This window comes from Marmota monax, unplaced genomic scaffold, assembly GCF_021218885.2.
Source record: "Marmota monax isolate L192 unplaced genomic scaffold, Marmota_monax_Labrador192_F-V1.1 WCK01_AAM20220418_F8-fsc00030, whole genome shotgun sequence".
Taxonomy (NCBI): Eukaryota; Metazoa; Chordata; class Mammalia; order Rodentia; family Sciuridae; genus Marmota; species Marmota monax.
In genome coordinates this window covers 12,321,364-12,609,721 of record NW_026691988.1, presented here as the reverse complement: position 1 = coordinate 12,609,721, position 288,358 = coordinate 12,321,364, and positions in this window count along the sequence as shown.

The following is a 288,358-nucleotide window of genomic DNA, read 5'->3' as shown; positions in this document are numbered from 1 at the left end:
TAATGTAATTAAACATAACTTATAATTCATTTTATGCATAGAAATAATTTGAAACTAAGACTTTACACCAAATTTATCTGAATTGGTGATCCAAATCATTTCCTCCTTCCTCTCTCCCTTCCTTCCTTCCTTCCTTCCTTCCTTCCTTCTCTCTCTCCCTTCCTCCCTTCTGGTGCTGGGGATGGAAGCCTCACACATGCTAGGTAAGTGCTCTCCTACTGAGTTCTCCCACTGAGCTGCATCCCAAGCCCTCATATTTCTTACTCTAACTTGTTACTTTCAAATGGCTAGTGATGAACCAGTTTTTAATCAGTCATGCCTATCTCTCAACTGATCTTGAAAGGTAGATGTAAAATCTCACTGTTCTGCGGGAATATCAAATTTGTGATATAAAACATCTCCTTTATGAAGGACTAAAACCAAGCTTTCAAACCAGTAGCCCATTCTTAAATTCACACTTCCATTTTATTTTATTTCCATCAAATTCATAATTATCTATGTAAAGCATAAAGATGAGTGTCCTTAGTAATCAGCCTAGCTGTAATATCTTCAACATTGTGAAACCTTTTGTGTTCCTGCTCTTCTTACACTGCTATCTCTGTGTCTATATCCTTCCTGTACTAGAAGACTTCTCCTATATTCAAAACCCGGTTCAAATGTCACCTCCTCTGAGATACTATATTATTGATGCTCTTTACATTTCGAGAGAAGATATATTTTATACTATTCTCAGCAACATTAGTTTGTGGCCAGCCTATATGTAGGATTCAGAATGTCATTTATTTAGCTGTTTAGTCATCCTAAATCTTTGTGCTTTCACATAGAAAATGTAAGATTGATGAGTAGATATATTACCCTTTATATAATCATATAACAATTTTTATGTATTTTCTTATGTATCAATTTCTATGAGTCCCACTCTTAGTAAATTCTGGGGAGTTCATATGTCCAATAAAATAAAATAATGGTACTGATTCTTAAGTGATATGTATTTGAGGGACGAGATATTCACATTTCATTCTTTCTTCCATTATAGTTACGTACGATAACTGAGCCCTGGTTTTATATAGAATAAGTCATTTAAAACTTGGTTTTACTGGTTTATTTGTTAGCATTTGACTAGAAGGTAACACAAGTATGAGTAATACCAAAGAGGGAATTTATTCTAGGGATGGAATTGCAAAAATGTAGAAGTATTTAAAGAATTCTAGGGAAGTCTTGTACCACTGTGTCTGCTGGTGAACCTAAAATTATCATTGGTCAGTATGGCTGACAGGCAGGAAAAAGTTTGACCTGAAGACTGAACATGGAGGAAAGCAAAGCAAAGTGGAAGCAGGAGAAACAGAGTCCCTGAACTTATATAGAATAAGAGGCTCAGTTATGTGTATTGGAGGCAGTTAAAGACATGCATGTATGGAAGTGGAAAAGTCGGGGCTTCTGGCAGAAGTTGTCAGCACCTGTCCTCATGATCTGAGTAAGTGCCTGATGCATGACTTGGGGAAGTGAAGGTGGGAGGGTTGATGGGAGGTTGAGTAGCTGCAGACCTAGAAGGGTGAGCCAATGTTTTGGTCACTTGTTTGGGTTCTGATAGAGCTCAGAGCATTCTGTACCTGCAAAATAGAATGCCTCATGTTTTGTTTGTACCTTAAAACTTGAAATGAATTTCTATTGTGTTGAACCCTAAGCCAGAAACAGAGGAAAAGGCATCCTGGAAATATTGTTTGGGCATAGCTAAGTTGACAGGAGACAGTCACTTCAATTGGGTCCTTTTCTTTCGAACTTCCTTAAAACTTGTGCAGCTTAAAATATGTGACTGACATATCTTGGGTTGCTATTTGCATTGTTAAGTAAATTTTTCAAAATAAATAGAGCTGTGAAAGCAATGCTTTTAAAAGCATATTTAATTTGACTTGAGTTATAATTCTTCGGTTAACCACCTTATCTTAACAAGCTAAAAAGAAAAAAAAGATTTTTCTTATATCAAGGCTCTAATATTTTCTCATTTATCAATTTTTCTGTCAGGAGTCTTATGCAATGTGAACACATTGATCAGATTAACTTCATAAAAATAATTGCCTGTTCAAAATTACGTGATGGGGTTGAATATACGAGTTTAGGGTTTAGTGCCATTTTAAATGTGGCATAAATTCCATCCCTATGTTTTCTAATACCAGACATGCAAAAGCACAATTTATATTTATGTGGCCAAATACAAATTACATGTGGTTTTAATAAAGATACTATATTATTAATAATAAAGCAAACAGTATAATCTGATAATGACTTTCTCTTACAAATTGCTGGTATAAAATGTAATTTTGCATAGAAAATCCAGCTGTGCGATCTTTTGTTCCTATTCTAAAATCTTTTGTTTTGTTATCATTTTAAGTGAATTACTAAGCTTAATCATTTAAGAATGACTTTGTTTTAAAATCAAGTCATGAAATGAAATTAAATATCTACCAATATTATACATTAGAAACAGCTTTTTATAATTAGAGAGATCAGTTAATTGGCATATTTATTTCCACTTGGGTATGATAATTAAGATAATTTTCATTTATTAATACAAGACATTTCATGGGAGTGTGAAATCTACTGATTATCTCAAAAAAGAAAATCAAAATTTTAATTCCTTCTGTAGCCTGTAGAAACAACAACAAAAACAAACTCAAAGTCCTCTAAGTCTGCATGCATAAAAATATCTTTTCCTAAGTTTACTTGTATGATATTTTAAGCTAAACTGGCCATAGACTCCCCAATAGTAAAAACATGCCAGGTTCAGATAATTGAGGTAAAAACCTAATTTCATGTCAATTATTGTTTTAAATATGTGTATGCATGTATGCACATATGTATGTTTGCTTCAGTAATAAGTAATATACTTTATTTCTTCCACAGTGCTGCAATGGTAGAGTGAGAGATGACATTTTTCAAAGATGGCTAACGCCATATTTCCCATCACACAATCTTCTTTCAATGCAACTTATATATCATAAAGTGGACTCTGTTTCTTCCTTATAGATCTGGGTCAGTTTACAACAGTGGCAAAAGTAATGTTATGTAGGTTTCAAACTTTGTTGACAAAATGATTTCCATTTGAGGTATCAGTTACTTTTGAGGTATCAGTTCTTGGAAGTAAGTCATTATGCTGTGTGTAAATCCAGATAAAGTGTGGTTTGCCAGGGTGAATATGGAATGAAAATGAGATCCCTACCTCAAAACACACACACACACACACACACACACACACACACACACCCTACACACAGAGCTCTGGCTGACTTCCTAGGCTGTAGCCAGTACCAATTCACCAGCTATTTTAGCAAGCCATCATTCACAGTGGATAAAATCGTCCCTTTTTAAGCAGCCTCAAAAGAAGTCATGTAGAAAGAGATGAACCAACTTTACCAAGTCTAAATTTAGATTGCTCAAGAAAATAAGGGATTGTTTTGTCTTATATCAGAAAATTTAGGTAATAAAATTCAACAAACAGAGTTTCTACCTCGACAATTGGAACACTGACCTTTGGAACGCTGAGTGCTGCCAAGCTATCAAGATGCTCAGGCCACATAGACAGCCCTTGTGTAGGAGGTAGAGAGATTATCAGCTTGCTGACAGTCACAGCTTAGTGAGATACCCAGTGATGACCAACATCTAGCAGGCCTCATCTAGACTACCTTGTTCCATCTGGTTAACCCTTATACATCTGTGACCAATTTTCACTGAATTCTTAGCATTACAAGAAGACAAAACAAAACAAAAGGAAAACCACTCTCTATGTTCCTATTCTGAATGGGTGTTTCCCAAAGTCTGTGAGCATGAAAAAAAATGCTTGTTTTAAGTCACCAACTTTTGGGTTATTTGTTACACATAAACAGATTGACAGCCAAAATTGAGTGTGGCACCACGAATGGGTTGCAGCCTTTACAAAATCTAAAATATGTTGTAATGGTGTGGTATTGTTCAGTGGTATAGGTTATTAGGGCATTGAGGAAACCATTAGTAATAGGTAAAAAGCATCAAAAAGTATATTCACAAAACCTAAGGCAGTTGTAAATACTAGAGATGCTGGTTTAAAGAAAAGTTGGAAAAATGTTATTGGTAGTTAGAGGAAAAGTCACTCTTTCTGTGCCTTTGTAAAACTGACAACTATGTCAGTAGAAATAAGGAATATATTATAGAACTTAATGATATAACTGAGGAGATTCCCAAGCAAAGTTTTGTGTGTGCAGTATGTTATTTTCTAGTTGCCAAATATAAAATGAAGGGAGAGAAGTTTAGTATAAATATAAATGTCCCAGATTTGCCGAGTTTGCAAATAAAATTTTCTCTCATTTTTTAGGTCCCCCAGAAGACTAATAAAGTAAGAAATAGGCAGAGATTATAGATTGATTCCAGATTATTCTAAGGAAATGTTTTATGATGAAGATGAAAATAAGGGTACAAATTTGAAACCACTTGTTAAAGCCTTTAAAAGACCTCATAAACCCTCTAACACACCCAAAAGACTTTGAGAGGATCTTCAAGGCATGGTCCCTGGCCATCTCTGGTAAGAAAAAAAAAAAGGATTTCTAAAATCTTCGTAGGTTTGTCCAAGTAGAAGGAAAGGAAGGGCGCCCTGGTGAAAAAATTTTGTGGATTGTGGTGAGCCGCTTCTGCCGTTTGTGCAGACTATGGTCGCCGTTACAAGATGGCGCTGGCTCTGCTGTGGTCTGTGACAAACAACTCCTTATTTGGGAGAGTTGGCGCATGGTTTTTCAGCACCCTATGAGAAAGCTCCACGTGGCAGCTTCGCATTGGGGCTTGAGATGCTTTATTAAGGCTGGGAGGGGCATCCGAGGAGAGAAGAAGAAACATCAAGGGCCTGAATAAACTGCTGAAAGAAGATTCCTGAGTTGCGTCTTCCTTGCGGGCAAGGGGTCGCGACAAGTGGTGCCGAAACCCGGGAACCAGAACTTTCAGCAGTCAGGGGTGGTGCACCGGTTAGTCCCAGGTAAGTGGGATCCGTGACCAAAGCGGGGTTAGTCCCAATAAGTGGGATCCGCGATCAAAGCGGGGCAGCTCCTCTGTAAAGAAAGAGAGAGCATTACATTTTATTGCAGCTGCACTGTGTACTTTTGCTTCTACTTTCGCTTTTGTTTTCTGTGTTTCTTTTGTTGTGTCATTTCGCTTTTGTTTTTTGTGCTTCTTTTGTTGTTGTGTCATGGGTGCCGCATCTTCAAGTCCGCTTCTCCTGGCCCTAGATGGCCTGTTACGTTCCAAGGGCCTGGAAGTGGGACATGGAGAGCATTTTTAATCAATCTCAAGTTAATCTCACAGGAGTTTTTTGTTTCAGCCTTGGAAACGCTAATTGCATCAGCCTTAAGACCAAAAATTTGACTAACTGGGAGGACCCATTGCGGTCCAGTCAGGTCTCAGGGAGCATTATCAGTGCCGTACTGAGCCAAGTAGTTTCGGGGAAGCAATCAGGCTCAGGGACCCCCGCAAATAGCTCTGCTTTAAACATAACTACCTTGGCTATTATCTCCAAGGTACTAATCCAAGTGCCTCCTTCTTCTAATAGCACTTACAATGCCACTCATTTCAAGGCCTCCCCTTACTGTACCCCTAATCTTGGTTTCCCCCCAACATTTACGCCTTGTCAGGATCATTCTTGGGAGAAACATCAAGTTGCTAAAGGTTTCTCCCTTTCCCTCTCTCTTAAGAGGCATGTTTATAACTTTAACAACAGTGCCAACTCCTCTACAGGAGTAGGTTGGTCCTGGTTTCAATGGCTGATTTCCAATGAGAAGGGGGATTCAGCCGATATTTCTGCATTGGCTCAATTGCTGGGAGCCAAAAGCTGGCTGGCTAATGTTTCTGGCACTGTTAGGGAGAGTGAACGAGGTAATAGACTTACATCTGTTTCGTTCAACTCTCTGCTATATAATGCCACATTGCCCCCTGCAATGGTCTGTGTCCAATCCCCGTTCTTGCTCCTTTTGGCTAATGACACCTCGTCGGGGATGCTGGATTGTTCTAATGTTACCTGTCTCTTATCTGAGTGTTAGAATGGTTCTTGGACTGTAGCAGTGGTTGTGAAAATTCCAACTTTTGTCCCAATCCCAGTCACTGCGGACCCAGATAAATTCCCCATTGTTGAGCTACTTAGAGTCCGCAGGGATTTTGGAATTACGGCAGCTATAGTGACAGCTGTGGCAGTGTCTGCTGCTGCAGCGGTTACGGCCGGAGTGGCCATGGCCAGTCAAGTACAAACTGCTGCCACCATTAATCAAGTTGTTCAACAAACTTCCACCATACTTGAATCCCAAAATACAATTAATCAACATATTTTGTCAGGGATTTTAGCTGCCAACCAAAGAATAGATTTACTCCAAGCTCAGGTAGAAGAATTGGCTGACTTGGTGCTTTTGGGTTGTGTTGACCAACGTGCACATTTATGCATAACCTCTGTCAGATTTAATGATTCCAGGAATGCCTCCTGCATCATTGGCGAATATTTGGCCGGAAATTGGTCCATGGCAGCGGAAGACATGATCCAGTCTCAACTAACCCAGATAGCTGTCTTGAACAGTACCCGTGTCGATCCCGTGACTTTGGGTCAATTCACCGATTGGATATCTTCTGCTTTTTCCTTCTTCAAAGAGTGGGTGGGGGTAGGCATTTTTGGTGCAATGTGTTGCTTCGGTATGTTCCTCTGTTTGTGGTTTCTCTGTCGCCTTAAGGCCCGCAGTGCTCACGATAAGGCTATGATCATACAAGCTCTTGCAGCTTTGGAAAATGGCAACTCACCTCAAGTCTGGCTTGCGCATCTTAAACAGTAAACCTTTGACATGGTCGTTACACCCCAAGTTATTATAACATTGCACTGGGATCGACATGACTTTCCTTGTTATTCTCTTAGTGTTGGAAAGCCCTTGCACTCTGCCGGTCTTACTGCCATTGCACGCAGATGGGTTTCCACACCAGTGCTTTTCTATCGCCTTAAAGTCCGTGCCTTTCTTTCAGGGTGCTGTCAACTTGTTTGTCGTTATAAACAGCCACAGTTCAGCCTCAGCTATCCCCCTTTCGTCCACCATCGTCACGATACAGGATGCGAGGCAAGGCACTGCACTTGAGTGATCCTTGACGTGGACCTCAAGGAGAGCATGTCCTATTGCATGCGGGTTAGAGGCGTCCACGCCCCGCCCCACGAAAAAAGGCGTCGGCTGATATGGCCTCAGATCTGGGGAAGGGCCCTCCTCAGGACTGAGCCATACTATGCAGCCAATTCTGCACAGTGGGATAGGACCTCTACTCTCGCCTGTATTGTTTTAAGAAAACAGAAAGGGGGAACTGTGGTGAGCCGCTTCTGCCGTTTCTGCAGACTATGGTCGCCATTACAAGATGGCGCTGGCTCCGCTGTGGTCTGTGACAAACAACTCTTTATTTGGGAGAGTTGGCGCATGGTTTTTCACCACCCTATGAGAAAGCTCCACGTGGCAGCTTCGCATTGGGGCTTGAGATGCTTTATTAAGGCTGGGAGGGGCATCCGAGGAGAGACAAAGAAACATCAAGGGCCTGAATAAACTGCTGAAAGAAGATTCCTGAGTTGCGTCTTCCTTGCGGGCAAGGGGTCGCGACAGTGGATGTGGCTTTTCTTTACTGTATTAAATTATAAATTGATACACAGGAAGTTTATAAGCATTTAAAAAGAAATCATATCGGTTTGAATTGAAAGCAAGAGAGGATATAAAACAAAGGGAATGTTTCGCGTTACTTTAAGGTAAACAGGAAGAAACAAGTGGAGAAGTCTATTTTGATACAAATAGTCCCTCAGAGAGCCAAACCAAGAGCTCAGAGTTTGCAGCCTGGACCCCCTCCTTGAACTCCTAGGCAGAAGGACTTTTCCCTAAACAATGCTTTGATAATATGCCCATGAGTGTATCTGAAATTCTATGGACCAATAACTATATAGAGTACCTATTTTTGAGTGAGAGTAAGTATTTTATTCCCATACCATCATTGCATGCTGCCTGTGGGAAGGAGCCAGACAAATTGTCTCTTTAGGTCACAAGTTTTCAGACAGAAATTGAATTCAAGAGACTTTACATAAGGTATGAGACCTGAAGAGCCTCATCTGTAACTGAACCTGATTTGGTTCTTGGGCTTTTATGAACTAATGTCATAATAGGATAAAGCCTAGGAGCTGTGGGAGCAGGCACTGCTTTATTTTGTACATGTGAGGAAACTAAGATGTTTTAGCTAGAAGGCAAAATTGCATATTATATTTTTGAAAGACAGACACAAAACTATCTCGGGTACTCATGTTCTTATGATGTGATTTCATGCCTCTCTCATTGAAAGTTGAGGTCTATGTTCCCCTTCTTTGAATCCAGGGAGACACATTAGCATGGCAATAGCAAGAAAATGATACATGTGCAAGGAGTAGGTTATAGAAGGCAATATGGCATCCATCTGATTACTTTAGAATCCTTTCCTTTATAGACTTGAGCAACTTATGAAACATGTCCCAGACCACCATGTTGTGAAGAAACCAATGCCATATGGAGAGTTTCTTTGTACATGTTTGGAAAACAGCTGGAGTTGAGATGAACACCTTTTGCATCACTAAATTTAACTGACTTGCATTTATAATAATAACTAATATGTTATGTTAATATTTTCATGTCATATTCATTACACTTATTTTTCTCATTATAAGAGATAAATTATTCTTTTGTTAATTTGAAAATATTATTTGTATTTTTAGTTTAATCATGACTAATAATTTATTAAAAATTTATTTGGATCCAACTGCAGTATTTTATTCATTGATTCTATATTTTTCTCTTGAACCAGACTGCACAGAACTTTACGATTCTCTTGTCCCTCTATCGTACCATATTGATGTCTATATTTAGACTATAATGCCATAGATATAATTTCAATTTTTCATATTTTTTATCCATGCTATTTTCAGATGACAATAACCTTTATTAAATTGACATTCATCTTTATTTTATATATTTCCTTTAGCATTTTTCACAGTTCATCCTACACATTCTTTAGGAATATATGTCAATAAAAAATTTTTATGTGATAAGTTGTTTGGGTACCTTTCATTACATCTTCATTTTAAATCTAAGTGCCAAAAATAGTAGTATCGTATGATACTTTATTTCTTATATTATGAAATTATCATGCCATTCTCTTCTAGCAATTATTGTTTTTTATTATTTTTATTTATATATGACAGCAGAATGCATTACAATTCTCAGTATACATACAGAGTGTAATTTTTCACATCTCTGATTGTATACAATGTATATTCACACCAATTTGTATCTTCATACATGCACTTTGGACAATAATGATCATCACATTCCACCATCATTTATAACCCCATGCCCCCTCCCTTCCTCTCCAACCCCTCTCCTCTATCTAGAGCTCATCCACTCCTCCCATGCTTCCTCATATCCCACTATGAATCAGCCTCCTTATATCAAAGAAAACATTCGGCATTTGGTTTTTTGGGATTGGCTAACTTCACTTAGTATTATCTTCTCTAACTCCATCCATTTTCCTGCAAATGCCATGATTTTATTCTCTTTTATTGCTGAGTAATATTTCATTGTGTATATATGCCACATTTTTTTTATCCATTCAACTATTGAAGGGCATCTAGGTTGGTTCCACAGTTTAGCTATTGTGAATTGTGCTGCTGTAAACATTGATGTGGCTGTGTTCCTGTAGTATGCTGTTTTTAAGTCCTTTGGGTATAGACCCAGGAAAGGGATAACTGGGTCAAATGGTGGTTTCATTCCCAATTTTCCTAGAAATTGCCATACTGTAGTATAGTTTAAGTTTCCATATTGGCTGCACCAATTTGCAGTCCCACCAGTAGTGTATGAGTGTACCTTTTTCCCTACATCCTCACCAACACTTACTGTTTTTTGTCTTCATAATAGCTGCCATTCTGACTAGAGTAAGATGAAATCTTAGAGTGGTTTTGATTAGCATTTCTCTAATTGCTAGTGACGATGAACACTTTTTCATATGTTTGTGGATTGATTGTATATCTTCTGAGAAGTGTCTGTTCAGGTCCTTGGCCCATTTATTGATTTGGTTATTTTTTATTTATTTATTTTTTTTATGCTTAGGTTTTTGAGTTCTTTATATACCCTGGAGATTTCTTTATATACCCTAGGTTTCTTTGCTGAGAATAAACTTTTTAGTTTGAGTCCATCCCATATATTGATTCTTGATTTTAATTCTTGCACCACAGGAGTCGAATTAAGGAAGTTGGAACCTAAACCCACATGATGGAGAATAGGGCCTACTTTTTCTACTATTAGACACAGGGTCTCTGGTTGTATTCCTAGGTCCTTGATCCATTTTGAGTTAAGTTTTGTGCATGGTGAGAGATAGGGTTTTAATCTCATTTTGTTGCATATGGAATTCCAGTTTTCCCAGCACCATTTGTTGAAGAGGCTATCTTTTCTCCAGTGCATGTTTTTGGCACCTTTGTCTAATATAAGATAATTTTAATTTTGTGGGTTAGTGTCTGTGTCCTCTATTCTATACCATTGGTCTACCAATCAGTTTTGGTGCTAGTACCATGCTGTTTTTGTTACTATTTCTCTATAGTATAGTTTAAGTTATGGTATAGTGATTCCACCTGCTTCACTCTTCCTGCTAAGGATTGCTTTAGCTATTCTGGGTCTCTTATTTTTCCAGATGAATTTCATAATTGCTTTTTCTATTTTTATTAGAAATGACATTGGGATTTTGATTGGAAATGCATTAAATCTGTATAGTGCTTTTGGAAGTATGGTCATTTTAATAATAGTATTTCTGCCTATCCAAGAGCATGGTAGATCTTTTCATCTTCTAATGTCTTCTTTGACTTATTTCTTTAGAGTTTTGTAGTTTTCATTATATAGATCTTTCAACTCTTTTGTTAAGTTGATTCCCAAGTATTTTATTTTATTTTATTTTTGAGGCTATTATATATAGGGTAGTTTTTCTCATTTCCTTTTCAGAGGGTTTGTCACTGATATACAGAAATGCCTTTGACTTATGGGAGTTGATTTTATATTCTGTTACTTTGTTGAACTCATTTACTAGTTCTAGAAGTTTTCTGGTGAAACTTTTAGGGTCTTCTAGGTATAGAATCATATCATCAGCAAATAGTGCCAATTCAAGTTCTTCTTTTCCTATGTGTATCCCTTTAATTTCATTCCTCTGTCTAATTGCTGTGGCCAGTGTTTCAAGAACAATGCTAAATAGAAGTAGTGAAAGAGGGCATCCCTGTCTTGTTGAAACAAGTTTTTAGAGAGAATGCCTTCAAATTTTCTCCATTTAGAATGATGTTGGCCTGGGGCTTAGCATAGATAGCCTTTATGAGGTTGAGATATGTTCCTGTTATCTCTGGATTTTCTAGTGTTTTGAACATGAAGGGGTGCTCTATTGTGTCAAATGCTTTTCCTGCACCTATTGAGATGATCATATGATTCTTAGATTTAAGTCTATTGATGTGATGAATTACATTTGTTGATTTCCGTATGTTGAACCAACCTTGCATCCCTGGGATGAATCCCACTTGATCATGGTGCATCATCTTTCTGATATGCTTTTGTGTTCAATTTGCCAGAATTTTATTGAGAATTTTTACATCTATGTTCATTAGAGATATTGGTCTGAAGTTTTCTTTTTTTTAATATGTCTTTGCCTGGTTTTGGAATAAGTGATATTGGCCTCATAAAATGAGTTTGGAAGTGCTGCCTCTTTTTCTATTTCCTGAAATAAATTGAAGAGTATTGGTATTAGTTCTTCTCTAAAGGTCTTGTAGAACTCGACATTGTATCTGTCTGGTCCTGGTTAGTAGACTTTTGAGGGTGTCTGCTATTTTGTCACTTGAAATTTTTCTGTATAAATTAAGTATATTATCCTGATTCAATTTAGGCAAATTTTATGACTCTAGAAATTTGTCGATGCTTTGATATTTTCTATTTTATTGGAGTACAGGTTTTCAAAATAATTTCTAATTATCTTCTGTATTTCTATAGTGTTTGTTGTGATATTTCCTTTTTCTTTTTTTTCTTTCTTTTTTAAAAATTTTTTATTGTTGGTTGTTCAAAACATTACATAGTTCTTGATATATCATATTTCACACTTGGATTCAAGTGGGTTATGAACTCCCATTTTTACCCCATATACAGATTGCAGAATCACATCAGTTACACATCTATTGATTTACATATTGCCATACTAGTGTCTGTTGTGTTCTGCTGCCTTTCCTATCCTCTACTATCCCCCCTCCCCTCCCCTCCCCTCCCCTCTTCTCTCTCTACCCCCTCTACTGTAATTCATTTCTCCCCCTTGTATTATTTTTCCCTTTCCCCTCACATCCTCTTGTATGTACTTTTGTATAACCCTGAGGGACTCCTTCCATTTCCATGCAATTTCCCTTCTCTCTCCCTTTCCCTCCCACCTCTCATCCCTGTTTAATGTTAATCTTCTTCTCATGCTCTTCGTCCCTACTCTGTTCTTAGTTACTCTCCTTATATCAAAGAAGACATTTGGCATTTGTTTTTTAGGGATTGGCTAGCTTCACTTAGCATGATCTGCTCTAATGCCATCCATTTCCCTGCAAATTCTATGATTTTGTCATTATTTAATGCAGAGTAATACTCCATTGTGTATAAATGCCACATTTTTTTATCCATTCGTCTATTGAAGGGCATCTAGGTTGGTTCCACAGTCTTGCTATTGGGAATTGTGCTGCTATGAACATCGATGTAGCAGTGTCCCTGTAGCATGCTCTTTTTAGGTCTTTAGGGAATAGACCAAGAAGGGGAATAGCTGGGTCAAATGGTGGCTCCATTCCCAGCTTTCCAAGAAATCTCCATACTGCTTTCCAAATTGGCTGCACCAATTTGCAGTCCCACCAGCAATGTACAAGTGTACCCTTTTCCCCACATCCTTGCCAACACTTGTTGTTGTTTGACTTCATAATGGCTGCCAATCTTACTGGAGTGAGATGGTATCTTAGGGTGGTTTTGATTTGCATTTCTCTGACAGCTAGAGATGGTGAGCATTTTTTCATGTACTTGTTGATTGACTGTATGTCCTCCTCTGTGAAGTGTCTGTTCAGGTCCTTGGCCCATTTGTTGATTGGGTTGTTTGTTCTCTTATTGTCTAATTTTTTGAGTTCTTTGTATACTCTGGATATTAGGGCTCTATCTGAAGTGTGAGGAGAAAAGATTTGTTCCCAGGATGTAGGCTCCCTATTTACCTCTCTTATTATTTCTCGTGCTGAGAAAAAACTTTTTAGTTTGAGTAAGTCCCATTTGTTGATTCTAGTTATTAACTTTTGTGCTATGTGTGTCCTATTAAGGACAGTATGTAGATCGTAGCCAACTTTTTCTTCTATCAGAAGGCGTGTCTCTGATTTGATATCAAGCTCCTTGATCCATTTTGAATTAACTTTTGTGCATGGCGAGAGAAAGGGATTCAGTTTCATTTTGTTGCATATGGATTTCATGTTTTCCCAGCAGCATTTGTTGAAGATGGTATCCTTCCTCCATTGCATGCTTTTAGCCCCTTTATCAAATATAAGATAGTTGTAGTTTTGTGGATTGGTTTCTGTGTCCTCTGTTCTGTACCATTGGTCCACCCGCCTGTTTTGGTACCAGTACCATGCTGTTTTTGTTACTATTGCTCTGTAGTATAGTTTGAAGTCTGGTATCGCTATACCGCCTGACTCACACTTCCTGCTTAGCATTTTTTTTAGCTATTCTGGGTCTTTTATTTTTCCATATGAATTTCATGATTGCTTTCTCTATTTCTACAAGAAATGCCGTTGGGATTTTGATTGGCATTGCATTAAACCTATAGAGAACTTTTGGTAATATCGCCATTTTGATGATGTTAGTTCTGCCTATCCATGAACAGGGTATATTTTTCCATCTTCTAAGATCTTCTTCTATTTCTCTCTTTAGGGTTCTGTAGTTTTCATTGTATAATTCTTTCACCTCTTTTGTTAGGTTGATTCCCAAGTATTTTATTTTTTTTTGAAGATATTGTGAATGGAGTGGTTGTCCTCATTTCCATTTCAGAGGATTTGTCGCTGATATATAGGAATGCCTTTGATTTATGCGTGTTGATTTTATATCCTGCCACTTTGCTGAATTCATTTATTAGCTCTAATAGTTTCTTTGTAGACCCTTTTGGGTCTGCTAGGTATAGAATCATGTCATCTGCAAATAGTGATAATTTAAGTTCTTCTTTTCCTATTTTGATGCCTTTAATTTCTTTCGTCTGTCTAATTGCTCTGGCCAGTGTTTCGAGAACTATATTGAACAGAAGTGGTGAGAGAGGGCATCCCTGTCTTGTTCCAGATTTTAGAGGGAATGCCTTCAATTTTTCTCCATTCAGAATGATGCTAGCCTGAGGCTTAGCATAGATTGCTTTTACAATATTGAGGTATGTTCCTGTTATCCCTAGTTTTTCTAATGTTTTGAACATAAAGCGATGCTGTACTTTGTCGAATGCTTTTTCCGCATCAATCAAGATGATCATATGGTTCTTATTTTTAAGTCTATTGATGTGGTGAATAACATTTATTGATTTCCGTATATTGAACCAGCCTTGCATCCCAGGGATGAATCCTACTTGATCATGGTGCACAATTTTTTTGATATGTTTTTGTATCCGATTCACCAGAATTTTATTGAGGATTTTTGCATCTAGGTTCAATAGAGATATTGGTCTGTAGTTTTCTTTCTTTGAAGTATCTTTATCTGGTTTAGGTATCAGGGTGACGTTGGCCTCGTAGAATGAATTTGGAAGTTATCTCTCTTTTTTCTATTTCCTGAAGTAGCTTGAAAATTATTGGTATTAGTTCCTCTTTAAAGGTTTTGTAAAACTCTGCTGTATACCCATCCGGTCCTGGGCTTTTCTTAGTTGGTATTCTTTTGATGGTTTCTTCTATTTCCTCAATTGATATTGGTCTGTTTAGGTTGTCTGTATCCTCCTGACTCAATCTGGGCAGATCATATGACTTAAGAAATTTATCTATGCCTTCACTATCTTCTAATTTATTGGAGTATAAGGATTCAAAATAATTTTTGATTATCTTCTGTATTTCTGAAGTGTCTGTTGTGATATTGCCTTTTTCATCCCGTATGCTAGTAATTTGAGTTCTCTCTCTTCTTCTCTTTGCTAGCATGGCTAAGGGTCTGTCGATTTTGTTTATTTTTTCAAAGAACCAACTTTTAGTTTTGTCAATTTTTTCAATCATTTCTTTTGTTTCAATTTCATTAATTTCAGCTCTGATTTTAATTATTTCTTGCCTTCTACTTCTTTTGCTGTTGTTTTGCTCTTCTTTTTCTAGGATTTTGAGATGAAGTATGAGATCATTTATTTGTTGGTTTTTTCTTTTTTTAAGGAATGAACTCCAAGCAATGAATTTTCCTCTTAGAACTGCTTTCAATGTGTCCCATAGATTCCAATATGTTGTGTCTGTGTTTTCATTTATCTCTAAGAATTTTTTAATTTCCTCCTTGATGTCTTCTATAACCCATTGATCATTCAGTAACCTATTGTTCATTCTCCAATTGATGTATGCTTTTTCCTTCCTTCTTTTATCATTGATTTTCAGTTTCATTCCATTATGATTAGATAAGATGCATGGTATTATCTCTACTCTTTATATTGTCTAAGAGTTGCCCTTTGACATAATATATGATCTATTTTTGAGAAGGATCCATGTGCTGCTGAGAAAAAAGTGTAACTGCTTGATGTTGGGTGGTATATTCTATATATGTCAGTTAAGTCTAGGTTATTAATTGTGTTATTGAGTTCTATAGTTTCCTTATTCAACTTTTGTTTGGAAGATCTGTCCAGTGGTGAGAGAGGTGTGTTGAAGTCTCCCATGATTATTGTATGGTGGTCTATTAGACTCTTGAACTTGAGAAGAGTTTGTTTGATGAACATAGCTGCACCATTGTTTGGGGCATATATATTTATGATTGTTATGTCTTGTTGTTGTATGATTCCCTTAAGCAGTATGTAGTGTCCCTCTTTATCCCTTTTGATTAACTTGGGCTTGAAATCTATTTTATTTGATATGAGTATGGACACTCCTGCTTGTTTCCGAAGTCCATATGAGTGATATGATTTTTCCCAACCTTTCACCTTCAGTCTATGTATGTCTTTTCCTATCAAATGCATCTCCTGTAGGCAGAATATTGTTGGGTCTTGTTTTGTGATCCATTCTACTAGCCTGTGTCTCTTAATTGGTGAGTTTAAGCCATTAACATTTAGGGTTATTATTGAGATATGGGTTGTTGTTCCAGCCATATTTGTTTATTTATGTTACTAAACATGCTTTGTTTTCCTCTTTGATTATCCCCCCCCCTTACTGTCCTACCTCCCACTATTGGTTTTCATTGTTATTTTCCATTTCCTCTTCCTGTAATGTTTTGCCGAGGATGTTTTGAAGAGATGGTTTTCTAGCTGCAAATTCTTTTAACTTTTGTTTATCGTGGAAGGTTTTAATTTCATCTTCCATCCTGAAGCTTAATTTTGCTGGATACACAATTCTTGATTGGAACCCATTTTCTTTCAGTGTTTGAAATAGGTTATTCCAGGATCTTCTAGCTTTCAGAGTCTGTGTTGAAAGATCAGCTGTTATCTTGATTGGCTTACCCTTAAATGTAATCTGCTTCCTTTCTCTTGTAGCTTTTAAAATTCTCTTCTTATTCTGTATGTTGGGCATCTTCATTATAATGTGTCTAGGTGTGGATCTCTTATGATTTTGCACATTCTGCGTCCTGTAGGTTTCTAGGATTTGGAATTCTGTCTCATTCTTCAAGTCTTGGAAGTTTTCTTGTATTATTTCATTGAATAGATTGCTCATTCCTTTGGTTTGGAGCTCTATACCTTCCTGTATCCCAATGACTCTTTAAGTTTGGTCTCTTTATGTTATCCCATATTTCTTGGATGTTCTGCTCATGGTTTCTTAACAGTCTTGCTGAGCTGTCTATGTTCTTTTCAATTTGAAATACTTTGTCTTCATTGTCTGATGTTCTATCTTCTAAGTGTTCTACTCTGCTGGTAGTATTCTCAATTGAGTTTTTAAGTTGGTTTATTTCTTCCTGCATTTCTAGGATTTCTGTTTGTTTGTTTTTTATAACCTCTATCTCCCTGTATAGTTGATCTTTTGCTTCCTGGATTTGTTTGTGTAATTCCTTGTCGAAGTGATATTTCATTGTCTGATTTTGCTGTCTAATGTCTTCCTTGATACTCCAGATCATCTGAAGCATGTATGTCCTGAATTCTTTATCTGACATTCCATCTGCTGCAGCTGTTACCTCTTCTAAAGTTGAGTTGACCTGCATTGCTTGTGGTCCTTTCTTTCCTTGTCTTTTCATACTGCTTGCGTTTCTTTCTGCTTGGTGAAACTGTTGTGGTTTTGAAATTTTTTTCCCCCTATATATTTATATTGCTCTTGTATAGTTGAAAAGTCTCCCTTGCAGGGTCGGGCGGCGGTCTGCCTACCTTGCAGGCATGGGCGGCGGCTCTGCTCTGCCCCTCCTCCAATTGGGGTGACGTGTGTACCACGCCGGCAGGCCACTGATATTTCCTTTTTCATCATGTATGTTAATGATTTGAGTTTTTTCTCTCCTTCTCTTAATTAGCATGGCTAAAGGTCTGTCAATTTTATTTATTTTTTCAAAGAACCAACTATTTTTTCTGTCAATTTTTTCAATTGTTTCTTTTGTTTCGATTTCATTGATTTCAGTTCTGATTTTAATTATTTCCTGTCTTCTGCTGCTTTTGGTGTTGATTTTTTTCTTCTTTTTCTAGGGCTTTGAGATGTAGTGTTAAGTCATTTATTTGTTGACTTTTTCTTCTTTTAAGGAATGAACTCCATGCAATGAACTTTCCTCTTAAAACTGTTTTCATAGTGTCCCAGAGATTTCAATATATTGAATATGTGTTCCCATTCACTTCTAAAAACTTTTTAACCTCCTCCTTGATGTCTTCTGTAACCCATTGTTCATTCAGTAGCATATTATTTAGTCTCCAGATGTTGGAGTGAATTTTATTTCTCATTTTACTATTGATTTCTAATTTCATTCCATTATGCAGGGTAGTATCTGTACTTTTTTATATTTACTAAGAGTTGCTTTGTGGCATAGTATAAGGTCTGTTTTAGAGAAGGATCCATGTGCTGCTGAGAAGAAAGTGTATTCTCTTATGAAGGGGGAAATATTCTACATATGTCAGCTAAGTCTAAATTATTGATGGTATTATTGAGTTCTATAATTTCTTTATTCAGCTTTTGTTTGGAAGATCAATCTAGTGATGAAAGAGGTGTGTTAAAGTCACCCAAAATTATTGTGCTGTGGTCTATTTGACTCTTGAACTGGAGAATTTTTTTTTTAAATGAACATAGCTGCTCTGTTGTTTGGGGCAAATATATTTATAATTGTTAAACCTTGTTGGTGTATGGTTTCCTTGGGCTGTATGTAGTGTCCTCCTTTATCCTTTTTGATTGACTTTAGTTTGAAGTCTATTTTATTTGATATGAGGATGGAAACCCCTGCTTGCTTCTGCAGTCCATGTGAGTGGTATGATTTTTCCCAACCTTTCACCTTCAGTCTGTGGATGTCTTTTCCTATGAGATGAGTCTCTTGGAGGCAGCATATTGTTGTTTTTTTTTTTTTGTTTGTTTGTTTGTTTTGTCCAATGTGTTAGTCTATGTCTTTTGATCGGTGAGTTTAGGCCATTAAGTTTCAGGTTATTATTGAGACATGATTTGTATTCCCAGCCATTTTTGTTTATTTTTGGCATTTAATGTGACTTGGTTTCTCCTCTGATTTGATTTTCCTTTAGTGTAATCCCTCCCTCTGCTGATTTTCATCATTGTTTTTCATTTCCTCTTCTTGGAATATTTTGCTGAGAATGTTCTGTAGTGCAGGCTTTCTAGTTGTAAATTCTTTTAACTTTTGTTTATTATGGCAGGTTTTTATTTCATAATGAAATCTAAAGCTTAGTTTTACTGGATATGATTCTGGGTTGGCATCCATTTTCTTTCAGAGCTTGATATACATTGTTCCACATCTCCTGGCTTTGGGGATCTGGCTTGAAAAATCTGCTGAAATATGAATTAGTCTCCCCCTCTATGTGATCTGATTCCTCTCTTTTGCAAATTTTAAGATTCTATCCTTATTTTATATGCTAGGCATTTTCATTATAATGTGCCTTTGTGTAGATCTGTTGTAATTTTGTACATTTGGTGTCCTGTAAGCCTCTTATATTTGGTTTTCCAATTTGTTCTTCATGCTTGGGATATTTTCTGATATTGTCTCATTGAAGAGATGGTGCATTCCTTTGGTTTGAAAGTCTGTGCCTTCCTCTATCCCAATAACTCTTAGATTTGGTCTTTTGGTGCTGTCCCATAATCTTGGATATGTTCATGTTTTCTAACTTTTTTCACTGTGTGATCAACTTTATTTTCCAGATTGTATACTTTGTCTTCATTATCTGATGTTCTTTCTTCCAAGTGACCTAGTTTGTTGGTTATGCTTTGTATTGAGTTTTTTATTTGATTTATTGTATCCTTCATTTCAAGGATTTCTGGGTTTCTTTTTTCATAGTTTGTATCTCTCTCTTGAAGTAATCTTTTGCTACTTGTATTGTTCTCTGATTTAATTGTTGGAGTGATCAATTTTTGCCTATATTTGCTCATTTAGGTCATTCTTTAATTCACAGATCATTTTAATTATGAACCTTCTGAACTCCTTCTCTGACATTTCATCAACTTCATTGTCCATGTGTTCTGTTATTAAAGTGTCCTGGTTTGTTTGGGGCACTTTCCTCCCTTGTCTTTTTTATGTTGTCTATGTGTCTTTCCTTTCTTGTAGTGTGGATCTGAGATATTACAGTTTCTTCCCTGAATTCTTGTAGTACCTGTACAAATTGTCTGTACCTCATTTTGATGTTAGGCTTCCAGACTCTGCTGGTGTTCCTCAATGAATGCTACTGCATCCTGGATCTGGGTCCTGTGAAGGCTGGTGTGGGTGGTCTGGGCTGAATCTCAGCTCCCTCAGTAGTCTGGTAGTCTGCTGGTTCAGAAGGGGTGGTCCTGCACCAGAGGTTAGGCCCTGGTGGGTGTCTGCCCCACCAGGGGAGTGGTGGACTAGCTCTTTGGTGTGCCTGGGACATGTACAGGCTGGTGTGAATGGACCTGAACCACTGGGCTTGACCTCCCACAGTATTCTGCTCCTAGAAATTATTATTATTTTTTTTGTTAAAGAAAATCAACAGGAGTGATCTATTTTGTAACACACACTTTATCTTGTGCTGTGCTGACCACTTGATGAACTTGTTGATATTCCAATTAAAAAAAAAAGTTATTTGTTGAGAATGAACATACTGAGAATTGCATAAACTGTACTCTTTCCTAAAACAATGGTATGGTCAAAGCTGGTCTGTGCTGGGCTCATATTCTCCAATCATAATTTTTGATAAACAACCTATGTAAGTCACTTAAACTGCCCTTTAAAAAAAAGTTTCCTCAAATGCCTTTCTAACAGAATGTATTCTTGTTCCTGCTGGCATCTGTGCTCCCCACATTGCGATTTTAAGACCACAAATGTATTCAGTTTGCTTAACAAATGGCCTTGTGGATGGCATGTTATTTATAATTCTGATATTAATTTGATTAGAATTGTTTTTACTGTTTGACAAAAATCTTAATTTTACTATTGTGTGTTGGGTTGTGGCTTTCTAAAAGATTCTGTCTTTATGAAATTTTTCAATATGAGTTATTTCATTGCTTTAATATTTGGATCTTTTATCCTTATAGCTTCAAATATTTCTTCTACTATTTTAGCTCCTTCTAGGACTTTTATTGAGGCAGTTACATGTCTATTGCTATCCTGCAAACACCACAAGTTCTTATCTTTTTCATTTTTTTTTAATTCTCTCCCAGTGATTTCTGGAAGAGTTTTTAAACCTAATATTCCAGTTCAATAAAATACCATGTTTGGCTGTATTATTCTGTTATAAAAATCTTTGTACTGAGGTCTTTATATCCAATATAAATATTATATTTTTATAAAAGAGATTTCCCCTTGGTTCTTCTTTATAATTTTATTATCTTATTTTATGTTACCAATATTTTTTATAGTATTTTTGTTTCCTTTTCTCAAATATTTGATTTGTCTCTATATTCTAACCATCTATAATCCCTAGGGGATTATCAAGCACTAAAGTGGAAAATAGGATCCAGACACTGAGGTTGAAGCCACAAACTTTGACTTTGTCTGGTAAATTCAATTCTAGGTTTGAAAGAGTCAAGAACAGACTGTCACACTGATAATTTTCTACCTCCACATTTTTTGCTACTCTTGAAAAAACAAATTGCTGATCAAGGGGATTGCATGCATGTACTTCTATGAGCTGAATTTCTCCCTCATTCCTTATTCCATAGCCCTGGGGAAACATGGAAGAGAGAAACCACAGGTAATTGGTGGTCAGGAAAACTATCTTGATTTTGTTTTAGCCTCCTTGGCTGAGCTAGGCTCTAGCAGAAGGTTGGTGTTGCTCTACATTAGGTTTAATTTACACTAAGCAAAATTAAGCTTCTGTAAAATGTATTTTTCTCTTTGCTCATCCAGTCTATTATTTAAGTTAAAAAAATATACATCTTAATATGATAGCAATAGTTTTGTTCTGTGAGATTATTTTTTTCTTTCCACTTTAAGAGCAATATGCAGAAAAAGAATAAAATCAGAAGCTGGACATAGTGGTATGCACCTGTAATTTCAGTTACTTGGGAGTCTGAGGCAGACAGATTACAAGTTGCAGACCACCCTAGACAACTTAGTGAGACTCTATCTCAAAACAAACAAATGAAAAATGCAAAAAAATGAAAAAAATAAGGAGCTAGGTATGTAGCTCAGTGGTATAGTGCTTGCCTAACTTGTGTAAGAGACCAGGGGTTAAATCCCAAGCACTGGAAACAAAACAAACAAACAAACCAAAATATAAAATCAGACAAAACTACACCCCAACATGTCATGCTTGTATCATTTTGTTTTGCTGTACATAAATTCACTTCTTAAGAATCTCTGGAAATCACTCTTCCTTTTAGAATATTTTTTGTTTTGTAAATCTGTTCATAACTATTAAAATCTATCTCCCTTCAAACGATTGAATCTACTCTCTCAGCCTCTTTATGCAATCTTTCTTCTCACAAATAGAATTAGTTGCAAGCAAAAATGTACATCTTTGGAGATTAGCTCATGAAAAGCACAGGGGCTGTTTCCTTGCTCTGCCCATTTTGTGTTTTTATTCAGAGGAAGCATGTGTCTTGCTTTGAGGGTCCTGGGGCCAGAGTGGATATGAAGATATTCATATTGTAGAGAGCCCAGGACTTTTGCTAACAGTCAGGAAAGAATTCAGAATATTTGTTAACAGCCATATGAGTAAGTCATCCCAGAAAAGAGCCTTCAAAAAACTGTTGAGCCTTCAAAAGATTGTTCCCTGGTTAAAAACAAAAAAAGCCTTCAAAAGACTGTTTTCTGGTTGGAGTATTAATTACAACCTGTTGAGAAATTCCTGAGCCAGAACCACTCACTGAAGATACTGCTAATTTTCTGGGCAACACCCACTCTGTGAGAACAAATGATTGTTGTCTTAGGTCATTAGAAAACTAATATAACATTACAAAACTTAGGCCAATACAATTGTGTCTAATCTATATGAACAGTATGTTATTTTTCATTGATTTTTAATTAAGAATGATAAAATGATGGTTAGTTTGTAAGATGCAATTAAATAGTCTTTCAAGATGACTGTACCATATGCACCTATCCTCCTCAGTCTTTGGTGTCATTATTTTGCATTTTGGCCATTGTAATAAGTGCTGTGCAATGCTATATCATTGTCCCTATTATTTGCAATTCTCTAAGGACAGAGTATATTGAATATATTTTCATATGATTATTTGTTATTCATGTCTTTTTTTTTTGCTGTTGTGTGTGTTAAGGTTATTTGCCCATTTTTAAAATTTGGTTGTTCATTTACTGTTGAATTTAAGAATTCTTTGTATATTTTAGATTATATCCTTTCCATGTCTGTCTTTTGCAAACATTCTCTGCCAGTCTGTGGCCTGTCTTCTTATTTATTCTCAACAGTAACTTTCATAGAGAAGTTTTGAATCTTTTAAAGATATTTAATTTATCAGTTATATTTTATAAAACATATGTATTTTACTGTAACAAAAAAGGCATCACCATACCCAAAGTAATCCAGATTTTCTCTTATGTTATCTGCAAGAAGTTTTCTGATTTTTCATTTTTCATTTAAGTTTATGATCTATTGTGAGTTAGCTTTTATGAAGGGAACAAAATCGGTGACTAGATTCATTTTTTTCTTTTGCATGTAAAAAACACTATCTTTACTTCATTATATTGCATTTGAGTTGTTCACTTTTTAAACTTAGTTCTATTTTCTTACCATTTGTATATAATGAATTTCATCAGTGTGTCATATGTGATGAGTTTCAACAAATGATTTCAATGTGTGTGCACCACTGTCATAATAATAGAGAGAACCTGCATTACCAGAAATAGTTCCTGGAGACTCATTGAGGTCAATTTCATCTACCAATCCCAGTCTATTGCAAGCAGTAATTTGATTTTTGTCACTATAGATTTGTCTTTTTTCAAATTTCATATAAAAGTATTATGCACTGTATTATTATTATTATTATTATTATTATTGTGTGTGTGTGTGTGTTTGTGTCTTTTCACTTGGAATCATTCTTTTCAAACTCATTTCAATTGAGTAAGTTGATTATAGTTGGGGACTTTTATGTGTATATGTGTTATCAACATTTGAGGCTGAGTATTTCTGTGAACAAACATCGTTTTTATATTTTTCTGTCAACAGCTGATGTAACCATAGGATAAATGTTAAAAGAAACTGTATCTTCACCAGCAGCTATGAGAATTCTAGTGACTTATTTTGCTTACTGATACTTGGCATATTTAGACTTTAATTTTAGTGATCCGACGGGTGCATAGATATCTTACTGGGGCTTTAATTTGTATGTCCCTAGTGACTAATGTTTTTGACATCATTTTTGTTTGCTTATTTCCCATTTGAATACTTTCTTTGGTTAAGCATCCACTAAAATATTGTACTATTTTTATTATTTATTATTCATTTGACATATGTTGTTTTAAAGTTCTTTCTACAATTTAAATAGGAATTCTTTTTGAGTCATACTTAAAAAAAAGAGGTCTGCAAACTCTTATCAAGAGTAGAAAAAGAAACTGGACATTATTGTAATAAAGGAAGATAATGTTTAACTGGAATTGCTTAGAGAATTTTTGGAGACTTTTTACCTCAAGATGTAGATGAAGAATGAATAATTAATCAATGGTCTTTAATCGCTAGCAGTATAATCACAAAAGGACAAATGTTTTTCTTTTTTGTATACAAATTTATATTCCTTAATTCTGCAAAGACTCACTGAAACTGGTTTATAATACAAATAAAGGCAGTGTTCTGATTTTAAAAGCTCTTAAATTTATTTTATCTTAATGATAGTTAATCTAAATTGTCCCCTTTTTATAATCACACATATAATATAAAGAGGAATAGGTTGGTCCTTTTCCTCTAAAGAACCCTTAATACTGTCATTATTTTCAAAAATAACCTATAACAAATCATTAAAATGTTTGAATGATATGTATTCTTTCACACCAAGGAAATAAAAAGGTGCAAAATCTATCTTGTTCAAAATCTATCTTTGCAATAAAAGCCTAAAAGATGAGCTTACCTTAATTGAGGTAGCTCAGGAAATTGTTAGGTAAATATATACACATACAGAAACACATAGATATATTTGTTCATATCTATATATGAACAAATATTATAATAATAAATCTAAAAAATAAATAAATACATATTTTAATACAATAAATATAACTGGCAATTTCAGCTGTCAAAAATGCATAAAGTACACAAAAAACAATAAAATGCACAATCTAAAGAGACAAAGCAATTATCAAAACTCTAGTTAGATATGTTACAAATTTTGAAATAATCAGAAATGCTTTTTAAAATATTTATGATTAATTATGTTTAAGATTTCAATTGAAAACAAAAGTCAGCATTAATGATAAAATGGGTACTTTTACCAAGTACATGGAAATTTTAGGAAATAAAATAGTTAAATTTAAATTTTAGGAAATAGTTAAATAAACAAACAAACAGCACAAAAACACATTAAGAAAGAATGAATGTGTTCTATTTGTTCATCAGTAGACATGATACTGCTAGGAAAAAAATCAGCCAGTTTGAAGACAGGCTGGTAGAATTTCTCAAAGCCTGGAAACAAACTAAAAGCAAAGGAGGGAAAAATGAGACAAACCACAGTGTACCTAAGACCTGTGGAACAATATCAATTTCATATGTTCTAACATATATCTAGCTGGAACTCTAAAAACAAGGACAAAATAGGTATAAAAAACATATTAGAAAAAATAATGGTCAAGAATATTCCAAATTAGTGACAGTTATGCAAAAAAAGTTCCAATATTCTCAGAGAACAAGAAGGTAAATATCAAAACCAAATACACTAAATAAACAAAATAAAAAGATGCATGTATCACATTCAAACTGAAAATATAAGACACATACATACAGCCTTCAAAGTAAAAAGAAAGCTTGTTTTCTTAGAATGAAACTGTAAGAATATAACAGGGTTTCACCTGAAGCCAAGTAAACAAAAATACAATGGGGTCATGTTTTCAATGTGTTGAAAGAAAAACATGTTCATTTTTTGTAGGGATGTAAAACATCACAACTTCTTTTGAAGTCAACCTAAAAGTTTCTTTTTTCCTTTTTTTTTGTTTTGCTTTCCTTTTTGAAAACATATTATTTTGAAATAATTATATGTTAACAAGAAGTTGCAAAGATAAAGAATAATAGAGAAAGGTTGTATCTATGATGTATTCTTAAGTTAAATGTAGGCTGTAAATACCACCAGTAATCATGCTCTTATATACTTCCTAGTGAATTGGAAAGACATGATCCCTCTTTCTCTCTCAGGCATCACTCTCTCTCTCTCTCTCTCTCTCTCTCTCACAGACACACACACACGTGTGAAAATGTTTATAGCAACTGTATTCATCATCAACATAATAGCAATCAAACAAGATGTACTTTAACAAGTGTTATGATTTTGAAATGGTTTGAGTGTGTCTTTTAAGAGAATCTTGGTCCCCTGTGGCAGTATTATGAGATGTTGGAACCTTTAAGAAGTGGGGCCTAGTGGGAGATGGATAAGTCAGTGGGGGCATCATCCTTGGAAGGTATCAATGTTGGTCTTGAAGAATAAGTTTGTTCTGATGAGAGTGGGTTATAAATACTGAGTACTAAATAATAAATGAATAAATAAATAACATCCTGAGAGTCCTGTATGATCAAAGTTCTATAACAACAATGTAAACTTATTGTGTAGGTTCAGCATGTCAAATAATTAAGGTAAAAATATTTGGATCACACATTTATGATAATGACTTGCAAAAAAATAATAACTTCTCTAATTTGAGGAACTATATTACCTAAATTTTGTTTTAAGTTTTCTAAAAGCCCTAAGATGTTTAATAGTTGACCAAACTTTGATGGACATGTGTACTTATCAAAAGTCTAATAAGATTTAGTGTTTTCTCATTTATGTTTACATTTTCATTTCCTTTGAAAACATCCAATTAGTCTTTCTGACATCCAATTAATCAGTGTGCATGGAAAGCATAAATAAAAACTGGAAAAGATACTGGAAATTGAAAATATGTAAATGATGAATTGATGAGAAAATGAAAAGTATACCCTCTAAAATACAGGAAACAAAAAAATACAAATTGTAATTAATCATACACAAACATTGCTTAGCTCATTAATAATCAGGGGATAGTAATTCATAGTAATAAATGGGCAAGAAATCTGAAGTTCTGATGACAACACATATGAGTAGAAAGGTGAAGCCACTGGAACTTTTCAAATCTCTGGCAGAACTATTTTGGGGGTTACCACCTTGGGAGATATTTGTCAGTATCTCATGAAGTTGAATGTGCATCCATGAAACAACTGAATAAAGTCATTAGTAGGCATGTACCTTAGAGAAACTGCTGCATTTGTGTGTAAGCATTTGGTAGATATAGTTGATGCCCAGCCTCATACCTTTTTTTGCCTACTTGGGTTCACTTACTTTTCCTTCAAATATTACTGACCTGGTGCCAGACTCGAACTTTAGGTTCCGGGGTCCTCCTTCCCAGATTGGGTCTGTATTCTAGAAACAATTGAGGGAGAATTGGTAGACCCACAGGAGCAATCAAGAAGTTCACACTGCTAAGAGTAATTCTCAACACAGGGCACTGGGAGTCAGTGGTTCGACATTCCAGCCTCCTTGTTCTCTGGTAGAAGTAACCTGCAATATGTTCCACACAATCCCCAGGGGGTTTGATTCCCAGTTGCTCACTGTTCTACTCCAGCTTGTTACAGCACAAGTCTTTTTTTTTTTTTTTTTTTTTTGACTATTCTCTTTTGCCTCATTCTCTTTCCCTCTTTCCTCATTTTTGGCTCCTGGGATCATCTCCAAAATAAATTTTCTCTGTCCAAATCCTTGACTCAGTTCGGTTTGGCAGGGGAAGCACTCCAACTAAACAGAGTTTTAGAATGCTCATTGCAGCATGATTGGGAAGAGTAAAGAATTAGCAAAACTGAGGATGTTTTGTTTTATTGTTTCATATTATTTTAGTAGAACAAATCAAGGATTTATCTTTACAGCTAGAAGAACTGATAGTTTGCATCAATTTGATACTCCCCAAATTTGAAAAAAATAGCAAAATTGAGGCTGCTTCATTTTACTGTGTTTCATAATTTTTAGCAAAACAGATCAAAGATTTATTTTTACATCTAGAAAAACTGAGAGTTTGTTTCAGTTTTATACTCTCTGAATTGGGGAAATTAAATGTCAAATGAAATTTATAGTTTTTGTGGAGTCAATACTGGGAGGATCATTATTTGGCATAAGTATAAAACATATAGTAAAAAGACTACCAAGTCATGGGATTAATTGTATGCTTGGAATTAAATACAAATATTAAGTTCTGAATGAGTTTTCATGGTTAATATCAATTCCCAGAGAATTCCAATAAAGAAGTAGAAATGAAATGTTGCATTTTCTTTAGTAAATTAACAATTCAATTTTATCATATTCTGCATTAGTCTGCTCAGGCTTTCATAATAAACACCACATACTTGGTGATTTAAACACAGAAATTTATTTACCTAGAGCTTTAGGGACTGCTAGTCCAAGATTAAATTGCCAGCAGGGTTGATATCTCCTGAAGGTTCACCTCTTTGACTGGGAGCCTCCTCCCTGCATGCTGTCATGATCTTCTTTCTGTGCATTCCTGGAGAGAGAGAAAAAGCAAGGAAGAGAACACACAAATACACTCTATTTTATAAGGACATTAATTCTACAGGATCAAGCTCCAATTTCATGACCTCATTAAAGCTTAACTATTCCCTTAGAGGTCTCCTTTCCTCCAAGCCCCACTGGAGCTAAGGTCTTCAACACATCTAGAGGAGGGACACAAACATTTCGAGCATAATAAATATATTCACATTCTATACTCAAGATTGTTGTTAGAGTATGTTATGAAGAAATTGCCACCACTGATTATTAAGAGGCTTTGGAAACTATATGCAAATATGTTATTTTTCATCTTAATACTTCTAAGACTTTAACACAAACTGTAATCATGTGTAGAATAAAATGTAACCACCCAGTAAAAGAGATATTGCTATGTGTTTCTTGGCAAAGTGCCAAATCACACTCTACTTCCAGTCACAGGAAACAGTGCATTATATTTATTTAAATATTTGGAGAGTCTTCCTAATGTGGACCCATGCTGTTTATTCTTGTAATGTCCACACATTAGACATAAATCTGCCATCTGGAAAATGCAGATCATGTGTGCTCTCTGATTCTAAGTGTCACATAATTCATCTTCACGGCAATGTGGACCCAGAACAATCAAGTATTCAAACTGAACACTGCAATATGGATATTTAATGTCAATTAATAGATACTTCCTCTTTGATTTCCTCATTAAAAAGTTACCACAACATAGAAATCCTTTCTCTTTTTATGCCATATCAAACATATATTGCCATTTCAAAATTAGTTTGCTCTGTTGTTTTGGTAAAGGAAGAGGGAGAGAGAAAAATCAATCACATGATATTGTTTTCCACCTCTTATGCTTTATTACTGCTGCTATTGTTACATAGCTGATAGGGGATACAGTTTGGGGAAAAATGTGATAAAGACAATTCAGTAATTCAAGCAGATTCAATAATTCAACAAAACAAGCTGCTCATGAGATATCATCATTATTGATACTAGTTCATTACCTTCAGGATTTAATTGCTGCTGTAGTCAGTGTAGTTATTCTAGGTGTTGTTGTTATACCATTACCTCTAACTCTCTGACTTATTTCCTGCTCCACCAAGACATGAAGAATGAAAATTACATGTCTGAGCTTCCTTGTCAACAGGGCTCAGTTAAATTCAACCAACGAGAGGCAATTTCATGAGGTTATATAAAGGCAGGAACCATCGTCTTTGTGATAGCTGGGCATAGGCTCTGGCTGATGCACATATGGGTTTGTCCCTTGGCTTAGGGAATCCTTCTGAGAATCCTCCTCTTAGGTATAGTATGCAATTGAAACCATTGTTAATGGTTTCCTGATGTGGCTTCACTTGAGAATTTTTTCGAAAGCAGCCTTTTGACCTTTACTCTCCCACCTCCCAACAGTCATATTGTCATCTAGTTCTGGGTACTAAACCTTTTAGGTATGAAATATTTCATTGCCATCAGTTTTAATAGATGAATTTCAACCTATTCAATTGTGGACACTGGGTATTCCTTGACACTTTTTCTAATTGTTTTTGTTTTATTAATGGCATATAGGACTTCATGAGAAAAACCTCAGAACTTTTTAACATAGGTTCTATTAAATTAGCTATATTACATCTATCATACTCAAAAAATGTTTACAGTTTCAAAACTCTATGTTAATGATATTCATTTTTGTAATGGTAAAATTATGAAAATATATAAGTTGAAGTAACATAATTTTAATACATTTACTTTTGTATTATATATTACAAGGAAAATGAAGGAAATTTGTTAAAAATTTAAAAATAATTAAAATGAGATAAAGAAATATTAAAAAAAACCTGTAGCAATGAAATTTAATAGAGTTAATAGAATAAAACCTATTTGGGAATACAGAAGCTCCCAAAACCATCAGAAGTTCAGAGACCTAGGTAGGTAGTCACTGTAACTAACACAAGGAAGCAGTACTTATGAAGAGAAAGTAGAAATGAAATACAGAAAGAGTTTGCTTGATTAAGTCCTCCAAGTTGCTTTATTTGGCCTGATCAATTGACAATCTGAGACGGGCTAAAGGTTGTCTCTAATGATTGGCTAAGCCCTTGGTATTTATTACAAAATACACTCCTGAATTAGGCTTTTTGATTTGTTTAGTTAGAGTACAGTTAATTATGTAGACATTCCAGGTACTGAGGCAGGCTCAGGCCAAGTTTAATTTAATGCAACAATATTGTCTTAATGTTAATCTTAGCAACAGAAATATTAAGTTGGTTGGGTCATGGAGGAATCTTTGAGTCTTCTAAATAAAATGGCAAATCTGAAGTCATACTGGAGGAACAACAGAGGTTACTGTTCTCATAAAAAATATTTGCCATGCAGTGAACAGGTGTGTGGTTAAAGTTATCTCTAAGACGAGCAAACATTTAATAAATGACAATAGAGAGCCCAGCTTTCTTTCTCAAACAGCCCAGGCTATCAGTATTATATGGTTCTTTTAAATATGTCATTGAGAAAAAATATATATTTATTTTAAGATTTCTCTTAAATGAAACTTAAGTGGAATTTTTCACATTGCTGATTCCAGCATAATCATGGCAAAGAATAATCAGAGACTCTAAAGTCTGAAGGACATAGCCTAACTATTTTTCCAGGACTTACTCTCTAGCTGCAAGTCCTAGAAAACTCCCAAGGGCAAGTTTCACATTTCTGGCCTCATTTAAAAACTGAAATCATTTTGGAGGAAATTCTGAAGAGTTTCGGAGAAGCATCCAAAATTTCAATTGCTTCTCTGAAACCTTGGCATCCTGCCTGTTAATAATCTCCATGCTCTTTGCTTAGAATTTACGCTCAGAATCAACTGACAGGAAACTGCCCATCACCCTCCACCCTCCCAGCAAGACTGTGCTAAAACACTCATCAGAAACCACAATGACAAAAATAGATCCAATTGACGACTGTGCAGTGACTAAGAAACGGATATACTAATTTAAACTAGCTTTATTATTTTTTTTTAACTTGTTTGTATGGTAGTGATAAAAAGAAAGAGAAAGGTTTGTAATAGCATCTGGTCAAACAGCTTGCACACACAGTCAGCCCTATGCAATTTAAAATATTTGAGATCTTATAACATCCCTGGAAAGCATGCCTTTTAATCCAAACACCACAGACATACAGTGGAGCCTCTAACTATAGTCATACTGCTGGGCAGAGCTTGAAGCAATAGCAACAATAATAAAAGAAAATTCTCTTTGTACAGCTGAATGGCTGCACTAGAATTTTCAGTGTTCAGATGTAATTAGAAAACAGCTGTGAAGGAAAATCAATTGTTCCTGGTAGTCAATGGCTAATTTTCCACAATCAAAATAAAGAATGCAATATGACATGTTTGTAATGAGCAAGTAATTGTTTCTCTTTTGTTTATTGTTTTAACATTTTTTTCCCTTTATTTGTGGGAGCTGTCATTTGCTTGCTGCAGAACAACTTCTTCCAGTCTTTGCTTCTACCATCCATATTTAAATACTAGCAACTGCCAAGGAGGCTCTGTAGTCCAGCTTAGTTTATTCAAGATTGTCTTATGATGGTGATTTGTGGACTAGCAAGGAAATGTTGTCCTTGCTTCTATGAATTCACAATAAAGCTTCCATAAATGGAATGATTATTAAACAATAGCATTTATTCATGGGATTTAACTTTGATTCATTCTGCAAAGGTCTCATGTGTCAAAAAGATGCAGTTCCAGGAATTCATTGACCTGCTGCTCCAAGTGCATCTGCATCGCAAAACAAAACAAAACTGAAACCACCACATGGCTCTTTTTTTTTTAATATCCTCCTTCTATCATTAGCATAGACAGGAAGGTATTGGTGCAGCAGATGGATAGCAAAGTAAACCTCTATGGTGCACATTTGGAATTCAGATGGATGGAAAATGAACTTAAATGCTAGAATAGGCCAATGAGAGTAAAATTGTTTTATCATGCAAAAGAGTCTGGTTGAGAAACACCAGGAGGAATAACACGCTTATGCTGCTTTCAGTTGATAAAAAGAAAAAAAAAAAAAAGAAAACAAAATGCTTATATTACTTAGTGAAATTAAACTCTATATTATTTGCTTTATACACTTATATTTCTCTGGATCATTCTTGGAAAGTTAGTATAATGGTAGTTGAAGAGGGAAAAGAATGGTAAAAAGATAGATTCTCAGTTGCTGTGTGATACTAGGACCATTTCTTAGCTTTCCTGCATTTTGTTAAGAGTAAATGATAACAATTGAATATTTGAATTATTCACAATAAGTGAATAATTATTACCTGAAGTACACTATTGCACAAATTAATAATTACAAGAGTTTTAAGTTCTGGCAGAAAAGCATTCTTCAATCTTTCAAAAATGCATGATTAGACACCAGTAGAAAGTAAACCTACAAAGTTTCAACATGTTCATTTATACCTGTGATCAGATCAACAACTGTCTGACAATATAGCTGAGTGTTTTTCAACATTGTGTCTTCAGATTGCCTGTTCCAGAATATATATATATATATATATATATATATATATATATATATATATATTTTTTTTATCTATTTCTGTGCCCTAACAATGATACTATAGGATGAAATAAAAAGATATAAGAAGAGAATTCCATATTTTTATGAAGCTGATAAAATTATTGACTGAACCAAAATTTAAACTAAACTTTGAATGCTACCGGTGTAGTTATTTTTTTTTAATAATGAATATTATAAAATTTAAAGTTTAATACACTTTGTAAGTGGCTAAGGTGCCATACAGATTTTATTAAGAAATTTTAGAAAGTATCAGCCTCTGTGATTATATGTTTTCAACCTTTTGTTCTTCATCATTTTAGCTGAAATATCAATAACTTAGTATTCACATTTTCCCCTCAAGAAACTCATACTTGCACAGGTTTTTACCTCCACCTACTCTCAGCATGGAGTATACCCTTTCCACTTTCCATGTCTTTTTAAGCACTGTAGACAAGGTCAAGAGATGTTTGAGTTTTAATTTGTTTTGTGTATTTTTTGAAGCTCGAATATCATATCTATAATTTTAAACCCTTGGCAGCAATGAAGCCTAAGGGAACTGGATTGGAAGATCAACTAAGAGGGAATAACACCATGACGGTGGCAAGAGGTAAAGCAGCTAAAGTTAATTTAATGGTATAATTAAAACATACATTTTAGGACCCAACAACTGATAGAAGAGAAGGATGAAGACAGAAAATGACGGAGTTTTGTAAATTGTCCAATTTTGTAGGTAATTTATTATCTCTCCAACATGCCTCCAATGTCAGCACAAGCCCTTCACCCACAACTTTGGTCATATATCTGGTAAAATTCCTTTTGCCTTGGTTACGCACATAAATAAGTAAGTGTCCTGTGTCAGATCTATAGCTTTCAGGAATTTGAAAATTGTGGGACTATCATCAAGAATGAAGGCTGTTAGAGTTGGGGTACTTGTTGGCAATTGGAAAGGGAGGTACAGAAGGAGCTCCTACTGCTGAGATTCTAAGATCTTCACTTTTCCTTGGTCTTCTCGAAGGTGGACTTTTTAGCTATTTCTTTGCTTTTTTGATCAGTCAACCAAAAGAATTTTTCCAAAAGCTCATGATTACCCAAACTTCCTTTTTTTTTTTTTTTTTGAGGGTTGGTTTCAGGTGTGTCATGTTCAAATAGGTTAAAATAATAAATAAAGTAATACAGAAGGTAGTATCTGATAGTGGCTTGAAGCAATTGATTCTGAGTTAACAGTGGTTTTGGAATTATTCAGTAGGTCGAGATGGAACCAGCAGGAGAAATACAATACCATCTACATTGTTATGTAATAGCCATGTTTGACGAGGGTGAAATATACAATCAAATTTTTATTTTGGATCCAATAAAACTATATTCTCATTAATCAAATCTCTGTGGGTAAGGTAGGTGCTTCCATAGATTAATTTATAGGATGTAAGAAATTGGGAGAAGCATGTTGTTCTGTTCTCATGAAGAGAAACAATTGCTTTGGGTATACTGGAATATTTCACATAAAGAATAGCATACCCTGAATTTGAAATTCTTGCATCAAATTATCAAATAAAGCTGAAGTTGGACCTAAAGCAGGGTAAAAAATAATACTACTGACTCCTTCTTATAATAGGAGCAATGGGAATAAACTCCAAATTCAGAGACTAACCATATTTTGCTGAAATATTTTAGAGATTGGCCTAGAATGTGTCTGAACCAGGTTTGTTATATGAAATTCAGCACATTGATTAAAACACACTGTGAGCCAAATACACTGGGTGAGTCCTGGAATATGCAGTTTGGAGATATTCCCCTTCTCCAATAATGTGTGAATGTGTGTGTGTGTGTGCGCGCGCGCTTGCGCTTGCGCTTGCGCTTGCTTATGTATGTGTATATGATTGTGCTGTGTTCTAGGGTTTAAACCCAGAGTTGCTACACCTCCAGCTTCTCTCCTCCAATAACCAGTAAGCTCTGTTCTGCTGAAGAAATTTCTATTTTGTCTTCTTTGCTAATGAAGATATGAATCTATGATGGAGGAGATAAAAATTCTCTGAAATCCCTTTGCCAGGGCCATATGTCTTTTGGTGCTTTCTTTGTTATGTTAGCAAAACACAATTTCAACCATTTAATAATAAATAAGATACATAACTGACTTGGGGAAAGAGTTTCATACATAAGTAATGGTAAGAATTTGGTAATAAATGTCAACAAAAATTCTCAGGAATTTTGCCTGGTGAGGATGAATATAACTTTCTTTTTCTTTTCTTTTTTTTTTTTTTAGAGAGAGAGATAGAGAGTTTTAATATTTATTTTTCTCTTTAGTTTTCGGTGGACACAACATCTTTGTTTGTATGTGGTGCTGAGGATCGAGCCCGGGTCGCACGCCTGCCAGGCCAGCACTCTACCGCTTGAGCCACGTCCCCAGCCCCAGAATATAACTTTCAAACAAATTTAAGTTTTTTTGTTTTTCTTTGTGTGTGTGTGTGTGTGTTGTTGTTGTTGTTGTTTGTTTGTTTCACTTTGTTTTGTTCATTTTCCCATAAATTCACTCAGTAGAAAAGTATCTATTTGTTTGGGAAACTATGTGGCTAAAACAAATTTGAATAAAAATTGATCTATACTATGTTACATATTTCAACATCGAAAACTTTCCCTATAATAAAAAGAAAGGTTATGGATGACCAGGGGAAAGAAGGATATTGAATCAATTCTGTCATTTACATACCCTACTTGGTTTACATCCAATTTCTGCATTTTTGCCCATATGTTTTGCCTTCTCCTCTGTTACATGAGTTGAAATCTTTCCAACATTACCTAAGGCCAGTTCTCTGAATTGGATGTAGTCCCTGAAATTATCTTTCCTCATTCCTTCATCACTGTGTTCTTCTGTTTACTGCATCATTCTGTTATCTATAAATATTTCCTATTAAAAAATAAAAATAAACCTAAACATGTATCCCCTTCCCTCCAGGTTCAACCAGATTCTTAGTTTGCAATAAAATGATCTATAGAATTATTTTATTTTATTTTTATTTTTTTATTGGTTGTTCAAAACATTACAAAGCTCTTGACATATCATATTTCATACATTAGATTCAAGTGGGTTATAAACTCCCATTTTTACCCCAAATACAGATTGCAGAATCACATCGGAGACACATCCACATTTTTACATAATGCCATATTAGTAACTGTTGTATTCTACTCACTTGATCTACTTCCTCTCCTTCAATTCTGTCTCTGCATCGCCTCCAATTCAGATTTTATTCCCACCGCTCAACAGGAAAAGCTCTTCCTAAAATTGCCAGTGATTACCTAATTTGAAACTCCATTTTCAGTGTTCATGCTAATATCACAAAAGATAAACTCAAACACGTGGTTGCTCCTCCCTTCTAGAAACAAGTCCTTCACAGGGCTTCATGATATCTATCACTCTATCTTGGTTCACCATTTCTTCTGAATCTTCTTTGCCCCATCTCCTTTTGCTTTTTTACTTTATGTAGTCCTAAGCTACATTTAGAAATGTGCCAACCTGGATCTTTGGCCATTTTTTCTATATGTACTTATTCTCTAACTGATTTTATTCAGTCTTATGACTTTAAGACCATGCAAAAAGTAATGACTTTCAATCTGATGTATTATTAAACCACATCTCTCCTGAAACTCATCCTCTTATAGCCGAATAAATACTTAATATTTACTTGTATGTATAATATATTTATTAATGTTATATTCAAAATCAAACTTCATATTCCTTTTAAAAATTATTTTCCAAATTTTCTTATTGCAATATAGTATTTCAATCTATTGATGTGCCACATTTGTGTATCAGTTTCATTAATATATACATTTGGCTTTTGCCAGGTTGAGATTCTTACAAATTGGGCTAGCATGGACATTTTTACAGAATTTTGGTAAATATAGATATTTTTTCCCTAGGTATATATGTTGAAGTCTAATTTTGGGGTATGCACAAGATCAACTGTAGTGGATAAAGCCCCAAAAGATTTTTGAAGTGGTACACAGATTTATATATCTATTAGCAGTGGATGAGTTTCTTGTCTGAGGCCTGTGCAGACTGACGCTCTGTAGTTTGTCTTTAAATTTTTCTACTTTGGATAATTTTTAGTTCACAGTTGTCATTTAATGTACATTTTCCTCATCATTGTAGAAGTAAGGTATTAATGCATGTCATTGCCCATATGCTAACTTCCTTTAAATGCTCATTCAAGACTTTTTCCCCACTATCTTGAGTATTGCTAATTATTTCAAAGTTCCTTCATTCCTTCCTTCCTTCTTACTCTTCTTCTTTCCTATACTGGATGAGAAATCTTTATCAAATTTATATAAATGCAAGCATTTCTCTCAGTTTTGGCTTGTCTTTTAACTCTCTTAAAGGGGGTAAATGTAATTAAACTGTACTTTTTCTTTATTGCTTCTAAACGTGTATCGTGTTTTACAAATTCTGCCTACTCCAATGTCAGAACAAGATTCATCTGTATTTTTGTCTAAGAGCTTTGCTACTTTAATATTTACATCTATCATCAATTTGAAATTTATGGGTTATGTATGTTGAGACTAAGGCTTAAAACCAATTTTTCTAGGTAATTAAAATTTTGATTGGGATTATACTGGCTATATATATATATCAATTTAAAGAAAATGGAAATATTAAAAGTTTTCATATCCATGAACATTTTACCCTTTCTTTTCTAGATTATATAATTTTGCTCAAAAAATTTTTATAATTTCATTCAAGACCTTAGTTCATCATTCATTAAATTCATTGCTAAGTAATTAATGATGACAAAGGCATTATGTATTGATTCATTCAAAAATTTCCTTTTTGTCTATTCCTGATAGGTTGATAAGTTATACAAATTGAATTTCTTTCTATCAATATGATAAATTCACTTTTTACTCTAATATTATTAAATTTAAATTTAATCTAATAATATTAAATTCCAAGGAATTTCTATGTTTAAAACCATATCTGTTTGAAAATTATTTTTATTTCTTCCTTTATAACTTTTATACATTTGATTCATTAATTGAATTGCCTTTTTGTCACTAATAAGAGCTTTCAGTACAATGTTGCATAGAAAGTGATGGGAAGTATCTTGTTGTATTTCTAACTGTAAGGATCATTTTCACTTTCTATTAAAAATTTTAATAATAACTGTTATATTTAAAATGTTTTCTGTAGTTATGTTTGAACATAAGCCCTTAAAAAATTCTTGCTGTTTTCTGATTATTAAGTCTTTAAATTATTTCATTATTCAATTTTATAAAAACCTTTTCTTGTGTAGCTTTTGAGATGAAAACATGAATTTTAAAGTTCAATTTTTGAATGGGAAAATCTAAATAGATTGAATTTCAAACTTTAGGTGTATCTTCAATTCTTGAAACACATTTATTATTTTTCTTTCTTATAGTTATTTAATTTGCTTATAATTGTTTTAAGACCTTAACATTTATAGAAAGATTAGTCTGTGATTTCTTTTCTTCCATAATATTTTAGGACATCTCAGCAACAATTGTACTTAATTTCAATCAATAACTTACAAAATACTTTCTTCTTTTCTCATCTTAGGAGTTTAAAATTGCTGTTGCTTTGTTCTTTAAAAAAAAAAAAATGACACATTCTCCAGTAAGACTTTTGTGTTACCATTTTGCCATTCTACATTCTAAGAGGCTTGAAATCTGTTATTTTTTTAAGAGATAATATCACTTTTTTTTGTAAATTGATGTTATTTTTCTAAGAATTTTGTTATCTCATCAAATTTTTAATTTTATCTTTGTTCAGAACTTTTTTATCTGCTGAATCTACAATGATACATTCTTTTTATTTTATTTATGATTTCTTTCTTTTATTCATTTTTTGATCAGTCTATTAATTCTATAATTTAAAAAACTCTTTAAAAATCCAATTTTATGGCTTTTAATTTTGTCTGTGTACTACATCAACCACTGAGAAGCATGAACTAGTTTTCAATATTTCTATAAATGTGTCTTCTTAACCATGTTGAAGCCATATTGTAGGTACATATAATTTATATTTGTGGATATTTTTTCTGGTGAATTAATGATTACTGTTATAGATCATTTTCCTGTGTTGCTTCTTCACCTAAGGTTACTGCACTTGATGTTAATATAGCTTTTGCCACATTAATCCTTGTCCTTTAATTTACCTTCACAGCCTTTCTGAGATAAAATGAAAACCTGCAGAGTTCAGGGCTCAGTCTGTTGTTTCTGTGTCTTTTCCTTCCCAGAGCTTAGTTGATCTCCATGTCCTGGCTTCGTTGACAGCTCTTACCTCCAATTTTGTTTATTTAGTCATGTAAGATGTCCAGTAACTTTCCTGGCTCTGTGGACTTGGCATAGACCCTCAGAAACAGATTTGCCCCAAATCAGCAACTCTTGTCAGAGAAGCAGATGTACAATGTCAGCTCATTTCTCTGTAATTCCCTTGTCTCTGCAATCTTGAATCCTCAGTTTCTGTAAGCTCATCAGTTCTTTCATACATTTAATTCTTTTTTTTTTTTCATTTTATGCAGCTTTTCTTGTTGTTCTTGAGGGAAACATCGGTCCAGTGCAAGCAATTTCATCATTATGAAGAAAGACCATTTCTCTGCTCAAAACACATCACATTCAAATCAAAGCCAAAGTCATTACCAGCATGTAGATCCAATATGATCTTGACTTCTCAGACACAATAGACTAGCCCTGCTTTCCTCTTCATAGTACTTTTGACTTTTTTAAAAATTTTCTTTATATTCTATGATTATCCCTTACTATTTGTGTGTATTTCCTGGATTTTTTTCCCCTCAGAGTATTTCCATGACTCATTCTTTGTGTTCTGTCTCTGCTTTATGGTGTTTTAATAGAAGGCCTATCACCTCAGTTCACATTCTTCCTGTGCTGTTTTATTTTACTTAATAGTCCTTATCTCCACCTGTCCTAATGTTCATTATTTATTTGTATTTTCAGTGTTTATCTCCCTCTCTCCAGGAGGTTATATACTCCTTGGAAACAGGAATCTTGTCTACTTTGGACACTAATCTATACCAGCACTTGTGACATTTTCTATTGGTATATACAAGGTATTTAATAAATATTTATGTATTATAATAACCCACACTTTCATCTTATATTTCTTTGCTTTGCTAAGAAAAATTTCTTTTGTTTTTCAAAGTCAAGCCATAGATGAAGATATTTCTAAGAAAATTTTGGATTTTTTTTTAATAAGAAGTAAAATAAAAAAATACAAGAAACATCAGAACAAAAAATGACAAACCTTAGTATAGAAAGTTAATAAACATGCTGAATGTAGGTTTAATAGAAGGTTTGGTATGAACATTTTGATGAAATTGTAGTTTTTGAATAAAATAAGGTCAGGATGTATGATGCATTCCATTGATTGCTGCAGGTAAGCATTTGAGTTCTGGGGAAAAACACTTTTAAAAGCAAGACTTTAAAAAACTTGATGCATAAAGCAGAACTCTGTAGAAACACTGTTTTCTAGATTTTTTTAAACTTTCTGTTTTAGTTACCTTTTTTTAGTCTGGGACTAAAAGACTTGACAAGAACAACTTCAGAAGAGAAAAAGTTTATGTTGGGGCTCATGGTTTCAGAGGTCTCAGTTCATAGGAGGCTGGCTCCGTTCCCTGGATCTTGAGGTGAGGCAGAACATCATGGCAGAAGAGTGTGGTGGAAGGAAGCAGTTCACATGATAATCAGAAAGCAGACAGAGAGACTTCACTCACAGATACAAAATATATACCCCAAAGGCACACTCCCAGTGCCCACCTCCTCCAGCCACACCCTACCCACCTTCATTTACCACTCAGTTAATTTCATTAGGGAATTAATTCATTGATTGGGTTAAGGCTCTCATAGCCCAGTCATTTCTCCTCTGAACCTTCTTGCACTGTCTCATACATGAGCCTTTGTGGGACACCTCATATCCATATCATAACACTTTCTATATCCATAAGGAAAACAGACAACAGAAGGATGTGAACTCTAGAGAAAAATTTATTACAATTTAATAATATATTTATAAAGAAAAATATTATCAGAGCATATTTGACAAATTTTTTCAGCATAGATAGTAAAAGCCAATAAGTTGAGAGTTAAAGAGGAGCTAGAGGAGTAGAAGAGCACATTTAGAATTCTCTTTTTATCTAGTTTCTTCAGAAAATCACCTTACTGAGGGAGAGCAGAAGGAAGTTCCATAGGGAGCATTTATTTAGGATTTTTATCCAGGTATGTGTGAAGTGTTGAATTGTCTCCCTCTATAATTTATGTATTGAAGTTCTAACTCCCAGTGCCAGAGAATGTGACTGTGTTGTTCACAGGGTCCCCGCCCACCCCCCCCCCTTGTTTTTAGTTATATATAACTTTAGGATTCATTTTGACACAAAATTATGGAATATATTTTTTCTAATATAGTTCCCAGCACTTCCCCTTTCTCTCCCCTTCTCCCTCCCCCTGTTCCCTTTCTGCTATTAACTTATAGTTTTTCTTTATTTTGGTTTTTAATTAGTGGATATGAATGATGGTGAGATATACTTTGGTATATTCACATACATGCACAGGAAAGTCAGGGTAGATTTGCTGCACTGTTCTCTTATCCCAGCTCTTTCCCCTTCTCCTCAGTCCCCTTCACCTAGTTCACTAATCTTTTATTTTATGGAATCCCTTCCTCCCTTTTCCTTTCTCTCTCTCTCTCTCTCTCTCTCTCTCTCTCTCTCTCTCTCTTTCTATTTATTTATTTATTTATTTGGGACTAGGCATTTAACCCAAGGCACATTATCAACTAACAACGTCTCCAGCTATTTTACATCTGTCTGTCTGTCTGTCTATATATATATATATATATATATATATATATATATATATATATATAATTTTGCTGATATTACAGGTTTGTGAAAACACAACCAATTTTTTCCCTTATTTATATAAGTAGGGGTCTTTAAAAAGTTAATAAAGGCTAAAAAAGATCATTAGGATGGGTCCTAATGAAATGCAATTTTACCCTTTCAAGAAGAAAAGATTAGGAAACAGATTGCAGATGAAAGAGCATATGAAAACAAAGATAGCCACCTCCAAGACAGAAGCCTCAGAAGTAACTCTGATCATATACTGAACTTGAACTTCTACTCCTCAGAACTAGGAGGAAATACATTTCTACTGTTTAAGCCATCTAGCCAATGATACTGTTTCAGAGTCTTAATTAGTACTGCATGTTTTTACATTAAGGGGAAAATATGTAAAAAGCTAGATGAATGAAGCAATGTAGAAAGGGGATGATGATTTTTGAACCAGACAAAAATGTGGTAGAGGGATATATCAAGAGGTATACTCATGAGGAAGAAATTGAAGAAATGTGTTTGTTCAATTTTATCAAAACAGCTTTTTAGCAAGGGAAATTTATAGGCATATCAATATATACACCACATTTCAGTTTCTACATATTGATCTTGAATGTCTAAGGCTAATTTCTAACACTATATTATTGACATAGTCATCAGGATGTTTGGACTATGGATTCTCCATCACTTTCATGGATGGACCCACAGGGGCTGCTCTTTTGTCTGTGAGGACATGTCAATTACCTTCACATATATTTAACTAAAACCCATTATCATTACATATATCACTTTGAGTACACAATAAGATCAATAATAGTAAATTAAATTTTTCAGTTAAATATACTTTAAAATTTGCAAGACAAAATATTTTGAAAAATAGATAATATTAGAAGTGAGTAGTACCAAAAGAATCAGAAGGACAAATATACAGAAGAAGCCAGATGAATGAAGCAATGTAAAAAGGTGATGCTTTTTAAATGAGAACACAAATGTGATAGAGGGATGTATCAGGAGGTAAAATCATGAATTAGAAATTGGAGGGTATGTTTATGAAATCTTATGACAACTTTGTTGCAAGAGGAGTTTATAGACACATGAATGTATATATAAATATACAATGTAAATAAATTCCGTGATACTTAGTAACTTATATACAATGACAACAAAGAGATATCTAAGGATTTATCAGAAATCAGAATAGAATCAGAATGTAATAACCAAATGGAAGTACAGTGAATAATAAGAAAATGTGATACTGATATATGTGTGTGTGTGTGTGTATACACACACATATATGTGTGTCTATATAGCACATTTGTATGGCATAATTTATATGTATATATTTACATGTGAATACTATACTTATATATGCATATTACATATTTATATATGTAATATTGCATACACACATATGTAATATTTGTATATGCATGTAAAATATACATATATGTAATATTTATGTATACATCTATATTAAATATATGTGTAATATCACTATATAATATATATATATATGCAGTAATATCAGAGTGTAAATGTACATGGTATATTCACATACATGCATAGGAAACTGAATATAAATGTACACTATAGCTTGTGTATTGTTATCAAAGGGTCAAAGGAAAATCCAAGCATCTAACTAATTGGATCAGTATGGACCACTGCATTGAGCTAATATGGTATGGGCCAGAAACTTCATTCTCACCAAAGGGATTAATTCCAGTTGGATTACTTGATGAAATTATACATAGTTACTAACAATATATAGGTTATTTATATCTGTAATCTTAAATACTAGCATGATTTTTCTTGTCATATGTATTATGCACTAATATTTAATTATGCTTTGAGAGCTTCAAAATCACTCATTAAAAATACTAAATGCTGGGTACAGTGGCACACGCCTATAATCCCAGCAGCTCAGGGGGCTGAGGCAGGAGCAATTTAGCAAGCCCATAAGCAGCTCAGTGAGGCACTGTCTCTAAATAAAATATAAAAAAGGGACTGGGGATGTGGATCAGTGGTTAAGCGCCCCTCAGTTCAATCCATCATTCCCAAAACAAAACAAAACAAACCCAAAACAAACAAACATGCTACATGCAAAATAGAGACATTTTCTCCCTTTTAAAATTTATTTTCCACATTGCTAATTTATGCTTAGTAATCTATTACCTAGACAGATGTGTCATTACTATCTGACTTAATACTTTTGGAGAAAAACAACCTCACTATTTATCAAAATGTATGAAAAACATTTTCTGTATTTTTAATTAATAGCACTTGGCATCAGTGAGAGATTCTAAATTTCCAAGTTCTCTAACTTCTCTTCTGTTTTCTTCTTTTTCTTACAGAAGTTTGACCTCTCTGTCTTGCAGGTGAAGATATTTTGACTTCAGAATGAACAAGAGGGTATTATAATTCTCTGCAGGCACTAAATCTCCAGCCATTGATCTGTGTGTCATTTCAACAGACTTTCAGGCAGAGCAATGTTACAGTCTGGCAGCAGATCATGAAGGCCTGAAGAAACCTCCTCTTCTGATTAATAAAAGAAAGTAAATACTTCAAATTTGTTTATTTTACATGAAAGGTAGCCCGTGGTTGAACATATACATGTATTACCTTTTGAAAATCAACAAAAATATTTAGTTTGATTCCAATAACATTTGAAATCATGGATTCATATATCAGATATTGAATTAAAGAGGAAAAAGAGCATTGGAGTATAAACATTGAAAAATGATGTAAAACGAAGAAAGCAGTGGCTGGGGTGCATAAAACAGACACTTGAGAAATTTTTCAGGCATGATTCTTTGTCTTCTTGAACTCTGATTTAAAGGTTGCTTAGCAACAGTGGCAGTAACAGCTGGGACACCCTTGATCTTGTTGTGTAAACTATTAAAAATAGGTGATGGAAAGTGGCACCATGGAAACAATGACTCTACTGAAGCAGGTGTCTGTAATGCTGCTTTGCAATCTAATGTTAGAGGCGTAAATTACAAAAGGCAGAAAAATGAAGTAACCGTGGCTTTCATTCTCCTAATCTTTGAGTATGGTGAAAGGTATTTCTTTTCCCCTTTTATATTTTCCTTCAGTTTTCCAAGCCTCTTGGTGTAATCAGTTGTTGATAATTTTAACTGATTACTTGATATTAAATTTTTATTTCCAAATTTCTAAAATCATTCCATTTTTTTGAGCAACCAAAGACTCATCAAATCTAGATTCCACATATTCACTTAAACACAAATCAGTATCCAGTGCTATGTCAATGTTATTGTACATGCATCTTCAGTTTTTTCATTTATGAACATTACTTTTCAAATACCATTCATCTTGCATTTATTTATTTTAGATTAAAGTGAGTTTGAATGTAATTTCAAATTAATTAGAATCATCCGCAGCTTTCCTTGTATTTGGTTTTACAATTAAATATTTTTAATAAAAATCATATAAAAATGCACTATTTCCTATTTTTCACAGACTTTCTTGGTTTTGTGGGATACCCACACCTGGTAACCTATAGGCCATTGTAAACCACAGTATTGACTGAGGTGAAGGGGACTCTTTTTCCAACAATGTCAATTAAATTAAACATTTCTTGCCCTTCAAGTGAATTTTTCTGTTGTATGCATTCTGTTGAAGCACACTTAAAGAAGTATAGATATTAAGAGATTTCATAGTTAGGGAATTTAATCAAAATTAAAAATAACAGGAATGGTCTCTAAGACCAATTCTACCCTTATTTCATACACAAGGAACAGAAGATCAAACAGATACAAACCTCAGTTATGGGCAGAGACTATAATTATTAAGATAACGTATGAGTTAGTGATAAAGCTAAGATTTGGGATTTCTATTCCAGAGTTCTTTACATTGCATTAAAAAGCTCAAAATTCCAACAAAAATTTTGAAAACTTGGGAAGATTTTATTACTGAATTATATTTGAGTAATAATAAGTTACAAGGGCATTTCTGCACATTTAAGTTTTACAAACTCATACATTAATCTTTGTCTTCATAAAACTCTTAGAAACAAATATCAGCCATTATAAATAAAATACTATTAACATCATATGCAAATATTAGATAATATATTGACTCTAAATTGAAGAAAATCATAAAGCATTAAAGGGTCTTTAACTCTTTCATCTGCTCACCTACAAGTTTGGAGGCATGTAGATATGGTTGATCTTGGATTCTACAGAGTGATATAAAAATAATTCTCTATTAGAAGATGTTTGGAGTCAGGTTCAGTGGTTCAGTGGCAGGAATCAAAGCACATGGTGAGTTTCTTCTCACAGGAAAGGGGACAGATAATGAAAAATGGAATTATGGCATTTACAGGAAAAGACCTAGAGCTAGAGACTGCTCATGTTAAACAAAACAAGTCAAACTCAAAAGATTAAGGTTTCTCTCACATGTGGAAGCAGGAGAGAAAAAAGGAAACTAATGATGGGAGTTGATTTCCTAAAAATCAAAGTAAGATCAATGTAAGAAAGGACTCAAGTGATGGGAGGTTGGGAGGAAGGGGTGAAATGCAGGGAAATGATATTGGTCAGATTATATTGTTGTATAGTATGCATGCATAATTATGTAACAACAGATCCCATCAATATGTACAACTATAATGCACTATCAAAAAATGTAGAAAAAAAAGAAAGGAGAAATAAATTATTGCTTAGGATTATGGCTTTTGTTTTCCATATAAAAATGCATTAAAAACAAGCTAATAGAAATAAAATTTATTAAAGTTGCCACATAAAATATTAATATGTAAAGTGAAATAATTTCCATAAACATGATTAAAAGTGAAATTGAAATAAAAATAATATACTTTTCAAAATAATGTATAAAATATGGACTACAGCAAACTTAGTCCTTAGAAAACTACTGAACATTACTAAATATCATTAAATAAGTCATAAAAATGAAAATAAAATGCAATTTTTATATAAAATATGTCTCAATATTATAAAGAGAGCAATAAATAATAGTATATGAAATTAATGATAGTAATAATATTCAAATAGAAAGTAAAGGAAAGCAGTTTTGTCTCTCAATATTACCATGCACTTGAAAAAATATCAGTGGCTCATCTAACTGTTCATATATTGAAGGGAAACTTTTTCTTAGGTTTTGAAATATTGTCAAATTATATAATTCAACGCTTGAGGAAAAATTAAAAATTTTCTAGGAATATTTTAGTTGTACTAACTAAACTTTTGTACTAAACTACTATATCATATGGAAGAGTAGATGATAAGCAAAATAGTAATCTATTAATAACCCAGTGTTATTAAGTATTACAGCACACAATTTGTTTTTAAATGAAGTGACTTTATTCACTGATTTACTTCCATTGGTTAATAACTGAATAGGGAACCAGTTAGGCTTAATCAGCCCTGGATTCATATTCTTCAATGTCATCCTAAGGAACAGTGTTGTAATTACAGTACTACCTCATCTGTTTCTTAGGGTGACTAAATCAGTAATAAATACGAACCTCATAGGAGAGTGACAGAAGCCATCCTTGGGTGGGCCGACTATGATGATCCTGGTTGATATTCTGCTGCTGGTCTTGACCAAGTTCCAGGTGCCTCCTTCAGTAGCCCTTGAAATTTTTTGGTCAACAAATGAGGCCTACTGTAGTAAAATCAAAATGTCCCTGTGGTTTAAACTCCAAATAATCATTTTGTTGAAACAGGGGCAATTCTACATATAAAATATATGTCTTGAGTCTAATCCTGCCCCCCAAATGATTTAAAATTAAGTTTTTACCCTTTTAATTTGCCTAAAAGTCAATGAATTAATATTAATTAGCTTTTGTTCGAAAACAAGATTGGTGAATTACTAATAATTAAAGGGTTTCATACCAATTTTACCAGTTTTTCCCAATAATGCTTTTCCTCTGGTCCAATATCTAATCCTGGGCACTATATTGCTTTTAGTCCTCATTTCTCCTTAATGTCCTATGGTAAATTCTTAGTTATTTCTTTTTTTAAAAATAACTTTGGAGTTTTGAAGAGTACTTATATTGTTTTCTGTAGAATATTCTAGTTATAAATAAATTTTATCTGACTGATGATATCATCATCTGTGCTCTATTCTTTCCTTTTTTTCATGAATCTTAATAATAAACTACAATTAAATTATTACTTTTGAGATTGTAATGTTGGCTTAATATATTGTACCACACATTACAATTCCTTAGTGCATCTTTGAACTCTGTCTATCTTGTGTCATCAAGCCACACACAGAACTAGTCTTCCTCCTCCTTCCTCTTGCTTTCTTTCTTGGGGATCTGTGCTTCTGTTCATTGCATGCCCATCAGGTCTGCTCAGCTCTGCTGGTACATGTGCATATCTCACCTATCCTCTCCCACCGTGGGACAGGAGTTCATGGAAATAAAAGTACCACCTTCCATGTTTCAGAGAGAAAATTTCTAGTTATATTGTATGTTCTGTTCCACTGCTTTCAATTCCATTTCATTCTATTTTCAAGCATACTTCATGGTTTTTTGTTTGTTTGTTTGTTTGTTTCTTTTTGTTATTGTTGTTCTTTTGTTTTTGTTTTTTTTGTGTGTGTTTTCCTCAGAGGATCAGGCCCCAATGTTTCAAAGTGCTAATCAGTTCCAAAAACATTCTTTGGGTTTTCTTCTCTTTGTGGTTAAAAATTTTCCATTCCCTAACTCTAGTTCCCTTGGTACTGAATATTTTGGTGGGGGGTTGGTTTCATTAATCCAATCTTAGAGTAAAACTAAATGATTTACAATTAATATCTTCCCAAATGTTATAAGGAACCTAGTTGGCTAGTGCCCAGGTTATTCCAATCATTCAGTCTAGCATTTTGATCTCTCCTTTGCAAACATTGGAGGAAGAGTGATAAGAGGCAGGGGACGGGGAGATCCAATGCTTTATACTGCTGTTAATTTCCTTAACAGACAAACAGAGTGAACATGAAAATATTAAGAGACTTGACCACTGAACTTAATTAAACACAATGAAATCTCTCAAGCCCATAAAGTAAAATAAAATAAAACAATAAGAAAGAAAATCTCAGTACACATTTTTATCTAATCTTGGGCTATAAAATTAAAACAAAAGAACTGTAGATCAGGAAGATAAACTTTGGATCTTCATTCTCAATAGTATTTTGTATTTTCACCATATGAATGTTGCAGAAAGCAGAATCCTACCCAAGAATTCTGACAAACACAGGCCTCCTTGTCTTTTGCAATTCAAAGAGCTTACTATGGCATAAATAGGAATATAAACTGGAATTTAGGAAAATGTAAAATAATTGCTAAGTATTTTCTATAGACGAGAAAGTAGAAAACAAAGGTAGACTTTTCTCCACTATTATGTACTATTATACCCAATGCTCATTTAGTAATAGAAAGCCTCTTTCACACTCTGTATGAGGCACTATGGTGGACCTTGGGTATAGGATGGTATAGACCTTGGGTATAGAACACACATCATCCCTGAGATCAGGATGTACAATTCAAAGAGAAAGTGCACACTAAGGAGTTGAGAGCTCAAATCTTTCATACTTATGAAAGACAATATGTAGATGAAGGAATAAATTAGAGTAATATGAAAGAAAATTATCTGAATTTGTTTATATCTAAGTTAGGCAGTACAGAAGAGCTCTATTAAAGATTTAAGCTCATATGTGAAGGATGTTTGACTTTTTGAATAAAGAGAAAATCAGGAACTGAAAATGAGTGAAGGGAATATGAGAAGGAGAAGTTTTAAGACATTTGATAAACAGTGGTCACTAAAAATACTTTACAATTCCTAGAGAGTATTAAGCTTTTTAGGGATTACTGAGAGCTGGGTGTTTGACTGATAATGAATTTTAATCTATTTAATAGAATGAGATAATAAATTTGTTAGGAAGAAAGAAAATAACAAACACCAGAGTTATAACTGTATGTCAAACCATCCTTTGATTATAGAAAAATTTGCTTATATAAAAGATTTAGGATTTGTTTTGCTTAAGGAAAGAATAACATTAAAGTAGAATTTATAATCACAATTAGATTGTAGAAGTTTCACTACCTCAGAATAGCTTATTGGATGGATATTCATAATATCATAAATATGTTCAATATTTGGCAAAATTATGAAATATTATATTTAAGAAACACATGATTATTCTTCAGTGTATTATATTAAGAAAATACAGCATTTAAACTAAGAGCATTTATGCTATGATTCATATTTCTATTACAAATATTTATATTCCTTCATTAATGTATATTCCCTTTGATACACTGGAGAAAGATGAAGATTCTTTTTCCCACACTATAGTTATGTCCTTGAAAATAGCTTTTATATGTTTCATATTCAATTATTAACTTAAGTTACATTTAAACACATTGGCTTACTTGTAAATTTTCTTTTTCCTTTGTAGCTCTAAAATATTCTTTATTTTGTTCACTATATCTAATATTTTAAATTATACTTTAAATATTTTTTGATATGTAAATAAAATCATGACTTTGAGAGATTTAGCATGGATTACATAATCAAGTTTCACAAAACAAAAACATAATATAAGTGCACATGTTAACTTCAAAGCCAATGTAGTTTGAGAAATATGTGGGACAAAGATTGTGCACCTTTGATTTCAGAAAGGGTAGTTCAGCTACCATTATACAGTTCAGAATCTGGAATTTGAAAACTTTCTTAAGGTTTAGCTTTGCACAGCAAGTTTAAAAGAAGCTGTCAAGTAATCTCTCGTAGATGAAGATTATTTCTAATATGATTGATCTCCTCTGTGAATTGAGTTTATGTGTATTTCTATGCCAAGTGTCAGATGAAAACTACATATTGTTTTCATCTATATTTAAAGGTAGTCATACATTTTTTCTATTTCTTTCTTTCTCTGCCTTTCCTGATTCATGATGTCATTGCATATTTGAGTTATAATTATTATACATTCTTGTCAACTGAACTACTTTTGATGCTTGCTTGATGAATGTTGCTCAATCAGCAGGATGAGGTTAGCCTAATAGGCTCTTACTCTTTATATAATCAATAGAATCTTAGTATGGGGCAGTGATCTTTCTCAGTGTTTATTATAAAGTTAATACAAGCTCTTGCATCAGAATGCATGGATCCCACTTCTGGATCTATGGCTTAACAATTACATATATTGCAGAAAATTCTTCTATCTTTGTGAATTTCAGTTCTTCATAGGTACAAAAAGAATGATGGAGGTATGTAGCTCATGCAGCTGTTCTCAGGATTACACAAAATAATTCACGATAACAACTAGAAGAATTACTGTCATATAACAAGTAGTACAAATAAAGTTGGGAATTAACAATTCAATGCTTTGGGAACACTTCTCTGGTATTACTTCAAAATTAAATGATATGTATTGGAATATCTTAAAGCATAAAATACCTCTGCTTTGTAGCACTCAAAATTTGTAATTTAAAATGTATTTGGAGAATATTTGTTAAATTTTTGGTGTTTCTAATGCTAAAATCTCCATGGGAACGCTACTTCTTTAATTTTTCTATCATTACATGCCAGATAGATGGCACAATACCCAATACACAGTAGGTGATTGGTATGTTAGTATTAAATGAACCAATGGATGGATTTACAGATTGGGTACTACAATTGTATTATTTTCCTATTCCATCTTAATAAGGACCACATTAGGTATGGTACGTATAGTGTCAACTACTCTCTTTCCCCTTCCTTGTCTTAAGTTGTTTTCATTGTTCTGATGTCATTGCATTTGATTTCAATTAATAGCAAAAGGATATATGTTTTTAATATTTTGGTATGACTCCTAATTAAAAATATGTATAAATAATTCACATTCTCTAGAATTCAGGTAATAAGTGCCATTGAAGATAATAAAAATTCTTCTTTCTTCTTTTATTACAACAATGAACTTTGGTGCAACTGAATTTTTTCCTCAGAAGTAACTTTTAAGAAGTTAACACATGATATCTTCAGGTAAGCATTAACTTAATTGTAGACAAAAGTTTAATTTTCTGACTTGAAGACAATCAAATATACATTTTTCCCGTTTGTTTGTTTATGGCTAAATTAAATTCTTTAGGTCAAGTAATCAATTTTTAGCAGGCCTTTCAAAATAATTCTGTTTCTTCAGTAGGTAGAAATCCTTATGGGCATGCTCTATTTTGAAAATCTAAAAATAAAATAAATAGTGTACCTAATAATTAGGCAAGTGTTAATTGCATTTTCTAATTGTACAACAGTAAATATGCATTTCCTTTTAATTGAAGAAATACATACTCTATATTTAAACTTAACTGCCAATATAATCTTAAATAGAATTGAAATTTAAGAAAATTTTTATGACTTACTTAAGATATTTTTAAAATAAGCATTTAAAACCTCGATGGAACACACACACGCGAATTTGCTGTTGAATATATTTAGATGTTGTAGAGATAGAAATATAGACAGATTCCTAAAATTCTGAATAGAAAAGGAGAAAGTATTTTTGACTCCAACATTGTCTACACATATTTCTGGTTTTTAATACAGAGAAAAATATGTTTTGTATGTATTTAGTGTAAAAAATATATAAAAATAGTTATAAAATTCTTTCAACAAGATAAATCATCTATAAACCAGTAAGCAATTGCCAACTTTTTTTGGGATCTACACTGCTATAAAAATAGAGACAGAATACTTCTATCCTTACTAGTTAGTTGACTGCAAGGAGATTTTAGCATTAGAGAAACTTGGTAAAACTTAAAATTACTAACAATGTTTTTCTTCAAATAAAAATTTCAAGGCATTATGGATTTGCTCAAAATTCTTTCAGTCTCAAGGGATGTGTAATAATAATTTTATTTATTTTTTATTTATTTATTTTTTATTGGTTGTTCAAAACATTACAAAGCTCTTGACATATCATATTTCATACATTAGATTCAAGTGGGTTATGAACTCCCATTTTTACCCCAAATACAGATTGCAGAATCACATCGGTTACACATCCACATTTTTACATAATGCCATATAAGTAACTGTTGTATTCTGCTACCTTTCCTATCCTCTACTACCCCCCCTCCCCTCCTCTCCCATCTACTCTGTCTACCCCATCTACTGTAATTCATTTCTCTCCTTGTTTTTTTCCCCATTCCCCTCACAACCTATTATATGTAATTTTGTGTAACAATGAGCTCTCCTTCCATTTCCATGCAATTTCCCTTTTCTGTCCCTTTCCCTCCCACCTCATGTCTCTGTTTAATGTTAATCTTTTCCTCCTGCTCTTCCTCCCTGCTCTGTTCTTAGTTGCTCTCATTATATCAAAGAAGACATTTGGTATTTGTTTTTTAGGGATTGGCTAGCTTCACTAAGCATAATCTGCTCTAGTGCCATCCATTTCCCTGCAAATTCCATGATTTTGTCATTTTTTAGTGCTGTATAATACTCCATTGTGTATAAATGCCACATTTTTTTTTATCCATTCATCTATTGAAGGGCATCTGGGTTGGTTCCACAGTCTAGCAATTGTGAATTGTGCTGCTATGAACATTGATGTAGCATTATCCCTGTAGTACGCTCTTTTAAGGTCTTCAGGGAATAGTCCAAGAAGGGCAATAGCTGGGTCAAATGGTGGTTCCATTCACAGCATTCCCAGGAATCTCCATACTGCTTTCCAAATTGGCTGCACCAATTTGCAGTCCCACCAGCAATGTACAAGAGTACCCTTTTCCCCACATCCTCACCAGCACTCATTGTTGTTTGACTTCATAATGGCTGCCAATCTAACTGGAGTGAGATGGTATCTTAGGGTGGTTTTGATTTGCATTTCTCTGACTGCTAGTGATGGTGAGCATTTTTTCATGTACTTGTTGATTGATTGTATGTCCTCCTCTGAGAAGTGTCTGTTCAGGTCTTGGGCCCATTTATTGATTGGGTTATTTGTTATCTTATTGTTTAATTTCTTGAGTTCTTTGTATACTCTGGATATTAGGGCTCTATCTGAAGTGTGAGGAGTAAAAATTTGTTCCCATTATGTAGGCTCCCTATTTACCTCTCTTATTGTTTCTCTTGCTGAGAAAAAACTTTTTACTTTAAGTAAGTCCCATTTGTTGATTCTTGTTATTAAATTTTGTGCTATGGGTATCCTATTAAGGAATTTGGAGCCTGACCCCACAATATGTAGATCGGAGCCAACTTTTTCTTCTATCAGACGCAGAGTCTCTGATTTGATATCTAGCTCCTTGATCCATTTTGAGTTAACTTTTGTGCATGGCAAGAGGAGGGGATTCAGTCTCATTTTGTTGCATATGGATTTCCAGTTTTCCCAACACCATTTGTTGAAGATGCTATCCTTCCTCCATTGCATGCTTTTAGCTCCTTTATCAAATATAAGATAGTTGTAGCTTTGTGGATTAGTCTCTGTGTCCTCTATTCTGTACCATTGGTCCACCCTCCTGTTTTGGTACCAGTACCATGCTGTTTTTGTTACTATTGCTCTGTAATATAGTTTTAAATCTGGTATCGCTATACCACCTGATTGACGCTTCCTGCTTAGAATTGCTTTTGCTATTCTGGGTCTTTTATTTTTCCATATGAATTTCATGATTGCTTTATCTATTTCTACAAGAAATGCCATTGGGATTTTGATTGGCATTGCATTAAACCTATAGAGAACATTTGGTAATATCGCCATTTTGATGATGTTAGTTCTGCCTATCCATGAACAGGGTATATTTTTCCATCCTCTAAGATCTTCTTCTACTTCTCTTTTTAGGGTTTTGTAGTTTTCATTGTATAAATCCTTCACCTCTTTTGTTAGGTTGATTCCCAAGTATTTTTTTTTTTTGAGGATATTGTGAATGGAGTGTTTTTCCTCATTTCCGTTTCAGAAGTTTTGTCGCTGATATACAGAAATTCCTTTGATTTATGCGTGTTGATTTTATATCGTGCCACTTTGCTGAATTCATTTATTAGTTCTAGTAGTTTCTTTGTAGACCTTTTTGGGTCTTCTTGGTATGGAATTATGTCTTTCGCAAATAGTGATAATTTAAGTTCTTCCTTTCCTATTTTTATGCCTTTAATTTCTTTCGTCTGTCTAATTGCTCGGGCCAGTGTTTCGAGAACTATATTGAATAGAAATGGTGATAGAGGGCATCCCTGTCTTGTTCCAGGTTTTAGGGGGAATGCCTTCAATTTTTCTCCATTGAGAATGATGCTAGCCTGAGGCTTAGCATAGATAGCTTTTACAATGTTGAGGTAAGTTCCTGTTATCCCTAGTTTTTCTAATGTTTTGAACATAAAGCGATGCTGTACTTTGTCGAATGCTTTTTCTGCATCTATTGAGATGATCATATGGTTCTTATCTTTAAGTCTATTGATGTGGTGAATAACATTTATTGATTTCCGTATATTGAACCATCCTTGCATCCCAGGGATGAATCCTACTTGATCATGGTGCACAATTTTTTTGATGTGCCTTTGTATCCGATTCGCCAGAATTTTATTGAGGATTTTTGCAACTAGGTTCATCAGAGATATTGGTCTGTAGTTTTCTTTCTTTGAGGTGTCTTTGTCTGGTTTCGGAATCAGGGTGATGTTGGCCTCATAGAATGAATTTGGCAGAGCTCCCTCTTTTTCTATTTCCTGAAATAGCTTGAAAAGTATTGGTATTAATTCTTCCTTAAAGGTTTTGTAAAACTCCGCTGTATACCCGTCCAGTCCTGGGCTTTTCTTGGTTGGAAGTCTTTTGATTGCTTCTTCTATTTCATCCGTTGATATTGGTCTGTTCAAATGTGTGCATCCTCCTGACTCAGTCTGGGCAAATCATATGACTTAAGGAATTTATCGATGTCTTCACTATCTTTTATTTTATTGGAATATAGGTTTTCAAAATAATTTCTAATTGTCTTGTGTATTTCTGTAGCGTCTGTTGTGATATTGCCTTTTTCATCCCGTATGTTAGTAATTTGAGTTCTCTCTCTTCTTCTCTTCGTTAGCATGGCTAAGGGTCTGTCGATCTTATTTATTTTTTCAAAGAACCAACTTTTAGTTTTGTCAATTTTTTCAATAGTTTCTTTTGTTTCAATTTCGTTGATTTCCGCTCTGATTTTAATTATTTCTTGCCTTCTGCTACATTTGCTGTTGTTTTGCTCTTCCTTTTCTAGGGCTTTGAGATGAAGTGTGAGCTCATTTATTTGTTGGTTTTTCCTTTTTTTGAGGAATGACCTCCAGGCGATGAATTTCCCTCTTAAAACTGCTTTCATTGTGTCCCATAGATTCCGATATGTTGTGTCTGTATTTTCATTTATCTCTAAGAATTTTTTGATTTCCTCCTTTATGTCTTCTGTAACCCATTGATCATTCAGTAACATATTGTTCATTTTCCAAGTGATGTAGGATTTTTCCTTCTGTCTTTTATCATTGATTTCCAGTTTCATTCCATTATGATCAGATAAGATGCATGGTATTATCTCTACTCTTTATATTGTCTAAGAGTTGCCCTTTGACATAATATATGATCTATTTTTGAGAAGGATCCATGTGCTGCTGAGAAAAAAGTATATTCACTTGATGATGGTTGATATATTCTATATATGTCAGTTAAGTCTAGGTTGTTGATTGTGATATTGAGTTCTATAGTTTCTTTATTCAACTTTTGTTTGGAGGATCTGTCAAATGGTGAGAGAGGTGTGTTGAAGTCACCCATAATTATTGTGTTGTGGTCTATTTGATTCTTGAACTTGAGGAGAATTTGTTTTATGAACGTCGCAGCACCATTATTTGGTGCATAAATATTGATAATTGTTATGTCTTGTTGGTGAATGGTTCCTTTTAACAGTATATAATGTCCTTCCTTATCCCTTTTGATTAACTTAGTCTTGAAGTCGATTTTATTCGATATGAGGATGGTCACCCCTGCTTGCTTACGAGGACCGTGTGTGTGGTATATTTTTTCCCAACCTTTCACCTTCAGCCTGTGTATGTCTTTTGCAATCAGATGTGTCTCCTGGAGGCAGCATATTGTTGGATTTGTTTTTTTAATCCATGTTACCAGCCTATGTCGCTTTATTGGAGAGTTTAAGCCATTAACGTTTAGAGTTACTATTGATATATGGTTTATACTTATAGCCATGTTTGATTATTTATCTTTTTTTAATTTAGTTTGTTTCTCCATGATTAGCTTTCCCCCCGCCCTCTGTCTTTACTGAGGCACTTCCCACTGATGGTTTTGGTTATTGTTTTTCATTTCTTCCTTGTGTAGTGTTTTGCTCAAGATGCTTTGCAGTGCTGGTTTTCTGGCTGCAAATTCTTTTAACTTTTGTTTATCATGAAAGATTTTTATTTCATTGTCATACCTGAAGCTTAATTTTGCTGGATATAAAATTCTTGGTTGGCATCCATTGTCTTTCAGTGTTTGAAATACGTTGTTCCAGGATCGTCTCACTTTCAGCGTCTGTGATGAAAAATCCGTTGTTAACCTTATTGGTTTACCCCTGAATGTAATCTGCGTCCTTTCTCGTGTAGCTTTTAGTATTTTCTCTTTGTTCTGTATATTGGATATTTTCATAACAATGTGTCTTGGCAGTGGTCTACTGTGATTTTGTATGCTCGGTGTCCTGTATGCATCGACAATTTGTGTATCCGTTTCCTTTCTTATTTCTGGAAAGTTTTCTATAATTATTTCATTCAGCAGGTTGCTCATTCCCTTGGTTTGAACCTCTATACCTTCCTCTATCCTGATGACTCTTAAGTTTGTTTTTTTTATGTTATCCCATATCTCTTGGATGTTTTCATTGTGATTTTTTTTACCAGCCTTTCTGAGTTGGCTAGACTGTTTTCAAGATGATATATTTTGCCTTCATTATCTGACGTTCTGGCTTCTACTTGCTCCACTCTGTGAGTGATACTCTCATTCGAGTTTTTAATTTGGTTTATAGTTTCCTGCATTTCTAGAATTATTGTTTGATTTTTTATACTCTCTATCTCCTGATAAAGATGCTTATTTGCTTCTTTTATCTGTTTATGTAATTCATTTTCAATGTGTTCTTTCACTGTTTGAATTTGGTGTCTCATATCCTCTTTAAGATTCCATTCCATCTGTCTAAGGTATTCCTTGAGTTCTTTATTTGCCATTTTTCTGATGCCTCTAGGTTCTCCTGAATGTTTAGGCTGTCCTGCATTGTTTGTACTCCTTTTCTTCCTTGCTTTTTCATGGTGCTCATGTTACTTCTTGTTCTGTTTGACTGCTGAGTTACTGTTTACTGCTATAAATTTATTTGATGCTTGGAAGGAAATGTATTAGAAGCGAAGGGAAGAAGTCACTAAAGAGAATGAGAGTAAGCAGGTAGAATTCAAGGAAGGGGGAATAAGGAAATTGAAAAGAAATGAAACGACAAAAGAAAACAAAAATAGAAAAGAAAAAAAGAAAAAAAATCAAAAACATAAAAAATAAACAAAAATTAAAATTAAAAAAAATTTTAAAAATAAAAAAAATGAAAATGAAAAAAAGAAACAAAAATTTAATAAATGCAGTCTTAGAGTTTGATTAACTTCTCTTCCAGTAGTTGGAGCTGTGCTCACATGGCCATGCTTGTCCTCTCAATACGCGGGAACCAATCACTGTGCAGTAGCTCCTCCTCCCAGACTGGGTGGGTCTCCAGTCCTGAGTGCCTAGGGCCTTCTCTTGTGTCTAGTCACTTCTCCACTTTTCTTCAAGCCAGGCCCCGCTAACTGGTGATGCTCACCACAATACTGGCTACACGCCAGGTCTGCTGCTCCCAGGAGCCCTATTTTCTTGAATGACTGGGCACACTCTCCCCGTTTGCCATTCCCTCAGACCCTAAGTTTGTGGAGCTTGGGGATGAGAACCCTCAGCGAAATTTTGCTTGCCCTCCAGTAGCCACGCCACCGGTAGCTGGTGCAAGAGACCTCAGTTGTCAGCACTGGTGGGAGCGGTAGCCTGGGGTTCTGCTCCGTGGGTCCCGCGGTGCCACTCCTGATTCCTTCAGTCTGAGGATCGCGCTCACAGGAGAGCTGGGAGGAGCCCTTACGGGAGAGCTGGGAGGGGCCCTTAATGTTTCCCTGCTGTGTGGAGAGGAAGGGCTAGGGGGTTATACACCTGTCACGACCTGTTTCAATGAAGTTATCTCCTCCACTGCATTCTGATGACGTCAGTTCTCTGCCATGGTGGTATCCCATGCAAATGGCGACAGTTTGTTCCCTTTGCTGGGTGACCAATGCAACGGGTGGGTCCTGACTTGCTCTCCCAAGCCCCGTCTCAATCCTGTGGCCACTGCCTATGAAGGCTCAGATGGTATTAATCTCCGCAGGTTCAGAAGGGCCGACCAGTTGTTTCAGCTGGATCGTTTAGTGCTGAGTCACAGCGGTTTGTCTGCGAGACACAGGCGAGCGGGATCTTGAATTCTGCCGATCCGGTCTCGGTGTGTGTTCTCGCCCCAGATCCACATCAGCTCAGCATTGCCTAGTGATCCTGAGCAAACAGCATTTAGATGGTTTACGACTCCCTATGCCCGCGCGGCTGAAGAGGTCAGAGACTTGATCTCTCCATGCCCGCTGCCATGTTGGATCTAATTACAATTTTAAATAACTTATTACCCTTTGGGAGTTAATGTAATGTGACTATGCATTTTATGTAGCCATATAAGATTTGTGCCAACACAAAAGAAGAAGTTTAAACAATAAAAATCTAAAAATACGTATAGACTAATCTTACTTAATGCATATGAGAAAAAGCACAAATAAAAAATGATGATCTTACTCATAAGTGCAATATAAAAGGTTGATGGGACAGTAGAATGTTGGCAACCAGATCCTGGGGAAAATGGACAGGAGAAGTGTGTAAAGAGTGAGCTGCTGATACTAAGTTAGTAGGAGCAGAAATATTTTATTATTAGTTATTGTGGTTAATCTCTTACTATGCCTCAGTTATGCACTGAATTTTATCACAGATATATATGTGTGGAAAAAAATCACAGTACATAGAGCATTTCATACCATGCATGATTTTAGGTGTCTATTGGAATGTATCCAACAAGGATAAGGGTGAACTACTGTATTATCCCTAAAGCAAAAGGGAGAGTAAGGCACTACATCTGTTAATGTCACTTTTCTGTTCCCCAGATGTTAATCAAGTTAGGGGAAAAATGAAAGCAATTCTTGGCTAGAAAGTACAGATTCATATTATCTTGGAGGACATTGGTTTTCTCTTATGCACTCTGGGAACCAGGGCAAGTTAATGTCACCTGCAGAAAGCTATTTTCTCTCATGTACACACAATTGCTCCTTAGGATGCTGGTCATACAACCTAACTAAGAAAGCTACTTCTGATGATTTCACTGCTTCTGAAGCCTCAGATATAAAACTGTTCTCTGAGTGGGGACTGGTGTGGAATGAGGGTACTATGCAAAGGATATGTGTCACTTGTTCAGCTCACTGCTACTAGACAAAACACTGAGGGAGAGGAGAAACTGCTCTGCAAAGCACCTCGAGGGATGGAAATGCTTTCTGTTAGCCTGTTGCCTCTGAGTTCTTCTTGGAACAGACTCTGATCTTTCATAATCTTTCCCTAGTAAACCTATGCTGCCTATGGGTCCTTTCTTTGGCCTGTCTGAGCATATCTCACTGTCCTAGCACAACTGGCTATGGATGAAACAACTACTGTACCATATGATTACATTTCTATGAAACATGACACTAAATTATATAAAAATATAGAAAAAAACGAATTTAATCTTTAGTGTCAGAAAGCAGGCAAAAGTTTGCTAAGGGTCAGTAAAAGAGTTTATTATGGATTTGAGGTATAGATATATTATATAGAATACAATATATCTATTTATTCTATGAAATAGTTAATCTTATTAATTATCTTACATTTTTAAATTTTAAATTTATTTGTGTTACTTGTGTTAGTAGTCATTGTTACAAATATCACTGGAACTGTGGAACACGTGAATGAGAACTTACATGAGGTTCATTTGAGAAGGGCATTGGTTTTGAGAATATCAAGGAAAAGAGAAATTTGTACATTTGTGGTATCATACTGCTAAACAAGGACAGGATGCCTGGGTTAGAGACATCAACCATAAATTGATGTAATTCAAATAGAAGTGGGAACTCAGAGACAGGTCATTAGGAAAATATCCTCCCTACCTGAAAGCTATGGGAGTTTGTGTATCCTACAGGGAGCTCTGTAAACATAGGATAGAATATAAATCAACTTTATTTAGGTTCAGTTGCATTTGAAGAAAATAAATCAGTGGCAGTAGTAATCTCTCTATGGAAATTAAACAGGAAGAATACAGAATTTTCCATTTTCACTACCTAAGTAGTCAACTTTCTGTGTAGTTTTGAAAAACATTTTGTTTTGGTTAGAAACAGTGGGTGAGCAAAACATTGTATCACTGGAATTATATGTGACTTGCATTGTTAAATTTGTACATATCTATATTTTTGCATACTCAGCAATATTTATGTTTTTATAAGAGAACTAAATTTTGTTATTTATTATTGAAAAATATTTCAAGAAAAAATATTCATCACCATTTTTTACTTGAAATACAAAGTATACAACTGTGAAATATATCAAATTATTGAATAAACATGCATAAATGAAATCCTTGTTATGATAAATAAGTGACTACACATAGGGTGCTATAAATGGGAAAGATTCTGAACTAAGTTAATATTTGACCAATTCTGGATTCTACCACTGCAAATGAGAACTCGTTGATTCAATAAACATTTGCTGAGAGCCTAACATGATCTCAGTTCTGTAAATATGAAAAATCTCTCTGAATCTACTACCTTTTAAAAAAATAGTTTTAGGTAAATGTAGGGTTTGTCCAAGGAATAAAATGATAGTTTGTATTCCTGATCTGGCATAATGCCTGTATTTGATATAATAATTTATGTAAAAAAGGATACAAACTAATTAAACAGTTGGGCCTCATTTATTTTATTTGCCCTCATTCATTCAAATTGTTAAAATGATAGACAGTTTTGTTTAAAAACACACATATGCATTCAATAAATGTCAAAATTTTCATTTATTTTTTATATATGGAAAAGAATCCCGTTTATGCTACTTACAACAAATAATTTCAAATCTTTCAGACTAAAGTTTAAAAAATAAAACTAATACAGTATTGTCAAAGTTTCAGTTTGTTTTGAAGTAACCTTTATTTTAAAATAATTGGTAACATTTGAAAATATAACCTCTACTGTTTTCAATTCTTTGTCCTTATTTAACTAACATAAATATTCATAAGTATGTAAATTATTTTATATAGATTATTGATTTACATATTGCCCCTTTTTAACTCCTAGAACTTAATTTATTGACAAGCAAACAAAAGAAAGTAGTTGCCATTATTTTAGTGAGCTCTTTCATTGCTGCAACAAAAAGATGTTAAGAAGAGTAATTTTAAGCATATGGTTTCAGAGGTCTCAGTCTATACCCAGCCAGCTTCATTTCTTGGGGCTCAAGATGAGGCTGAACATCATGGCGGTTGAGTATGGTAGAGGAAAAGGGCTTAAAACATTATACCAGGAAGCAGAGAGAGAGAGAGAGAGAGACAGAGAGAGAGAGAGAGAGAGAGACTAAGCTCAGATCACCAAATATATACCTCAGAGAAGTGTCCCCAGGGAACTACCTCCTTCAGCCAGACCCTATCTGCCTACAGTTACCACTCAGTAACCCTTATCAGAGGATTAATTCATTAATTAGGTTAAGGCTCTTAGAACCCAATCATTTCACCTCTACTCCTTCTTCATTGTCTCCCACAGGAACTTTTGGGGGACACCTCACATCCAAACCATAACACCCATCACTTTTTACAATTCTAGCATAGCACACTTTATTTGTTTTCTCTATTACACAAAATTACTATAAACTAAGTGGTTTAAAATAACAAAATTTTATTATATATTTCTGTTCTGGAGTCAGAAGGCCAAAATAGAGCTTTCTAAATTGAAGTTAAGTGTCGGCTGGGCTGTCATATAAAGAAACATATTTACTAGTTTCAGAAATTAGAGAATGAGCATTTTTGGAAGTCCATTATTCATTCAGTCCCCATATACATATTTATAGACATTTTATAAGACAAGCCATATTCAGTCATTCAATAAAGGATTGATAAAGAAATTTTTATATTCAATAATAAGAAAACAAACCAATTTCAAAAGGGGAAAATTTTTTTAACAGTACCTCACCCAAGAATATATATGTCAATACAAGTGTACAGAAAAGCACCTCAACATGGTATATCATTATGGAATTGCAAATTAAAGCAACAGTAAAATAATACTCTGTACATATAAGAATTGGCCCAAATAAAAATTATATAACACCGGATTCTGGTGAAGATGTGTAGCAACAGGAAATCTGATTCATTATTTGTTGGCATGCCAAATTTTATAGCTATCTTTAGATGATAGGCAATTTTTTAACATATACTTATCACATAATTCACCAATCACAGTTAAAGAGATGAAAACTCATGTTTGTGCAGAGATAGGTTTTCAACAAAGGTGATGGTCTTGGCTTACTCATCAAGTAATAAAAGGTGAAGCATCCATGATGAAAGTGTGAGAAGACAGTGATCAGCATTCTGCAATGGCCAAATATTTGGCAAAACTGCAGTCTATCATCACTTGGAAAGTTGTTGACTTATATAATAAATTTGAATTTCTCAATACAAAGATTGAGAAATAAAATTAGCAAATATTAATTGGTGTTCACTGTTCTATGGAAGGCATTAAAAATGAGGAATAAATTCAGGAAAGAACTGGCCAATTTTTTAGTAGTCATAAAGAATAATGGAGAGGTAGGTACACAGTGTCAGGAAATTTTCAGATTTAGTAAGACTACTACTTCTGAAACCCACACAGTAAAAGATAAAATTTTAAAATGTTTTGAACAGCAAAGATACCTTAAGACTTCTGAATGAATTAAATTGGCTTTGTTAATTTTTTATGGATTAATAGATCTGGGGAGAAAGCCTAAAGTATTCTTCCATCAAAGATTGATAATTCCATGTAATGAAAATTAGTTTCAGAAAGTTATACATAAGGACAGAAAAAGGTATTTAATAATTATGAGAACTGTATCTGGAAAGGGTTATAGAAATAGCTTTAATACCATGGTTCTGACTGGAATCCTTTAGATAAGAGTCTTGGGAAAATACTAAGAGGTTGTTATGCCAAAAATATATGTGTATATGTGTATGTATATATATATATATATATATATATATATATATATATATATATATACATATACATATATGATTCGTATATTATATATATGATTCATTATTTGTTGGCATGTAAAATTGTATAGCTATCTTTAGATGATAGGCAATTCTGTATATATATATAAATATTCTGTATATATATATATATATATATATACACATACACATATATTTATATATACCTACATGGAAGCAAAAAAGCTGTTAGTTGTTTGATTCTTAAAAAAAAAAATATCTGGCATCCTAGCTTTATACACAAAAACAGTTTTAATAAGTTTTTCAGTATACCCTCCCCCAAAATTATTTTTTTCCTACATTATGCACTCTTGATATGTTCAGAGAATAATATAATGTCCTCAGGGAAAATTCAAGTAAAGAATTCCTTACAAGAATAATCAAGAAATATTCCCCAATTTCAGGGTAGAATATTTCTCAAGTATTTTCCAGCAGGTGTAAAAATTCTTACATACCAGTGATTACTAAGTGTTTATCCCCTTAAAGATGGAAGGGTTTGTGGGACTCAGTGGAAATTAACTTATTCATTCATTTGCTTACTTGATTAATTTCCAGTAAGTCATCAGACTACTTCAGGTTGTTTATTATAGCTCATCAAAAGAATGTTATTTATTTTGTTTGTTTTAGTTAATAAAGATAAACCATTACCACAGATCAATGCAGGATAATGCACTTTGACTTGGTTGTGACCGGACACAACTTGAGGTTCCTTTAGGTTGGAAAGATATTTATAATGTTTCTGAGGAACGAAGAGAATAGTGAATGCTTGGTAATAATAAATGCACCCCTCTTAGTTGTTGTGCCTGTTTCTGACTTTCAGACATATGGTAAAATTAGACTTTCTAATTTCTTGATCAATGTAATGGGAACAAAGATGACTAGTCCTATTCTGGTTGGAAACTTCAAAAATGACTGAGCTTCATCTTATTTCTTTCATTTAAACCAAAACACTGTGGACGTATATGTTGAGGTGGAAGCTCCATCAGCCTCTGCCTCTGAGTGACCTCAGTAAGCACACCTTAAATAAACTGGTTAGATATCTACCTTTTAAAACCCCAGCAGACTTGTGCAACCAACAAGAAATTTTGTTGTGTTGGGCCACTGAGATTTAGGGGGTTTTCTTACTCAGCTTAACTTAGCACATTCTGATCAAAGATCACTACATTAATTATTTAAAACAAAGACTTGCTAATGGGTCTTTGCAATATTTATCCCCTTAGTTTATTTCATTTTTTATATGCAGAGTGCTTTTGATCATTAAAAAATCAGGGAGAATTCAAGGTAGATAATATGTGACAAATTAATAATTCAAGAAAACATACACCTGACCATTAAATATCAGTCAGAAGATAATGTTCAACCTTGATTTTAACATAATAAAAATTTAATGTAATTGTTTAAAAAGAAAACTACGTTCAGGCAGTTGATTTTTTATATATTTACTTTTTAACAAATTGCATATTTATTCCTATTATTTGAGTGTGGCAGGTATATATTATTCCTGTATCTTAAATGATCCAACTTATACATGAAACATTCTTTTAATTATTATTTTAATTTGGTACTATTTTTCAAAGTTCACTAAAGAATCTAACTTAAAAAATTGAATATATAGTATATTTTTATGATCTGAGCATTTTATTTCTTGCCTAACTTATGATGGAAAAGTATTTTGTGTAGATGCCTACAAAGATTTGACAGAAACCTAAGTTTTTTTTTTTTTTTAATTAAGGAGCTATACTTAATATAGTACAAAATAAAAATACCTGTTCATTTTTCTATTTTTAACTTTACAAAATAATGGAATACCCTGAATTACCTGGTAAAAATGATCAATACAGAGTGCCATATATTATGTAATATTTTCATGTCATCAGAATTTTCACCGATTTATCCTTGAGTTATGCAGCTATAGAACCTATAATATATACACAAAAAACAAAAAGCAAGAGGTTAAAATATATCTCTATAAACATTACCCAGAAAAGAAGACAGTAAGAGAGGAAGAAATGAAAAAAAAGGTTATAGAAACCAACTAGAAAACAATACAATGATAGTAGTAAGTCTTCCTCCAGTGATTAACTGGAATATAAATGTACTAATACTTTCAATCAAAGCACACACAGTAAATGAATGAATGAAATATTCCCAAGTATATGATGCCTACAAGATAACTCACTTCAACTCTAAGGACATTCAAACTGAAATTGAGAGTATGGAAAAAGATGTTTTATGCAAATGAAAACCATGAAAGAGAGTTGGAGCTATAAGTTACATCAGAAAAAAATAGACTTTAATCAAAAGCTGTAACATGGGAAAAAGAAGGTCATTACATATGATAAAAGGGTCACTTCATTAAAAAGATATAATAATTATAAATATGTAAAGTTATCCAACATTGTCATACCTCAATTTATAAATCAAATATTAATAGATCTAAAAAAGTACTTCAATATTACTTTCATGTTTGAGCAGATTATCCAGACAGAAAATCAATAAGGAAATATCAGACATAAACCATAGTCTAGACCAAATAGATCTAACAGACATACAAAGTATATTCTAGGCCACAGCTGCAGAACACACGTTCTTCCCAAGCGCATATGGAGCATTCTCTAGGATAGATTATATCATAAGCCACAATATATGTCTTAACAAATATAAGAAAATCTAAGTCATATGAAATCATCAGGATTTGTCTAAGTCATCTGAACCCAATCAATGGTATAAAACTGGAAATCAAGAATAGCAGGAACTTTGAAAATTCAAAAATGAATGGACTTAAGCAACATGCTTTTCACTAACCAGTGAGTCAATTAAAAAATTAAAATGGGAGTTAAAAAGTTTCTTGAGACAAATGAAAATGAAAACATAATACACCCAAATTTATGGGGTATAGTAAAAACATTCTAAGTGGGAAAGTTATTGCAATAAATACTTATGTTTAATAAATAACATAAAATTACAGCTAAGAAGCTATAAAAATAAGTACAAATAAGCTCAAAATTAGCAGAAGGAAGGAAATCAGTAAAATAACCAAGCAGAATGAAACAAAATAGGGACTAGAAAAACATCAGAAAAGATCAAATTAATGAAGAGCAATTTTTGTAAGTATCAATAAAATTAATCATTGCTTTATTTAAGAATGTGCTAACATAAGTAAAATTAAAAGTGAAAAAGAAAGCATAACTGGTATCACAAAAATACGAAGGATTATAGGAGACTCCTAAGTGCAATTATACACCAACAAGTTAGATAATCTAGAAAAATGAATAAATTCCTTAACGCATACAACTTTTCACAATTTATTTGTAAAGAAATAGAAAATCTAATTAGGCCAATAACAAGTAAGGAGACTAGATTGATAGTATAAAAGCTTCCATTTAAGAAAACCCCAAAACCTGATGTCTACATGACTGAATACAACCAAACATTTAAATAAGAACTAATAATAATTTTTAAACTCCTCCAGAAAAATTGAAGAGCAGGAACTAATTTCTTTTTCATTTTATGAAGCCAACATTATTATCCTGCTACCAATATTTGACAAGGACACAACAGTAACAATAAAAACTATAGGCCAATATCACTAATGAATATAGATGGAAAAATCCTCATCAAAATACTTGTGAACTGAATTCAAATGCACAGTAAAAAGATCATTCACCGTGATCAAGTGGAATTCATCCTGTGGATGCAGGATGTTTCAACATATGTAAATCAATAAATGGGATAAATCACACTAACGGAATGAAGGCAAATAAAATATGAACATTTCAACAGATGGAGGAGTATATGATAGAATTCAGCATCCTTTAGTGATTTAAAAAAAAACAGTCGCTGAATTAGATAGAGATGGATAGACCACAACACAATACAGGACAGATATAACAAACTCAAACTCACAGCTAGGAGCACATGTAATCAGGGACAATGAATTATCAAAGATCTGATTTTCTTCCGTTCTGAAAGTTGTCTCCAATATGAAGATTGGAGATATGAAGAAGAATTATTAAAAAAAAAATAGGAGAGCATAGACAAAATGAACAGCAAAAAGGAACAGAGGTCAGGAGCAAGTGCCAATATATACAATTCCACGTTGTATAATCACAGTGACAGCGGAATATACTGTTCTCCCTCCTGTTGAATAAAATGCATATCAAATTTAAAAAATTTTTAAAAATTGCACTTTGAATAAAAATCAGAAGATTTCCATGGTAAATTTGAGGTAAGCAAATGTTTCTTAAATTGGAGATACACAGACAAATGGATTACATTATACTTGCAGAACTTCTCTTCTTCAAAATGAATTATCAAGAATGTGAAAGTCAACCTGTGGATTCGTAGATGATATTTGAAATACAAATTAACAAGGAAAAAGTTGTACAACTCATCATTAGTCATGGAAAAATGCAAATCAAAAATACCTTGCATACATCCATTGGAATGGTTAAAATGAAATAGATAATGCCGAGTTCAATAGGAAATTAAAACTATCAGACTTAAATAGAATATTAAAGTATTTGTATAATTCATAAAACTCTCAAGCAGTATTTATTAATGCTGAATATATGTATAAATTGTGACGACTCTTGTGTAGAGCCTGAAAGAAATGCGACCATATGCGCCCAGAGCATATGTACTGTAGTAAAAACATTTGCTATATAAGACTACTCATCAAAACACAAAATGTCTAGTAAAGGTAGAGTGAATAATAAAATATTTGTAGTCATTAGACTATCATAAAAAATAATGAATTCATATTTTACAAGCAACATGAATAAAAAAAATTCACAAAATATTGAGCAAAGGCATCAGACACAAATGATTGTATTCCATGTTATACTCTTTGCACAAATTATCCAAAATAAAAGATAAAAGTCTGTCTTACAAGTCAGGACAGTGTTTAGCTTTACTGGTGAGAAGACATTAGTGGTGAGTGGAAGAGTATAAACAGGACCTCTGTGAATTTTGTCTCCTCATCTGTTGCATACTTACTGGATGAGCTAAGTCATAAATTTGTGATCTATGAAATTTAAATTTAATGCTTTCATCCATTCCTCACAGTCTGCACAACCAAGTATTCTTTAAGTCTGACTCTAGTAGGGTGGTATAAGCAGTCCAACACAAAGACATATCTGAGCATATTAAATTTAAGAAGATAAATACTCCAACATAATACATATAAACAAAATTTTACTGATAGTTACAATACTACATATAGTCAATTAATCCCCTTAACTCAGTTCTCTACTTTGCTCTGTCAGTACTTGATAAACACAGAAAAGTAAAAAAAAAAAATTCTACATTCATCCATTTAATCTATATACATATTGCCATACAGTGATTTCATGAAATTATAAAATGCTACATATTTAATATTTAGTTTTATATACATACATTTCTTGACCAGGTAATTTATTTCTGATTGGCCATAACTAGTTATATGTCTTAAATAAAAATATGACCAGGATGGATTATTATTACTTTTGCAATGTTAATATTTCTGAAGGTAATTTAGAGATACTGAATTTGACAGACTTGGGCAGATTTGCCCATGGTCAAAAAGATTCAGCCAGAGTATCTGTTGCCATGGTATTTCACTGTAGGGTCTCCTGATATACTGTCTATTTTATTATTCTTGTAGAAGCTTAGTTACTTTTCAAGAAATACAAAAAAAGAATTTGAAGCACCTTGCCTTTGATGGAAATAAAAAATAGGTAGTTGTAGTTGAAATGATTTTTTTAAATGCTGTATTGAAAAGACCTCCTTGATAATGTGTTACACACAGACGCATCTAGGAAATAAAAATTACATGCATTAATATAATTTTATTTTGCTTTAAATAGCACTTAACATCCTTTGTAGAACTTGAAATTGGTTTGTGAAATTCCAAATTATATATATAGACTTGTAGATAATTCCTCATTAATTTATATATATATATGAAATCATGATAATATTAAACATCACATTACACATTGAACTTTAGTGATTCAATGAAGAAATATAAACAATCTTTATATTGAAATATCATAAGATTATATATCATAATCATCCCGGTCAAGCAGTTTCATAAAGCAAATTCAACTATTGGATCAATACTCCCATCAAGAAAGAGAATAGTTGGGGCTGGGATTGTGGCTCATCGGTAGAGCGCTGGTATCCTCCCAGGGCGGGAAATGAGAGCTGTTGTATTTAACCAGGTGGCTTGGTAACTACAGTTTGTCTTTCTGGCAACTCTCAAATATCACAATCAGGGTTTTAGCTGCTTTCTCACATTCACGCTTCATAATGTCAAAAGGCAAAAGCCTCCTTGGGTTCACTTAGGGAAGCTTCCCTCATCTCTGGGATCTTAGCCCCTCAAGTCTGTGCTGCCCTGACACCCCAACACTGCCTCGGTTCTCTCTCACTCTTCTGCATTTTAGCTACTTTCTGCTCTACTTGGCTTTCTGCCCTGCACAACTTCAATGTTACCTAGTTGTTCAAGGGTAAAAGTGTAGCACAGCTGTGGAGCTCTCTTTAATGAGCTTCCCTTTTTATGGTTTCCTGCCCCCTCAAGTCCTGGCCATCTCCACTTTCCAATGCTGTTAAACACATTTTACAAAAAAATTAATCCAAATTCTAGCTGTTCTTAGGGGATGCTGCTCATCTACAAGTAACTCCATCACAGTCTGAAGTGGAATTCTGTCAGTGAGTGCTTTTACAACAAAGACAGACTGGATTTGAGACACTAATTATGGACATTTATAAAAATCCTGTCACATCATTTCTATTCTGGCAACCAATTTAGTGTTAAGATAAATCAGTGATAGTAAGCTTCAGATCTCAAGCAGACATTTTGAATTTTGATTTTTTGCTATGGTTTCTTTTTGGCATTACTAACTTTATTATTATTGTTTTGAAGGAACTGGGCTTATTTAACATTTCCAATCTTGGGATTTCTTACAAGCTGTCTTATCTAATGTAAATATGTAACACCATAGAAAAGTGACACATTTTACTGTGATAGCTGCAAAGAAAACATTTATCTTTTATTGTGGCTTTTTTTTATAATTCAGTAAAGAACTATTTGTTTCTTTCAGATATCTGATGCTTTCTTGCTAGGCCATATTGACTCTGTATCTAAGAATTATTCTCTAAGAGTGAAGCCACCATATGACCCAGCTATCCAACTTCCTGTTATTTACCCAAAATAACTAAACTCAGCATATTATAGTAATACATGCATACCAATATTTATAGCAGCACAATCCACAATAGTCAAGTTATGGAACCAGCCTAAGTGCCCATCAACAGATAAATGGATAAAGAAATATGCTATAAATACACAACAGAGTTTTACTCAGCCATAAAAATGAATGAAATTATGGCATTTGCTAGTAAATGGATGGAACAGGAGAAGATCACGCTAAGTGAAATAAACCAGATTCAGAAAGTTAGGGTCAAATTTTTCTCTGATATGTGAAAACTAGAGAGATACAAGGAATTACAAAATTAAAAATTTTGTGGACATATAAGGGAGAACAATGGAATAGGGAAGGGAATTGAGGAATAGCCAAGGGAAACGTCTGCAGAATTAAATTGACCAAAATTCATACATGCTGTTATATTATATTATACATACTAGTATACATGTTATTATACATGCTATTATATTATATTATATTATATTATATTATATTATATTAGGAATGATGAAGCAAAGGTGGAGCACTGGGAACTGAAATAGAATAAATTATATCCATTTATAAATATCTCAAAATAAACCCCACCATTATATATAGCTATAATGCACTAATAAATATATTTTAAAAAATAGCAAGAGAAGAGATGATGCATGAATCTCCAAACTCCCAAAATAGTGGAAAAGCATGTCAATTTATGTAAAAATATATTATTGTATGACTAATTATATTCACAATATGAAAATAGACTATCTAACGTAACTTTGAAATTGTATACATTTTCCTTTCTCTTAATTTTTACTTTTGACATGATTCTTCTTTGTCATGGAAACAAACTTTACCAAGCCTAAGGGTTTATAGCCAATTGTAATTTCAGGGTCCTTATAAGTATTGTTATGATAAAATTAAAATGAAATGTTCATCATGTTACAGTCCTAACCAATGTACAATTTTATCTACTATCTAATGCAATTATCACAGTAATGTATATTGCAGGAATATTATTTACTCTTATTTTATGGATAAGTATGTCACAGAGTTTTAAGTTACATCCAACACTAAATACATGCAAAAATAGTACCTGAAGCAAAAACATCTGATTTTTTTTTAAATTCAAAAAAATACATGAGAAAGATTATTATATGATCAGCATGTGGTCAAAATATGTATTTATGCAAATGTGAAATTAACCATGGATATTTTAAGGTATTATTCTAAATTGTGTCAGCACATCTAATGCTGTTTTGTTAGGACAATGATACACATGTTAGGACAATGATATACAAGGCAAACACATACTTACTGTCTTCTCTGCTTGCCGAGAGAAAAGGGGTTTCAACGGAATACACTTAAAAAGCTAAGTTTATGAAAAAATATTTTAACTGTATATTGTTGTTGAAAATATGATCGATCAAAAATTAAAAGTGCAAACAATGATAATTTCTGTTACAAATACTAAGGTTTTTGGACAAAACTATTAATTTCTTACCATATCCAAATTCCTTTATTTATTTTATCTGCTCCAACCTGAACAAAAGCATTATATCATTTCTGATGCTTCCTACTGTCCATGATTAATTGGATTCAAGACTGGCCCAAATTATGCCAGTTAGACTCAATTTCTAAAGAAAATTTTAACTAAGCTGCAAGAATATTTTAAAAGGAGGATTGTGACCACTTAATGTGTATTAATCTGCTCAAATCAGTGCAGTTTGTGCACCAAGCAAGTAGTAACTCAAACTGAAACAGTTTAGACTACTAAAATCCATTAGAGGTCCACATATACTTAAATCTCGGTGATTTTCATATACTGCTATTGTCCTATATTGTAATAATCACAGATATTTCCTTATAGTTCAGGGTTACTTATTCAACTTATCAACAATTTGCAGGCTGACATAATAATTCGGGGGACAGGAGAGTTACTGATGATAACTGTTTCGGTTGACATAAGATCCCTATCAGTCATTCTGTTTTATGTAAACACAATATAGAGAAAGTAGGTGCAAATTTCTTTGAGATTTAAGAATAAGGCATTGTACCAATTTTGACTTCTTCCATAAATATCTTTGTAGGCATATGAAAGTTTAGATTACCTCTGTATTTTAAAATAATAAATAATACAAATGTCTGACACAAAATGCAAGATTCATAAAGAATTAAAGAATGAAACGATTCATAAAGAGTGAAAATTAAATTTGTTTCCAGAAAACTAATATGGTCTTAATAGTAACTAATATCTTGTAACACTCAGAAGCAAAGAAATACTGAATTTGATAATGGCATACCAAATTTATTTCTTATCTATAAACTCTTTCTGTGGGATATAAAGCACTAATATTTATTGGAACACTTTGCTTTTTAGTATTAAGGGGACTTAATGGCATTTTAAGTTATGAATTATAGTATTCTAACTTTCTCTGTTTTATTATCCTTACTGTAGGTCCTCAAATCTACATTTTATGAAAATAATAAATAACCATTAAATTGTCAAATTTACTTATAATGGAATGGAACAATAATCTTGACCAATTTCCTTATCCTCTTTTGCAAAATGATGATGTACAATTTAATATAGTTTAGGCTTTAATAAGCTAAGAGAAAACAGAAATCATATCAAGGCAATGAATGAAATACTTGACACTTCAATGATATACATATAACAGTAGATATCTGAGAATGAGCTTTCGTATAGTACATTGATTGCAGGTAATTAAAGTGAAACACAGTTTTACCCTTATAAAGAATTCATTTCACAAATAATAAATGCCATTTGATTTAAACTATCTCACTTGATTAAATTACTTAATCAAATAATGACAAATAATTGGTAGTAAATAGAAAATTATGTGTATGCTGGAATAACAAAAACTGTTGGTTCTTTGATACCCTTGCTTCTACTTATTATGCTACCTTGAGAAAAATGTTATTTTCTTAGTCTATAAAGCATATTGGCTCATTAGATATAAGGTCATTCATCTTTTGTCTTTTGTTAAGAATCTGGCTAATGTCTTTATTTCAAATACAAATGTATGTGCGCATATATATATATATATATATATATATATATATATAGAGAGAGAGAGAGAGAGAGAGAGAGAGAGATGATAGAAGGGTGTGTGCCTGGCATAGATAGATGGATGAAGAAAAGTTGGGTAGATAAACCAACTGTTGGGTAGATAAACCATTCTGTTTTATCTGAATCAAGAAAGAAGAATTATAGTAAAATATCAATATATCTTTATTGAGACTCAGGATAAATTTATAAACTATAAATTTCACTTTAAATTTTATTCTTATCTTAACCACGAGTAGATAAAAAAAAAACAAAAAACTGATGCAATTCTGGGTGAAATATTTCAGGTAATCTTAATAGCAAGACTCAGCTAAGAAAAACATTGAGTGTTATTCATTTATAAATAGCAAATAAATCTAACTTTTTTCTAAGGAGAAGAAATATCCACCAAAATTCATGATTCTATAAAGTATACAACTTTTATATCCATTATGTTACTGATATTTAATAACCTTTTCTTTTTAATACTAGAAATCTCTTTTGAAAGCAGCAAGTACATTACCCTCCAAAAGTTTTAAATGATAATTTGATAGACAATCATGCAACTTTTAAACACATTCATTATGTATGTAAAATATAAAGAATGTTAATGAAATTATGCTAAGTGAAATAAAAATAGATAAATTGTATTTGCACACACCATGCTAATTCTAGCTTCCATTTATTTGCCTTTGATTTTATTGTATTTGGAATCCTGCAACCAACATTAGTTTTAGCGTGGTTAAACTCTACTTAAACTCTGAGACTTATTTCAGGAGTCAATCCTATCTTTTGAACTACTTATCCATTTCATGCAACTTTAATACTTGGTGAAGAATCTATTATTATACTTCCACATTGCATCGTCATTGTCTATGTCTCCCTTGTTGCTAGAATGTTACTTTCCTGAAGGTTGTAATTGCTTTTTCATATTTGTAACTCCACTCCATAAAACAGTGTCTTAAGTAGTCCTGAGCTTCTCAGAGATTAATCCATTAAATAAACCACAGTTTTGCCAGTGCTGCCCTCTGCAAGCAAACACTGGGCTTCTGGTAAGTGAGACGACTACTGATACAGCATTTCTTGAGTAATGTTGGAACACACAGAGAAGAGATGTGGATCACTCCCCTATCCCAGCCTCCTCATCAGGTTATTCCTGAAAAAATATTTTGAAAACCTTACAGTTAGGGAAACCCACAGTATAACATGCCACTGTGATTTTGTTATAGTCGAAAAGATAAGATGAAAATATAAGTGAATAAATAGAAAACATTATCTGAAGAGACTCATGAATTGTTAGGTATGTATCCACACAAATTATTTTTAAAGTGTCAGAAGCAGCCTTATTTATAATAGCCCCAAATTAAGAATAGCCTAAATATACATTAATAAAGCATGGATGAGCATATTTTGTTATGTTTGTAAAATGGCATCTTAGCTAATAGTAAAAATAAATGGGTCACAAACATATAAAACAACAAATATAAATCTCTAAAACATGATGCTGAAGAAAATAAACTGAAAAAGGGAATATTCTGTATGAACACATGTATATAAATTATAGACAAAAAAGAAAACCATCTATGCTGAAATAAGTCAGAACATGGACAGACTCTTGGGTTTGATATAGGGATTGACTGGGAAAGGGCACAGTGAGCTTTCTGAGGTTATGAAAGATGTTCTGTGCTTTGAGAGGGTTGCAGATTATATAAGTATATGCATTTGTCATAGCTTCTCTGTCACATTAATAGCTGTGTCATGCAGTATATGTAATTTACACCTAGATAAAAAAAAAGCAAAATAAAATATAAGTGGAGAACTTGAGAAGCTTATAATAAAGTGTATATGGAAATACAAATTTTACACAATAGCCAAAAAATTAATTTGGCTGGGCACAGTGGTGCACAACTGCAATCCCAGGGGCTTGGGAGGCAGGAGGATTGCAAATTTGAGGTCAGCCTCAGCAACTTAGAAAGATCGTCGTAAGCAACTTAGCAAGACAATGTCTCAAATTTAAAAAAAATTGGTTGGGGTGGGGGCTGGGAATGTGACTCAGTGGTTAAGCACCCCTGTGTTCAATCCTCGGTACCAAAAGGAAAAGGAGAAGGAGAAGGAGAAGGAGAAGGAGAAGGAGAGAGAGAAGGAGAAGGAGAAGGAGAAGGAGAGAGAGAAGGAGAAGGAGAGAGAGAAGGAGAAGGAGAAGGAGAAGGAGAGAGAAAAGGAGAAGGAGAAGGAGAAGGAGAGAGAGAAGGAGAAGGAGAAGGAGAGAGAGAAGGAGAAGGAGAATTAATTTGTAAGATCTACATGTTGATTTTTAGAAGTGCTATAAAGATACAGTGAATAAGAGCATCTGGGATTGGAATAAAGATGAATAAAAAGATTAGGGATTAGAATACATAGTTGAGAAAAAATATATAAAGATAAAAAAATATATATTCAAGTAAAGGTATCCTGGACGTTTAAAAAGGGGAAAACATGCTTTAGCTTCAATAAATGCCACGGAATCATCCACATATTTGAATGAAATAACTGTGAAACTCAAAGCCCTGCTATACCAGATACACAAAATAGAATTCAAACCTGAACCTAAAAACAAGACATAGAAACAATTTAGAAGACTCTTCCAAATAGATTTGAAAACTTGGATAGACACATATTTATTTTTCAATATAAAACAACATAAAGGACCTAAAAGAAAAAAATATACTAAATTGAAGTTCATAAATTTTAAAAGATTTCTATGTATCATAGGACATCATTAGGAAAATGAAAAGGATTTCAGAGACCAGAAGAAAATATTCATCTCATGTGTATCTGATTGTGTTTTGTACACAGGACATATGGAGTCTTTTTGAAATTGAAAAATTAAAATAAAACAACAAATTGAAAATGACAAAAAGACCTGAGAAAGTGTTTAACACCATTCATCATTGGAAAACTTTTAATGACAGAGCATCACATCTAGAATGGCTAAAACTATAAATATCAACACGTGTTATAAAGGATATAAGGCAGTTGAAATTTTACAAATGGCTTTAAAATTTATGACTATGGGAAACAATTTGGAAGTGTTTATGTTTATAAAAGTAAATATATACTTCCCATATGACCTAGCACACCACAGCTACTTATTTAACCAAGATAAATAAAAGATGACATCTACACAAAGAGATTTACAAAGAGATAGAGATAAGAATGTTTATAGATGTATTATTCATAATATCCAAAAGTAAAAACAGATGAAATGTCCATCAACATGAGAATAGATAAATTTTGATAAATAATGAATACTTCTCTGGTATTAAATGGGACAGTGTATTAATATTAGCATTGACATGAATGGATCACAAAAATATCATGAGGAGAAAATGTGTAGACACAAGAAAGTTTGTCTATATATCATGATTAAAAACAGACAAATATAACTCAGGCTGATAGATATCTAAACTGCAGTATCTCCTGATAATGGTGAAAATATCCAGGAAAGGGGCACAAGGAAATTTCCTGTGGTTAAGGAAAAGTTCAACGTCTTGATTTATACTGTGTTTATACAGATGTACACGCTTGTGGACACTTAATATGCAATATGTTCAAAAATCACACTTTTATTAAGTATAAACTATACTAAATACAAATCTGCATGTTGATTATACATTTGTGGTTTTTTGGCTCTGCAGGATATGTTTAAAGTCCTTGACTATATTTTGAAATTTTACTTTAAAAAATAGAATAGTTACAATCATGTTGAGCATTTTTTAAATTAAAAATATAACTAGATTTTCCTAGCTTTCCATCATAATCCACCTTGATCCTGGTAGATGGTCTTTTTTAATTTTTCAAGCTAGTTTTGTACTTGATCTTACTATTTCAAAAATCTAGCTGGGACTATAGGAGTCAATACATAATTAGTTTTTTCTCTTTCATATTTTTGGGGAAGTTGCTTCCTTTTTTTTAACCTAAATCTTTCACTAACTGTGATTTTCATTTTTGAAATCTTCAGTCTCGAAACAAAGTAAACTTTTGCTCAGTTTTCTGCTTGTACATGAATTTGCTTTTGGAGCACCTGTTATTTCACAAAATTAATCAGAATGAAGATGGCATGGACTTCTTGGGAGGTTGGTTGTATGAGGGCTCTACAAAAGGTTTAAAAGCTGTCTAAAGGAGAGAGAAAACGAAGCAAACAATCAACAAACTGAAGGCCAACGAAGACATAAAACAAACTTTGGAAAGTGGGAGTTTTTGTTAAAGAGGTTGAATGATTGATAAGTGGCATAAAGTTAGGGAGTGAATACACATAATCTGTGGAGTGCAAAAGACTTAGATTTAACCTGAGTTTTGTAATTCATTGATTGCGTGACCTCTCTATGTTTCAGATATGCTGGCTATAACGCTAATAATAGCCCATTTTATAATTGCAACTATTAAATACAATGTTAAATATTAATGAGTTGGCACATAGAAGAATCTATATAAATATTAATTCTCCTTTTCTTTACTAGGGTGAAACATTCAAAAGTTAGTGGGAAGATGACATGTGGAGGCATAAATTGTGGATTAGTATTTAGGCAGGCAATGAAGAATATAAATAGGTGTGCTTAATTTAGCCAGGAGTTCAAGTTGACAGAATATAATCAGACATACAGAGATTAGTGCACCAAATCTCTGGGCAAAGATTTTCTATCCAACTCTAGTTTCTGACTTTTAAAATAACAATGAAACTTCTATTTTAGTATAAATTTAGACTAGGTAAAATACAAACTATACAAACTATAAAACATTCAATAGGTTATTGAAGTTCTGGAAATAAGTGCCAGACTTCTTGGGGGAAAAATTGCTTTCAAAATAAGATTGAGCTTCAAAATAAAGATATTTTACACCAGAACATCCAAGCAAGTTTCTGTGATCCACAAAATCTTTCACTGCAGAATTACTTTCGGACATTTTGGCCAACACCACACTCTCTTCTTTCTATTCATGCCAATCTCTTCCTTTTGATTCTCAGATAGCTTTCCACATTAAAGAAATATTCCAATTACCTTCATAAAAGTGAATTCCCAGAAAAATGGAATTCAGAAGACATAGAAATAAGTGTGCTTACTAAAATTCACTGTAGTAATTTGAGTTGGCTCAGACATCAGTCATTCTTGGTCCTTAAATAGTAAGAAGGGAAAGAAAGCAAGGGATTGGATGAGCTCCAGTTTCCATGGTAGGGCAAAAGTAGTTGAAAGTGATCTGGTTACAGAGATGCCAAGGAATGGGGGACTACTTAAGTACAGCGTCTGTAGCAGTGCATTCAGAGGCACATTTTTTTCACTATCCATCGTGGCTTAAAGCATCTGTAAAACTCAAGAGAAATTAGTAAATCTAAAATGACCAGGTATACAAATGTAATGGCAATGTTTTATGTGTTTCTACTTAATTAGTGTTCTTAATTCAAGGTAGAATAGTACCAAATAATTCAGTGGCTATGTTAGGATTAGTCTATGGACCAGAGTTTGAGTAGTACAGGACTATATAACATTAATCTTAATCAATGGTGACCTGATAATGCAACCCTTTCAGAAAGCAAAACAAAAGCCTGTAGTGCTCTCCAATTTTTATAATGATAACCTTCTGTATGGTTTCAAGCTAATAGTGTTGCAAGAAATTTATACAATCTACTCTTGAGCCTCTGGAGGACATCACTGGCTTAATCCTAATTTAAATAATGGTCAACAGAAATTTCAGAACCTACCTGTCTTATCAGTAAGAAATTTGGTCAACAGTCAAGTTTTGGCGATTAATACCCAAAGGCCTACAAAATGTTTTCCAGGGAATGTGTTTGTTCTTAGTATATTTCAAGAGGCTGTGTGCTATACTGGAAGAGAGATAAAGTAAGACCAACAACTTCATTTAGAGAATGATAAGATTAGGGAGTTTATAAACTATTTTAAAATTAGGGTGTTATGGTTTATATATAAAGTGTGCCCCAAATGATCATGTGTAAGATAATGCAAGAACATTCAGAGGTGAAATGATTGAATTATAGAGCCTTAATCAATCCAGTCAGTGGATTAATCCCATTACAGGGATTAACTGAGTGGTAACTGTAGGTTGGTATGGTATGAATGGAGGAGGTGAGTCCCTGGGGTGGGGAGTATGTTTTGGGGTATATATTTGGTGAGCTGAGCTTAGTACCTCTCTGTCTCTCTCTCTCTCTTTCTCTCTCTCTTTCTCTGCTTTTCTGATGATCATGAGAGCTGCTCCCCTCTGCCACACCCTTCTGTCAAGATGTTCAGTCTCACCTTGAGCCCAGAGGAATGGAGCCCACTATTTATGGACTGAGACTTCTAAAACTGTCTGCTCCCAAATACACTTTTCTTCTTCTACAATTGTTCTTGTCACTCCCAAATACACTTTTCCTTCTCTACAATTGTTCTCCTCAGATCTTTTAGACACAGCAGTGAATAAGATGACTAAAACATAGGGTTATTGAATGGAGAAGTTGATAAGAAACACAGAGCATTTTACAGAATCAGAAGTTTATATAACATACAGAATCTTAGTTATCCCTGCCCCCTTCCTTAGAGATAGCTACCCTAATTTTAAATGTTATTATTATCATTATTATTAGACCAAAAACTAAGAGAATTTGAGCTGGGCATGGTGGCACAGGCCTTTAGTCCCAGTGGCTCAGGAGGCTGAGGTAGGAAGGTCAAAGCCAGCCTCATCAACTGAGCGAGGCCCTAAGCAATTTAGTAAGATCTTGTCTCAAAAAAAAAAAAAAAAAAAAATTAAAAGGGCTTAGGGATGTAGCTCAATGGTTAAGTACCCCTGGGTTCAATCCCTGGTACTAGAAAACAAAATAAAACAAGATTTGAATAAATTGCTGAAGATCTGAGAGACAGAATATAACAAAGCTGAGATCTGAGAAGTGGTCTGACTCCAAACCCATATGGCATCTTCACATGAACACAGCACTTTGGCACTTAGTTCTGGGAATGTAGCCTACAAAAGGAATGGATTTAAAAATAGTTTTTTTTTTAATTTGTAAGTGTCTTTAGTTCTCAAGATTTATGGGAGATTCTTCAGGAATCATATAGGAACCTAGGAAGAATGACCTATTGCAAATCAGCAAAACCTAGGTTAAGTCACCTAAGTGAAGTCACTTCTTTGACTGATTTGGTTATTAAGTAACTTCTCTAGGCTTCACTAACCCATCAGTTGAATGGAAAAAAAATAATAAGTATAAGTATATTACAGGTTTAAGCCACAAAAGAAATAATAATCATGCACATCACATATATTTTCTTTGTAATTATTTAGTAATTAACATGATTAGCAGCTCAGAATTTAAGGTGTTTTATGCTTGCCAATGAGATCCAGCAGATTTAAGTACAAGGTGTGGAAACACCAGAAGTGGGGAAATGAGTACTGACAGAACTGCCTCAGATGTCATGGAGCATTCAGTGTTAGGTATGTTTTTTCAATGTTCTTTGTTCACTTGTACTCAGTCCATCTAAATATGTTCAGGTGAATATAAACAATAGTGGTAGAAAGAAAGTAGCTGTAATTTTTTTCAGTAACTCGTTCTTGCTCTTTGCTGTGCATTGTTGATCATAAACAATATTTGTTTAATGACTGAAAATTACAGTACATGTAATTATATGAGCTTTTATAAACAGAATTTTGTCAATATGCAGTGTGTGATAGGGTCAATGTATGTATATGCAATATGAGTGAACCAACTCAGAAGAGTTACAATGATATATGTAATGACAAAATTTTAGAGCCACAAACATATCTCTTCTCAAAAATACAACTAGATTTATGTTGTTTGAAGATGCTGAGTGTGAGGTAATATTAAGGAGCCATAGCAAGCTAATAATACTAGAAATTCCACAGAATGTCTACTAGTCTCTTTACTAAGATGCTCATTAAAATGCTTTATATTAAAGCAGGGGAACATTGCTTAATTTCAAGCTGCCACTTTTATCTCATTTTTTTTCTAACTCTTCTCTTTCAGGTGCAGGGTGTTCTCCTGACAAATGTATGCCATTGAGGGAAGATTTTTTTAATGATTTTCTGAGAGCATTAAGTTCCTTGTAATTAGCAAATATTGGGTTATATCTCTCTTGGTATAATTAGATACATTAATTTTTTGGATCACCCTGTCAGTTCATAAGAGAGTCAAAATCTATAAAGTTCTCCATAATTTTCATTTGCTTTTTTATGGCTTGCTTCAAAAACATCCTCATCATAATACAACAAATCAAAGACTCCTCTTTAGATATGTATATTAGGATAAGAAAAACATTAGGATAACTACAGGCACCATATCTTCTCCTGGAAAGAATTTCTTTGGTTTTAGTAAGAAAATCTTGTAAACCATGTTTAGTAAGGAAATTGGAGCTCAAAAGGCAAGGTTGGGACTATAGATATGGCCACCTGCAGAAGCAGGTTTCTATTGGGGTGAGAGTCAGTGGAATGAAACCCCAATTTCTCTCTTCTAACCTTTGATTTTCCTTTTGCTTTCTCTCCCAGGTTAAAGCCAGCTGGACACAAGAAAAGAAAGGAGTGGTTGCTGGCAGTCCACACCCATCATGTGCCCAGGATTTAGAGTAAAGTGAAGCGGATAAAGAGTGGATCAAGCAACAAGCTCCACCTATGATTTGTGCAATGGGGTGACCACAGTATAGAAATGAGTAAAAGGAAGGTGGTTCTAAGCAGCAGACACAAATGCCTTTGGGGACTGCTGACAATAACATGGCCCAAAACCTTTTAATAAGAGGCATGTGGGGGTTTCCTTTGGTCTTATCAACTTAGCTATTATCTGCCTTCATTGCTGTCACCATATCACCATAAATACCTTCAGTTAAAGTCAGCTGCATACACTTTTAAAGAAAATACTCCAGTATGGAGTAAAGGAGAAAGGAGCCACTGGATGACAAGAAAAATTCAAAATTAAATACAGTGAACCTTTGATCCTAGAGCCTCTCCTGTTCCTTGAACCAGCAAATTTCCTCAAGAATCATCAGAGACATTGAGAGTGGAATAGTGAGGGGCTAAAATTTCACTTGACTATTAAAGAACAGATTGGAACAAGTTGACATCTAAGGTATGTAAGGACTACGAAAATATACTCAGGACATTTTCAGCTCTGCTACATATCTTAGTGATTAAAAGATGACCACATTTTAAATACAGATGATAGTGTAGGAGTTTGTAAAAGAAAGTAAAATCATATTGTTATTTTTCGAGTTTTTCATGAAAATACTGTTGATCTCTAAAATTTAAACATAATAAGTACTTAGCATGAAAAAAGAAAATTCACCCAAGATATTTCTTTCTTTCTTTTTTTCTTTTACTTTCTTTCTTTTTTTTTTTTTTAGAAGTTCAGGGGAATGTTTAATGCCAAGAAAATTTTTACCACACATGCTTTGAATTTTGTTATGCAGTTGATGACAAATGACATAATCAGAAGACTATTACAGTTTTACTAGCTCTTTGATAGATAAAAGGAAAGTTTCTAACATAAGATACATAAAACATCTACCTACTACTTCCTTATGCTTGGCTATAATAATAGAGATATGTGTCCTGAGCTCCTCATAATGAGGCTTATGTTCTAAGTAGATTTGCTAAGTAAATATAAAGCCAGAATACTGCCATTCACTAAGAATATCACTGCTTTAATGATTGTTTCACACAGGTGCAGAATAATCATATATACAGATACATTCCATAGACTGGTAAAATGTGGCTGTGTCTAAAGATGAAAAATTTATTTGATAACCTGGTATCTTTTCTCTGGAGAATTTATGAGCATAAAACTATATTCAGAAAATTTCATATCTCTATCATCACATCAATGATACATAAGCAAAAGAAATTTTCAGTAGGAAACATTTTCAAAACTAGTGATTGCCAGAGCAGTTTAAGAAGTTCAGGCAGGTGGGAGCATGTCAAGGTATTATTTTATTTTACTGAGTCCTAAGAGCTTTTCACATGCTAAAATTGTCCTTTCATCTTTTTGGTTATTCTATGAATACAGATTCATTGTTCATCTGATTAAAAAGCACAAAGCCACCTTGACATCCTTTCTGAATGTAATGTTTTTACAAATGAATCATGATAGCTTTCTTTGGAAAGCATGATTTACATTCAAGGGCACTAGATATGAAGTATAAAGATGGTGATAATCATAATTTTTCTTTGGCTATCAGATAATTCCTTAATTACATAAATCTTTGGAGGAACAGTGGGAAGAAAGTCACTGGTAAGAAGGAAAATAAGCACCTTCATAAATTTCTTCAAGAAATGCATGACAAAGTTTCTCTTGAAAGGATGAGCAGTGGTGGCATATGATCAGAGGAATTTCTATAACAATTGTACGTTTTCTAGAAGTTCATAGAAAAGAACAATTCCCATTCTGAATGATATCCAAAATTTTATTATAAAAATGCTTCTGTAGTTCTCATGTCAGTCTATGAAAAGCAAGTATACATTATTTATCTTTAATGGTCAAAATTGTCTTTAAGAAAACGTTAGTACTTGATGTTAAATATTACTAACTATATAACAAACGTTATGACGTATTTATTACTAAATGAATATATTAAATGTTAATGTTAAAGTCTAAAATGACATCTATTTTCTTCTTTTCTCTAAAGAAATGTTCTCTTATCACTTGCAAATGTTTGAATCTTTTGTATATGGTTTTCAAGTCTAATAATCTGTTAAGTGGAGTCTCTGTCTGTCTCTCTCTCTCTCTCTCTCTCTCTCTATTTCCTGGTATGATGCCTTGAGATGCTTCCCTCCACCACAACCTCTGCCATGATATTTTGCCTCACCTCCAGCCCCAAGGAATGGATCCAGCCTTCTATGGACTGAAGCTTCTGACAGTATAAGCCCCCAAATAAACTTTTCTACCTTAAAATTATTCTCATCAGGAACTTTTATCACAGTAGTAAAAAATGTTGACTAAAACATGCAATTAACATTTAATCTTACTGAAGCTCTCTTTTATGCAATATGTAATTTTCTTGTGGCTTTCAAAATTTTGTCTTTGTTTAGACTTTCAACAGTTTCACTATGATGTATTAAGGTGGGAATCTTCTTTATTTATGCTAATTTCAGTCCCCAATCTTCTTGGGTGTTTAAAAATTTCATCAAATGGCTAGGTTTTTGCTTACAGTTGCATCAAATGTTTTTTCCTATCACTTTCTCTTAATCTTCTGGAGCTACCATTATGTGTGTATTGATACTATCAGGGGTAGTCCCTAAGTCTAAGTGACTTTAATTTTTATTTACTGTAATGTGGCAGAATTTTCTTTTTTGTGATAAAGCTGAAAATTTTTACTAAAAATCTGAGTGTGTTAGATACATATTGTGTCAATTCTAGATTCTATTCACCCCCCCTTCCAAGGTTTTGATGTTTTTATTCCTTTTTGTTGTTGTTCTTTTGCTTTGCTTTTTGATTTGTTTTCTATGCTATTAGGATTAATTTTGTGAAATCTGTCTTCCCCATTTTGCATGGTGTCTGACTGCTCAATTTTTTGTTTTTTCTTCTTGAATTCCCACACTCTCTCTTGTTGTCCCTAGATCATTTTACATCAATGGTCAGGCAGTGATTGGTCAGGGTTTGTTTTGAAGTGCTTTAACACAGTAAGTCTTCCATACTTGCTGATGATATGGGTAAGACAGCCAGGTATTCAGCTTATTTACCCTGAATAATTGGTAACATAGTCAAGAAAATGATGGAAAAAAATCAATATCTTCATTAGTTTAATTTCAATTTGCTTTGGCTGAAGTATATACTTGATAATTTTTACTCCCCCCATCCCATTTGTAAAAAGTGATTTATCTCTATTTTTTCGAGTTTCTTTTCTCTTAAATTTATTCAGATAAAGCAAATAGTGAAAATTAATGGCAAGAAAGAATATTAACTTACACTTCACTTTTTAACTAGGTAACACAATGGCTGATGCTGAAACTGATTTTTCTTAACATTTAGTATGCATCTATATCACATAATCAGAATTAAATTCAGCAAATAATCATAGCTATAAATCTTACCCTCATACTTACATAAGTGCACATGGATCTGGATATCCAAACAGAGAAATGAGGGGAAAAAATCAGTTACTAAATGAATAGAAAGAGTAACACTTACATGTGATTTGTTCAAGAAAAATGTAAGGTAAGTGAAAGTAAACATAAATGAAATACAGATGAAAGTAAATATTGACCAAAAATGCATATGCAATAAACAGATGAAATTTTAGAGGAAAAAAGTGCCCAGTACACTCAAAAGAACCCAAAAGTATGTGACAGAAACACATTCAGAGAACAAAAGAAAGGGTAAGAAGGATTTAAGAGAAAAGAAACTCGAAAAAATAGAGATAAATCACTTTTTACAAATGGGATGGGGGGAGTAAAAAAAAAAAAGGATAACAAATACATGAAAAACAATTTTTAAATTTTAAAATTTTAACAATGGCTTTCTATAACCTGTTGAAGGAAGGGCAATTTGGTTCTCACTTTCAGAACTTGCTTCTTAGACTACTTAGTCAACATATGTTTGTAGAATTGAATCACAATTCATTTTCAATTTTTGGCATCTTTCTCGCCCTTTGTTTCCTCACTAACATGTCATTCTCAAGCTCTACATCTACTTTTTGAATAGCTGCAGAATAATATGTGAAGCATCTTTTGTCTAAAGGTCTGTTTTGATTGTCCTGGAGTTTAAATATCTGCATACTTATTAGCTGAGCTATCCAAAGAAATTTTTTGATAAATTATATTCACTTATTTGTGAAATGTAAATAATATAGAAATCTTTCATTGATGAGTGCTTAGCACAACATGTGACATAGAGTAGATATTTGATAAATGCCCAAACTCAATGAAAATGTTTAAAAAACATGTTTTGTGATGTCAGTTGTACTCATGATTTGAGAATAATGCCTTCATATTCTGAATTTACTGATTTTTAGGTTTCTTCTATAGCTTATCACAATTATCTACAATTTTTCAGGAGTTATTTATAATATAAATTGTTTGTCTTTACCGCCTTTCATACTAACTCACAAACCTCTTATGGTGGTGAAGTGCTATCATTATTAACAACCTCCCTATACACGTTTGTTATCTCCAGTAGTGTACCTTTCTCATTGCTGAGGGTGAAAAAAATTTGTTGAATAAAATATTCATTGTGAACTAAGTTTATCATTTCCTTAATTCCTCCTTTCTTTCCCTCTTCCTTCTTCCATTCATTCTTTCCTCCTGCATAATTTATTGTCAAATTCTATATATTGAATAACTTTTAGATGTAAAAATATTTTTAGGGTAAGAAAAATAACTACTAAAATCATTGATTTTTAGTTGAGGTACTCACACCAAACAGTTTATCTATGTATGCTGGCGGGGACAGGGGGGACACAGCAAATTATTCTTTACAAGAGAGAAAAAGGAAGATAGAAGGAAGAAAGGGAAGGAGAGAGCAATTGGGAGACAAGGGGAATTGAGCATCTAAAAGGACAGAGGAAGAGAAGAAAAGGTAGGAACAGAGATACTAGAACACATTTTAATGAAACAACAGGAGATCTAGGGAAATAGAATATCCATGGCAAGATGCACTTTATTTTTCCCATAAAGGATATCTTTAAGTTAAAAACATTATATTTAATATGACACAACCTATGTTACAATACATTAATTGTGTATGAATATCATATAAACGTGATGTTTGGAGATGTTTAAAGGCCATAATAAATGAGGATGTAGAGTCTAATCCAACTAAAATGAGTTACTCCATGTCAGCACATACTTCATGTAATTTGAGAATAGTCTCATCTAATTATTATAAGATAAAGATCTGACCTCATTCAGTCAAAAACAAATAACAACTTAATAGTATTCCAAAGAATATTATATGGAATGATTACTATTCTTAAGAAAAGATAACAGTCGGTCCATGCTTATTATTCATTCTACAGTAGGAGAGATTTCTCTTTACTGTCTTTAATAAACATAAAAAAATAAAGACCATAAATTACTCCTTTATAAGAAAATAATTTCTTCTCAAATTACAATGACTTAAATAAAAGTATAGTTTAAAAAGTAGCTTATAAAACCCAAAGAAAAAGAATTTTATATGACTTTTCTTAAAATATGTGTATGCTTATATTTTTAAATTTGTTCTAATTAATTATACATGACAATAGAACACAAATTGGCACATCACACATACATAGAATATAGTTTCTCATTCTACTGGTTGTACATGATGTAGAATCATACTGATTCTACATCACTTATGTCATATATGAATATAGGGCAATAATGTCCAATTCATTCTACTATCCTTCCAACCGCTATGACCCCTGCAATCACTTCAATCCCCTCTGCCTAATCTAAAGTGACTCTTCTTCCCTAGCACCCTCCCTCAATTGTGAATTAATAACTGCATATCAGAGAAAACATTTAGCCTTTGGTTTTGGGGGATTGGTTTATTTCTCTCAGCATGATATTCTTCAGCTCCATCCATTTGCCAGTAAATTCCATAATTTCATTCTTATTTAAGGCAGAGTAGTATTCCATTATGTATATATACTACATTTTTAATCCATTCATCTGTTGAAGCATGCTTCATTTGGCTTCATAGTCTAGCTATGTAAATTGAGCTGCTATAAATATTGATGTGGCTGTGTCACTCTAATATGCCAATTTTAAGTCCTTTGCATATAAGCCAAGGAGTGGGATAGCTGGGTCAAATGGTGGTTCCATTCCAAGTTTTTTGAGAAATCTCCATAAACATTCCATAATGGTTGCACCAATTTGCAGTCCCACCAGCAATGTATGAGTGGTATGAGTGTACCTTTTCCTCCACATCTTTGCCAACATTTATTGTTGCTTGTATTCTTGATAATTTCCATTCTGACTGGAGTGAGATAAAATATTTGAGTATTTTTTCATATATTTGTTGATTGATTGTATTTCTTCTTCTGTGAAGTGTCTGTTTAGTTCCTTAGCCCATTTATTGACTGGGTTATTTGATTTTTTTGGATTTAAGTATACTCTCATTTTACTAATCTTTCAATTGATGACATTAAAACTAAACATTACCTAACCATAAAAAAATTGGAAGGAAATAAACTACATTCTCAATATAATCTGACCCTCACCATGACACCTATGCCTTTGCCACTCATTGTCTTTTTTCTATTTTTTTTCTAAGCTCATCTAGCAAACTGGATGGGGAACCATTGTACCGAAATAGCAGCAGCCAGTTCAATAAGTTAGAGCAAAATAACTATTCAAACTTTATTTATATCTGCTCCACTGATGTGCCTCATACTATAAAATCTCCCCGGTAGTGAGAAAATATTTTGATCTTGGTGGCCTCTGTCAACAATAGGACCAATTAAAGACAGTTATGAAGGCTTTCCTTTGTTTAATAGACTTGATTACTTTTCTGGTAGAATATAAAACAGTATGGTTATTGTGGTAAATGTTTCCATTCAGTCAACTTTTAAATGGAAATATTTCATGCATGTAGAAATATTTCACCAATGAATTTGGTGAATAGGTTGGTTAAAGAATCATGCTGAGTTAGAGCAAAAGTGTATAGTTGCTAAGTGGCTTTGAATCAAATCCACATCTCTGTCTATATAAAATAATTTATAAAATAAGAATTATGTTAAAATTATAATTTGTACCAATGGATTTAAAAAAATTAGTTGTAGTTGGACACAATATCTTTATTTATTTTTATGTGGTGCTGAGGATTGAACTCAGTGCCTCACACATGCTAGGTGGGCGCTTCACCACTGAGCTACAGCCCCAGCCCTGTACCAATGGATATTTAAGCCTTCTCTTTCCTTCCCAATGATGGAATTGTTTTACCCAAATTTATGATCTCTAAGCAACATTAGACCTATACATCAATGTTGTTTTAACATCTAAGTAATCCTCCTAAGGTTTTTTTTATCCAACTTGTTCTGTCAAAGAAACACAGCCTTATACTTGCCAGACACAGAGCCCTCACCAATAACAGTGAAAGAATAAGTTTATTACTGTTTATGTTGGCAACAATCCTCACATATATTCATTAGCAATTTATGGTTCTCTAATGGTTTCATTCAGAAAAATGTAATACCCATTATGAAATAGTTTCTAAGTTGGAGGCTAATAATTGAATGCATATTCCTTGGAACATTTTCAATGTCTGTTGGAAATTGTCAGTTATTTTAATATAAACATAGCATAGAAAGGAAACCATCATTAAATTCTGCATCCCCATGTTTTCTATTTGAGGAATGTGGCTGATGATCACTTATTGCTCTACTCCATAGGAAATTGACTTAAAAAGTGCATTTTAAGTGCTTAAAGGAGGTAAGTATTGAATAATTACAAGTTTAATTAGTTAAAATATGTAAAGACAAATCTTTTGCATTTCAAAACTGTCATCTCTCAATGTTAAATTTCTTGATTGGGCTTAGAATATAATTAGGTTGTAGTATTCCTTAGTAAGCTATATTTGCATATTAAATTGCATTATGATCTGTCTTATGTTAAAAATATTTGTGAGGGAAACAATAATTCCACAAGGATAATATAAAATTATGGATGTGTTAATTTAACTAATAAGCATTATGGTGAAACAGGAACTTTATGCTTTAAATACTGTTTTCTGGAATAGCCCAAGTTTTAAGTGTAGAACCTTGTGTTGAAGTTTAAAATTCAAACAAAAGGCTACTATTTCTTCATTTGGGAGTAATATTGCTCTCTTCTTTTGAATTCCCTTTAAAATTTATTTTTCCTTTGATGAAGTAGTCATAACTGAATGACAAATGACAAAGTGGCATTTTTTTGCTTTGCAATAATTTTGACATGTGATGTTCTGCTTATTTTAAAATTGAATACTTACCTCTTGGCCTGTCACATTGATAAACAGAAAGAAAAGGACAAATATATAAATATACATGTATACATGTATATATGTATCTACATAATTATATAGATATAGTTCTGTATTCATATGCATTTGGTATTTTTAAATCAAGTTACTCACCTGTAAAATATCATGTTTGATTTTGCATTTCTTAATAAAATCTGCCCTAAAGGCTGATGGTTGAAGTTGATATTTAGATTTCTCATACACTTCTGTATTCCATGTCATATAATCCAGTGTGTGCCGTTAACTTTCAATGCTTGTCCTATCTCTTTCTTACTTCAGACTCCATGATACAACATGTGTCCTGCTGTCTGTATTCCTGAAAACACAGCCCATGTTAAAAAGCTCAACTCTTCTCCTTGTATTTCTCCCACTTTTTAACAAATAGATGACTCTTGATAATTCTTTGAACCTGGGGTGACCATAGGGATTTCTGTCTGTCCTATGAGCAATATACAGGTTTAAGCCATGGATATTACATAATATGAAGACTGAAAGAGGAAGAGGATATAGATCCCCTAGGAACATCATGAAACTATCTGATAACTAGTTCTCTGCATCTTCTGTTTTTCATACATCTCAAACTTGAAGTTCAAGAAGCAGGCAACCTAGATTGTCAAACAACAACCACCACCACCACAACAACAAATCCCAACACAAGCCTATTCTCTTTAGCCAAAAAAACAAGTAAATGGGCATCATAGAAAAACAGCAAATTTTATATAAAAAAAATTCCACCAATTTTCAGTCCCATCAGCAGTGTATGAGTGTACCATTTTCCCCACATCCTACCCAAAGAACTGAAAAACTGCATACTACAGAGACACGGCCACATCAATTTTATAGCAGCACTATTCACAATAGCTAAACTGTGGAACCAACCTAGATGCCCTTCAATAGATGAATGGACAAAAAAAAATGTGGCATATATACACAGTGGAATATTACTCAGCAATAAAAGAGAATAAAATCATGGCATTTGCAGGTAAATGAATGGAGTTAGAGAAGATAATGCTAAGTGAAGTTAGCCAATCCCCCAAAAATAAATGCCAAATGTTTTCTTTGATATAAGGAAGTTGATTCATACTGGGATAGGGAGAGGGAGCATGGGAGGAATAGATGAAACCTAGATAGGGAAGAGAGGTGGGAGAGGAAGGGATGGGGCATGGGGTAATTAATGATGGTTGAAATGTGATGATCATTATTATCCAAAGTACATGTATGAAGACATGAATTGGTCTGAGTATACTATGTATACAACCAGAGATATGAAAAATTGTGATCTATATATGTAATAAGATTTGTAATGCATTACATTGTCATATATAAGTTTTTTTAAAAAAAAAAGTAAAGAAAAGGAAAAAAAAGCAATTTCACTCTGGTAACAGCCCACTGAACAAAAATAAAACACACACACACACACACACACACAAAATGAGTTTCAAGGCAGAGGAAAAAGGTGTCTGGAGAGTGGATATAGTGAGATTGTCCTACATTATGTGATTTAGTCACATAATTTAAAGGAAAATGAATAAGGTGGTTTTGCTATTTTGCAGATTAACCATGTCATGATTGACACAAGTGTGCATTTTTGTCTTTCCACTCATGCCTGCAAGATGGCTACAGCAGCTCGAGTCATTATATTCCTGTAGCAGAACACTTTGCAGCGTATGAAGAAGAACTTCTCCATGTGTGCTTTGCTGTTACTAGGTAGGAAGGCTTGTTCAGAAGCACCCCAAAAGGCATTCCCTGACATCTTTTTGGCCAGAAACGAAGAGCTCTAATTCAGGTGCTGGAATTATGTTTCCTAAAGTTAAGAAGTTTCTGATGAACAGAGAGGCTCTTCTTTAACTAGACAGAAGAACAAGTGAGGGCTGGGAAAGCTTGCAATGTGGCTTTTGATTTAGCTAAACAATAATGTCTACCATAAGCTGTATTAATAGGGTTTTGTGTTATAACCATTATTTATGTCTTCAGTCCACTGCAGTCCACTGTTAATTCTGTGAATTGATCAGCATATTCTGAAATAGCAAATTCCATCTCCAGCTAAGAATGCAGGAATCTCTCTGGAAACAGATCAATAATCCAACAATGTTTTTCTGTGGTTCTGCTAGCCTCTTGGATACTCTAATAACACAGGGGGATTTAATCAGTACTTGCCAGAATCTAGAGGACACATGCTTTTATCATCAATCTTCCAAAAATCAAAGTGCCACTGGAGTGCAATATATATTCTAACATACTTACTGTGTCACAGTACTCTCTTATTCAGCCAAGAAATTCCACTTCCTTCATTCTCAACTTACCCTACTCTGCCTACAGAGTCCTAAAACTAATGTAAATAAGTTATTTGGTGTCTTCAATGTGTTCATAAAATAATAACTTTACATTCTTGCCTGACATTAAACCTAACCTGTCTTACACCACTGTAGCTATTCGTAACTCTTCTGTAGCCACAGACGTAGCTGGCATGGATGCAATTACAGTATTTTCCCAGTTTGCATTGTGCAAACCAGATAATTCCATTTTCCTCTTCTAAAACATTTCTTCTTCTTTAGTTAAGGTTCACTGACTATGCTACCTAGCCTACTTCATTATTCCTAACTGATACTTTTTCTAGATATGCTTTACTGTTTATGGAGGCTCTGAAATCTGGATAATATTCATCTGGATTTCTATAGTTGACAGATAACATTACTATTCCTTTTCAATGTCATTAAAAATAAAAATCTCTGTTATTTTATATTATGAAAGAGTGAATTAATAAACATATAAATAAAATCCAAAGAAGTACAGAAGAATTTTTAATCTGCTCAGGACAATTCCTTACAAAGAAAAATATATTAACTTTTTAATATTTCCTACACAAATTACCTTGCTACAAAATAAGACAAATATTTTTTTTGGAACTATCAATTTTAAATTGAATTGCCATATTGTAATCTAATAATTGCTTCTTTCACTGATTCATACACAGCTTATAGACTCATTACATTTTATACCATTTGTATTTCTCAAATATATTTAAATTATATGTTTATTTTAAAACTGTCAATAGAGTATAATTACTATGTGTAGACATATTCTCATATTTGTTTTTTCCATTTTTCTTCATTATTTTTCCTGTATACAGAATTTCTAGTTTGGAGTACTATTCTTCCCATAAAATATTCTTTATATATTTGTCTAAAAAGCCTATATTTCATTTTTAGTTCAAAAGATATCTACATTGATATGGCAATTTTTTTGGCAGCACTATTAAGATATGTCATTGTCTTTATGCCTCTATCGTTGCTTTTGAGTGTCACCTGAAACTCTGTCATTTGTTAAAGGTAAATGGTCATTTTCAAGGATGGGGATATTAGAATACAGTTTATTTTTAGTGATATCATATGACAAGGATAGTTGAGGTTAGTATTCATACACCTTCCTTGAGCTTAGTAGAGTTTCTTGAATTTGTGGCTTTAATTCTGTCATCATTTGAAAAAATAAATCCCATCCATTTTGTCTTCAAATATTACTTAAGCCGTGTTCTATTATTTTTCCACTTCTATAATTAATCTCACCTCTCTGTGTCACTGTCCAAGAGAATTTCTGCTGAAACAGAGAGTTCTCCATCTACATTTTATTAAATGGCAGCAACTAAACTTATGTAATTTTTGAACACTTAAATGAGACCGGTGCACCTAAGAAACTGAATATCTGCTTCCGTTTAATTTTAACTAGTTTTAAAAGATACAACAGGAGGCTAATGAGTAGTGCTAGGGGAAAACCAGTCAGAACTACTAAGGTAATTATCCTGGGTTTCCTTCCTAGAAGTTTCTCCTTCATAATTACTGACTGCCTGATTAGCTGCCTGTTGCCTTCAAGTAGATTCGAGCCCCCCTTTTTTCTCTACTTTTGGAGTTTTGTTGTAATTGGTCACAGGGTGTTTATTTGTGTTTTAGAGCAGGACGCTTAGTATGTGTAATCTACTCTACCATTTTCAGAAGTAAACCTTACTTTACCAGGGCTGGAGCTGTGGCTCAGAGGTAGTGCACTTGCCAGGCATGTGTGAGGCACTGAGTTTGATTCTCAGCACCACATATAGATAAATAAAAAATAAATTAATTAACATCTATCAACAACTTAAAAAAGCATTTTTTAGAAAATTACTTTAGTAATTAACTTCATACAAGTAATAATAAAATTAAACTTCTCTTTGGTTCTTGAGTCTATACTATCTTTCTTTTCTCTCTTAAATGTATATTACTTAGAGTGATGGTTCCCAGTTTGATGCTGTGGACATTTCCACTGCTTTTACAAAGCAGATATTTCTAGTTCTATAATTTTGTTTTTCCATTATAGTTATACCTTTTGTTTTCTCCTGAAAAGCATAAAAGTATCACAAAGATTTTTCATATATTAGAACTCCATCAGGACAATGTGATTTGATTGATAGTATAAGGACAGATATAATCTCATCTCATTCATAAGAGAATGTTCCTAATTCCCCTCCCCACATTTTAAACAGTTGTTTAAATCAGCCCATTTCAATATTTCCCTGGCACTTTGGATTTTTTCCTCTTTACGTTTACTACTGCTTTTAAATATTTTTCTGGCATTTCTAATGATTTTATATTTATGATTTCTTTTAAAATAATGCTTGTGATTTTACTATTTTTGTATAGTTATATGAATTATTATTTTTAGTGTTCATTCCCATGTTTTTTCATTCATGATTTTGTCATTCTTTTTGACTAATTTAAATTATTAAACAATAGACATAATTTTTAAAAATTGTTTGTGGCTTTATATGTAATATACACATTTTCTGGCTACAATGTTATGGTTGCACCTATTGTTTTATCTGTAGCTATGGCTTTGTTATTTACTAACTCTAAAAAAGAAGTCTTAGAAGACAGCAGGTGAATTTTCCTGCAGTTTTAGACAGGTAGCCACTTTGTTGTATGGGGTGTTTCTTCTCAAAACATGTTTTAACATGCTTAATCTGTCTTTAAACACAGAAACCACAACAATGTGGAACCCACCATATTAATTTTACTTGAAATCACCTCCACATTTCAATGGCAATGTTAAAATTTATTTTTGCATTTTGGACACGTTGACACTTATTTTCAAGTCCATAGGCTCTTATATACAAGTATTGTCCACAGTTTTTATCTTAATTTTTAAATTCATAGAATCTGAATGAATATATTCTTAATTTACTTCTTGTAGAATGTTTACTTAAACTGTCAAATATATACTGTATATTTTCTTACATCTATGCATCATATTTAATACAATAGTGAATAGATATCAAACATGTCTGTTATAGAAAAGATTGGCTTGCTCACATATGTTGTAAATTTCCTTCAATTTAATAAATGTAGTAAATATACTGTATTAGTATCAAAAGAGCAAGCCATGATTTTTTACATTCTCATTACAACATTTTAACATGTAGATATTTGGTATACATGGCCAATAACTTTGATGAGGAGCATGCATGCTTACAGTATTTTAAATGTTATTTTTACACTACACTTAATAATTATACTAGAACATAATGTCTAGACAAAAATATACATGTAGGAATGTTTAATAATACACATTTTGTAATTTTTTTAGAAAATATTGGTTAGACAAAATAATGCTTGTTTGTATTGCAAATATGTTATTCCAAATATATATCAGAAAATTTCTTTATGGTAATCTAAGAAATAAAGCCACAATTTATAATTACTTGTTTATGATTTTGGAAAGAACCTCTGACATTTAACTATTTTTAAATTCTTCATATCTCAAATGATGTACACATGGTATTTTAGTAAATCCAGTTAATAGAAGCAATATTATTAATGTAAAATCATTCTTATTTGTATGACCTGGAGAAGTTACTTTATCTCTCTGGACTTGTGTTTTATTTGAAAAATAATAGATTTCAGCTGTTTGCATTTCTACCATTAGCTAGAATGCGAAACACATTATTTTTATCAACTTTTGCTCTACCTCATCAAACTATCTATTTCATCTATCCGTACATACTGAGTACATACATACCCACACATGGATGTATACATGGATATATATAGGGATATCCATATGTGTATTCATATCCATCTCTCTATATATTTATGTCTTATTAAGATTGAGTTTTCATATATACATGAGTACATAGGTATGTAAGTGTATGTAAATTTATTCTTAATATCTTGACTCTAATTTTAAATTGTCAAAACTTCCCTTTAATGTAACATTCTATATTAATTTTTATATGAGTATTCACATAAAAATATTATTAATACAAATATTAATAATACAAATTTAATACATATTATTAATACAAATTTAAGTTTATATAAATGATTATTGAGGATTAAAATATACTACTACAAACAATATTTATATGATTCTTGGGTTTTTCTATGTAAACAAAAAATATTAAATTTATATAATATATTAGGCTATTTTGACATAAGACTACAGAGAATGCAAATGCAAAGTAACCAACGGCTAAAAAAAATCATTTCTGAAAATCTCTTTTTTTCATATTGAATAATTCATTTCCTTATAAAATTATTTCTTTATGCTTAAATAAAAAAAGTGCATTAAGCCACTGTAGATGTACAACCAAAGATTTTTCATAATTTTCTTTTGCTTATTATTTATTCTGATATTTGAGTTGTTAGCTTTTTTTGTTGTTACAACTAAAAGAATTGACAAGAACAATTTTAAGAGAAAAAGTTTATTTGGGACTCCTGGTTTCAGAGATCTCAGTCTACAGACAGTTGGCTCCATTCCTCTAGGCTTGAGTGTGAGACAGAACATCATGGCAGAAGTGTGTAGCAGAGGAAAGCAAATCAGAACATGACCACCAAGAAGCAGAGAGAGAGAGAGTGCTGCTCAACAAAAACAAGATATAAATCCCAAAAGAATGCCTTCACCTCCTCCAGTCACACCCTACCTACCTGCCTATAGTTACTACCAAGTTAATCCCTATCAGGGAATAACACACTGATTAAGTTAAACCTTTTGTAAGACAATTATTTCATCTTTTAAATTTCTTGCATTTTCTTATGCATGAGCGTTGGGGGATACCTAATATTTAAACTGTAATATTATTGTGTAACTTTTTTTTTAATTTAAAATTTAGTTGTAATCAGTCTTTAAATAATGTTAAACAGATTGATCTATTATGATTCAAATGAATAATAAACCTAATTTTGAAGTGTCATTTTTACCATAGGCCAAAGTATTATTTTTCCCTTGTAATATGGATATAAGATTATACTGTTGAGATTAAATTTAGCAACATGTATTGTAAAATCTCACCACATATGAAAAATCATTATTCAATGGAAAAGAAGAAGCACAAAAATTTATACATGGACCATGTTTACATATATTCATTATATTTTATGATGGTGTCTATGACAAACAGGTGAAGTGTATTTACTCTAGTCCTTTCTTTTGAGCTCATATTTTGCAGTGTATGGCTATGTTTTCTTGTATTAAGTAAAAGCCAAGAAGACCTTCTGCCTTATTCCAAAGACACTGTGCTTGTTTCTTCAAAATCTCTCTCATTTCGGTTTTCTACTCTTAATCTGACTAAATGAAATGATATAACAATATTAACAAGGATTTGTCTAAATATATTTATCACAACTTCTTTTTTCAATTTTGTCTAAATTTGAAACTTTGTACTGAATTGTTAAGACATGAATAATTTTTTATGAAAGCGAATAGGCCTAAACTGTGTCTAAAGCAATGTATTTTTCAAGTATCAAATCTTAACTGTCTTTAATGAAAATGTTACTCTGACCCTCAACCTCTTCTTCTGTAGAAGAAAGTAATAATAAAAAATAAACAAAACTAACATTTATTTTGTTGTCACCATACATCAGGAATTGTAATTATTTTTGCATATTAATCAATTCAATGTCACAATAATTTTGTTAGATAAATATTATACCCATTTTAAAATTGAGAATAGAAAGGAAAGGAAAAAAAAGAACACATGTTATTTTGTTCAGCATTTCACAAGGAGTGATAAAATAAATAAAATAATAAAGCATGCCTTATTACAAACAGGACTGTGCTTTCCTTTTGTTCTTCTGTTTTTGTTTTTTTTTTGCCTTTGTACCCTGAATCTGTTCTGATGTTGGCATTTATAATTTCATTTTATTCTTTATATCTTTCCTTGTTGAACTAAAAAAATTCATGATTAAAATGTTAAATGAAGTGTTCTGCTTATGTAATTTGAGTTGAATCATTTGTTCCTTTTTTTAAAAAGGAAGAATAATTTTCAACTTTTATTAGCATTACATGAAATGATTCATATTTATGTTATTTATTTTATACAAAGATTACATTTAATTTGTTCTGTTGACCACATAGATTTCTCAAGTAATTCTTAATATGATTATTAAACCAGAAAAACATTACTTTAAATGAGGAAAAAAATGTTGATATTTCAAATATCAAATTACAATAACAAATGACAAATTTGTTGATTTAAATACACTTTCATTTTCCCAAATAAGAAAATTATTGTACAAATTATATTTTTATTACTAAACATTTCTTTAGTTATAGTACACAGAGGAGAACTCAGAAAATTTAAAAAAGACTTTCATATATAGGTAAGAATGAATTATTTAGACATTTTAAGGGCAACAAGAAATAAGAGTATAGCAAATTGTTTCTAGTTTATTCAAATGGAAAATACAAAACAATTTATGTTTTATTAACAGGCAGGTATTTAAGAAGAATAACTGAATAATGTTGCTTAGAAAAATACATACATACACATATAATACTTAAGTATGTAAAACACAGAAAGAAGCATGTATGTGACTGTACATACATCTACAGATGCACACACATACTCTAAGCATGCAGAGGGTAACAGCAGTTGCTAAGCAGTTGTTAAGACCATGCAATCAGAAGCCAGGCCCTCTGAGATGAATTCCTGAGTCTCTCATTTCTTCACCTGTAAAATTGGGTCACAGTAAGATTTACCTCACTGGATTTGTGTAAATAGTAAATTAATTACTCCTTGTAACACTTGAGAACAATGTGTGGCCAAGGAGTGTTAGCTTAATCTCTGTGATTGTAACTCAGTAAATGCTAGCCAATATATATATTTAGTTTTCAAAAAACAATCATGTAGAAGATAGTGCCAAAATGTGAATTTTAGAGGTGAATCTGTACAGGTAAGTAGAAACATACCAAATGATACTGAAATATAGACTTTTATATGTTCATAATTTTATCACACTATATAACTCCTTTAATTGGAAATTAGTGCAATTTTTTTTCATTATGTTACTATCTAACATCTTGTGTTATTCAGGAGATAAACTTGACAAACTTTAATTAGGACAAGTGGTAACAATACAGGAACACATTTAAATACTAGGATGGATAAATACAAAAAGGTCATTATAGTAAGCGATATGTCACATGAGTTTATATAGCTTACTGACGTGATGAATGATAAAACATAAAGTTTGTTACTTTCTTCACTTAAGTACTAACTTAAGCCAATCAGTGGGTTTACTTTATTAATGTAGTTGACTGAATATTTAATTTATTAGAATATCTCATTTGGTAGGAATCAGGATTCAGTCACCACTCAAAATTTCAAAAGGCCAACCAAAATTTATTATTATGTTTCCTTGGGAAATGTTACTTTTAAGTGATATTAAATTTATATCAGTCATATTTTATACATTTAGTATAAATTACCTTATGGACATTATTGTCAATTGATTTCATCTAATCATCCAGTTTTATATAGTCACCAGATTTCTACAAAGATCAGAAGCTTAGAAATCCAATATTTTCCACTGAGAGACAGATCATTATATTGTTATATTGTGTGTGTGAGCGTGTGTGTGTGTGTGTGTGTGTGTGTGTGTGTTTAGGCTGCTGAAATGAAAGAGCATAAACTATAACACCATAAACTGAGTGGTTTATAGACAATAGTACTAGCAGATATGTCTATGAGCAGAAAATGAGGACCCAGCTTCTGGTTCATAGACAGGGTCTCCTTGCTGTGTTCTCACATGATAGAAGGGGCAAGAGAACTCTCTATGGTCTTTTTTGTAAGGGCACAAATCCAATTCATGGTGGCTCTGCTCTTATGAGAATCACCTGCCAAAGACCCCACCTCCATTTCTTAATACAATCATAATGGGGATTAGTTTCCAACAAGAATTTTAGGTGTATGAATATAGTTTATAATGTCTTCAATACTACCATATGCATATTTACATAAACCACAGCATAAATATTTAAAATTCAGAACAGGAAAGGAATGATTAAAACATTTACTCTTCAAACCATGGTGTTCTTTTTTTCTTTTTTCTTTTTTTTTTTATGAAAAGTAAACACATACTCACATAAATATAATGGGAGAGGAAATTATTTAACTGACCTCTTCTTCATATATTAAACACTGGGCATTTATTCAAGCATGACCTATTTCTGTCATTACAATGTAAATGAGTGGTAAGTCTAACCTCTTAAATTTGTACATTAATAAACTGAACTCAAATAGTTAAACAAGTGTACAAAATTGAACTTTCTTTACTTTGTGTTAAATTGAAATTAAAGTATATAAGTTGGCAGCAAATAAATGGAGGTTGTGAGTATAGAAATAGAAAATTGTGAGTTGCCATTGGCCCAATGGTGGTGAAGATTTAAATATATGTATTTTATGTAATTTATATACTTATATAAATTTATAGATTTGAATATATAAAATACATTTTATGTGTTTTATGTATTTTCTTATATTACATGTATTACATAAAAGACAGACAAAATGAAAGTAATGCAAATGTTAGACAATGCATGGTTTGTAAGCTATAATCAAACACTTAAGCTTTATTGTAAATGAAATAAGAAGCAATTAATTGATTTTCAGCAAATAAGTACTAAGATTACTTATGTTTTTTAGCATTCATTCTGCCACTGTGTGAAAAAAAAAAACATTAGTTGTTTGCAAAGTTTAAATCTAGTAGAGCCCTTTGGATGCTTTAAAATAAGACAGAATAGAAATGAAACTGGCTTGAGTGTTGTGGAGAGGACGTCCTAAAGTAAAGAGAATATATTTTGGAGGTTGAGCCAAAATAAGCTGCTGGTATACTGGTAATGGGATCTAAGAGAAAAAAAGAGTGCTTAAATTAAGAATAATAGATTTTGGGGGGGGTTAGCTAAATAATTAAATATTAGTTTTACTTACCAATATAAGGAAGACAGAAGAAATATTAAGTAGGAGAGTGAGAACTACAAGGAAAATAAAGAATGGATTCTCCTAAGTACAGCGACTGCCCTTGTAATCAGTAGGAACACAGGAAGATTTTATTTTGTTAAAAATTTAGTAAATTAACGAATCATAAGTTATTGCTTATACAACTACATCATAAATAGACCATTTAAATCACATGGGGGACCTCAGCAAAAGTTCTAAAGTGGAAGCGAGTATTCAGCATCCTTACATTCCAATGACAGTACAAAAAGTGTTGCTCAACACCCCATCCAGAGCTTAGCAAAGGGACCATGATCAGCTCTTCTGTTTACCTCTTTACCTCATCAGAATAAGCATTAGTTGCATGAAATAATTTATGCTATAAATTTTCTACTCATTCAGTGAATGTTGGTATTTTCTGTCCCTAGTAGTATCTCACCAGTTAATGGAAGAGGACATTCAATAAGTGTATCTGTGGACCATGGGTTGTGTGCACTAGCATATGGTAGACCTGGGTTTCAGTCTCCAGATGGTTGCTTACTGAACTGTGGAATCACAAGCACCGCCCTCTACAGAGCGTAGTAGGAGACCTCTCCATATAGCTTGGCATGTGTCATCTAGCATTGAGTAGAACCAATCATAATCTCCAAAGGCACAAGCCTGAACATCATAATCCCAAATGTTAAAATCCCACCACATCAAAATCCCTGCCGTCTAAAATCTCTAAATATCAAAAATTCTGATTCTGGATAAGGAAAACCCCAAGTATAGAAATTCTGAAAGCTAAACTCCCAAAACCCACAACTTCCATTTAAAACAAAAACAAAAAGAAAGTCTAAAGGGAGGGTAATAAACCAGATTGTGGGGATGAGATTAGTGTGTTTTCAGTTGTATACTGGGAAGTTGCCAAATTACTCAGTCGTGTAGTACTTGTACCTCTTCACATGTAATACCATGCCTGACTTCAAACAAAGGCCTTTGTCAGAAAATAAAACAATTTGACAAGCTCAGTGGCCTTCTGAACCAAAAAATCTTGCTGATATAGAGGTTCTTCCAATGTCACAAAACACATTACATGGTGAACTCTTCTTGGTTAGGACTCTTCTTTGGCTATTGAAAAGATAGATTTCTTTCATGTACCACTAATTCTAACACATAAAACCTGGCATATACTATATTTTGGATACTAGATGGCACTTTCAAAACTGCCTTATTAAATATATAAATGTTTACTAAATAAATAGAAGTTATGCCCTGTTAGATACCAAACTTCCATAATTTATATACTCTTTGTAGATTCAATTGAATTTTTTTTCTGCAAATTTCACCCAATCTTCAAATAAGCATTTATAAAGTGCTTTTCTTTTTCCTGTCATTAATACCCCAAACCATAATGATGGATTTCAAATTAGATATGAGTACTGCTTCTAAAAGTAAGTTTCAAGATGTTACCAATATAGTTAGATTTTTTTTCCATTAACCCGAATGCATTAGGTTAAAAAAAATCAAATGATTTATTTGTGGCATGATAGGAAAATGATAAGAACTTTAGTTTAAACATTCATTTGTCTGCATTGCCATTCTTCCTAGCTGATGGAATTCAAGATATTAATGAATTAAAGCCAAATTTGCCTGAAGAAGTCTGCAAAATTATACACATGTATCAATATCTATTAAAAATTCCAATGCAATTTGTGCAAGACCTATTTAGAGAAAACTGTAATATATTGTTCACAGAAATTTAAAAAGTTCTAAATAATTGGATGTTACACCATGTTTATAGATTGAGGAAGCAAAGATGAGAAACTTCCTCAGTCTGATTGACTGTTTCAGTGCTTCTGTCCACAATCACTATTTTTATTGATGCTTTTGTAATTCCTGATATTATTTATGTAAGATCCATATAAAAGCAGTCAAAATCAGGATATTGTGTTTAGACACACATGCTTCAATGGTAACATATAAATGACAGATGAAAATGACTTTTCTTAAGTCAGATTAACAATTATCTTGTGAAATAAAGGAGTAAATAACAGTGGAAGATGGAATAAAATATACTTTCTGGATGCTGGTAATTTTATATCTTTTAACTTGGTTGTTGTAAAAAAATATTTGCTTACTAGTAAATTATTGAACTGCATTTTTGCACATTTTCTATATTTTTGTCTCTATCTTTAAACACAGTCTGTACATAATGACTTTCTTTCACAAAAATACATGATAGAAATGTGGTTTAAGAAGAAAAAAAAAAAGAATGCTAACTGTTCAGAGAAGAAACTGACAAATGCTCCCACTTTAGCCAGGTGACTAAGCCAAACATCGTGAGTGATATCAGGTTGATAGTGTGTACTCTTGTGATGCTGATGGCACTTGAGCTGTGATTTTTCCCTATCCAAACCCATAATTTCTGTGCAATCATAAGGAAGACATCTAACAATGAAAACTGAAGGGCATTTTATAGAATTCCTGACCCATAGTGTTGTGCTAAACCTAACTTGTCCATCTATCATCCATTTGTCTATCTACCTACCTACCTATCTACAAAGAAAGTACCATCCGAATCCCAATGGAGTAAGAGAATTCCAGCAAGAAGTTACAATGGATATACCACAAGAAATTATTTCTCCAGGCACTGCATCATAAATGGCGGAGAAGTGTGCAGGGAATAGTCCTTGCAGAGAGTTTCCATTCTGATTTTTGAGAACTAAAAGTGAGAGCTTGCCACAAAAAGAACATTGGAAAAGATTACAAAAATATTGTGAATGGAAACTCCTTTAACTGCTCTCTCTTCCTCTGCAGAATTTATCTGAGGAAAGGGCGTTGATTTAATGTGGATATGAAATTGATGTTTTAAAATCAGATACACTAGATTTGTTACCCAATATTGGCAAGATTTTAGGAAAAGAAATCACCAAAGCACATTAATAACAAAAACGTGAATATTTTGTTTGCATTATTAAACTTACCACATTAAAAATTTCATTGCAATATGTACCTTAAACATATATTTGGACTTAAATAGTAGAATTATGTACCTTATGGATTTTAGAAGTTTAAGCTATTAATAAGATGTCTGTTCTTTCTTGTAGAAACCACACTCAACCAATTTTCCATCATATTTTTTTTTCCATATCTGGTTCCTTTGAAAACTGAACCAAAGTTTAAGAATTCTAACAATTTTGTTTTAGTTGTAATTTCCTGTAGATATTTGCAATTTCTTTTCCTCTCAGCTGTTTTAAGTTTTGTAATTCGAATGTCATGAGATAAATTGTTTTTAGCAATTCATAAGTGTCAAATCTCTCTAACTCTTCAAAGTTAGTTTTATTAAATGAAAACTTCCTATATTCATATTTCTTCTGTTTTTTTTATAATGTGTGGTTAAATCTCAAACCTATTTGGGAATACATTTCTATGCCATTTGAAAGGCTATCCATTCACTAGTGTGGGAAAAAAGTTTCATGTATCTTTTAGAATGTTATATGGAATTAATGAATTCTAAGCCAATTTAGCATGTCACTTATATGGAAATCATTTAAAAGGCTTCTACCGCCTGAAGTTGGAATTACCCAGAGGCTTCCTAGTGGTGATATCATGGATGAAATTTGATTTATATCTCTGGAGCTCAGGAGGAAGATATTGGACTGTGTGTCTAAACTTGAGTGATGCTAGCACAGACATTTTTTCAGCTATGAGAATGGATGATATTACCCAGGAACAGGAGACAGAGAAAGAGAAGAAAGCTGAAAGGAAAAACTCATAAGAATGACAAACATTAGCATTAGCAAAATAGGTGCAGAGTTAGTAAATCAGACCAAGACCAGTGACTGAAGTAGGAATGAATCCAGAATATCAGCTGAACTCAGATCATTTGGAGAAGGAGGAAGACATATGTCAACTGTGAAGCATGCTGCCAAGAATTCAAACATGATGAAAACTGAAAAGTGACCACTGGATTTATCAACTTGGTGTCCTTCAACACTTGGGCCTAGAGAAGGTCCAATGCCCTTGTAACGATGAGAGGCAGATGATAAATGTTTGGACACACAATGAGAGGGAAGGAAATGGAGATAGCAATATAATCTACATATTCAAGCCATTTTGATGTGGAGGGAATTAGAAAGTGGCTAAAAGGGAAGAAGAAAATGAGAAATGCATGTTTGTGTTCTTACATAATTTTAGGGTAATGATGTACTAGAAAGAGCTAAGTTGAAAATGCCTAATAATGTGGGTAATCAAAGAGAAAACACCATGTCTAAAATATAAGTGTGATACTAGTCAGAGAAAATTTATAGGAGGTCTTAATTAAAGGTTTCTCTATTCACCATGAAATATGATACTATGCCATCTGCTAACAGTAATTGTGCTAGTCTTCATAGTGGAGTCAAAATATGAGAAGTCTGATGACAGATGAGAGAAGGAACAAATAATATTGTTTGTTTGGAAGTTGAACCTAAGCTTCTGGGGAGATATTTTGGGATTGTAAAGTTTACATTAACACCTGTTTGAGGTTTCACATTATCTTTCCTAAGCTTCTTTTTGAAAGTTCAGTGGTTTAAGTCCAAATGCAGAAATAATAGCTACAAATAAAACAAAATATGGGTTTCACCAAAATGGAAATCTGTGAAAATTTTAAGGGAGAGATTATGGTGATGGACCATAAAAAATAATCTGAACAAGAAAAGCACTGGAATATATTGATAGATTGAAAGAACATGGCAGAAATTTGCTGAATTTGGGTTTAATATTAAATGTTTAAAAGAAAAATATTTTCAAACAGTGTTTTTCCTATTACATATATGAGCATGTGGGCTTACTAAATGATTTTTCAGGATATCAGGGACATAGCTAATCACTATTCAAGTGTCTCTCTTCTCTTCTGTTTAGATGGGTGCCAAAATACAACTTAAACCATTATTTGAACAGATGCATCCATATAACCCCATTGTTGAAGAAAGAATGCAGATTCATGAAACATATCCAATACTGCCTTGTGTTTAACAAATAGGGCATGGATGGGGGTAGGGGTGCTTAAAACTGAAACTGGAAATTATTTGGGACATTTTTTTTGTAGAAAAGAAGTCAAGAGAAAGATGGCACTAAGTAATTGGAAATATTAAATGCTGTTATCATAGTTCTAGCTTTGACAATTAAGTTTATGGTAATAGATCGGCACTAAAAAGTCATAATATTGCTAAAATAATGTTTGATTTGGAGCAGCCCTTCTTAATTTGCTCATATTCTCTCAGCTTGGAGCATCGATCATTGTCTAATTGCAGCCCCTTTGGCTTCCAATTGTGTGTTCCTATTCATTTTTTTTTCTACAGACAGCTTTCAGCCACATGCATAATTGTATCTAATTTCCTGAGTCTTAAATTCAGATTGTGATGACTAAATGAGATCTTTTGTTTTTTTTTTTTTGCTTGCTTAGTCTCCCCCACAAATCCAAATTTCTACAAACAATTGGTTGTTCTATTTTTTAAAAATATGTTATTTCATATACTCAAGCTCAGTAAGTTTTCAGATCCAACTAAAATATCATTTTAGAGCATGAAAAAAGCATTTACTTCAGATTTTGCTTTCAGGCAGGAAGGAAGTTCATCTTAATATTTGCAATACCATTAATTAAAGTGATATCAGTTATGTACCATTTGGAGGAGACAAATTTGAAGGATGTCATTGAATGGCCCCCTAGATGATGCCTATAGTTGGCTCAGCCTTCATAAAAGCAATCACACAGCATATATTTAGAGGAAGGATATTTAGGCATATGGATTTGGTACATGTGTCATCCTATAAAATCACTGTCAAAAGGCAAGATGAGAATTACAAGAAAAAAATGCACCAAAATAATTTTAAAAAAGAAGAAGAAGAAGAAGAAGAAGAAGAAGAAGAAGAAGAAGAAGAAGAAGAAGAAGAAGAAGAAGAAGAAGAAGAAGAAGAAACAAAAACAGTTCTCTCTCCCAAGATCCTAGACAGTCACTATAGAGCTTCCTGGCAACATCGAGCCGAGGGCCAGCTAATGAGGCAAGTCATCCGTTATCATTGCTGTGCTTAGCCTGATTTAGTTATCTGAATCAAAATGACAGATTCAGGAGGAAGGCTCCTGGGAACTTGACTGAAAATGTTATGTTGATGTAACTATGCATTGATCAGTCTAGTGCAGTGCTTCTTAGTCTCCATGCCAACAATAAAAAGAAACAAAAAATACTGGGTTAAAGGGCATGTTTTAGGAAAACGGATATTGGGCAAGGTATTTTCTTTATAAACAGGCTGAGTTAAACATTGAAATAAGCTCCATGCCCTGACCAACTCAGGGCTTCTCAACACATAAGAGGTTTTATAAAGTAATTTCAGCTTGTCAGGAACAATTTTCCTCTTTCCCTTTAGGATTACTTATAACTTTAGCTTTTGCAACTATAACCCAGGTTATTGGCAGCCTATTAACTTTATTCCAGTGTGAAAACTGAAAGAATTAACTCTTTCTGTTCTCTCCTAATCTTCTATTCTTCCCCCAAAGTCAGTAGTAGACAGCTGTTTTTTAAAGTGCATTTGACATGCTAGGCATGAATTTAAGAGGCTTGATAAAAGAGGTACTAAAAATAAGAAAAAAGAAAAAAAAATCTAAATTACCTGAGGGGAATACAAGCTGTTGACAAATAGCTCTGTCTGTTAGCCCTCAGTTGGACACAGATTTTTGATATTTTTGATCAGTGGGCTAGACAGATTTTTCTTGTTATGGGAAAACTATCAACATTCAGAAAATAACATTGAGGGTGCATTAAAAGCCCATATGATGAATAAAAGACTGTTTGTGTAAGCTAGAATAGTTCATCACACAAACCTTATGCCATCAAAGATGACAAATCTGAAGAAGGTTTATATAAGGCAGGGTTTATTGTTGTTTTTGGACATATCCATACGTTTTCATTATAGGACATGAACAGAACCAAGAGAAGAGAAACCCACACATATTCTTCCATTTGATGTTTGTGGTTTGTTTTATGCTAAAGAGTGGAAATGTATGAAGCATCTTTAAGTGCTCCCCTGGAGTCATTTAAGTTGATTTGGGCATCACATTAGGATTTAACAATTTTCTAAACTGATCCAATTTAATGCTTTTTTAAAACCTCACTTTCTTGCAGCCTCTCTACATCTCCAAAACAAAGTGCCCAGCTGTATAAATGAATGAAATAAGGGCCTGCAGGAAGCCAAGATCCTAATTTTAACCACATGCTGGAAACTAAGAGAATTTATCTGTTTCATTCTAGCTTTTCCTTCTTTCTTAAAAGGTAATTTGCTGTGTTGGTGATTTTTCTTGGGACCATTGATTCAGTATTCAATCTAAGCTGAAGATGTTTACAATGGTCATCAGGCAAAATATCACTTATTATTGACACATCTTTCCAGGATTCTGTCCCCATTGGACACACAGACCCTGAGTTTCCCACTTCTATTATAATGCAAAGATCTTCAGCAATCTTTCTGAAATCCCTAAAATTATTTAGACTTGTGGGAAAATACCAGGGCAATACATGTTCTCCTCAAAGTCAGAAAACAGGTCCAGAATTTGGGTAAATCATGCTGCTCTAAATTTTGCTGCTACGTGTTTTTGAGTCAGTCTGTATTGATTTCTGAAGTCCAGGAACTGGCTAGCCAGTGACATCTACATGTGATAAGCAAGATCCAGGAATCCCTTGTTAGGTGGATCTGAAGCAGGAACTGAGAAGTCCTTGCAGGCTGTTCTCTGTCAGTTAGTCTTTTAAAAGACTCAATCCCATGATGCTGATTACGTGCATATATATCTTTTCTGACATTTTCCTCAGGGATCCAACTGAGAAATGGTGATGGTGGTCCACCTGCCATGAAGAACAAGGCAGAATAAGTTATATATATATATATATATATATATATATATATATATATATATATATATATATATAGAGAGAGAGAGAGAGAGAGAGAGAGAGAGAGGGGGGGGGGCAGTGTTCTCCTAGGAGCATGTCACACAATTCAATGAATTTGAGCTCCTGCACTCCTGCATGAAAGCATTGGGTTTCAGGTTGAGCACACTCAGCCCCAGTGGAAGTTAGCCACCTAGCAAAGAGAGAAGGAGGTAAAATGTGGCTTGATATGAAGCTTCATGGTGACTCTGTAGTCATCCTTAATTGAACAGATCATTAAATAGTGACATTTTAAATGTACAGATTTTTTTTTCTCTTTAAGTTTTGTAGAAGAGGACTTCGAGCTTTAATTCCTTTATTAATCCCCCATCAGCTCATCTCTAGGAAAGCATCTTATTTTCTACTCCCTAACTTTACCTTCACTTCTCCCATTCAGCTCTTTTTCCTAAATCCTTTATCTGCAAGAACAATAATAGCAAGAACTATATTTCTCTTCTGTTTCTCCTTCTATGAAATATTGATAAATTGTTTTGTGTTCATATTTAAATGATGAATGAGTCATCAGGATGGAAAATTGTTGGAAGATACATATTTTGACAGAATTCTAGCACAGATACCAGTAATTTCAAAACAACTCAAACCTCTAATAGCTACAATTTCATGTAGAGAGATTTTTATAGTCACCAGCTCGATACTGAACCAAGAAAACTATGTAAGCTTCAGTGTTTTCATTTCCCCGTAGCATCATGTTCCTTGTGACAGAAAATTTAAAAATATTACATGTTTTCATTCCTGCATTTAGTGCTGTATATTTAAAGGCATTCTAACCATAACCCTGACAATCCAAACACCTTACTTATCACCTAAAATACAAAATAAACTGTCATGTGTGGGTGAAGGGAAATTGAAATTGTGTTTACTTCCTAAGATTTATCCTGTAGGGAAATATAACTATCAAAAGACTAGTTAAATGCCTTGGGATGTTCAAACATGAATATGTTGGTTAAAGGGTTTTTTATTTATAAGTCAACACAAAAACCAAAATGAACTCACTGAAAACAAATAAAATAAAAAGAAGCCACCTTTTTTTATTGAAGAAGAGAAGTACATTCTTGCCAGTTAAGAACTCCCCATTCAGAAATACACAAATTTTTAGAGATAACGTTACATATCAGGAAAATGCTGTGCAAACTTATTTTTTCTCTTCTTCCTTCCCTTCTCACCTTTCTTCCATTTTCCTTTTTTTCTCCCTCAGTCTTTCTTTTTCTCTTTCTTATTGTTTGTTTTTCTGTCTCCATCTCTATCAGTTTCTCTCTCTCTCTCTCTCCCTCTCTCTCCCTCCCTCCCTCCCTCCCTCCCTCTCATGTGCTTTTGCTTTTATTCTTTCTCCTGTTCTTAGAAAATGTCAACTAAATTACATATGTTATGGTGATAGAATATTATTAAACCTTGTCTTGAGGAATTAAAAGTATTCCAATAAAGAATTAGTATATTCTACACCTATTGTAGTGATTCTGGATTTTCAAATGTGATTATAACCTAAGAAAGAAATATATGTTCTATTGAAACTTTTTAAGTAGAGTTTTTAAGAGAAATCAGTGCCAAAAATTGCAACAACTGCCTACTAGTCAGACTCAAGTTCAGATGGATTTATCTGTATCTTTGTCAGATGAAGCATTGGCCAACAGGAAAGAGACAGTGATATCTAGCCATGGGGTACAATAATTCAGAGAAGAGCAACATAGATATCTGTGTTGTTTAAATGGAAAGCAGCATCTCTGTTAACTTTTTGATGGAGACTGACCACATATTTTTTTCTGCAGTAAATGCTAAATGAGTCATTTAGCCTTTTCCAGAAACTCAGAGAGGCCATTGCTTCTCAAGTTTTGATAGCAATTCTGAGAAGCAAAGAGCTGGTTTCTTCTTTTTAAAGATCTTTCTGTCCTGTTAGAAAACATCATTGTCTTAGCATATGATATTTTTAATCAAGTCTTATGGGTACAAATGTGCAAGTTGGACTAGTTAACCATTTTCTATTGTCACACATTCAAACAATGTCAAATTACACCTATTTTACATTGGGATTTTTGCATTCAGGAATCTTTGTTTTTTCTTCTTTCTTTCAAATAATTTGAGAATGCAGAACCCTACCTACCTCAGAACAATATAAAAACTGACTGTAAGAAAAGGAATACTTACTGGATTAAACAGTTGGAAAATTTCCTACTCAGTTTCTCTTTCTATGATCTGCATAGGGATAGTTGAAAGTAAGCCTCAATCTATTTCTTGTCACCTTTCCGCTATGCTAAAATTTATTGATATTGTAAAAGAATGTGTTCAATTACAAGGTGGATCAGCATTTAATACTGTCTGCAATTGCTGAAATACACTGCTGACTTGGAATTCCCAACTATTCTAGCTAGTGGTAAAAAAGAAGCATTTGTTTTCCTTACATTGCTCCCATGCTTGTTAACTCCTCAGATTCAATCTAAGAATTTATGTTTTATATTCAATATTCGAAGAAGGGATGGGAAAACATCCTGACAGATTATTTTTCCTTGGAGGATTCTGGTTTAAGCCTTTATGCAAAAAGAATACTAGATTAATGATAACTGAGAAGCAAGAAATATTCTTTCTGGTCTCCGAGCAGTGAAATTGACACATGATAGTATGTGGTATTATGTAGAATCCTCAAATCCCAACAGAATTTCAAAGACTTGAAGTCAACAGTGTATTACTTTCTCTACTGCATGAATGTCATTGTAAATATTCAAACTTGATAGTCTTCTACAGAGAAATACCACTTTAAAGTTTCCTTTTATCTTCATGGTGAAAGAACAAAAACACAGCAAAGACTAAGAAAAACAATCATGAGGGGCTATAAAGAGCCCAAATTGTTCTATGGTATGTCTGTGTGTGATATATCTGTCTGTCTATATCTATCTGTATATATATCTATATATCTCATATATAGATATATATATATATATATATATATGTGTGTGTGTGTGTGTGTGTGTGTGTGTGTTTATAATACATACATTTTATATATGTGTGTATATATAAATATATATGTGTGTATATATACATACATAAATATGTGTATATATACATACATATATATGTGTGCATACATATATTGTATATATATGTATATATGTGTGTATGTGTGTATATATATACACACATATATATATATTTCTTATCCACATATGAAAGCCCTTCATTGTCTAGTCTTGTAATATGATCTAGCATTTCTGGATAAGCCTACCTCACACAGAAAGTTTTGGTGATAATTTTCATATGGTACATTGAAGATGTTCAATTGATGGTGGCTAGTGGAGCATGAATTGAGAATGTTTTTAGGTCATATTTATGTTCAAACAAATGAGGTTAACACCAATTGGCTTTTATTTTCTACCTGCCTGGATATAAAATATTTAAACAACTGTCTTTAACAGATTTATGTTAACTTATAACTACTGTTCCAAACTGTAGATTTTGTAGTACCTTGGAAGAAAGAAAGCAAGTCTTGAGGCCACAATTCTTGATTTTGATTCCTGACTCCAAAAGTTACTACCTCTACCACTTTGTGCAACCCATCAAATGTCTGGGTGCGCTTTATTTACATTTACATGGCAATAGTAACAACATGGTATTAGATTATTTTTATGAGAATTAGCTAGGTTAATAGATGATAGAGATTATCTAAATGCTTGTAAAAGTTCTAGACACATAGACCTAGTACTCGTACTACCAATACATATTATGTACCCAGAGATTATTAGTTATTTATACTAATAAATATTATAAAATAAGAATTAATAAAAAGTATATTAGCACAAATGATATTCCTTTACTTTTTCTCACATTAGAATTTCATGAACTCATGCTTACCTACTTTTAGAAATAAGTTTGTTTGAACCAATAAAATCACAGACAAACTCAATGTTAGAAGACAGAACATGACATTATTTCCTGATTCCAAACAGTGTGATCTAATTTTTACTTCATATGAAATCAAATATTCTTTATCAACACAACAACCTCAATAGTTCCTGCGTTAAAGTTTCAAACAGACGTTATTTTGTGCCTTAGTTTTGATCTTAAATGTCCCCTAAAGGCCCATGTGGGCTTGGTCACCAACTTGTAGCATCATTGGTTGGAGGAACTTAAAGAACAGGGCCTATTGAAAAGTTGTGAGTTTACCAGGGGATGCTTTTGAAGTCTCTCTTAGCTTCCTGGCATGCAGGAGGTAACCAGGCCACGTCCGCCATGCACTCCCACCTCCACCTTCATGTATTGTGCTGTCACAGATCTAATGTGACAGGGTGAAACAATGATGGATCAAAACATCTGAACCCATGAGCTCCAATAATTGTTTCCTGCTTTTGGAGGTTGATTATCTCAGGTATTTTGTCATAGTGATACACAGATGACTAACACATCTAGTTAGAGAAACATAAAGCCTTAAAATACATATAATGAGAAGTATTTTTAGAATAACATTAAGTACTGACTTCAGTACCATGTAAATAATAAGGCTAATTCTTTTTTTGTAACAGATATTTGGGTGATATGCCATTAAACGAGAGGTAAAAGGAGATAAATGCTGGGCTAAATGGAAAAATTATGGTTCCTGTATATTGTCCTGGAAATGAAATTTCTAATAACAAAATTTCTTCTCTTTATAAATTGCAACTCTCTTTCTACTATACCATACTTTTTCATATTTCTTGGATTTCTTCTAGTTCAACTCCAAAAAGGCATGTTTGTTATTTCTATTAATTAGGCAACTCAGATAAACTACAAGAATTTTTTACATTCTTTCTTAGAAATTTCATCCATTCTAAAGTTTCCAGAGACCACAACAGCCATTAATTATTGAATATAATTTAATTGAGCTTAGTAAGTAATTAGAAAAACCTTGAAATATGACAGTCTAGGATTTATCTGATTGTTCTGTCAATAACATGCTGCTATTATTTATAAAACAAATATACAATCTAAATGCATAAATCTGGTTTCAAATATTTAGACAAATCTTCAATATCTACAGTGCCCATATCAAAGGAGTAGACATTTACCAGCCTATTAAACAGGATTTCAAAGGTCAGAATAACTTTTATTTTGAAGTTCATTAATGAGGGGCAAATCACTCTTTGAAGAAAAGTACAAATTAAGCAGATTTCTTATAGGCTAAATAAATAATTTGTGGTAATCACCATATTCATTTAAATTTTAATATAAAATTATTACCTAAAGAGTAACCATTTTGCTTCTGATTATTATTTAAATCAGTGTAGGACTGGGAGTTTGTGAGAAAACCACCAGGAAGGCCAGATCCTTAAACTTGATGAATTCTCTCATCTCATTACTCTATCTTCATAAGAACCTGAATTATCTTTTGGCCTCAGATAATTTTCACAGAGTAAAGCAAACATTCAGTATAGGAAATCTATAGTGTAAAACCTATCCATACCATTTGCCACACACATTTTTTAATTGGTTCTTTTTAGTTATATATGACAGCAGAATCTGTTTTGATATAATTACACAAGCAAGGAATATATCTTATTCTAGTTAGAGTCCCAGTCTTATGCATGTACATGGTGGTGGGATTCATTGGGTTGTTATTATATAAGTACATGGGAAAGCTATGTCAGGTTCATTACACTGTCTTCCTTTTACTAATCCCCCACCCTTTCCCTCCATTTCCCTTTGTCTAATCTATTGTGTTTCTATTCTTCCCCCACCCACTCTGCCCTTATTTTGGGTTAGTTTCCACCTATGGAATTTTTTTTTTCTTTTGGTGGGGGAGAGTTTGTCTTACTTCACTTAGCTTAATAGTCTTTAGAGCATCCATTTGCTGGTCCCACCCACATTTGCTTCAATGATTTCTCTCAGTCTTCATGGATTTGTTCTTCCTTTTCTTAGGTGTTCCTATTTATATTACTCTATGTTCTAATTACTCCTTCCTGGAGTGAACTATTTTTTTTTAAACATTATAAAATATCACCAAAAGAAACTGTGTCTATGATTGTCAGAATTTGTTCAGTGAGTTGTTATTAAAGCCGTTTGTATGGCAGATATCAGCATTAAACTTTGGGACTACTTGAGGAAGGAGGCATTTTTGAGGCCTTCTTAGATTTAATAGTTCATATCTTTGATCTCTTTTATTGAGCTATGAGTGCCACTTAGAGAACTCACTAATAGATAAGTGTGCAAAACATAATGCTAACTTAAACTTGGATCTGCCTCTGGTTCTTCACTGGTTATGTTCTGTGGGACATTAGATTTCACAGTTGATTCTTACAAGAGGGGATCCATGGTTGGATAAGTTAGGAAATAGACTATAACTTTTCTTGATAAAAGTCTTCAAGAAATCTTGCAAAATAAAAATCCTATTGAGACATTTTCAGTTCTGGTTTGAGCATGTAAAGAGCTTGAGATTCATCATTGCCATCCCTACGATAAGAAAAATAAAGAAATAAGGTGAAACTTAATGAATTTTCTTGGACACATCAGAAAATTGCAGTCTCAAAGTAAACCAGAATTCTAAGATCTTAAAAAGAAGGTAAGACATTGAATCACTGGTGAGACCAGCTGACTAGAATGAAAGTTGCTGGAGCTGTATTCATAGGAACACTTAGGGGTATTCTCATGAAATTATGGAAGTTAATGAGAAATTCTTTAATGCCACAGTCTTCAAAACACTCCCCTACTTTTATCCACAAGATAACCCACCAGATTCTCAGGATAAAGCATTCCTCATATCTCTAGCAAAGGCAGTAAAAAAGCAATCATTTTGAACTACACCCAGAGTATACCCCGTTACAAATCATTATTATTCAGGAGCAAATATTTACCAGAACCTTATCTCTGAAAGAAAGGCATTTACCAACTCCAGCCCTTCCAGTCTTCCTGTCTCACATAATAGAGGGAAAAGGCTCAGAAAAGCTTTTGAAAATCACAGTCCAGTTCCACTTAAATATGGAGATGTAATCATAAGATTACAAACCCCTTCACCTCCCACATGCTTCCCTACCAAGTGGGCAGTGCAATAACAGTGAACAAAGTTGAAAGGACTGGAAGATGCAGGCTGGGTTTAGGAAGGAGGACTTAAAGACTCCTTGGACAAGAGGGGAGACAAAGCCCAAGTCACAGGGGAAACTGATGCTACAGGAGTTAGGGGCTCCTGTGATTATGGATGAGCACACAGAACCACAAACCTCAAATGCATCCCAATTCTTAACCAGATTAATATGAAAACTTACATTCTGATCTTTTATCTCAGTTTGTTTTGCCTGATACATCATGTCATGTCCAGCTTTCTAGAAAAAAAAGTTGCAAGTAGCATGCTAAAAGGCAAGAAATATACTATCTGAAGAGACAAAGCAATTCATTAAAATAAATGAGTGAATATATAAAGTAAGGTGGCATTGGTGGTATAGTGGTGAACATAACTTCCTTCTAAAAATAAAGATGATTAATATGTTCAAAACCACAGTAGAAAAAACAGTAACATGCAAGAACTACAGACAAATTGCAATAGATGGGCATTAGGATGATTAATTTTGTGTGTCAGTGTGACAGGGCCACAGAGTACTCAGATTCTTGGTCAAACATTATTTTTGGTGTTTCTGGGAGGGTGCTTTTGAATGAGATTTACACGTACATTGATAGACTGTGTAAATTAGAGTGTTCTCTACAATAGTTGGGGCTCATCCAGTCAGCTGAGGACCTGAATAAAACAGGCTGATCCCTCCTAAGTAAAAATGTCTGTAAGTGTGTGTGTGTGTGTGTGTGTGTGTGTGTGTGTGTGTGTGTTGGTTCTATTTATCTGGAGAACCCTAGTAAAAACTTTCCCTTGTCTGTCAAAATATCAGCCAAACTTGAACCATTCAGTAAAACCCCTTTTAAACTAAAATAAGTTTCTTAAAATTTATATTAAAAACTTAATTTCATCTGAAGGCTACCCACGTCTTGATATTTATCTTCTGATGATCTCAGACTTCATCTTATTCTCTAACATTACTGTTCTATATTTGATTCCCTAAATAAATTGGTTCCTCTATCAATTATTCCAACAAGTAATTGATTGATACTTGGTGGTTTGGCAACAGGAACACCAGGAAAATCAGAGACAATGTGATTCCTAGAGAATTTAAGATTAAATGTTATAAACTAAAAAGCCCTGGTTTCAGAAATCTAAAGTTCTCCATAAAATACACATTTTTTTCATAGCCACGATCAGAAGGGAGTAACAAAAATTTACAAGGCCAGAAAGGGAAAAAAAACTAATAATATCTGTTAATAAATCCTAAGATTTTGTCTGCCTTAGGGATATTAACAATCCCTGTAACTCAGCAACTTGGAATGGAGTGGTATATATAAAAGGAAGGAGAAAGGCTGTGGACAAAAGTGAAATGAGGTTGTAATGAGACATTCAAATGAATCCATGATGTGTCAATAGTGCCATACATGTTCAGAAAGTTTGGACTGATTGAAAAAAAAAATCTATCATTAGGAACGGAAGATGAGAAAGAAGCTTCTCTTTCTTGGCTTTGGTGTGATATGGTGAGGAAAAGGTTACTCAACTATTTGTCAATACTCTTATCAGGTTTTGTTTCCAGTGGTATTGGAACCCATAAAATGAAGACAACTAAGAAAGTCATTTCTCTTACACAAATTCTAGGACAACTAATGAAAGTTAAACAAATCCCTGGAGAACTGGAATCGTTGGCCTGCCATTTTTGAAAAGATTGAATTGAGGAAAATAGATATAAGTATAAGCATTAACTGGGAAAGTAAGAGCCTGTAGTAGATTTATATATTTATATATGATCACCACAGATGAAGTTGTATTGAATATTTAATGTAATAAAGCAAATAAGATGGAGTTTAATTTTTGAAAGAAAAAAATGATATTATTAGCCAGGATGATGTAAAACTAATCTTAAAATCATTTATAAAATTATAAAAGCAATAGTTTTTGAAATTAAAATTTCAAAAATTGACAGCAGAAGAGGGAACTGAGAAATTACTAACAATCTAAACATGGAGGGAAATAATAGTTGTAATACAAAAGAAGGTGTAAAAGATATAGGGCAACTAATACAAAAATAGTTAGTCTGTTACAGGAGTTCCAAACTGAAATAATGTAAGTCAGTAAAAGTGAAGCAATATTTATAGAGATAATAGTTGGGGGTGTTCCTAGAACTAATGGAAGATATGTATCCTCAGGTGTAAGAATCTTACAAAATAACCGGAAATGATGTAATACAACAAAATATGATTCTTTCTGTCTTTATAGAAATAGAGAAAAAATAGATTCTCTACGAACAGACTGACAGCAAATTTTCCCATGGTAAGAAGATATAAGAATAATACATTCAAAAAGCTGAAATCTAAATTACCTTTTGATGATATAGGCAAAATAAATACATTTATAGGCAAATAAAAATTTGTAAAATGAAAACCCAATGAATGAAAAATCTTGGTGTTTTCTTTTCTTTCTTTCTTTCTTTCTTTTAAAAATTGCTTTAAACAGCCATAGTATTTTTTATTTTTCATTTGTGATTTTTAGATATACATGACAGTACAGTGTATTTTGACATATTATACATACATGGGTTATAACTTATTCTAATTAGGATCTTATTCTTGTGGCTGTAGATGAAATGTAGTTTCACTGGTTGTGTATTCATATATGAACATAGAAAAGTTATGTCCAATTCATTCTACTGTTTTTTTCTATTTCTATTTCTTGCCACTTCCTTTCATTTCCCTTTCTCTAATCCACTGAACTTTTATTATTCTCCTCTCCCCTTGTCTATTATCATCTGCATATCATAGAGAACATTCAACCTTTGTGTTTTTGTGTTTGGCTTATATCACTTAGCAAGATAGTCTACAGATCAATCCATTTACCAGCAAAAGTCATAAAGTCATATTCCATTGTGTCTATATATCACATTTTCTTTACCCATTCATCTGTTGAAGGGCACCTAGTTTGGTTCCATAGCTTAGCTTTTGTGAATTGAGCTACTATAAGCATTGATATGGCTATTGCACTGTAGTATCCTGATTTTAAGTCCTCTGGATATATACTGAGGTGTGGAATAACTAGGTCAATTGGTGGTTCCATTTCAAGTTTTCTGAGACATCTCCATACTGCATAAAATTTATGGTAATACTCAACATTAATTACAAATTGCTTCAAATTGATATAGAATATTATATTGTAGTATTTTATAGTATTTTCCATAATTTGCAACATGAATTTATAACAAATAGATGAATTAATGAATGAATTTAGACACAAAGAAATACCTAATATATAAATTAGGATGCATGTAAAATCACTACTGTCTGTCTTTGAGAAGGAAAGATATTACTGGAGGAAGAGAAAACACAATGTCTTAGGACATTGGCAATAGTGGATTTCCTGATTTGAATGGTGATTTTACAATTCACATTTGTAGAGTTATCAGTTTGCCCACTTAATATCTGCATAAATTTCTGTAAAGTATAATTAACATCAAAACTTTTACAAAAAATAAAAGGGTGGGAAGCATTTAAAAAGCAACCTAGCATTGACAAGGTACTGATCTTCATAAATGCAGAAATGCATTTTATTTAATGGCAAATGATGTTATGTGTTACTAATGATTAATGGGAAAGAGAAGACTGGTGGAAATTCATGCATTCAACAAGCAGTTATTAAACACACCAGCAACAAGTACCCTCCTGTGAGCAGGGGATTCAATGGTGAATGCTCAACATCAGTCGTCCCACCTCTCCAAGACTATCATTCAAGATTATTGACCAAACCCAGATGCCATATGCCATTCATAAACTTTTGGTTGAAAAGTTATTGAAATGTGCTCCTTGTTAACTCAGTTATCCATACACAGTCATAAGGAATGTGCCTCATTATGTTTTGTGCTCTGTAACAAAATACTACCTGACTGGGTAACAGAAGTGTATTTGGCTGGCAGATATGGAGGGTGGGAAGTCCAAGATGGAGGAATCTCACATGTTGAGTATCCTCTTGTTGCATTATGACATAGTGAAAGACATTACATGGACAAGGAGAAAAGGGGTCTGAATCCATTCTTTATAAGTATCCAACTCTTGGATAACACACCCACTCTTGCACTAACAGCATTAATTCATTCTCAAGGGCTCAGCTCTTACGAAATAACCACCTCTGAAAGATTTTACCTATCAACACTGGTACATTTGGAATTAAATCTCTAATACAGATGTTAGGGGACACATCAAACCATATTAGTAAGTGATATCATAATCATTTCACAGTTGGGAACCCTGAAGTTTAAAGTTATATCCTCAAGGTATATTATAATAGGGGCTAGATTTGAATCTAAATCTTACTGGTTGATGTTGTTACCTTACAGATTAGAAAGTATGGAACACTGCTTCTAAATAAACTACACACTAAATGTTCTGAAGGCAGTAGCTTGTACTTTTATAACCACACTTTTATCTGTATAACAATGTTATAGCTATATATACATATATGAACAAAAGTTATATACATATATATATATGTGTGTATATATATATATATATATATATATATATATATATATATATATATATATATATAAAATACATAAGTGAACAACAGAATTACAAATAGAATACCTAGAAAAATTATTACTCTTGGCTATAGAATAATATTTGTAGAATGAGCACATAAAAGACTTCAAAGTATTGATGCTGTGCTGTGTCTAAAGTTGCATAACTAATAATCATCTTAAACTCTATGTAAAATGTGTGTGTATGCATTCACGTGTATGTGCGCGTGCGTGCACGCATGTGCCCACACACACACACACACATTCACACTTTCATAATCATCATAGTTCAGCCAAAGACACTATATTCCCAGAATAAGACATGTATAAAATTGAAAGTGAAAGATTATTTCAAATGACATTCAGTTATAGACTCAAATATTTTCAGTGACTTATTAACTATGCAGAATGACAAGAAATAACATGTTCAGCATTATGTGAAAAAATACTAATTTAAGAAAATGGCCAAATATTAATATTTTTTGTTGGAGCAGTGGCTCTCAAATCTGAGTGGGCATCAGAATTATCTAACAGGCTTGATAAAGTTCAGATTGATGACACTTAACCCACACTTTCAGAACCTAGACTTTCCAATTCATCCTTTATTAGAGTGGAATCCCAAATGTTACATTCCTAGCAAGTTTCCACATGCTGTTAGTACATAGACCACAGTTCAAGGAATATAACTGTGTAGAATGGTGAACATATTTGAGGATTAGTTACATAATATACAGTTTTTCCCTTTATCTAGAAAACTCAAACATTTCTTTTTATTATCTACATGAATATTATCTACTCAGATCAAAGGAACCTCCCCTGAGAAGCAGGTCAAGAAGAACCTCTGAGTCTTATTTATATGGCTTCTATCTTCCCTTTAAATATTTCCTGTCTTCTTGAAGAGTTGCTCTTCCTTTTTCTTTGATGATATATTGCTCTCTTAGGTTATTTCTGCCAGATCCTTTAAATCTCCTTTGGTTCTACAGTTCCATGAATGCTTGCTTCTTTCTTAGAGTCTCTCTCATTTTACTCTGACAAAGTTTTTAGGAGACCTGCTTCATTCCCATGGCTGCAGTTAGATTTATATACAAATGAATTCAAAATCAGCATTTTCATCCCTGTCTCTCTTTGGCACTCAGACTAACAAAGTGAACACATCACTATATAGATGCCCACAATACATGACTAAGGTGTTTGAAATGGATTTCCCATCTCCAACAAGCACCTGCTCTCTGCCCCCATACTTCAGCCATTACTTCATGCTCTTACTGTAATGCCACCCTCTTTAAACGTCCCATCATTGGGATTCATGCCAGGACATTGGGCATCTTCTGTGATTTCTATTTTCCCTCAGCTAACAATGAATCTTCTTCATTTTGACTAGTTTACTATTTCAAGTGTTCTTAAATCCATCTATTTAAGGAAGAAGTCAAGCTATATATGTTGCCGTACACATTTTTAATATGAGTATATATAAAATTTCTAGGGTAATCACTAAGTTAATTGAAAATTATCTTGTAAAGAATAGAGAGATAAACAATCATGAGGAAACCTTAAAGAAAAAACAAAACTAAACTAAACTAAAAAACACTAAATGAGTCAAACAAAGAAACCAAAACACAAGGAGGGACAAGTTGGAGAGAGATGGAGGAGATAAAACATAAACATAGGATGAAATATATCAAAATATACTCACCAAAATAGCAAGATTTCAATAATGTGAAAAGTTTGCAATCATAATAGGTTCTTATGTAATTTTTCTTGGTTAATCAAATAACAATCAGACCCTTAGCAACACCTCTAAGAGACATGCACACACTTTCTCTTCTTTCAAACTCTCACAAACACATACTGGATCATGCGCATTCCTTTAGGTACCATAGAACATTCAAAAGTAGTAATCATACTCTAAGCCATGAAGCAAGTGACAGATAAAAGAACTTAGCAAACATAAATTTACCACAACCCTGTTCAATATCATAAACAGAAACAGATAAAAACATTTTCTGCATTTTTAATTGTAATAATATAAACATATAAATAATATTTAGGTCAAGTCATAATGGGTCCAAATATAAAAATATACTTTAAACTGAGTTTCAAAAGTACCACACACAAATACATGTTATGCAGTGCAGCTATAGAAATATTTAGGTAAATGTACAGCCACAAATATCTTTATTCTACAGGTAGAAAGGTTGAAAATGAAAAAATAGTATATATTATAAGGAATCCCACAGTAAAAAGAGAAGAAGAGATAGCTCACAAAATAAGAAAGACATAAAAGTAATAAAATGATACATTAAAGAAGTCAATAACATTAATATTACTTTGGAAAAATAATAATTTGAAGAAACCTCTCACATATATGATCTCTGAGAAAAGGCACAAGACAAAAATCAATATAACCTTTTATTTTTATCAAACAAAAATGATAGAAATAAAGTGTTTCAAATCAATATTTATCAGTACATAATTCAATATTAGAAAATAAAAAATCTTTGAGAAAATGTATGCAATCAATACTTAAATACTTAAGAAAACATAGAATATTTCTTTTTTTCTATTACTCTGAAAGAATTTGAATCTCTTGGTTAGAATCTACCTATAAAGAAAAAGGAAAGTTTAGATTTATTTGTGTTTTGATTTACATGTATTAATTGTACATATTAATAGGCTCCATGTGATGTTTCAATATGTGTATATGGAATGCACTGAAATTTTATAACATCCACATATGAGAGAGAATATGTGACACTTGTCTTTCTTTTTGTATGTGACTTATTTCATTTAACATAATGTCCTTCAGTACCATTTATTTTTTTGCAAATAATGAGATTTCATTTTTCTTTATGCCTGAACAGTATTTCATTGTTATATATCACATTTTATTTATCCATTAATTGGTTGATGAGTACCTAGGTTGATTCCATATCTTCTGGATATATCCCAAAAGCAAACAATGTCAGCATACCAAAGAGCACATCATAGGTTATGGAAGTACTATTTACGGTAACTAAGTCTAGGTCATGATATCTTTTCATTTTTTTTTAATTTTAAACTTTGGGGGTACTCTAAATTGAAACCAGAGGTGCTTTACTACTGAGATATATCCCTAGCCCTTATAATTTTGAGGCAATCTTTCACTAAATTCCCAAGTTTGTTCTTGAACTTGTGATCTTATTGCCTCAGCCTCCCTAGTCTATATGATTACAGGTGTGTGCTACCACAACTGGCTAGCCTAGATCATTTAAAATGTAAATTCTATCACATTTTTCAAGAAGCAAGTATTTTTCAACCAAATAAAACAAAATAAACATTCTAACTTATGTTACTGGAATCTACCTCCATCAAGGACACTCATAAATATAGATGAAAATGCTTAACCAAATATTAGCAAATGGAATATAATCACATATACATAACATTATACATCATGATCAATTATTTTACTTCAGATAAGCAAGGTGTATTCAACATTAGAAAATTTGTTCAAGTCAGTTATTAAGAAATAATAAATGTTAAATTTTTAAAAGAATAAAAAGACAAGCACCAGATCAAGAAAAAGTGTTGCAAAAGTTAACCGACAAAGATTCACATTATTTATAAATTTCACAAATGAAAACTAAGACCAACCAATAGAAATATTTCACAAAGTATATAAATAAAAATTCTGAGAAAGGAAGCATGGAACACACACACTTATATGTATATATGTTTTGCGTGTGTGTATATATGTGTATGTGTGTGTTTATATAACATATATATATACACACATGCATACATAAAGCTAAAAGTAATGGAATGTCATTTTATATCTATCAGATTGGAAAATGCTAAAATGTGTCTTTTATGGAGTGTGGGTCAAGAGAAAATGGAAATTCTCTGTTACCTTTGTAATTCTTGTATAAATTAAAAACTTCTTAAAAAATAATATTTAAAGGAAAGTGGTACCTAAATCAATGTCTGTATACAGAAGGCATTTAATAAATATTATTGCATTAAGAAAGCAACTAGTAAATATATACCACAATATTCACTATGTCTACTTGAAGTGTAAATTGGTGCAGGTTTGAAAAAAAAGCTCACTATCTGCAATGGATTGAACATTATGTCTCTCCCAAATTCATACATTGAAATTCTAACTCCCAAGGTTAGGATATGGGAAGAATGGTCCCTATTGGAGGCAATGAGGTCATGAGGTTTGAATGCTCATGAATGGCATTGGTATCTTTATAATGTTGTGTCTGGTGTTAGCCTTGGCTCACAGAAGATGTCTTCCAGCTGTGCTTCACAGTGTGAAAACGTGAGGAGTCTCTTTTTGTCTATAGTCTGCCTTTAAAATCCATCTATGTTTTTGCATGGATCAATAGGTCATTCTTCTTATTGCTGAATAATATTCCATGGTATGGATATACCACTGTCTAAACTTTCACCTACCACAGGACGTTGAAATTATTCCTAGTTTTCACTTATTACAAATAAAATTGTTACAAGCATTTATCTATATGCTTTTTTGTTAACATAAATTTTCATGTGTCTGGTATAAATGCCAGAACTGAAATTATTGGATGATATTGTAATTGCAAATTTTTTTTGAAACTACCCCAAAGTTTTCTAGAGTCTATATCACCTTATAGTCCCAACAAGTATGTATAAGAGATTTAGTTTCTCTGCATGTTCTTCAGTATTTCACAGTCTCAATATTATATTTAAGCATTTTAGCTGTTTTAAATAGTGACTAGTGAGAACTCATGTGGCCTTAATTTGCATTTCTGTAACAACTAATATTATAAAAATCTTTTTATGTGCTTATTTGTCAACCATGTACCTTCTGTAGTGAAATATATCTTCATGACTTTGGGCCATTTCCAGTTGAATTATTTTTGTTATTGTTTGATTTAGGATTGGATTTTGAGAATTATTTCTATCTTCTATACATTGGCCTATTGTTTAATAGATTCTTGGCAAGTGATTTCTCTTGTTACTTGTGTTTTCTTTAACAGGGTCTTTCACAGATCTTTAATTTTCATGAAATCTAATAATTTTTGTCTGATCAATGGTTAATTTCGTATAATACCATTCATATGTTGAAACTTTTATCTCTAAGATGTTGAGTCAAATATGTGTACATATACACAAATGTATTTATTTATTTATCTATATACAGTATGGTGTGTATAAAGTATACTAGATGTAGCAAAAGCATATCTTATACATTAGATATTGTCCTTATAATCTGTAGATAGTTACACATTCAAATTATATATTAGATTATATTTAATAATGAAATCCAGAGACACATTATATATGCATGAGTGTTGTTGCCCAAAATATATCAATAATAAAGCCACATAGAACCATAATTATATTCTTTAAACCAGGAAAAACTGAATAATGCATTATGTAAGCATATATTTGAGGTTGTTGGTGAGTTTATATTAAATGTACAGAAATAATTATTTCAGTACTTTGGTCATCTAGAGATGGAATAATAAGATTATACTACCTATAAGAGGTACAGAATGAAATTTAAAATGCTTGGTAATGTCCAATTCTTAAACTCTCTAAGGAGTCCAGAACACATATTTATTTCTATGTAAATATATAGCCATATAATTACCTATATTTACTCAGAAATATGTGTGATAATTTTCAGAATTAAGGTTGTCATATTTAGCAGCAATGATTTGATTTTATTTAGTATGAGGATGTTGCATGCAGTTTTGGAGTTATACTAAATTTACTAAAAATTTACTCATTAGTTTCCCAAACTCAAATTTAACTAGGCATCCTGTATTTTCTGTATGACCCTGTTCACAATAAAAGTTATAAAAAAATCAACTAGCTTTAGCTGTGGTTCCAACAGCCAAGAATTATAATGGAACAAGTTTCCCTGTTACTTTTAGCTGCTAAGGAGTACTGTGCAACAGCCCTAGTCATGAATAGGAATGAAATGCTTTTGTGTATATTGCATTACTCTTTGCTATGTGGTTTTTACTTACTTTATTCCATTTTTTATTAGAATTTATTACTAAGGAGATTGGTTTAGAATTTTCTTTTCTGTTCTTGTTTGGTTTTAGTATCAGGGTTTTAGGAGTATATATTTTATACATATGTTATATGTTTTATATATATATATTATATTAGTATATTAGTATCAGGGTTTAATATATGTATATATTCCTAAAACCATAATATATATATATATATATATATATATATATATATATATATATATATATATATGTTTCTAAATGTATCCTAATCATATATATGTTAATATATATCATATATATATGATTTATATTACTTTCCCCCAAAATACTATGCTCAGTAGTAGTTAAAAGTTGGAAATCCTCCTTTTCTTTTGAGAGTTGAGGAGGTATTTCATGCTCATTCAGTACTACAGATATTAAATTGTAGTCATCTGATATTTAAGAGCTCTTAAAAATTCAATGCTGTTGGTTATTTCTGATTTTAGTACGAAAACTGAATAAACAAACAATATGACATGCACATACTGTATTTATTTTCAATTATTACCTGAAATTAACATTTTAAATTTGGCATTTTCCAAGACTAGGGATATATTGGCATTCAAACTCCGTAAAAATAAACTCTTCAACTTTCCTGAGAACAAAATACATTTGAAGTTAGCTGTTATTCCTTTTTTTTAAATGAGGTTGGTGTGTTTTATTGCAAGCATATTAATTTTATCCAGGTCAACAAGGATTTTATTTTATGCAACAGGAAGATTTTATGGCCATTACAACAAACCTGCAGATAATGTGTGCAAACACCTCTTCTCAAGGATCTTTTCAAAGTAAGGTAAAATGAAGATGGTGCCTGGATTATTTGGAAAAATAGGTTCAATTCTCAGCTTGCAACAATTAAGATGGGTTATTGGAAACATTTTACATAATTATCTGGATCTTTTACTTCTCTTTTTTTTATTTGTTGTTTTTATATATACAGGACAGTAGGGTGTATTTTGACATACTATTCATACATGGGTTGCAACCCATTCCAATTTAGCTCCCATTCTTGTGGTTGATCATGATGTGGAGTTACACTGGTCGTGTATACATATGTGAGCATAGGAAGGTTATATCTGATACATTCTACTGTTTTTTCTATTCCTATCCCCCCTCCCTTCCCTTCATTCCCCTTTGTCTAATCCAATGAACTTATATACTTCTTCCCCTCCCTACCCTCCCTTGTTATGGGTTCTTAGTGTTATACTCTCTGTAAATTATCCAAACATCAACTGACCACCAAGAAATTGAGAAATCAATTCTTATTTGTCTCTTCCTAAAACTAAAAAGAAAAAGAAAAAAAAAGTGCATCTGTGGACAGTATTAGAAACTGAATTTTGAGAAACAAATCTTCAAAAAGATTCTATTTAAACTGGTTGCCTTTTTCCTTTACTCCTCCCTTTAATTTATTCTCTTCTGTTCAAACTCATTCCCACAAATTCTAAAGAACTCATTTAAGACAGCTGAAATAGAATATCCCTAGAGGAGGAAAAGCCTTTGAAAGCTTCTAAATAAAGAAACAAATCTTTTGGACTGAAAACAGGAGAATGTTTAAATTCTTTCTCTCACATATGTGACCCCATGGAAGGTTCCCTTTGGGGCAGGGGAAAAAGATTTGTAAACTGCAGAAAAACAATATAGTGCCCTAAGGGTCAGCAACTTTATTCTAGGGGTAGAATATTTCAATCTAATGGGGTCTTGCTGGATAAGGACCTTATCAATTCATAGTCAGCAGAACAATTTGGTGTTGAGTGGTTGGCCCTTTGAGGAAAAATAATGAATTCTAAGAAATTATAAACATATGGAGATGTTAAATCAGGGTTCACTTAAATTTATTTATTTTTCAACTTGGGGAATAGTCTGTAATTATCGTTATTAATGCCAACATTCAATTATGTTGTTTAATTTTTATAATTATTATATTCCTTATTTGTGTACTTTCCTTAGACTTTTATTTTCCATGTTCATCATGAATCTTTTCCACTTTTTAAGGTACTTTTAATTTTGCCTCTTTATTTTGGCTGAAATATTAATTATTTAGGATTCCTCTCTTTCTCCTTCTTATGTCTTACCATGTAATCTTTATATGCTCATTTTCTATAACTGAGATACATGTTTGGAAGACCTTAATTGGTTGATTTAAATTTCAGGGCAAAGTTAAATCTCCTAAACTATCAAGGTTTACTTTCTAGTTTAAATTATGCATGACAAATTATGCATGACAGTGAATATGTGGCACAATTTTAGTAAGGACCAATGTTTTGTGATTGGCCTAAATCCACATTTGCTTTTAATTAAAACATCTCAGAAGCTGTTGGTAAAAACTTTTCTTAAAAAAAATGGAAAAAATATATTGTACTTATTCACAGAACTAGAGATTGTATTATTATAATTTTCATGTAATTCTAGAGTATAATCACAAAAAGTAATTGATTGGTTTACCTTTTTCCACTGGATTCATATACTGAAAAATATTTAACATTCCTGTTAATAGTTAGCTTACTTTCATATGAGGTACTAACAAAAGAGTAAATAAGGCTTCCAATCACTCCTGCAAGGTAGGGGGGCCTGCGACCCACCAGCAAAAGAGGAGCAGCGGCCTGCTGAGAGGCAGAGCCGCCCCCTCCCCCTGCGCCGGCAAGGTAGACAGAACTGTGACCACCCACAGAGCAGGCCCAGTGGCCTGCTGAGGGGCAGAGCTGCCCCCCACCCCCCGCGCCTGCCAGGTAAGCGGAACTGTGACCACCAACAGAAAAGGCCCAGTGGCCCGCGGCGGGACAGAGATTCCAATCACTCCTGCAAGGTAGGCGGGCCTGCGACCCACCAGAAGAGGAGGAGCACCGGCCTGCTGAGAGGCAGAGCCGCCCCCACCCCCTGCGCCGGCAAGGTAGACGGAACTGTGACCACCCACAGAGCAGGCCCAGCGGCCTGCTGAGGGGCAGAGCCGCCCCCCACCCCCCGCGCCTGCCAGGTAGGCGGAACTGTGACCACCAACAGAAAAGGCCCAGTGGCCCGCGACGGGACAGAGCTTCCAATCACTCCTGCAAGGTAGGCGGGCCTGTGACCCACAGGAATAGGAGGAGCAGTGGCCTGCTGAGAGGCAGAGCCGCCCCCTCCCCCCGCGCCTGCAAGGTAGACGGAACTGTGACCACCATCAGAACAGGCCAGACCTGCAACCGACAGACAGAACAGGCCCAGTGGCCTGAGGAAGGGTAGAGCCACCCCCCCCCGCGCCTGCAAGGTAGGCGGACCTGCGACCCACAGGCAGAACAGCCCCAGAGGCCTGCAGAGAGGCAGTGCCGCTGCCTGCGCCTGCAAAGTAGGCAGAACTGTGACCACCGACAGAACAAGCCTAGTGGTCTGCAGAGGGACAGAGCCGCCGCCCGCGCCTGCAAGGTAGGCGGACCTGCTACCGACCGGCAGAGCAGGCCCAGCGGCCTGCCGGCGTGGTAGGCACATTGCCCCAATTGGAGGAGGGGCAGAGCTGCTGCCTGCGCCTGTGAGGGAGACTTTGCAACTATACAAGACCAATATAAATATATAGGGGGAAAATTCAATAGCACAACAGTTTCACCAAGTAGAAACGAACGCGAACAGTATGAAGAGACAAGGAAAGAAAGGACCACAAGCAATGCAGGTCAACTCAGCATTAGAAGAGGTAATAGCTGCAGCAGATGGAATGTCAGATAAAGAATTCAGGATATACATGCTTCAGATGATCTGGAGTCTCAAGGAAGACATCAGACAGCAAAATCAGACAATGAAAGATCACTTCAACAATGAATTACATAAACAAATCCAAGAAGCAAAAGATCAACTATACAGGGAGATAGAGGTTATAAAAAACAAACAAAGAGAAATCCTAGAAATGCAGGAAGCAATAAACCAACTTAAAAACTCAATGGAGAATACTACCAGCAGAGTAGAACACTTAGAAGATAGAACATCAGACAATGAAGATAAAGTATTTCAACTTGAAAAGAACATAGACAGCTCAGCAAGACTGTTAAGAAACCATGAGCAGAACATCCAAGAAATATGGGATAACATCAAGAGACCAAATTTAAGAGTCATTGGGATACAGGAAGGGACAGAGTTTCAAACCAAAGGAATGAGCAGTCTATTCAATGAAATAATACGAGAAAACTTCCCAGACTTGAAGAATGAGACAGAATCCCAAATCCTAGAAGCCTACAGGACGCCGAATGGGCAAAATCATAAGAGACCCACACCTAGACACATTATAATGAAGATGCCCAACATACAGAATAAGGAGAGAATTTTAAAAGCTACAAGAGAAAGGAAGCAGATCACATTTAGGGGTAAGCCAATCAGGATAACAGCTGATCTTTCAACACAGACTCTGAAAGCTAGAAGATCCTGGAATAACATATTTCAAACACTGAAAGAAAATGGGTTCCAACCAAGAATTGTGTTTCCAGCGAAATTAAGCTTCAGGATGGAAGATGAAATTAAAACCTTCCACGATAAACAAAAGTTAAAAGAATTTGCAGCTAGAAAACCATCTCTTCTAAACATCCTTGGCAAAACATTACAGGAAGAGGAAATGGAAAATAACAATGAAAACCAACAGTGGGAGGTAGGACAGTAAAGGGGGGAAAAATAATCAAAGAGGAAAACAAACCATGTTTAGTAACATAAATAAACAAATATGGCTGGAAGAACAACCCATATCTCAATAATAACCCTAAATGTTAATGGCTTAAACTCACCAATCAAGAGACACAGGCTAGTAGAATGGATCACAAAACAAGACCCAACAATATGCTGCCTACAGGAGACGCATTTGATAGGAAAAGACATAGATAGGCTGAAGGTGAAAGGTTGGGAAAAATCATATCACTCATATGGACTTTGGAAACAAGCAGGAGTGTCCATACTCATATCAAATAAAATAGATTTCAAGCCAAAGTTAATCAAAAGGGATAAAGAGGGACACTACATACTGCTTAAGGGAACCATACACCAACAAGACATAACAATCATAAATATATATGCCCCAAACAATGGTGCAGGTATGTTCATCAAACAAACTCTTCTCAAGTTCAAGAGTCTAATAGACCACCATACAATAATCATGGGAGACTTCAACACACCTCTCTCGCCACTGGACAGATCTTCCAAACAAAAGTTGAATAAGGAAACTATAGAACTCAATAACACAATTAATAACCTAGACTTAATTGACATATATATAGAATATACCACCCAACATCAAGTAGTTACACTTTTTTCTCAGCAGCACATGGATCCTTCTCAAAAATAGATCATATATTATGTCACAGGGCAACTCTTAGACAATATAAAGGAGTAGAGATAATACCATGCATCCAATCTGATCATAATGGAATGGAACTGAAAATCAACGATAAAAGAAGGAAGGAAAAAGAATACATCACTTGGAGAATGAACAATAGGTTACTGAATGATCAATGGGTTATAGAAGACATCAAGAAGGAAATTAAAAAATTCTTAGAGATTAATGAAAACACAGACACAACATATTGGAATCTATGGGACACATTGAAAGCAGTTCTAAGAGGAAAATTCATTGCTTGGAGTTCATTCCTTAAAAAAAGAAAAAACCAACAAATAAATGATCTCATACTTCATCTCAAAATCCTTGAAAAAGAAGAGCAAAACAACAGCAAAAGAAGTAGAAGGCAAGAAATAATTAAAATCAGAGCTGAAATTAATGAAATCGAAACAAAAGAAACAATTGAAAAAATTGACAAAACTAAAAGTTGGTTCTTTGAAAAAATAAACAAAATCGACAGACCCTTAGCTATGCTAGCGAAGAGAAGAAGAGAGAGAACTCAAATTACTAGCATACGGGATGAAAAAGGCAATATCACAACAGACACTTCAGAAATACAGAAGATAATCAAAAACTATTTTGAATCCTTATACTCCAATAAATTAGAAGATAGTGAAGGCATAGATAAATTTCTTAAGTCATATGATCTGCCCAGATTGAGTCAGGAGGATATAGAAAACCTAAACAGACCAATATCAATTGAGGAAATAGAAGAAACCATCAAAAGACTACCAACTAAGAAAAGCCCAGGACCGGATGGGTATACAGCAGAGTTTTACAAAACCTTTAAAGAGGAACTAATACCAATACTTTTCAAGCTACTTCAGGAAATAGAAAAAGAGGGAGAACTTCCAAATTCATTCTACGAGGCCAACATCACCCTGATACCTAAACCAGACAAAGACACTTCAAAGAAAGAAAACTACAGACCAATATCTCTAATGAACCTAGATGCAAAAATCCTCAATAAAATTCTGGCGAATCGGATACAAAAACATATCAAAAAAATTGTGCACCATGATCAAGTAGGATTCATCCCTGGGATGCAAGGCTGGTTCAATATACGGAAATCAATAAATGTTATTCACCACATCAATAGACTTAAAAATAAGAACCATATGATCATCTCGATAGATGCTGAAAAAGCATTTGACAAAGTACAGCATCCCTTTATGTTCAAAACTCTAGGAAAACTAGGGATAACAGGAACATACCTCAATATTGTAAAAGCAATCTATGCTAAGCCTCAGGCTAGCATCATTCTGAATGGAGAAAAATTGAAGGCATTCCCTCTAAAATCTGGAACAAGACAGGGATGCCCTCTCTCACCACTTCTGTTCAACATAGTTCTCGAAACACTGGCCAGAGCAATTAGACGGACGAAAGAAATTAAAGGCATCAAAATAGGAAAAGAAGAACTTAAATTATCACTATTTGCAGATGACATGATTCTATACCTAGCAGACCCAAAAGGGTCTACAAAGAAACTATTAGAGCTAATAAATGAATTCAGCAAAGTGGCAGGTTATAAAATCAACACGCATAAATCAAAGGCATTCCTGTATATCAGCGACAAATCCTCTGAAATGGAAATGAGGACAACCACTCCATTCACAATATCTTCAAAAAAAATAAAATACTTGGGAATCAACCTAACAAAAGAGGTGAAAGACTTATACAATGAAAACTACAGAACCCTAAAGAGAGAAATAGAAGAAGATCTTAGAAGATGGAAAAATATACCCTGTTCATGGATAGGCAGAAGTAACATCATCAAAATGGTGATATTACCAAAAGTTCTCTATAGGTTTAATGCAATGCCAATCAAAATCCCAACGGCATTTCTTGTAGAAATAGAGAAAGCAATCATGAAATTCATATGGAAAAATAAACGACCCAGAATAGCAAAAACAATGCTAAGCAGGAAGTGTGAATCAGGCGGTATAGCGATACCAGACTTCAAACTATACTACAGAGCAATAGTAACAAAAACAGCATGGTACTGGTACCAAAACAGGCGGGTGGACCAATGGTACAGAATAGAGGACACAGAAACCAATCCACAAAACTACAACTACCTTATATTTGATAAAGGGGCTAAAAGCATGCAATGGAGGAAGGATAGCATCTTCAGCAAATGGTGCTGGGAAAACTGGAAATCCATATGCAACAAAATGAAACTGAATCCTTTTCTCTCCATGCACAAAAGTTAATTCAAAATGGATCAAGGAGCTTGATATCAAATCAGAGACACGCCTTCTGATAGAAGAAAAAGTTGGCTACGATCTACATACTGTGGGGTCGGGCTCCAAATTCCTCAATAGGACACCCATAGCACAAAAGTTAATAACTAGAATCAACAAATGGGACTTACTCAAACTAAAAAGTTTTTTCTCAGCAAAAGAAACAATAAGAGAGGTAAATAGGGAACCTACATCCTGGGAACAAATCTTTACTCCTCACACTTCAGATAGAGCCCTAATATCCAGAGTATACAAAGAACTCAAAAAATTAGACAATAAGAGAACAAACAACCCAATCAACAAATGGGCCAAGGACCTGAACAGACACTTCTCAGAGGAGGACATACAATCAATCAACAAGTACATGAAAAAATGCTCACCATCTCTAGTAGTCAGAGAAATGCAAATCAAAACCACCCTAAGATACCATCTCACTCCAGTAAGATTGGCAGCCATCATGAAGTCAAACAACAACAAGTGCTGGCGAGGATGTGGGGAAAAGGGTACTCTTGTACATTGCTGGTGGGACTGCAAATTGGTGGGGCCAATTTGGAAAGCAGTATGGAGATTTCTTGGAAAGCTGGGAATGGAGCCACCATTTGACCCAGCTATTCCCCTTCTCGGTCTATTCCCTAAAGACCTAAAAAGAGCATGCTACAGGGACACTGCTACATCCATGTTCATAGCAGCACAATTCACAATAGCAAGACTGTGGAACCAACCTAGATGCCCTTCAATAGATGAATGGATAAAAAAATGTGGCATTTATACACAATGGAGTATTACTCTGCATTAAAAAATGACAAAATCATAGAATTTACAGGGAAATGGATGGCATTAGAGCAGATTATGCTAAGTGAAGCTAGCCAATCCCTAAAAAACTAATGCCAAATATCTTCTTTGATATAAGGAGAGTAACTAAGAACAGAGTAGGGTCGAAGAGCATGTGAAGAAGATTAACATTAAACAGGGATGAGAGGTGGGAGGGAAAGGGAGAGAGAAGGGAAATTGCATGGAAATGGAAGGAGACCCTCAGAGTTATACAAAAGTACATACAAGAGGATGTGAGGGGAAAGGGAAAAATAATACAAGGGGGACAAATGAATGTCAGTAGAGGGGGCAGAGAGAGGAGAGGGGAGGGGAGGGGAGGGGAGGGGGGATAGTAGAGGATAGGAAAGGCAGCAGAACACAACAGACACTAGTATGGCAATATGTAAATCAATGGTTGTGTAACTGATGTGATTCTGCAATCTGTATATGGGGTAAAAATGGGAGCTCATAACCCACTTGAATCAAAGTGTAAAATATGATATATCAAGAACTATGTAATGTTTTGAACAGCCAACAATAAAAAATTAAAAAAAAAGAGTAAATAAAATCTTATATAAAGAATTATCATGTAGCCTGGCACTGTGGCACATGCCTGTAATTCCAGCAGCTTGGAAGGCAAAGGCAGGAGCCTCAGCAACTTATTGAGGCCCTAAGAAACTCAGTGAGACCCTGTTTCAAAGTACAGTATATATAAAGGGCTGATGGTTAAGCAACCCTTGGTTCAATCCCTGGTACCAATAAAGAGGGAGGAAAGAGAGGGCGGGAGGGATGGAAGGGGGGAGGGAGGGAGGGAGGGAGGGAGGTAGAGAGAGAGAGAGAATTGCCATGTAATATAGCAGCCATTATAACATGATGTTTTAGGTAGAATGCCCATTTTAGCATTTTCAACCTTGAAATAATAATACTGGAGGATGTTTTGTGATGTATATGCAATTATTTGAGGTACTGGCTTTAGAGGTTGCCATGAACTACAAGGCCAAATGCAATGATTTTCAGTTATGACTCATTCCAAAACTATTTGGTTTAATAAACAGTGGTTAGAATAGTTTTTTTTTTTTTTAATTAGATTTTAAAAATCATTGATAAAATAACTACTTAAAATGAATTCAGAACTGGGTTGACTAAGAAGTCACACACCCTCCTTTTCCCCAGATAAACACTTACTAAAGAATAATACATGAATCATTTCCCTGAGTGAGAATTTCAAATTTGTGGTAAGAGGATCCTGCATCCCAGATGAGAGGTGAAGCCAGGCACAATGAAGCTGTTAGGAAAATTCCTAGTATTTACTCTTTGAGTCCCCCTCCAGGCACAGCAAAGTACCATTAGAAATTCTATCACTTGGCTTCCCTGGGGAAGGAAGAGAGAAGTAGATCATACACTGACACTTTGGTGATGAGGTAGTAATTGAGGAACTGTGTTCTGTATTGCCTGAATCTATGCACTGAGAAGAAAGGTGCCAGTTAGGAGCCACTGAAAACAAAGATGTTAGTTTTGGTTAAGCATTTGTTCATTTACTATAATGCCTCGCTTTGAGATTCTCCATGGGAAGGAAAAGAGAAAACTGAAAAATGTGCCCAACATTTATGTTTTAGGGATCCACACAAGAGACTGGTTTCTGTCTCACCTGAATTTAAGTTCTAAAAAGATTTGGGGATGCTGAGAACAAACACGATGATTTGTGGGTATTCATTCACTCACCATAGTCCTCTCACTGGTTCAGTATGGAAAAAGCAGCAGAAAACTCTCAACTTGCAACTTCTTATAGAAGAAGGAAAAACTAGAAACATGTGACAGTGTTTCAGGTTTTGAAGAGCCTGTGTAACAGAGTGGTTGTCTATCTAAGAATGCTTACATGACCTGTCCTATTCTAGCTGACTGGAGGCCATGAATAGCTAGGTAGTTTGCTACAGCTAGAGAGGACATGTTGGTTGAGACAGAAGTTGATGTAGCTGGACATACCTTCCCCTTGTAGAAGAAAGAAAAGAGTAGAGCATTCACCCAGCACTCCAGCTTTTCAAACGTCCTCTGGGTGAACTTATTTCTGTATTATCTAACATGGAATGCTTGCCCTACAGACATACTGTAGACACTTGAGGACTGCTAAGAGCAAAAAGAGATGTAAATGGGTTGTGGCAACTTCAGAGAACGTAAAGTACTGCAGATAGACACCAAAGGGATCAAAATATCTTAAAAAATAAACCAGTAAATACCTTGAATTGGGAATTTACAAGCACAAGTATAGAGAAGATGCATCAATAGAAAATAATTTAAAGTTTCCCATAATATCTAGTTGGGTTTATTGTGGAAGATTTTTCTCTATATAAAGCCAATCCATAAAGATTGAGAGAAATATAATATTTTTTGGTCCAAATACATTGTTTTTACAAATCACATTTTAAAAGAAAGGAAGGAAGGAAGGAAGGGAGGGAGGAAGGAAGGAAGGAAGAAAGAAAGAAAGAGACCAATATCCCAATCAAAGGAGATATATGAACTACAAAAAATTCAATTCAAAATAATGTTGTAAAGATGCTCAATCTACTCATGAAATTGATACGTGAACAAATTTAGACTATCAGCAAATAAAAAATCGTTTTAAAAACAAACCACTTTGGGAGATAAATAATACAAGTACTGGATTGATAAAGTCAATATAATTATTTAAGTGCAAACTTGAAGCAGTGGAAAAAGAATCATTGAACTCCCAAATCATATAAAATTATGAAGTCAAAGGAACAAAAAGAAAAAAAATGAGGAAAATCTGAAGAAAATCAAAGGGATTTATGATACACAATAAAACAAAATAATGCACACACTATAGAATTTTCAGAAGGAGAGAGAAAGAGAAAAAAAAGTCTAAAAACTTATTTGAAGAAAAATTGCTGAAAACTTCCCAAACTGGAGGAAGGAATTAGACACAGATATTCAAGGAAACGAATCAACTACAACCCCCTGGTTGAAAAAATCCAAATAAAATAAAATAAAATAAAATTCACAGTGAAACAAATTAAAATTAAATTGCCAAAACCATAAATAACAAGATGATTTTGAAGACAGAAAATGAAAACCAATTTGTCATATATATGAGACCATTAGAAACCTTGTATGACAGAATGAAGTAGAATGATATATTCAATATGCTGAATGAGAAAGTAGATGGTAACCAAGAATACTATATCTGGTAAATTTGTATTTCAGTAATGAAGGAAAAATAAAAATAGCCTAAGATAAAGAAAGTTTAGCATCACTGGACTCACCACATAAAAAATATTCAAGGGGGTCCTTCAAATTTCATGAATGTATGCTCTGTTTATTCTTTCTATTAACAAATAGAAAGAATAAAGCTCATTAATAAGGGCAAATATGTAAACCAAATACAGAATGCTGTAATAGAGTAATGATGGAACCTATATCATTTTTTCTTCTGGCTTAGACGTGAATAGATGAAAATATTTTAAAAACATATTCTATGAAAATGTCAGTGGATGCTCTATAAAAGTTGTAATATATGACATAAATAAGGAGGAGAAAGAGAAGTAAAAGAAAGCAATTGAAGTTAAATAGTCAACATTTTAAAACAAATTGCTACAAGATGTTTATATGAACACCATCATAACCATAAGGAGAATAACCATTGAAGATATACAAAAGAAATAAGAAAGGCAAACCTGTCGCTACAAACATCAAAGAATTACAAAGAAAGACTATAAGAGAGAAGAATGACAAAGCTGTAATATAGGCAGATAAAAAACACAATATGGAATAATAATTCTTCACATACCAAAATTTTCCTAAAATATAAACAGATGTAATACCTTAGTCAAAATGGATTGGAAAACAACAAATAAATATTATCAGTCATCTGCTATTTAAAAAGAGAATCACTTTAGATCTAAAGACTTACATAGTCACATATACTGGAAATAAGTATATACTCTCTGGTGGAAAAAAGTTCCATACAAAGGTAACCCAAAGAAAGTAGTGGTTATACCTATATCATACAAACAAAACTGAAGTATAAAACTGCAACAAGAGCCCAAAACCAAACAAACAAAATATATAACAAAAACAAAACCATCATATAAAGATAAAAGAGTCAATCAAGAGGAAAATAGGAAAAGTAAAATACATATGCAAATAACATCGCTTTTTGAGGCGATGTGGCTCCAAAAAGTATCTAATTTTGAGCTGGGTGTGATGGTGCACACCTGTAATCTCAGCAATTTGGGAGACTGAGACAGGAGAATTGTAAATTCAAAGACAGTCTCAACAACTTAGCAAGGCTGAAGAAACTAGCATTCTATATAGCATCTTATCATGGCGAGACCCTTTCTCAAAAAAAAAAAAAGACCTAATAGTGAAGTGATATAAAATTAATATACAAAGAATATCTATTGTAGAGACTAGAGAGAATGGGTCCTTTTTATCTGTTTCTTGGAATACTATATTGTTTCCATTTTTCATATCAGAGGTAGAAACCATCAACGAATCCTTTCAATTCCTGAGATCAAGTTTAATTTAGGGATTATACTTATGTTAGTAATAAACTTATGTTTGAAGAACAGACACTATTAAGTATATAATTCATGATGCTTCAGTTCAAGCAGTTGGAGTCTGTAAAAAGAACTTAGGATCTCAAAGGAATGTATTAATGTGTTTAGACTATGGAAATTATTGTGTTTCATTGTATACAAATACCACATTAATGGTTTCACTTTGAGAGCAATAATATATATATTATTAAATATTAAATACAATACATATATTAAATACAAATTTTTAATGCAAATCTGTCCTCACTCCTACAAAACCTTAATGGGATTGATTAAAAAAAAATTATTTGTTCCTCTACCAGTGGGCCAAAACAAAGCAACCATTAATATCTGAATTTCTCACAAATCTGTAAACTTTGATTTTCTAATAAACATGGAAAGATATGTTGTAAAAGTTTTATACACAAACTTAACAAGTACAAATACTATTTCACTTACATTTTTCTTAACATTGTCTACTCCAGTGACTCTGCCCTAGGGTTGTGATTCTGTATTTCACTTAACAGGTCCATCCATATTCAACTATCCCTAATATTTCTAGTTCAAAAGTCTATCATGTGTTTCCTCAATCATCATTTTCCTATCCCAAGGCCTAGCATATCACATATTTTCCCAGTGCTGAGAAGTTTAAGACATAATGAAATCAGAGGATAATCTCCATACTGAAAACCAGCATATGATGCTCTTGCATTGTTTCTTCTTTTCCCTTGAACATGGATGGCTTCATATTTTATAGTATGCACAAAGATCAGATAGTCCTTTTGGAATATCCTTTCACATAGTATTAAACATGCAAATTCAGGCATTTGTTGTTTTCATCTAAGTATGAGTTTTATTAACTTTTTTTTCTGCTACTCAATTGATTCAACTTTTTCCACTCTATCTTTATGCAGTATAATGATATATCTCATAATTTTCCAGTAAAATATTATACTAAATTAAATATCTATTGAAACCTTCAATTACACATTTCAAAACATTAAATCCTATTGTATGTTTAGCTTCTTTTCAGGTCAAAACATCTATGTATAATGGATGGAAAGATGACTAACTAATTTTCCATTTGTTTGGGGACAGACCACCATTTATAAAGCAAACAGACAAATCACTTCAAACAGCGAGGACACTCAAAACCAAGTGATGTACTTCTTCAATCAATACCCCATGACCTTTCAAGATGAAAGGATAATAGTCATCCACCCAGAGAAGGGAGAGAAAAGTTCTATGTACTGTTTATGAGATTTAGAGGTCACTTGGTTATGCAGAAAACAGGATACAATAGAAACTGCAGAAAACACTAGAGAGAGGAATCATGGCTACATATTTTTCTAAGCTCCCCATTCACTGCAAGTTTTCATCTTTTAATAAGCCCCTCTGTTCACCAAACTAAGGATACATTCTGTTTATTGTGTTGCTGAGACCCCCCCCCCCCTTCCCCTTATGTTCAGCTGTCTATCTGTGCCCTCTTTAGAGTGCAAGTAATTGGTCTAAATCAAGAGCCCAAATGGCATGTCTAACCCTTTCAGCATTCTGGTGATCATATGACAGAGCTTAGAGAATTTGAGGGAGGTCCCAATCAACAAAGCAGGATATTATTTCCAGTGAAGTCTTGTGGCAATGTGTACCTCTTTTGCAAGGACAATTCAAGTCTTTGTTTCTTCTCTGATCCTCAGAGTGAGTTTGACTGTTCTATTGAAAAAACTCAAAGGAGTTCCCATAACCCTTCTAAAGCATTAAAGACTATATAGAAACCACTCCATATTTAACCCTCCAGAACATATGTTTAGGAAATAATGAGATATTTTCCTAATCCACTAGTCAAAATTTATTACATTTCCAAACTAATTATGAAGGTAAAATCTTGATTTGAAATGTTTGAAGTAAATAAACTGTAGTAAGTATAAGTTTTGTCTTATATTTATCAACCCAAATGCAAATTCTAGTAAAAGTATCTTACTACAATTTACTTATGCTTCAATATGCCAATTATATTTTTCCTCACAAGTTAATTTGCCTATATTTGGAAAACAGATTTAAATTGTATTAAAAGAGCTTTGAATCTATTAAAACATTTTTATCAAAGTTAATGGAAACATACTCTAAAATATAATACTATGAAAATTCAATTCTACAGTATTTTGTGGCATATATGGAAGTATTACCTTTGTTTAAAAAGGTAAAATATATTTATTTAGTGACTATCAGGGTTAGAGAAAACTGTGGTTATCACTAAATACTGCTAACTTATTATATAAGGAAGTTTGATAACTTGTTCAAAGTCATTATCAAAATATCTAGAACCCCAAACTTCTGATTCTAAGCTCATTATTCACCTTCATTTTTTTATTTTTATTTTTCCTTCTTGATCTCCAGAGTGCTTGTTATTAACTGAGTAGAAATTTCTAATTCTATGAAGTGGTTCCAAATTTTATGTCAAAGTTAAGTAAGCAGTCATAGTATTCTGAAAAAAAAAGGAAAGGAAAAATAGTTCAGTTTACACAAAATCATGAAGCTGCAAAGATGCCAAAATTCAAATCTATGTGTCTACAGGCACTTCTTCTATGACGAGCTTTAATAAAACCACTCAGGACAACCTTGATCGTGTCGTTGTAAATTCATCATGCTGTTTTTAGACAGTGTTATTAAATTTGAAATATAACATTTGCTAAGAGAAATACATTAAAACCTGGCTACCTTAAAAAATAGCCTATAATTATATTTTGAAAATTCATTAGTGTGTTCAATAAAGTTAGAAGCAAATGCTATTCTACACTCTAATGTTTATGACACTCTATGAGCAGGACAGAAAATGAAATAGGGAGTGTGGACTTTGTACTAGGAATCCACTCTAACTAAAAGATATTCATATACATATCAATAAATTTAGAAGTAATATATTATAATTGACCAAACTTGTGAAGAATTTTATGATTATAGATGGTTCTCAAACCATTTTATTTCATGTTTCTAAAGAAAGAAAATTAATGGAAATAATTGTCATTAGATAATGAAATTTTGGGTAATGATAAAAACAAAACAATATATTCTTAAATGCAAAAACTAGAAAATTATAGAATCTTTTTGAATTGTCAAAAATACCCTTTCCAAGTTTAATTTTGCTTTTTTATAAAATGAAAGGATTGAACTACATCATCTTTAAGGATCAAATATTATTATTTTTTTTAATTGAAAATAATATAAAAGTACCATTTGTTATGGAAAATTATATTGTTTGTACTCAAAATATATTTTAGAAATGTTAGGAGGTGTTACTGTTAGTGCCTGATAAAACAGTTTTGTATTCTCTGGATCTTGGACTCAGCCTTTTTTCTGTGACCACCATTTATAAAGTAAGTATTAAGAAATTAAAGACTTTAGATTTTAAAATTATATTTTTAGAACCCTGTGTTGGCATAGGAAATCTCCTCACCTCACATCAGCCAGGTAGCACACAGAGAGAGAGGAAGGAGCCTCAGAAAAGATGAAACCTTTCAGGACATAGTTCCAGTGACCCACCTCTGCCAGTAATTCCACACTTGCCTACATTTACCACCCAGTTAATCCATTCAAAGTAGGATGGACTTAATAGTTGACAGCTCTAATAATCATTTCAGCTCAGAATATTTCTGCATTAACATGGGAGCTTTGGAGAATACCTCATATTGAAACCATAACAAATCCCCATACTTTAATGAGACTTTGATGAACAAAAATACTTTAAGAGAATAAAAAGATCTAATAATTAAGGTGAAAGATACAAATATTTATTCCCATGTTTCAGGTTTCATCAAACCTTAGCCTGCAAATCAAATCTAGCCTGCCTTATGTTTTACAAATAAGCATTTATTGGAACACAATCATACTCATTTATTCACATATTACCTATGGTTGTTTTTTTAAGATACAATGCTTTTTAAGATATATTTGTAATAGGCACTGTATAGAATTCAAAGCTTAAAATGTCTACTTTACAGAAATGGTTAACATTATATTTTAACATTTATTTTAACTATATATTTTAAACAGAAAAAAATCATGCAATTGGAGTTTAACATTCAAAAATAATCGGAAAATTTTCTGAGTTTTAATATCCATTATAAAGTCCAGAACTTGTTCATAAGGCAATTCATAGTAGTAACTTCACAGGAAATGAGTTTCAATGGCCTTGTTTCAAAGTTGTATTTACATAACAATAATATCTCCTAAGAGTTAAAGCTATTAAGAATATTAATGTGTATATTAATGTGTTTTACTTAAACACATTTCTATTGATAACAGTGTTGCAATAAGCTTCTTAGAACAATTTTAAATTTATGGAATTTTCATGTAGGTATTGTATGAGTTCAGAAAACCTAATGTCTTGTTTCTTCTGTTAGTATCATTTTACATTATCATGATACATTGGCCATTTATTGTGATATAATTAATGAACTAGTTTTGATGTACAATTGTTAAATTATTCATATTTCTTTAGTTTGTAAATAATGACAATTTTCTATTTTATGATCCCACTTAATCCATGAAACATTTAAAAGTCAAATCTTCTCTTGGTTGTGACTTTTTCTCAGATTTTCCTTGTTTTTAGTGACTTGATATATTGAGGAGTACTAGTCAAATGTTCAATACTGGGGATAACACAATGGTTTTATTATAGTAACACTATAAAAAAGTGTATTTTGGGAAGGAATCCAACAGATGTGAAGTTGACATTCTTATCATGTTATATCAAGGATATCAGCTGACATTAATGCTGATGTAAACCTTGATCATCTGGCTCAAGATAACGTTGTTAAATTTTCTCTATTGTAAAGATACTTTTCTTCTCTCTTTTCATACTGAATTCATTGGAAGAAGTCAAAAAGCGGTATTCACACTTAAGAAGTAGTAAATTATGTCTCATCTCCTTGATGTTTATTAGCTATAGAATCTATTTGGCATTCTTCTGCATGTGATAATTGACTATTCTCCTTTAAGAATCTGTTTATTCAATAATTCATTTATGAAAGTATGGACTCATAAACATTTCATATTGTGTTATAATATAATAGCTTTATTAACATCCTTTGGGTACTCTGATATATCCCCATCAGAGAGAGAGGAAGAGAGAGAGAGAGAGAGAGAGAGAGAGAGAGAGAGAGAGAGAGAGAGAGAGAGAGAGAGAAAGAGAGAGAGAGAGAGAGAGAGAGAGAGAGTGAGACGAGCACTTTCTAATTTTCTGATATTAAAAGGTCCTGCAGGCTTATCTTGTATATGTATTTTCTTCCTCAAAGCATCAGACATTTTTTAAAGTTCTTGGTTCTTTTTATTGAAGAATAGCATTAGAAATCAGGAGGTGGGTGCCAAGGAGCCTCATTACACCTGGAATTACATTGCTTGTAGACATCCTTCAATGACGGATTAAGATGTATGTTTGTATAATAACCTGTGTGTATATTCATATCTATAATTGTTTCTATATATAACAGTTTGTTATTTTTATTGCTAAACATTAGTTGAAGCTTGTCTTAGTTTTCTCTAAAGGAACAGAACCAACAGGATGTACATACATGTATGATTATAAAAAGAGAATCTATTAGATTGGTTTACAGAATCAAAAACTGAATAGTCTCACAGTGGCTGTCTGCAGGGGGCGCTAAAGGAACCAGGAGCTGCTCAGTCTAAAAACTGGAGCTTCAGGAAAAGAGGACCAATGATACAGCTACAGACTGGGACTGGAGCCCAGGAAACTGGGCTCTCTGGTCATAGTCCACTTCGGAAAAGGGAGGGAATTGGAGACCACTGTCTTCAAGTAATCTCAGAAGCAATGGAAGTGCCTGCTCAAGAACAGATGAATTTGCATCTGCGTTAGATTTCTCGTTCTTCTGTTTTTTTTGTTTTTTGTTTTTGTAATCCAGGCCTGGAACCTATTGAAATGTGCTACACACGTTTAGAGTAGGTCTTCCCCTTAGTTTACTCTCCCACATGCCAATCATTCATGGAAACACCCTCATCTAAATACCCAGTGCCTCTTAATCTTTAGGCATCTCCAATCAATCAAGTTGACAATCTAGGTTAACCATAGCAAAATTGACGTCTCCAATTTTAATTCACTAATACATGAGTCATTCATAACTACACCCTTTACTTTTCTGCGAATTTCCTTTCCAAAAGTGAGAAGCCTAGCTTCCACTGTCAGTCATCTTTTTGCTTCCTTGTTCAGTTGTAGCATATGTGTATATGGGCTTCAAAGGGGCAATCTTAAATCCTCATGGGATGCAATGTTACCAACTATCCTCTAATGCTTAAATACATTTTCTTCTGTCTTTAGTCTTAAAAACACCACTCATTATCAAAAGTATTTAGGACAGAAGCTTATTCCCCTACTCCATTTAGTGAGGCTGCCTCATACATTTGTAATGTATATAGATTATTTTGTCACATTCTGCATTCTGTCCTGGAATTCTCTAAACTCTTTTTTTTTTTTTTTAATAACTGCATGCATTTAGGTTTACTCTGTATTCTATAGGATTCTATGGTACTTTTTAAATACTCAATGGCTTGTATTCACTATTATATTCTCATATAGATTAGTTTCATAACCTTCAGAATTCCCTTGCGCATAATCCATAGAACTCTTTCCTCAAGCTCCATGGACATATTTTAAAGAATAATGCAATATCCTCAAGCAAGATTTTCATTGTCATTGTTCTCTTTCAAATACAAAGTCTTTCATTAATGGAAACTCTTATCAATTTAATAAAGTGTGACATATAAATGAAAGAAAAATAAAACATGATCATATCATGATTCTTGGCCTAAAAACACTTGACAGATGGGTCAGCCATTCCTATTATTGAATTAAGAAGGATAAGGGTAGAGGGAAAATTCTCATAAATCATAGAAATTAATCATCAGTAACTAAATTTTGATGTAAAAGAAAATATAAAAGATTACCAAGAGTTATGAGAAAATTGGATAAGAAAAAGAATTTTCAGTCTTCTTTTGACACACGCTTGAACCTTGTAGGTGCATTCTTGGCTATTTTGCTTGCAGAATAGAAGTTAACCTATAGATTTTTCACAAAGTAAAGAAATAATTTCTGTCATAAACAGTGTTTACTGTTTATACTTTTGCTATTCATTTACTTATCAATCTAATCTTAATATTTCTTTATTATATATACAATTTATATGCATACTTTCTCATATGCTCTTTGATCTGGATACAGCATATAGTTTACTCATTATTTGCTATTTAATAATAATTTTCATGAGATTATTTGATATTTTTATGGGAGTTTTGATTTTAACTGTTAAAAACTATCTTCTCATGGGGTAAAACTGACTGTATACGTAAGTAAAATATAATATCATATTTTAAATAAATACTTGGAACAACATAAATAAACTGACCTGTGAAATAAATAAAAAGCAGAAAAAATATATAGAAGCACTACCATAAAAACAAAACCAACAAAAGATAAAAAATTGAAGTTTTTATTTAATAATAGCCAGTTGTCATTAGTAAACCAGAAAGATGGATTCTCCATTTTTAATATATAATATGGGTTTCAGAACAAAATTAGCAACAGTATATTCAGAAGTGGCGTCTTCCACCATGGGAAACACAGCAAGAAAGCCCTGGCCAGAGATCAGTATCATAATTTCGGACTTCCTGGGCTCCAGAAGTTGGAGGATATTAATTTTTTTCCTCTTAGACATTATTCAGTCTCTTGTATTCTATTTATAGTAGCAAAATAGACTAAGACAGGAAAGCAAACTTTATATCCAGCATAACTTTCATTTAAGAGTGAGGGCAATGTGAAGACATTCTTAGACACATGACAAAAGACTTTATTACCTCCAAGACCTTCAGAGAAGTAGCCAGAAACATGTGTACATCCTTTAGAATACAAACTAAATGGAGATGAAGGATATGGATTATAAGTAAAATATTAGCACATATTATTTGATAAAACATTGTAGGATAGCTTTGTATAATTACAATACACTTAATTTTTAACTATTGAGTGTAACAATTTTTTAATAATAAGAAATTTTTGTGTTTGGCAAAAATAAGTCTAAAATATAAATCATGTAATATGCTGGAAACAGGTAGTAAGCATAGACAATCACTTCACATAGCTGAAACCTTTAAAAGTTAAGTATATAGTTAAGAGTAATATACAAGTGAATAGGAATAGAATATTTTTACAGAGTTCAAGAAAAATAAATGGGCTACACGTTATTTAGTCCTATGAGATATGGGAAAATTAAAAAGAGAAGAAAACAGGGTAATTAATATAGAGTTAAAAATAACAAGACAATAATATGAAAAACATATCATTAATAAGAAACTTATTTATGTCAGCTGAAAAATTCACCTCTGGAAGTCATACACAAAATAAAAATGAAAAAAAAATGATTAAAATAAAGTATACCAAATAATGGATACCATTGGTGTAATACACTTTTCTTAGACAAAGAAAAATCAAAGAGACAAGCATATTTTGCTCCAATACATACATTACATACATGCTTTTGAAGTGCACATGAAACCAAATTCTAAGTCACAAAATTTCAACAAATTTCAAAATATCTATGTGTCATAAAAAATGTTTTATGACAACATAATTAAAGAAAATATTCAATATAAACACAGCCAATAAAAATTCATTATTAGAAATAATACATTTATAAATAACACAGTAAGAAAAGATAAAATCATTGGGAAATTTCGAACATATATTAAGCAATTATTTTAAGGCAACTGAATATGTACTCAAAGTATCTTACTGCAGCAACTTCAAGTGCATCTATCCTAAAATTTCTAGGAATAGATTATTCCCTATATCTTTCAATCTGATTCTGTGAAGAAAACAAAGCTATCTAATTCATTTTCTCATGCTAGTATCACTTTGCAACTAAAATCTGACAAGAGCTCTACAAGAAAATAAAATTGTGAGCAAATAGATTTAAAAACTCAGAAAAAAACAGAAGTGCACAGAATAATACATTAGGAACAAGTACAGTTCATCCAGGAAATCTTTACATCAAATTCTAAAGCAAACAAAATATTTCTTATGAGTGTAGTAACATTTTCATGAAAATCTGAGATATGATATTCATGCATATAATCAAGTATTATTGTGAAATACTTCCTACATAACTCAAAACATTTACAGAGATATTAGAAATTATAGGAAAAGTAAAAACATTTTTGCTACTATATTACAGTATACTCACAAAACCCAAGAGAATATAAGAAAATACTACAGAGCTAATGAAAAAAATATGTGAAATGTGTAAAGTGTTTATAAAGAAAAGAAAAAGGGCACGGAGAGACAAAAAAATCTATATTAACAGGGACATCCTAAATTTTCAAACGTGAGGAATCATTGTTATTTTGATTTCTAAAGTGAATTATAAATTAATTGCAATTTTAAAATCATAGCTCACTTATAGTAAACTTCATAGGGTTGAAAAGGGAAAGGGAAAGTTGCTGGCAGTATTAAACAGGGCACCTAGCATGTGACTGATGTGACCTCCTAAATCAGCAGAGTAAGTGATTATTTGGTATATAATGCTTGAACAATTGTTCATTCACAGGAATGACAAATAAATTTAGATTTTGACATATATAATTTTTACATATTTTCCCCAGGAGGATTATAGATATAACTATGAAAATTAGAACAAAATATAATTATTATATGAAACTAGAGTATAACAATATTTCTTATGCAAAATCCTTTAGTATTTTTTATTAAAGCAAAAAGAAAAAAGGATGTTATTAATAATTTTGACTACTGTAGATAAATATTGATAAAATAGCAGTGTTTAATGAAAAATAACTCAGGAGGATAAAAAATATTTGACACTTGAAGAAAGGAGAGCCAAAATAGTGAGATGTGCTGTCATTTATATACAATTGGAAGTGATTTAAAACTGGAAATCTTTGAGAGGTATTTGATTTAATAACAATAATAATGCTTATGTCAGATTTATACTTGTTCTTTATATGGTAACATGTCTATTTCATATATTATTACAAAAATGACTTTCATAATTTGCCCATAAAAATGCTGCTTACAACACTTTAAGAAAATGCTAAAGCTATCCTCAGACATTAATCTTGAAGCTACATATACCAACTAGTTGCGGGGATCTATAATTCATACCTGTAATTTTAAATTATAAATGAAGCCTTTGTTAGATGGAACCACTTAAAGTCATGTCTATTTTATTTCTCCATACTTCACAGTGTGAAATTCTTTTGTAGATTCTTATCATTAAAAAAATAATAATAAAAATGGAGCTTTACTCAGAAAGTACAATAAAATGAAATCAACTTCTGGTCAACTAGGGATACTATCAATAAAATTCAGAGACAAATTACAGTTGGTGGAAGATAGTGTCACTATCAAATTATTACTATGAAATATTTATACAGAATTCCTAAAAATCAATACAGAAAGAGCTTCTACAACATAATAATGTCTCCAAAAAATCAACAGAAAGGAGCCAATGGAAGGAAAGCTAAAAATATATTGAAAATGAATTTTTTAAAAAAACAAAGTCAGAAAATGATAAAGAGTTTGACATTACCAATTCAAGAAGATATAAATTAGAAAAATGAATTACTAATTTAAATACATCAAATTGGTAAAATTGTATATTTTGATACTATCAAATGTTGACAAGACTAAAGAAAACCATTGTGTTTTTAGGAATATAAATGTATAGACCAACTTAGGGAAATATTTTTTAAATAAAAATATTGAAATATTGATGTAATTCTGTTAATTAAATATGGGTAAAAGTTGAAAACAAAATAACACCAAAAGCAGATTGCATTCTCTTTTATCAGAAATTGAAAAATTGGCATACTTTAATATAATAATATTCAGCAGAAGTTAAATTGAATGAACTATACATATAAAAATGAAATCACATAAAATATTTCAAAAGCATATTTCTGAATGATGTTATGTTCAGCCATATTTAAAGTTGGAAAACTTGCAAAATGACTGTATTTTTATGAATATATGAGTTTATATCAGTCCATAAAATTATACAAATATATTTCCAAATAATAAAAATCATATTTAGAACAGAAATTGCTAATGAGTAGGGATACATAAGATAATTTAACTAGATAGTTTTAATTAAATGTGATTCAACAGAAAATATGGAAAGATGCTATTATTTTGATAAAGTTGATGGATGTAATTAAGATGTGTAATTTAAAAATATTTTTTAGATTATTTGAGTTTTCATATTATTAAAATAAGTCTCAAGTTGAGTGCAGTGGTACACACCTGTAATGCCAGCAGTCTGGGAGATGGAAATAGGAGGATCACAAGTTTGAGTTCAGTCTGATCAACTTAATGAGAACCTGTCTCCAAATAGAAAATAAAAAGGGCTGGTGGGACTTAGTGGTAGAGCACTAGCCTAGCACATAAGAGACACTGGGTTTGATCCTCAGTATCACATAAAAATAAATAAAGGTATGAGTATGTACAACTAAAAAAAGGGGGGGTAGTGATGTAGCTCAGTGTTAGAGCATGTCTGGGTTCAATCACCAGTATTTAAAAAATAAATAAATAAATAACTCATCAGAAATACAAATTATATTTTAAAATTTATGGAAAAAGGATAAGAAAGCACAAAACAATTTTGGAAATAAGAGTCACAATTTGATTAAACGGTGAAATTTAACATAGACCTACCATGATGGAACTAATATCATGTGAATTATTTTGATTGGGGAGCTTATGGATAAATTAAAGGAAGAGAACCACCAAAGACAAACTTAACAATATGTTTTTATGTTTTCATTATTTTATCAAATGATATAAAGAGCACTTCATAACAATGAGGTAACAATAGATCTTTTTTAAATTGGATTTTGAACACTTAACGTTATTGGAATGAAAAGTCAGAACTCTGAAGTGTCTGTTGTGATATTGCCTTTTTCATCCTGTATGCTAGTAATTTGAGCTCTCTCTCTTCTTCTCTTAGCTAGCATCGCTAAGGGTCTGTCGATTTTGTTTATTTTTTCACAGAACCAACTTTTAGTTTTGTCAATTTTTTCAATTGTTTCTTTTGTTTCGATTTCATTAATTTCAGCTCTGATTTTAATTATTTCTTGCCTTCTACTTCTTTTGCTGTTGTTTTGCTCTTCTTTTTCAAGGATTTTGAGATGAAGTATGAGATCATTTATTTGTTGGTTTTTTCTTTTTTTAAGGAATGAACTCCAAGCAATGAATTTTCCTCTTAGAACTGCTTTCAATGTGTCCCATAGATTCCGATATGTTGTGTCTGTGTTTTCATTTATCTCTAAGAATTTTTTAATTTCCTCCTTGATGTCTTCTATAACCCATTGATCATTCAGTAACCTATCTTCATTTAATAATTAAAAAGTTTGAAGTATATTAAACATTACATATTATACATCTCTTAAGAAAATGCTCACAGAAAATGCTGGTATCCCATTTTAAATCTCTTAAATGATTACCTTAAATTATATTTGAAACTCTAAAAAATACTAGAGAAGATATTTTGAGGTGGGTTGTAGGAATAGAAATAGGATGGGCATGTGTAAGCCTGTGTGAGATTGTATGCTTGACATTTGTGCACATTAGAAACCACACCTGCATTCTATACCTCTAGGAGAGTGGTAATCAAGCACAAAAATCAGAAAGAATGACAAGATTCTAAGTAGTTCTTGCTGAAATTTGATTTGAGTAGCTTACAAGTATTTTGTGTATTTAAGTAAAAAATTAGAAAGTTATAAAGAAAATTCAGAATCAAAATACAATGAAGCAAATGAACTTGAAAGGGTTTGCTAATGAAACTTATGTGAAGTAAGCCAACATTTATTATTTTTTTCAGAAAGTACTGAAAGAAAGTAAGGGAGAATTTGCATCTGTATTTTGGGAATGTCTATTTTTTTCTAAGAATATGAAAAAAATTAGTCATCATAGTAATAATATCCAAATATTCAAATAAATATTTCAATATCCTTCAGGACAGGAGGAGGCAAACAAGTAAAAGATTAAGAATAAAATGCATGAAAAAATAGTAAATGTTTCTGACACATGTGAAATCCTAAAGATTCCATTTAAAACTGATAAAGAAGTGATAATTTCCATAATACAAAATACAATTCTCTTAAACATATAAAAAGATCATCTCAAATTTAAAGGAGATAAATTGTTCACATTTTAGATTTCCATTAGAGAAAAAACTGCATAATATTCATTTGTTAATGATTTCCAGAAACTTATGGCCTCATACATTGTTCATTATTTTTTTTAATTAGAATAAAATTCTTGAAGCAGTCTGGCAGTGTCTGTAAATACCTTTAAATGACCATTGACTTCACAGCATTGTATTGGAATTTTTCCCCTAGAAACAAATATATGCATAGTCAACTATATTCAACAACATCCCACCTGTGATATCAAGTATTTGAAAACATGTGTGTATCATAATAAATCATGGTAATACATTTAAATAGACAGATGCAATCCTTTTGAAAAAAATTGAGGGAAATCTGTAATTTCCATTAATCAATTATAGTTGAGATATTTTGCCTTGCTATTATACATACCGACAAACAATGCAAATGTTACAGAATAATATAAAGGGCATTGTTTTTGAAAAAAGCACAAAAATTCTGTGGTTACAAAGGGGAAAAATTGCTTTGATAACCCCATACCCTAAACAAAGAGAGACAAATTTGTAATACTATCCTGGTTCACAGAAATAAAAAAAAAAAATCAAGTCTTAAAAACAGTAATGAACTACTCTTGGAAACAGATGCTGTAGAGCCATCATGGATATTTTTATCTACTCTCTGCTTCTCTGCAAATGTGCAAACATTGGCTTTGTTGTCTGAATTTCTTTTTCTATAGTCAACCAAAATTCCAGAGTCTCATGCTCTAAACTTTGAAATTAAAGAGAAATATTTTATTTTCCACCACATTCAGTTAAAAAAATTTCAGGGAATTTTCTGGCTGAGTCTCATAAAAATGTGATTTAACAAACAAAAAAAAAAAATGGAATGCAATGACTGATCCCTCTTGGTTTAACAAATCTCAGTAGCCAAAGAGAGAGCAAAAGTGTAGAGTCTTTTGACTTTATGGCTGGATGCAGAATTTGTGTTATATAATATCTAGTAAGATTAAAAAAAAAGTCTATCCCCAAGTGACTTACTGTTTATTCAAGAGAATTTGTTGACTTACACTAGTGAGAAGTCTTGATTTAAGGAGGGATTCACAATTACCTAGATTTGATAGCTGAACAGGGCTGTTAAGGATGTATTTCCATACCAGATTTTAGTATTCCTTCTGGTGTGTCATCTTCACCCTAAGGCTGGATGCAGGGATGATTGTAAATAAATCTTTAAGCCATATGTGACTCTTGAAGCCATATGCATTCTCATTCTTACCCAGAGGGAATGTCATCTGGAAGTTCTCCACAAGGTTGAGAACGCTTTCCCAGAGCCCTGATTACATTCTTTTTTCATCTCAGGGGCTCAATCTATAACTGAACCAATAATTGTGGCTAATAAATGGGATCATGGCTAATTGTTACAGCCAGGGATGATGCCAACTTCTCTCAAAATCTCTTGGAGAACATGCGTGGGGACAGAATGACCGGCAAAAAATAAGTAAGGGAGCTAAACCAGTAGTGGCTGTCAGAAGACTTGTTCATTAATGAGTCTTTGTGAGCTCATTTTATGACTCCTGAAAATGTAAAGGTCTTTTAAGTGGATAGATCTCAGTGGAACTGTACACTATGGAGGCTTTATTTTGTTTTCTTAAGCCCTCAAAAACATTCTGCTGGATCTCCTTTTTCCACATGTGGAAGACATGTGAGGTAGCTCCTAAAGTCTTTCCAGTTACTATTGTTCTTTGGAATATTTCCTGCATTTAAAAGTCAAATAGGAAGAAATAAAAAATTCCATCTCTTATTACACACAAAACTGTTCCCTTTTTCTCCTAAATATTTCACTCTTAAGTCCTATTTCTATTGAACACCCATCTCCAATATATATCTAGTTTATGGAAGTGTATGTACCATACTATTCTTGGCGGGTCTCTACCCTTTTGAGCTTTGATTTATTCAAATTTGTATAGGAAAGAATAATTAAAATAAAAAAGGAAAAAGAACTATCATTTTGTTGTTGTTGTTATTTTCTTGTCACCCCAATTCATTGTGGTGCATAAATAGATTGTCTCTGGCTTACTATGGTTTGACTTAGTATTTTTTAATTTACAACCATTCTGTTCTTCACTGTCAGTTAAGTATTCAAAATATTGCATGAGATACCTAATATTTGTTATATGGAAGTCTCTATGTTAGACAATTTTGTCAAATTGCAGATTAATACTTAGTGTTCTGAGTATTTTTTAAGATAGGCTAGGCTAAGTGACAATGTTTGGTTAGGTATATTAAATGCAGTTTTGACAAATGATATATGTTTTAGTCAGCTTTTTCACTGCTATGACTAGAACACTCAACAAGAACAATTTTAGAGGGCGAAAGTTTATTTAGGGGCTCATGGTTTCAGAGGTATCAGTCTATTGACTGCTACCTCCATTCCTAAGGACTAAAGGTCAGGCTGAACATTATGGCAGAAGAGTATGGTGAAGGGAAGCAGCTCACATGATATCAGGAAGCAGAGGGAGAGACTGTACTCACCAGATACAAAATATACACTCCAAATTCAAGCCATCAGTGACCCACTTACTCCAGCCACACCCTGCATGTCTTCAGTCACCACTCAGATAATCCACCAGGGGATTAATTCAATGATTGTGTTAAGGTTCTCATAATCCAATCATTTCTCCTCTAAACCTTCTTGTATTCTTTTATACATGAGCTTTTGGGGGACACATTACATTCAAACCATCACGATATTTTTCATTTACAGTGGGTTACTAGGGTGTAATCTCATCATAAATTGTGGAGCATATGTGTATGACTCCTGACTCTTTATCTCCTGAGGTATTTTGTTCATTTCTTACCAACATTAAGAAGGACCATGCCCTGATCTCTGAAGAATCCTCTCATCATAAGTCACTCTGAACCAAGGAAAACCCTGGTAGCAATTTTATAAATAAAAAAAGAAACATACCCATGATAAAATGCTAACTGTTGGTTGAACATCTCAACTATATTATTTCCTTTTGTTAGGCTTTCCACTAAGAATTTTGGGTGAAAAAACACCACCATTCTTTTCTCTTTAATATTTGTCCCCCTAATCAATTGTTTTGAATGATGTCAGTTTTAGTTTGTCACTAGTATAAAGGTTGTTGACTAAAGGCTATTGATAAGGCTTGGTAGTCAATACACAAGTTAGTCCTATATGTTCCTATTTGAGAACCCCTGTCTACAGCATAGGGCCTTTTTATTACCCAGACTCCTAAGTTGTGAGTCCTTGTCTCAAACATACGTCCATGTAAAATAAAGGTTATATTTTTGTTTAAAAGTCTTTGTAACAAGTTGGAGTAGAAAAGAGAAAAAAATCCATGCTTTTAAATAATTTCTCTAAAAAGAATGGGGAGAAAATCACTTTGAGTTAAAAAATTTTGACTTAAAATTTTCCATAGTGAAAATGTATAATTTAGCAATCAAGAGAAAAGTAATATTGTGTGTTATTATTCTATCTCAAGTAACTATTTATTCTCTAGGTTTTCATTCTTTTCACAAAGAGAATTTTTTTAAAAAAATGACTTTGAATGATATGCTTTGAATGGTATCTGTAGCCCATCAACATGCCTTTATGGGTTATACAGATAAGAAAGTGACAATACATTTCAACAAGCTTAATTTTGAATTGAAAATTACATAGAAAAAGCATATTTAGGCTCATAAATTCCATTTATTCCTAAAAAAACCTCAAATTATATCCTTCTTGTAAAAAGTAATTAATTTCAAAATGAAATTTAAAAAGAAGTAATTAAAAGTTCAAACAAGTCTTTAAATACTCAAATCAGACATTCTAAACATAGATTTTGCTTAACAAGAAGTACATATTGTAATTGCTGACATATTCCTGTGCCCAAATGATATCTGATACTGTCAGAATTACAAATGAACAACCTGTGCTTCTTACATAAACTTTATTCAGCTGACATTCTTTCTGAACATAGCCATTAAGCTATTCATTTGTCTACAACAGTTAATTATCCCAGAAAATTGTAATCAATATAATATTTGAAAATACATAGGTATTTCTGTGGAAAGAATGCTTTCCACAATTTACAGTACTTAGGGTATCTAAGAAAATAACAATAAAGTCTTTATACTTGGACTTAAGAAATTGCAAATTGAATCCTGTATTAGTCATTTAAAGCCTCTCAATGCTCCCCATACCTACTTTGGTGTTATTTTAACACTATCGGTAGACAACTAACAAAAAACAGCTCTCTTAAGTTTTATTGTACATTCAGAAAATATCAGGTAGTCTCATAAATTCTCAAAAGTCAAATCTTACATTCATATGGATTCATGAATTCATAGACATACACACGCATGTGTACAGAATCTTCATTGATTTCAAAGAAAAATGTGGTTTATTTTAATGACAGGAAAATCTATACCTATAAATACTTGAATACTTATTATGTTGATTCTAACAATATAGAGGAGAGAAAGATCATTAACAGACACATTTTCAATGTCTGTTAATGATTTTTGATTTTAGTAGTTCATATGAATGCAGGTGCTTTCTGTAAACTAGCTGTTAATATTTTAGTTCTTGTAATGAGTGCCAGAAATATATGTAAAATTTTACAGTTTCTATATAATACATTGGATACGAATGTAAATACTTAATTAATGTATATCAATAGATGATATTTAAAAGAGAAAAGAAGAAAGAAAAAAGAAAGGAAAGGAGGAAGAAAGAAAGAGGAAAGAAGGAAGCGAAGGAGGGAAGAAGGAAGAAAGGAAAAGAAAACCAAGAGGGAGTGAGGAAGGAAGGAGAAAGAACACAAAGGAAAAGCTTCAGGTTTGCCACAGCTAAAAAATGATGTGTTAAAGGTGGAAGAAGTGCTCATTACTGAATTATGTAACCCTCCATTAACAGCAATGCAATTTTCATCTAAAATAATTAACAAGAAAGATTTCATATAAACCTTTTTTTTCTCCTACATTATTTTGGAAAAATAAATAAATGGTAATTTTTTTCCTTGAGTGTACACACCAGTAAGTGCATGTATACATATAGTCGTTCTGCAATATAGAAGTTATTTAATGTTATATCTAAAACTAAGAATCTCAGAGTAGCCCTTACAAAGGCACATGAAAAGATATTTTGGTCATTGTGACTTACTTGCTTTACTGCTGGTAATCAGATATGCACTGTCACATGGCAGGAAACATTAAACAAATGGTCTGGGGTAAGGTTATGTACATTTGTGTAGCAACCTCCTGTCTAAGTGAATAGTTAATTGGACACCTATGTGAAATCCTATTGAAAAGTGGCAGTTCCATTAAGCCCTAAGTCAATAAAAACAACATGAGCCTAATTTGTTTTTATTACTACACAAAAGGAAATTATAGAAACATTTAAAATCTGCAGGAATTCATGGTAGGACATAAATATGCTTACTTTTCTCTCCTTTTTGTTTCTTGAGCAATAGATGTGCTCTTCATAGAATCTCATTAATATTCAGAATTGGTATTTTTTGCAAGGTGAGAGCTAAAGCAAAATATTTGGATAACCGAATCCCCAGTGTACTGCTGCTGGGACCAAAGGGACTGTTTCTTTCGGAATTTCTGTCATAAATCTTTCACTCATTGAATATTGCTGAAGGCATTAGATCCAACAGGAACTACCAAGGGCAACAGGATGTTCTAGAGCCTTTGGCTGCTGACTTCTTTTCCCTCCTAAAGCTTTGCCTGTTCCCGTTCCATATTTGGAATTTTTAAAAATGGGGCTAAATTGAATTTACTTAACCATGCTAGACTGTAAATATAATGTTGCTGTTTCTTTCAATTTAAATATCTTTCAAAATAAATACATTATTTCAAGAGAAGGCCTGATACATCATGGTTAAGGGTTTGCAGACTTGAGCTAGACTCCTGGGTTAATTTCTACCACAAAGCCAGTTTTTGTTCTTGTTCTTATTTTTTTAATTTGTAAATGGGGATGATAATCATACCTTCTTCATAAAGTTGTCCTGAAAATTAAATCAGTTCATGTAAATTGCTTAAAATAGAATTTGCCCATTGTAAGCACTATTTAATAACATGGTATTATTATCTCTCTGATTATAAATTAGTAAATGTGTCAGTATACATGCATGTTTCTCTTAATATGAACATTTTAGTCAGGTTGAAACATAAGACTGTATATCTGATTGACAGATTAACTACTTAGATTAATAATTTTCTTATAGATAGGTTTGTTACTTTACTCTAAATTAGGAAGATATTTCAAATAAGCCAACTACTTTGTGGCCCATTGATTCTGCTTAATGAAAAAAAAAACTATAAATCATAAATAAAAATAGAAAATATCCAAAATTCTTTATTGTTTCTTTATCCTTTATTGTAACTAAAGTTAATAAATGCTGCGTATGTGCTTGAAATTTTATAAAATATGAAGGGGTATTTAAAGCACTAGACATAAATTTCCTGTCTTCAAAGGGCTTACAAAAGTGTAGAGGAAAGTCTAATAAACAAAAGCATACAATTTGCATAAGAAAAGTGGTAAGTGCCTTAATAGTGGCAAATAAGAAAGAGGAAATTAACCCTTACTCATAGCTAGAGTAGAGTCCTCAGGTCAGTTGACTTTTTTCAGATCTCTAACTATTTGGACCAGGATCTATGATCAACCACTGCTTTATTTCACTGTATTTTAAAACAGAAGAGAGCACAACGCTGTGTATTTGTAAGGTATGATAAGTTAATGCCTCGAATCAGCAATTGTAGATGAGAAATAACTTGCAACAACCTAACTATAGAGCACAAAAACAACAACAACAACAACAACAACAACAACAAAAACTGAAAATGAACACAAAGATGACAGCTTCAATCTATAATATATATTATTTAGTGCAATTCATACAAATATCACACTCATGAACATACATGCACTGAGAATCTACCCTCCATTTTGTTTTAAAATATTATTTAATGGTCAATTTTCATTGGAAATAAAAAGAAATACACCAATAGTAGCCAGGTAAGTAAAATGGAAAAATGCTGGAGCCTTTGCTAATTGGAACTACTACCAAAATATGAAGAAATTAAAATTTGTATTGGAGTGTTTTCAGCTTTACTTTTAGTTTTAATTCAATCATTAGGGGCTCTTCTACACAGTATCTGATGGAGGGCATATGCCTTCTCTCCATGAAAACAGGAAGAGATTTATTTTTGACTGGGGAAAGGATTATCAATTGTTTTATGTACATTAGCCACATTATAGCAGTTTAAATGTCACTGTCTTTCTGCTTTTCCACAAGGTAAAAGATATATTATCAAACAGGAGTGAAAGAGAAAGAAATTCATATATAAAAATAGCTACTCCAAAGTGCTAAGAAAGCAATTAAACACCTGTCTGATTAAGTGGAGAGCAAATGAGTTTCTCCCCCTAGAGTTACACAGGAATGAGTAGAAGCAAGAGAAACCTGGAAAAAAGTGATTATAGAGAAGAGGCAAAAACACTAAAAGGGAAATTCTGAAGTTCCAAGGGATTTTCCAGTAAAAGAAGTATCCTCCAGGTAACCATGGGGTCGGAAGGCAGTGCTCAAGCCCAGGGAAGACAGCTGAGTACAAACATCAAGGTTTAAACAGAGGAATCCAGAATTTTGAAAGTCAAAGTTAACATGAGTGACACTAATGAGGAGAAGACACCAAGTTCAGTTTTCCTCCCAGGGCTGACTCTATTTTTTCTCATTTTGTATTTTCTGATGTTTGCAGATAGATAAAAGCTTGGAAGTTATCTGTTTATATGCCAGGGGTGAAAAACATACCCAGAAGACCATATAAGCATCCAAAAATCAGTGGCATGGTCCATAGTTTTCCCATTTTAAGCTAGAAAGAAGATTGATAAATAAAAAATAGAATATTTTTAAAAAATATTCTTTGGTATAATTTAACTAGTGACTCTAGAGTAGATTAAACAAAGTCCTGAAATAATTGGTGTGACTCAGAAAGATCTATTTCTCTGAAGCATGAGCCTAAAAATCTGTGTGTAATTTGTTTTAACATTTGATCACTCTAGTAATGATTCGAAGGAACTGGATACAGCGGTTAAAACATTGTCTTTCTCTCTAAATTTATTCTCTGGACTGTGCTTTGTGATGTTCATGCTAAAATTCTGCAAACTAGGTATCCCTTTTGACTTTGTCTACATGCCAATAAGAGATTGAGAGGAAAATCACGGAAGAAGGCTTTACTCCTTCTTGCCTGTTTTGGACTGTGTCACGGTGACCCTGACTTGAGCAGATCCTCAGAGCACTAGAATCCAGCTTAAGCATTTGGCTACTAGAGAGGTTCCAGAAACATACTCATTACAGCTTTCAAGCGCCAAAAACAGGTAGACAGCAGTCTGTCCCCAGAGCCCTGAACATCACCACTGCAAGAAACTGCATTCATGCTCCAGATTCCTTATATTCTTCCACCCTTAGAGGTTCAACTGCCTCTTTCAACTATTTTGTCAGGATTACCTCAGAATTATCTTTGTTTGCCTTTTTTATCCTTCCTGTAAATTTTAAACCAGTTCTTTAACTGAAAGTCCTTCTGTCAAATGAACTAGCATAGATATCTGTGCTTGCATGAGAGATATATTAAGTTGAGCAGAACAATGCCCTGAAAGCAACTAAAACAAGCTGAAAAAATTATATAAACTATATTTTAAAATCATCACAACTCTGTGAATATAATGGAAATTAGAGAGAAAGGGGAGCAAGCGAAGTGGAATCACTCAGAACCAAATGCACACATCAGCAGCCTCGTGTTTTTCTTCTTAGCAGTTGCTGATCATGATATAATTTGAGAATAGGGGCTTAATACAGGCAAAGTAATTCAGCAAGCCTGAAAAAAAAAAAAAAACAGAAAAACTTTGGATAGTAATGCAGGGCTGGGTAGCAGTTTTGATGGGCCTCAAATATAGTTAATTGCCACCAAAAGTTGCTAAATTATAAGGTTGCTAAGAGAAAAACCAAATTGGGAGAACTTAGTGACCAGGAGTCAGAGATTAGTGTATAGGAATGACTTTCAACAGCAGGTCACGGGGAACAGGGAAGCTATATCAGTTACAGAATTTGTGCCACACTGAATAAAAAACACTGATTTGGGGATCTTTCCCCAACATACAGCTGATCTTTGCATCAGTACATTCCCCAAATCTAAATCTATGAGGTAAGAAACAGAACTAAATTGAACCCACTAAAGGGCAAACAAAGTGTCCCATGGTTTTTAAATTTTGAAGAGTCAGATATCATCAAGGTTCACAGGTAAATGCCCTTGAGGGCTGTTACTCGAAGGACAACCAACATTGGAACTCAAAGTTACCCAGCTCATTTCTAGTTAGAAGTGATTCTTTCCTATTCTTATCAGTCTAACAGAGGAAAAGGAGAAGGGCAAGAACAGTTTATTGGTAAAGCTAGCACAGTGAAAGGACTCGCAAGTTCTCTTATAATAAATAATTCACAGGAAACAAACTCTAAGGCTCACAAAACAGGAAAAATGTGACCTGGCTTCTGAAAGCAAAAACGTAATGGAAAAAATTAAACTAAAACTTGTTCTTTGAAAAGTATCAATAACATTGATATGGTTACATCCTAGTCAGGCAAATGTAAGGGAGAGTAAGAGATGGGGAGGTGGTGTAGGAGGAATGGGAGAGAGAACAATGTGTGTGAGTGTGTGTGTGTGTGTATGAGTGTTATAGTTTGAATGCTTGTTCTCTCTAAAACTTACATTGAAATTAAATTGCCACTGTAAGGGTATTAAGAAGTGGGATCTTTAGTGGGTGATTCATCCATAAGGCCTCCACCATCATGGAGGGATTGATGTTATTATAAGAAATTGAATTTACCGTTCTCTTGCACACTTTCTCACCATCTAGCTTTCTGCCATGTGATGATGCAGGAAAAAGGGCCTGTGGGTTCTATAACTGCAATATTGGAGCTCCCAGCCTTCAGAACTGAGAGTAAATACATTTGTTTATTATAAATTATCATGCCTTATGTGTCATGTTACAGCCACATAAAACAGACTGAAACAATAAGATATTGCTAAAACTGATTGTAGAAGACATGAATGAAGAGGTACATTTGTTCATAGACTGGAAGACTAAATATTGGTAAGGTATTTATTCATCCAAAATTAATATTTAGATTTAACACAGTCCTAATCAAAATCTTGGAAACATGTTTTTAAGGTATTTCTAAGCTCTGAAGTTTTATGCAATGACACAGGCAATAAAGTAGCTAAAATTTCAAAATAAGAAGAGAATTTATACAATTGATATCAGTTAAATTCAAACTTACTATAAAGCTACTTTATTCAAATATTATTATATTAGTGCAAAGATGTCTAGACAATTATATATTAAATAAATGAAAGAGAATTTAGGAATAGATCCATACAAATATGGGCAATGTATTTTTTTCTTGGTTGCAAAATTAATTCAGTAGAGGAAGGATAATTCTTTTGACTAATCATATTAGAAGAATTGGAAATCTATATATAAAAAACCCTTCATTTATACCTCATACATTAAACTAAAATTTACTTTATGTGTATAACAAATGTAAATGCAAATCCTACATGAAAATTCCTATAAAAATTTCTACATGTAATAGGTAAAAAAGATCATGATTTCAGTTAGAAAAAGATTTCAAAAGTAAAACCTTAAAAACACAATCCATTGAGAAAAACATGCTAAACTTGTTCACAATCAAACATCTGTTTGAAATATACTGTTATAAGAATATAAACACATTAGCCAGAGGGCAAGAGACAACATTTGCCCATTGTGAATCTGATAAAGGACTTATACAGCAATATGAAAAGATCTCTCAAAGCTCAAATATTAAAAGCCAAGAGAAAACAAATAGATAAAACAGGCAAAACTGCCGAAAATGTTTAAAAATATCTAAAAACACATACATTAGACATATCAAGATTAAAAAGCTACATGTCAAAACAGAATCAACACAGTAAAAAGACAACTTATGAAAAAGTAGAAAATATTCACAAATTATATCTGATGATGAGCCAAAATTCAGAATACATAAAGAACTCCTACCAACTCAGCAACGATCAACAACAGCAATAAAGCCTAATTAACAAATAGATGAAGGACTGGGAAAGACATTTTTCCAAAGATATACAAACGGTCAAAGAACACGAGACTACTTGTTCAACACCCAAATCAAACCACAGCAAGAACCTATATTTCCAGTCCAAAAAGGAAATATAAAGGAATCAAATCAAGAATGAAATACAGCTGAGCAAAAAAGCCATGTAGCTCCAGGTCAGATCTGGGGCACATGACATGGTGATGTTCTTTTCAAAGGGCTTGTCTAGCTCCACCCTGATGGCTTGGCTAGTTGCAGCCCATATGACCTCTCTCTTGCCTTGTATCTGGTCAATTACTGAAGCTTTCCTTAGCAGACATTCCATGTTACTGGCATCTCTTAATTTGGGGGTCTTCAGTACAGCTTCATCTTCTTCCTTCTTAATCTTCGTACATCACCGTCTCAGGGATGACTTCAGGGATTCCAACCTGCTACAGTGAAACTGAATGATAGAGCAGCCCTAAGTTTAATCTCCAGTACTACAAATAAATACATAAATAGGTAGATAGATAAATAAATAGATAAATAGTTAGGTAAAAGTTTAGGATTTTACTTATATGAATTTGACTAATCTAGGTACTAATTATATGAGATAAATTTTGAGTAATCTAGGTACTAATCAGGTATTGTTTATGAGAAAGTCCCCAATTTCCTCTAGATACTTATATGAGATACTTGGATTAGACAAATTCATAGAAACAGAAATACAATGTTGGTTGTCAGGACCAAGGAGAGGAATCCTTCCTGTTTGACTCTAGGATTTCAGTTTTGCAAGAACAAAAGTTCTGGATATTGTTTATACAATATGGATGTGCATAATGCTAGTCAACTGTATTTTTTAAAAGTGGTTAAGGTAACAAATTTTATATTTGTATATTTTATCACAGTCAAAAAAATTTCAAAAGCCTACTAAAAATATTTAAAGGACTTGAACAGGCATTTCACAAATAAGAGAAATGATTGGCCAAGAAGGCCATGAAAAGGTTATTAACACTTCTCATCATTAGAGAAAAACACAAATTAAAAGCACAATGTCATAATACTTATTAAATTGAAGAAAGTGGAGATTGACAATACCCAGTGTCAAAAGAATTTAAATTTAATTTAGAACTCTTTAAAACTGCTGGTTGAAATATAAAGCTGCAAAAACATTGAAAATTTATTTTAAAAGTTAAATATATACCTAGCATGTAAGCTAGTAATTCTAAGACCAATGGGAACATATATTTATACTGAGAATTGTGCACAAATGTTTGCAGCAGCTCTATGTGTAACTCCCCTCCCCAAATAATCATATGAAGGTGTAAATGAACTATTCTGTCTGTAGATTGAAAGACTAATATCTAAAAGTAACAATTGACATATGTACCAGAATGGATGACTCCAACATTATGGGGAAAGAAAAAAGCTTTATGATTCCATTTATGTAATATTCTAAAAATAGAAATTTATCTATAGTAATAGCAATCAGGTCAATGGTTAACAAAGTAGTAAATGCAGGGGGCATATCGGGTACAAAGAGTCAGAATTATATAAGGACACTTTAGCAGAAAAAAAGTATGTTCAACATTTTAAATATTGTTATAGTTTAATGAGCCCATAATTATAAAATATTAAACTTTACAAATTGTAACATGTTAATATGTATAATTTAAGTTAATAATATTTAATAAAAATTAATCTTTACAACTTAATGTTTATTCTGCAATATTGCTAAATGAAAATATGAATGACAGACCTTTTCCATAATAGCTATAAAAACATTAAGCTCAGTCAACATTTCAGCAATTAGTCTCAGAAACTAATGTAAGTGGTTAACAATAAAGAGTGGTTAAGGAATGTATGCAGGGCATAGATACAGGAACAAGGTTAGTTTAAGTATGTTACTTTTCATATAGTTTTCAAATCATAAAATGTTATGTATTACAGAAATATAAACGATAAAGCATAGAATAAACAAAATAGAACACAACATAAACAAAATGAATATCTAGTTGATAATAAAACACACAAAGGCAAGTATGAATTTAAATAATTTCTGAATACTATGTTTGGACTGCATACTATTATGTAATATAATTACAGAACAGAACAATTGTATCTATGATTTTTGTAGCAAGAATGTTTACATTTCAAACATAAGATTATTACTTTAAGATCTCTACCTAAAAAACATTATCCCCATTAATTTTAATGGAGGTTCAATATGGAGCTCAGTGTTAGAGCACATGTCTGGCATTTGTGAGGCCCTGGGATTGATTTCCAACATTGCAGAAAAAAAAAAGGAATAAAAAAGAAAAATTGTAATGTTAGATAGCTTTATTATGTGAAAAAATAGATTAACCATAGATAGAATTCAAGATGACTTTGAAGAGGAACTACATCTTGCTTGGGCTCTAGGTATTTGGAAAGAAGGCAGACAGAATTCTACTTTTTGATGAGGAATGAAGATAAGACAAAAAGTCAAGCATGATATTCTAAAATTTACTTCATCTAGCGAATTTGGCATTTGCTGAAATAAAAGTATAAATTTTCTAAGGGAATTTTTGCATAGTATAAGTATCACCTATTCTAAACTACATATTTTGCCACAAGGGTATAGAATGATAAAGTTTCCTATATGCTAACAAACGTTAAGGAACAGACATTATTAGTGTTGAGAATAGGATGTGAAAAATTGCTAGATGCAAACAAATGTATGTGTGGTAAGTGAGGGAATAGGGTTCTTATGCTATTTAGGGCCAAGAGAGGAAGCGATTACATAGTAATGTGTGTGTATCTTTGGGAACACATATATGTGTGAGACAACACAACACACTTAAGAATAAATCAGTTCTTTTTAGCTATTGGGTTAAAAATCATTGGATATTAGCAACAGGGGAAAATAAATCCTATGTATAAAAGAAGTCATGATGTAGTCATGCCTTTTCCGGAGTGAAAAGACCACCTAGAGAACAGAAATGAAGTCTCTGAGCTCAAACTGTGCTCCACAAATCAGAGATGCCAAATGCAGTTCTAGAGATTTGGATTAAACCTGCTCTAAACAGGTGGCCATTAACATAAAGCCCATTTCATTTTAAATATCTGATATTCGTTTCCATCTATCACTTACTTACAAATGAGTATGACTACACCAATATATAATATCACAGAGATTAAAAAAACACATGTACTTTAGTCTCATATAATAATGAGAAAATAAGCAGGAACATTAATGGTGATGTATTAGCAGTAACGTCTAAAATAAAAACATCTTATTATAAATGGAGGTATAGAAGACCATAATTCCTTTTGAAAATATAGATTTATTTTCTTAAAGTTTTTTCCTCTGATTAAAAATACATAAGTTTTTTTTTAAAATTATAAGCAAAAATAGATATAAAAATCCAGTATAATAAAACACAGAAACTGTAAAGAACAAGATCAGTAATATGCTGTGTTTCAAAATGATTAAGATTTTAGATTTAGAGTTTAGAAAAAGTCTCCACATTTTTTCCATATTTCTAATTTGTGTTTAATCAGTGGAATGGCATTTCTACACTGAAGAAAACTAAATTTCCAAAAGACTGTTATAAGCTTTCAGGATTCATTTATTTTAGTTGTTATTACACTTTCAAGCTGCCAGCTCATTTCTCAAATAAGAAGACTCAATAGATGTCAGTGTGGAGGGGATTTAAAATTCATCCCAATATTTATGACTCTTACTTCAAGGATGAAAGATGATCCCTAAAACCAAAATGACAAAGAAAATACTTGTTTAGGAATCAAAATCTGATGGAAAGAAAGCTGAGATTTTTCATAACACTAACTGTACAGAACATATGTATGTTTATATATTGCTAAGATATTTTTTGAACTTGCATTAATTGTTCTATTTGCTTATTAAAATACATTTTTAGCTGTACTCGGTTCTTGGATTTTACAGTAGCATTCTTCAAGTCTATTAAATATGGTTGTTGGCATGATTTTTTTCCTTTTTTAATATAACTTCTCTGAGTCACTTAAAGAATACATAATTAGGAAACATAATCAAGGTTATTATCCTTAAGATAATAATAATATTGGAATTAGAAAGATGGCTCTGGTTTTAGGAAGTAAATGTCCACATTATCTATAGAACAATTAATAGATACATACTTAACTCAAAATGAATCTATATCCCTAACTATTTCTTGGGTATACGTTTTAAGGTCTATATTTTACTTATTTATTTTTTTGGATACCTTAAGTTTAAAATTTTGAAAAACAGCTCATCATTTACAAAGAGAACACATAGTACTCTTACAATATTTGCCTTTATTAAATTTCACCTCCTCACATTCGCAGCTATGAGTGGAAAGAATTATAATATACATTACTTATTCCTCAGTGCTTAACAGACATAAAAAAAGATTTTTTTCAACCAATGTTTTTTCATATGGCTCTCAATTTTCTACATTCTACATTTCGATTATGACTGACTGTGGTAATTGAGCCTGCTATAAGGAGAAAATTAAGAGTGATATCATTAAGAGTGATATCAGCAAAATGGTAGAAGTCAGAAACATCAATCTGAACAACTGTCCGTACACAAATACCTTTGCAAGAGCTAAGGAATACAGATATGAGATTATTGCCCAAGGGTTCAAACATGAAAAATAAGAAAGATGAATTGGAGAGAATATGAAGGATAGTTTCACATTTTTCATGCCCACCTACTCCGGAAACCCATATGGCTGAGTGCAAAGAAAGATAACATTAAATGAGAAAGGAGAAGAAAATGTATACCCAACTTTATCTTAAATCCTAGAAACAAGCCTACTCTAATGAAATCTGATACCCGGAGTCCCAGCAGATTCAAATTTCAGGCCCATCCCAATTCCAGGTCAAACCTTCTTTATTATAGGCTTAAGCCTAGCCCTGTGAATCCAGGATCTCAGTCTAAACTAATTTCAGGCTTGCCCCATGGAACCAGTTTCCAGGCCTGCCTCCATAGACCTATGACCCAGCCCAGTGTTGTGGTCCCTGGTATCAATCCATATACCATCAACTTAGTAGCAAGTCCATCATTAGAGAATTGGATGCAAGGCCAACTCCAGAATCAAGGCATTTCCCATGGACTCAGGCACAAGGGTCATCTCAGCACCAGGTTTGTCCTTGTGGACCTGGTTCTTGTGTCCTATGTACCCAAATTCATGGGCTCTGTGACTAGGTGAGCTTCCACAGACTCAGAACCCAGCTCATCCCTATGGATCCAGGCTCAACGACCAATCAAGAATCAGGCTGGCCTCTATAGACCCAGTCTTAAGGCAGATCAGCCCAGTACCAGGATGATCCCTATAAGAACCAGGTTTCCCACGTGGAAACAAGCTACAGGTGACTCAGGGGACAAAGGCTCCAGGCCCAACCAACAAATGTTCCAAGTTTGCTTGCTCAGAACCTCAAAGCCTGTTAGTAAAGACTGGAATGAGTGCCCACTTCACCAATGCAAGACCCCAAAACCACAAGTAATAAAGGAAACATGAGATCACCACATATTCAAGGTGCTGAACACAAAGGTAGTATATATTCAAGGTGCTGAAAAATGAAACAAAATACCTGTCAAATAAGAAAACTATGTTCAAGAAAATATCCTTGAGAAATAAAGGAGAAATGAAGACCAGCAAGTTCATCATCACTTACCAGGAATGCTAAAGGGAGTTCACCACGTAGAAATGAAAGGATGCAAAGAGCATGAAAAAATATATATATAAAAACAAATAAGCAAATATGCTTACTTATGGAAGCATAGACACAAGGTAACGTTGAGAATATATTCAAATTCAGAATACTCTAACACTGTAATTGTGGTGTATAAACCTCTTTACAATTCAATATAAAAGTTAAAGAACAAAAGAATTAAAATAACTATAGCTACAATAATTTGTTAAAGAGTCACCATATTTAAATTTGTTAATTGTGAAATTAGTAACATAAAATGTGGAAGGAGAAGTTAGTGTAGATATTTTTGAGAGTTTTTGATATAATAGAAGTTCTGTATAATCTTGAAGTATGCTTTACTTCTCATTACATGATGATAAATGTAAACTGCATGGTAACCACTAAGTAAACGCCTGTAATATACACAAATGCTAAAGACAAACAGGTCAAAGCATACCATTATACAAGACCATCAAATAACAAAGGAAGGTAATATGGTGAATAGAAATGAATGATAGGCAAAATACTGAGAATACAATTAATAGATTGACCATGGTAAATTTCTAGCTATGTATAATTACTTTATGTAAATTCATTAATTTCTCCAGTCAAAAGACATAAAGTGGCTAATGAGAAAGAAAAAAAAAACAATGTCCAATTCTACTTTATGAAAGAGTCAATTTAGCTTTGATGTACGCAGCCTGAAAGTGAAGGAATGGGGAAAGCAATCTGTGCAAACGGTACCTAAAGAGAGCAAGACTGTCTAGACTTACACCACACAAAACAGACATTGAGTCAAAGTGATCAGAAAAGAGAAGGTAGGATATAATAATTGTAAAAATATTTGCTCTCAACATCAAGGAATATTAATATACAAAGCAAATATTTACAGAACTGAAAGGAGAAATAAACAAAAATGCAATAGTAGGGGACTTCAATATTCACTTAAAATTATAAATAATCATCCAGGCAAAAAATAATAGGGAAACAACAGATTTGAGCAATACTGCAGATCAAATAGATATGCCATATAATATATGAAACATTTCATCCAGCAGCACAAGAATATTCATTTTTCTCAAGGGCAAATTAAATACAATTGAGAAAACATAGTGTGTAATGCTACAAAACATTTCTTTAAAAGCTCTTCTAAACACAGTGATATTATAATAGAAATAATAAACAGAAAGCAAGTGGGAAGACTCTCAAACATGTGGGAATTAGACAATTCACTTCTGCATAATCAACGAAAGAAGAAATCAAAATAATATATGTGAAGAAAAATGAGAATGTGAACAATATATACCAACACTTACAGGATTTATCAAAAGCAATAGGAGAGAAAAAAATCTATAGGAATAAATGCATATATTAAGGATATAGAAATATTTCAAATAAGCAATAAATTTTAATACCCCAGGGACTTACCTAACAGTAGAAAGGAAAAAGCATAGATGAGAGCACAAATAAATAAAATTAAAATTAAAAATATATATTAATAAACTAAAGATTACTTTAAAAAGGAAGTAAAATTGACAAAAGTTAAGCCAGAGTAACAGGGGGAAAAAAGAAAGAAGACCCAAATAAATAAAATGAAAGAGAAGACATTATAAATGTTACCACAGATACAGAAGATCATAATAGACAAGTAGGTGATGTAAGGAAAAATTATGGGACAATATCCCTGATGAAATAGATGCAAAATTCAGCAACAAAATACTAAGAATCTGAATTTAAAAGCATCATACCCCATGATTAAGGGTGTTTTAAAACATGTAAATCAATAAACATGATATATGATATTAACATAATAAAGAAAAAATGATAAGTGATCATCTCCATAACTGCAGAAAAAGAATTTGACATTTAACACACTTCATTATTATAAACTCTCAATGAATTAGGTATTAAAGAGATGTACCTCAACATAATAAAGGCCATGTATACTAAGTGTGCAGCAAGCATCATGCTCAATGTTTAAAAGCTGGAAGCTCTTTCATTAAGATCAGGCATAAGACTAGGATGCCCACTGTTCCAGGGCACAGCCCCAGTGACCTTCCTCCTCTGCCTACTTCCCATCTATCTACAGTTAGATACTACTAAAACTAGGATGGACTGATTAGGTATAGCTCTCATAATCTGATCATTTTACCTCTGTATATTTCTGTACAGACACAGGAACTCTGGGGGGACACCTTGTATTCAAACCATAGCAGAGATCAGAAGATTTCTACACTGAAAACTACACAAAACAATGAATAAAATTAAGGACCTAAATAAATAGAAAGAGGGCTGGGGATGTGGCTCAAGCAGTAGCGCGCTTGCCTGGCATGCGTGCTGCCCGGGTTCGATCCTCAGCACCACATACAAACAAAGATGTTGTCTGCCAAAAACTAAAAATAAATAAATAAATATTAAAATTCTTTCTCTCTTTCTCTCTCTCTCTCTCTCTCTCTCTCTCTCTCTCTCTCTCTCTCTAAAAAAATAAAAATAAATAGAAAGATATCCAATCTTTCTAGATTAGGAAAAATTATTATCATTTATATGTCCATACTATCAAGATAATCTACAGATTCACTGAATTCTCTTTTAATTTTTCAATGGCATTCTTCACAGAAATATAAAAAGAAGTCCTAACTTTTCTATAAAATCACAAAACACCCCAATAGCCAGAGAAATTTTGAAGAAGAACCAACTCAGTGTCCTCAATTAATTTCAAAATTTACTACAAAGTAAATTGTATAGATCAATAGACTAGGCTAGAGATCCCAGAAACAATTCTGCACATTTACAGTCAATTGATTTTAGGCCAAGGTGCCAGGAACATATGAGAGGGAAGTGATGATCTTTCCAATAAATAGTTTGGGGAAAACAGAATGTTCATATACAAAAGGATGAAATTGGGTCCTTATCTCACCACATATATAAAAATCAACCCAAAATTGATTAAAGATTGAAAGATAAGATTTGAAACTACAGAAATAGAAAAAGGAAAATACAGAAAATCTTCTTGACATTCTCTGTGCAATGATTTTTGTATATAACTCCAAAGAACATAGGCAACAAAAACAGAAACAGACAAATGAGATTGCTTCAACCTGAAAAGTTTCTGCATAGTCAAGGGAATGATCACTTGAGTGATGATTCAAACTGTAAAATAAGAGAAAATATTTGCAAATTACATATCTGGCAAATAGTCAATATCCAAATACATAAGGAGCTCAAAAAACTCAATAGTAAAATCAAATAACTTGATTTTGAAAATGAATAAATTACCTGAATTGATATTTGGCTAAAGAAGACGCACATAGTGAAAACATTTGTAAAAATGCTAAGCATCACAAATCATTAGGGAATGTCAAATCAAAACCACAATGAGACATCATTTCATACCTATTCGAATAACTATTTTCAAAAAGAGAAAAGATAAATGTCAGGGAGAATGTAAAGAAAAGGGAATCCTGGTAATGGGACTATAACTAGGGAAATCTGTTAAGGAAAACAGTATGGAAGTTCCTAAATTCCTTAAAAAACCAGAACTATAATATAATCCTGTATATATATATATATATCGAGAGAGAGAGAGAGAGAGAGAGAGAGAGAGAGACTCATGTGTATCTATCTATATAGGTATATAACTCTTATAACTCTCTCTCTCTCTCTATATATATATATATATAATATGATAGATTATATTATGATGTTATTATATATATATATATATATATATATTACTTTATCATTTCATTATATTATTTTTATATACTACATATATATTCCAGTAAATATGTATATATATATATATATATGTATTTATGTAAATTTATCTCACATTTCCTTTATCTATTATCTATTTCCCATGAATGGAGACATGTTTTTTCATGTTAGCTATTGTGAATAATGCCAAAATAAACAAGGAAATGCAAATATATTTCTTATATAATGGTTTCATTTCCTTTGGGGAGATTATATATATATATATATATATATATATATATATATATATATATAGAGAGAGAGAGAGAGAGAGAGAGAGAGGGAGAGAGAGAGAGAGAGAGAGAGAGATAGCTATATCTATATAGATCTATATATAGATAATAGATCTATATAGAAATACAGATCATGAAATAAACATGTCTCTGTTTATGGCAAATATATAACAGATAAAGAAAATGTGAGATATATTTTACATAAATATATAGATAGATAAAGATATATATATATATATATATACACACACACACAAATATATATTTACTGGTATATATATATGTAATATATAAGGAAATAATATAGTGAAATAATAAAATTATCTCTCTCTCTCTCTCTCTCTCTATATATATATATATATAGATATATATATATAAAATACGTATATTACACCAAGTAAAATTAAATAAGCACATGAAGAAAAATTCTGTATTATTTCACTTTTAGGTAGAATATAAAAGATAATTTAACTCCTAGGATCAGGGAATAGAGTAGTATTTTCTAAGCGGTGAAGTTTGGAGGAAATATTGTGATGTTCAAAAATATAAGGTTTTGGTTACACAAGATGGTTAAAGATTTGTAGATTTAATTACAGCATCTGACTGTAGTTAATAATACTTTATTGAATACTTGAAATTTGCTGAGAACAAATATTAAATATTCCTCTCTCTCTCTCTCTCTCTCTCTCTCTCTCTCTCTCACACACACACAAAAACAAAACAAAACAAACAAACAAAAAAACCCCATTCACAGACTGTGATGGTGGTAGAATAGAGACTAGAGCTCAAGACTGAGCTGGGATATAGCCTAAGCAGGGGTTGTAGGAGTTGGCACCAAGTGGATCCTGGGGGAAAGATGGAACCCAGAGCCTGTGAAGTTGATAAATACATTAATTAACATGATTATGGTACTCATTCATAATGTGCATTTATATCAAAATATCAATTTGCACACTTTGAATAAATGAAATTTTTATTTGTCAGTTATGTCTCAGTAAAGTTGGGGGAATTTCCTGCAATTGATAAAATTATTATTAAACTTTCTTTGATATTTTAAAAATTATCAATGATCATAAAAAGTCACATTGTGTTGTTTAAGGTATTTCTCAGTCCTTAAATACTTTCCACTGTTGTTTATTCCTAAAACATATTTGCAGTAAAATGCATTATTTCTACTGTGAACTTAAGTAAAAAAAAATACTTATGTATTAAAAGAAGTTTGTTTACAATAATGCTAAGACAACTTTTTTCTTGTTGATTGTTTTTCTGATTATTTTCTTAGTTATCTAGAACAAATATGCATTACTGATTTTATCACAGAATTTTTATCAATTAAAATAATTCTATCTCATCACTATAATGTTCAACTTGAATAATTTATAAATTTGAATAACTTTCTATGCTCTGATATGTCAAACATATTCTGTCATACTTAAAAAGTTATGTTCGACTTATTTCCTCTGCTTCTGGTCCTTAGTGTTGTGGCTGTCAGGAACAGATTAAACTGATTGGAATTTTATTAGGGGCAAGGCTAGTGTAAAAGTAAATAGGTTGGAGATAATGTTGGCTGAGAGAACTATCAGACCATTAAGCAAGTTCAGTCCTAAGTGGGGAGGGGAGAGGTGTTTGGTTGGGAGTATCCTGGATTGCTGAGAAGTTTTGGAGATGGAACTGGGGAGATTTGTTGACTAAGAAGGTGAGACAAAGACCTCCTTTGTCTTGTAGGTAGAGGTTTACTTTCCTATTGCTTCCACATTTAGTCACTGATGGAGAGGGCCTTCTGGAGGTGTGCACTTCCAAAAACATGAACTGAGCACAAACAGCAGTGTAGTTGACTTCTCATCCTGAAACTGGCATCATCCGACCTGAATAGCAACATATCCTGAGTCTGTTATTTTCATTAACTCAAATTTGGTTCACAATTTTCATCAATCTTTAGGAATTTGCTTTCTATTGGTATAAGTGACTTACCTTCTCTGTCATGTACACATTCTATCTATCTTACAAGGACACACAGTCCTTGAAGATATTCATCCATATCTAATTTAATAACTCACATTGTCATACAGTTGTAACACAAGATTAAATCGTGCATTGTCCAATTGTTAACAATAATTGAATTGGTAATAAACAATACTTGAGCATAAACTTACTCTTTTTGTGCATGAAAAACACTTGAGTTCAGATAGTCAGATGACCTGCCAGGGTCTATTAGTTATAGAAAATAATAATTACATATGACTATTATTGTATCTATAACTAGAGTGAAATTATATAGATCCACCATAACTGACCGTAACTGAAGGGAATCTCTTCATCCTAGAATGAAAAGACAACAGATCGTATATATATATATATATGATCATATATATATATTTAAAGAGAGAGAGAGAAGAAAGAGAGAGAGATTTTCTTTTAATATTTATTTTTCAGTTTTTGGTGGACACAACATCTTTATTTTATGTGGTGCTGAGGATTGAAGCCAGCGCCCCTCGCATGCCAGACGAGCGCGTTACTGCTTGAGCCACATCCCCAGCCCAGATTATAATATTTTTGACAGTGTCTAAAATCTTCTCTATTATTAATTTTGTGAACTTTTAGAAAGAAAAAGCAACATCAGCAAAGACTTCCTCATGTTGATAATGACCTTTAATCACATATGCATTACTTTTTTGGAGTTCCAAACTTGAAGGAAGGTCCAGCATCATCACTTATATTTTATGTGTTTTGACTATATCAGGTAAATAGTATTATGCATATTATTCCTAAGTACAGAATAGGGAAATTCAGAATGATGCCTGACATAAGAGCATATACTTAAAAAGTGTTTTGTGAATCAACACATTTACAGAATGAATATGTGGGTTAAGATATAGTTTCTCCAGTTTTCCATAATGTTTGTTAACTTGTTCTGTGGGAAGAAAACTCATTATCACACAATCAATTTATTTTGATTGACTAGATTTATAAAAATATATGTATAAATGTAAAAGATGCAGGAGGATTAAGTTGAATATATTATTAAATCCAAACTTTAATTGCTTTGTGATTAGATACTGAAGCCTATGTACATAATATTTCCTTTTTTTGAAAATTATTCTTTAAAATTTATAATTCCTTTGGCGTATGCATGTAAATATATAAGGTATATGGGTTATTATTATTTTAATGTTTCGATTTGTAAAATTTCTATTTCTGTAACTATTTTGGCATATTTATTTAATTTTGTAGATACAGTTTCACATTTTATTTAATACTGAAAGTAAATGGTCTGTACTGTAACCACATCTAGCTATGTTATTTTGAGATATAAAACTTTGCCTTGGTTAGATAAACATCTTCAAATAATTTTATTGGCCATTGTTACTGTTTTCTCTGTGTGTAAATCAGAGCTTTTACATGCTTATTATTGCCGTAGAAGACTGACAATTTGATTCAATATACAATTCTAGAACCACAATTATCTCTTCAAGAGTCTTTAAAACAATTCTTCATTCTCAGCTATAATTTAGAGGTCAAGATTACGAGTTTAAGATCATCATGCTTTTTATTTTCCTCTGGTCACTTTTTTTCTCGTGGGATGTGATTTTTTAGATGTAGGAATTAAAAAAAAATTTTTTTTTAAAGGTGGTTCCTGTTGGGTGTGTGGGAGACTCCCAGCTGAAGTTAAGTTTCCTTCTCAGGAGAACATCAGTGAATCCCTTACCCCTCCCATTCCTCTCCAAAGGGCGCCAAGTAGAAGAGCACCAAATTCAAAGGTTTTCTCAACCAATCCCGCTGCACACAGTGTCCACTCGCTATTCCTGAGTCAACCTGCCAATCAGTGCCTGCCATATCACCTGCACAACCCTTCTTAAACGGAAGCTTGCAAGCCTACACTCTCTGCCCTCTTCCTCTCTTTCTCTTTGCCCTCTTCCTCTTCTTTCTCTCCTCTCTCTACGCTTTCTCTTTCTCTCTTCCTCTACTCTCTGCTCTCTGCTTTCTCTTTCTCTCTGCCTCCTCCTCTGCTGTCTCTCCTTTTCTTCGCTTTTGGCAGCCCCGCAATAAATCTCTTGGTTGAATCTCCATCTTGGGTGAGTCACTCGCTTTTCAGTTCCCTTTTATTAAGTTTGTCTGTGAAACTTTTTTTTTAATTTAAATTTAATTATGAATGTCACTCCTAACACTCAGACTACTTTGTGTATGCTTTTCCCCAACTGCTCCATAAGTTTTGTTTATCTTCTCAGTGAGAGCACAACAGTTTCTCCAAGAATCAGTTCTCCTCCTTCAGATGTGTTGTGTTTGCCTTCCTTGTCTTCACTCTAATAGCCTTTTCCTCTATATTTTGAAAGACATTGGGTTCAGTTTTCCAGTAATTTGATATACCACTTTGCTGGTTCTAAATTTCCTCATCTGTGAGGCTGGTTTTAATTATGTCTTGCATTTTACTTGCAAGCTTACTTCTCTCACCTATCTCACTTTTCATGTCTTTGTTTTCTTTTTTCTGACCCAGTTTTTATTTGCTTGTTTGTTTATAATGTGACAATATGAATTTTGTAAGATGAATATAAAACTGTTAAGCTGTTGTGTTGCTTTTGTTTTCTATTTCCTCATCCTTGAATAATGAAAACTTCTATTAGAGATTCAAAATTTTTTTTGGTTTTTAAATGTATTTTTAATAATATTGTATGTTACAGCAAAATGGACATATTATTAAATTAGTGTTGTTGTTTTTCTGGAGTGATTACTCCTTTTTATTTTTCTCTACTCAGAAGGGTTTGTTTGCCACAGAGAGAAAAAAATGTAAAACACTTTATGTTTTACATTTACAAAAACATTTACAAAAACTAAATGTTTTTGAGAAATAGCAGACCTCTATTTTTTTCTTTCTGGGTTCTTTTTTTTAAATTTTTTATTGTTGGTTATTCAAAACATTACATAGTTCTTGATATATCATATTTCACCCTTTGATTCAAGTGGGTTATGAGCTCCCATTTTTACCCCATATACAGATTGCAGATTCACATCAGTTACACATCCATTGATTTACATATTGCCATACTAGTGTCTGTTGTGTTCTGCTGCCTTTCCTATCCTCTACTATCCCCCCTCCCCTCCCCTCCCCTCCCCTCCCCTCTTCTCTCTCTGCCCCCTCTACTGTCATTCATTTGTCCCCCTTGTATTATTTTTCCCTTTCCCCTCACATCCTCTTGTATGTACTTTTGTATAACTCTGAGGGTCTCCTTCCATTTCCATGCAATTTCCCTTCTCTCTCCCTTTCCCTCCCACCTCTCATCCCTGTTTAATGTTAATCTTCTTCTCATGCTCTTCGTCCCTACTCTGTTCCCAGTTACTCTCCTTATATCAAAGAAGATATTTGGCATTTGTTTTTTAGGAATAGGCTAGCTTCACTTAGCATAATCTGCTCTAATGCCATCCATTTCCCTGTAAATTCTATGATTTTGTCATTTTTTAATGCAGAGTAATAGTCCATTGTGTATAAATGCCACATTTTTTTTTATCCATTCATCTATTGAAGGGCATCTAGGTTGGTTCCACAGTCTTGCTATTGTGAATTGTGCTGCTATGAACATCGATGTAGCAGTGTCCCTGTAGCATGCTCTTTTTAGGTCTTTAGGGAATAGACCGAGAAGGGGAATAGCTGGGTCAAATGGTGGCTCCATTCCCAGCTTTCCAAGAAATCTCCATACTGCTTTCCAAATTGGCTGCACCAATTTGCAGTCCCACCAGCAATGTACAAGTGTACCCTTTTCCCCACATCCTCGCCAGCACTTGTTGTTGTTTGACTTCATAATGGCTGCCAATCTTACTGGAGTGAGATGGTATCTTAGGGTGGTTTTGATTTGCATTTCTCTGACTGCTAGAGATGGTGAGCATTTTTTCATGTACTTGTTGATTGATTGTATGTCCTCCTGTGAGAATTGTCTGTTCAGGTCCTTGGCCCATTTGTTGATTGGGTTGTTTGTTATTTTATTGTCTAATTTTTTGAGTTCTTTGTATACTCTTGATATTAGGGCTCTATCTGAAGTGTGAGGAGTAAAGATTTGTTCCCAGGATGTAGGCTCTCTATTTACCTCTCTTATTGTTTCTTTTACTGAGAAAAAACTTTTTAGTTTGAGTAAGTCCCATTTGTTGATTCTAGTTATTAACTTTTGTGCTATGGGTGTCCTATTGAGGAATTTGGAGCCCGACCCCACCGTATGTAGATCGTAGCCAACTTTTTCTTCTATCAGACTGCGTGTCTCTGATTTGATATCAAGCTCCTTGATCCATTTTGAATTAACTTTTGTGCATGGCGAGAGAAAGGGATTCAGTTTCATTTTGTTGCATATGGATTTCCAGTTTTCCCAGCACCATTTGTTGAAGATGCTATCTTTCCTCCATTGCATGCTTTTAGCCCCTTTATCAAATATAAGGTAGTTGTAGTTTTGTGGATTGGTTTCTGTGTCCTCTATTCTGTACCATTGGTCCACCCCCCTGTTTTGGTACCAGTACCATGCTGTTTTTGTTACTATTGCTCTGTAGTATAGTTTGAAGTCTGGTATCGCTATACCGCCTGATTCACACTTCCTGCTTAGCATTGTTTTTGCTATTCTGGGTCTTTTATTTTTCCATATGAATTTCATGATTGCTTTCTCTATTTCTACAAGAAATGCCGTTGGGATTTTGATTGGCATTGCATTAAACCTATAGAGAACTTTTGGTAATATCGCCATTTTGATGATGTTACTTCTGCCTATCCATGAACAGGGTATATTTTTCCATCTTCTAAGATCTTCTTCTATTTCTCTCTTTAGGGTTCTGTAGTTTTCATTGAATAAGTCTTTCACCTCTTTTGTTAGGTTGATTCCCAAGTATTTTATTTTTTTTGAAGATATTGTGAATGGAGTGGTTGTCCTCATTTCCATTTCAGAGGATTTGTCGCTGATATACAGGAATGCCTTTGATTTATGCATGTTGATTTTATATCCTGCCACTTTGCTGAATTCATTTGTTATCTCTAATAGTTTCTTTGTAGACCCTTTTGGGTCTGCTAGGTATAAAATCATATCATCTGCAAATAGTGATAATTTAAGTTCTTCTTTTCCTATTTTGATGCCTTTAATTTCTTTCGTCTGTCTAATTGCTCTGGCCAGTGTTTCGAGAACTATGTTGAACAGAAGTGGAGAGAGAGGGCATCCCTGTCTTGTTCCAGATTTTAGAGGGAATGCCTTCAATTTTTCTCCATTCAGAATGATGCTAGCCTGAGGCTTAGCATAGATTGCTTTTACAATATTGAGGTATGTTCCTGTTATCCCTAGTTTTTCTAGAGTTTTGAACAAAAAGGGATGCTGTACTTCGTCGAATGCTTTTTCCGCATCTATTGAGATGATCATATGGTTCTTATTTTTAAGTCTATTGATGTGGTGAATGACATTTATTGATTTCCATATATTGAACCAGCCTTGCATCCCAGGGATGAATCCTACTTGATCATGGTGCACAATTTTTTTGATATGTTTTTGTATCCGATTCGCCAGAATTTTATTGAGGATTTTTGCATCTAGGTTCATTAGAGATATTGGTCTGTAGTTTTCTTTCTTTGAAGTATCTTTATCTGGTTTAGGTATCAGGGTGATGTTGGCCTGGTAGAATGAATTTGGAAGTTCTCCCTCTTTTTCTATTTCCTGAAGTAGCTTGAAAACTATTGGTATTAGTTCCTCTTTAAAGGTTTTGTAAAACTCTGCTGTATACCCATCCGGTCCTGGGCTTTTCTTAGTTGGTAGTCTTTTGATGGTTTCTTCTATTTCCTCAATTGATATTGGTCTGTTTAGGTTGTCTATATCTTCCTGACTCAATCTGGGCAGATCATATGACTTAAGAAATTTATCGATGCCTTCACTATCTTCTAATTTATTGGAGTATAAGGATTCAAAATAATTTTTGATTATCTTCTGTATATCTGAGGTGTCTGTTGTCATATTGCCTTTTTCATCCCTACGCTAGTAATTTGAGTTCTCTCTCTTCTTCTCTTTGCTAGCATGGCTAAGGGTCTGTCGATTTTGTTTATTTTTTCAAAGAACCAACTTTTAGTTTTGTCAATTTTTTCAATTGTTTCTTTTGTTTCGATTTCATTAATTTCGGCTCTGATTTTCATTATTTCTTGCCTTCTACTTCTTTTGCTGTTGTTTTGCTCTTCTTTTTCTAGGATTTTGAAGTATGAGATCATTTATTTGTTGGTTTTTCCTTTTTTTAAGGAATGAACTCCAGGCAATGAATTTTCCTCTTAGAACTGCTTTCATTGTGTCCCATAGACTCCGATATGTTGTGTCTGTGTTTTCATTTATCTCTAAGAATGTTTTAATTTCCTCCTTGATGTCTTCTATAACCCATTGATCATTCAGTAACCTATTGTTCATTCTCCAAGTGATGTATGCTTTTTCCTTCCTTCTTTTATCGTTGATTTTCAGTTTCATTCCATTATGATCAGATAAGATGCATGGTATTATCTCTACTCCTTCGTATTGTCTAAGAGTTTCCCTGTGACATAATATATGATCTATTTTTGAGAAGGATCCATGTGCTGCTGAGAAAAAAGTGTAACTGCTTGATGTTGGGTGGTATATTCTATATATGTCAATTAAGTCTAGGTTATTAATTGTGTTATTGAGTTCTATAGTTTCCTTATTCAACTTTTGTTTGGAAGATCTGTCCATTGGTGAGAGAGGTGTGTTGAAGTCTCCCATGATTATTGTATGGTGGTCTATTAGACTCTTGAACTTGAGAAGAGTTTGTTTGATGAACACAGCTGCACCATTGTTAGGGGCATATATATATTTATGATTGTTATGTCTTGTTGGTGTATGGTTCCCTTGAGCAGTATGTAGTGTCCCTCTTTATCCCTTTTGATTAACTTTGGCTTGAAATCTATTTTATTTGATATGAGTATGGACACACCTGCTTGTTTCCGAAGTCCATATGAGTGATATGATTTTTCCCAACCTTTCACCTTCAGCCTATGTATGTCTTTTCCTATCAAATGCGTCTCCTGTAGGCAGCATATTGTTGGGTCTTGTTTTGTGATCCATTCTACTAGTCTGTGTCTCTTAATTGGTGAGTTTAAGCCATTAACATTTAGGGTTATTATTGAGATATGGGTTGTTCTTCCAGCCATATTTGTTTATTTATGTTACTAAACATGCTTTGTTTTCCTCTTTGATTATTTTCCCCCCTTTACTGTCCTACCTCCCACTGTTGGTTTTCATTATTATTTTCCATTTCCTCCTCCTGTAATGTTTTGCCGAGGATGTTTTGAAGAGATTGTTTTCTAGCTGCAAATTCTTTTAACTTTTGTTTATCGTGGAAGGTTTTAGTTTCATCTTCCATCCTGAAGCTTAATTTCGCTGGATACACAATTCTTGGTTGGAACCCATTTTCTTTCAGTGTTTGAAATATGTTATTCCAGGATCTTCTAGCTTTCAGAGTCTGTGTTGAAAGATCAGCTGTTATCCTGATTGGCTTACCCCTAAATGTGATCTGCTTCCTTTCTCTTGTAGCTTTTAAAATTCTCTCCTTATTCTGTATGTTGGGCATCTTCATTATAATGTGTCTAGGTGTGGGTCTCTTATGATTTTGCCCATTCGGCGTCCTGTAGGCTTCTAGGATTTGGGGTTCTGTCTCATTCTTCAAGTCTGAGAAGTTTTCTCGTATTATTTCATTGAATAGATTGCTCATTCCTTTTGTTTGAAACTCTGTCCCTTCCTGTATCCCAATGACTCTTAAATTTGGTCTCTTGATGTTATCCCATATTTCTTGGATGTTCTGCTCATGGTTTCTTAACAGTCTTGCTGAGCTGTCTATGTTCTTTTCAAGTTGAAATACTTTATCTTCATTGTCTGATGTTCTATCTTCTAAGTGTTCTACTCTGCTGGTAGTATTCTCCATTGAGTTTTTAAGTTGGTTTATTGCTTCCTGCCTTTCTAGGATTTCTGTTTGTTTCTTTTTTATAACCTCTATCTCCCTGTATAGTTGATCTTTTGCTTCTTGGATTTGTTTATGTAATTCATTGTTGAAGTGATCTTACATTGTCTGATTTTGCTGTCTGATGTCTTCCTTGAGACTCCAGATCATCTGAAGCATGTATATCCAGAATTCTTTATCTGACATTCCATCTGCTGCAGCTATTACCTCTTCTAACGTTGAGTTGACCTGCATTGCTTGTGGTCCTTTCTTTCCTTGTCTCTTCATACTGTTCGCGTTTCTTTCTGCTTGGTGAAACTTTGTGCTATTGAATTTTCCCCCTATATATTTATATTGATCTTGTATAGTTGCAAAGTCTCCCTCGTAGGCGCGGGCGGCGGCTCTGCCCTTCCTCCAATTGGGGCATTGTGCCTACCACGCCGGCAGGCCGCTGGGCCTGTTCTGCCGATCGGTAGCAGGTCCGCCTACCTTGCAGGCGCGGGCGGCGGCTCTGTCCCTCTGCGGGCCGCTAGGCTTGTTCTGTCGGTGGTTGCAGTTCTGCCTACTTTGCAGGCGCCGGCAGCGGCACTGCCCCTCTGCAGGCCTCTGGGGCTGTTCTGCCGGTGGGTCGCAGGTTCGCCTACCTTGCAGGCGCGGCGGGGTGGGGCGGCTCTACCCTTCCTCAGGCCACTGGGCCTGTTCTGTTTGTCGGTTGCAGGTCTGGCCTGTTCTGTTGGTGGTCACAGTTCCGCCTACCTTGCCAGCGTGGGGGGAGGGGGCGGCTCTGCCTCTCAGTATGCCGCTGCTGCTGTTCTGCCGGTGGGTCGCAGGCCCGCCTACCTGCAGGAGTGGTTGGCAGCTGTGCCCCTCCGCGGGCCACTGGGCCTTTTCTGTCGGTGGTCACAGTTCTGCCTACCTGGCAGGCGCGGGGGTGGGGTAGGGTAGGGGGCGACTCTGCCCCTCAGCATGCTGCTGGGCCTGTTCTGTGGGTGGTCACAGTTCCGTCTACCTTGCCAGCGTGGGGGGAGGGTGCGGCTCTGCCCCTCAGCAGGCCGCTGGGCCTGCTCTGTGGGTGGTCACAGTTCCCTCTACCTTGCTGGCGCAGGGGGAGGGGGTGGCTCTGCCTCTCAGCAGGCCGCTGCTCCTGTTCTGCCGGTGGGTCGCAGGCCCGCCTACCTTGCAGGAGTGGTTGGCAGCTCTGCCCCTCCGTGGGCCACTGGGCCTTTTCTGTCGGTGGTCTCAGTTCCGCCTACCTGGCAGGCGCGGGGGGGTTGCGGTAGGGGGCGGCTCTGCCTCTCAGCAGGCCGCTGCGCCTGTTCTGCTGGTGGGTCGCAGGCCCGCCTATCTTGCCGGTGTGGTTGGCAGCTCTGCCCCTCCGCGGGCCACTGGGCCTTTTCCATTGGTGGTCACAGTTCTGCCTACCTGGCAGGCGCGGGGGGTGGGGGTGGCTCTGCTCCTCAGTAGGCCGCTGGGCCTGCTCTGTGGGTGGTCACAGTTCCATCTACCTTTCCGGCACGGGGGGAGGGGGCGGCTGTGCCTCTCAGCAGGCTGCTGCGCCTGTTCTGACGGTGGGTCGCAGGCCCGCCTACCTTGCAGGAGTGATTGGAAGCTCTGCCGCTCCGCGGGCCACTGGGCCTTTTCTGTCGGTGGTCACAGTTCCGCCTACCTGGCAGGCGTTGGGGGTGGTGGGCGGCTCTGCCCCTCAGCAGGCCGCTGGGCCTGTTCAGAGAGATTCAAATTTTTAAAACAAATACAAACTAATTCTCATCTTCCTTGTGGCTGACACATCTTCTTCCTTCATCAACAACAACTATAAGATGAATAGGTTCAGTTCATTGTAGATCTAGAATCAGCATAAGTCCATGCATGTGCTGTCTGGTTTTTATTCATTTATTGGATTGTTTATTTAACATTCTTAGTGACTTATCTTTCTAAATTAAGTGTGTGTGTATATACCTGACATCTGTCAATCATCTCAATAAGCCCTCAGTCTCATTCTTTACATCCAGTTATTCCTGAAAGTTTGTGCCTCTGGATGCAGAGGGAAAGAGTAGATGGATCCTTATCTTTGACTAAATGTGGATATGCAGAAGTAGCAGGGACCAATGCCCAAGGTCTGGTTGGTGAAGACCAAAGGTCAGTGAGAGAGAGGAAAAAAACAAGTAGAATGGACTGAGTCCTTTTGTCTTCTTGCTGGGTGACCGGTCTGCTTAGTGTCACAGGAAAATTTATGAGTGGGTGAGTTTATGCCATAAAATATATTCTCCTGGAATTTTAGCTACAAGGAAGATCTTACTCCACTCTAGATGAAATTAAAACTACCAGGAAGATATTAAAACATCCTAGCAGGAGGTTCTGGCAGTCTTTTGTCTGAGGTAGAAATGTGAGATCTTAGCTCTGTTTTTGTTTGCCTAAAAGGCAATTTGGGTAGGACTTGGGAAAGGTTGGATTGAGCTGTCTTCATATATACCACTTTAAACTGAGCACTGATATTGCTTTTTAAATCTAAAAGCTACTAAAACAAAGTTTTATTTAAAACATTAAGCATAATAATTTTGAATGTTAATACCAAACCATTTAGGAGAATTTCTCTCACAGAACACAGTAATATAATATAGCTTAATCCATTGTATTATTTGATCTAGATATCTGTTTTACTTAGATCAGCTTTTCAGAGGTAATGAATAAGCATATCATTGTTGTCTCATCTTCCCCATAATCTTTTATGGGCCTAAGTAAGAAGCCTGACAGAAATATGCCACGGTTGAAGAAGCAAATTGACTTTTTCTTGCAATAGTGTTATTAATTAATTCTACATGAAATCCTCTTTTGCTTGCTTTATCAGAATATTTAAATAATAGTAGATAGCAAGTACAGTTATGTTTGGTTTTGTTCAACAAAATTTATAAATAATATTACAAATTATTTGGTTAAGACTCACTTTTAAATGCAGTACTTAAAACCGCTTAAAGTAAATTAGGCTGATTTAATACTCAGCAAAAGCCCCTGATTTTAAAGAAGCACAACAAAACCCTCATGTAAAGGTAATTTTAATATGTACATATGTAAATCATTGAACAACTTTTCAGACTTTTGAAAACTAAAACAAACCAAAGAAATACAAATACACAGGCTGGTGTATAGTGCGCGCGCACACACACACACACACACACACACACACAATACAGTTCCAATAAAATCAAGAACCAAAATAATAATTTATATGTAATAAATTTGTATTAAGTTTCTACTAGTTAACAAATTATTGGAATTTTAAATGTACCTGCTCTAAATTGACACACATGAAAAGAAGACAAGTGCATTAAAGAACACCTGATCTTAATGATGATGGAGAATATTTAATAAAGTGCTGAATCCAGAGTGTGCAAAATTATTGAAATATTTAATCTGAGTCTTTAAATTCTAAGATAATGGTGGCTCATTTTGCATGCAGAAAATGCAAAATAGTTACTTTTATTCAAACACCTGTTTAAAATAAATGGCAATTTTACAAAACAATACAACTAAAACAAACATATTCCAAAATTTTTTCTTTTCTTTTTAAAATTGTTTTGTGACCTAGATGGGAAGGGGCTGTTTCTCACTAAAATAAATGACAAATGAAGGAGGATACTTATGCTTAACATAGCTGGTTTATTTACTTTATTACTAACCCTTTTCCACTCAGATACTGTTCTCAGAATATAACCCATTCTTTGTCATTTATTCATCTACCCTTATAATTTATTAAACTGTTAGTTCTTAGGATCCCTTTTTTACTCAACCTTCATTCTTCTCAAAGAATCCACAGATGCCTCTTATGCATTTCATAAAACAATTTTATCATACAGTGAAACTGATTTAATTGATTGGGTCCAACTAATCACTATTTAAATATTTTTTAGGTATTTGTAGAATATCTTTAAGTAAAACTTATGTTAATAATTAATAGGATGTGCCACCTTAACACATATTGTGCATCTATTATAACATGCTATATCTTTCTATTTTCCATATTTTCATTTTCCTTAATATCCATAAAAGTAATCAATATATTTGACATTCTTTTGATAGTTGCATGTGTATCAGTAGAACTAACTGATTCAGAAAAATAGATGAATAGGTCTTCTGCTATAATTATCACTATTTAATTGAAAGAGTAAGGCTTATTAAGTCTACTTGTGATGGGCTGAGTAATGGCTCCCCAAAATATCCATTTGCTCACCCCTGTGACCTGTAAAAATGACTTCATACTATAGAAAACTGTGATTATTAAGAATCTTGTGATGGGAGATTATCATAGATGACAATATGAGTTCTTAATTATACATAAGTGATTAATAGCAGCACCTTGTTTCTAATGATATGGATCCTTGTGACATACACAGGAAACCCATGAGACATTTGAGAAATTTATGTCAGAACATGTACTATAAGCTTCTACTGAAATAAATGGACAAACATGAGAAAAAGAAAGAAGGCTATGGAATTCCCCACATTCCATAGGTAGGAAATAGGATAATAAAAGTCACTCAGCTGTGAACATATGCTATCCTTGATAGAAAAGAATGTCTCTAAGAGCCAAGCCTCATTTGAATCCTTACTCCTTGAGGATAGACCCAGAACCTAAGGGAACCCACTGATTTCACAGCTTGTTACCAGCCCTTGAAATCTAATGGAATTTGTCTTGCTGGACTGTTAATTTGATGGAGGCAGTGACTGGTTTTTTTTGTTATCTCCCTTATGAAATAGCAACATCTATCATTTTCTTTTTATACTTGTTCCAACTTTTTATTTTGTAGACAGAGTAATCGTTTTTAGTTTCATATCTCAAAAAATAGAAAATGATTCTTCCTCAGGATAGATCTTAAACAGAGTCTTACCTTTCTCCCATTTACATCATTTAGGTGGCGAAACTTTGCAGTTTTGAGCTGACATTTAGATGAGGTTTTTGGAATTGAGTGAGTACTGTAGTGTGTGGAAGATTTTGTGAAATTTGGGATGTGGGGAATGTATTTTGCCTGTGAGATCATGAATCAGGATCATGAATCTTTGTGAGCCAAAAGGTAGATTTTAGAAGGCTGAACAAAGACCACTCCACCCAAAACACTTATTAATATACAAATCTCTGTGAATGTTAAACACTTATGCGGCAAAGAAAAATAAACCATTTTACTGACGTGATTAAGTTATAGATCTTGAGTTGAGGGGGTTATCTTGAATTATTTCAGTAGACTTTAAATGTAATCATATATAAAATTATAAGTGGGAAACAAACAGATGTCTGAATCATTCAGTAGAGGAAAAGGAAATGCAGCCATAGAGACAAAGCTTTCAGTGAAGTGGCCATAAACTAGGAAAGCTGGAAGCTACCAATAGCAGAAAGAAGCATTAGGCACAATGACCATAGCTATACTAATCCCTTGATTTCAGTCCAGTAATTCTCAGTTAGGACCTTTGATATCCAGAACTATTAAAAAAATTCATTTTATTGTTAGCTACCAAGTTGTGGTAAGTTGTAGCAACAGCCACAATAATCTCATATAACACATTTCTCATCCCCCTTTTTGCCATGTAATAGGTTAAATTAAGCAAACATTTTAGATATCAGGATGAGTGTTACTGCAGAATATTTATTAGTCATGCAAGTGCATGTTAAAATGTAATAAATCGTGAAAATTAAAATTTATATTCAGGAAGAGGATATTAATAGGAGAGAAACAAATTAACAATTGTCAAAGTAAAAATTAACAAAGTAAAAATATATTTTTAATTTTAATAGTTTTTATTGATTTTTCATCTAGTAACTATAAAAATTAAGTGGATCAATACATTTCTTCTCCATTCATACAAATGTAATTTCAAATGAAATGCTTTAATTTGGAATAAAATTATTGTATGCTTTTTTTGGTATAATTATATTAATTGTTGTATTGATAAATTTTAAGACTACAGAGTAAAAATACCAGTGATTCTCTTTTAAAGTTGGTTTTGGAGTATTCATGTAGTGAAAGTGATGAGTTAATAAATATAAAAGTACTTAGGAAAACCAAATAATCACTCAAAATTGAATAACCTAGTTTGTTTTAAAATAATTTACATGAACATTCATGTTCTAAAATCATACTCAACACTACACAATGCATGGTTCAGAAATCATCACTTACATAAAGTCAAAATATTCGTTACAAAAATGGAAATAAATATTATTATTTCAATGCTTCTATCATATAACTTAAAAATAAGTTTGAGGGAATTAGATACACTTAAAATATACAGAGAACATTTCATTTTGAAGGTATTTTAAAGTGTCATAAACACATGAAAAGTGATTGTATGATTTATTTAGTTATTTTAAAAAGTCTTTTAAAATTTGTTTTCATATGCGGAGAATCTATAGGTGATTGTGAAGACACAATAGTAAGCAAAATGCACTAAGTGCTTGCTCGTATTTTTACATTACTATTAATTCCAAACTCAACATGAATCTTAGAAGTATACTTATAATTTTGCATATGGATTTCCAGTTTTCCCAGCACCATTTGTTGAAGAGACTATCTTTTCTCCAATATATGTTTTTGGCACCTTTGTTTAATATAAGATAACTGTAATTATGTGGGTTTGTCTCTGTATCCTCTATTCTGTATCATTTCTCTACCCGTCTATTTTGATGCCAATACCATGCTGTTGTTTTTACTATTGCTCTGTAGTATAGTTTAAGTCCTTGTATAGTGGTGCCACCTGCTTCTCTCTTCTTACTAAGGATTTATTTAGCTATTCTGGGTCTCTTATTTTTCCAGATGAATTTCATGACAGCCTTTTATATTTCTATGAGAAATATTATTGGGATTTTGATTGGTTGCATTATATTTTATAGTGCTTTTGGCAGTATGGTCATTTTGACAATATTAATTCTGTCGATCTAAGAGCAAGGTAGATCCTTCCATCGTCTAAGGTCTTCTTTAATTTCTTTCCTTAGGGTTCTGTAATTTTCATTATATAGATCTTTCACCTCTTCTGTTAAGTGGATTCCCAATGTTTTTTTTTTTTTTTTTTCCTTTTGAAGCTATTGTAAATGGTTTTGTTTTCCTCGTTTCCCTGTCAGAGGATTTGGCACTGATATACAGAAATGCCTTTGATTTATGGGTGTTGATTTTGTATCCTGCTACTTTGCTGAATTCATTTACTAGTTTTAGAAGTTTTCTGGTGTAACTTTTGGGGTGTTCTAGGTATAGAATCATATCATCAACAAATAGCACTAATTTGAGTTCTTCATTTCCTATCTGTATCCCTTTAATTTCTTTCATCTAATTGCTCTGGCCAATGTTTCAAGAACTATGTTAAATAATAGTGGGGAAAGAGGGCATCCCAGTCTTTTTCCAGTTTTTAGAGAGAATGCTTTCAATTTTTCTCCATTTAGAATGATGTTGCCCTGGGGATTAGCGTGAAGTTGAGATATATTCCTGTTATTTCTAGTTTTTCTTTTTTGTTTGAACATGAAGCGGTGCTGTATTTAGTCGAATACTTTTTCTTGGTCTATTGAGATGATCATATGGTTCTTATCTTTAAGTCTATTGATGTGATGAATTACATTTATTGGTTTCTGTATGTTGAACCAACCTTGCATCCCTGGGATGAACCCCACTTGATCATGCCGCACTATCTTTTTGACATGTTTTTGTATTCGACTTGCAATTAAACCCGTATCTCTTACCATGCACAAAACTCAACTCAAAGTGGATCAAAGACCTAGGAATTAAACCAGAGAGGCTGTGTCTAATAGAAAAAAAAAAAAGTATGCCCCAATCTCTATCATATTGGATTAGGCCTCTACTTCCTTAATAGGATTCCTATAACATAAGAGTTAAAATCAAGAATTAATAAATGTGATGGATTTAAACTAAAAGCTTTTTCTCAGCAAAAACCATCAGTGAGGTGACTAGAGCACCTAGAGCTTAGAAGGAACTTTACCACTTGCACATCAGAGCACTAATCTCTAGGGTACATAAAGAACTCCAAAACCTAAACACGAAAAAACAAATAACTCATTCAATAAATGGGCCAAGGAACTGAACACTCTCAGAAGAATATATACAATCAATCAACAAATATATGAAAAAAATGTTCAACACCTTTAGCAATTAAATAAATGCAAATCAAGACTAAGATTTCATCTCACTCCAGTCAGAATGGCAGCTATTATGAATATAAACAACTATAAATGTTGGTGAGGATGTGAGGGAAAAGGCACACTCATATATTGCTGGTGGGACTGCAAATTGTGCAGCCAATATGGAAAGCAGTATGAAGATTCTTTGGAAAACTGGGAATGGAACCACCTTTTGACCCAGCTATTCCACTCCTTGGTCTATACCCAAAGGACTTAAAATCAGCATACTATAGTAACATCAATGTTTATGGCAGTACAATTCACAATAGCTAAACTGTTGAACCAACCTATATGCCTGTCAGTACATGAATGGCTAAAGAAAAGGTGGCATATGTACACAATGGAATATTACTCAGCAATAAAAGAGAATAAAATCATGGCAAAAGTAAATGGATGGATAGATTTGGAGAATATAATGCTAAGTGAAGTAAGCCAATCCCCCAGAACCAAATGCTGAATGTTTTCTCTGATATAAGGAGAATGATTCATAGTGGAGTTAGGAGGGGAAGCATTGGAAGATTACATGAACTTTAGATAGGGTAAAAAGGAGGGAAGGGAATGGAATGGGCAAGGGGGTAAAAAAAATGGTGGAATGAGATGAACATCATTACCCTAAGTAGAGATATGAAGACACAAATGGTGTGAACATACTTTGTATAACACTAGAGATGTGAAAAATTATGCTCTAAATGTGTAATATGAATTGTAATTCATTCTGCTATCATATATAACTAGAATAAAAAATTTAAAAAAGGAGTATACTTAATATTTTGAAAATTGAATTTACTTTGTTAAGAAATAATTTAAAATCTAATTTCAAGTTATATTAATGCTATTATAAATTTTCTTCAAGATCAGTGGGATTTTGTAATGGTTCCTTAATTTGCATGAAGGACAATGTCTAATTAAATGTTGTTCTTCATTAATCACATGTCTCTTTTTATACAATGAGTTCTATGTCGATCTATGTGGGAATAAATGCTTTCAAAGATAGGACTGACACTAGTATTGGAAAAATATTAATTTTTAAATATGAAATCTGAGTTTTGCTAATTAAAGTAGATTTAAATGCATATAACCAGACAATTATTTTGTGAAGAATGTTTTATTTTAAATTTTAATGTCAAAAAGTGATACAGGAAAATTGAGGATAATTTGTTGAAGGACATAATTATCAATGGCCTAAAATTAATTTCATATCACTGTAGAGGATTTTAGTGAAATTCATCAAACAGTATATTTTTAACTAAGTGGTTCACTGTGTGTAATCTATATAAACACACTAGAATATTCTAGAAATACAAATGGAATTTTTTTCAGTTCCCAAATACATTCTACATGTTCTCTTTTAGATAATTCCCCCAAGGATAACTGCTAGCATGACTTCTAATGTGACATATTAGTTGTTTCCCTTGAATACTTTATAAAATGGAATATATATACATATATATGTATATATATTCATGGAATATATATATATATATATATATATATATATATATATATAAAATGAACTCTTTAGTATCTCCATTTTTTAGTTCATGAAGTATAATTGAAACATTAAAACTTCACGTCTAATTGCAAAGTAGTGCACATGTACACATTGACAAAATTGTCATTACAATCCAGATAGTAAGTTAGGTAGGATAAAAGGAATAAGAAAAGGTAGGTAGGACACAAGGGAAGAACAAGAAAATATAATTTTTATTCAGAAGTTCCATGAATATTTCCAGGCATGTCACTCCCAATTCCTGGAAATTCTATAAATCTACTTGTGCACTTTTATTTTTTTTTTTTATTTATTTTTTTTTACAGGTTTTTAAAATATTTTTTATTTTTTAAAAGTAAATTGTACATTACAGGAAAACACACACACACACACACACACACACACAAGCAAAGAACAAAGTCATCCAGTCACAAGAAGCTTAGTTGGACATGTCCCTCTAGGTTGTATGCATATATACACAATATCCCATTTTGTGTGATTGAGATTGTGGTGTGTGCTTTTCCACACATCATGAATATTCACCAATTCAAAATCCCGAAGCTACATGAGTATTTTTTGATAACCAAGAATACACTACACCAACTCAATCTGTTATCCTTTCTTGGGGACAAAAATTTCACTGAAGACAGAAATGGCAACAGGCCTCTAGATAGACATATTGGCAGAGTTACAACTAAAACAATTCATTCCCTTAATGCTCAATTTAAAATGAAACAGCAACAGAATACACCAAGCTTGTTTCATTAACAGATTTCTACTACTAAAATATTAGCAATAATGCATGTTCCCAGTGAATTAAAATATTCCTATAGTACAGCCAGAAGATGCACACACACCAGTGGCTTACATCAAAATGTAAATCTTTGAGCACTTGCTTCCATCTTTCTGTGTTTCCCTGTGCCCCTCTGCTGCCAGCCTAATGAACAAGTCCTGATACACAATGCCCACAGATAAAACAATTCCATGTCCAAGATGCATCTTTTCTATCAATTATAACAAAAAGATATTTACAAGTTGGCTAATTCACTAGCACTACTTTTTATGATTCACTGTCACCTCAAGCATCTAGAAAGCTTAGATATTGTGAAATGAAGTATGAACTTTGTTACTTGTGCACTTTTAATTAACACTCAAATAAATAGATTAAGTAAGGAGAGATACAATATTTTAAGACACTTATGATGTAGAGGACATTTTAGCACTATGTACCAATGAGATGGAAAAGACCATGTCAGTCTGGGGATCCTGAGTTAGACGGTCACACCATCATGAACCATCTTGGGGATTACCAGAATGATACCATTTCTACATACCTTCCCAAATTCAAGCTTCACCAAGTTTATTTTAAAAGAAGACCTGGGGAATCAAAAAATGAATTTCTTACTCTTGAGCTATCCCATATTCTCCTTTGCATGTGTATTCCTTGTTTTATCCTTTTTGAATAGGTACATTTTTTCCTTAATAAACTTTAGTCAATGTCTCTGACTTTTTCATTACATATGCCAAGGCCCCTGCTGGTCCTGAGTTTCTCCTCTTCTCCTGGAACTCCTTGGGTCCTTCTTTGTAGACACCTCTTCTCCATATAAATTAACATCTCTTTCATCTTCACAGCTTTCCCCCCTCCCTGTGAAAATGCTCCCTCCTACTCTTCCTCATGTCCAATTACAAGTGAGTACTAATTTACATTCTGCCATGGTAAATTAGTTTGCAACTTTGATAACAATACAAATAAGATCATACAATTTCTCTTTTTATCTGACTTCTTTCACTTAATCTAATTATTTTGAGATATCTCCTTAACAAGGGCCATTATAAAAGAAGAAAACAGAAAGAGACCATAATAAAAAAGCAAAATTATGAAAGAGGTCAAGACAAGAGAAATTGCAGATATTAAGATTATGGGAGAATATTATAAAGGTATAGCATATAAAATTGAAAATTTAGATTAAGTGAATAAGTTATTAGAACATGATAATTTTACTAGTGACTTGGAGTAATAGGAAATCTGAATCAATACACAACAGGTCATTAATTTAGAAGTTGATTTTATTTTCATATGTTAAAAAAGATGATCCAAAATTGAATTAAAAATAACTAAATTAGTCCTCATTTGAGCACATGAGATGTGTTCAGAGAAATCCAATGGATTCCTGAAACCATGGGCCATAAACTAGCCCTATAGAGAAGCACTGTGATACTGCAACAGCCAAGCTGACAACCCAGATGACTACTAAATTACTAATCAGTGGGTAATGTGTACAGCAGAGGTATGCTGGACAAAGGAATGAATTGTATTTTAGGTGGAATGAAATGGGATCACATGACTCTTCATCATGCTACTCAAAATACTGTATAATTTAAAACTTATGTATTGTTTATTCCTGGATTTTTTTAAGTTAGCATTTTCAGAGTGCAGTTAACTATGGGTAACCAAGTCTATGCAAGGTGAAATCATGGATAGGAAGAAACAATATTATATTCACCATGACATCAACTTATAAAGAGCTTTACACAGATTAACAAACTACAAACAATAATAAATTTAACAAAATATGCTTAAGGTTGCTGCACTGAAATTGAAAAACAAACACTGCTGCGAGAAATTTAAAATGGCCTAAATAATGGAGAAATATGCTATTGTCATGTTTCGGAGGTTTAATAATTTTAACATGTTAATTTTTTCCAAACATCTACAGAATAAATGTAATCTAAATCAGAGCTCCAAATGGCATTTTTGGGTACCTTGTCAAACTATTCCTTAAATTTATACAAAAATTCAAAAGACATAGAAAAGACAAATCAATTTTGAAAAATAAGAATAAAGTCGGGAAAATTTAGGCCATCTGATTTCAAGGTTCACCAGAAAGCCCCATTAATCAAGGTAATATTACATTGGCGTTAAGTTTAAAACAGACATCAATTGAAAAGTCTAGAAATAGATTTATAATATGTGGTCAATTAATTATCAAGCATGCCAAGTTAATTTAATAGGGAAAAGACAAATTTTCAAACAAATAGTGCTATAGCAGTTGGCTTATCATAAGAAAAATATAAACTGTAAATGTAACTTAATGCTTTGCTCAACAATCAAATTGTAACACATACCTGAGAGTAACACAAAAACATTAATGATAAAACACTGTCTCTAAAATCTTATATTTTAAAGTTCCTAGTATTTTTATTCAATCTGGTCAAAATATGAAAACAAAACAAATGCCAATTAATAAATCAAAGGATAAAGGATCTGTAGTATACACATACAATGGAATAATTCTCATTAATTACAAAAAATAAAATAAAACAAACACCACTGAATACATGCAACACTATTAGTCAATCTCAACAGTACAGCTTTCTATTTCTGTGACCAAAATATCCATGAGAACAACTTAAAGGAGAAAAGGTTTATTTTGGGACCCTTGTTTCAGAGGTTCAGTTCATGATTGGACAACTCCGTTGCTCTGGGCTAAAGATAAGGCAGAACATTAAGGCAGAAGAGTATCTGGAGTAGCACTGATCCATTCATGAGGACTAAAAAGCAGAGAAAGGGAAGAGCCACAGAGTAGATGAATCCTTCCAGGGCATGCCCTCAGTGATTCACTTCCTCTACTCATTCCCCATTCTCCTACAATCTTACCCCAGTCCATTCAAACTAGGATGGAATGATTAGGTTACAGCTCTCAAATCCCAGTCATTTCATCTCTGAACATTCTTGAATTAATACAGGAGTTTTATGGGGACACCTCATATCCAAATCATAACAGGAGTCATACACAAAAGACTAAATAGTTTTATTATGGTTGCATTTCGTTCAGAAATATTATGCTTATAAAGATAAATACTTATCTCTGGAGCCTAGGTGGAGGGAGGGAATTGACTACAAAGAAACATAAGATGATTTTATAAGCAGATGACATTTTTATCTATAGCATGATTATGGTGGTTGTAATATTTTGTATATTTATAAAAATTGTAAACTTAAAATTGATGAGTTTTATTGCACATAAACTTAGCTGTTTGAAATCGACAAAATTATTTTAAAAGAATCTTGTTTACCAGACTCAGATACTTTAAAATTAGTTCTACCATAATTAACAGATAATTCTGATTTATACTCAACATAAATAGTGGTAGAATAGGAAAAAAAAATGAACTCTTTAAACATATTTGAAGTTAGCAATATACTGATGACAAACCAGATGAGGATAGTATGAGAATACAAATATAAAAATCCCAATTATGTATTACATGCATAATATTAAAATTTTTTAACAAGAGATTTTGTGATCACTGTGTATAATGATGTGTTCAATAAAAAGAGGATGCTATCCAAAAAATTGTTACTTAGGACATTAAAAAATAACCCAAAGTTTACTGTACTTTAATTCTTTAAGGAGAAAATCAAATCAAATCATGGAAATGACTAGATATAACAGGTTTTCATGATAAAACACATTAAAATAGCAATATAGTGGAACTTTTTTAAACTGATATTTTATAATGAGAAAATTCTATATAAAACATAGTACTAAATGAAAAAACTTTAGAAGAATTATTTTTAGTTATGAATAAGACATTCATTCCCTGGATCCTCACATCATATTATTATTTCTATTCAACAGTGTAATGAAGTGTGTTACAGTGTAGAAAACAATTTAAACAAATAATACAAAAAGGAAAGAAACAGCTCTCTTTCAAATATAGTCACTATATAATCTACAAACGCCATATTGCAAATAATAAAATAGAGAACCTAAGACCAGAAATGTAAGCCTGGCATCTTGAAAAATAATGTTTAAGCATATTCTAAAGTAGAATTAATACATCAACCAGCTTCAGGAAGTAGTGTCAACCTAAAGGAAGATAAATGTACAGAAAAGCAGATTAAGCAACATCCAGCAGACAACACAACTATATCCTCAAATTGATGAAATGAAATAGCTATCGATCTGGACTTTTTTAACCAATGAAAATTGTCTTTAAAATGAGGTAAAATAAATACATTTCAAATGAGAAAATTTGTCAACAGTGAACTCAAAAAGCATAATATGAAATGATATTAGTCAAAATGAAATGGTAACACATGAAAGAAAATATATGTTAAAAATAGGATACAGCAAATATGTGGATAAATTTAAATGTAGTGATTTAAAAAAAACAAAAGTAACAATATCCTAAATGGCTTAAAATACATAATTTAAATTTCAATAGCAAGAAGTTGAATGAATTGCAAGAAGAAGGATGGATAAATCAAATTAAATTATTGGAAGTATTTATATTAGATATTGATAAGTTATAGTTCTGTTTCTGACCAGGAAAACAGTGAATCAATGCCTCACTAATAGCTCAATGGAAAGGAAACAATTTATTAGTTATGTCAATAGATTGAGATTATGAGTCAGAGAAATAAAGACTAGAAATAGTATCTTTGCTAATATCATACCCAAGGCACTTCAGAGTTATCCTACATATACATGAACTGCCAAATTGCTTTCCAAATCAGAATAATGGTTACTTCTGGGGACCACTGTGGCTGTGACCTCTGGTGCACGCACACACACACACACACACACACACACACACACACACACACAGAAAGCCTCTGGGATGTTGGAAACACCTGTATCTTTACATTCATTTGATGCAATAAACATATTACCCAGGAATATTCTTTGTATTTTTATTTAACAACATATTTTCTGAACTTATTTTTCACATGTTCTATTTCTCAATTCAGAATATTTAAATAAAATGTAATAAGAAAACCCTAATCTTCTCCATTAAGCTATACATTGAAATATGTTTTTAAAAATAAAGTTTCTTTTTTTTTACTATGTTACAGGATCGACATTTTATAGTTAAGTTTGAGTAAAGTAATTAGACTTAATATCTTATTAATATCGTAGAAAAATTTATTGGACGTTTAAAACTTTCCTCTATGCTTTAACTATTCAAATAATGATAAATAGCTGATTAAATACTGTAGCTTATTTGGTGTATATATTGAGTGAAAATTGTGCCAAAATATTATTGCATAAGAACTGAATGATTATTATCTAGTCAGACTTTCTTTTCTTTGAATAATTAACTTGTTCCTGTATATGACTTTTCCATCTTTTCACAATATCCATGATAACCATGTTCTTGGTATCCAACAGTTCAAACAATTTAAAAAGGGCCAAGGTTGTATTATTTTCTGGCTACTAATCCTCAGCAAAAGTGTTTTTAGTCTCCACCACTTTTGATCAGGTGGTGACTTAGCTACCATTACTTTTTACCTCTTTCAAGGTTGTTTTATTCAACTGCAACATTTTAACTAACTTGTTATAAGATTTCATTAAATCCTATGACAGTACTGAGCATTAAATGGATGCATCACTGTGTTAGTCATTATGAAATAAAAATGTTGTGTAGGCATCCACTCACCAATGCAGAGTCATCAGATGAATCCAGTGCTCTGTCTTAGTAATGTTGTGGGGCAGCTTGAATTTAGGCAAATGTTATTTTAGATTCCTTTGACTAAGCTTCATCAAATATAAATGCCAATAAAACCTTGCCAGAAAATAGTCTTCATATTCAATTTATAGGTAAAAGACTTGATCACAAAAACAGGCAAAGCAAAGCAAATAAAATAAAAGCATTACCTTGAAGAAATATGCCAAACAACAACACAAGCTGAAACTAATAGTAATTCACATCATAGAAGTGAGGGGTTTCTGTTTGTTTGTTTTGTTTTGTATGCGTGTGTGTGTGTGTGTGTATGTGTGTGTTAAGGAATTTTAATTTCATATAGGGTCAAATTTATTTGGGATGTATAGCGATTTATTTTAAAATACTACATTAAGCTATAAAATAATGAATAGCTGATAAAAATAAATCAATTGGGAACAGCATTGAATGTAAGTTTCCTTATGTTCTCACCCCAGCCTCCTTTCTGGTTGCATCATGATTTGCTCATTTCTTTTATGGGTTGCTGTGACTCAGTTGTTTTAATGATAATCATTTAACATTGACTGCACCATTTACTAGACGTGAGATTCAGATAAAATAACAAGAATACTTACATTTGTTTTTGTGTTTAACCTATTAATTTGTGTATTTTAATAGAATGCTCATTATTTTAAAATCACAAAAGTATTGCTATTGTCACTAAATACTGATATCCCCTTCCTAAAAGCATCCCAAGGCCTTCAGGCCCTACAGAACATAGCAACATTGCTTAGCTTAGTATTTATATTTATGCAATATCTTATTGCTCATGTATCTCTTATGTTCTTTTGAGGTAGGCAAAAGTAACTATTTTCTGTTTTTATCAATTGTCATCTTAAATCAATATTAAAGATACTAATCAAATGTTGTGGCTGCCAGAATTCTACTCCTGGGATTCTATTCTCAGATTTTTAGATTTTTTTTGTTGTTTCTTTAATTTGGTTACCAATGCTGATTTTTTGTTTTTGTTTTCCATTGTTTCCAAGGTTCTTTTAAATACAAGAAATAATTTAGTTCAAGTAATGTGAATCCCAAATGTGATATAGTTTAAAAAACTACAATGATGAAGAAAGAAATGTTAATGACAAATATAGACTAGAATATATAATTCCAAAGTCTTAGAGTAAAATCCTGGCTTCCTGTAGCAATATTGAAATAAATAATTATAAAGGACATTTAGTTTAATTTTTAAAGCACGCATATTTTTATTTGAAGAAACTTCTCCTTACTACTTTGTTTCAAAGAGGTAATATCTATGTCTTAGTTTATTTTTTTCCACCTCTAGATACTTCTGAGTATCTTTCAGGAAAGAATAAGATAGGAAGCTAATTTTCAATATTGAAAGAAGATGAAATCTGCTTTATTATTGTTGATGTTAAATTGAGTTGTAGTATCTAAGACATAGCTTTCTACACATTATAATTATGTAATGACATATTATTCTTTTTGTCCCCCTTTATTCTTTTAAGGGAATTCCCAATTAAAGAGAAGCACATTGATGTAATGGAAGGCCAAAAGATTAACATTGATTACATGCACACTGAAGAAAAGGAATCTGGGATGGTTTATATTAGAAGTCTATGAATGTTCTGAGCCTATTTTTCACACTCTAAAATAGAATAAAATTGAATAGTAATGTATTCATGGCAAATAATTTTAGAATAGACTGCACACCAAAACAATGTGATAAATAGTTTCTTTGGGAGAATAAATATGTGGTGCTTGGAGCATGCATATATTTAGAGTTGTAAAAAGAAAATGAAAAACAGTTACCCTGAAATGACCATCTTCTTTCTGTGCGATTTACCATGTATATCATGTATATTTTCAACCATTCTATTAATATACTTAACATATTGTTTCTTTTCAAGTTTTTTGTCAGTGCTTGCACTTGGTACCCTGTCTTTCACACTTTGGCTCCCCTATGCAAAATTGTACTCAATCTAACAGGAACAATCAGAAAATTTCTCTATGGGACATAAATCCCAAATGGATCAGGTTACCTGCTTTTACACACAGGTGTAGACACTATAATTGTTCATCTCTCAACTTTAGTCTCTATTGGAAAATCCTGGATTCTCCTTGGAGCTCTTTTTGAATGTTTAAAGTGAAAAAAATATATCATGTGTCTATAAGGAATGTTAAAAAAAAAAAAAGAAAGAAAGAAAAGAAAGGACAGAGGGCGTCTCTCACTGAAAGTAGCTGGATCTGATAGTGGCTTCCACTGTTTCTCTCCACAGGTCCTCCTGAGTCTCAGAAGCTCTGCTCTGATGGGCTGGGTTAAAAGGGTGGGTGGGCAGGTGGCTCCATTTTGTAAATACAACCTTAAAATTCATTATTCTCGTAAAAATGGCCATATATTATAAAATGGAGAAAAATATCCGCAGACTATTTTAGAATATTCATAGCCATGATAATTCTACTAATTTCTAAACTAAGAAAAAGAAATGTTTATGCTTCCATAGATATAGAATATTTCTACAGTGGAAAGAGAAGAACATTATTATTTTAGTAAAAACTACAAGGAATTTATTTATAGTCTTCCTTGAAGAGTTCTTTCTAGCCAAATATCTTGCTAACACTAATTATAAGTTTTTGCACTTGTACTGGATTTTCCAGAAGGGACGGTAACCCAAAGCAAAGAGAGAGGAAATAGAGGTGGGGGAAAAAAGCTATTTGATTTTTTTTTTAAACCACCTTATCTTTCCTTCTCAGGTCCATGCTGTTATTTCAGTAACATTTTTTTTTTACTATTATTTATCATTCATATAGCACAAAATTCGCCCACATTAGTGTACAATTCACTGCTTTTATATATCCACAGATGTTTGAAACCATCATCACAGTTAACTTTAGAACATTTTCAGCACCCCAAAAAGAAACCCCATACAAAATGTAGCCTTTTCCAACTGTCTCTTTTCCCTAATGCTTCCAAGTTCATTCATGTTTATGTACATCCATCCACAGGTACAGCATGTGTCAGTATTTCACTCCCAGACCTTTTCATGGTCAGACAACTTTATACTGCATAGATGCAGCATATTATTTACTCATATCTAAAATGAATTACTAATTACTGAAGTGTTAGAATTCATCAGTGAGGTCATGTGGATCTGGGCTGACCTTTGTGAGTATACTTAAATTACTAACTCACACTCTTGTTGTAGTGTAGCCCTATTCAATTTGTCTCTTTAATCCAGAGTTCATTTTGGTAATTTGGGTCTTCTGAGAATATTTGTTTTTCATTTAAGTTGCCATATTATTTTATAATCATTTTATTTCTTTCTATTTGGCTATTCTGCTGCTTTTTTCAATTCTGAAAAATTTGAGTCTAATTTGAGTCTTTTCCTGATCAATGACTTTAGGTTTGTGCATTTTGTTTATTGTTTTAAAGAGCCAGTTTTTTTTTATTTAATTGTTTTTTTTCTATTTTTATGTTCTCTATTCAATTAATTTTAAATTCTAATCTTTATCATACATAATTGCTACTCTTCGTTTGGGGTATTGTTTGCTCTTCTTTTCATTTTATTGATTTGAGATTATTATTCATTTTCAATATGTGAATACACTGTTGCCGTTTTCCCTCTAAATGTTGCTTTGGGTGCATCCCATAGGTTTGGTAGGCTCTGTCTTAGGTTTTTTTTTTTTTTTTTTAATAATAATAATTTCTAATTTCCATTTTGTTTCTTCCTCAAACCATTGGTTATTTAAAACTGTGTTGTTTAATTTTCAAATATTTTTGGGGTTTCCCAAATCTATTTCTCTTATTGTTGTTTCTTTTTATTCAATTGTTGTTAGAGAAAACACTGATCATCTCTGTTGCTTTTAAAAATTATTGAGGCTTCCTTTTGGTCTTGCCTATAATCTCACATGCACGTGAGAATAATGTATGTCCTAGTGCTGTTAGACCCATAGGTGTCAGTTCGTTCCAGCTGGTTTATAATATTGTTCATGTCTTTTCTTCCTTCTTGGTGTTGCCTGGATGTTCTGTCCACTGTTGAAATTAAGGCACTGACTCTCCACTTATTGTTGTTGAATCATCTCCTTGTCTTGTTTACTGTCATTTTTTGATTCATGTATCATGATGCTCCTTGGTTAATGGTATGTGTGTTTGTAACTGTTCTATTTTCTTGATGGATGGATGTGTTTATCATTATAACATGTTTGTCTTTATCTCTAGTAGCTTTGATTAATTTGCTTGAAACACTGTTTTGTCTGATAGTAACAGAACTACTATAGTATTTTTGTGGTGTCTGATTGCTGATTTTATCTATTCTTTCACTTTCAAGCTATTGTATCAAACGTTTGACCCTTATAATAAGGATGCATTTTGTTTTGTTTTGTTTTGCTTTGTTTTAATCCAGAATAAAAAATCTCTGCATTTTTATTAACTTGTTGAACATTCACATTTAATATTATTTTTTATTATACTTGGATATCCATCTTCCATAATACCTTTTGTTTTCTATACTTAGCATATCTTTTTGTCCCTCCATTCCTCCTTTAAGGCTTTTATTTTTGCATTAAATGAATACTTTATAGTGTAGCAATTTAAAGACTTTAATTATATCTTACCATGGTTTTAGTATATTTCTGGGTGATTGAATTACAGATTCCCATATACAACTTAATTTATATATTTTCATATTCATAATTCCAGTGAAATATAGAAATAATACTACTCTAAACATCTATACCACTTGAGGTATTATTATATTATAATAGTTATAAACACAAAATACATTGTTAAATTATTACTTATATAATAATATCATTTAAAGAAAACAAGAGAAAAAATATAATGCATACATATTTAAATCTTTCATTATTTTAATCTCATTTATCAGGTTTATTTTTCTTAAGGAGAGGAGAAATATGTACAATCAATTCCAGTGATAATCTGAAGTCATTTTCTTAGCCTAATAGCATTTTTACTGCAATTTGTCCATTTGTTATTCTGTGAACCACTTTACATCTATCTTACTTAGAGTTATTTGAGATTTCCAGATGTGTAGCTTAATAGATTTCAATAAATTTTGAAAAAAATCAGCACTTATTTATGTGAATAACTTTTGTGATCATTCATTATTTTTTCTCTTCCCAATGTGATTCTCCTAATAACTTTATGATTGATGTACTTAACCAACACTTTTCTGAGGTTCTCTTAATTTTTTGTCATTAATTTTCCTAGCTTTTCAATTGCATGTTTCTACCTAGTTGTCTTTAAATTCACTAACTCCTCTACTGGTTTAAATCTACTAATCACCCCTTCCAATGAACTTTTTATATATTTTATTTTTCAACTCTGAAATATTCTCTATTTCTTTTTTTATGCTATCACATCATTGATATTTTTTATTTGATGAGACATTTGTTAGCATACTCTTTTATCATCATTTCTTTTAGTTTTTCTCTTATTAGGGTTTCCTTAATTCATTGATTACGTTCATAATGGAAGTTTTAATTTGTTTATTCCAAAATCTGAACACTTCCTAGGTACTTTGTGTTACCTGCTTTCCACCCCCAAGTGTATGATTGTATAGCTCATTCTGCCATTCTTTGCTTTTGGTGCTGGACAGAGCAATGGGGGAGAAGGTTGTCTCATAGTTCTGGTTTGGAAACAGGACATTTTTGAAAATGTATTGCATCAACTCTGTGTACTGGTGACAACATCTTTCCATTTCCTCTAGGCTTATTATTATGTGCTACTTTCTTTGTTTGTTAGCTAGTTTTGATGATTTTATTGAACTTGTTATCCACACCTCACAGAATTAAATCTCTGATGTTGCTCCCTGGGGCGTATGATATTAAATTTTCACTGTATAAGGAAAGGATTCCTAGAGAATTAGTAAAGTACACTTCTGGGTGTGCCTGGGCGGTTGTGGGGGGCGGGGCGTGAATTGGAGTGAAGCCCTGCCCTGTATGTGAGTGGAATCATCCAACACATTGGGTTCCTGGATTGAAACTTGCTTTCTGGCTCCTTCTCCCCATCCCCAGAGGGTATGTTCTCTGATGCACTTGCCCTTGGATGTGAGACTCCAGGTTCTTCATCCTTTGAATGTGGACTTGCAGTAGTGTTCCTCTGGGTTTTTTTCAAGTCTTCAAACTTTGAGTAAGGACTGAGTCATTTACCCATCTTATTCTGAGGCTTCTTGGACTAAGAAGCTACCAAGATGGCAATTGTGAAACTTTTATAACTCTGTAATTATGTGAACCAATCAAATAAAGCTCTTATATGTATTCTAACAGTTTTCATTCTCTGGAGGACACTGATTAATACAAAGGACACAGCTTTGGGTATTCTGTCACCTAGAAGGTACTTGGTTTTGGCAAGGCAATCCTTGATTAACTCTTTTCCTGATCACTCTCAGTTGTTAACCTCGAATAATTGTTTTTGTTTTTTGTTTCCAACAATGATCTAGAATGTGTATTCTCACTTATAGAATACTAGTATAAATGTTTCTAGCTTAGCCTATGATGCCAATGAATCTATTCATCTAATTAATCACCTTTCCTTATAACCTCCACGCTCTAAAATTGCCCTTCTCTACATTCTGTTGCAAAAGAAGTTAGTTCCTTTGAAAAAGGATTCGGAGTTCTCTGTGGCTTTTACCCCTACCACCCTGAGCATGGCTATGCTTTTCTCTGAGTGACACCCTGACTTTAGGAGCCAAGAGCTTGTTGAAGGTAAGGCAACAATCTCAGTTTTCTTTAGCTTATTTGTTTGTTTTGGTATGTTAAATACATCCCATAAGCCAGGGAAAATAAGAATGAGGTACCCTAAGTGATACTTTCAAGACAGAGCCCCCAAACTGCAGGTGAGGACAACAAGAAAGAAGGAAGTACTCACCTTGTGCTATTGTTACTTTGAACTTAGCATCAGCAACAGATAGCTGGGAGCAGGATGAGAAATGCTGCTACTCTCCCCTTCCAGGTAGACAGCACTCTGCGACCTGGGTTGGACCCTAAGCTCTTTCCCTTTACAGTGTGAAGCAGAATTTCTCTCTCCTTGGCTGAGATGAGGAAAGACAGGCTATATGTTCAAATACCACAGGTTCTCTTAGTTCTTTGCAAGTTTCTGCAAATTTTCTTGCATAAACATTTACTTACTTTAGGTATTTAAGTCGAGTTTTAGAAATTTTAAGAAGTTATAAGCTTTACTTTATTCACTAGTTCCTCTGAGGAATGGATCTATGAAATTCCTCATGTTGTCATGCTGGAAGTGGCTACCCTTGTCTAATTTTAGGTCTCTCATCATGTGGCTATACCTCTTAAACTGAGTTTGACATAGCACTGTAACTACTCAAAGATGTTCCAGAGAGCATGGTAGCACTTAGAACATATTTTCTCCTTGATTTAGTCAATGTATAAAGAGGAAAATATTTATATAAGATTCTATGTTAATAACATATGAATCACAAAGTTTTTAACCACAAAATCTGATACATGAGAAAGAATACTCTTGTAATATGCTATGTGTGGCAACAACTCCAGACCAGTAGCATAGGTTTGGATTTTCCTGAAACATATAATGGATAGTGTGCAGATAGTGAGTGACCTGTCACTAGCCAGAGAACAAGTTTTAATAGAGGATTTGGCAAACATCCATAAGCATAAAATTACCTTGGCTCTATCATGATATCAACCTAAAATTTTCTCTGATTTCCTTGCTCCATGTTATATATTAAATAATTTAATGTGCATAATGCTAGTAAAATTCAAATCTGTAAATTTTTTTCTTCAAGGGTTCTAAAATTTCCCCAAGAGCCTGATCAAAGTAGGGAATTCTTTTACAATTTGAAAGGAAGTGCAGAAAAGGTTATTGTCCTATGAGTACACATAATTTAACAATGAAAAGATCATTGAAAGGTTCAGTTCCAGTTAAAACATATTCTATTATTTCTAAGGCCTGACCTTTGCCCTCTGTGTCCATAGAGCTGTCCTCTCAGTCCCTCTTAATCTTTCCATGTTCTTTTTTCTTTTCCCTCAAGATTTGACTAGGCAACTTTTAATGCTCATATCATTTCAACTACATTCTCAAGGCTAATTATTCCCAAAAGAACATCTCTATCTTGTCCTATCTCCCTTCATTCCACCAATCTAATTACATAGAGTGTTGTGTTCCAGAAAAATACTGACAGATCATTTTCCCAGTTGAGTTCCCCAACTATTAAAATGAATCTTACCCCTCACTTTCATTTCCTCAAACTATTGACTCTAGTGCTGAATTTAGCACAGCCTCTAAAATGAAAGCATGCTAACGATTCCAGGGAACCATAAAACAGGAAAATTACAAATATTTCAATATACTGCCAAGAGAACATAATGCAGTACTGAGTGCATCACGACTTGACAAATAGTTTTCAGAGTTTTAGAGTTTCTTCTGAAGCTTAGTAGTTTGAAGTACCATAATAGAATATCATGTACATTTCTAATTTGTTTTCAAGATACACAAATCATTGAGAAAAAATCCACTTCTAAGATGCTGATGCTGAAATATGTTCCTAGTGCACTTTGAGAGAGTAGAATATTTCCTGACTTGCCAGTTTTCTTATTTGCTGTCTTTAGTGTTATATCATTCTTTGCATAAAATATCTCTCTTAAGTTGAGTATTGGCTACCAAATCATTTCTTGTCCCAAATATCCAAACTCTCATAGATTCCATCAGATTCTTCCTACTGTCTTTCCTTTAACTGATGTGTTGGTAGAATTCGTCTTTTGGGTTGATTTTTTTAATACTGAATTCCTTTTCACGGATTTTAACTTATCTATGGAGTCTGCCACACTCATACCCCTCAAGCAAACCCCAAATAAACATCTTTACCAATTGTACATTAGAATTATTTAAAATGAATTCAAATTAGAAATATCCCACATTAGTGTGATTATTCATAACAAAAAGTAAATATTTCCTCAATAGAAAAACAAAGTAGATTGTCATTTTGCAATGTAGCTGAATGACTTAAAAAAAAAAAAAACCATCAACAAAGGCATTGCAGTCTAGTTGAATTCTTTAAATATAAATCCTACCATTTGCTGTCTAAATGGGTTTGGAAACATTTACTATCCACATCAGATTTTTTACTGAAATATATATGTGCACTAAATTAATAAAATTAAGTGTGATATTGCCTACGAAGATTAAATGTGATAAAGCCTATGCAATAAAATTCTGGTATGTGCTGAGTTTTAGCTTTCAATAATGAAAATGTGGTTTTTAGTATTATAAGTTGATTATATCATGCTACTTTCTTAATTAAAAAATAACAGTAAAATTAAGTGATATACTATGGTGTTAAGGTCACTAAGCTAATAAATATAGAAGATTAGAGACAGAGAACTGAATCATTGTACTCTTCTGAGTGTAATCAAAATCCCATAATGTTTTAAAATAGCATTTACTGAGTGCTTTGTAAGTGCTGAGGATTGGCATTTTTTAATTACTTGAACTTTAAGAACTCATATAACTATATGCCAGCTGCTGATGTTTCCTGTTTTCAGAAAACAAGAATTCTTTCCTTCCTTTTCCCTAAGGTGTTAAAATTCCCACTGAGCCTTTTTCCACACAGTGGGTACTAAAATTAGAGATCCTTTGCCCTATACCCTTTATAAGAACCTAAAAGAACATTTGTCAACTGTGAGGAAAAAATAACGCTTACTGACCCTGCATACTAGAAGAAATCTGTCAACTTAGTATTAAGATATTAAATATCACAAATATAAAACAATCATGTTCTAGATATTATTTGCAATGCTTTTTTCTCTTTTTTTGGATGTTTTGCATTCTTTTAATAATTTCTAAAATTAGCAGAATTTTTATATTTTTATGAAATCAAATTACCCAGTTATTTTTCTTTTTCTTTTATGGATCATGCTTTGATATTACATTTCAAAGAAATTTGTGCCTCACCCAAAGTCCCAAAGATATATTTTTAAATTTTTTCTTCCATAAATATTAAGGTTTATGCTTTGCATTTATGCTAAGGATTCACTTTGCATAACTTTTTCATATATGATATGATCCATAATTAAAATTGTTATTTTATATGGGTAGCTAAATGTTATAGAATCATTAATACAAAAATATCATTTCTTCTGTGAATTAACTTTGAAATATTGTTAAAAATCAATTGACTATATTTGTGTTAGTATATATCTGAACTCTATTTTTTTTTACTATTGCTATGTCTACTTTTATTCCAATAACTCAAAAACTCAATTACTTAACTTTGGAACATGTCTTTAAATTAGGTGAGTTTTCTAGTGTTGTCCCTACTCCAAGTTTCTTAGTTTATTTTAGATATTTTGCATTTTCCTATGATTATTACAAAATTTCCAGCAAAAATATTCTTCTGCTTCCAATGTTTTGAAATTGTAATATCCATAGTTAAGTGTGACAGGAATCAATCTCTTAATAATAATGTGATACATAAACACTTTACATGTCTCAATTTATTTAGGCTTACTTTCTTTCGAAAATATTTGGCAGTTTTCAGTACAAAATCTTACACACATTTTATCATGTTATTATGATTATTAGCATATATTAATTGTGTAAAATAATGGGTTTTATTGTGACAATTTAATATATGCATATAAAGTATTATGTTCATGGATTAAATTGATCCTATCCATTCTCCCTTTTGCCTCCCTTCACCTCCCAATAGCTCCCATCCCCTTCCTTAATAGACCTTTTGCTTTCATGTAGTCTTTTTCCAGATTCCACATGAAACAAAATGTGATTATTTCCAGTCACATCCATTTTCCTGCAAATGACATGATTTTATTCTTCTGTATTGCTGAAAAATACCCATTGTGTAAATACACCACATTTTATTTATCTGTTAATCCACTGATAGGCATGAACTATTGAGGAATCTCTTTTGTATACTGACTTCACTTTCTTCACCTATGTACCCAGAATTAGTATAACTAGATAATACAGTGGTTATACTTCGGTTTTATGAGGAAACTCCATATTATTCTCCATAGTAGATGTACTAATTTTCCTCACCTACAGTGCATAGGGTTTATTGTCCCCACATCCTTGCTAAAATTTGCTGCTTTTTGTTTTCTTATAGTAGCCTTTCAGACTGGAATAAAATGGCATCTCTCTGTAGTTTTGACTAGCATTTCTCTGATGACTGAAGTTAGAATTTTTTCTGTGTATTTATTGTCCATTTGTACTCATTCTTCTGAGAATGTTGATTGGATTAATTGTTCTTCTGCTGTTAGTTGTTTTGTTTTGTTTGAGTTCTTTATTTGTTCCTACCATTAGTCCTCTATTAGATATAGAGATTGCAAAGATTTTCTGCCATTTTACATATAGGCCATTTCTTCTCTTCATTGTTTTCTTTGCTGTGCAGAAGCTTTTCACTTTGATGTAAATCCCATTTGTCAATTCTTACAATTATTTCCTAAGCTATTGGAGTGCTGTTTAGAAATTTTCTGCCAACATCCATATCTTGCAGTGGTATTGCCATTTTCCTTTAGTATTTCAAAAGTTGCAGGTCTTACATTATGATCTCTGATACATTATGTTAGGATTTTTGTAGAGGATAAGAGAGAGGGACCTAGTTTCAATATTCTACAGGTAGAAGTCCAGGTTTTCCAGCGATTTGTCTTTTCTTCAACATACAATTTTGGTTTCTTTTTTGTAATATTGACTGTAGACACATGGATTTATTATTAATACTCTATATTCCGTTGGTCTGCATGTCTACTTTTTAATGCCAATACCATATTTTTTGTTGCTTTACAGCTACAATGCCTCTATAATATATTTTTAAAATTGGTTATTGTGATGCCTCCAGCATTTTAATTCTTTGCTCACAATTGTATATGAGTCACCTTTTCATTACTGTGAGCAAAATATCTTATAAGAACCACTTAGAGGAAGAGAAGTTTATTTTAAAGGAATGTTTTCAGTTGATATTCCGTCAACTACACTGTTCTGGCCCAAGGTGTGACAATACATTGAGGCAAAAGTGCATGTCAGAGGAAAGTTTCTAGCTTATGAAAGCTGGGAAGCAAAAAGAGAAAACAAGTAGGTAGGGACAGCATATAGTTCCCAGGGGCATGCCTCCAGTTACCCATCTGCCTGCAGTCACCAAACACAAGGCAGTAATCCTTTACAATTAGTAATCCATCAAAAGGATTAAACCATTGATGAGGTAACAGCTATCATGATCTAATTATTTCACCTTTTTAACCTTGTTACTTTGGATAATACTTTAGCTTTTAAAGGAACATTTCGTATCCATACCATAAAAGTATAGCTACACCTATTTGGGTCCAGATTACATTGGATTGGAGTACATTCCTTTCAGTCTGTGTATGTCTTTGCCAGTGAGGTGAGTTTCTTTTAGACAACAAATAGTTGGGCCTTTTCTTTCTTTTTTTTTTTTTAATGTTATCAGCTGAACATTTTCTTACAATTTGAGAATTGAGACCATTTATATTCCCAGTTACTTTTGAAAGAAATTTACTAGCTCTTGCCATTTTATTGTTTTTCTTGGGCTTATTTGAATATTCTATGTTTATTTTCCCCTTATTCATCCTAGAGCTATGATAGTGCATTGAAATAATCAAGTTAGATTCTTTCTTATCATTTGTTTGATCTTATAATGAGATGTATGCTTCTTGTGTTCTTAAGTTGTATTTATCTTGCTTCCTCATAAGGATGTAGGGATGCTTTGAATGTCTTCAGTAATACTGGCTTAGTGGTCATAAATTCTTTTAGATTATGCTTATCCTGGAACGTCTTTATGTTTTCTTCAATTTTGAAGGATAACTTTGTTAGATGTAGTATTCCAGGTTAGCAGTTGTTTTCTTTCAGGATTTGAAAAATGTCATTCCGTGCCTTCTTGGCCTTTAGAGGGTCCATGGAAAAACCAGCTCTAATTTTGATGAACTTATCCCTATAAAGCTTGGCACTTCTCTTTTCCACCTTTTAAAATTCTTTCTTCTGTAATTTTGGCAGTTTATAATATGTGTGAGGGGTTCTTTTTTGATCATTTTATTTGGTATTCTAAATGCCTTCAGCATCTCTATATTTTCTGATATTATTTAACTTACTAGATTTTCTATGCCATTAGTCTATAGTTGAAATTTCACTTCTATATCTTGGAGTCATAAGCTTGGTCTCTTAATGTTGTTCCAGAGATCTTGTATATTCTGTTCATGGTTCTTTATTTTTTTTCCTTTATTACTATTTAAATGTGTTAGTTCACCCACTTTGTTTTCAAGCCCTGATATTCTGTCTTCTGTTTGAGCTAATATTTTGGAGAGGCTTTCAATTGATTTTTTAATTTAACTTATTTCATTTCTGAGATTTCTGTTTCATTCTTTTTTTATAATCTTTACCTCTTTATTAAATTACTCTGTCATATATTGCATTGCATTCCTTAATACTTTCAGCTATATATTTGTAACTTCTTTGAATTTCTGGTTCATTTTAGCAATCATTTGTTTGAATTTATTGTCTTGCATTTCATCCAGTTTATATTCGGTGTCAGATACAGATACTAGGGAGTCCTGATTTTGGAGGAATCACATTGCCTTATTTTTCATGTTTCTTGTGTTAAGATTTGTGCACCCATTTGGATGGCTAATTATTCCATTGAGTAGCCTTCTCTTAATAATATGCCCTGGAATATTGTTTTGTTGTGTAGTGTTGAATTTAATTACAAATGGACTTCACATTGTAGTTTCTCTGTGCCTTCTTGGATTGTAATTATGTGTTGACTATATATTCCCCTTTACTCCTAAGACACTTAGCCCATGTGCCTGAGGGTATAGTAGATGGCCAAGATGTGTTGGCTCATTCTCTGAATACTTGTGACCATGGATGAAACAATCTGTCAACACATTGTGCCCTGAGAAAAGAGCTGTGGTAACCAAGCTTTCTACAAGTTGCAACCACTGTACATCCATACCTAGCCTGTATGAATCCACACACAGCTGGTCTCATTCCCACAGAACTCGAACTGCCAATTTTAAGTGGCAGCGTGTTCTGCTATTCTGTCTCACAGAAAGTGTTCCCGTGGGATACAGTTCTCAGTGGCTTTAGTTACTATCACTTTCCTGGGCCCAAACTGACTCTTGGGATTCATACCTGCTAAACCGGTGAAATTAAGAGGTCATTATGTTTTGAAGATTTAAAATACAACGATGTCTGTTCACAGAGATAATTATTACAGATAAAGGGACCCTTCTTAATATAACTCCCATTATACCACCATGTGAATTTCCTTGAAAGAAGAAGGAAACTCTTCTTCTGCTCCAGCTATAGCTCTCTATGTGTATCTCTAGTCTTTTTTATCTATGTATGTATATATAGATACACACATATGTATGTATATATATATGTATGTATGTATAAATATATGTATATTTAATACCATATCAAGTGTCTTGGTAACATATCAAGTGAGAAGAAAAAAAAATAAATGGAACAGTAGTGTGGACCATTTACAGATTAAAACATTGTGCCCCTAGAATGAATAAAAGCTCCTAAATATTAATTATTATTTTCCTAAAATATTCTTCTTCCATTCTAACACTACCTTCTTCAAAGGCAAACTAAAATTTGCTAACATATGAAATATAATAATATTTAAATGTATGCTTACTTTTTCTTGCTTAAAAAAATCAGAACATTTTCATATGGAAGAGTATTTTTCATAATTAAATCAATGATTACAACCACATAAGTTATATATATATAATATTTTTGACCTAAATGGTAGTTAAAACAAGATTTTTTTACATATCATAATACCTATTTTACAGTTTGGCAGATGGTCCGCAATATTCACATGAAATAATAATTTTCTCCTCTGTATTTATTTATTTTTGATGAGTGACATAGTGAAATATTATATTTTAGATTTAATTTCAGATTTACAACATTCCTATTTCCTCCCATGTATACTATTTTACTTTTTAAAAGTATGATATAATTGTAGATGTAATAATTCATATTAAATATCAAATACTTTAAAAAGCATAATCTATAAGCTTATGATAAATTTTTGGCATTAATTACTGCCTAAGTATATTTTACTCAAGGCCTTTAAAGTAATCCCTTCCTTGATGTCAGGAAATGCCTAACCTTGCTTCTTTAATTATTATCATAATCTGTTAAAACATTTACAAAGGATATAAGAAGTAAACATCTTTTCCATTTGAGAAGGCTGATGCTGTTTCCATTAATATAGTAGTCTACTCTTAAAGCTAATCAAAATCTCGCTAATAACCAGTAGGAAAACACCATTAATCTTAAGTAATTCAATCTGTAATTCAGCTTTATAGTCTTGGTCACTATTTATGTGATAAGAATAACAATTAAAATAAATAACTGTTCTGCAAAACTTTGCATTTATTGCCAGCACTTGGGATAAATACCACATATCAGAGATTTTAATGACTTTCCAATAATAACAATATTAATAATAATAAAAGAATTTATTTTCATTATATCACATATGAACTCTCCTGGCATATAATAGCGCATAAAAAAACTTCATATTTACGAATATTTCTATCTCTGATATACCAATTTAATAGATATTTTGCTTATAATTCAAAATAAAAAATTCCTCATATAAAAGAGTTATTAATATGCACTATTAGTAACTAAATTCAACAATTATTCTTTTTCCAATATGTATGTTAGAAAAGTTTGAACAATACATTAAAAATATCTTCTTTAGTTTTATAATTGCCTTCAACCAAGAGCGGTTTTCCCACTTTGGAGTTCCTCTTGGTGTAGCAATTTCATGTAGGAGCTAAAATACACTGGATTACTGATTTAGCCACTTTTTCACATGTATGTGAAAATATGTGTAAGAAAATATGTATTTTAATAATTATTTTAAGTTTATCCAACAATTGGAAATTTGAAAGTGTTCTAGTAATCCATTTAATAATATGTGAACTTAAAATAGAAAAAGTATAGTCACAAACATTATGATTGAATGTCATAATATCATTAGACAAGACTGGATCTAAATTAATATTGTTAATAGCATAAATATAAGACTGAAAACAGACAATGCTAATGTGTGAGATTGAAAGCCAGAAGTGTAACTGATTGCCTCTGGCTGGGAGGAAGGTAGAAGTGAATATAATAGCCCTTTACAGAGGATTCTAGAATATGGCAATGGTTTATTTTTTCACTATAATTGCCATATTCCAGTTACATATATTCCAGTTATACACTTAATGATTTAATCATTAATCCTTTGTAATAACTTAGAGAATTATACATTTGTTTTTATATATTATACTTTAATGAAGATTTTAAAGGTTTAAAGTGTATCACAAAAAGTTTTTTTAAGATAATATATGCAGTTCATGGGAAATACATAATATCTGAATGCATCTGCTATACTTAGTCATTGATAGAAGACATTAAAGAGCTATTGTTTCCTAAACCCTAGATATTTATTGCAAAACTACGAATAAAATTATTTATCAATTTTATGTTACATATTTTTACTTGCTGAAAATTCATTTACTTAAAAATGGAAAGGGAGAATCACAACTTAATAAAACTACTAAGTTTTTGTGAAAGGGGAAAATCTCTGTTGCTCCACATTAAAAACAAATGCTAAAAATCACTGGTCTCATGGATTTACAAAAGCATTTACTGCAAACCAACACATGGACAGTGGAAGAGTTTCCTTCACTAGAGTCTTCTATTTGATTGGTTTGCTTTTGGGCTAATGTCTATTTCCACAGCACAGCTTCCTAAATGCTTTTAAAGTCATAATTAGTATTCTAACAAGAGGTATGCCAGACTGTCTTCATGTTTTAAACTAGGCCTCCTGACCTTACCACATCCCAGTTAATCCACTACCAAAAAAACACTAATTATAGCAAATAGTTTAAAAAGTATTATAGCAGCTTTATCTTTTTCCATGTGGATAATTACCTGTTAAAAACATAGAATAGGTGGAGCATGTGCCTTTTGTTTGCCCTTTCAGATTAAACTTTCTCCTATGCTGTGTTGCTTCTTATGGAAAAATAGAAACAAAGAAATCTTCACATCCCCAGAGGAGCCTGATTGAGGAGTCATTCCAGCTGGGGATGCTCAGAATTGAGGGATGCTGCAGTGAGACGGAGGAAGTAATGAGGAGGAAATGAAATGAAATGAAAGGTGGCCCTGCCAAGGTCAAGAGCAGGTGTTGGTTTGGTCCCCGGTAAACAATGGCTGTTACGCTGAAAGTTAAAGATATGACAATGGATGATTTGAAGAGGTTTAGAGAGTCAGTAACTTTTCCATATGAATAATTGTTACTTAGGATCAACAGCAAACTTCAAAGAGAACGTTTGAACACACTTGGAGTTCTCTGTGCTGTCTGCAGTCCATGGGTCTAGAGTGCTGATTCTCACATCCTATGTATTCTCTACAGAGGACTTTGAAAGAAATATGAAGCCAATTTTGAACTCTATTTCTAGGGAATTTGATGAAAACCTCTCAAGAAATAATCCCAAGATTTCCTTTGTTTTTCCCCCGAAGTAATCCTGTAATAAACATTTGAATGTTGTTTTATAAATCTCATAAGTATAGTGACTAATAGTCTAGCCCAAGTGAGATTGTTCTTACAGCAGAAAATCAGTCAGCCCAGTGTTGACATAGGCCACTGGGCTACATTAAGAACTTTTCATAGCCAATGAAGCTCTTTCAAGATTAGGTTTGTACATTCTACCATACATATGAAAGCTGTCAGAGTCAAAATGGAGCCACTTTTATTAAGCCTTATCCCCACCCCTCAAAATAACATCAGTCTATAAATCCAGAAGATTATGAAGAGAGACTCTCATGAATGCATACTTAATAGCAAGATCTATTTCCAAAGACTGCCATAACCAGAATCTTTCACAAAGGCCATCACAACCTTATGTAAAAAATAATTCTGCAAGACTATCATTATGGCAGCTATGTGTTTAATCTTGGGTTGATGCCACCTTGTAACAAGGATTATTATTCAAATATCTTATGAAATCCTTTCGTTTTGTTTTATTTATTTTATTTTTATTTTCATTTTATTTTAAAAAAATAAACTTCCCCTTGGCTCAACCTCTTTGAGTATGATCATAGTTTATGGTATGAATATTGAGATTACAAAGATGTTATTAACAAATAAATATCAAATTCCCTGGAAAATTTCTCTCTGATGGGTGTTTAGCTGAACATTTCATAAGCCATTTAATCACTATACCAATTGAACTCAGATAACACAGAATTGACAAGTCTTATTGTTTTACTTTTGTTTGTTCTGATTTGTTTGTTCTAATCTTTCAGTAAATTAGGATTCCAAGGTATAGGTCCTACTTTTGGGGATATGTCCAACTATGAAAACTGGATAAATTTTTAGGTGTCATTTGTTGATAACTGTATAGTATGTTGGAATGAGTAGAGGGAATCCTGAAAATAATAAATAAGAACAAAAAATGTAAAACTCTGCATATTGATTTTCTATTATTGTAACAAATTTCTTCATATTTTGTGTATTGAGAATTTCAAAAACATTCTCTTGCAGTTCTAGAAATCAGGATCCTAAAAAAGGATTAACATAAATGTGTCCCTTTGGGGAGATCTGAAGAGAAACTGTTTCCATTCTTTTTCAAGTTTCTAGAGGTTATCTGTATTCCTGACAGCCCCTTTTAGAACAAAGGTGTGCTATTTTCCAGTCACCCTTCCTCCTCTCTTGACATTGTTTTCATATTTTTTTCCTGACTATGACCTTCTTTCCTATTTGTGTTGACCCCTTTATTTACTTTGGGACCAGGTGGAAAATCCCAGATAAACTCACCATCATAAAATTCTTATGCATCTATAAAGACCATTCTGCCATATAAGTTAACATAGTCACAGACTGTATAGATTAAGTTATGAAAACCTTTTGGAATCATTAGTCTGTGTATCATACCTGAGTAACATATTTATCTCAAAAGCTAAAAGACAGCAAGTTTTCACATACCAGTCAACAGAAAATAAGTCAGTGTGTGTGTGTGTGTGTGTGTGTGTGTGTGTGTGTGTATATATATATATATATATATATATATATATATGTAAGAATTGGAAAATGACAATAAAACTGTATGAAAATATAGGAGCATAGGTAAAATGTTTTATTGAAAAACAGCATTGCTCATTAATTTATGGTTTCTACAAAGATGGCAGATACAATACAGTTTAGGAAACCAAAAATATTTATTATTTGGCCTTTTGCAGAAAAAAATTGCTAATGCCTTGTCTAAAGAATTCTCTGAATAGAAAACTACAGCATTTCTTCATATAAAGTTTTTGATATCTAAAATGCACTTTATGTTAGATTCCAAGGGGTGTCATAGCACCATGCCACAAACAACAACCTTTTCTCAGTTCTTCAGGCTGTAAGTCCCAAACTGACAAGGTGATATTTTTTATTTTTTCCAAAGACCCTAAGGAAAGAACTGTTTTTCTCCTCTTTAGATTCTGGTGGCCAGCAATCTCCTGCACTCCTTGTGCATGGACCACTCTAATTTCTACCTCTCTCTTCATGTGGCCTTCTTCTCTGTGTGTCTTTGTCCATATCTCCCTCCTGTTACAAAGAAACCAGTAATTGGATTATAGCCCATCCTATTATAGAATGACCTCACTTTACTTTGATTGCAGCTGCATATCCTCTTCCAAATAAGGCCACATTAAAATATAACTGGGGTTAGGACTTCAACATCTTTTTAAGGGACACAATTTAGCCCATAATGGGCATTAGGGGACATGGACATCAACAATGCTCCTAATTTATGTTCTGTATAATATCAATCTGAACATAGACTTCATCTTTCTAGCAAAAAAAAGTGATCAATTCCTTTAAATAGTAGCCTACTATTTGCATTTTAAATAGGAATATTAAACATGTCGTCCCAAAATAATGTTGACTTAAATGAACCAATACTTCTGTTACCATGTGATTATGTAGCTTCACTTAAAAATATGGTCCTATACCTTTTTTTCCCCTTTCTCTCTTTCGTAGCCTTAATCTCTTAACCATCTATCTGTCCAAAATGTTAGAATATATATCATTTAGTAATATGAAAGGAGCAGGGAGAGACAAAGAATAAATATGACTCCATTCGTGGCCAGAGTAAATTTTAAAATATTAGTTTGTCTTTTTATACCTTTCAGATTTGAAACAGATTTTATCTGGACCTGTTTTTTCTTTGTATTTCATGTGGCTAAGTACATTTTGTTTTTATGCTGCCTGCTAAATTGAAGCTGCAGGGCAGAGACTATCTTATTACTTTTGTAAATGTGCCCAAAGGTTATTAAGCAATAAGCTTTTCTAATAAATATAATTTATGAATATGAAAATGCTCATAAATGATATTTAATTCTTAAGGGGAGCCACAGAAGCTCTGAAACCATAAAATGATATATCTTTTTTGGTTTCTGCATTGCTTCTCTGGTACAGCATCAAGGTTGAAAGGAATGAAAACTGACTTTTAAAACTGCAGTGCAGAACATAAATTAGGAGGAACCATCATATCATATAGCTGTTTTGGGAAAAAAAAAATCTTCTTCACTTTTGATCACTATTTGCACCTGAGGATTTTGTGTTGTTAGGTATATATTCTGAAGTTTCAAAATATTTCAACTGTTTGTAGTGAAAAAGAACACTATTATAGTTTTGTTAATATTTTTATTCTCCCAAAGTTTACATTTAATATGATGAACACTCTGAAGAAGATTTATTCATTCATTTCTTTATGTTTCCATACAAAATTCAAACATTTATCGTATCTTATTACAGTCATTCATTTATATGATTATCATCCCTTCTAAACTATAATGACCTTGAAAGAAAACTTCATTTATCTCTGTAATTATGACCTTCATGTGAAGTTACAAAAAATGTTTTTGAATTAAAAAAATGAAATTGAGGATAAACTGGGAAAGCCCCTAATAATTAAGAAGTATGCACAATCTAATAAAAATAAAAATAAAGATGGAACTAAGTGGTAATTAATATTGTTGAAGAAAAGCATTAAATACATATAGATTGAGGTTGTATATTGTTTGAAGTCAAGCCATCTGTCTTGCTTTGTTTTTTTTCACTTTAATTTGAAATATAGTAAGAAAAATTCATAAGCTCCAAGAAAATAGGAGTCCATAAATTTCTTCATAGCACATTTTATTAGTGTTCTCCAGAGAAACAGAATGTATGTGTAAGTGAAAAGTTTTATTATAAGAATTGTTTAACATAAGAATTGGCTTTCACAATTATGGAAGTTGAAAATCTAGAAGACATAGGAACACCAGTGTCTAATTCAGGTCAAGTCCAAAATACTGAGAATCAGGCCAATCAAAGGTGTAAATCACAATTTAAGGATAAAAAACTAAGGTCCCAGCAATTCAGGCAGGCAAGAAGCAAAGGAACACATTCTTTTTTCCTCCACTTCTTCGTTCTATTTAGGCCTTAGACTAATAAGTGGGCTGAATGGTTTCTGCCCCCTTTGGGGACAATAATATGCTTTACTGAACCTACTACTTAAATGCTAATCTCATGTGGAAATACTCCTCTAGACACACCCAGTAATAATGTTTAATCTGGGCAGCCCATGGCCCATTCAAGTTTCACACATAAAATTAACCATCACAAATGTTTAGAAACACAAAGTTACATAAGCCTCTTTTAACTCTCTCTATAAATTTACTTACATATGATATATGTGTTTTATGTAACTTTTCAGTATACACTTAATATTTAGGTTTCAAAATACAGCTGACAAATTTACCCTAGACTCTTGATTTTATTTTAACATTGTACTATGTAGGCCACAGTGTTATGTAAAGTATATTCTTGGCTAACTTGAGGGCACAGGTTGAGTAAAGAGTTCATGTTCTTTAAGTGCTCACAGTATGTACCAGTAATCTTCCATGTTCTAAGAAGATCACATTTTGTAAATGATATTATATACCTTTCAAGAAGTCCCATGCTATAATTACCAATAAACATTTACTAAGCATTTATTATCTTTCATCATAGGAGACACAAAATTTCTCTTTGTGTATAATTCAGCTTGGTAAAAAAGCCTACTTAAAAGAACAAAACAATTCAATGAAGCTCGTTAAATTATATGGCAAAATTACATATCACAAAAGAATAGACACTCATGTGTTTGTTACTTGTTTGACTAGACTTCCTGCATTATCTAAAGCAGTTTGTTTAGATTAGCAGTTACTATCACACTGGTGAGTCATATTCTCCACACCCCTCCTATACTTATCTGGTGCCCCCATCCAGTCTAGCCACAAGTCAATATCCCATTGATTTTTTAAGTCAATCCCAACTTGCCCAACCATTCCCAGTATTCTCCCCATCCTGAGCTGCATGTATCTCCATCCTTCAAACTCCCATTATATTGTGTCATTGAGGTTTAAAGAGTAAATAACATCATATGTTATTTATCAGATGTGAATAGCTTAAGGAAAGAGAATGATCCACTCAATTTTGAGTTCACATAGTAATTACCTTCTACGAGGTTGCATTATCAACAATATCTGTTGGGTTCATAAATGCATTGGTGTTACTTAACATTACCTCCTAGGAATATTCTCATCAATCACATTCAGATCATAGCATAAAATTTGGAACTGTACTGTAGATATTTAGAGTTGAACATATGCTAAGTGTATATGGCTTTGGAAATAAATATTGTGTTCATGTGTAATGTGTAATGGGTTGGATCTCACTACTCAGAAGGCTGAAGCAGGAAGATTATAACCTCAAGTCCACCCTATGTAACATAGCCAGACCCTATCTCAAAAAAATAAATAATTAAATTTTTTTCTTAATATGTAATTATATATTATCTCTAAATCATATTCTAAACAAAACATAGGACATATCTTTACATAAAATATATTTTTTCTAATTTATTTTTAGTTGTAGTTTGACACAATATCTTTATTTATTTATTTTTATGTGGTCCTGAGACTCTAACCTAGGGCCTCACACTTGCTAGCTAAGCACTCAACAACTGAGCCACAACCCTAGCCCCATAAAATATATAGTAAATGAAAGAAAGATAGGAAACTATAATCATTGACATGTAAATAAAAGTTAAATTCATAATTTTAGATGTATTTTATCAACTGAATAATTAAAATCATGTGAAGCTGATTTTCCCCCCATATAAATAGGTATAGATATAAATTTAACCTCTTTGGAACAACTGAGTTTCCACAATTAGTGCCAAAGACAGGCATACAAACTTGATTTTACGTTCATACTTCCTAAGAGAAAATGCAGGTACTTTTGAATCCAGAAAATAAAGTGACAGATGTTGAGTGTTATTAAGGTGAAAAAACATAAGTAGTATATTTCCCCTGAACTTCACTGATAACCCTCCCAAGTACATCAAGGAAGGAAGCTAACACTGCAAGGACACATTCTGTTCCAGGCAACTGGCTAAGGGCACTACATGTGGTCTCACTTTTTATTTTATAAATAAGGAAATTAAGCTTAGGTGCTTTCCCAAGATTAAACAGTAGTAACAGAATTAAATTCTAAATGTGTCTGACTCTGTATACCCTCTTCTTTTCATTTCCCAATATCCACGGATGTACTGGTAATTATTTAACAGATGGTTGGGTAAGAGGGGCCTATTATACAGCATTTGCTGATATTTTGCCTTGAGAATTTATTGCTACCAACACCATCTCATTGAAGATAGGTTGAAAAGAAATTTTAACTCTGGGTGCTAATAAAAACCCCCAGAGCATAACTGCAAAAAAATATTCTCTTACGGATAGTTATGACATTACAGCAGTGTCATAGAAAAAGAATCAATTGCTGAAGCCACTACTACAAGACAGTAACAAATGGCATTCCAGGACTTGGAAAAAAATAGGAAACAATGGGCAGATAATCATGTGAATTTGAGACTTTATAGTGGTTAAGATACTAGGAAGAGAACAAAAATTACAAATGAGAAGATTTGTAAAATACTTTTTGTTATCTTCAGTATGTTTGTTTATGTCTTAGAGTAAGATTTTTAAAAAATTTATATGAATATGTGTCCCCCCAAAAATATAGTTTGCAACTGCAAAAGCTATAAATAAATCAAGTGCCTATCAATGGTAGAATGTACAAATAAAAGGCAACGTTCATGTAATGAATTACCATACAGCAATAATGAAGAATGAACTAATGACCACCACACAAGTCAGCACAGGTGAACTGCAAGAAAAAGTACATCAACAAAACAGACATAGAAAAATGCAAGCACAAGAGTACAACTTAAATAAGATTTTTTTTCTAATAAAAATTAATCAATATATTATTTAGCAATGTATAAACAGTAAGTACCATTACAAAGAGTGAACAATGGTGAACAATGAATTAAGGCTGTTGCTTTCTCTAAGAATCATGAGGAGGATGAAATTTGGTTGAATTATAAAAGGTGTTTCACCATTATGATAATATTTAATCCTTAATCTAAGGACTAGATTTATAATTGTTCTTAAATCTTTCTGATGCATTTACACATGTTGTATCAATGTAATAGTTTGCAATAATATTTTGAAAAATTGATAGCAATTCGAATCATAATCTCATAGAAAAAAACAAAATAATTTTAAATCATTATTTCTTTATGAAGTATTATGGATTCTTCTCATGTAAATTCAGTGAAATGAAATACAGTGTAAGACTCATGAGGACTCTGCTTATTTCTCCTCATTTAATGTTTATTCAAAGCATATAGAAGTCATTTAATTTCAACTCTTATCAATTTTATACTTGAATAGCATTTATAGTGTGTATAAAATGTACTGATACAGCATTGGAATAAGAGAAATCAAATCTAAAAATAAATTTAAAACAGAAAAATAGAATATTGGGAAACAGAATGATCTGTGATCATCAAAAGCATAAGTAGGTATACATCACAATGAAAATGAAAATACTTTGGAAATTTGGAATTTCATTTATATTAAATACATTTAATATAGTAAAATTACAAGAATTTTTGAATACATGCTGAAATAGGTTGGCTTGAACAACAGATTTCCATGTACTAAAATATAATTTGGGCTTTTAAGATAGTAGCTTTACTAGGTGCCCTTCAATAGATGAATGGATTAAAAATGTGGCATATATGCACAATGGAATATTAGTCAGCAATAAAAGAGAATAAAATCATGGCATTTGCAGGTAAATGGGAGGAGTTAGAGAACATAATGCTAAGTGAAGTAAGCCAATCCCCAAAAAAACAAATGCTGAATGTTTTCTTTGATATAAGGAGGCTGATTCATAGTGGGATAGGGAGAGGGAGCATGGGAGGAATAGAGGAACTCTAGATAGGGCAGAGAGGTGGAAGGGAAAGGGAGGGGAAATGGGGTTAGAAATGATGGTGGAATGTGATGATCATTATTATCCAAAATACATGTATAAAGACACGAATTTGTGTGATTATACTTTGTATACAACCAGAGATATGAAAAATTGTGCTCTATATATGTAATAAGAATTGCAATGCATTCTTCTGTCATATATAAATAAAAGATAGTATCTTTATACTAATATTTAGTATAATCACAGAAAAACATTATCAATGCGCATTATAAAAAGTAAATAAGAAATTTATTTGAGTGTAACAGGAAAACATCATGTAAGTCAGAGAAGCCAGATTCAGAAAGTAAAGAATCTTGAGACGGGAGTTAGGGGAGGGAAAAGGGAGGAACAGGGGCATGAAGTAGACCAAATTATGTTATATGCAGGGATAACTATATAAAAATGAAGACTACTATTTTGTATGATTGTAACACACTAATATAAATAGTTCTTAACTTCTACAAAATCAGAAAAAAAAGAAAAAAAGTGAATGGATTTATCAGTGTGCATTGTATGCACGAATGGAAATATACTGAATCCCATTGATGTATACAATTAATATGTTAATTTTTTAAAGTTTCAAAATATAACAGATATTAAAGTTAACAGTAAATGTACTATATAAAATCCAAGCACCATTTGAAATGACAATACTGGATACAAGATATGCTTTGAACTCAATGCATTATTGGTGTCAGTTGTTAATACAACTAACATATTTATTTATTATTATTATACATTTGGTAAAGGACCTTAAACAATGTATACAGACTTGTATTGAATAAATAACAATGTACACATTAAAAATGAATCATACCAAAATTTAGCTAATATGACTAAAGGCATATCTAAAAGAGTTTGCAGGAAAGATAATGTTTCATTATTTAAACAATATTTTATATAATAACTTTCTCATGAAAAACTAAGGTAATATTTTTGATAGTATAAAGAAAATATATCACCCATCATTTCAATAAATATCATCACTAAAAACTGAAATTTTCAATTTTTTCCTCTGCATTTATATGGTAACATATTTTAATCATGTAATGTTATAATTTTGAGATTTGGTTTCTTCACATGATATTATGAATAAAGCATTTTTGGCCATATATTTTTAAACTTTTGAACATGTTTGGCCATATATTTTTAAAACTTTCTTTTGGGTAAAGTTGCACTGGTAGAATTATTATCTTCAAGGATCTACATGTATTTAACTCTAATATATTGTTTATTCAAAAGATTTTTTCCAATTCTTCAATACACTAGAAATATAGTTTGTCTTTTTAATAATGTTAAATAAACTATAGTTTTCCCTTCTGCATTGCAGACTGATTTCTAACCAGATTACCAGAGCCATTGAAAAGTCTTTCAAAAGTACACTGATTAGATTTATGCTTCAATGTACTATTTGGTTATGTTCTTTTCTAATTTATTGTTGTCATGCCTATAAATTTTATAAGTTCCACATAATGAAGAAGTTGACTATTTACAAAACATTTTTTCAGGGACAAATAGGTAAGGATAAGACCTACCATTTTAACAAATGAAATAATCAGTTAACACAGTCCCATGTTAAAAAAAAAAAAATCAATCTCATCTCCATTGATTTAGGATAATAGGAAAATGCTACTAAAGTCAGTGGTATAAAAGTAATATAAAAGATGGGAAGGTAGATCCTTATTGCAGTTTCAGATGACAAAGATGATAAATAGTAGAGGAGGAATGAAGATGAGGTACCCTTCAAACATTACTATAAGGCTTCACCATGCTGTTCTCAGCACAACAGAGCAGGCAGGAAAAATGTTACTTGTGACAGTAAAATAAAGAACATTCCAACATGTGCTTCCTGATTTAATATTACAGTTTTGTTTTGTAAGCAGGTTTTCTCAAGATAGAAGGAAAGTGACCTATCAAAGAAAGAGCAGTGTTGAGGAAAGGGAAATTGTGGATGGGTGCCAAGACAGAATTCTGCTCTGAAATCACCTATAAAAACTGTGGTTTGGGGCTGGGGTTGTGCCTCAGTGGTAGAGTGCTCATCTAGCACATGTGAAGCATTGGGTTCGATCTTCAGCACCATATAATAAATAAATTAATTAAATAAAGGTGTTGATTCATCTAGAACTAAAAAATAAAAAAAATAAAAATTGTGCTTTCTAAAGTAATAGTGAAAACATTTTAAAAGTTATATTGTTAAATCACTATATTAAAAATGGATTCAAGTTGTTATATCTTTTTTTATATATTCAACTTTACTATGTACTACTGTTAGAAAATTATAGACTAGAAAATCTCAAAATCAGGCCTAATATTTCATGGAGGTTATAATCTAATATTATTAATTTATATGTAGTCATTTATTTATAGATGACTAAGTAGATGCAGTGACACATACCTATAATCCCAGTGACTCAGGTGGCTGAGAAAGGAGGATCCCAAGTTCCAAATCACCCTCAGCAATTTAATAAGGCCCTCAGCAATATAGCAAAACCCAGGCTCAAAATAAAGAGGGTAGGGGATGTAACTCGTGGTAAAGTGTCCCGGGTTCAATCCCCAAAACAAAAACAAGAATTAGCAAAGAAGATTCCATACTTACAGTCCTCCTCTTTTCACATACAAAAAAAAAAAGAAAGAAAGAAAGAAAGAAATAAGAGCAAAATTCTTATCTGTAAATTCATTGACAACAAAGTGGACAAACACTTCATTTTAGACTGGTTATTCTTTAGTGGTTGATAAGATGCACCATAATCAGCAGAATATTACCATTTTGGTGTGGGGGGTACTGGGGATTGAACTCAAGGACACTCAACCACTGGCTCTCACCGGGTTGTGTAGCAGCTCACTTTTGCGGAGGAGGGTTTTGAACTCTAGATCTTTCTGCCTCAGCCTCCCAAGCCTCTGGGGGTGTGGCACCATGCCCAGCAGACTATTACCATTTTCTGCATAGATTATAGAGGAAGACACAGCTAAACATTTTGGTAGGGAACAAATCAGTGTATCTGGTTGACAACTGTATTATCCTGATATGAGAATCACTTTTCTTTATTTTTTCAAAACTTATATAAAAATCTTTGTTTTTTCATGTTAAAGATAGAGTTCAATAAATACCTGTCACCAAGTTTATACCTATTCAATGTCAAAGTAACATATTCAAAATTTTAAAACCTAACCAAGTATCCAGATGTTTGGTTGATGCAGTGCCAATTTGTTTTTTCAATGAATATTTTGCTGATCTCAATGTAGAATTTTTAAAATACATTGAAAATACAAATGGATAAATAAAATTATCTAATATCTACTACTGAGAGTCAGCCACTATTACAGTTTCATTTTTCTTTGATCCTTTACATATATAATTGCATAAAGATTTGACAAAACATGTTGTCTATATCTATATTTTAAATATAAAAGATAATCTGATATTATTATATGTTTTAATAAATGTGAATATAGGATAAAAATATTTGTTTATCACTTAAATACATAAAAATGCTATAAATAAGGAATTTCCTTTAAAAAATAACAAAACTCAATAGTCTTAAAATTTTAGTTATCTGTAGCTTAGCTCAAGAAAGCATTTCTAAGTAGCCCCCACATTTCAATGGGGGGGGAAGGAAATTCCTTATTTATAGCAGTTTGCTTTATTTAAGTGGTAGACATGTATTTGCAACTTATATTCACAGTTATTAAATTAAGATTGGTTTTGTCTCAATCACTTCAGCTATAAGCCTAGTTATTTTCAATATATGCCACCATTTAATCTTTTAGGGATTTGGGAGTTGTCTGTCTCAATCTTGGCATTCAAAATTTGTGCTCAAGTGAATGAAATATTTTGAACTTGTGAAGAGATCTACAAATTGTTATTTATAATTTACATTGTACTATAAATTAATGGGTTTTCAAAAAATGGTCAATAACTCGCATTTTTACAAGCAGTGGAAATTACACGAATGTCTTATAAACTGAAATTTGAAAGAAGTTTTGAAATGGAAATTATCACAATTCTATGTCCTCTATGTGTTTTCAAATAGATGGTGTAGAGATTTTGTGAATTGTTGGATGAATCAGTGGAATTATTTTGTGTTGACTATTTAAGTACCTTTCTCCTAGGTAAAATATGTGGAAAAAAAGAGAAGTCAAGAATAAATGATACTAAACCAAATTAAACAAAATTACCCATCTATTAGCTGAGGACTTTGGAGCAGAGTTTTTTAAATTAAAGGATGCACCCTAATCATATTGAATATCTGATGTAAAAAAACAACTTCTTCTTTGGGGAATATCTTGGTCCCAACAATTGAAAACTACAGAATTGAACTGAACACAACCATTTCTTCTGAAATAAATCAATAATATTGAGTTTTTTTATTTACCTTGTGAAAAGATGATTAAAATGGCTTTAAGAAGTCAGAAGGGCTACCTCAATGAAATAATGTGCATTTTGAGGGAAGCAAAATGTGGAATGAAACATTCTCCTAACAAAACATATCAACACATATACATATAAAATAGTATTTAATATAAACATTGCATGAGAACTTTAAGAATACCATTGTAGAAACAATGTTCTAATGAAAGGATGAAATCCATAATTCATTTAACCAATTCCCTCACATGGTTGATGATTTTGGAGGATAAGCAATTTCAACTATACTTATATCTCTCCCTCAGCAAATATTTTCTAGTTATATGGTAATTCTTGGCATCATCATTTACCTAATGTGCCTTATAGTCACTTTCTTCTGTAGGTTGATACTCTAGTGAAAAGAAATTAAACTTTTTCTCCCAGAAATAATGAAGCAGTTTGGAATTATGCACTCTTCAATTTCATAATCCTTTAAATCCAAGGCCATTACATTTTTATCTCTTTTTAAGATACTACTTATGTATTCCTTTGAGAAAGCATCCTGATTCTCACTTCAGTTATTTATGATTTAAATTTGCATACTGTCTTTCTTCTGAAAAGCTTATGGCATTGAATAAAAACACTTTTAACTTTCATTAAACATCTGTCACAATCCAGTGCTAAAAAAAGGAAAAAAAAAAAACAGCAGGGAAGCTTTACAACAATAACTGAAGAAATATGATGGAAAAAAGAAAATAATAAATAGTAACAAGAAGAAATTTATTATACCATCATTCAAAGCCCTCCAATCAAGCTGCAAAAACATTCTGGAGTTTGTGTTAAATGTATTCATTACATATAACCCATTTTCTAGACAAATTCAAGAACATGATACTGAAAATGATATGTAATGTCTTGCCTTGGAAAATTGTTGAAACCTTTGTTTAAAATGCTTTCCCACTTACATTCTAATTGTTTAGAATTTGCCATTCATCTTGTAGCATTGAGGGCAAAATATCAGCTGGCTAGCCAATGACAGCAGGGGCATAGTGTTTGAATCTCTGAATAATTTTACCCTCAGAAACTGAGCAATTTGGGTGATAAAATGAGATACAACAATTGTAAAAATTGAGTGAAAAGTATTCATCAAAAGCAAGAAGACTTGTGTGGTAATAATATCTATTTGAAGGGAGTCAGCAGAAAGGTCAGAGGAGTTCTACATTTCTAACATCGAGACAACTCTAAAATGTCACTTACAGGAAGTAGTTGCTTCCAATCTGAGGAGTTACAGAGTCAACCTCAACAGAATAATCTAGGAATGCAGACAAAACTAGGAAAGGGTGTACCAACCTTCCGTTCATGGACAAATGCAAGAGAATTGTGCAAAGGTTAAAAAAATGTTATGATGTTCTAGAACAAAGGAACTCTCTAATTAAGTAAATGAAGCTCCTTTCAAAAATGAAAATGAGCACTGTGAAGAAATTATTTGTGGTAGAAATTATATTGAAAAAACAGAACATTGGTCAAAGGAGAAAAAAGAGACTCGTGCAACAAGCCATAAAATGATGAGTATAATAAGAGATAATAAGGCTCTGGTAGAAACTCATGTCCAGATGGTCTATAACATTCGCAAGGTAATACTTTTTTAAAATAGCATAACTTAAGACTGAATCAAGGTATAAATTAAACCACACCAAATTTAAAAATCTTAGAAACTAGATTTTTGTTTTGTTTTTCCCCAAAAAGGAAAACTCAAAAAGAGAGCTGAGTACTCAGGAAAGAGACAGAAATGAAAATTAATTAAGAGATTAATTTTGGCATTTAATACTAAACTAGAGAACACAAAAGAGTGAAGAGATGTCATAGATATTATAAAATAAATACAAAATGGAAATGTAAAAATTGGTAAAATAAAGAATAAATAGAGAAAATAATATTTTGAATAGAGAGGATAATAAGTAAAAAGATAGGCAACCAAGTTCCATAAAATAAAATGAAAGCAATAGAATAGAACAAACATTAAAATTTATAATTAGTGTGCATATTATGATAAAAAATAATTTCAACATGTATTATAGGCTGATATAATGCACAATGAGAAAAAATATCCCACAGCAGTCAATTAGTAGTATTTTAATAATATTCTTTAAGTAAAAATTAAGACTGAAAAAGTGATACTCATCTTGAAGAGAAAGAAAATTAAATTGGCATCAGACTTTTCTACAGTAACACTTCATGCTAATAGATAAGAGAGTGACATTTGTACATGACAAAGGAACAAATTAATTAATATTTTTTATGCAAGTGACTTCAAGTGTAAGGGATTTATAAGAACTGACTCACAAATGCAAGATCCACAAGATGTTGTTACCATGAGTCCCTCACAAATCAAATCATAAATAAAAAGATAAAATAGAGAATCACCAGCACAAGGTCTGTATTGAACATTCAATATAAATTTGCACCTAATTATCAGACCTAAAGAAGATACTGTATTATGCTACAGTGCTGTTTTTGACAACATTGAAACTGAGTAATAATTTGGCAGAGTGGTAATAGCATAAAAAAAGTAGAATATACTTAATAGTTCACTGAAAAGGGAAATACATGAATCCAAACTAAAGAAATTAAAGGCTTAATAATTAGAAAACATGAAGTAAATTTTCCTCTAGTTGCATATGAAATTATTATATATCTAAAAACTGATCCATGGAAAAATTTTTTCAACATCAGTTTATAAAATAAACATGCAAAGATGAATAACCTTAGCACATACAAATAATAGTGTATACTGAAAGAAAACAAACAAAATAAAAATGATCTGTTTTTATGTATAAATTTAAATATTGTTCAAATTTGTGTTAAATATAAAATATACCTGGAAGACACAACGTTGGGCAAATAAATGAAAAGATTGCGCATGTTTTGCACAAACAAATGTCTTACTGCACAGACGTTCATCCTCTCTGTTGATGTATAAATTTAGCTGGACCTCAATAAACACACCTTTGTGGTTTTAGGGTTAATTGAAAAACTCCTTAGGATGAAATGACAAAGAAAAAATCCTGAAAATCATGATCATTGTGATTTGACAATATCTTCAAGGCCTCAAATATTAAAACATATTTAAATATAAGAAGGTTTCTCTTTCAATAGAAAAATATGCTATTATGAAATGTATGTATAAACAACAAGGCCTAAGAATTACCAAAATACTCTTGAAGAGAAACAATTTGGGTGATGGATATTATATATCAAAGGAACAATAGATCAATGGATCTGGATAGAAAGTACAGAATCAGACCCACATATTTTCAATCATATGATTTAAAACAAAGTCACTTCTACAAGACAATGATTTCTAATAGTCTTTTATAATGTATTTCAACAATTTAATATATATCTATAATATACATATTTGCATATATATGTATATATATAATTATATATACATGTAAACTCTATCTCTCACACACAGTAGAAGGATTATGTCATTTTTTTATATTTTTTTAATATTGGGAATTGAATCTCTGGGTACTAAACCACTGAGCCACAGCCCCAGCCCTTTTTAATTTTTGTATTTTGAGACAGGATATCACTAAGTTGCTTAGGGCCTCACCAAATCACTGAGATTGGCCTCAAACTTGTGATCCTTCTGTTTTAGGCTCATGAGTTGCTGGAATTACAGGCATTCACCACTACACCCAGCTCACTTATCTTTTGTATGTGTGTGTTTGTGGAGGTGAGATTGAAATATATTCCCTTGGTTATTTTTGAAGTTCACAATACTTTGTTATTTACTATAGTCATTCTGCTGTATGATAGACCTCAAAATTTACTCCTACTGTCTACCTTTTCTTCTGCTGACCAACAATTAATTAACTTTCATTTTTGTAACTGTGTAGAAGATAGAGTATATGAAATCTAAAGAACCAGAGTTCTCTAGCATTATTGGTAAAAAGTAATCCAAGAATAAATTAGCTTATTTATAGATATAGATTCAAGAAGAGATATTAAAAGATCAGCTTTGGTTGAAGGATAAGAAAAAAAGATGACGGCTCTAGAATAATCCTATCCTTGTTTAAGGAAGTATAATGGAGAATGAAACATTACAACAATGCAGAGATAGGAAAATAGAAAAGATCCTTACTATGTAATATTGTGGATAGCTCAAAAATAGGGAGTTAAACAGATACATAAAACTACAGGCAATTGAGCAGTGATTTCCAATTAAGCACCAGGAATATTCTCCAGAATATTGAGCATATGTACAAACACCTGGTGTCAAGTTCAGTCTGAGGAAAGGACATCTATCAGCAGAGCTTGTGTTGTTATCTTATTTGGCTAATCATGATGCATGGACAGATTTATGACAGTGGAAAGAATGGAAAGAATAGCTCACATTGGTGTGTATGCAACCAGTTGTTGTCCTGTGTCTCATATACTCCTATTCATTAGAGTAATACTCCACACTAGAAAAAATGTATGTTTCATAGAAAAAATAAATTAATACCACTGAATTCTATTTCCAAGCAGATCCCTTTAGAAAACATGAGCATCAAAATAACATACATCTGCAATGCATTTTTTCTTTCAATTTGCGTATCCTGAAGGAAATTTCTGTCCCATGTTTTTATTTGTTTTAGCTTATTTTTATTCATTGTAGCCGAAAAAAAGTGCATATAAAACAAAACCACATATAATACTTAAATTTATCTGAAAACAATTTCTTAAGGCTATGTTGACATATTGAAATTCACTTTATTTTAAAATCCAGTATTATACTTTACAAATAAGTTCAAAGTATGAATTCCTGTGACAAATTATCTTTTATGATTGAAGGTAATATATTTTAATTACTTTTACTTTTTTTATCTTTTGCTGCTGACCAAAGCAGAAAGGTACTACTTATGTTTACAAAGTCACATAAAATGGAATACATGATTGACAACTTTTAAAATATCATTTAATGGAAAATTGTTATATATTAAGTCCAGGAAAGAAATGCATTTTGATTTCCCTTCAACATAGCTCACTCATGCCTACTTACTACCTTTTTCCTCAGACTTATTTTTATGTATCTCTATTTTCTTTTATTGACTTTCCATACTTGAGTCCTGGTGCAGGTAGACACCACACAGGTGCTTAGGGAAACGTCCACATACACATGTGGAATAGAGATTGATTTTGGAAACACAATTAAATAAGTTAAGGTATATTTAACAGAAACTATGCAAGCTTCATTATTTTGTCATTCCTTTCCAGGAAAAACAAGTAGTTATACTTCTCAGAAAGCACCCAAGCAATTAAGCCTAAAAAAGGAAGCAAATTTCCTTGTCATTAACATAGTTATCCAATATTTTTTAATTGCAGTAATATACATAGCATAAAATTTACCATCTTAACCAGTTCTAAGTGTACAATTCAGTGGTATTAATGTATTCATAAGGTTGTGCAAGTGTTGCCATCATCCATCTCCATAATCCTCCCATCTTGTTAAACTGAAACCCTATATTATAAAATTTCCTTTCCCCTAGCTTCTGGAAACAAATAACTATTCCATTTTTTATCTCTATAATTTTCACTATTCTTAAGTATCTCACACAAGTGAAATCATGTGGTATTTGCATTTTTAAACTGGCTTATTTCACTGAGCATTATGTCCTCAGGATTTATGTTTGTTATAATACACATTAGAATTCCCTTTTTTTAGGCTGAATAATTCATATACAAATATATAAATTGTATATATATATATATATGTATATATATATATATATATATATATATATATATATATATATAATTTGCTTACACCTTTTGGCTATGACAGTTAATGCTTCTGTGAACAAGATTGAAAAAGTGTTCAAGAGTTTGCTTTCACTTTTTTGGGTATATATTTGGGCAATGACAGATCATATGGCAAGTCTATTTTAATTTTATGAAAAACTATGATACTGTTTTCCATATTGACTGCTCCATTTTACATTCCTGTCTATCAGAAGTGCTCCAATTTTTAATATCTTCAGTAAAACTTGCCAACTTCCTTTGTGTGTGTTTGTGTGTGTGTATCACATCCTAATGAGTGTGAGGTGTTGTGTCATTTTTTATTATTTTGTACATTTCAGATGATTAATGATTTTCATTTGTGTGTGTGTGTTTATTGACTACTTATATACCTATGCATGGAAAAGTCTATTTAAATCCTTTGGTAATTTTTTAAATTGTGGTATTTGGGTTTTTGCCATTGTTGATTTTCAGTAGTTCTGTGAATATTAATAGTTCTGCAAGTTAATTCATTATTGCATATATGATTTGAATATGTTTTCTCCAATTCTGTGAATTTCCCTCTTAACTCTGCTACTACCAGCTTTTGATGCCCGTGATTCTTCTACATTTCATGAAGTCTAATTTGTCTGTTTTTCTTCTGAAACTATAATTTTTGTTGTCATGTCCAAGAAATCATTACCTAAGCAAAGGTCATGGGGAATTTCTCCTGTTTTCTTCTAATAGTTTTATAGTTCTAGTTCTCCTATCATTCACTTTGAGTTGATTTTTATATGTGGTATTAGGCAATGATCCACCTTCATTTTTTGACACGATTTTTTTACAAATTAAAAATGTAAAAAAAGTTTTTACATTATCATGCTTTTAAGATTGTCTCTTTTCTCATTAAAGGGACTTGACACCCTTACCAAAAATTATTTGACCATGTATGTGAGGTTCTTTTTTCCCTGAATTTTCTATTCTATACCATTGGTCATTTGTTTTTATATCAGGATCACTTTCTGTTTAGATTACTGTAACTTTGTAGTATGTTTTGGGTCAGGAATTGGGAGTCCTCCAGCTTTGTTTAGTTTTTAAGACTATTTTTTTTTTGGCATTATTTGTTATTTCACATTGATTTTAAGAATAGGTTTTTCTATTTCTCCAAAAATAATACAAAACAACAACAGCAACAAGAATAAAAAGCATTAGGATTTTTTTTTAATTTTTTTATTGTTGGTTGTTCACAACATTACATAGTTCTTGATATATCATATTTCACACTTTGATTCAAGTGGGTTATGAACTCCCATTTTTACCCCGTATACAGATTGCAGAATCACATCAGTTACACATCCATTGATTTACATATTGCCATACTAGTGTCTGTTGTATTCTGCTGCCTTTCCTATCCTCTACTATCCCCCCTCCCCTCCCCTCCCCTCCCCTCTTCTCTCTCTACCCCCTCTACTGTCATTCATTTCTCCCCCTTGTATTATTTTCCCCTTTCCCCTCACTTCCTCTTGTATGTAATTTTGTATAACCCTGAGGGTCTCCTTCCATTTCCATGCAATTTCCCTTCTCTCTCCCTTTCCCTCCCACCTCTCATCCCAGTTTAATGTTAATCTTCTTCTCATGCTCTTCATCCCTACTCTGTTCTTAGTTACTCTCCTTATATCAAAGAAGACATTTGGCATTTGTTTTTTAGGGATTGGCTAGCTTCACTTAGCATAGTCTGCTCTAATGCCATCCATTTCCCTGCAAATTCTATGATTTTGTCATTTTTTTAATGCAGAGTAATACTCCATTGTGTATAAATGCCACATTTTTTTATCCATTCGTCTATTGAAGGGCATCTAGGTTGGTTCCACAGTCTTGCTATTGTGAATTGTGCTGCTATGAACATCCATGTAGTAGTGTCCCTGTAGCATGCTCTTTTTAGGTCTTTAGGGAATAGACCGAGAAGGGGAATAGCTGGGTCAAATGGTGGCTCCATTCCCAGCTTTCCAAGAAATCTCCATACTGCTTTCCAAATTGGCTGCACCAATGTGCAGTCCCACCAGCAATGTACAAGTGTACCCTTTTCCCCACATCCTCGCCAGCACTTGTTGTTGTTTGACTTCATGATGGCTGCCAATCTTACTGGAGTGAGATGGTATCTTAGGGTGGTTTTGATTTGCATTTCTCTGACTGCTAGAGATGGTGAGCATTTTTTCATGTACTTGTTGATTGATTGTATGTCCTCCTCTGAAAAGTGTCTGTTCAGGTCCTTGGCCCATTTGTTGATGGGTTATTTGTTATCTTATTGTCTAATTTTTTGAGTTCTTTGTATACTCTGAAGATGCCCAACATACAGAATAAGGAGAGAATTTTAAAAGCTACAAGAGAAAGGAAGCAGATTACATTTAGGGGTAAACCAATCAGGATAACAGCTGATCTTTCAACACAGACTCTGAAAGCTAGAAGATCCTGGAATAACATATTTCAAACACTGAAAGAAAATGGGTTCCAACCAAGAATTGTGTATCCAGCGAAATTAAGCTTCAGGATGGAAGATGAAATTAAAACCTTCCACAATAAACAAAAGTTAAAAGAATTTGCAGCTAGAAAACCATCTCTTCAAAACATCCTCGGCAAACCATTACAGGAAGAGGAAATGGAAAATAACAATGAAAACCAACAGTGGGAGGTAGGACAGTAAAGGGGGGGAAATAATCAAAGAGGAAAGCATTAGGATTTTAATAGGGCTTTCCTGTAAACACTGAATATCTAGATCACTGTGTATAATACTGAGTTATTAATGATCTTATTTTTTTCTAGTACATGAATATAGGATGTGTTTCCTTTTATTTATGTCTTAATTTTTTTCAGTAAGATTTTGTAAATTCCATGCTATAAGTTTTCCACTTCTTTGATAATTTTCATTGCTAAGTATTTCAGTCCTTTGATACTATTTTAAATGAAATTATTCTTATAATTTCATTTAAAATTATCCATTATAATGTATAAAAATGAAACTTTTTTATATGTTCTTTGTATCCTGCTACTTTGTTAAATTGATATGTTATTTATAACAAGAGGTTTTGTTGTTTTTGTTGTTGAGTATCCTTGTTGTTTTTGTTATTGGATGGACTTTTAGGGTTTTCTCCATAAAAGATCATAACATCTTTGAATTAAAAGGTCATAACATCTGTGAACAGACATACTTTACTTCTTCCTTTCCAATGTGTTTTTTTCCCCTGCCTAATTCCTCTGTTTAGAATTTCTAATGCTTTCAAGTGACAAAAATGGACAATTTACCCTTGTTACCTTTTTAAGGAAACACTTTCAATCCAATCCTTCATAACTAAATATGATATTTGCTGTGTGATTTCTTATATGGCTTTTATTATATTGAGGTAGTTTCTTTTATTCCAGTTTGTTGAGTACTTTTATTATGCAAAGATGTTGAATTTTGTTCATTTCCCTCCTGCATCAGTTAAAATACTCATTTATTCCAATTATTCTCCTAATGTGGTGTATTTTATTGATTGATTCATCTATGTTGAGCCATGCTTGGATTCTATAACTAAATTCCACTTGGTCATAGCATACTATTCTTTTAATATGTTGCTAAATTGGGTTGCTAGTATTTTTGAGTATGTTTAAGTTATTATTCATAAGGAATATTGGTCTATTGTTTTATTTTATTCTAGTGTTTTTGGTTTTGGTGTTAGACTGATGGTGGCCTCAAATAATAAGTTAGAAGGTCTTATCTCAATTTTTAGGAAAAGTTTGGTAAATACTGTTATTAATTTTCCTTAAAGGTTTTGTTAATATTTTCATATGCCATGTAATTTATTCAGTCCTCATTTCCTGCATTTTATTTAGTGGTGTTTTTAAAATCTTTGTAGTGAAATATTTAATAGCTAATTTCTTGTTTCTTTTTGTCTCCTTTACAGCCACCATATATGGCTGTGGTGGATATTACAATTATTAATATTCCAAAGTTGAAACACCATATATATATATATATATATATATATATATATATACATATATATATATATATATATAACTGTATTATATATTAGCTTAACCTCAATAACTCTGTTCCTTTAATTTTAACTGCTCCTGATCCTTTCTGGTTGTTGATGTCACAAAGCATCTTTATGCCTTGTGTGCCCAAAGCATATGTTGATAACTATTTTAATTTTAATAGTCTCTTAATTTATAAAAATGAAAAGTTACAAACCAATATTCCCATAGGACTGAATTGCAAGCTAATAATTATTTGGTTTTTTTTGTATGTTTTGGAAAAAAAACTATTTATGTTCTGAATATTTTAGAAAACCAAGAATCTTTCTAATGAATTTCTCATTTATGTTATCATTATTTTTAGCATCAGAATTTATTTTTTATTTCTGTGTAGAATTTTTCTTTATTGCTAGCTCCACTTTGTTAAAAATTAATTTAATGATTTTTCCCACATCACATTTAATTCTAGAAACAACTTTAAGACAGTTGTTTAAAATTCTTTGTCTAGTACATCTGACATCAGGTCTTTTTCAGGGATCTTTAATTGTTTTTTACTTTTTAATTGGCTATACTTTCTTATTTCTTTGTATACCTTATGATTACTTTGTTGTTGAAAACTGGTCCTTTGAATCTAATAACGTGATAACCTCAGTAGCAAAATCTCCCATTTTTCAAGTTCAATATTTTCATTTTTGTTTATTGATTTTAATTTTTATTGTTGTAGGCTGTTTGTGGCAAAGATCATCATAAGGTATAAACTTAAGGTCTTCTCAAATGTCTTCTGACTTTGCACCCTTTCCCTGAACATTTATGGTCACTATATTATTTTTCCTGCATACACAGTCATTTTTCATGTCTTAATATTTAGAATCTGGCTACCAAAAGAGGAAAGAAAGAAAAATTAAAAGAAGGGGAAAAGGAGCACTTCCCTTTAAATCATTCGGAACTCATTTTATTCAGAGGGGGAATTGATTACAACTGAAGGAGTTAAAACTATGCCACCCTAAAATATGCAACTTTGGCATATTGACTATTTTTAGTTAAAAACATTTGAAAAACAACAGATGCAATAATATCACTCTGACTCTCATGCTGTTTATAAAAGTAAGAGATGGAATTTCCATGTGAAAAATGCACTTCTTGTGCTATATATATATATATATATATATATATATATATATATATATATTCCCATCAAGGATGAAAAGTTGAGGCCGAGAAATCTTAGAGAGATCATTAGAGTAACACTTTCAGCATTCTCAAATTATTTACTGTTCCACAACTTACTGCTTTTGACTTAGTTCCATATCTAAGTGTCTAACTCTAATTGCATCTTTGGGTCTTTATTTCCTTATGAAGGTCCCTGTACCACATAAAACATATATAAAATCAATTTGTATACATTTTTCCTATTGTTCTACTTTATCTCAATTTAATTCTCAGGGCCAGAAGAAAAAGAAAAAAAAACTTAAGAGGGAAACGTGAAATTTTTGCCTTGCCTTGCACAATAGTGGGGAGAGTTATAATAATAGTGGTTACTTACTCCTGGGCCACACCTCTGTGATCAGAGATCAGAGCCCTGATATTCCTCAATACTTGGAGAAGGTGCATTTTTTTTCTTCCCTGACCCCTGCAATCTATGAACCAGTACCCTCAGGAATACCTTGACAGCTCTTGCCAAAAACGGAATGAGTAGCTGCCACTAAATTAAGATCTCAAATTGACAGAAGTAAACTGTAATTGACCATGTAGAGCTTCCCCTGGAAGTCATAAGTTACAAATGGACTTCAGAGTTCCAAAATACTTATACAAGACAGATTCTGGCAGTTTATTTTTGTTTTGTAGATTGAGATAAAAGTTGTTTGTCCATTATATTCTTCTACCTTCCTAGAATGGGAAAACAACACAAGTTTTCAAAAAATCTAAATATTGAACACATATATGCCCCAAATTCCTGCTTACAGAAGTAAAGGTATTTACGAATGTATGGAAAATACTAATTGCAAAATTGCATTAATTGCATTTTTAAGTGTCTATAAAAAGTAACAGTGATGGGTGGTAAAAGTCTTAAACTGAATATATATTTCAATGATAAAAGCATATTTTCCTGTTTTATAATTGTCAATGACCCATAATTTTAACAACAAAATCTTTGAAAGAGTTTCAGAATTACAATGATTTTTATTTTTAATCAGTATTCATTTGATTTTAAATCATAGTTGTTTATTTCCCAGAATTACTTTCCAAATATATCTATTGTTGTTTACTTTGGAGTTTGTGATATTCTGGTGGCTCTAAATTACAGTATAAATGATTTCTGATAAATTCTGCATAAGATCAGTCATATGTCAAAACATAATTTGCACTAACTGATTTAACTCTGTTATGAAATGCATCTTTTCAAAATACTTTAATGCACTGAGATTTCATCAATACAATTAAAGATTTCTTGGCTCTAATTAGTAATATATTACAAATATATTATCAACCATTACCAATATGTTGTTGGTAAAAGGGGCTGTAATGATTAATTGAGTGAATCGCAAAGTGTATTATTCTCTTATTAGGCACATGGGAGGATGGTAATTTCTCTTAGACTAGGTAAAGTGGGTTACTTTTAGTAAAGAAATATGAATAAAGTATCATGTTACTTGAAGGTAGAGCATTTTAATTACCATTGCAATCCAGTTCAGTGATTTCTTATCCTCTGCAGGTAACCATTGAAGTCTGTTCCCTAAATAAACATAAAGAACAAAGGTCATTACTGAAATTCATGTAGAGTGAAATAAAGGATTGATGTTAAGCTACTGAGATGGGATAGTATTAGTTATTGTAGTGTAACCAAGCTATCCTGAATTGTGTAAGGAGACATGAATATACTAACTATGCTCTATCTCATAAAACAATTTCTGAAACTTGGCACAAACATTAAGTCATAAATATCCCAATGTATAATCAAGTGGTTTGATTTTATTTGAATTGCTCCAACCTATATTTTTGTTCAATATATTTTAGCTTTGAAGACCACATATTAAAAATTTACTATGAAAAAAAGCATCATTATTTTTTAAATGACTGATTTTTGATAAATCTCAGATGTTACACTGTATACACATGTTTTGACACAACCCACCAGAAATAATCATATTTCTAAACAGTCTTAGCTATGTATTCTGCCATATATTTTATAAAAATTTTCCATATGGTTATAGATAATTTTCTTTTTCGATAAGATTATATTTTGTTTGGCTGTAAAAGTTCCGATAATCATTCCATTTTTTTGAATGCTAAAATGTTAATAGTTCAAAGGGAAATAGTTTCTAGAATTCTTCCTAAAGGCAGAGTGATCTTTTATAAAAAAGACGTTATGTGACTGCTCTAGAGTTTATTATAACAAGAGAAATGAATGGTGAGACTTTTCAAAGATAAATTAATATTAGATATATAGACTAATTTATGCTTCTTGCATTCACATGATCATTTATATGATCTCTGTGAGTGCAAGACACTAACATTTGTCACTAATAGCTATTATTGTATCTGATGCTTAATTAGCACTTATGTAATTTGTATTTGTGTGTTCATGAATGATAAGGCTTGATGAGATGGCTAATGTGCTAACAGCAGAGTCTGGGTTCAAAAATATAATAGGCTGGACTCAGTGTACTGATACCAAAATAATATATAAATATAAATCCCAAGTTGTCTTTCAAAAGTTGTCCTTCGAAAGAATGACAGAGACTTTTAATGTAAAAACATATGAAAAATATTAGGACTTATTAAATGCCTACTTCCAAAAAGGAATAACTTTGAGAAGTGAAAGAAAACAAGATAGCATAATTTATTTTATGACTTTAATAGTATTAAGCTGTATTAATCAAGAAGAACAAATTATCTTCTATCCTGCATTGAGTGTACCTTCTGTTTTGTTGGTTAGCTTAGGGGTTTAAAGATTTAGAAGAAGAGAGGCTCTGAGATTGTACAGGATATTTTTAAACCAGCTCAGCATTTGCTAAGGGAATTGGGACTATTTAGCATGGAGAAGAGAATACTAAACAGGTTATAATAATCATTTGCAAATATTTGGAATACTGTAATATATAGAAGAGTGTACCAATTTTGTTTATCTCCAGCAGGCAGAAATAGAACCAAACCACTAAATGAAGAATTGGAGGAGACAATATTCAGCACTATGTTAGAAGAATTTGCCAGAAATAAGAGCTATTTAACAGTATAGGACCTGCTTAAGAAAGTATGGAATGCCATATGTTAGAAATGCTTATCTTTCGAGAATACAAGTTATTTCTCCCTTGGCAGGAGAAAAAGTTCAACATTTAAGATTCTTTACAATCTTTAACTTCCATGTATATATGCCATTATATCATACCAAGAGCCTGGTTGTATACGTCGTGAATGTGCTGATATTCACAGGCCATTCAAAACCAAATTTTTAGCCTGTATTTTTTTAAAGAAATGAATACAATAATGACAGGATTGTCTATTCTCTAAACGCAATGGTTGAAGCAAGAACTTATCTGTAATACTATGGCAAATATATATGGTGGTGATTTCTCCAGTTCTCCCCCAAACAAATCCACAGCCACATGTAAAGTAACTTGAGAGGTGAAAGATGAATATCTAGATCTCTCAAGGGCTACTGGATATATGACTGCCTTTATGATGATTCGGAGATTCAAAGCATCTTTATAATGATCCTATTAGAGTCACTTATTAGCAGAAGATAAAATAATAAATGGACAATGGCCCATGTCCATCATATAATGGGCCTACTAGACAATTTGAAATACTTGAAACATATATGTGTGTGTATATATCCATCCATACATGTATATGTATATGTATACACACACACACATATATATTTGTATATCCATAAGCAATAATTGCTATGGAAGAATTAACTGCTATCCTAAAAGATTTAAAGATAAAATATTATAGTACCTCATATGTGTTTCTCTATTTAATTCGTAATTCATCTATTTAGCTCTACAAAAAAGCTAATAAATTGGTAGGCCCAAATGGAACCATGGTTCTAATATATGTTAGAACAAGATCTGATACGCAGAATAGAGTTCTTGCTAAGAAGAACATATTATTTTCAATTGCCACCAGGAAGGGGAGTCAGAAATAAGTTCACATTTGCCTGGATAGACAACCAAGCCCTGTCATAGTTTAGCCCAATAGTAACTGGACAAACCAAAATTTATGTAATATTATATTTGTTTACTATATTTATGATATTATGATACCCATAAACTAGTAGTCTAATATTGCTAAGTTTTCTGGATTCCTTGGTAAGAGATATGTGCTCTAATGAAAAAGGGAAAGGAAAAAAATTAAAAAAAAAAAAAAATAGAAGTTGAGGAATATCTGAAAGTCCCATGTTCAAAGATATACTAAGAGACCCAGGCCAGGATACTTTGTAACTCTATCTACCTGAAGGAAAATTATAATGACTGGTATACATTTGTGGTTTGGAAACAATGTATTCAATTTTGAGGTCCCTGCCTTGACCCATCTATCAGGTACCTAGTAAGGCTAATAAATTCAAGATCTCTGCTACAGGTCCATGCTACAGTATAAATAGCTCTGTCTTTGGGGACATCAAGCCAGCTGATCCTATGCTACTTAAGTCATCTGTGTTTGAAGAAGATGTGTGGAGCTTCTAACAAAAGTATAAGCATCTCAATACAAACCCCTAATGTTCTGGAGCTGTGATAACTGGGAAAACAAATACTGGGAGACTACTACAAGTACCCATGGAGCTTAATTACCTTTAACTATCCCTCATGCCCACCAAATCATTGGTTTGGCCAGGGGTAAACTTGGAAAAATACCCAAATAAAGGCTGAGATCTGAAAACTATTGCATAGTGCAAAATTTCTCTGAGGGACCGTAGAAGAAAATGCCCACTGGAGAGTCAGTGGGACTCCGATAAGGTTTGCAGGATGATGCTGAAACTTGTTGGCCAGCTTCAGTTGTGCCAGCAAAAATTTCTAGGAATCAGACCTTTCTTGATAAAACTGACTGGGAAGATCTCTGTAAAGTACTAGCTAGCCCCAGCCTGGGACCCATAGTGCTTATGCAGTGGGTTCATGAGTGAAGGAGCCATAGCAGTAGGGAAGGATATTCCATGTAATCCCAAATATGTGAGCACTGTTTTACCAAGACTCATCAATATAGTGCCACTATTATTCAATCCTGAAACAAAGACCAGCACTGGGTTCCTATATGATTTCATTCCTTCAGGAGACCACACAATCATTTTATGGCATGTTAATCATATCAAATAATTCAATGTGAGAAAGGGAAATATTTCATCTTGAACAGGATCGACACCCATATTCTGGGTATGGATTCCTGTTTTTAGTTGTTTCATAGATTTCCGTATAACATTCCTTTAGAACTACCTGGGTAGTAATTATCTTGTTTTCCATGTCTTCACTGTTAAATTTGATTCTGGCAAAGTCTGATTTAAACCCACCTTTTCTTGTTTCTTCTTCTTCATCCAATCTACCCACTTATCTTCTTAGTTTTATGTCCACAAGTCTCACAGTCCTTGTCACTTCTTTACAGCTCTGTGACAACTGATTCATGTCTTCACCTGGTATACAAAATGCTTTCTGTGTCTATCTTTCTATTCCACCTAGGATTTATTTACAGAGATATTTCCTCCATGAAAATAGCCATCTAATAATCTTCCTATCTTCCACTGCTCCCATTGATTCATAACTGTGATGAGATCTAATCATCAACTGAATGCTTAGAAGAGCCAGTCTTCTTTCAGATCCTTTACCTAAACTAGCGTTTAATATCCTTGAAACAATAAGCTCACATTAAAATACTCCTTGTATGAATAGTGTATGCAAAGTTAATGGGGAGTTGCCCAGCTTTTCTCTTAAGAAGTGAGTTTATGTTTAACCCCAAGTTTATTTGTTCTTCCTTATGCACTGCCCATATGTTAATTAACTTGGCATGAATCCTCATATAGTCTGGTATTTATTATACTATATAGTCCCTTATTTTATCACTTCCCACCCATATTTTCAAAATTCTCAAATGGAATTTCTTTATACTTGGCATTTTCAATTTCTACCTGAGTCACTGAGAATCAGAGCAACCCCGAGAAGTCCACCTCCGCGGAGATTGCCTCTGGCAGAGATGGTTGCTCCACTTTCTGTATTCCTCAACTCTCCCTTTCATAATTATATTATCCCATTGACAGTCCTAATTTGTAACATATCTTTGTATTTATATTTATCTTCCTGAATTTGAGCTCATTAATCTTAATCTCCTTCTTATCTCCCAGTTATCACAGCTCCAGAACATTAGGGGTTTGTATTGAGATGTTTCTACTTTTGTTAGAAGCTCCACACACCTTCATCAAACACAGATGTCATCAATTTTCCTGAAAAACATGTAGGGATGAGTATGTGAAATGTGAATAAACTAATGGACATATTGAACTTCCCAGAAGTAAAAGACATAAACCAAATGGAACAGAAGAGGGATTCTGTAACAGTCATGTCAACTGCCTTGCTGTCCTGAAACTGAGGGGTTAGGTCAATGGTTTCAGACTGTGGGCCAAGGACCCTGCATTGCTCTGATGGTTCATATGTGTAAGGAAATCATGAGAATGCTATTTTCTATTAAGACAGACATTAAAGTTATTTCAAAGTAAGTAAAACTGCTGTTGCTATAATACACTTTTATTTTGAAAAACAAAATTATTTAGATTAAAAATGGTGATGTTAATTTGTATTTTTTTTTACTTCTAAAGTGAATCAATAATATATATAATTATATATATGTTATATGTATTTGAAATTTTGTGGTTTATTTTCAATTCAATATATGTGAACTCATCATATTTATGAATCACTATTCTTTGTTAAGGTATATATAGAATCCATAAGATAATTTAAAAAATTTGAAAATGAAAATCAAAGACAATATTTTAATACTCAAAACTCTTGCTCTATGTCATTATGAATAAATTGCTCTCTATTTAAAAGCAAAACATACAACTATTAAGAAGTAACAAGCAACAACAAATGTCTAATTTCACTTTAAATTTATAGCCCTTTTTATTAGAAGATAAAATAATAACCTAACTAATTACAATGAAAGATAAACAATGCTAAACTTCTCTCCCTCTCTATTATTTGGGCTGGTTTTGTTTTTAAAGGAAATTCTTTTCTTGAACCATAGGAAATTAGAACTTGGTAAATGGACTAATTTGGTAAAAGTTTTGTTACAGATATTGTCATCTAAAATGGAGGGTATTTCAGGCTCAATTATCAGATTTTAAAAGTTAGTTTTAAAACACTTCAATGTGAATATTAGAAATTATGGTTAAATTGACATAATAAGTTACAAGTGATTGAGTTTAATGGTTATAATTGCCCTAATAAGGCAATAATGTCTGAATCCTACCCCAAATAAACAAACTTGCTACCCAAAACCCTCGAGGGAGTTCATGCAGAAGGGATCAAAACAACGAAAATAACACTTTATTATTTTATTGAATTTAGTCCAAAATTCCATTAAGATCTTGAACAAATTGTGCTGGACCTCATTTCAATGACCTTAAAATCTATTCTAAGGCAATCTCAGGAGCGCCTTGAAATAATAAGAGTTGTAATTCTTGCTTTATTTTTCTAAAACTTGCAAAATCAGTGTGTATCTTTGACTCTTACTAGTCTGAGAAAAAAAATCTTAAGTGCCAGTCTTGGGTCTGGGAGAGGGCAATGCAAGAAAGAAGAGGGGGCTCATGAAAAAGACTGAAAGAGTTAATATAGCCCAATATCTACAGTCAAATGTTAACTTAGACTAGCACTCTGAAGGCAGCTGTCAAATTGACCAAAAAAAAAAAAAAAAAAGCAGAAGGCTTAAACTATACCATATTCCTGTAAACATTTTGGAGAAAAGAGATTTAGAAAGGTTTCCCCAATTAATGTTATAAATATTGTAAATGACTGTCTAACATCAAGTTTTAGCAACTTTTATGTGGTTTTGTGCTTCTTTAGACCTCTTTGAAAATTACCTTTAATGTAATGAGGATCCTGTACTTGACTTCCTGAGATCAATGTGCCTGAATCTGTCTTTGAACAATAGAGAGAGAAGAAAAAAAGATGATGGAGAAAAATGCTTGACCTAATATCAGTACTTCTTATTTCCTGTCAAACCCACATACTCATGGCAATGCCTTTGGTAATTACAGCTCTAATTGCACATTTTTAGGGGGAAAATGCAGATGATCAGTAAAGCACTGTTCACTTCCTAGATTCTTGTTATGGCTGACCCAAGCCCTTGTAGTCTAACATGTGTGAACTCAGAATTCTGTGATTGCCCATTTATGGTGCCCCCAGACATTTCTGAATTGGTTCAAAACAAAACAAAAAATATTGAACACAAGGCCACATTGCACATTGCACTGCTAATTGACATATATTCTATTTCCTTCCTTGATTTCCAGTCAACTGTGTTACCCAAACAAACTCATCAACACATAAACCCTGATTTGACACACATAAATGGAAGTTTAAAAAAATAAGGTCATCCCACTTCTGTAATTAAATCAATTTAAAATTCAAATCCTGAAATTCCCCCCTCATGCCTACCATGCTTGTTTAACCCATATCAAAGAGAGTTTGTGCAAGAACAGGTGTGAGGTTCACAGCTGGTGATGTCACTGAAGAGTACACCAGCTCAGATTCATTGCTGTCCCCAAATGCTTATAGATCCCACTTTTCCAAAGTTTTGCAGAAGTGCATTCGCAAACATTACAAAAATAGCTTTTGATGCACAACTGTAGAACATGCAAACAAATCAACAAATGTTAGTTCTTTAAAGTTTACAATGCACTTATAATTCATAGTGCAATTCTGAGCACAAAGAATAGCTTCAAGTTAAAATATGTATCAAATGATATGCTTCATTATTTTTTTGTTGGCTTTAGACTATGGAAGAAGAAATAGTAGCTGTGATAAAGTAAATGAGAGAAAACACTAAACATAATTCTTCATTCATAAAATCCGATTTTCATTAGTCAGTATGTGTGTATAGCATGTTCTTTTCATTGTTAGTGATTAAATTATGTTCCCTCGACATTCATATGTTGGTGTCCTACTCCCTAGTACTTCAAAATTGTTCTCTTATTTGGAAATAGAAGGATTACGGAAATAATTAGATGTTGTCATAATAGAGAAGTAGGCCCTTGGTTCAATATCATTGCTGTCCTTATAAAAAAGAGAAAATTCAACTGTGACCACTGTCAGAAAAGGCCCAGTGGCCCGCGGCGGGACAGAGCTTCCAATCACTCCTGCAAGGTAGGCGGGCCTGCGACCCACGGGCAGAAGAGGAGCAGCGGCCTGCTGAGAGGCAGAGCCGCCCCCTACCCCTGCGCCGGCAAGGTAGAGGGAACTGTGACCACGCACAGAAAAGACCCAGTGGCCCGCAGAGGGACAGAGCTTCCAATCACTCCTGCAAGGTAGGCGGGCCTGCGACCCACCAGCAGAAGAGGAGCAGCGGCCTGCTGAGAGGCAGAGCCGCCCCCTCCCCCTGCGCCAGCAAGGTAGAGAGAACTGTGACCACCCACAGAGCAGGCCCAGCGGCCTGCTGAGGGGCAGAGCCGCCCGCCCCCCCCCCCGCGCCTGCTGGGTAGGTGGAACTGTGACCACGGACAGAAAAGGCCCAGTGGCCCGAGGCGGGACAGAGCTTCCAATCACTCCTGCAAGGTAGGCAGGCCTGCGACCCACCGGCAGAAGAGGAGCAGCGGCCTGCTGAGAGGCAGTGTCGACCCCTCCCCCTGTGCCGGCAAGTTAGACGGAACTGTGACCACCCACAGAACAGGCCCAGCGGCCTGCTGAGGGGCAGAGCCGCCCCCCACCCCCCGCGCCTGCCAGGTAGGTGGAACTGTGACCACCGACAGAAAAGGCCCAGTGGCCCGCGGAGGGGCAGAGCTTCCAATCACTCCTGCAAGGTAGGCGGGCCTGCAACCCACCGGCAGAAGAGGAGCATCGGCCTGCTGAGAGGCAGAGCCGCCCCCTCCCCCCGCGCCTGCAAGGTAGACGGAACTGTGACCACCATCAGAACAGGTCAGACCTGCAACCGACAGACAGAACAGGCCCAGCGGCCTGAGGAAGGGTAGAGCCACCCCGCCCCCCGCGCCTGCAAGGTAGGCGGACCTGCGACCCACTGGCAGAACAGCCCCAGAGGCCTGCAGAGGGGCAGTGCCGCTGCCTGCGCCTGCAAAGTAGGCAGAACTACGACCACCGACAGAACAAGCCTAGCGGCCCGCAGAGGGACAGAGCCGCCACCCGCGCCTGCAAGGTAGGCGGACCTGCTACCGACCAGCAGAGCAGTCCCAGTGGCCTGCCGGCGTGGTAGGCACATTGCCCCAATTGGAGGAGGGGCAGAGCCACCGCCCGCGCCTGCGAGGGAGACTTTGCAACTATACAAGACCAATATAAATATATAGGGGGAAAATTCAATAGCACAACAGTTTCACCAAGTAGAAACGAACGCGAACAGTATGAAGAGACAAGGAAAGAAAGGACCACAAGCAATGCAGGTCAACTCAGCGTTAGAAGAAGTAATAGCTGCAGCAGATGGAATGTCAGATAAAGAATTCAGGATATACATGCTTCAGATGATCTGGAGTCTCAAGGAAGACATCAGACAGCAAAATCAGACAATGAAAGATCACTTCAACAATGAATTACATAAACAAATCCAAGAAGCAAAAGATCAACTATACAGGGAGATAGAGGTTATAAAAAACAAACAAAGAGAAATCCTAGAAATGCAGGAAGCAATAAACCAACTTAAAAACTCAATGGAGAATGCTACCAGCAGAGTAGAACACTTAGAAGATAGAACATCAGACAATGAAGATAAAGTATTTCAACTTGAAAAGAACATAGACAGCTCAGCAAGACTGTTAAGAAACCATGAGCAGAACATCCAAGAAATATGGGATAACATCAAGAGACCAAATTTAAGAGTCATTGGGATACAGGAAGGGACAGAGTTTCAAACCAAAGGAATGAGCAATCTATTCAATGAAATAATACGAGAAAACTTCCCAGACTTGAAGAATGAGACAGAATCCCAAATCCTAGAAGCCTACAGGACGCCGAATGTGCAAAATCATAAGAGACCCACACCTAGACACATTATAATGAAGATGCCCAACATACAGAATAAGGAGAGAATTTTAAAAGCTACAAGAGAAAGGAAGCAGATCACATTTAGGGGTAAGCCAATCAGGATAACAGCTGATCTTTCAACACAGACTCTGAAAGCTAGAAGATCCTGGAATAACATATTTCAAACACTGAAAGAAAATGGGTTCCAACCAAGAATTGTGTTTCCAGCGAAATTAAGCTTCAGGATGGAAGATGAAATTAAAACCTTCCACAATAAACAAAAGTTAAAAGAATTTGCAGCTAGAAAACCATCTCTTCTAAACATCCTTGGCAAAACATTACAGGAAGAGGAAATGGAAAATAACAATGAAAACCAACAGTGGGAGGTAGGACAGTAAAGGGGGGGGGGAATAATCAAAGAGGAAAACAAAGCATGTTTAGTAACAGAAATAAACAAATATGGCTGGAAGAACAACCCATATCTCAATAATAACCCTAAATGTTAATGGCTTAAACTCACCAATCAAGAGACACAGGCTAGTAGAATGGATCACAAAACAAGACCCAACAATATGCTGCCTACAGGAGACACATTTGATAGGAAAAGACATACATAGGCTGAAGGTGAAAGGTTGGGAAAAATCATATCACTCATATGGACTTCGGAAACAAGCAGGTGTGTCCATACTCATATCAAATAAAATAGATTTCAAGCCAAAGTTAATCAAAAGGGATAAAGAGGGACACTACATACTGCTTAATGGAACCATACACCAACAAGACATAACAATCATAAATATATATGCCCCAAACAATGGTGCAGCTATGTTCATCAAACAAACTCTTCTCAAGTTCAAGAGTCTAATAGACCACCATACAATAATCATGGGAGACTTCAACACACCTCTCTCGCCACTGGACAGATCTTCCAAACAAAAGTTGAATAAGGAAACTATAGAACTCAATAACACAATTAATAACCTAGACTTAATTGACATATATAGAATATACCACCCAACATCAAGCAGTTACACTTTTTTCTCAGCAGCACATGGATCCTTCTCAAAAATAGATCATATATTATGTCACAGGGAAACTCTTAGACAATACAAAGGAGTAGAGATAATACCATGCATCCTATCTGATCATAATGGAATGGAACTGAAAATCAACGATAAAAGAAGGAAGGAAAAAGAATACATCACTTGGAGAATGAACAATAGGTTACTGAATGATCAGTGGGTTATAGAAGACATCAAGGAGGAAATTAAAAAATTCTTAGAGATTAATGAAAACACTGACACAACATATCGGAATCTATGGGACACATTGAAAGCAGTTCTAAGAGGAAAATTCATTGCTTGGAGTTCATTCCTTAAAAAAAGAAAAAACCAACAAATAAATGATCTCATACTTCATCTCAAAATCCTAGAAAAAGAAGAGCAAAACAACAGCAAAAGAAGTAGAAGGCAAGAAATAATTAAAATCAGAGCTGAAATTAATGAAATCGAAACAAAAGAAACAATTGAAAAAATTGACAAAACTAAAAGTTGGTTCTTTGAAAAAATAAACAAAATCGACAGACCCTTAGCCATGCTAGCAAAGAGAAGAAGAGAGACAACTCAAATTACTAGCATACGGGATGAAAAAGGCAATATCACAACAGACACCTCAGATATACAGAAGATAATCAAAAATTATTTTGAATCCTTATACTCCAATAAATTAGAAGATAGTGAAGGCATCGATAAATTTCTTAAGTCATATGATCTGCCCAGATTGAGTCAGGAGGATATAGACAACCTAAACAGACCAATATCAATTGAGGAAATAGAAGAAACCATCAAAAGACTACCAACTAAGAAAAGCCCAGGACCGGATGGGTACACAGCAGAGTTTTACAAAACCTTTAAAGAGGAACTAATACCAATACTTTTCAAGCTACTTCAGGAAATAGAAAAAGAGGGAGAACTTCCAAATTCATTCTACGAGGCCAACATCACCCTGATACCTAAACCAGACAAAGACACTTCAAAGAAAGAAAACTACAGACCAATATCTCTAATGAACCTAGATGCAAAAATCCTCAATAAAATTCTGGCAAATCGGATACAAAAACATATCAAAAAAATTGTGCACCATGATCAAGTAGGATTCATCCCTGGGATGCAAGGCTGGTTCAATATACGGAAATCAATAAATGTTATTCACCACATCAATAGACTTAAAAATAAGAACCATATGATCATCTCGATAGATGCGGAAAAAGCATTCGACAAAGTACAGCATCCCTTTATGTTCAAAACTCTAGGAAAACTAGGGATAACAGGAACATACCTCAATATTGTAAAAGCAATCTATGCTAAGCCTCAGGCTAGCATCATTCTGAATGGAGAAAAATTGAAGGCATTCCCTCTAAAATCTGGAACAAGACAGGGATGCCCTCTCTCTCCACTTCTGTTCAACATAGTTCTCGAAACACTGGCCAGAGCAATTAGACAGACGAAAGAAATTAAAGGCATCAAAATAGGAAAAGAAGAACTTAAATTATCACTATTTGCAGATGACATGATTCTATACCTAGCAGACCCAAAAGGGTCTACAAAGAAACTATTAGAGCTAATAAATGAATTCAGCAAAGTGGCAGGATATAAAATCAACACGCATAAATCAAAGGCATTCCTGTATATCAGCGACAAATCCTCTGAAATGGAAATGAGGACAACCACTCCATTCACAATATCTTCAAAAAAAATAAAATACTTGGGAATCAACCTAACAAAAGAGGTGAAAGACTTATACAATGAAAACTACAGAACCCTAAAGAGAGAAATAGAAGAAGATCTTAGAAGATGGAAAAATATACCCTGTTCATGGATAGGCAGAACTAACATCATCAAAATGGCGATATTACCAAAAGTTCTCTATAGGTTTAATGCAATGCCAATCAAAATCCCAACGGCATTTCTTGTAGAAATAGAGAAAGCAATCATGAAATTCATATGGAAAAATAAAAGACCCAGAATAGCAAAAACAATGCTAAGCAGGAAGTGTGAATCAGGCGGTATAGCGATACCAGACTTCAAACTATACTACAGAGCAATAGTAACAAAAACAGCATGGTACTGGTACCAAAACAGGCGGGTGGACCAATGGTACAGAATAGAGGACACAGAAACCAATCCACAAAACTACAACTATCTTATATTTGATAAAGGGGCTAAAAGCATGCAATGGAGGAAGGATAGCATCTTCAACAAATGGTGCTGGGAAAACTGGAAATCCATATGCAACAAAATGAAACTGAATCCCTTTCTCTCGCCATGCACAAAAGTTAATTCAAAATGGATCAAGGAGCTTGATATCAAATCAGAGACACGCCTTCTGATAGAAGAAAAAGTTGGCTACGATCTACATACTGTGGGGTCGGGCTCCAAATTCCTCAATAGGACACCCATAGCACAAAAGTTAATAACTAGAATCAACAAATGGGACTTACTCAAACTAAAAAGTTTTTTCTCAGCAAAAGAAACAATAAGAGAGGTAAATAGAGAGCCTACATCCTGGGAACAAATCTTTACTCCTCACACTTCAGATAGAGCCCTAATATCCAGAGTATACAAAGAACTCAAAAAATTAGACAATAAGAGAACAAACAACCCAATCAACAAATGGGCCAAGGACCTGAACAGACACTTCTCAGAGGAGGACATACAATCAATCAACAAGTACATGAAAAAATGCTCACCATCTCTAGCAGTCAGAGAAATGCAAATCAAAACCACCCTAAGATACCATCTCACTCCAGTTAGATTGGCAGCCATCATGAAGTCAAACAACAACAAGTGCTGGCGAGGATGTGGGGAAAAGGGTACACGTGTACATTGCTGGTGGGACTGCAAATTGGTGCAGCCAATTTGGAAAGCAGTATGGAGATTTCTTGGAAAGCTGGGAATGGAGCCACCATTTGACCCAGCTATTCCCCTTCTCGGTCTATTCCCTAAAGACCTAAAAAGAGCATGCTACAGGGACACTGCTACATTGATGTTCATAGCAGCACAATTCACAATAGCAAGACTGTGGAACCAACCTAGATGCCCTTCAATAGATGAATGGATAAAAAAAATGTGGCATTTATACACAATGGAGTATTATTCTGCATTAAAAAATGACAAAATCATAGAATTTACAGGGAAATGGATGGCATTAGAGCAGATTATGCTAAGTGAAGCTAGCCAATCCCTAAAAAACTAATGCCAAATGTCTTCTTTGATATAAGGAGAGTAACTAAGAACAGAGTAGGGTCGAAGAGCATGAGAAGAAGATTAACATTAAACAGGGATGAGAGGTGGGAGGGAAAGGGAGAGAGAAGGGAAATTGCATGGAAATGGAAGGAGACCCTCAGAGTTATACAAAAGTGCATACAAGAGGAAGTGAGGGGAAAGGGAAAAATAATACAAGGGGGACAAATGAATGCCAGTAGAGGGGGCAGAGAGATAAAAGGGGAGGGGAGGGGAGGGGAGGGGGGATAGTAGAGGATAGGAAAGGCAGCAGAACACAACAGACACTAGTATGGCAATATGTAAATCAATGGATGTGTAACTGATGTAATTCTGCAATCTGTATATGGGGTAAAAATGGGAGCTCATAACCCACTTGAATCAAAGTGTGAAATATGATATATCAAGAACTATGTAATGTTTTGAACAGCCAACAATAAAAAATTAAAAAAAAATAAATAAAATAAAAAAGAGAAAATTCAAAGACAGATACAAACACAAGGGAGAATGCCACGCAAAGATTTAGGCAAAGATCATGGTGATGCTTCTACCTGTCAAAGAATGTCAAAGATTGCCAGAAACCACCAAAAGCAAGAGATTAGGTTTTTCATAAATCCACCAAAAAGAATCAATCCAAATATCTCAATCTCAAACTTTTAACCTCCAGACTGTGAGTCAATGTATTACTCACTGGTGTTTAAATCATTCAACTTTGTGTTTTGTTACAATATCCCTAGAAAACTAATACAAATACTAATTTGTGTGTGTGTGTGCGTGTGTGTGTGTGTGTGTGTGACTGGGTTTTCTGGTTTAAATCCAGGACATCACACGTGCTAAGCAAGTGCTCTACGACTGAGCTACACTCTCAGCTTAGTTAATTTTACTTTGACACAGGTCTCACCAAGATGTCAAGACAGGCCTCAAACTCCTGATCTTCCTGCTCTAGTCTCTTATGTAGCAGGATTTAAAGGCCTGATTCCCCCATGCCTTTCTTAGTTTTAACTTCTTTATTGTTTTTAATCACTCAGTGAACACTCAAGAAAATATCACTGATAATTATTGAAATAGGTGAGACGGTTATAAACAAAGAGTAGATTCATATAACGAATCTATTTCTTGTTTAAATTGTCTGCCCATTGAAGTTTGACGAGGGTTCTGTCCCACCTTTCCTCACTCAGTGACATAAGCTGACCATAAATAATGGGGCAGTTTGCTATTGTAGGGAGAAGAGATACGGCAAATCATTCAGTAGATCTGAAAGCTCCCCTCTGGAGGTGACACATATGCCATGTCATTGTAAGTCAAAGTCACATTGTCCCCATTTAATATGAAGAGTCAGGGGAAAATTCCACAATATGCACACAAGGAGAAAAAAACCAAAATACATAAGAGCAGACAAATAATTGTCAACCTACCCCCAATCTGATATGTTATTGAAAACAGAGTTTGAGATGAAACTTGATTTTCAGTTTCTGGTAGTGGGTGTGGTCTGTGTAAGCTACAGTCCTCTGCTACAGAGAAAGACCCTTTTAGTGTTGGCAGCTAATCAAAGCAGGGGATGCCTACTGGCTTTAGCGCCACAGTCTTCAGCCAGCAAAGCCAGAGTCTTCTCCATTACTATGGACTGGCATGACTTATATATTTATTGCAGCTACAAATGATGGGCTGTGCCCTTCCGTGTTGGATCAGTCTTGAGCATCTCGCCAGCAACTTCTTTCTGGGTTCTTCTCTCATAATTCAAAGAATAAAATTAACAGGACAGTGGAAGGCAAGAGTGAAAGGTGTGGGATTTATTCAAGTGAAAAGAATAAAACCAGAACTCACCTGGGGTAAGAAAGGACTCCAATAAGGGTTGCCACCTGAAAGTGCTAATCTTGAGGGTTATAGCATATGGGTGAAGGCCACTGATTACATTTGAGTCTGAATGTCAATTGATATCTGCCCTGTTTTTATTTTTTCATGTCTAATTTGCAATTCCAATTTCCCAAAAGGTTGAGATAGGTGGACTGTGGATAGTTGGGGTTCTGCGCTGTAGTGTTATATGAAGCAGGTGTCTGCACCAACCCGGGCCAGGCCACCATTAATACAACAGATCAGCATGCCCCAGCTTGTCTCAGCCCTGGCTTCCTTTACTTCAGGCTCAGACAGATACTGGCAAGCCCACGCTTGCCACCAACCCAGGGCCACTGCTCGGAAGCTCCAGGACCAGGGTTTGGATTCCCTATCAACAGCATATACCAGACCAAACTTGTTTTAAAACATTTTCTTTGTATAAAAGCCCCCTTAGGGGCTGGGGTTGTGGCTCAGGGGCAGACCACTTGCCTTGCACATGGAAGGCACTGAGTTTGATCTTCAGCACCACATAATAATAAATAAGCAAAATAAAGATATTTTTTTAAAGTCCCCTTAATCACAGTAGCAGTCAATCCCTTTTTCCAACACCCCTCCTCAGCTGCAGTGACTAGGACTTATTTTCTGTCTGTAAGATTACCTTTCCTGATGGCAATTATCAAGAACACAAACAACAATAAATGATGGTGAGGATATGAGGGAAAAAGTGCACTCATACATTGCTGGTGGGACAGCAAATTGGTGCAACTACTCTGGAAAGGAGTACGGAGATTCCTCAGAAAACTCAGAGTAGAACTATCATTTGACCCAGTTATCCCACTCCTTGATTTATACACAAAGGAGTTAAAATCAGCATACTTCAGTGATACAGCCACATCAGTGTTTATAGAAGCTCAATTCACAATAGTTAAACTATGGAGCCAATGTAGGTGCCTTTCAACAAATAGATGGATTAAGAACATTTGGTATGTATACACAAAGAAATATTACTCAGCCATAATGAAGAATGAAATTATGGCATTTGCAGGTAAATGGATAGAGCTGTAGAATACTTTGCTAAGCAAAATAAGCCAGTCCCAAAGAACAAAAGTCCAGATAGAAAGGGTGGGGGGTGGCCAGGGAAGAATTAGACAGAGGGGAGTGAAGGGGGGGATGGGGTTTGGGAGTAAGAAGGATTAAAATGAATCCTACATTATTACCCTCTGTGCATATATATCTACATTACTTGTGTGATTCTACATCATGTACAACCAGAAGAATGAGAAATTATGTTACCTTTATGTATGATGTGTCAAAGTGCATTCTACTGTCATGTACTTCTAAGTAGAACAAATTTTAAAAATATTTTTTAAAAAGATTAACTTTCCTGGATATTTCACATACAAGGCATCACGCAATATGCAGTATAGCTTCAAATAACTTTATGCTTCTTTTTTTGCATAAATTGCGTAATATTTACAAGAATAGATTTTGATTTTTATCTTTCATGTATTGTGCTGTTGTTAGCATAAATTTTATTTCTACAGTCTGTGATAAGACTCATTCTACATTTGAACTTTTTTCCTTTGCCTTTTAAAAATCACTTATCGTTTACAGTGATTTTCAAGATGGAAAAAAAATCTTAAATCAGAAATTTGTAAAGAATTCTTAAAACTCAAAATGAGAAAATATAAAACTCAGTTTTAAAACTGAATAAAAGACTTGAGTGAACACTTTATAAAAGAAAGAAAACACTAAACACTTTTCAAAAGACGTCAATGGTAAGGCAAATAAACAGGGAAGAAAGGTCCTGAAAGACGTTAATAGGAAAATTTAAATTAAAATAAAAGTGATTACTTCTCTGAACACAAGTTAAGGTTTAAAAAGACAACAATAGATCTAAGTAACCAGTGAGAGCATCTTATAAAATTATACATGTATACCATACTTCCTAGAAGTCTTCAATTCTGTTTATGCCCTCTACCCTGAGAATTTCCTCTCTCTCTCTCTCTCTCCTCTCTCTCCTCTCTCACACACACACACACACACACATACACACACACAGTTAAAAACTAATGTTCCTAATTACTCTTTTTCTTACAGCCAGCAACTCTACAAACCTCAGGACATATCAACAAATCTTTATTCTCTCAGCTGTTGAACTTTCACTACAGGTTTTGTAATACCTAACAATAATCTGGACTAATCAATAAGTAAGCAAGAACTATTTAGGGAGCATGAGTCTCCAGGTGTGCCACCCATGTTGTTTCTTCCCTCAACCTTGTATGTGATTTTCAAATAACAAGACAAATAATTTAAGTATTGACTGCAGGGAGGAGGCCAAGGATTCTTTCCATGCCCTGCCCTCATTACATCACCCTCAAGATAGAAGGCTGCTGCTGGGCATCCTGTTCTTAAGAGCAAATTTCCTGCTCAGACAAACAGCAAAGATACTAGGCATGGTCCTTTCTTGCTCATTCACTTTGCAGGTATGGTAAGAATATGTATGGTGGTTTCAAATGTAGCTACTGTCTTTGTGTTTCTTCTAATGTGTTTTTTCTCCCCAGTATCATCCCAGTGTTGGGGATCCAACAACAAAGGGAAATTAAACAATTGCTGTTTGGATTTTATTTTTTAATATATTGGATTTTTTTCTTTATAAAATTGAAGTTTTGGGGGAGAAAATCTGTTAGAATCTCTGAACCCTGGAATCTATAAATAAGATAATCATCTTCCTAAAACTATAGGAGAATATTTCATTCTTTATTTTCTTAATCAGACTGATGACTTTTGAGAAAGTATGAGAGACTGGAGGTGGGATATTTATTTTGCTTTGTTGTTAATTGGAATTGGGAAATAATTCCTGATAGAAGCCTGAAAAGAGAACAGTCCAGTCAAGGCAGCCAGGGCTAAAAGACCTCCAAATTAATACAACAGATAGTTGCTTCATAGTTCATTATTCGCCCTTTTTGCTAACTGCCAGTCATTCATTATACTCTGCCCTCTTTTTCCTGCCACTTGTGATTATTATAAAGCAAGCTAAGCTTTGTGGTATTGTCAGGGGCTGAGTGAATCTCTTCTCAGCCAATAGCCTGATTGGTCTTTGATCATGTAGTATCCTACAGTATCTAAGGAATCCACCTTTTTTCTTAAGTGGACCCTATATTCATTTATACTTCTTGTTCCAAATGAACTAAATTTAATATAAGCCACCTAGTATTTTTTTTATATTTTTTAACCCTAACTGTATCAACTGATAAAGCAACTACTAAGTTAATTCTACTTGCATCTCATTAAATGCTTAGACTCAAAATACTTTATTTCTCAAAAGCCTGTTCAGTCCTGCCTCCTTCATTTTATTTATAAGATCATCTGTGCTCTTTAAATAGTAAGTTTCTAAGTTTGAACAGTGATTCTATCAAAGGTAATTCTGCCTTGGAGCTAATCAACCACCTGGGAATCAATGACTCTGATATTTAATTTCTTTTCTTTGAATAACTTGCCAAAATTTAGGGATAATCACTAATTTTAGATACATCAAATTTGCCTCAAGTAAGTGGGGTTAATAATGTACTAAGGATTTGGTGAGGTGGAACTAATGGATTTTAATACTTTGCAATGATATAATGGGGGGATATTTAAGGAAAAGTCTATCATTCTACTGACCTAAATTGCTTAGCATGCATGTAAATTCTTTATGAAACCTCATGTTCTATATTACGCAGTAGGGTGATGTTAGACAATAAAGATGCATTTTATATTTCCAAAGATAGAAGAAAGGTTTTTGAATGCTTTCACCATAAAGAAATGATTGTCTAACCTGATATAATTTATAATTGTATCAAAACCTCACATACTATTTTACAACATATACAACTTTTATGTTTGTATGTATCAGTCAATAAAACAAATTTAATTCAAATTTTAAAAGAACATGAATATGAATATCCAATTTTTCTAAGTGTGTTTACCCTGTTTCTGGATCCTGCAGATTTCAAAGTTTTTTATTTATTCATGGATAAGAGGAAGTAAAATTAAAGCAACATTTCCATTGTTCATATTGAAAACACCTCTGAAGACTAAATAGTAAATGAGGCCTAAAATGAACAGTCAGCTTAAACCCAGCAGGAGAGTGCCTCAGAGGGGAACAGATTTGGAAACTAACACTTTTCCATTTGCTGTAACTCCACAGAGGTGTAAATTTCTGGGAAGTCACACAGACTGTTTAAATGGGAAGACCTGCAGAGTGAAGCAAATCCTGCACTGCTGGTCCTCTCCAAGTCCTATCCTTCAATGCACCAGAGCCTCTTGTTTTTTTATCTGCATACAGTACCTGTCAAGATGATATAGCTCAACCTGGTTTAGAAAAGTGTAGACTCCTGATGTTGCAGGCAGGCAACTATGAGTGGAGGGGGCAAAGCTAATTCTAAGAGGACATTGAACGACATATGTCCTTTAGTCCCAAAAGGCTACACACTAATTTTTATTTTTTTTCCTAATATCAATGTGTAGACAAGTTTCCTGGCATTTTTCTGCTAGACATTGAGCCATTAGGAAATAATCAGAACAATGCCACTAATACCTATAATCTATTCAGCACATACTATATGCCAGACACACAAATACACGCTTTCTATATTCAACATCATTTCTATTTTCATAAACACTATATGAGGTATTTTTATCTTTATTTTATAAATGAAAGTGCTGAAGCTTAGAGAATGGAATAACTTACAATAACAAAGCAAATAACTGGTATGACTACATAAAAACCCCACTTTCCTTGAATCCCAACTCCAGCATGCCAGCTTCTTATCATCGCTTCTTGTTTTCATTAGAAGATGAGGCTGTTAATGCACAGGTCATAGTGACATTTGTTCTGGGGATATGATATTCTGAGTGGTAGAATGTCTCTACTTTTCCTGACACAGGATCTAACATTTCATAATTGAACTTTACATAAATTATAGCATTAAAAAATCTCTTTATTTTTAAAAGCAAATATAAATTATGCACAGGTGAATAAGAATAAATGTCAACTCTCTTTTCTCCCCAACAGTGAATACATAATGACGGTTTTAACCTAGAAGGTTGTACGAAGGTGCCGAGACACTGTGTGGGGTTCAGGCTTTATATCCTAGGTCCCCCTCCAAGATCATATTTTCCCATTTCTTTGCTCTTCCTCCAGCCTTCTAGTTCTGTTTCCTATGGTTTCCTTCTCTGGGTCCTATGTCTCCTTCTCCTGCTGTCCACAATTCCCTCCTGTTTCCTCACTGCTTCTTTCTTTCCTCCCGACCTCAGTCATAAACAGTCTACACAATTTGCCTACGTAACCTTGCATACTCAAATGTGTTTCATTTTGAATAGGAGAAATTTGAAGGCTTAGTATTTTTGTGACACAACTGAAATATCAAGACTGACCAGTGAAGTGTTTGGTTACAGCAGTCTAATCTGAAGCATTGGAATCACACTTCTTTCTCCCTGGGATCAGAATGAGAAACAACAAAGATATATTTTGGGGACATGAAGTGATTTGGGAGACTTGCTAAGATTCGGTAAAGGGTAAACTGGCTTCATGGGAAACATGAGTGTCTTGATCCTAGAGATCAATATTGAGAACAATGAGTTTCTAGTTGTAAAATATTTGCTCATGTAAAAAACAGACCAGGATTGTGGAACTTTTGGGGTTTGTTTGTTTGTTTTGTTTTTATGTAAAAGTCAAGTTAATATTTTTCCCTTTGGGAGCTATAAGGTCTCCATATCTCTTTCTCAACTCTGACATTGTCATGAGAAATCTTATGTACACAATCTGTAAACAAACAGCAATGGCTCTGTTCCTATAAAACTTTATTTACAAAAATGGCTAATGGCCAGATTTGACCCACAGGGTATAGTTTTCTGAAGTGTATTCTAGATTCTCTTGTCATTTATTTAAACAATTACTACATTTAAAATAATCTAACATTAAATGGTTTTTATCCATCACCTTCTCTCCCTTCCTAGGTGCTTACTATGTAACATTCATTAAACTAATCAATGATCTGGATTGCCTCAGTTAAACTTCCCACAGTCCCTCTTACTCTTCACATTTTAAAGCTTAGAAAGATCAAGAAACCTATCTCACACCATGAAAGTATTATATCACTGGAATATGTCTGATTAGGGAAACTGTGGTTTACCAATCTCCTCTAATCTCCCATCTGAACCCTTTGCCTTGATTACCAGCCCTCATTACCATCCTACACAAGGCTACCAACATAATTAATGAAATCCCAGACAGCATGAGTTTTCTCAGTAGATTAAGAGTCTTCAACATACTGGCTCTCACTTATCTCTCTAGCTTTGCTTTATCAAAAATACCCTGGCCCCTTTTCCATCCCCTCCCTCCACATACATACTCACAATCACTGAGCTTAAGAGATCCACTATACCAAACTTTAAGTCCCATGAATACATTTCTATGTGTTAGTTTCATCCAAAACTCGTTGAAATTTAATCCCAGTTGGAGATATTAAGAGGTGGGGCTAGGTGAGATCTTTGAGGTGATTAAGGCTCTGCCCTCCTGAACAGGTTAACCTATCAGTGCAATTAATGGGTTAATGGATTGAGTTAATGGGTTAGCTCAAGAGCTGGTCTTCTTGGAAGCTGGTTTGGCTTCCTGGCTTACCATGTGATACTTTGTATTTCATCAAGACTTGGTCAATGTGAAGGTCATCACCAGGTGTAGATTTCAACCTCAGACCAGAGTTGAGAGCCAAAAGTAAACCTCTTTTCTTTATAACGTACTCAGTTGTGGTATTGTATTATGTATAGCAGAAATTTGACTGAAACACATATGAAGCATTTTCCATGTCTCCATGGCTTGACTCAACACACCGTCAGTTCCCTGTCTTCTCTCTTCTTCTCCTTTACCCCTTTATTATTCTTTCTTTTTTCTTGTGGTTCCAGTGTTCTTGCAAGAAAACTTCCTTGACACAGTCAGTTGAACCTTTTATCTTTGTTCTCCACTGTAATCTGAATGTTTTTCTCTCATACTAGATAAATATCTATATCTTTATCTATATCTATTCTTTTTTTCTGTACTATGAGCTATTTTTGTTGTATCTGTCTTTTTATCATATAGACTGGGTTCCATCGGGGAAGCAGTTTGGTGAATCATCACACTGCTAGAAAATATTATAAATTCGTAAAAGAGTAGGAGGTAATACAAATATGAGCAGGGCACAGAAAGGGATGCTCAAAAGAAATCTGGTTACTGAATATGTATATTAAGTCTGAAAATATGAAAGTATAGCATGCTGAGAAAGGCAGATTAAGTAGTTTAGGGATTTTCTTGGGGAGGGCGGCAAGCAGAGTTACAATATGTGAGACAGACATTATGATCTAGATGATATGACTTGTAAAGGGTCCATGTACAGTACATGGATTGCTCTGTACTAACAATTTGGTCCAAATAAAATAAGAATAGTCATATAATCAGTAATAGAGAACAGTTACTTCATATCAAATGGGAAATATTGTATTAAAAAATTTCAAAGCATTGCATTCTAAGAACACTCAAGAACTCTCATACTGATTATGATCATGATTTTGGGATCTTATTATTAGAATTGTCTGAGGTACAGATTTAAGAATGAATACTAGGCAATAGATCCATAAAAATAAATGGGATATCCTTTGAAATTGTGGTGATGTTTACTTAAAAAAGAAACATACTGGAAAACATTTCTTCACAACAAAGAACAAAGGGATTTTGTGTCCTTTACAGCAAATGTCTTCAGTTTATTAGTAATGTGTTTTCCTTTTCTTTTTTTAAATTTTAATAATACAGAATATTTTACTTTCCCATAGTTGTCCTCTCTACAATGAAACTGAGTTTTTAATATTTTTATCTAATAATTAAGACTTTTAAAAGCTCCTTGATATTACAAAGGAATCATGAGACTCATATATTTAGTTTGGAAATTCTTCTACTAAGTTGTAACCTTGTTGAAGGGGCCCCATGGAGGTGAATAATCATATTCTATAGAATTGTTAAAACAGAAGTCATAGCCCTGACAGTTATACTGCTAGGGAATCATACTGAGAGATGGGTGGCTTGGGGAAGAGGAACCTTCTTTGCGAATTTACCTGAGAATAGTGTTTACTAATGAACTATTTCAAATACATTAGTGGCCCAAGGGAGTCTTCCCCATGTCTCAGAAGTATACTGTCTGATATTGATAGCTCACACATGTCACTCTTGACAATTGTGAGATGATCCCAGCCTGCAGTCCTGTCTCCTAACAAGGATGTAAGGAATCCCCATGAGACATTCCAGGAGACTCCCTTCTGCATTGTAGCTTTTAATTTCAGTGAAGCAAACAGAACACAAATAAAGACACAGTACCTTATAAATCTGGATCCCTAAAGCTACTTGAGAGTACAGTATGCCTGCCTTCAAATTGTCAAAAGGTGTTATTTCATCTTTGATGATGATAATGAGAAATATTCTGTGAAGAATCATACCTTATACAGAATAACATGCCTCAAATCACCATATGTAATGCTGTGGCTTAGTTCATTGCTGTTCATCAACAACCAATAGGTAATATCATAGTAGGCAGTGATTATATGTAGTTTTAATATAAGTTATTTAATTTATGAAATTTGGAAAATGACTTATTAGGTTTCATGACTAATCAAGTCCCATGTACATGTCAAATGGCAGAAGTATACTTCTGCTATTTCATAAGATAAAATTTAATAATCATGGGGATGTTGAAGTTCTTGTGTTCATATTAAAAATCTCTGAGGCATATCACAGGTTCAATTGATGTGAATTAAAGCTAATGCATTAAAAATAAAAGTAAATCATCTGAGTATGTTGGTAACCTCCAAGTCTGTGATTCTGAAATTATACAAAGAAATTCATGGAGATGTAACTCAATATTTTAAAAGTTTAAGGGAAACACTGATATTCATGCAAACGACTAGAACATTGTATTTTCTACATTCATACTGATGATGTCACATCTTTACAAATATGGTATTTAGAAGGGGTCCATGGTCAAATGCAAGTACTGTAGTAAATAAGAATAGAGCTGGTCCAATTTTGAGAAGTTTTTCAGTACCCATTTGGTGAATTCATCCCATAAGTAAATCATTGTACTTTTGTAAAAGATAAATAAAAGTATCAGTAACTTTAATGTATGTGTATTACTACATTTTTAGAACCAATATCTATTCAGTTTGTTAGATCTATTAATTTACTTAAGACACACACACACACACACACACACACAAATTTTGTCCTATAATCACTGTGAAAAAAATATTGAGACACTATGGTCAAATGTGTGAACTCAGTTTGGAAACCTCCTCTCTGATCTAATATGGCATGAGTACTTGAAATAAAATAGAAGAAAAAGACAAACAAAAATCCTTGGTGGAATATTAAACAACATTATCCCAAATATTATGCATAAAGCAAGAAAAGATAATAGTACTATCAACATTTTCATCAGTACTACCTACCTAATACAGAGATAGTTCCTGTCAATAAACAGCTAGGCACTCTCCTAGTTGTACTACAGTGTGATTTCAAATTTTCCTAGCGATTCACTTTTAAAGATGTGAAAGACCTCAATGCAGATTTTACCTTCTAGGATCATGATAACAGAACAGGTTATGAAACTGAGATTTTCCCTGATTTTTCTGCCTAGATTGAAAGGAGACAAACTTTAAAATTTGAGGAAATATTGGAAAATTTGGTGATGTTTTTCTGGAGAAAAAAGATTTTGTGGAAGCAAAATATTTTTCTAATATCTGAAAAATGATCTATTCAGAGATATTGCACATTGACTTCATGTGGCTGGAAGAAAGCCACTCTAAAGGGAGATAGTGGCTAAAGATAAACAATAATTCATTATAATGAGAACTTCCCAAAATAGTATGAGTTGCCTTTGGAAAGGTAATGACATTTCCTTCTTTGTAGTTACAGAAGACAGAGACTTTCAAGTAATCATTGGGTCCAGTTTAGATGTGATGCCTGTGTTAGAGAACATTTGAACTATTAAACATCTAATGTTTCTTCAAACCTATGCACTCTGGAGAAAATCACTGCTTCTGACAGTCATAGCTGTCCTGGTGGTTAACCCAATTAGAAATATGATGAAATATTGGATTCCTTGTGGCTCACATGGGCTTAGGGAGTTCTTCATGAGAAGAGAGAGGAATCAGAGGCCAGGGAATCAATTTAAGACAGACATCATTGAAATAAGAAAGGAGAAAACAAATACTGTCGAGAATTAGAAAAAATGCAATTCCAAGGAACTAAAAGTTAAGATTAAATTCAGGGCAACAGAGCCAAGAAAGTGAACTTTGAAGAAGAACAAGTTTAGATCAACATGGGGATTCTGGAGAGGCGAGGTAGAAGATCTATGATTTGAATTTTAGTGACAGTTTGGTCCATCTGAGATCTGATGTAAAAGTACCATCCGGCCTAGCTAATATCACCTACTGTGATGATTATTTCATTAACTTAATGATGTTAGCTGCCTGTTTTGAATTGTTCCCTTGGCATCCCTGTTTGTTATGCCCCAAATCCATACAAGATGCTATTTTTGAAAGTACTTGTTTTTCTTTCCCTGTTTAATTGAAATGTGTATCACTTTACTAATATAGTGACTCAAGTAGGAAACTACAGAAACAACATTAAGATAGAATTAGTCAAAACAAATACAATCTGTTTCAGGCATAAGTAGCTGTACTATCTGGTTTGAGATTTATCTGGGATATAGAATAATATGAAGAACAATTTGGGTTGAATAATTCAGGCAAGAATATGAACTGTGAAAACAGTGCAACTTTCTTCTATACATACACTGCCTGGAAGAAATTTCCCAACAGTTTCAATAAGTATGTAACATTTTTCCTCACTAGGCTAGTAAAGCCCAAGAATGCCTCCACAGGAGGCATTCCTGAATAAAGCATCAGGGAATTTCCAACAGTCTCAGGCCTTGTAATAGATTTTAGGAGACAGACATGCCCTAATCACAGGAACAACTGGCTCCAAATCATCTTGCCTTAGAATCTCAATTGTTTAATAATGGGGAGGTTGGAGTGGAGTTGTTGAGGGTAAGAGAGAAGGTTTGCCAAGAGCAAGGCTAGAGGAGAAGAGCTGTGAGGAGAGCAAGAGAAGAAAGAATCTAACTTGTACTTATGTTAATTTGCATTTTCTGAAGTTACTTCTCCCTATTGTGTAATGAAATGCTGAGAGCAGTAAATGAGAATAGATTCTTTAGCATAACAGCACAAAACAATGAGAAGCCCTTTAACAGTACTCTCTCTGCTTATCCATTGGGCTCAAAGTCAAAAAACATTACTTGAAAGGCAGCAATAATTTGATGAACCAGCACCAGCTCTACCTGAGTGGAATGCTGTGGTCATCAGGTCTACCCTGCTGCCAGCAATTAAAAATTAACCATGGCATTTTGAAAAAAAGAATGTAGCAATTCATATGCAGCTCCTCTTCTGTTTGACAATATGTCTAAAGAGCATCTGCTTTCTCAAGTCAAGACAGTTATACACAATGAACCTCTTTTGTGTGCAATGTGCGAAGCTAGGTCATTAACACACCTGCCAGAAAAGCAGGGAGGAAAAAAAAATCCTTTCTCTGGGTAAACTCATTCATTTAAGACATTCAGGCTCCCAGTGCTGTCCTTTGAACACCCCAATTACCTCCTCTTGCCCTTACAAACAAGTGGTGTGAATTTTAATCAGCTGGAATGCAATCAAGGGCTGAAATAAATAGTGTTGTTAAATCATTTTTACAGAGAAAAGCAACTCACATACCTATACTATATGTATCTCTGGTTTTCACAAGGGTGGAATGCCCTTGCTATGGACTGAAACAAACAATGTTTTATTTTTGCTTCAACCTCTGTTGACTTTCCTCTGCATTCCTTTTCCCTAGTATGCCAGAGCCCGAGTTCTGAGAATAATTAGCAACACCCACTGGTGATAACAGGGCCACAGCAACCTAACAGCGATATCTTGCTGGCGCCAGCTGTGCTTCAGTATTTATTTATTAAGATCACAATATTTACACAGTATGAACTCATTGAGATGGTAGGGGATTGAGCAATGCTACAGCAGCTAAATTTCATCTGTATTTTAAAATGGAGATTTAAAAAAAAATTCTAGGCTGTGTACTGTTTATATCTCTGGATAGAAAATTCAAGCTTCTCATTCCAATCCAGTCCTGTTTTGCTAGCAGTTTAATGTGTAGACCCTGGAGAAGCTTTGCAGGCATGAACTGCAGTGGACACTGCAATGAAGCTTCCCGTCCAACAGGGAGGGAACTCTTAAAGCTGCTGCAGATGCACAACATGACACAGAAAGAAATCAGGCAGAAGGCTTCTGAAAGTGGTTGATAACTCCACTCAACCCAGAGCTGTGACAACACATCTTCTCAAAAACCACCACTTCTCTTCAATAATTACCTTTTCATTTGCTCTTCTGTAAGGATTTGTTAACATGGTGGTAAGCAACATGTGTTCCAATGCTCATCTGTGAGTTGCTATGTAAAGGGATAGTTATGATGTAGATTGCTAGAGTAGGTAGATAGATGTGAGCAGGGGCTTGGGGATGGGAAGGACAACAGGACTCATTCCATTCACCTCCAGTGATGAAACATTGCTCTATCTCTGGTGATGGAGAATCCTGCCCATCAACTCCCTGCTTTATGACCAGTAAGGTATTTCATTACCTTCTTAAAATTAAAATGAAAAAGAGAGTAAGAGATAGAGAAAGGAAAAAAAAGAGGGGAGAGGGAATTTCATCGAAACAGAGGAAAAATCAGTAAAATAGACAAAGTGGATTGAGGATGAAGAAAAAAGGACAGGAAAAGGGGAGAACAGTGGAAATAATCAGAACCAGTTTTCATATGTGCATGCATGAATATGGCACAGTGGGTCCTGGCATCAGGTGTATGTACAGGCCACTAATTAAAACAAAAACAATAACAACAGCAACAAAACTGTAAATGGATTGAGGAGGGAATCTATGAAGCTGACTAGACAAGAGAGAAGGGTAGAGAGAATGCCAGGGATTGAATCATAGACAGTTGGAATTAGAAATACCAGGGTGCCAGTATGGCAAGAAACCAAACACAGGCTTGGAAGTAGCTGGGCACTTCTGCAGAAGGTGTGCTACCCAGCCTGGAAAGCAAGCACATTTGGGTGCGCAGTCTGCCTGTTTTAATCACTAACACAGCACTACCCCTTGCTATAAGAGGAGTTTGGGGTTGTAATCCACAGGGTTGGCTGAGTTTAAAATCCAGGCAGGCAATGGGAAGAGTTTTAGTTAAAATGGCAACAATTGGATCTCAAATGGGTATAATTGGCTCTTACAACCCATTGAGGCTAAATACTGTATTCTGAAAATGGACTACCAAACTTTCTATTTCTCTCATAGGGTTCCATGCTTTTGTGATAATGTCAGCATGTGTCCTGGTATCCTACATAACTAAAAGGAGAAAAAAAGAAAAACTAAAATGAACTGGATGTGACCAAATCACAGGACATTCCAACTTTGCAGCATATGAAGGACATGGAGATGATGTCCTTTGGGTGATTCCAGGGTCATTGTGACATCATTTACATTGTGGTTTTATCTCCCCGGTGGATTTTGCTTGGGTACTGATAGGAAATTTTCCAACACGATGAATTCAGCACAGTACTGAGCCATGATGGGAAACTATAGTCACCTCCCCCACAAATATGCAATATATGAGGAGGGAGGTTTCCAGACCAAATATAAAAACTTGTTACATGGAAAACACCAGGCAACTCCTGCCTTGGGTTAGCCCCACTCCATGTTCTCTGGAGTAAGTTTTAAAATCCCCAAGTAAATCCACTATGCTTATCTTGTGTCTCCCAACTGAAATCTTTCTTTCAGGAAGACAAGAACCAAAGAAACTATCAACCAGTAAAAGGAAATTTTAGGACTTCAGTTAGGATTAAAAAAAAATATGTCTTTCCTGCTTAAATAATTTAGATTACAAAGAAACAAATGGTTAAAGGGAGTATGTTTCTCCCACTCCACAACATGTAGAGCTCCTTGAAATTTCTGGCTTGAAGTTCTTTCAGGAAGTGTTGAAGTCTACTTTAAAAGAAAAAAAAAAGCTGGTTATCTATCAGTAGAAATTATAGGCTGCTATGGTAAACGAAATAAGGTAAGCACAGAAAGACAAATACCAAATGACCTTACTTACATGGGAAATCTAAAACATGAAACTCTGAAGCAGAAAGTGTAATGGTAATCTGGTGGGTGATACTTGAGGAGAAGTGGGATGGGAGATAGGGAAAAAAGGGAACATGTTTGTCAAAGGTCCCAGACATCTACTTGTGCAGGACAAATAATTCTGGAGCTCTTACATAGCATGGTGACGATAGTTACTATGTTGTGTACTTGAAATTTTCTAAGAGACCTAACTGTCATCATGATGAAGAAAAGTACCAAGGTAACTCTGTATAGGGATGAATACAGCAACTAGCTTGATACTTAAAGTCATTTTACAAAGTATACATATATTAAAACATCAAAACATCATAAACCTTAAATATATACAATTTTTAATTCATAATTTATACCTCAGTATAACTGGGAGAAACAAAAAAAAAAAATCATTATAGGATGAAGCACTTGGATTATTCTTTCATCATGATGACCTCAAACCAATCACTTAACTTTTCTGCATTTTTCTCACATCATAAACATATACAGAAGTGTTTTTCATGAAATTCAGTGGTTTTAAAATCATCAATTTAATATTTTTAAAGTATTTTGGATATGGGGGCTTAATGTATTTGTATAAGAAAACTTCAATTTTAAGATTTCATCTTACTCCTGTCAGAATGGCAATCATCAAGAATACAGGTAATAATAAATGTTGGCGAGGATGTTGGGGAAAGTGTATACTCATACATTTCTGGTGGGACTGCAAATTTTGTGCAACCACTATTGAAAGCAATATGTTTTCCTCAAAAAACTGGGAATGGAACCACAATTTAACCCAGATATCCCACTTCTTGGTTTATACCCAAAGGACTATAATCAGCATACTACAGTAATGCAGCCACATCAGTATTTATAGAAGCTCAATTTACAGTAACTAAACTATGGAACCAACCTAGATGTCCCTCAATAGATAAATGGATAAAGAAAATGTGGCATATATACTCAATGGAATATTACTCATCTTTAAAGAAGAGTGAAATTATGGCATTCTCCAGTAAATGGATGGAGTTGGAGAATGTCATGCTTCACAAAATAAGCAATCCCACAATATGCTCAGAAAAATGAAATTATATCCCATCTGTGTATGATATAACAAAATGCATAAATGCATTCTACTGTCATGTATAACTAATTAAAACAAATTTAAAAATTAATTAAAAATAAGTTAAAGTATTATCTAATAAAAAAGTAATTTTAAAATGATATTAACTAATTCATTTATATAACAATATTTAGTCAATATTGAGGAAAGGAAAAAGGCTTTCAAAATTGAGTTTTCCCACCAAGTAATAATATTGGTAAATTATTCTAATTGTTTATAATAGTACATCTAATTATTATATATCTAAATATATATATATATATATATATATATATATATATATATATATATATATATATATATAAAATATCACAGATTATAAAATAATATCAACTGTAGGGGTTAAGAAACCTTCCCTTTTTCTTTCTGAAGTCTCCAATAGTTCAGTCTGCTGAAACAAATTGACAGTAGATAGATTAACAAGAGAAAAGGCATAGTTTATTATGTGCATGAGGTCATCATGGGAAAGTGAGTCCTCAATAGCTTAATAATGTTTAGAAGCTATGTACCCATTTATAGTAGAGACAGAAGTGGGGAATGTATTCAGTTTTAGTGAGATAGTAAATTATTTTTAAGGGAGGAGAAGGGCCCTAAAGAACAGAAAACAGCCTGAGCCAAGGTTCATTAGGGCTCATGGAGTAGTGTCAAGTCTACTTTTCATCCTGTATGATGAGATAACAAGGAAGGTGCCCATGACAACTGCCTTCATTTTAGAGTAACTACTTGGTTTGATGAGGGAACTTCACAGAAAGCTCCTCCCTGAACTTCAGGTGAGATAAAGATCCAGAGCCAAGGGAAGTGGAGAAGGTCAAAAAGAGCTTGAGTCTGCTTTTTTTAGTTCAAAGTACTTACCATGTCAAGTGTGATACTTTTGAGTATGGTTTTAGTCAGCTTTTTTCCCCATTGTGACTAAAGGACCTGACCAGCACAAATGTAGAGGAGAAAACGTTTATTTAAGGGCTCGCAGTTTCAGAGGTTTCAGTCCATATACAGCCAGCTCCATCATGGTGGTAGAGTGTGGCAGAGGGAAACAGCTTACATGGTAATCAGGAAGCAGAGAGTGAGAGAGAAAGAGAATCTACACTTGCCAGATGCAAATGTATACCTCCAAATCCTTGTCCCAATACCCACCTCCTTCAGCTACACCTTACCATTTCAGTTACCACTCAATTAATCCCTATCAGGGAGTTAATTCACTAATTGGGTTAAGACTTATATCCTAATCATTTCTTCTCTGAGTGTTCTTGCATTCTCACACATAAGCTTTTGAGGGATACCTCACATTCAAACCATAACATTCTGTCCCAGGCCCCCAAAAGCTCACACTCATCTGACAATCCAAAATACACTGAGTCCATTCCCAAGAGTCCCCATAGTCTCAACAGTTCTGAGATTACTCAAAGTTCAAGTCCAAAGTCTTCTCTGAGGCTCAAGGCAATCTTGCATGTGAGGTCGTATAAAATTAAAATGAATTTTCAAGTATCTAATATAAAATTGAACAGAGTAAACATTTCCATTCACAAAATTTAGGGCATAGAAAGAAGGAACAAGACCAAAGCAAGACCAAAATCCAGCTGGGCAAACAAGTCCTGTAGCTCCACCTCTAGCATCTGGACCACTTGGCATCCTGATGTTCTTTCCAAAGGGCTTGTCTAACTCTGCCCCTGGGGCCTTGTTGGTTGCAGCCCAAGGAGCATTTCTGTTGGGTTGTCTCTGCTCAGTCCTACAACTTTCCTAGGATGATGTCCCATGTCACTGGCATTTCTTATCTTGTGGTTATTCAAAGGGGCTTTGTCTTTGGCTTCCTCCTCATATCTACACACTTGGACTTCTCAGGGAGTGCCTATGGGACTCTGAGCCTGCTGAACTTCACCTGGCCTCCCAGGGCTTCCTTTGAAATCTTGATGGAAACCTCCACAAACCCCTAATTCCAGCATCACGCATTCTCCCACAACCAGCACCATGTAGTTGATGCCAAGGTCTGCTGCCATCTCAAACAGTAGCCAAGACTCCAGGGACCCTGTCTGCAGCAGCCTTTGAGTATCTGGATGGCAGAGCATGTTTAATAAAAACTTCTTAGGCCCCCTTGCGCTAGATGGGTGCCCCACTGTTCTCAAGAGATTTTTACTATTATTTTCTTGAGATGGGTGTGGTTTTGCCAATTCCTGAGATGCCCTCAGGCAATCTTTCTTAGTCTCTGGGTAAAGATTTTAGCATTTCTTTAGTGGCGGTAATGCCTTTAATAACTGCAACTTCTTTAGCCCCAGTTTTACTCTGGCCTTTCAAGTCCTAGTTTTTCAAATCTTTCTGCTCTGCTTTCTACTCCTGAATATCACAATAAATTTGATAAAAGCCATGAGCAATATCCATGCCACTGCCTGAATGCTATGCTTCCTTGACATTTCTTCCTTCAGATTAAAAAGTTCATCACTTTTAAAATCAGCCCCACAAGAAATTGCAGGACATGGGCAAAAGGCAGACAACTTCTCAGCCAGACCATAACATGAATGCCTCTAGTCCAATTACCAATAGTGTTCTCCATTTCCTCTAAACCCTCTTGTCCCTTGTCTTCACTGTCACAGTACTATTGTCATTCTGGTCTTCTGAGCTCCTACCAGAATCAGCCATTAAGCTCTGCTTACAACAATTTAAAGCACTTCTAGCTTGCACAGCTAAACATCTCAAAATTTCTCCCACCAATTCCAAAGAGCTCAAAAATCTTCTGAACCATATGGTCAGGTTGGTCACAGCAACAACCCCAGTCCTTGGTACCAATTTCTGTTTTAGTCAGCTTTTTCACCACTGTGAGTAAAGAACCTGACCAGCACAATTGTAGAGGAGAAAAGCTTTATTTAAGGGCTCAGGGTTTTGAGGTCTCAGTCCATACACAAGTAACTACATATGATGGAAGAGTATGGTAGAGAGCACAGCTTTTTCACATGGTAATTAGAAAGGAGAGAAAGAGAGAGAGAGAGAGAGAGAGAGAGAGAGAGAGAGAGAGAGAGAGAGAGAGAGATATTATACAAATATATACCCCAAAGCTGTGCCCCAATTCCCACCTCCTTCAGCCAAACCCTACCACTTCAATTACCACTCAGTTAATCCTTAATCTCTGTCAGTGGATTAATATACTGATTGGGTTAAGACTCTTATAACCCAATCATTTCTCCTCTGAGCCTTCTTGCATTGTCTTACATGTGAGCTTTTGGGAGACACCTCACATCCAAACCATAAGAAGTATTGTTTTCTGATTCCCAAAAATATATGTAATTATTTACAATAATATATGATTATATAATAAATAACATTATTGACTAATAAATCTTTTCTAAAATAGATGCAAATATTTACAACTATTTTTAGGAAGATTTATTAGACAGCAATGTTGCACAAGGTCATAAATTATAAAGTAATTTTCAAGCACTGGTTATTTTCATGCCAGCATTAGCCTTTTTAAAAATTAAAAAGAGGATAATGCAAAGTTCAGCTGACATTTAATATTGTATTGTCCATATCATTTTTATCTTGCATCAGGCTTATTGCTTTTTATTATTATTAAAATATATTAGAAGGGTCTAGAATGAATAAGAAATGTAAATTTTGTGAATTAAACTTTTGTTTTAAAACATAACTGCAAAGAAGCATGGCTATTTTTTGATCAACTTATTAACAAAATAAAATATATATAAATAAACGTGATCTGAAGATAATCACATGGACTCATAATGTTCTTTTCCTGAACACAGCTGTGTGTCTGGCCTCAGATCACAGAATAGATTGGTAGCAGAACACACAAACTCTTGGTTCCCTCCCATGCACTTCCTCTTTACCCAAGGTAAGCACTATTCTAATTTCTAAAGGCATAGATTAGTTTCAGGGATAATTTAAGCTTCACAAAAATCATAGGTAACAACATTAACTTCTGGTTTAACACTGTTGATATTCCAATGTTATCGCATAAAAATGATTAAGGATAGAGAGAAAAATAGCTTTGAATTTTAAGTGGCAGACCATACATGCATCTGAATAACAACTGCTGACTGAAAAACTGCTGAGTTTATATTTATATTTAGGACAAAACAATCCTGTTCTATCTTTACTTATCTATGGGCAAAATTCAGTCTGTTGGAACTTTACTGCTGCTTCAGACAATGATGGTATATTTTAGGTTGACCCATAGTTACAGTTACTCACTTTGAAAGTTACTATGTAAAAATGAGATCTTTAATTCTAGATAAAGCAAATAGAGAAGATGGGAATCTAAACATTGGTTAGTGCTCTCAGTAGCTGAGTCTTTTTTTTTTTTTTGGAACTTTATGTGACTATTTTAAGCACATGTTCAAAGATAATAAGGGATATGTTTAATTATTAAAAGCAAACATGCTTCTTTAGTTAATTTTTAATGACTAGACACAGCCCTCACCCCCCCCCCAAAAAAAAAAAAAAACCATGAAACAGATTTTTTAATTTGTTCCTTTGATACTATTTTAAGGAAGGTCTAACATTCATGACTTTCTTGTAAATAACTGAGTGTATGGAGTAATTTTTACATAGAAAGCATATTTTATTTTTATTGATATCAAAAGATAGCTTAAAGATCCCATGTAAACCCTTGTGATCAGGAGGTCCATTTGCATATCAGTACACATTTAGCTGTAGCCATTATCAAGTGTCCTTCTGCATTCGATATCCTAGAATCACATCACTAATGAAGTAACACACTGTTAATAATTTCTAGTGAAACTTTAGAAGTATTAAATTATATCAAGAGCAATATTGAAGCACAGGGTGTCCTAATGAGTTGAATATATCAGATACTCATTATTTCAACATTCATATACTTTCATTCATCCACTAGATTATCATCTCAAATGGAGAGGATATAGAATTATAACAGCAAGAGAAAGGATAAAGCTTCATAATCATTACAGATTTTTATGTTTTTATCCTTAATCCAACTTAATGCTGTTCTTCTTAATCCTCATTTTTTTTTTTTTTTTGCATCTTATCCATTGTTCATCAAGGATGAGTAATTAAACACAGTCTCTGACAAAGTTTTAATTCATCTGACTGGAAAGGTAGAGGGCTGCAAGTAATGCCCACCAGATTTAATGGGACAAAGTAAGGGTGATGCCTTAAAGTTAAGGTTCACACATGAGGTACACTTGGTTTGTCAGTTCAAATTTGTAATGACTCAAAGTATTAAATATGTTTCCAAAAGTTTTATATTATATGACATATATTTAGCATTTCTGTTTATTATATGGTCAAATAATACAGGTCTACTTATTTTTTCAAATAGTATCTCATTTTCTTAACTAATTTATTTCCTCATATCATATATTGTGATGGTTAATTTTACATCAACTTGATTGAGCAAAGGGATTCCTGGATAGCTGGTAAAATATTGTTTTGGCGAGTGTCTGTCATGGTATTTCCAGAAGTGTGTGTGGGCTAGGAAGATCATCCTTACCAACGTGGTTGGGCAACATACAATCTGTTGATGGACTCAGTGAAACAAAAAGGCAGAGGAAGGACAAATCTGCTCATGTTTTGAGCAGGATTATTTATCATCTTCTGCCCTCAGACATTGGTTTTCTTGATTCTTGGACTTTCAAACTTGGACCAGGACTTATGTCATTGTCCCCACACTCAACTTCATTGGTGATTGTCAGGCTTTGGGTTTGGACTGGAATTTCCAACATGTGTTTTCCTGGTTCTCAAGATAAAAGACTTGGACTGAAGACCACTGGCTTTCCTGTTCTGCAACATAAAAAGACTATCGGAATTTTTTGACCCTATAATTGTATGTGCCAGATCCAAAGAAATCCTTTCCATTATTATAAAGACAAATAAATATTTTGGAAAGAACCTGATCTACCACATTTTCATGAGATCTCCATTTGGAAATTACTGACTTAGCCATCAGATTAGAAACATTCTTTAGGCACTGAGATCTTGATAAGTTTCTAGAATCTCTTCAACTCAAGCAATATGCCAATTACAGATTCACCAATTGGGATCCCGGTAGTTTTTAAATATGTCTTTACTAGGTTTATTTAATGTATGTATGAAACATATCTGATTGCCCATTCAGTATCAGTTAATATTTACTTCTTATGTCCATTTCTCAAAAGATACCAGATTAAACAACAGAATGAGTCCAAAATTAATTTTGATTCCAACAAAGACTATATTGTGTACACCTATTTTGCATGTCAATAAGTATAAATATAAACAGCTTTATTTAGAAGAGCTTCACACTACCACTATGTGAGGGGCTATGAAAGAGAGAATAATGTATCCAAAGTCAGAGGTCACACTATTTGGATGATAATTAATGCATTCCATCTATTTTTAGTTCTTCTGATTCCATGCAATATTTTTGCTCTGAAATTTTATACTTACTTGCATTGCACATAAATACCAGCAGCTATTAAATCCTGTTAGAAGGAAAGACCAAAGGCTATTGAGTGAGAAAATGTGATATAAAAAACACATCAGGCATGTAGGAATCCTCAGGTCTGGAGAAATGGGAAAAAGAAATTATGAAAGTTAAATAGAGAAATGAAAATTCCTCTTCTTTCTCAGGGTCCCTCATTGCAATGTCATTTTACATCTGGCCTTAGATTGGGCCACATTGCAATTATTAGATACTTTTATTATTTTTCCATACTCCTAAAAGGTAAATGGCTCAAAGGAAAATACTGTAATATTATTAATTTATCATATTTGTAATATAATGGTTTGAGTGTAGTTATTTCTCCAATACAGATTTATTACATGAATAATGTCTATGGTATTCTTTTTCTAAGGAAAATATTTGTATTATTCCTATTTTTAAAACATCAGCTACCATGAAATATACAGGAAAAAAAATAACTCTAACCTTGTTTTTCAAATTGTGTTATCAACCTGGTCCAGGATCTCAGAAGAACAAATATAATACAAAACTAATCTTTAGTTAGTTATGCCCTGGGGTGCCTGGTAATAACCTAACATAAATCTGGAAGGACCCTCTCTCATTCTAATCCATGCAGGATTCCCATGGTTAAAGCCCTAAGAAATATGAAATCACATTTTAAAATTAAAAAACACATAAAGAAATGATCCATCACCACCAGGCTCAGTGGTAGCCATAAACATCAGAACTAGACATGAAGGAATTTGGCTTAACAAAACAGCAGGTAGAATAATAATAAATACGTTGTAAAGGTACATGGACATAAAAAAAAATGCATCAAAACAAATTTTTTAAAAAATGATTTTAGAACCCCCAAAGTAAATAAATTTATTCTAGAAATAAAAGTGATTGACACAAAGACTTAAAAACTAAAATGACTAAAAGTTAAAAAAACCATGAATAGAATGTACAACACATCAACATATGCCCACCAGAGGTTTAAGAATTATTAACAAAAGACAGTGGAAGAGAGGCAATATTCAAGATATTGAGGCTGAGAATTTACTAAATTAATGTCAGTAATGAGTCCTTAGAGATAAGTTATCATAGTTGTTCTCAAACAGAATAATTAAAAATATTTCAAATAGAGGTACCTCTTATTAAAACTTCAAATATCAATGACAAAATAAAATGCTCAGTAAGAAACTATAAATACCCACATCAGATTTTGCAATAGGAAAAAACAGTTAACTAATAATAGTTTTTAAATAACCCCCCTCCCATATGATAAAATAGAAGTAGAAAACTGGATATATAAATAATAAGCAAATCTGATGTTCAATTGTGGGTAATAAGCGTCCTCTTCAACTTAGGTATAGGAAGTCATAGGCAATGGAGTTCCCAGTTTAACAGTAAGAAAATGCTACATAGATTACAGAACCCCAGCTTTTCTTGATTCAATCACAGAGACTACCTACATCACAAGATGACCAGGTGAACTAAATTCCCAAGAGGGTCCAATGAACTGTTTCACAGAATGGAGAGTGCCAGGAGAAAGCTACCACCAAGAGAAGAGGGGAAGGAATCAGTTGTAATTTGAACAAATTACCTAAAAGCTGAATGTGGCCTTATGTGGGCTACTTTGAGGCAATCCTGGTGAGCTCCAGACAGAAGAGTACGTACGTGCTCATTCGTCAGCTGTTTTCCACAGTGCTCCACCAGTGCTCAGGAGAAAGACTGGAAACAGGGAAGACCCGGTAAGGCAGAGATGCAAGAATTCTGGCTTTCCTTCCACGGCATTTTTATTTGATAAGAGATGCCAGTTGCTGAATGAGAAGCTCCAAATTCCAAGCATTGAGATTGAGGCAAGAGTTTAAGAAAAGGTTTTCGCCTATGGGAAAGGGAAAAGAAAACCTGCTAATAATGTCTAGGATATTGCCATGAGTTTAAGCAAATGTCTGCCATGGCTGAGGTAGGACAGAAAATTCCCTCCTGCTCAAAACCCCCAAATGTACAAGGCAAAATTCAGATACTACATATGGTAAGCAGTGATGCTGACAAAGACCCACTCCCTAAATCAGATATACAACATATGCACAAATTGGGTTGGAGAGGAAGAACTTAGAACCCCTTGATATAGATTGAATTGTGTACCTCCAAAATATATTTTGAAGCTTTACCTCTTTCTGTCCAATACACGTGAATGTGAGATTCTTGGATAAAGCGTCTTATCAAAAGAGTTCTTATAAAAACAGGAGAAGAAATATAGACACACAGGAAGATCAGCATATTGATGGACAAGGATTGGAATGCTGAAACTACAAGCCAAGGAATGCTAAGGATTGCTGGCAACACCTGAAGCTATGAGAAAAGCATGAAATAGATTCTTCTGTACAGGCTTCAGAGAGATTAGAGCCCTGATTATGCTTTGATTTCAGATTTCTCATCTCCAGAATTGTGAGACAATAAACATCTGTTGTTTTAAGACATCTGGTTTGTGATATTTCCTTACAGAAGTCCTAGGAATCTAATTCATCCTGTCCCCATTACAAGAATCTGTGGTTGCCGCAGTCTGGCTGCAGCAAAATAACCAGGGGGGTGACCAGCAACTTGTGTACATTGATACAGCAGGAGTGGGAGCCGTTTATTGTAGGACAGGAGGGGTATATATACATTACACACAGCTTATCTTAATTAACATAAACTATATACAGCAATCAACCAATAAGGAATCTCCACACTTAATGGCTCGCTGGGGTTACTTCACAAACCACTCCCCCTGGCAAAATGCCAGGTGCCATCTCGACTTATTTACAGACCTTAACATTTCCCCCTTTTGTTTAATTTAAATAATGACCATAGTGGTTTTTACACAAACACCATAAATAATCTGCTACAAGCAGAAGGGGAGAATACAAAATGCCACAATACCAAGCCAATTGATGGCTCCATGCAAGAAGCCCTTGGAAAAATTATACCAGCAATTACACCATTAGCAAAGATACCGAGTTACAATTTGTTGTAGATTACAGTTTGTTCTCTCAGTCCAGGTAAAGCAGTGTCTCAATAGATTAACTCACAGTCCAGGTAAATTATAGTCCAGGTAAGTTCTGAAGGTAGCTAGCTTAAATCACAGTCTAGATAAGTTCTGCAGGCAGCTAGCTTGATCCGAAGTCTCCTCTGGTTCTCAGCAACACTGGAAATTCTTCCACTGTCATCCTCACTGGCACTGGGATGAAGGCAGGAACTCCAGCAATGCTGGCTAAAGAAAATCCTGTAGCATTCCACTAAGAAAACAACCTTCTGAACAATTTAGTACATTATCTCAAGGTTTTTTACATTTGAAATAAGCCTTAATAGTGCTCATTACTCAAGCTTCCAGGTGTGGGAGAACCATTGTAGTTACTGGCCTTGGAAATGATCAAACTTCAGGGACGAGGGCCGGCCTGCAGCATCCTGGACAGCCCCAGATGGCCCGGGGAAAGTCCGGGGAGTGTCTCAAACTGCCACTGGGCACAGGGAGCAAGAGCCTGCGAGACTGTGCCTCCGGGTCAGGTTTGGATTTGGGCTCTCCCAGTGGCATCCGGCTCCCAGGGCTGGGGGTGGGGAACAGCCGGCTGCCACCACTTGGAAAGTCCTTGCTGAGCGCGACGCTCGCGCACAGGCAGCCACGCCACCACTCTCGTAACGAAAAGTATTTAGTAATAGCCTTTTGCTGCAACTTTTTTCCTGATAATCCTTCCTCCTCTGAACTTTCTTTTTCTTTCTGACTAGAGTTCCTGGGCTTCCATCAACACATGCCCTAACTATTCTTGGTTCCACTGGGGTGCCTTCTTCCCTTAGTAATTTACTTAACACCCCTTCCATATTTTCGTCACAAAGACAATACAACATTTCAAGACAAAACAAGACACAGACATACTGTATCAATCTTCTCCATTTTCTCAAAATGGCCATTTTTCCTTTCGCCCTATCTGCCTAAGGATGAGCAGATTTGCTCCTGTCCTATCTAGGGACTTACCCCCCGAGTGTCCCGGGGTTCCCCGTACCGGCCACCAAATGCCGCAGTCTGGCTGGGCACAAATCACGAGCCACTGAAGCAGGAACAAACTTTATTTCTGAACTCCACCAGAATGCTCCACACACGCTCCCGGGAACTCCTCCCGAATGCCACGCGGTTCGTCCAGGAACCAGCAGCTGGAAATATCCTCCGGAAATCCCTCCTCCTGCACTTCCCCAACCAATGTGAACTCTCCAGGAATCCCCAGGAGAACGCCAAAGTAGCATGAGAACTGCAAAGTAGCGGCCAAGGCAGATAGTAATGCCTCGCCTGTCAATCAATACTATTGGCAAAATGCCAGGGGCCATTCCGACTCAGCTGTGGCTCTCACCATGTGGTAACAAGAACAGTGTGGTGGAGTGTGGCAAAAGATACTGAGAAAAAAATCTTCAGCTTGCTATGTTCCATACTTACTCAAGGGTACCAGCTGTACACAACTGGGTAAATGTGAAGTGAGTATGTTACTGAAGGTAATTACAACAACATCAGAACTCAAGCTAGGGTGACTCCTTACTGGACAGACTCATTTAATTCCCTCTCAACTTCTTTGAAAACATAGTGTCAATAACTTAATCAAAATTTCAAAAAAAGCAAATGAGCATCCATTAATAAGAGATAAAACAGTTGACAACTGGGCACAGAGGATACCTAAACATTAAAAAAAAAAATCTGACAGGGACTATGAAATAACTACAGCAAACATGTAAAAGTTATTAGTGGAAAAGCTGAACAGCACGTAAAAACAGAGATTTCATTAGAGATATATAATATAATTATTTGCATATAACATAAAATGTAAATAATAGAAGAAAAAAGAACATGATAGATGAAGAATTCTTTTGATAGGGTAGTTAGGAAATTTGATAAGGCAGAGAAAAGAATTATTGTGAATAGGAAATTGAAATGTTCCAACGGAAATGCAAAAAAAGAAAAATAATTACTAACAATAGAAATATCAAGTAACAGAACAGTGATAACTACTAAATAATATCCAATTCGTCTGATGTATGTATAATTTAAATCCCAGAAGTAGAAAAAAAAAGAGGGGAGAAAAATATTTAGAGAAATAATTTTTCAACATTAATGAAAAACGACAAGCCACAAATTCAAGAAATTCAGAGTACACTAAAAAGGACGTATACAATAAAATCAGATCTGGGCATGTCATACAGTGCTTTAACCAAAAAGGGACAAAAGGACAGGAAAAAGGTCGAATAGCTAGCTGATTTCTCATCAAATACTATGCAAGCCAGAAGATTAGCAGACTGATATCTTAAAAGTACAGGAAGAAAAAGGAAAAAAATAATGTTACCATATAGTTTTATATCCAGTGGAAATATCTTACGAATAATGTTGTGTGCATATATGAATATGGAAAATCTCACTTTTATGTGTAATTATAATTCACCAATCAAAGGTGAATTAAAAGAAAGGTATAAACAAGAAAAGCCTTTGAAACACAGAATAGGCAAGGCTAAGGACACATGATGGCTATATATATATTATGATTTTTCTGAACTGGTTTCTGGTACAGAACAAGAAATTTAATTCAGAATAATGTACCAATGTTGGTTCCTGGTTTGACATATGCCATGGTTGGTGAAAGATGTTAACTGAAAGGGATAAAAACAAACAAACAAACAAACAAAAAAAAAAACTTCTCTATAGTCTTTGCAATTCTTCTGCAAATATAAAACTATTCCAAAACAACAACGACAACAACAAAAGTCTATAAAGAATAACAAAGTAGCTGGGAATGGTGGTGCATACCTGTAATTTCAGTATCTCTAGAGGTTGAGGCAGGAGGATCTCTAGTTCAAAGCCAGCCTCAGCAACAGCAAGGCACCAAGCAACTCAGTGAGGCCCTGTCTCTAAATAAAATACAAAAAAGGACTGGGGATGAGTTCAATCCCCAGGACTGCCCCCCACCAAAAAAAAAAAAAAAAAAGAATAAGAACGTAAATAGAAATATCAGACAAAATAGACCCAAAGAAAAAATATTTAATAGTATATATCATATATTTGTGAAGTACAGAGATGTGCTTATAATATTCTCATTGTTACAATTTCAGAAGAAGAAATTTTGTCTCTTAATAAATATTTGTACAAATAACTATGCCAAGTTTTATGTGACATATTAATGATATTTAAAATATTTATACAATTTAAATGAGAATAGGGTAAATTAATTACCATAGAAGGCCATTATACCTATTTTTATTCCAATAACCTTAAAAATAAAATGTTAAACTAATTGGAAAATTACTTTACATGCCATTTGAACACAAATAGGAAAGTTTCTTTAGTCTACCAAAGAAACTTTAAAAAATTATTTTTGTATTTTTGAATATTAACATAAATAAGTTTGTATTTCTGTGTTATGCTCTACTGATAATATAGAGAAATGAAATTTGAAGTAGTTGGCTTTGGTCCCAGGCAAAATATTTATCATGACTGAGTTATGGTTGGCTTATAGTTTTAAAGCACCTGGATCAAGAAATAAGTGGCAGAATATTAATGTAATGTTTAATAATTAGAATGAACTCTTCTCATTAAATATCAATTTTTTGACAAAACTAGAAGGTAACAAGTTTGATTGAGTGAGTCAGACATGTTAATGATGAACTCAGAATACTTGGCCCAAGATATAAGTATACAATGAGGCTTTCTAAATTTTTTTCCAGCCCTTATTTTTGCATGATAAAAATTTAAACTATTAGGAACAGGAGTAGAAAGGAGGAAGTTTTGATGAAAACCTCATAATAGTACTCATATTACAATAAGTAATGCATTATGATTCATATTATCTTAAATAAATATTTCCTCTCTTTAAAAACCTACATTGAAATTCTGTTCAGACATTGCATTCTGTAAATGATTGAAGAGAAAAGATTGCCAGCGATACATTCTTAGAGGAAGCTGGAAAGTTGTATGCAATATTACTATTCAAGTATGAAAATTATAATAAATAAAATGTCCATTCAAATAGAAAGCCATTTTTGAGTTACAAATGAGTCAAAAACCTTCCAGTTCCAAGTTTATTTCCCAGTATATCTCCATAATGTCATGGATGTTCTTAGCCATAATTATTTAATTGACTCTTCATAATTATAGTTTATATTGCAGTTCAATTATTTAAAGACTTTTATATTTGAAATATTTTATTCAGAATGTTATAAAAATCTGTTTGGCTTCTGTTCTAATGGACATTATGTCTGCATCCAGAATTTTCATTTATTGAGTCCTGACACCTTCTCTCATTTGAATGATGTTATTAGCTGTTTTAAATGAAGTAAATGTTCTTCAAAGCATAATAAATTACTTTTTAAGTATCTGATAATGTGTTTAAATGGGAAACACACCAACAAAGTCTGGGGGAATCAATAATGAAGCTTAATTCAATCTACTACAGCTCTGCTAGCTAGTATAGCATTTAAAAATTTAAGAGTATTTAAACTACTGAGAAATTTCCTGGCATTTTAATAGGCTTTTTTATAACAATCTTTTTTCCCCTTATATAAGCAA